General features: G+C 40.1%; 6 protein-coding genes across 10 annotated transcripts in view; 4 read left to right on the top strand and 2 right to left on the bottom strand.

Annotated features, from left to right (window-relative positions):
* The first annotated feature begins 18,460 nt into the window (after positions 1-18,460).
* On the top strand, positions 18,461-31,160 carry nmt1b (N-myristoyltransferase 1b). The gene is made up of 12 exons (XM_067369341.1): positions 18,461-18,538; positions 18,616-18,724; positions 18,826-18,970; positions 19,042-19,160; positions 28,961-29,052; positions 29,144-29,260; positions 29,339-29,509; positions 29,609-29,717; positions 30,208-30,378; positions 30,473-30,640; positions 30,822-30,959; positions 31,058-31,160. Exons 1-12 carry the CDS (start codon positions 18,501-18,503, stop codon positions 31,076-31,078), a joined length of 1,398 nt encoding a protein of 465 aa, XP_067225442.1. The 5' UTR covers positions 18,461-18,500; the 3' UTR covers positions 31,079-31,160.
* Positions 31,161-37,846: 6,686 nt separating this feature from the next.
* On the top strand, positions 37,847-40,627 carry LOC137007526 (putative nuclease HARBI1). Its single transcript, XM_067369068.1, has 3 exons — positions 37,847-38,254; positions 39,376-40,107; positions 40,310-40,627. The coding sequence occupies exons 1-3, from the start codon at positions 37,847-37,849 to the stop codon at positions 40,625-40,627; spliced, it is 1,458 nt and encodes a 485-aa protein (XP_067225169.1).
* A 29,791-nt stretch (positions 40,628-70,418) lies between these two features.
* plcd3b (phospholipase C, delta 3b) lies at positions 70,419-189,332 on the bottom strand. Its single transcript, XM_067369479.1, has 15 exons — positions 189,263-189,332; positions 188,612-188,779; positions 185,704-185,932; positions 145,242-145,371; positions 144,776-145,001; positions 144,382-144,583; positions 144,062-144,203; positions 132,673-132,825; positions 124,979-125,101; positions 107,747-107,885; positions 106,271-106,387; positions 106,004-106,182; positions 85,045-85,180; positions 70,877-71,026; positions 70,419-70,793 (listed from the first exon to the last, which is right to left on the bottom strand). The coding sequence occupies exons 1-15, from the start codon at positions 189,330-189,332 to the stop codon at positions 70,666-70,668; spliced, it is 2,292 nt and encodes a 763-aa protein (XP_067225580.1). The 3' UTR covers positions 70,419-70,665.
* Positions 189,333-190,437: 1,105 nt separating this feature from the next.
* Positions 190,438-196,351, top strand: acbd4 (acyl-CoA binding domain containing 4). 4 transcript variants are annotated; one of them, XM_067369480.1, is made up of 12 exons: positions 190,438-190,481; positions 190,626-190,670; positions 190,912-191,058; positions 191,265-191,385; positions 191,497-191,581; positions 191,759-191,879; positions 192,006-192,086; positions 192,403-192,491; positions 192,575-192,809; positions 193,404-193,618; positions 194,006-194,059; positions 194,179-196,351. In XM_067369480.1, the coding sequence occupies exons 3-12, from the start codon at positions 190,971-190,973 to the stop codon at positions 194,302-194,304; spliced, it is 1,215 nt and encodes a 404-aa protein (XP_067225581.1). In that variant the 5' UTR covers positions 190,438-190,481; positions 190,626-190,670; positions 190,912-190,970; the 3' UTR covers positions 194,305-196,351. The 4 variants fall into 4 exon arrangements, with proteins under 4 accessions (XP_067225581.1, XP_067225583.1, XP_067225584.1 ...); XM_067369482.1 differs by having other exon boundaries at positions 193,404-193,591; XM_067369483.1 differs by having other exon boundaries at positions 192,692-192,809.
* A 139-nt stretch (positions 196,352-196,490) lies between these two features.
* On the top strand, positions 196,491-198,488 carry hexim1 (HEXIM P-TEFb complex subunit 1). 2 transcript variants are annotated; one of them, XM_067369484.1, is made up of 2 exons: positions 196,491-196,636; positions 196,852-198,487. In XM_067369484.1, exon 2 carries the CDS (start codon positions 196,868-196,870, stop codon positions 197,849-197,851), a length of 984 nt encoding a protein of 327 aa, XP_067225585.1. In that variant the 5' UTR covers positions 196,491-196,636; positions 196,852-196,867; the 3' UTR covers positions 197,852-198,487. The 2 variants fall into 2 exon arrangements, with proteins under 2 accessions (XP_067225585.1, XP_067225586.1); XM_067369485.1 differs by having other exon boundaries at positions 196,499-196,641; positions 196,852-198,488.
* A 5,943-nt stretch (positions 198,489-204,431) lies between these two features.
* Positions 204,432-288,358, bottom strand: part of arhgap23b (Rho GTPase activating protein 23b) — a 100,949-nt gene continuing 17,022 nt past the window's right edge. The window contains exons 6-23 of the mRNA XM_067369069.1: positions 251,916-253,236; positions 246,308-246,463; positions 239,960-240,071; positions 239,623-239,662; positions 239,388-239,525; positions 238,958-239,278; positions 238,792-238,853; positions 238,610-238,719; positions 238,377-238,498; positions 234,038-234,190; positions 233,880-233,958; positions 233,687-233,760; positions 233,500-233,589; positions 230,082-230,207; positions 228,160-228,201; positions 227,412-227,505; positions 226,283-226,314; positions 204,432-205,341 (exon numbers count right to left, since the gene is read on the bottom strand). Coding sequence (XP_067225170.1) covers positions 204,997-205,341; positions 226,283-226,314; positions 227,412-227,505; positions 228,160-228,201; positions 230,082-230,207; positions 233,500-233,589; positions 233,687-233,760; positions 233,880-233,958; positions 234,038-234,190; positions 238,377-238,498; positions 238,610-238,719; positions 238,792-238,853; positions 238,958-239,278; positions 239,388-239,525; positions 239,623-239,662; positions 239,960-240,071; positions 246,308-246,463; positions 251,916-253,236 — 3,417 coding nt within the window. The 3' untranslated portion in view covers positions 204,432-204,996. The remainder of the gene's footprint in view (positions 205,342-226,282; positions 226,315-227,411; positions 227,506-228,159; positions 228,202-230,081; positions 230,208-233,499; positions 233,590-233,686; positions 233,761-233,879; positions 233,959-234,037; positions 234,191-238,376; positions 238,499-238,609; positions 238,720-238,791; positions 238,854-238,957; positions 239,279-239,387; positions 239,526-239,622; positions 239,663-239,959; positions 240,072-246,307; positions 246,464-251,915; positions 253,237-288,358) is intronic.

Genomic DNA, 288,358 nt, shown 5'->3' on the forward strand with positions numbered 1-288,358 from the left:
ATTAAAGACGGCAGTTTCCTTTATACTATTGCAGTTAACCGTAAAAAGGGCAATAACATAAAGAGACATCAGATAAATTATTTTTTATATAAAAATATATATACTTTTATATACTTAATTTTTTTGTAATTTAATGTTTGTATATGCTATATATCATATATTAATGTTAATAGTAATAGTAATGGTAATAATTATGAACCATTTATTAATTTTAATGTTTTATGTATATTATACAGCAATTATTATATAGTATGAATATTAATTAATGTTAATATATATATATATATATATTGTAATTAGTACCTTTATAGGTTAGCTCATTTTGTCAACTGATATTTATTCAGGGTCACCCTGGCTATTACTGTACTCTTTTTCATATCATTTTACTGTACAGTTTGGGAGAAAATTAAAGTCAAACTCACCCCCACTATCAAAGTGCATTTTAGCACTTGCACTGTAGCCCATATTCAAACACTCATAAAAATATTTTCTTTATAGGTTAGCTCATTCTGTCAACTGATATTTATTCAGAGTCACACTGGCTATTACTGTACTTATTTTCATACAATTGTACTGTACAGTTTGGGAGAAAATTAATGTTAAACTCACCCACAGTATCAAAGTTCATTTTATCACTTCCACCTTGGTCCATTTTCAAACACTCATAAAAATCTTTTTTTTTTATAGGTTAGCTCATTCTGTCAACTGATATTTATTCAGAGTCACACTGGCTATTACTGTACTGATTTCCATACCATTTTACTGTACAGTTTGGGAGAAAATTAAAGTCAAACTCACCCATAATATCAAAGTGCATTCAAGCACTTGCACTGTAGCCCATATTCAAACACTCATAAAAATCTTTTCTTTATAGGTTAGCTTATTCTGTCAACTGATATTTATTCAGGGTCACACTGGCTATTACTGTACTCTTTTTCATATCATTTTACTGTACAGTTTGGGAGAAAATGAAAGTCAAACTCACCCACAATATCAAAATGCATTTTAGCACTTGCACCTTGGTCCATTTTCAAACACTCATAAAAATCTTTTTTTTATAGGTTAGCTCATTCTGTCAACTTATATTTATTCAGGGTCACACTGGCTATTACTGTACTCATTTTCATATCATTTTACTGTACAGTTTGGGAGAAAATTAAAGTCCAACTCATCCATAATATCAAAGTGCATTCAAGCACTTGCACTGTAGCCCATATTCAAACACTCATAAATCTTTTCTTTATAGGTTAGCTTATTCTGTCAACTGATATTTATTCAAGGTCACACTGGCTATTACTGTACTTATTTTCATACCATTTTACTGTACAGTTTGGGAGAAAATTAAAGTCAAACTCACCCACAATATCAAAATGCATTTTAGCACTTGCACCTTGGTCCATTTTCAAACACTAATAACAATCCTTTCTTTATAGGTTAGCTCATTCTGTCAACTGATATTTATTCAGGGTCACCCTGGCTATTACTGTACTGATTTTCATATCATTTTACTGTACAGTTTGGGAGAAAATTAAAGTCAAACTCACCCATAATATCAAAGTGCATTCAAGCACTTTCACTGTAGCCCATTTTCAAACACTCATAAAAATCTTTTCTTTATAGGTTAGCTTATTCTGTCAACTGATATTTATTCAAGGTCACGCTGGCTATTACTGTACTTATTTTTATATCATTTTACTTTACAGTTTGGGAGAAAATCAATGTTAAACTCACCCACAATATCAAAGTTCATTTTATCACTTCCACCTTGGTCCATATTCAAACACTCATAAAAATCTTTTTTTTTATAGGTTAGCTCATTCTGTCAACTTATATTTATTCAGGGTCACACTGGCTATTACTGTACTCATTTTCCTATAATTTTACTGTACAGTTTGGGAGAAAATTAAAGTCAAACTCACTTATAATATCAAAGTGCATTCAAGCCCTTGCACCGTGGCCCATTTTCCAACACTCATGAAAATCTTTCCTTTAAAGGTTTGCTCATTCTGTCAACTGATATTTATTAAGGGTTACTCTAGCTATTGCTGTACTCATATTCGTATCATTTTACTGTACAGTTTGGGAGAAAATTAAAGTCAAACTCACCTATAATATCAAAGTGCATCCAAGCACTTGCACTGTAGCCTATATTCAAACACTCATAAAAATATTTTCTTTATCCCTTGTGAAAAAGAAGTGCACTTAATTGTATTGAAAGTGTACTTTGTGTGTACTTAGTATACTTTTTAAAATATGAACATGGTCGCGTGTGTGGGCGTGTTCAAAGAACACTGAACTCTGACTTTTTAAATCATTTTAAATGACTTTAAGTTAAATTTGCAGAACTAAATTCAAAGATCTGATCTTGTAACATTTAAAGACAATTATATACATTTAATCGCTATTATAACCACCAGTAATGCTTATAATCTATTTTTCTTTTTGCATTTGAAAAGTTAGTTGTTCAATTATTGTTTGTGTTTGTAATATGTAATATTTTTGTGCTTATCTGTTGTTTTATATATTCATTTTGTAGGATCAGTACAGATTTGCTATTGGAGATACAGTGCAAGCTGTGTGGAATCAAAGACCTGTATTGATGAGGTGATGTTCCATGTTTTTCCATTAATTCAGCCACCCTGATCACACACTACAAGCTAAAACACTGCCATCAACTGTCCTTATAGCTTTTAAATGCTTTGAATATTTTCTGTTTGCAAGTAATAAATTCTCACCTGTGCACTTACAAATCCCCATCTAATCATTATATATTTATATTTATATATAATGATATTATTATATAATTATTTTCAAAGCAAAACCCCTCAATTTGCTTGGGCCTTGGGTTATTTATCTATATTTGTGTAATTGATAAAGTTATGTTTAATTCCTTGTAAAGTATAAAAATGTTTAAAAATGTTCTCTATTTTGAAAGGCCAGTGTCAGTGAAGATGGTGTGGTCACTGGAATCCTGGTGTTTGTGGGAAATGTGAAGGAGCTTCTCCCAGGATTCTACAACAGTGTTGTCCTGATGACTGAGGTAATTCATCTTGGGTGATGCAGTTGCGGTCAAAAGTTTACTTACACCTTGCAGAATAAACTGCTTCATCAGGGAAGTACTAAATAAAGAAACAAATACAATGCTAATTTGTATGATTTGTTTGTTTTATAATAAAGTTATGATTATGTAAACTTTAGAATTACATAATCATATTTCTACTCTAAATTGTTTTTTGAAATATAAACATTTAAATTGTAGCTGTCATAAATTATGTATTCAAACATTAAATACATAAATTAATTATAAAAAATTTTTTAAAATAAAATTATAATGAATATGTAACGTGGTGCATATAATTAGCAGAATGCTCCTCTCTATAGCTGACTAATGAGTTTATGCTAAATATGATTTTTCTGAAGTAAATGTGATGTTACGTGACATTGTTTACAAGCTGTTTCATTGACGTCTTTCCACGCGTTGAAACACTGATTGAGCGATTAAATGTGACATGTTATGGATCAGTTGTACTGTATCTTGTAACATACCTTCAGATGTTCATTCATATTTATTTCACACTGTAACTGGTATTAAAGTGGAGGAAATTATTAGTACACAGTAAACATCTTGGCCACAGGCTTCAATCACTATCAGCAACTCTTTGCCTTTAGGGAATACCAAATGGGTTTTTATTATTTTAAAACCTACAAAGGTGGATATAAACTTTGGAGTTCTGTATATATATATATATATATATATATATATCTGTTGATTTCATTTGATTGAACCAATTATAATAATGGACTGACTCTTACTTCTTTTTTTTTTTTTTCCTCCAGGTATTTTTTTTTTTTTACTTTCTTGCCTCTTTGGAACATGTTCATTTATGCATACTGTGTAGAGGTGGTTCGCAGCTTCATGGACATTTAAGGTTTTCTGCCGATGAAGAGCTTCTGGGACATTGACATAAACAGCACTTTTTCATACAACTTAAAAAAAGGTGGTGACAGACCATTTTGGTTTTCTTGTTTTTGTGCCTTTGGAATTCATTGTTTTTTTGTTTGTTTTGTTTTTTCTTTTCAAAATTACATTCACTGTAATGCTGGAGTAAGATTTTAGAAGAAACCTTTTTGTCCTGTTTAATGTTTGTGCTAGTAAGGGTTGCAGAGCTTATAAGTAACAAGGTTTACAAAAGGTAACACTTTACAAAAGGTCTCGCTTGTTAACATCAATTAATATATTAGATAACATTATCTAACTATGTGCATTGACTTTTTTTTACAGTATTTATCAATATTTGTTAACATTAGGCAATAAAAAAAAAATTTTCTCAAGTTAATAAAATGTATAGTTATTGTTCATGTTAGTTTACAGTGCATTATCTATTAACATATGCAACGTTTGATTTTAATAATGCATACGTAATATTAACTAGGATTTATAAATGCTTAAAGTATTTTTCATTCATAGTTCATGTTAACTAAAGTAGTTAACTAATAGAAAATTATTGTACAGTGTTACCCAAAGTTTTGAATCTTTTCTTTACATTTTGTTTGTATTAATTCATGGGTGTTATCTTATTTATCATCTTATACAGAATGATTTTATCTGAAAATGTAAAAATGCAGAAAGATTGTGATGGTAGTTTAGGTACCTTTGTATGTGATGGAGAAAATTATAGTGCATATAAGCCTCACTGTCCTCCAGACTCTTTCTAAATGAGAGTTAAAGTGTTGTAATTGTTTGTGATTGTGTATAGTGTTTCTTGGGTTTTTCTTGTGCATCAACAAAAAGGTTTTTGTGCATTTGTTTTAGAGATTATTTTGTCAGTAAATGTAGAGGGTTTCAATTTGCAAATTTGTGTTGATTGTAATATTTTGAAATATACTAAATTGTAACTTCATTATTATATGTACAAAAAATGTAATTACAAATGTATTAAATTATATAATAGTGTACATGTAAATTACATTAAAGTATATTTAAGTTTGCATTAATTGCTTGTCAGTACATTCGGAAGTATACTTTTACCATATTTTGAAGTACATAAAAAATTGTATTAAAGTCCTACTTAAGTGCTTTAAAAAAATCACTCAGAAGTTCAATTTATTGCATTTAATATGAACTTAATCTGTGATATATTTGAAATTAATTACAAATAGAATGCACTTAAGCGGCTGAAAACATTACATTTAATTCACACTTAAGTGTATTGATATCTGATATTAAAATATATTTTAGTTCACATTAATTGCTTGTTAGTACATTGGGCAGTGCACTTTAACTATATTTTAAAGGTACTAGAAGCAATTACGAAGGTTGTCATAAAGTTGTATTAAAGTACCACTTAAGTTGTTCAAAAAAATCACTCTTAAGTTCAATTTATTGCATTTAATATTAACTTAATCTGTGATATATTTGAAATTGATTACAAATAGATTGCACTTAAGCGGATGAAACATTACATTTAATTCACACTTAAGTGTATTGATATCTGATATTAAAATATATTTTAGTTCACATTAATTGCTTGTTAGTGCATTGGGCAGTGCACTTTAACTATATTTTAAAGGTACTAGAAGCAATTATGAAGGTTGTCATAAAGTTGTTTTACAGTACCACTTAAGTTGTTCAAAAAAAATCACTCTTAAGTTCAACTTATTGCATTTAATATGAACTTAATATGTGATATATTTGAAATTATGTACAGATATAATGCACTTAAGTGATGAAAACATTACATTTAATTCACACTTAAGTGTGTTCTTTTAAAGTATATTATTTTTGCAATAAGTACACTTTATAAAAGTATACTAAAGTGCATTTTTTTTTCACAAGGGATAGGTTAGCTAATTCCTTTAATTGATTGTTATTCAGGGTCACCCTAGATATTACTGTACTCATTGTTGTATCATTTTACTGTACAGTATGGGAGAAACTTAAAGGCAAACTCACCTCCAATATCAAAGTGCATTCTAGCACATACGGCCCAAATTCGAACACTACTAGGTTTGCTCATTCTGGCATATCATTTTACTGTAGAGTTTGGGAGAAAATTAAAGGCAAACTCACCTTCAAACATCAAAAGTCATTCTAGCACTTACATCATGTCTTATTTTCAAACACTCATAAAAATATTTTCTTGATAGGTTTGCTCATTCTTTCAACTGATATTTATTCAGGGTCAACCTGACTATTACTGTACTTATTGTCATATATTTTTACTGTACAGTTTGGGAGAAAACTAAAGGTGAATTTACCCTAAATATCAAAGTGCCATCTAGTACATCTTGTGCCAACGTATCCCATCAGATGGTTGATGTGCCAATTCATCAAGGGAGTCGCCCATGAGCTGAAGGCTATTCTGCAGTCACACAGGGCCCCAAACCCATCTTGGAGATGTCTGTCATGACCACTTTCCTTCTGGAAACAGAGCCCAGCATTATCCTGTTCTAATAAAAATGGGACGATTTCAAGGGGACCAAGAACACAGTGGGGGCGAACTCTAAGAAGGTGCAGGCCTGTGTGCCACTCACGAGGTGGAACACGTCTTTCAACCAGTGCTGTAGTGGTTGCAAATGGCCTTGCCGCTTCTGAAATCTATTGAGGGGAAGAATAGACCCCAACTTGAAAAAGGCTGCCATGCTCCCGATTTTCTGTTCTGTTGCAAAAAAGAGAGGGCCGCATCTACATACTTCATAAAGTTATGCGGAGCTCTAGAGAGTATGAATGGAAGGAATTTAGGAATTCGTATACCACTCCCTCAAAGGCAAATCTCAAGAATGGCCTTTTGTGGGGGGCTTTCTAGATATGAAAGTCAGAGTCTTTTAGACTGACCAATATAAATTAATCTCATGAGGATCCGGTTCAGACGTCACAGATCAAGAATGGGCCTGAGACCGCCATCATTCTTTGGAACGAGGAAGTAGCAGCTGTAAAAGCCTGACTCTCTGCATTCTGAGGGAACTATCTCCACATCACCTTTTTCTAGCAGAGACTGCACTTTGGCTTGGAGGACATGAGACCTGTTGCCTGAGACTGAGGAGTAAATCATGCCCAAGAAGCGTGGTGGTCTGCGAGCGAAATGGAGCTAGTAGACTCGTTCTGTTATTTCTGATATCCAGCTCGACAGCATGGGGATGGCCTGCCATGCCCGGAGTTGAGTGGCGAATTATTAAAGTGCTACTGGCTGTGTTTCGCACTGAAGCAAGTAAGAGGCACCTGTCAAAGCATTGAGAGGAGGGGAATGCTATTTTCGTGAGAATGCCAAAATTTTGCTTGATGTGTTATAGGCTGCATCTCATGCTGGAGTGGGAGAGCGGCACCTGTTATAGCATTGAGAGGAGGAGGAATGTTCTTTTCAATGACATTTGTCTTTTTGATGAACACAATCAGAGTTATATTAATGGGCTAGTTCACCCAAAAATCACATTTGTTTCATGTCAAATTATGATATTTATGCAAAATCCAAGAGGTTTTTTCATCCTCCATTGAAAGCAACAAAGTTGCAACAGTCAAGGTCCAGAGTAGTAGTAATCTATTACTATTAAGCAGTAACAGCATCAATAAAATTGTCAACATGACTACAGTGTCACATGTCTGCTGTGTTGTGTTTCTTAGTTTGAACAGTCTGTTAATTATGTAATTAGTTTCCTCCAGTGTTCATTTACTCCCTTATTAGTTCCTTTGTTTGACTTCACCACCAGTCCCACTCCAGTGCCAGAGGCCAGCCAACCACCACCAACGGTGAACGATGTGACGGAGACGCTGTTTGAGCCCACCGCAGACAGTGGAGACCGGCCACCATAAGAGACAAGCCCATACCAATGATAAGGACAGAGTGTTTTGTAGCTCAGACCACCTACAGAGTCTTACCAGGTGTGCAAGCTGGCAACACCATTCATCACTGAGTTAGTGATTGTGGAGTTTGAGGGCTGGGAAAAAAACTCTGCCCACAACACCACTGCTGTGGAAATGTGTATGTAAAACTCTGGCAAATATTTTGATGAACTGAAGGATTTGTTGAAGTGATCTTGATAGACTTTTTTGGAGAGGTGATTGTACCCTGTATTTCCAATGGGGCGCTATTCTGCCTCCCACCTGTGACTCCACCCTGGGGCCTCTTCCTGTCTGGTCTCTGGTGTACCATCTGTATCTCCAGCACCTGTATCTGTAGTGTCCCTTGTATTTCCTGAATTCCCACCCAGCCTCCCTCTCACACCTCTTCATTCAGCCAGTTCCTCAGCTCCACCATCACCTTCTACATCCTCCACATGCCAGCAAGAGATGCCAAGTGTCTTCAGGCCAACAGCTCCTTCTCGCAAAAAAGATCCCCTGTTTCCACCTCCAGTCTCTGTGCCCACTGGTCCACTTCGGCCCTTCAGATCCACCATCGGCCATATAGCTTATCTGGGTTCCCTCATCCCTCAGGCTCCCCCTTGGTCAAGCATTGACCTGCCTACACCTACAGCTCCATCTGGCTCTACCTTCCCCCCAGCTCTGCCTCCATCCTCAGTCCCACCGACTCAGCCTCTGTCCTCAGGATTCCCGGCTCCACCTCGGTCACTGGGACCATCAGCTGCACGTGAGCTCATCAGCTCCATCTGGGTCTCCATCTTCGGTTGCATCTCTGTTGGTTGTCCTCAGGGTGTTGTCTGCCACCAAGTCGACTGGGTGCTGCAAGAGTTAGAATGCACTTATATAGTGGAGTTTTGCCGTTAATTTTATCCAAAAATGTACAGTAGAATGACATGAAAATAATTACAGTAATAGCCATTGCCATTCTGAGCAAATATCTATTGACAGAATGAGAAAACCTCTAAAGAAAAGATTTTTATGAGTGTTTGAAATCGGGACATTATATGTGCTAGAATGAACTTTGATGTTTGGGGGTGTGTTTAACTTTAAATTTCTCCCAAACTGTACAGTAAATTGATAAAACAATGAGTACAGTAATAGTCAGGTTAACCCTTGTAGTGAACAGCACATTCTAGGGCCCAGTTTATGGCCGGGCCCCTCTCTATCTGTAACAGTGGACAAAGGTTTGCTACATTTTTATTGGATCTTGGTGGCCTAACACATACAAACTGTCCAACGCCATCAGATAAAGATGTAAGGACAACATCCAGACCTCTCTTAGAGGGCAAGAAGAAGACCTCTTGTACCAAGCCTGGGAAGGACAGGACTTCTCATTGGTCCATAGGCAGTTTCAGCCCTTCACCCATCTAGAGACTACTTCCTAAGGATGGCCACAGACCTGCCATAAAAATTCCTCGGGACCTTAGCAGTAATGGGTGAAACAAACAGAGATCACAAAGATCCATCCAAATCCATTCAAAACTATGTTTGAAAACCTTAGAACTGATGCAAACTACACATCCATTTCACGGAAATAAGTATTCTCAGTGACAGCTATTTGTAGTGCAATACCCTCTCAACAGACACTCCTTGTTCTGAGTCTCCCATCGGGTGAGACACAACAGATATGCCGTTCTGAGTCTGTCCTGCACGGAGACAGACATTAACAGACACAACACCGTTCTGAGCCTCTGATCCATCCAGAAGAGACAACAACAGATCCTGTGATCTGAGTCTACAGCTTGTGAGGCAGCAACAGAGACAACCACGTTCTAAGCCTCCAGCTTGTGAGGAAAGAAACATTGACAAACACTACGTTCAGAGTTTCCGTCCATCGAGTAACGACATCTGCAACAAGGTTAAGCTCAGGAGAGCAAACCTTCACTACAAGGTACCTTCGTCTGTGTGTTCCAGATTGTTAAGGACCTTCTGCACCTACACCAGGGCCTCATCTGCATGTTCCAGATTTTAGGACCCTTTGGTGCTTCAGGAGATCAGCATCACACAGAGCTTCGTGTTCAAGACTGTTGAAACAGATTCTGGCTCCTCTCCCCACTGCATCGTCCCCCAGCACAACCAGTGGAGGACGTCAACGTCGTTGGACTCAACCAAGTGGAACGTAAATATCACTTAACCAAACCTCTTTCCAGAGACCTTGGCATTGTTGTATATTATCAGTATATAATTTCCTAATTTCCATTAGATGTAATATAGCTGATGTTAGTTAATGACAAATAATCTTTCGTTTATTTGTTTGGTGCATAATAAGGTTCTCCACCTTATTATTTTCAGAAAAACACTTTATCTTTCCATAAGATAACGTAACTCTTCCATAGCCACACCCAACTTAATCACTTGTATTCTATGTATCTTATGCACTTTATCATTCATAGTATTCATTTAGTAGTTGTGTTAATTATTCTTGTTTATCTTTTTGTTAATAAAATTTATTTTATTACACTTGTGTCTTCCTTGTGCTGATAATACAGAAAAGGTTCTACAAGTTAGCAATATCACCAATCTTTCAGATAAATCAGCTGACCACTTTACATTAATTCTAAATGAATGAAAGCCCCTGCTGGGAGTGTTCTCATACAGCCAAGGTAAAACACCTTGACTGGTCCCCTGAACTAGGTAAAAAGGGGAAGTGGTCATCTGATGTACTCATAATCACCCCTTAAGTGACGTGTGGTCCTAAAATCACAACGTCAGCGGTGACGTGAATACCAATCCCTACTTCGTGTCCTTTGATGGACGAAGTAAAAATCACTAAACCCTGAATAAAAATTAATTGAAGGAATGAGCTAACCTATAAATAAAATATTTTTGAGTGTTTGAAAATGGACCACGGTGCAAGTGCTAAAATGCACTTTGATAGTGGAGGTGAGTTTAACTTTAATTTTCTCCCAAACTGTACAGTAAAATGGTATGAAAATAAGTACGGTAATAGCCAGCGTGACCCTGAATAAATATCAGTTGACAGAATGAGCTTACCTATAAAGAAAATATTTTTATGAGTGTTTGAATATGGGCCACAGTGCAAGTGCTAAAATGCACTTTGACAGTGGGGGTGAGTTTGACTTTAATTTTCTCCCAAACTGTACAGTAAAATGATATGAAAAAGAGTACAGTAATAGCCAGGGTGACCCTGAATAAATATCAGTTGACAGAATGAGCTAAACTATATAAAAAAAAAAAAGATTTTTATGAGTGTTTGAAAATGGACCAAGGTGGAAGTGATAAAATGAAATTTGATATTGTGGGTGAGTTTGACTTTAATTTTCTCCCAAACTGTACAGTAAAATGGTATGAAAATAAGTACAGTAATAGCCAGTGTGACACTGAATAAATATCAGTTGACAGAATGAGCTAACCTATAAAGAAAATATTTTTATGAGTGTTTGAATATGGGCCACAGTGCAAGTGCTAAAATGCACTTTGATAGTGGGGGTGAGTTTGACTTTAATTTTCTCCCAAACTGTACAGTAAAATGATATGAAAAAGTGTACAGTAATAGCCAGGGTGACCCTGAATAAATATCAGTTGACAAAATGAGCTAACCTATAAAGGTACTAATTACAATAAAAAAAAAAAAAAATATATATATATATATATATATATATATATATATATAAAACATTAATTAATATTCATACTATATAATAATTTCTGTATAATATACATAAAACATTAAAATTAATAAATGGTTCATAATTATTACCATTACTATTAACATTAATATATGATATATAGCATATACAAACATTAAATTACAATAAAATAAAGTATATAAAAGTATATATATTTTTATATAAAAATAACTGGAAAAAAAAATCTGATGTCTCTTTATGTTATTGCCCTTTTTACGGTTAACTGCAAGAGTATAAAGGAAACTGCCGTCTTTAATGCATTTAGACCGTTTCCAGCACCCATACCGTAAGTGCAGGAATAGACGCGCAAACTAAAATAAAGAGCGGCTGGCTTGACCGTGTATTTTCGACGCGCGACCCACTTGACCGCAGTCTTTTACTGATCGCTAGCCACTCTGAAGCGCTTAAACTGTCTTATCCACTTTTCCCAGTCTTGTGGCTTCGAAAAGTCGAAGGATTTATTGAGAACGTTGCAGATGCTTTAGCAGGAAGCTGTGGGGGGTCGTTTTGTTCAGCTTGCTGTCCTCTTTGTGCTTGCGACCATAGACTGTAAAAAAAGACTTGCTTGTTTTTCTTGATCTTCTCCCTTAGTTTTCTATTCTTAAACTTTTCATATAATGCCCGCTATCCTTTTGCTTGGTGTAGCACCACTTCTGACACCATGTCATGTTGGGTTCTTAATATATTCAATAAAGACGCAGCAGCGCTGTTTACATGGCATAACCATAGACTGTCATTTATTCACTGACGAACTTCCCCGCTATCTTGTTAGGAAGGCCTCCTACTGCCCCCTAGCGCCCAGGCATATAACATTATTATAGATTACACCACAAATATCAACCGTATATAACTATATAATATTCAAAGACTACAGATATATAATATTCAAAGATTATATATACCCAGCTAACACACGACGTAACAGTTACGTAATGTATTCGTACTTTTTGGTAATGTCATGACTTACTAACTGACAACGTAACTACGACGTCGCATGCCAGTAATTTCATTACCTTCAGATTACCATCTCACAACGTCGTCAGTACGTTCTCCTAACGTTATAAGATTACCAAGAACGTTCCAGATACGTCCTCTATTCATGATATATTGGTAATTCCATGACTTACTAGTAACGTAACTACAACGTTGTATGCCCGTAATAATATTACCATCAAATTACCATATCACAACGTCGTCAGTACGTTCTCCAAACGTTACAAGATTACCAAGGACGTTCCAGATACGTCCTCTATTCGTAATATAATGGTCATTCCATGACTTACTGGCAACGTAGCAGCAACGTCATGTGCTCGTAATTTCATTACCATCATTTACACATTCTTTATATGTTATTATTACCAGAATTTGCAATATAAAACGTGTAATTAAATGTCAGACACGAGACTGAAATGTCCCCTTAAGAAAAAAAATGTTTCTTTTCACCAAATCAGAGTATGGATGACTGGTTTTTATATATAGTGACGTGACATACAGCGTGCCCACAGTATGTTAATAAGGGTGTAAAGTTAATTTTTCTGAGAGAAGAATTTATTTTTCCGAGGTGACAACGAATAAATGGCTTTTATAAAAATGTATAAAGTTAACTTTGGAAAGACGCAAAACCTTTTTTTATTGTTATGTTTACGTTAGTGCAGGTGGCCTTTAGAGTTGCCATGGCAACCGGGAAAACATTCAAGCTGCTTGAGAGGACCGCGTCGACGTTTCTCCGTGTTTCTCGTCAGTTTTATAGCAATAAAGTTCAACAACTGCGTCAGATTGGTTAAGTAACATTACCCACAGTCTACTTTAAGTACTTTTGTTAATATTTTTACCTCTGTGATTTCCTTGATCGTCTGAAATATATGTTAGCAAAATGTTACGTTAGCATAGCATATGTTTTTAATGATACTGAGAGCAAAACGTCTTGAATGCTTTTATTTTATGTTTCGTTGTAGGCTATATGTTTTTATTTATAGTTTGAGTGTATTTCATTATTTTTATTTGGAGTTTTGTTCATGTTCTGTGTGTTTTTCAAAATAAATGAATTGAATTCATTTCGAGTCTGCATTCATCGTTCACAGCTGTTGGAATAGCCTTTACATTAGTTTGGGCAAATGAGGACATAAATTAGGTTAAACTACTGCATGTCCGCCCATAGAAAAATAAATAAATATAAGAATTACCAACTGATGACCAACACACAACTATTGATACACAACGTTGCCACGACGTCGCAGTTACTAACTGGCAACGTCACAAAGTTACGTTGTGGCGACGTATAGGCACCTTTCACTTTTCCGGTTGCCACGACGTAACTAGTTACGTCGCCACGACGAAAGTTTGGTCACCAAATTACGTTGCAGTTACGTAACAGTCACGTATTTTGGTTAGCTGGGATATACATTTGATGATTTATCCATACACAACTCTATACTATAAACACTATAAACACAACACACATGACATAACTACGGGTATTCAGCGTATTGGAGCCTTTAACCATTCAGATTTTATTGTATCAATATTAGGCCTGATGCGGGACTCCCGCGAATGAAATGCTATTTTCGTGAACACAACACTGTCCCGTTTTCACATCTTAACGTTACTCATAAACTGTATTTTATCCTCCTAAGACAACAAAAAACATGTTATTAACATATTGTTTCATGTTTTAAGTCTTTGTTGATCGATTTCACCCACCTGTTTGAACAAACAATTAGTCAGACAAGGATGCTTCCAATAACAGAGTCGCTCTCATAATGGCGGCTTCTTCGCTGCGACTCTCATAGCAAGGCAACTCTCACGCATTCAGCGTGAGACTCACGCAATTGACCCAATTCTCACGCTCTCACGCCACACCCCCATATTCTCACGCAGACTCGTGCAGAATAATATTATATATTTAGTCTGACAATACAGTGGAAATTACAAAGTGCAGGAGGGGGGGATAGTGCAATATCAGTTACACACATAGATATACATATCTCCCAGACAGTAACATAGTGTGGCCCAGATCCGGCGGATTACACACGGACCAGATGGGGGCCAGATCTGAGCCAACACTATCTTGCTCTAAGGGATGGTTACACATTCTTGCTGTGTCCCAATTCGCCTACTTATACTATGCCCTAAAAGTATGTATATTCTGTGAACAAAAAGTACTTACTTTTGAGTGTGAAGCAAAAGAGTAGACAAGCTTTGGGACATACTATCACGTCATACAATTGTGTCTTTTCTCTCTGTCGCATCCTGTCACTGTAAACTGGCCTGTCAATCATCTTACGTCCTCCACATTTCATTTAGCCAATTTCCTACCGTATCGAAGTGAAATGCAGCACGTTGATCTGCCGTCGCGTGTCTTTCATGTGGAGAACTCTCCTCATATTAATGCATAATGGTGCATTAATATGACTACAGGGGGACTTTAAATAAAATATGCAATAGTTTTACTTACCTTGAAACACAGAAGCCCAAACTTAAACAGTGGACTTTTGCTATCAAAATAAATAAATAAATAAATACTGAATAAATGCACTGATATCTACCCCATAATTTAAAAAAAGCCTTTATGTATTGGTACACTAATATTACAAAAAGCTACACAGTGTATGTTCTTGCTAAATTGTTCCCAAATGTAAGATTATGCCTGTCATTAAAGTAATATAAATAGTTAATGTATAATTTGTTAATTTCCTGGTTGTAACCCCTTTATTCCCCGAACTTTATTTATTGTTCCCTTATACCTACACATATGCACTTTATAGATACGCTATAATTACCGAAAGTTACTCTGTAAATTTGTTTTACTTGCGCAGAACTTTCCGGGCTGTAATCTAAATTAGTTATTCAAACTTTAAAATTAAAGATTTTTGTTATGATGAAAAATGCAAAAAAATGCAAAAAAAAAAAAAAAAAAGTAATAAGGGAAACATGGATTTTCCCTGTGACTATTTTAAATCTAGTTTGAAAAACAATTTTATAGGTTTTTAGCACTTTAAACTAAAATTAAGGGTAAACTGTTCTATTAGTGGCTCTGAAACCAAGCCTGAAGTGCTACGCTAAGATAAGTGACCCATATTCTCACGCAGACTCGTGCAGAATAATATTATATATTTAGTCTGACAATACAGTGGAAATTACAAAGTGCAGGAGGGGGGGATAGTGCAATATCAGTTACACACATAGATATACATATCTCCCAGACAGTAACATAGTGTGGCCCAGATCCGGCGGATTACACACGGACCAGATGGGGGCCAGATCTGAGCCAACACTATCTTGCTCTAAGGGATGGTTACACATTCTTGCTGTGTCCCAATTCGCCTACTTATACTATGCCCTAAAAGTATGTATATTCTGTGAACAAAAAGTACTTACTTTTGAGTGTGAAGCAAAAGAGTAGACAAGCTTTGGGACATACTATCACGTCATACAATTGTGTCTTTTCTCTCTGTCGCATCCTGTCACTGTAAACTGGCCTGTCAATCATCTTACGTCCTCCACATTTCATTTAGCCAATTTCCTACCGTATCGAAGTGAAATGCAGCACGTTGATCTGCCGTCGCGTGTCTTTCATGTGGAGAACTCTCCTCATATTAATGCATAATGGTGCATTTTAAAGTTAATGGCCATTCAGATATTTATAAAAGTCTACATTGGTGTTTGCAGATGAAAAATAACACGGATAACATTAAATAAATATTTTCTATCAGGTTAAACTGATTATTAGTCACTCAAACCTCTCAGCTTCGATCACGCATATCCGCCATGATTTGTAGTCTTAACACTTTTTACTCGTGTTTGTAGTTCTAAACTGAATCCTCGTCCAAAGCGCAATGGGTTGTGGGCAATATTAGCCTTTATAGTGTGCACAGATCCACACTTCGAAAATCTACCAGAAATAGTAGACCATCCGGGGACTTTTGGCATACTCTTTTCAACATACTATGCTTTGGGACACACTTATTTTAATCTCACATACTATTTAGGATGGATAGTATGTACATTGGGACGCAGGGATAGTCTCTGATCAGCACATTGTCTCCCCCTACTGTCCACATTAATTAAAGAATTATTCCTGTGACATATACATACAGGGTGTCACATTTGATAACGTAGTCAAGCAAAAGGCTATCTATATTAATTCATATTAATTAATGACAGAGCCGTCGCAAGGGCTGTGCAAAGTGTGCGAGTGTATAGCGGCTCGCACCAAAGTAAACAGCTGACTTGAAGTAAAGCCAATAAAGTTCATGTTTTTGTCCTTCGAACACTAAGAATACTTTAATGCTATAAAACATAGCAAACACAATATTGTGTGACCGTGATTCATGTGCATATTCAGTCAGTGTGGAATCGCACATCAGTTCTGAGAGCTAATTCAGTCCATTATAAATTCTGATTTTGGCCGCCTCTAGAATGGATCAAACCATAGAACTAGCCTACCTGATAAGTACAAGGAAAGACTATAGAATAACACAAGACGTGTCACTCGTATTGTTTTGAATGGGAGAAAGTGTAACGGGCAATATGGCGGAATAAGTCCCGCCTTCTAAATAAGAGCCAATCGGCGTCTGGTAAAATCATCGCGTCACTGCAGCAGCCGTTAGAAGCACCGGTTTCTATAGAAACAAACAGACGCGCGCCTCTGAAACACGTGCATTTAGGTCTGCGCATGAGCTTGATCCAGCCTAAAAAATACAGTTTTTTGTCATGATTCGAGCGTTTGGATAAAACATTTATAAGACAGCTGTTGTCAGATTTCATTGGTGATTTCAAATATGAAATGTAATCATAAGGTTGGCGGACAGTTTTGGAGAATTTGATGTTTCCCCATTTAAAGAGATAGGGCATGATGCAGAGGATGCCCGAGAGGCATTTCAAAGATGGCCGCCGAGTGAAATGACTTGTCTTAAAGGGACTTTGGTACAAGTAAATACGCTGTAGCCACATGTATTTCATTATTTCATGTAGCCACAACAACAAATCGTCACTGCAGCAACAGTAGAGTAGACTGGCGTGAGTGGAGGTGGGGCTAATTTGCATATGCATTTATCCGTGTATATTAAATTAGGCAAGGTTGTTACATTCAAGCTATTTTAAGGCATGAAGAATTTTTTTCACTTGATTTTTTTTTTTTTTTTAAATGTCATTTTGGTAATCAAAGATGATTTTTAAGGGATAAAATAAATGACTACAGGGGGACTTTAAATAAAATATGCAATAGTTTTACTTACCTTGAAACACAGAAGCCCAAACTTAAACAGTGGACTTTTGCTATCAAAATAAATAAATAAATAAATACTGAATAAATGCACTGATATCTACCCCATAATTTAAAAAAAGCCTTTATGTATTGGTACACTAATATTACAAAAAGCTACACAGTGTATGTTCTTGCTAAATTGTTCCCAAATGTAAGATTATGCCTGTCATTAAAGTAATATAAATAGTTAATGTATAATTTGTTAATTTCCTGGTTGTAACCCCTTTATTCCCCGAACTTTATTTATTGTTCCCTTATACCTACACATATGCACTTTATAGATACGCTATAATTACCGAAAGTTACTCTGTAAATTTGTTTTACTTGCGCAGAACTTTCCGGGCTGTAATCTAAATTAGTTATTCAAACTTTAAAATTAAAGATTTTTGTTATGATGAAAAATGCAAAAAAATGCAAAAAAAAAAAAAAAAAAAAGTAATAAGGGAAACATGGATTTTCCCAGTGACTATTTTAAATCTAGTTTGAAAAACAATTTTATAGGTTTTTAGCACTTTAAACTAAAATTAAGGGTAAACTGTTCTATTAGTGGCTCTGAAACCAAGCCTGAAGTGCTACGCTAAGATAAGTGATCATTGTGTGTGGGTGTGGAGGGCAGCTGATTGGTAGGTACTCACAATGAAGGCTAGGCGTCTCCCTCTTGCCCTTACAGCACATTAAGATAAGCTCATATAGCACAAACACCCACAACTACACATTGTTGGCTGCACCAATGCCTGAGAACACTTTCATGGCTAAGCAGAAAAGCCTGTAAGTGCGCTATTCATTGTAATTGTTTCTCTGTTTTTTATTTCTATTTTATTTTAAATTGTACTGCTTTTATACAGTGAAAAGAGCTTAGAGGAAGACAGGAGAGCTGAAGGCAAGAAGAAAAAGACAAAGAAACACAGGGACCAAACATGGGCTAAAGAGGGGCGACGGGATCCTTTTGAAATGGTAACTTATAATTTACTGTATGTATGTCTGTCTGTGTGTAGCTATTTTATGAGGTATGTGAGTATATTTACCTGTTTCTTATCAGTTGAATTTGTTCCCAGCTGGACTCTCTTCCTGAGGAGAAACAACAGGAGATTCAAAAAGCCCTGCACCTGTTTTCTTTTGTTCAGGGGCCTCCAAAAAATCTACAGGAGGCTCGTAAGCACACATACCGCTTTTGGGATACCCAGCCAGTTCCTAAGATAGGTATGATGCACAGTGTGCAGCTAGAAACAACATAAACTTTGTGCATCTCTATAAATGGCATTCTCTTTTAGATGAGGAAGTGACATCACACGGACCGATTAAGTCAGAGATGCCCAATGTTCGAGAAGAGTCATATTCACTGCCACAGGAATTCATTTGGGACACACTCGACCTGGGCAACCAGGAGCAGGTGAGAGAGAGGACTTTTTGAACCAACGCAGTCCCAAAATTATTTATTGAACAGAAGTGAACAAAAATGTCCTTGAAATCCAGGGATGGACAAAATACACACATTAGCTAAAATGTAAATGCCTTGATGAAATATTACTCTAGTAAAAGTACTCATTTTAATTTTCTAATGTAGTAAAAAAAACAACTTAAAGTATCAAAAGTAAATAAATGATAAAGACTACCCTTGTCATAAAGGAGTATACTTGCTAATTAATTAATTAACATCTGTAATTATTACAGAAGTAATATACTTTAAAAGAATATGCATATGGTGACAGTATATTGAATGTACTGACAAGTATTTATGGTGCTGTAAGGTACAACTTTTAATTTGACTTTTTTAATTCAACTTTTTAAAAGTGTAATTAAGTGTTTTAAGAAACATGAAAGTGTAGGTCTATAAGCACACTTAAGTGGCCATTTATTCTGCAAGTACAGTAAAAAATAAAAAAAATAAAATATAATAATATGTACTCAAGATTTCAAGTACATTGTAAGTGCATATTCAATACAATTAAGAAAACTTGTTTTTGCTCTTTTACTCCACCTTCTTGCTCAAAATACCTGTTTTAAGAGAAAACTATCCGATGACCCTGTCAAACAAATAGGATAGAGCTTAAATAGATTACTGCTGAGGCTTACATTATTATGAATTACTACAATTCAACACACACAAGCGATGATGATCATTTTTCGTCTTGGAATGAAGTGATTTGGGTTAGTTCACCCAAAAATGAAAATTCTGTCATTTATTACTTACCCTCATGCCATCCCTTGTGAAAAAAAGTGTACTTTAGTATACTTTTATAAAGTGTACTTATTGCACAAATAATATACTTTAAAAGAACACACTTAAGTGTGAATTAAATGTAATGTTTTCATCGCTTAAGTGCATTCTATTTCTAATTAATTTCAAATATATCACAGATTAAGTTCATATTAAATGCAATAAATTTAACTTTAACTTTTTTTGAACAACTTAAATGGGACTTAACTTTTGAACTTTTGAACAACTTTAATGGGACAGCTTTATGATAACCTTCATAATTACTTCTAGTATCTTTAAAATATAGTTGAAGTACACTGCCCAATGTACGAACAAGCAATTAATGTGAACTAAAATATATTTTAATATCAGTTTATCAATACACTTAAGTGTGAATTAAATGTAATGTTTCAGCCGCTTAAGTGCATTCTATTTGTGATTAATGTTAAATATATCACAGATTAAGTTCATATTAAATGCTATAAGTTGAACTTCTGAGTGATTTTTTTTAAAAGCACTAAAGTAGGACTTTAATACAATTTTTTATGTACTTTGAAATATGGTAAAAGTCTACTTCCGAATGTAATGAAAAGCAATTCATGTGAACTTAAATATACTTTAATGTAATTTACATGTTCACTATTATATAATTTAATACATTTGTAATTACATTATTTGTTATTACATGTAATAATGAAGTTACAATTTAGTATATTTCAAAATATTACAATAGAGTTGCTGATAGTGATTGAAGCCTGTGGCCAAGATGTTTACTGTTTACTGATAATTTCCTCCACTTTAATTAACAATGTGAAACAAATATGAATGAACGTCTGAAGGTATGTTACAAGATACAGTACAACTGATCCATAACATGTCACACTCATGTGTTTCAACCGCGGAAATACGTTAAAAAAAACAGCTTGTAAACAATGTGACGTAACGTTACATTTACTTCAGAAAAATCATATTCAGCATAAACTCATTAGTCAGCTATAGAGAGGAGCATTCTGCTAAATATATGCACCACGTTACATGTTCATTATAATTTTATTTTAAATATATTTTTTTTATAATTCCTTTATGTATTTAACGTTTGAATAAATCATTTATGACAGCTACAATTTAAATGTTTATATTTCAAAAAACAAATTGGAGTAGAAATATGATTATGTAATTCTGAAGTTTACATAATCATAACTTTATTATAAAAAACATAATTGAGTATAATTTTAGTCTTGGATATATAAATCAGTTAATTTACACCTTTAATTTTATAGTAATATAGTAACAAGTGACTCCCTCTTATAGTTTACAGCATTATTTGAGAGATTTTTTTTCCTCAAGAAAATATGCCATTTACTGTATCTGATATACATCCAAAATAATCGATATTGTATCGAAATCGAATAGTAAGCTCGTGAAAAGAAATCAAATCGAATCGTGAAAATTGTGTCAAAACCCAGCCCTACTGAATACTGTAAGACTTAGCTGAAAAATATAAAGCATTTATTTAATTTGTTTCTTTGTTCTATATGCTTATAATTTGTTCATTATTTTCTGTGTGCATGCACTCACCTAACTGACCCTATCCTCCTAAAATGATTAATTCTTTCCAAATAGAGCTATTTAAGTCATCTGGTGATTTTTTTTTTTTTTTTTTTTTATCCATATCGCAATATATACTGCAGAAAAAATATCACAATGTCATTTTTTTCCAATATCAAGCAGCCCTCAACCAAATATTATTAAACTATTTCAATTATAAATGATGTGGTAGTTTTGATTCGGTATTAACTTTGATGTGCGATGTATTGCAATATAATATTGTTTCACAATGCTCTCCCACATATTTTGCTATTATAACTGCACTTATTTCCGTCGTTGGTATAAGTGGCAGTGGGTGGTAATAGCAAAATGGTAGAAGACTATAAGTTTCTTGTCTGATAATGTTTATTTAGTCATTCAGCCATCCTGCACCCTGAACCACTGTAGGCAAATCACCCTAACACCTTGCAGTATTTGCAAAATATTAAGAATTTTAACAATAAGAGGGATCATAAAAATTAGCATTGTATTTGTGTTTTTTATTTAGTACTTCCCTGATGAAGCAGTTCATTCTGCAAGGTGTAAGTAAACTTTTGACCGCAGCTGCATCACCAAGATTAATTACCTCAGTCATCAGGACAACACTGTTGTAGAATCCTGGGAGAAGCTCCTTCACATTTCCCACAAACACCAGGATTCCAGTGACCACACCATCTTCACTTACACTGGCCTTTAAAAATAGAGAACATTTTATAAACATTTTTATTCCTACTTTACAAGGAATTAAACATAACTTTATCAATTACACAAATATAGATAACCCAAGACCCAAGCAAATTGAGGGGTTTTGCTTTGAAAATAATAATATCATTATATATAAATATATAATGATTAGATGGGGATTTGTAAGTGCACAGGGAATTTATTACTTGCAAATAGAAAAGATTCAAAGCATTTAAAAGCTATAAGGACAGTTGATGGCAGTGTTTTAGCTTGTAGTGTGTGATCAGGGTGGCTGAATTAAAGGTGCCCAAGAATGCTTTTTCACAAGATGTAATATAAGTCTAAGGTGTCTCCTGAATGTGTCTGTGAAGTTTCAGCTCAAAATACCCCATAAATTTTTTTTTTTATTATTTTTTTTAACTGCCTATTCTGGGGCATAATTAACTATACACTGATTTTGGCAGTGCGCCGCCCCTTTAATTCGCCAGATCCCTGCCACACGAGCTCTCGACTATATTACAGTCTATGTACAAAGTTCACACAGCTAATATAACCCTCAAATGGATCTTTACAAGATGTTTGTCATGCATGCTGTATGCATGCTTCGAATTATGGGAGTAAAGTATTTATTTTGATGTTTACATTTGATTCTGTATGAGTTTGAGGCTGCCCTAATGGAAAAAAAAGTATACTAAGTATACTTGCAGCAAGACTAATTATTAGTATATTTCAAGTGTGTTAATGATTAGTTAATTTAAAGTGTGTTATTTTGAAACAACTAATTTTGTACTAAGTATATTTAAGTTGAAATTAAGTAGTATTAAAATACAACTTTAAGTATATTTAGTACACTTTAAGTATATATCTGTGTAGGGACTAATTACATGCTTGATTAGTGATATTAAAGTGTACTTAATTTTTATTATAAGTATACTTTATTTGTGTTATAAGTATATATTTTTTGTTACAATATAAATTGCATTATAAATATACTTTATTTGTGTTATAAGTATACTTTTATTTGTGTTATAAGTATACTTTATTTCTGTTATGAGTACACTTTGTGTTATAAGTACACTTTATTTGTGATTTAAGTGCATTACAAAATAATTATGAGTGTCTTCACCTTTGGCTTATTCCAAATACTAAAAATTACCCACTTTGCAGTCAATAACAATACACGTTGTTATTACTTATACTTTGTATAATATAGTCAACATTTAAAGCGGATCAAAACCTTTAATCAAAGTTGTCCTAACTTTTTTGATCCACTTCAAATGTTGACTACTGTACTTTGAATTACATAATCTCACACAATACAGTTGTGCTACTATTTAAACAGTTTAACACATTTTCCCAAAGTTGAATGCATTTGTTTTCAAGGCCATTCAATTAAATAAAATATAAGAACATCACTAATGAAGAGACATATTTCATTGACAAATCCAATAGTTTTTATTTAAACTTAATATAGATCCAACATAACTTACCATGTTTTTCATTAAAGAAAAAACAAATATTGGACCATGGTGACCCTCTATACACAAATACAAATTACACATATTCCATTTTCTGATGAGCTTCTCATTGTGTCTGATGGCGTAAAGAACAGCATCTGTTGACAGAATATACAAAGAAGACACTTTATGTTCAACCCTTTATTCACGTTTACAATAGTCTGTCTAAATCCTACATTGAACCAATACTATTTTTGAACAGTAAATGAGGATTAGCAGCAGGGAACTGTATCAGAATGGCATGTCGATGTTGTTTTCGGTACATAGTCAAGCATAAAACACTTTATGAATTAATATCATACAGAATACGGGCCGATTTGACCAATCATATGAATGTTTTGGTGCTGCATACAAACATGTGCCATGAACCACCACACACAAACTCAAAAAGGAGATATCAAGCCGAAATATCGCTCTCAGTTTGTTAAAGAAAATAAAATAAAGTTTGTTAACTGGTAGACTACAACTCACCTCCCAATAGAGTCTGGGAACGTGACGTCAGCAACGCATTGCATTCTGGGACTTTAGGTCACGGACAGTACAGTAGAGACTGGGAAATAATGGAGGAAGATGTTAAAATTTATATTATACAGTTAAAAACATATTAGAATGGTAAACGCTGGCTGTGTTATTAACTATCTGCATATACTGACCAGCGTGGAAAACGGATGTGAAATGGAGCGCCATTTTGTCCCATTTTCGGGACATTATAAAAAGCTTAACGTGGCGTAATGTAAGTAAACATCATACTAATAACCCAGAATTTGAACGCAACGCGTTTAACTTCACGTTAAACGTTCTCCTCCCATAGAAACTATGTACAGCAAAGCAGATGAGCCCAGAATATGAACAGAACCCGTCTTATTACACGTTAAGTCACTGTCCATTAAGTGTTTTCTTTATGAGAGCAAAATGCTTTTGTTAAATGTGCTGCATTCATATTCTGGGCTCATCTGCTTTTCTGTAGTAAACACCAAACTAATAAAGGATACTAAGTTTTGTTTGTCTTAGTAAATTAAGCCACGTTAAGCATGCTATAATGTCCCTCATTTTCTGCCTTCCAGCTTAGAAACGACACAATGGTGAAAGTGAAACTCAATGAAAATAAACTTGACCTAAATGTGGCTTTGTCATTTGTATTTATTACAGATTCATAACTTCTGATCTGTTTGAATATGTACGTGCTCACGCCATTAATAATGTACGAAAACACGTTTAGAAATGTCATTTGTGAAATAGCTCGTTGCAATCACTCTCCGTGTTCATAAAGCAGCACATCTTTGATTCATTGTTAAGCTTATCTCGGTAAGAAATCATGTATTTATTCCATTTAGGTCCAGTAAAACTTACTTGGTGTAGCGACTCCACAATATAATTAATTTCAGAGCTGCATTACAGATGGTCATGCTGTTATGTTATCCCTTAATGCTTTAACATGAAGAAATCAGAGCGATATATGATGATATGCTGGCTGAGATCAATCTATATTGTGTTTATTGTTTTATCTGGCAGATATATCGGTGCCACTTAGTTATTAAAAACTGCAATAGAGAAATCACTTTGGTCCTGTGTGTGGTCCGATAGAAGGCGTCAGTATGATTTCTATGTGTGTGTATATCGTGTCCTGGCCACACGACTGAGCGATCGAATGAACACAAGAGATTCAAATATAAGTCCATTTATTCTCAGCAAGTACAAGCAGCTCTTTAAAAAAAATAAAGTAAACAGTCGTTTTTTCATCTGGTGAGTTGTATTTACCGTCATTGTACGCTCCTGAGCGTGACCTAAAACATGGCGGCGACTACCCAGAATGCAACGGGCAGTGACATAGTTTGCCATGCTCTATAGCAGCACTTTTCTCCGGTTCTTTCAGGATCGCGTAGGCCATTAGATTAGCCGGTTGTCGTCGCCATCACGGTCAGTCTGCGATGTCACCTGATTGAACTGGTCAGAATCCCCAAGATTGAGCGATGTATTGCGCTTTCAGTGTTTTATTAAATAAATCATACATTGCGACATTATACTTCACCTGAGTGACTGAGCGAGTAGATTCAGACGACAACCGTGACGTCAGCTGCTCTGATTGGCTGAAGGCAGTGAGCAACAAAATCTGATTGGTCACAGACCAAGTTGAAGAGACATTTGAATATTTTTTCACATTACTTGTGCTGCTGGTGTGTTGTTTAATATAGATTTGTGTGTACGATTGTAAAATGATACTGCCAGTGTAAACTTAATAAACATTTACACATATTTGGAAATTGTATAGGCTACACTGCATTTACTAAATGGGCTTAATGCATTCATACTGAAATAAATAGCACAAGTAATATAATGAATTCCAAGGATGAAGAAGTAAACTTAAAAAATATACTCAAATTTAACATTAGATACACTACAACTTCAGGATATTAAATAATGTATTTTTTAAATATACTTTCAGTGCATTGTTACAATGATCATTTTCAGCACACTGTTAAAATATACCTTAATATATATTTTTATAAAGTGCAAATAAATACACTTTTAAAAAATAAACTGAACTTACACTTCAAGTATATTTTTCTAAAATATATTTTTTTGAAAATATACTAAAGTACAATTATTTTAAAGTGTGTTAAAAGTTGCATTGTGAAAATATGATACTAATATACTTTTATATATTTAATGATAGTACATTTTTTGTTAGCATATTTGCAGTGTACTATAGAAAAAGGGAATATATTTAAAATACAATAAAGTATACTTTTTTCACTAGGGTGTGCTCTGTGGCTAACGCTACACTGTTGGAGAAATTTATAAAGAATGAAGTTGTTTATGAATTATACAGACTGCACTTTTAAAAATGAAAATAGCGACGGCTCTTGTCTCCGTGAATACAGTAAGAAACGATGGTAACTTTAACCACATTTAACAGTACATTAGCAACATGCTAATGAAACATTTGGAAAGACAATTTACAAATATCACTAAAAATTATAATGTTATCATGGATCATGTCAGTTATTATTGCTCCATCTGCCATTTTTCGCTGTTGTTTTTGCTTGCTTACCTTGTCTGTGCACAGATCCAGACGTTAATACTGCCTTTCCTTGTATAATGGCTGGCATTTATGCAAATATTGGGGTCATACACATTAATGATCCCGACTTACGTAACAGTCGGTGTTATGTCGAGATCTGCGTGTTTTCCGGAAGTCTTTTAAACAAATGAGATTTACATAAGAAGGAGGAAACAATGGGGTTTGGTGAGCAGACAAAACTTCTTTTAAAAACATTAAAAATCTTAGTGGTTCCAAACTTTTGGACTGTGTACTTGCATGATTAAATTTCTGTTCAAGTTGAAGGTCAAGTTTTTCTAATTCATTGTTGTAGTTAGACTGTGTTTACAGAACTTGACTCATTCACCTAACTAAAAGTCAATTATTTTATAGTTTAGTCTGATTAAAATTAAATGTAGTTTAACTGAATATGAATTCAAATTAATTTTTATGTTAAACTTTTGCTTGCAATTAATGCAATTAAATATGTTTAATCAACTTAGAACAACAATGATATTAAAAGTATTATACACATATGTAAAGTACAGCACTATTGCATTAAGTATCACAAATACAGCACTCCATAAAAACATTTTATGTCAAATATTATGTAGAAAACTGACACTAGTCAAGTTTAGAGCAGGAACTGGTGAAAAAAATTTCAACAATAAGTTGTACTGGATTATACTGTATAAGCAAGTGTATTGAAATTCAAGCAAGTGTACTAATGCACACAGTATATATTAAAGTCTAAGCACATTTAAAATACATTAACAAATGTAATTTTGGACAACACACTTAAGTTGAAATTAAAATAAATAATTTTTCATGTGCTTTAGTATAAGTCAATACATCAGAATAAGTTTACTTATTTAAAACACTATAAAGTCATAATTAAGTAAATAATTTGTGTATTTTTAAAAAGTGCTCTTAAGCATGTTTAGAAATATTGTCATGAAAGTGTGCTTTAAGTAAAGTAAATTAGACATTATTACAAAGTGCATTTTTAAAAAAGTCTTAATAAATATTGTCATTAAAGTGTACTTTCTGTAAGTAAAACTTAATTAGACATTATTACAAAGTGCGTTTTTAAAAAGTGCACTTAAGCGTGTTAGTAAATATTGTCATCTAAGTGTACTTTCTTTAAGTAGAAGTTAGACATTATTACAAAGTGCATTTTTAAAAAGTGCACTTAAGCGTGTTAATAAATATTGTCATTAAAGTGTACTTTCTTTAAGTAGAAGTTAATTAGCCATTATTACAAAGTGCATTTTTAAAATGTGCACTTAAGCGTGTTAATAAATATTGTCATTAAAGTATATTCTATTTAAGTACACTTAAGTGGCCTTTAATTTTAATTATATTATATTATCTGCAAGTGCACTTTTTAAAAAGTATACTTCAAGATTTTAAGTACACACAAAGTACACTTTCAATACAATTAAATGCACTTCTTTTTCACAAGGGATTCCACACCCGTATGACCTTAATCTTCAGAACGCAAATTAAGATATTTTAATTGAAATCCGATGGCTCCGCGAGGCCTCCATAGGAAGCAATGACACTTCCTCTCTCAAGATCCATAAAGGTACTAAAAACATATTTAAATCAGTTCATGTGAGTACAGTGGTTCAATATTAATATTATAAAGCGACAAGAATATTTTTGGAGCGCCAAAAAAAAAAAAAAAATAACGACTTATTTAGTGATGGCTGATTTCAAAACAATTCTTCAGGAAGCTTCGGAGCACAGTGAATCAGTGTATCGAATCTGCTGTTTGGAGCACCAAAGTCACATGATTTCAGCCGTTGGCAGTTTGACATTCTATCTGAATTATGATTTGACACACTGATTAATTTGTGCTCCGATGCTTCATGAAGCAGTGTTTTAAAAACAGCCAAAATATCTTAATTTGAGTTCCGAAGATTAACGAAGGTCTTACGGGTGTGGAACGGCATGAGGGTAGTAATAAATGACAGAATTTTCATTTTTGGGTGAACTAACCCTTTAAGAGACTCACTCCAACCAGATAATGCTCTATGACCCATTTTTGCATCTCTGCTCACCAGTTGGGAACTACATACTGCAGTAAAAGAAAAACAATTATTTTTATCTTCAACCCTGTAACTAGCTTAACTTTCTTAACTTTCTCTATGTAATTGTAGCTGAGAGAACTTTGTGACTTGCTGAATGAAAACTACATGGAGGAGGATGACAATACACTTCGCCTGCACTACTCTCCACAGTTCTTGCTCTGGTGTGTTTGATCTCTTGATATATAGTTACATCAGTATGATCACAAAAAACTGATCTTGTCATTTATCTTTATATTTTTACACTTAATGCAGGGCTCTATGCCCCCCTGGAGGGCAATCACAGTGGCACTGTGGAGTCAGAGTAAACTCCAGTCAAAAACTAGTGGGATTCATAAGTGCCATTCCTGCTACTATTGAAGTATTTGACACGTAAGTGCAGAATTTTCTCATCTGGTTAAAATTATTTAAATAATTTCGGTTGATGTAAATGACAAAGATGTGTCACAGAGAGCTAAAGATGGTGGAAGTGAACTTCCTGTGCGTGCACAAAAAACTTCGCTCAAAAAGAATGGCACCAGTCCTAATCAAGGAGATCACCAGACGTGTCCATCAGCAGGGTATATCTCAAGCAGTCTATGGCACCAGTGCAGTCCTACCAAAGCCTATTGCAACCTGTAGGTATGATGGATATTTCTCTTAGTCTCCCAGACCACCACTGCTGTTTATTTGTGGTATTGTTTCAAACTAAATTCCATTATTCTTTATGGTTGTTAAAAGGTACTGGCACAGATGGCTGAACCCACGCAAGCTGATTGAGCTGAATTTCTCCTCTCTCACTCGTAACATGACCCTGCAGCGTGCCCTCAAGCTAAATCGGCTTCCTGAGGTCAGATTGCCCCAGTCCCTAATTTTTCCTGCAAAAAAGTTTCAATTCTGAGTGTCACTGAGTATTGATTTATTATCTCAAAGAGTACTGATGTGCTTTGTAAAGTAGTTAAATGTTTTACAATGTTATGGCATGATTTTAAATTAATTTGTTTTTATAAGGCAAACAATGATTAACAAGAAAAGAAATATTAATATCTTTCAAAGAATCATGGTAATCCCATACTGACTGAAAAAAAAAAAAAGTTTTGTAGCTAGTTTAGGGCAGTGGGTTGCAACCCTTTTGACTTCAAGTCCCCCCATCATCCACAACAATATTTTTACAGGTTTGTTTTATTTCAAGTTTATATTGGTTCTTTTTTTTTTTTTTAAATAAAAAATAAATATAATGACATTGCCTCTGTTTGGAGTCCATTTGGAGACTTGAGAGAAAGTTTGAACATCCTTTAACTACCCTAATAATCTCTCTCATACTTTATCTATAACAACAGACAACAAAAACTGCTGGCCTTCGACCCATGACTGTGCAGGATGTGCTAGTGGTTCAGGCTCTTCTGAGAGAACATCTAAAGGCTTTTCATCTCTCTCCTGTTCTGACCCTGGAGGATGTTAAGCACTGGCTTCTGCCTCAAGATGGTGTGATTGACACATATGTTGTGGAGGTCAGTATGATGAAAAGGACCTTTCAACTCTCATTCAGACATCTAGCTGTCATGTACTGCATTAATATCTGTATGCTCATATGTCTGTATGCAGAGCATGGTCGGTACAGTAACTGACATGGTGAGTTTCTACACACTTCCCTCTACGGCTCTGAACCACCCTGTGCATAAAGGCCTGAAGGCAGCCTGTGGTTTCTACTGCATCAGCAAGGCCACTCCGCTGCTGCAGCTAATGGAGGACACCCTTATCATCTGTAAAGCAGTAAGTCAAAGGACATATCAACACAATACAGCTGACTATCAATTTTGCCTCCATATGAAGATATTTACTACCCATCGTTTCACATCCAAACTACCCTGACCTGTAGACTCATTATGCTTATTTTAAATGTATTGTTTGTTCTGATCTCATGATTTCTTGTGCTCTATATTTGTCTGTTCAGAAGGGGTTTGATGTGTTCTCTGCAGTGGATATAATGGATAATAAAGCTTTTTTGGAGCCACTTAAATTCAGAATGGGAGCTGTACACAAGCAGTATTACCTCTACAACTGGAGATGCCCTGAAATATCCTCAGACAAGGTGATCAAACAGTGTGTGATAGTTTAAACAACTTTTTTTAAGGTTTGAAGGAAAAGTGATAGATTTAATAAACTAATTTTGTGTATTCTATGTTTCAGGTGGGCGTTGTGCTGAAGTAATGGCATTTTGCACCACAAATGTGCAGTGAAAAGATAAGCACAAAAGTCATATAACACCCTTTTCTTCGATATTAAATAAATCCTTATTTCTCAATTTGAAATTTGCATGTGTTTTTTCTTTTTTTCTTTTTAACATTGAAAAAGTTCTACATTGTTTTTATATGTTACACAGACATTTTTAGGTCTTAGTAACCCAATTCTGGCAGCTTGAACAAAACACAAAACAGATGTCAGTACTATAGTGCTGCTCATTTAAAGCAATATAAACTCAAAAAAAAAAAAAAGATTTATTTTATTTAGGATTCTGTATTTTAAAGATAATTACTTAGGACACTAAAGAGACCTTTTTTTGAATGCTGATTTAGTAAATATATTTTTCCCTATTACACAAAAACAGTCTAGCACAAAGTATTTTACTACAATACAGTGTGAAAAGACTAGGGCTGCCCCCTATTAATCGACTAAATGTTAGTGAGACAAGAAAAGGCTTATGCTGTGTTCAAGACTTCCTGGGAAGCTCATATACGAGTTGGGAAGTCGTGTTTACTACGAACTCATGTGTGTTCAAGTCTTTCGATCTAATGAACAAAAGCTCATGCAATTTACATATGAACGCATGCACCGAAGATGATGGAAAAACACACGGAGAGCAGCAGCATTAATTTCTGCTCTGACAGCCGCAAGACCAGGCCAAACGCAGTAAGTGCGTGTTAGAAATCAGGAATGGTAAGAGAACATTGTGCGTGGTATGTTTTTCATCTTCAAATCAAACTTTTTTAGTCGACCAAAATTTTATTAGTCAGTTAGTCACAGGGGTAAAAAAAATCCACAGGAAATTAAGTAACGCAGTCTGTGTAGGACAGATCGTTAACAGTGGGTCCAGTGGGTAATTACAGTATGTTGGGCAGGAAATCCAAACGTTTGCCTATCATCATCGACCTCAAATATGGCTTATCGTTTGAAACATGTAAGCAGAGATGTGCATAAATAAATGAAATGTATTTTATATTTTTATTTTAAATACCTCAATTGAAATGGTTTAAAATAAAATAAAAACTGTGTGAGAAAAAAATAGTCATTTGAATCTTGGGGGAAAAAAAAAAAAAAAAATACACCTGAAATTGGCCATTCATTGAAGTACCACTATTAGCCTGAAATCTGTTGTGGCAGTGTTACGAATGGAGACTCAGGCAGGAGATCCAAGTGCAGCATTTATTTACAAGTGAGAGTGGTCGTACAGGCAGGGTCAATCAGGAGCGAACAGGAACAGCAAGGAACAGGCAGAATCGTGGTCAAGGAACAGGCAATGATCAGGACAGGCAGATATCACTCACAGGTCGGTATACAAGCAAGAGGTCGAGGCAGGCGGCAGACAGGGATAAACAGGGTAACAGTCCAAACGGTAACAGGCAGAACAGACAGGGAATAAACGCTCAGAAATGACACACAAGGAAATCAAGACTTAGCGGTGAGGTGGTGTGAGTGAAAGTCCTTTATAGTCCTGATAATGAGCTGCAGCTGGGTGTGGTGATTAGTGTGGAGTGATTGTGAAGTGAGTGCAGGTGATGAGCAATGGAGGATCATGGGAAATGTAGTCCGGGATGTGACAGGAACATGACAGGAACAGATGGTGATCGTGACAGGCAGAATGGAATCCGATTTCCAATTTTTTTTTTTTTCATGAGATTGATACTTTGCGATAAGCTATTTAAAGGAGGGGTATTTTCACCTGTGCAAAGTCTTGTAGGGACTGAACTGAACGCAGGGAATGGAATAACAGACACTGGGCTGTGGTCTGGGGCTGGAATAGGCTCGGGACTGAAGTTTGGTTCTGGAACGGACTTGTGACTGAACTCTGGGGCAGAAGCAGAGATGATGAGAGGATGTGACATTTTGGAGACAGATCGACTGAGCAAGAGTGCATATAGGATATATTGCTCCAAAGTGCACCTTTTCATATCCCATGGTATCTTTTAATATAAATGTTCATCCAAACCTCTATGAAAAATGGTATTAAGTACCGTATCTTCTGGGTTTACCCTGGATGCCAGCTCCATGAAGTCGCCAGCGTATTCCTCAATGGGATGGCCATCGTGATTGAGGGTGAACAATCAATAAGGTGGAGAAGCAGGCTCATAGTTATAGTTGTAGTATTAGTTGTTGTTGGTCTGATCTTCTGTCACAGAACAGAAGGATGCAGACAAAGGTGAATCAAACAGAGTTTATTGAGACACACAGAATGTAAAAAGGTAAGTAACAAAGTTGATAGTTGAGATGATATTAGGGTCATGATTGTTCTTATCTGCAAACAGCAGGTGGAGATAACCAGTGACTGGAAGGCTGACTGGCCTGAAAAGAAGATGATCACTGAAGACTGAGGAAGATTGAGGACTGGACAGTTAGAGATGGAAGCACACAGTTAAGTATCCACCAGTAGGTATGACAGGTAGAAAAGTCAGGCTAGTATTGGGTAGTAGCGACGAGACCAGACAACTGAGGTGTGGATAGTGACTGCTTATAAAGGGAGTGCTGATGAGTGAGTGCAGGTGCAGAAAATCAGTAATCTGGTGATTAAGGAATGTGAGTAGGTGTGAGCCAGAGAGGATGATGGGAAGTGTAGTGCTGAGGAGACGGGCATAGTGAATGGAACTGGTGACAGGTATATATGGGACGCAGGCATGTCATGTCAACGGGGTCCATTCAATGATTGGGAGGGTTAGCAGTCTGGTCACTCGTGTCCAGCATTTAGACCCTTTAGCTTAAGTGGAACCATTGTATGTTTCATTGTGAATCTCTCACATCAAAGAAAATGCCGGAGTCTCTGGAGTGCAAATGGCCAGTTTCATTAAAGCATGGCCATTAAATGCATTCTTGTTTTCCTTGCTCCTATTACACACTGAGGTTCACTGGCTCTCCAGAGGTCAGGTTTTACACCATCTCTATGAATTGAGTTCAGAGGTGAAGATGTTTCTTGTTGGTGCGAAGTCCGACCTTGAGTGGTACCTGGACGAACCCCTATGGGTGGTGCAGTTGTCATACCTTGTAGACATTTTTGACAGGTTGAATTTGTTGAACACAATGATGCATAGGAAAGATGCCAACATCTTGCTTCTTTCAGACAAAGTCAGTGCATTTGTTGGCAAATTGTATCTTTGGCATGATCGACTAATTAATAAAAATGTTTTCCAGCTTCGCTGACTACGGAGCTGTTGTGTTGAGTGTTCTGTGGCCAGAAGGGGGAGTTGTGTATATAACAAATTGCCAATATAACAAATTGGCAACAAGGATGGTGGCTTCGGTCTCTGCTCATGCTCCATTTTTACCCTGCCCAGGCGAGCCTACCCTTCCCTTTACGATTTGGCAATAGATTTTTGAAAATTACCTCGCTGTAATAAATGCTTCTGCAGATGGATGGACTGATGCTAGATGCCGTGCGATCCTCTTACATCTGTATGCCCGCTTTAGTGACGCTAGGCAAGGTGACTACTTCTGCTACATTTTACATTGTCCAGGCAGGTTCCGTGCTATTAGGCTTGGACTTAATAAAGGCTCTAAATTACCAGTTGGCGGGAAGAACAGTGGGTACTCTCACCCACTGGACTGTCACCCACTGCCGCACATCGAAGAGCTGTTTGCAGAAATGCATAATGGAATGGTGTTTTCACAAATTGATCTGTCTAACACATATCACCCATTGCCATTACACGAATACAGTAGATATTTAACAGCATTCATTACACATGACGGTCTATTCAGATACAAATGAGTTCCGTTCGGGCTGGAGTCCACAGCGTCCGCATTTCAGAGGATTATGCAGACTGTACTGAAAGACTTGCCGGGTGTACAAAACAACCTGGATGACATATAGTTGTCTGGGGCAGCTCAAAAGCTGAGCATGACGAACGCCTCAGGACCGTGCTTCAGCGACTCGTGAATGTCGGCCTTCGGCTTAATTTTGAAAAGAATACGTTCAACCAGCCAAGTATTCGTTATTTGGGTCACATAATTTCCAAGGATGGTTTGTGCCCAAATCCTGATCATATCAAAGCCATTTCAGATGCTCCAGCCCCAGCTGATCTGCAAGCTCTCCAAGATCCAAGATTGCTTGAACGCTGGCGTCCACGGATGCCTCTGATTGCGGATTAGGAGGTGTCTTGTCACAGTTGCACCCAGACAACACTAAACGCATTGTTGCTTTCATTTCTCGTACACTCTCAGATGCAGAAAGAAAGTATTCAACAGTTGAGAAAGAAACACTCGCTTGCATGTGGGCTGTAGAGTGATCGATAACATACCTGTGGGGTCATCGGTTCTCACCGTGAACCAGGCCGTGAACTACGCTACTGCAGACAAAAGGTGTGAACCAGACTAAGAGAAATTTATTGGTGGTCACGCATGGACGAGTTAGTATATTCAGTCATTGCATCATGTGTTGCTTGCCAATCACCCGACAAAACTGCCAGAATACATCCAGCTCCTATGCAACCCGTTAAACTTCCCAAGGTCCATTTCAAAAAGTTGCAGTGGATATTGTGAGGCCGTTCGAGAAAGAGAGGAACGACTGTCGGTTTACCATTGTTTTGGTGGATTATTTTAGTAGATGGCCCGAAGTTGTGTTTTCCGCACGTTACTGTAACCACTGTGACGTCATTCTTGGCCAGTGTTTTCTCCCGTGAGGGGAATTCTATCACAACTGTGACTGATAATGGTCCCCAGTTTGTATCATCTATCTTTAGAAATTTCCTAAAGGAACGTGGGATCAAACACATCCGCTCAAGCGTCTATCATACACAGGCAAACGGCTGTGTTGAACGCTTCAACAGGGTGCTGAAAAACTGTGTTCAGTTAGCAGATTTACAACAGAAACCATGGAAACCTGAAGTGACAAGGATGCTGCAGATTTATAGAACGACTCCACATGCCACCACCAATGTGACTCCCTTTATTGAATATCTTCAGATATTGATATTGAATATCTTACTGATCCACAGTAAAGTTGACTACAGGAAGGTTCGCAAGAGGCTGGCAAAGATGCAAGAGTAAAGTAAGCAATACACTGATGAAAGGAGAGTTACTAAATGGCTTAGGGTTCGCATTCATATAAACCTCAGCTGGTGAAAAAAGGGGATGTGAGATTTCTATGCCAGTGTTGGTGAAACGTGAAGTTGGCCCGAGTACATATGTTCTGGGTGATGGGAAATCCTGGAACACTGTGAATTTAGCTGTTTGTCCAGAAAAAGATGCCTACTACGGTTCCACAGGAGAAACCTAATGTAGAAATGGGTTGTCCCAGAAAAACAAGACATAAGAAAACTGATTGTTAAGTCATTATTATACACTGTGTTTTCTATTGCTTTGCTTATCTAGTGTATGTACCCCTTATATAATGATTGCTTGAGTTTTGGTTATTTCTAACGCAAGTGTAAATGCTTTCCAGGAAAAGGGGAATATATTGTGTTGAGTGTTCTGAAATACCGTATGTGGCCAGAGGGGGGAGTTGTAAGATAAGAGACTAAGAATTGAAAAATAAAGAAGAAGAGTAAGTACAATGACTGTGTCCCCATGTTCTTGGCTGATGTTGGTAAAAATATAACAGGAGCCCCAGACATGCAGGGGAAAAAAGAAGAAAAAAAGTAGGCTAAATTGTGCATACGGTTTACTATTTCGTTCCCTCGATTTACTAATTAGTGAGCATGATTTCCTATTTTGTTTTCATGATTTATAAATCATGCACATGAATTTTAGCAAAGGAACAGAAAAGCACACACTTCAAAAAAAGAAAAAAGAAAACAACGTCAAGAACGGACAAGGAGTGTAGAGAGTCCAACATAAAGGGAGTGCTAATGACAAAGAACAGGTGCAGGGAATCCAGGGAACGCGGGAGAGAAGATGAGGGAAGTGAGTTCAGCTGTGGAACAGGGAGGATCATGGGAAAGGGCGGATCATGGAACAGGGATCCCACCCACATGTTGCCCACCCACTGGAGGCTCAGGGGCTGGAGCGGCCTTGTAGACAGGCACGTGGAGGACTCTAGGGGTGCTTTCACATTAGCACTTTTGGTGCGCACCCGGGTTCGATTGACGTCAGAGTTCGGTACGTTTGGATGATGTGAACACTGTCTTCTGAACTCAGGTGCGCACCCGCGAACCGTACCCGAGTCCGCTTAAAAAGGGTGGTCTGGGGTGCGGTTCAAGTGAACTCCGGTACGGTTCGCTTCTGATGTGAATGCAAACGTACCAAATTGCGGAAGTGGACCGCTATTAACGCCGTATTATTTGATGATAATGTGTGTTTGTGTGTGTGTTTCACTCACTTTCCCGACGAGCGTGACTGACGTGCTGCAAACAGAGAGCTGTAGTGTAACGTTAGCCTTTCATATTTCTGCTCACCTTCAGCATTCTACATTCGCGACAGACAGACGCCAGGAGACATTATGAACAAAACCAACGGTTCAAAAACAAAAATATAAAAGTGAGGAGAGCAACGTCGTTATGCTTTTTGCCACCTTCTCCTGCGCCATCGTTACTAAGCAACATAGTAAACAGCTGCTGGTTTGATGACGCAAACGAACCACGGGTTGGACCCAAATAATATAATGTGAACAGTCCAGTGGGGGCAGGGGGAGGGGGGAGCAACCAAACTCGGGTTCGGTCCAGGCAATCGAACCAAGTGTAAAAGCACCCTAGGAGACTTGGAGCGGACTCTAGGAGACTTGGAGCGGACTCTAGGAGACTTGGAGCCCAGGACATCCCCTCATATTCAATCAATATGCCTAGGGGTACTAGTGTGGGCTTCGTGGTGGCCATTTTGCCTTGTGGCCTGGGTGCGGCGGGTGCGGCGTCGGCATTCTTGCCTTGTGGCTCTGGCGTGGCAGCGGCCATCTTCCTTGGTGGCTTGGGCTTCACGGCGGCCATTTTATGGCGTGGCTTCAATGTGGTGGCAGCTATCTTCTTGGGTGGTTTGGGCTTTGCAGCGGCCATCTTTGGCGGTTTGGGCTTTGGGACAGTCAGGACTAAATGGGCAGACCCACTGGAGGGATACGTGGAGGAAACTGGCTGTAGTTGTGCCCTCGTCCAGGCCCATCAGAAAGCACGTGTTCAACAAATAAGAAAGCCCAGAAAATTCCTCCACATACCTCTCCAGCAGGCGACCGTCCTGCCGAAGATCCCACAGACGGTCAGCCGCTGACATATCTTCACTGGGATGCACGGGAGAGCTTGGGATCAGGAAAATTCCTATACTTGAAAAAGTCCTTACTGTTAGGTCCGTTCTTCTGTTACAGTTGTGTGTTGCTGCAGCAGAGTTGAGTCAGAATAGGGCTTCTACAAACGGGTATTTATTTAGCAAAGGAAAAGAACAGCACACACTAAACAATATCACAACATCAACTTCAAGAATGGACAAGGATTGCAGGGAGTGAGTCCAACATAAAGGGAGTGCTAATGACGAAGACCAGGTGCAGGGAATCCAGGGAGAGCAGGAGAGAAGATGAGGGAAGTGAGTTCAGGTGTGGAACAGGGAGGATCATGGGAAACAGAGTCCAGGACAGACGTGACTGTAACACTGAGACTGGCTGCGTCCGAAACCGCATACTCTCTTGAGTAGGTACTTACTTTGTAAGGGTAAAAAAGTATGTTCTTTTCCTGAATCCGCCTTGTTAGCTTTGTCACGTGACTTATGACGTCATCACTAGCGCCAAGATTTAAAGAGCCCAAGCAAGATTCGCGCAATTACCTCTATGAATTACCTTCATAAATTACATGATTTACGTTGCTGATTTGATCGCCACGTTTACATTTATTATGCCGCTCCATATCACATCACAAAGGAGGCGTCGGGCTGTTGCTCGAAAAGCACGCATTTGGAGACGTTTGGTGATTTTATATTCAGAAAATGTAAGTAAAAAGTAGCTATACATTGCATTCCTGCACCCCTTTACACACAATAATATACTGCACAATAATATACTTAATTGTAAAAACTTATAATTACACAGATATGTCACATCATGGCAATTTATTTAATTCACAATATTCAACCATAATAATGAAATATTTAATATTCAACCATAAGTAAATCATGTGAGTAAATCATTTTTTAATAATTTTTTTCAAGAAAAGATGAATAAAGATGACTTTTGTTTTACTGACTAAAATAGAATATGAATAAAATGGAAAAAAAGAAGAAAAAAACATTCAAATTAATAAATATATTTATACAGAAGTATTAAATGAACATAACATTATTTAAAACGTACACAAATGTATTGTTCTAACAAACTATGTGAACATCAACAGATGGTGAACCCCACATCATCTTACTGCCGCATCAACAGAGCTGTGCCAATCCTGCAGCTGTATTTTGATGAGGCAGTTGACCTGCGCAATGACCTCCGTCTCTCTCGCCAGTCCATCTTGTCCCTAACTGCTGCAATTAGGCTGGATTCTGATCATGGGTGGGAAAGGGACATTGAGGTGCTGCTGTTCCTCTTCTGGCTGGGTCATGCGGCTTCTTTCAGGGTGGTGTCTCGGACCTTCGATATCCCCAAGTCCTCTGTGCATGATATTGTGCACAGAGTGAGCTCTGCAATCATCAGGATCTTGAGGAGGGTGATTGCTTTCCCAACCGGTGATGACCTGGTGGCGGTAGGAGAAGGTTTTGCCCAGCTGCTAGGGTCACCAGCTTTCAGCTCAACAGTTGGTGCAATTGACGGCTGTCACATCCGTCTTAAACCTCCAGCAGCTACCGCCCAGTGCTATCTGAACAGGAAACTGTTTCACTCCATCCAGCTACAGGCCATCACCAACCACCGTGGGAAGTTCATTGACATCTTTGTGGGATATCCTGGGTCCATGCACGATGCCAGGGTGCTGAGGAACAGCCCGGTCTTCACTGGAAGCCTTTATCCACCTGCAGGCAAGTGTATCCTTGGGGATGGTGGCTATCCTTGCCTGCGTGAACCCATCTACCTCATCACCCCATACAGGGAGCCTGTACAGAACCCTGTACAGCAGGGATGGACAACTCCGGTCCTGGAGGGCCAGTGTCCTGCAGAGTTTATCTCCATCCCTGATATAAACTCACTTGCTTATAACTTTCTACTAATCCTTAAGACCTTGATTAGCTGGTTCAGATGTGTTTGATTAGGGTTGGAGCTAAACTCTGCTGGACACTGGCCCTCCAGGACCGGAGTTGTCCATCCCTGCTGTACAGGCTCACTATAACAGCAAGCACTCCCGTGCCCGGAACATCGTGGAGAGAGCTTTCGGGATGATGAAAACACGCTGGCGCTCTGTTTTCTTTAAGGCAATGGAAGTGAGCCCTGCCTTCGTGCCTGAGGTCATTGCATGCTGCGCTGTGCTCCACAATATTGCTCTACAAAATGGGGACATCGTTGAGCCAGAGGTTGGGGAGAATAATCATGATGGCCCCCCTGAAGCCCTGAACCCTGGAACAAGATCAGGAGAACATGTGTGGGACGATCTGGCTGCTGCTGTATCTGCTCCAGACATACGTCTTCCTGCTCTCCATGATCATGACTACCTGTGAAACATTTAACAGGTTTATACTTTTGCACAAAGCATTGCATTATTTTATTATAGTTTTTTTTTTTTTTTTTTCTAAATACGATATATGTTTATCAAGTGGAGTGTCAATAAATAGTTTTTTCCTCTGTCACAAGCCAGGCTAGAACTCGGGTCTCTGATGTAGCAGTTGAGAGATCTGCCACTAGACCACAGAGGCTATAAAGTTTGACCCAAACGAAACACTCTAGGCAGAACTCCAGGCAATGTTGGTTTATTAAAAAAAAAGTCTTTGCAAGCCAAAAATCTAACAAAAGTTCTTCTCAGACAGAGGCATTGGTAACATGAGAGATAATTGAAAAAAAAAAAAAACATATAAATAAAAGCTCCTCGAGGGGAGAAAACAAAACTAGAGCTCATTAACAATCAAATAACTAAGAACACCTTACTTGAGGTAGCATGGAAGGACTAGGAAGGACTTGGAACAACAAGCAGGTAGCACGCAGCCAAGACTCAAAAACCAAGTGAGGAACAAAAGGAAAAACACAGCTAAAATACCCTAAGAGAAACAAGGCACAGGTGACCTGGATAATGCTAACAAGATCAAACGAGGAAGAATAAGACAGAGGGGAACACAGGGGCCTCTAGAGGCATGCAGACAAACTACAGGAGGTAGAATGCTGACAGGACCCCCTCCTCTAGGAACGGCTCCTGACATTCCTTCCAGAACGCCCTGGCCTCCGGGTGCGAAACTCCCGGATCAAGCTTGGGTCCAGGATGTCTTTGGCTGGAACCCAGGAGGAAACGGCATTACGAGATACTCATAGTGGCCTGTGGGGGTATTGAAGGCAGTCTTCCATTCGTCTCCCTGCCGGATCCGCACAAGATGGTAAGCATTGCGGAGATCCAGCTTAGTAAAAATGGAAGCTCCCTGAAGCAGCTCAAAAGCTGTGGCCATGAGAGGTAGGGGGTATCGATTCCGAACTGTGATCTTGTTGAGGCCCCGGTAATCAATACAAGGCCTAAGACCCCCGTCTCTTTCTTCTCAACAAAGAAGAAACCCGCCCCAGCTGGGGAGGTAGAGGCACGGATGATGCCGGCTGCCAAGGACTCCTTAATGTAGATGTCCATAGCTGAGCGCTCTGGGGGAGACAGGGAGAAGATCCGACCCCTGGGAGGGCAGGAGCCAGGGAGTAAATCAATAGCACAGTCGTAGGTGCGGTGAGGTGGTAAGGAGGTAGCCCGGGACTTGCTGAATACTGCCTTGAATTGATGATAAACGATGGGGACTCGGGACAGGTCGACAGAGTCTTGAAACTCAGAACTAGGGGCTGGAGGACTCTGAAGTAGACAGGAGAGTTGGCAAGTGGGACCCCAACTTAGGACAGTGCCAGTGGGCCAGTCAATATGCGGATTATGTCTGCGCAGCCAAGGGTGACCCAGGATAATGGGGTACGCGGGGGAGTCAATAAGATAGAAGGTCTCCTCCTGCTGGTGTTTAAAAATGGTAAGTTGCAGGGACTGAGTGGCCTCTGTTACTTTGCCTGGTTCCAGAGGTCTGCCATCCAAAGCGGTAACTGCCTGGGGGTGAGGAAGAAGTTGGGTAGGAATCTTTAGTTTCTTAGCCAAAGTTAGATCTAAGAAGTTGCCTGTGGCCCCAGAATCGATCATAGCCTGGACCAGATGCTGGTGGCCTTCCCAGGACAAAGTGGCTGGAACTGCCAGGACGACGTTAGCAGGAGGACCTCTAATTTTCCCCATCACAGCCCTCCTGTTGCTGTACGGGGACAGGCGTTTCCCGAGAGCTCGGGGCAAGTGGAACGGAAATGGCCGGAAGCACCGCAGTAGAGGCAACGACGCTCCCTCATGCGACGTTCCCTCTCGCTGGGAAAAAGTCTGGAACAGCCCAACTGCATGTCGGGAACTGGGGAAGTTCTGGATGCAGGAATACCAACAGGAGAAAGAGACCTGTTCAAAGGAACTTGAGAATGAGAACTTGAGAACTCCTTGCGACGAGCCACCCTCCGCTCTCTCAGGCGATTGTCTAGGCGGATGGCCATTGCTATGAGGGACTCAAGATCCTCAGCTGGTTCTCGAGTGGCTAACTCGTCTTGAAGTGGCTCAGACAACCCTCCTTGAAAGCAGACCCTCAACGAGGAAGAATAAGACAGAGGGGAACACAGGGGCCTCTAGAGGCATGGAGACAAACTACAGGAGGTAGAATGCTGACATTCCTGTATAAAGGCTTCCATTTTCTTCAATTGTGGGGGAGGGAGGAGGGGGGTTGTATCATTTTTGAGTCATGGATTACATTTATGATGGATGGATGTGCTTTTATGGACTTCAAAATCAAAGGTACCATTCACTCCCACTATAAAGCTTGGGAGAGCCAGGATATTTTTTATTATAACTCTGATTGTGTTGGGCTGAAAAAGAATAGTCATATACACTTGAGTAAATCATGGGATCATTTTTTGGGGGGGCGATGAACATTTTTGGGTGGACTATCCCTTTAACATTTCAAGGATGAAAGTGGTGTGCAATCCGTTGTGAACACATGAAAGCAGGTGTCCATAACTGTTGTTTCTAGGCCATGTATTACAGTGTTAAACCGGTGGCTCTAAAACAGCAGCTGGAAAACCTCAGCATTGCCTCTGAGAAAGCTGAAGGACCTAATCTGGGAGATGGAGGAGAGGGAGGCTGAGAGAAAGGGTGCTTCTCAATATCCCTCCTCGTCTCCTCGCTCCTCCGTCCTCCATCCTATGACCCGGAAAACAATCGAGCTCAGACATCTTGAAGGACATCTCAATTCTCTAATTGCACCGCGAGGAGGTGAGGATCGAGGAGTGAGGAGGCTTTCTGAGGAGTCATGAGCGAGGATACACAGGTGCATCCTTTGCGGAAGTAACCTGATGCACGCATAAATTCTCCTCCCCCTTCTTATCTGTCACAATAATGTAAATGTATGCTTTACTTTTACAGATTAAATAAACTTTATATCTCATATATCAACATGTGGGTAGATCCCTCGAGCGCAGCTGATGACGCTTTGAAGTGACGCTTTGAAGTGACGCTAAAGGGAGCGAGGATTTATCATTTCACTTGATTCAATTCCTCCGTCCTCTCGTCTTTTCCTTGCCTCCTTCCCTGGCATCCTGGAGGGGTGGAGCTAAGACGCGAGGAAAGGAAGCAAGGAAAGGAAACGAGGATGCACAAATAAGAATTGAGAAGCACCCAAAGCAAAAAGCAACAGAGAGGGAGGAGAGATGATGGCCTGCACCTGTCCTAATCAAACACACCTGAAACATTTAATCAAGTTATTTAGGATTACTTATAGTAGGATTACAGACAGGTGTGTTTAATAACAATTGAAACTCAGGACCTGACTTGGGTGTCCTTGAGCTGTTTACGTTCTATATACATTAGTAGTGAGATAATACAAAAAAATAAAGCTATGTTTGATTAAAGTCTTACAACAATCACTTAAATAAACTTATATTAACCTCTCAAGACAATATAAGGAAATATGTGAAATGTCTATTTACTTTGAACGCCTACAAATAAAATGTTTTGTTCCGAAATATTTGTTTAATTATATTAAAATTATATGTTGACTATAAAAAAAAAAAAATCAACTCAAGAAGGGCAAGAAATCGTTCATCCCTTTCCCTGGTCTCCCTCTCTCTCCTTTCTTCTCTCTCAACTGCTTCTCTATGCCTTCTTTCTTCAGTTTCTCTGGCTTCTCCATCCCGTCTGTCCTCTCGCTCTCGTCTCTCTCTTTCTCTACGCTCCTCCTTCTCCTCTATTTCCCGCCATCGTCTCTGCTCCCTCTCTGTTGCTTCTCGCTCTCTCGCAGCCTCCCTCTCCTCCATCTCCCGGATTAGGTCCTCTACATGTTTTCTTTTTCTTCCAGCTGGCGGTGGGCTTGCTGAAGATGAAGAGGCCACAGCAACATCCGGGCCAGATGAGGCAATAAGGGCAGGTGGAGTGATTGAGGGTGTGGAATTACAAATTTAAGAATCCGTTTAAGATCTGCGGATCTTACATCCTGACCATTTGGCAGGACAAGCTCAAGATACAGCAGTGCTTTTGTCTCTATGATAATGTAAAGGTATAGGTGATACTGCCAGACTGATTGGATTAGCACCTATGCATTTGAATGACACAGTTATGCTGATTAGATCATGGCTGGGAAATGTAAGCAATGATCTGATTCCTGTACTGCATTTGCATCCTTTGTTTAGATTGTCCACACATCTACTCTATGTATCCCTCCCCCTTGAATGTATATGAACTACCAAGTCACTGCTTTAGTTAGATTTTGGATGACCACAGCGACGCACAGCGTGTTTCTCAAAGAGTAACTTCTGCTTCAAGAGATCCCAAAGTCTCCTGGTCTATGCTTCTGAGATTTCCAACAAGGGTCTGCCCCCAATTGCCTCATCCATGGCAGCATACCACTTCCAGGATGCTGCTGTGGGCTCCCCATCCTCAGTGCTCACCCCTGTCTGCGGACATTTCAGATCCTACAGAAATGTTCAGAATACAATTACACAATTACAGAATTTAAATAGTCATTACATGTTGCATTAGTAGAAACAAAATCATTATACTTTATATTTCTGTTTAAGATTTTCCCTTTTTTTTTTTTACAGATGTGGGCACTACTTTGCCCTGCAGGCCCTGCTCCACCACAAAAGCTCTGCAACATTAGACATCAAAAATCAAATACTGCTGTAATAACTCTGGTTAAAATGACAACATTCAAACAATAAATATGTGTTGTTGTTTTTTTTAAATAATTATTTTCTATTGTATACTTACTAAAAGCCTTTGATTGCAGCATTCCTCTTTCCAGTGAAGAGGGCTTCATTAGCCACTCTCCACTGGATAAGGCGTTGAGTGAGTTCATCAGTCCCTGCAACATCCAAACAATATATAAATGTTAGATCTGTCATTTATGTGATAAAAAAAACAAAACATATCAAAATGTTGATGTATATTATTTTGATAGCTGATGTTATCTTGCTTTTCATCAAACACAAATGATCATGAATTTGTCAATGCATGAAATCATAGACAAAAATGTATCTTTAGTTGTGTTAATCCGTTTATTTAAATTAGTAAAATAAGCATTTATGTGTGTAATGCAAAGTGCTGACAAAAGCTTAGGCCAAATCGATGACACTGTAGCTCACATACAACACCCATACAGCTATCTGATGTGTTTTCATCTGGAAGATGTATTTATTTTTAAGAGTTTCATCTGCCATACTGTCTGGAAAATGTCTTCTGTCAAATGTTAAACGCACATTTAGGAAACGTCTATGTTGCAAATACATTCGCAATTTTTTTTTAAACAAACGTTTATCAGATGTTTGTACACAGATAAAGCAATGCTTTCTAGCTATATGAAAATGAAACGTTTTACAGCAACTTAATATTTAATATATCAATATTTAATACATATTAATGTCTTAAAACTAACAGTGTCCTCGTCAGTTCTTAAAAAAAGTGAAATTTAAATACAATTAACAGCTTTGTTGTACTTACACTTGAATACAGCTCCGTCTCCGTCCTCAGCCATGTTCGAAAATGACGACTCTTCCCGTGGGCTCATGGGATATTAAAGTGTCCATCGTATGAACACTTCAGAATCTGGGCGGGAGCAGTAGGCCATCCGGGGGTTTCTCGCCTACTGTTTTATAAATACTGAGGTTTCGGACATACTAGTGTTTTCACGTACTGTTTTCCCCTACTATATAGTAGGCAAGCAGGCATATTCGGACGCAACATTAGTATTCGCACATCTAAATCTCGCGAGAATTAGTACCTCACCCAGGTATTTCTCGCCTACTCTTTTATGATTACTGAGGATTCTGACAAACTATTTGTTCGCCTACTACTTTTCCCCTACTATATAGTAGGCAAGCAGGCATACATTAGTATACGCACATCTAAATCTCGCGAGAATTAGTACCTCACCCAGGTATTTCTCGCCTACTCTTTTATGATTACCGAGGATTCGGACATACTATTTGTTCGCCTATTACTTTTCCCCTACTATATAGTAGAGAAGTATGCGGTTTCGGATGCAGCCTGTGTTATGATCTATATGACCTTATTATTTTTATTGTGAGTATTAGGCTTATCATTATTGATGATCACTAATGTTGTCCTATGATATTGTAATATTTACCATTATATAATCAGAGGAGAAGAGAAAAGTTTATGAAAGTGTCACTCCAAAATACAAAATATATAAATATGTATACTTTTATGTTACATTCTGTCACGATCATTACTGGGAGTGCCCTTGTCTGCCACCAGAGGGTACTCCAACCCTGACTGTTTACATCCTGGACTTTGGTTTTCACCCCACGAACTACATTACCCATAACTCACCTCCTGGTACTCATTATCCTTGTTTCATTGCACCCAGCTGTTTTGTGTTTGTTCAATTAGTGTCTGTCTATTTATACCTGGTTTGTCTCTGCTTTTATCATGGTGTCTTCATTCATGTTGCCTGAGTCTCTGTTTTGGTTTGCTTTTTGTTGTGTTCCTGTTATTATTTTGTTTGGACTGTCTACCTGGATTTTTTGACTATTGACTGGTTTATGGATTACGTTTCTGGATTTCCCCAATAAATACCTGCAATTGGACCTACCCTGTTTGTCTTTGTGTGTGCCGTGACAGAAGACACCATCATTTTAGGATCCAGCAGGATGGGGATTTGGATCACTCCTCCAGCCACGGTGAGGGAGCGGATGGCTCTTGTTCGGGCGGTGCTGGCTCTGCGACAGGAGGGGAGAGAGGGTGTTTTGCCCAGTTTTTCTGGACATTTTCAAGAGTGCTGCGGTATAATGATGAGGCGTTAAAAGGGGTTTTTAATGTATGCCTTGATGACCCTCTGCCCCAGTGTGAGTTGGAGGGGCTCCAAACCCTGGATTTTTGGGGTTTTACCCATTATCTCTCCCGCAGAAACCGTGGGCCAACTCATGCTCAGCCAGAGTCCGCCCCAGAGCCTGCTCTAGCCCGTGAGTTCGCTCCAGAGTCTACAGAGGAGGTGGGCACAGGTTCAGTGCTGCACTCACGTAAGAGGAGGAAGAGGAGGAGGAAGGCTTCCGTCATCCCTCAAGGCCTGGAGGCCTTCCCGGAGTCCGCTCCAGCCAGTGAGTCCACTACAGAGCCCGCTCCAGCCAGTGAGCCCGCTCCAGTCAGTGAGTCCACTTCAGAGTCCGTTCCAGTCAGTGAGTCCACTCCAGAGCCCGCTCCAGTCAGTGAGTCCACTCCAGAGCCCGCTCCAGTCAGTGAGTCCACCCCAGAGCCCGCTCCAATTAGTGAGTCCACTCCAGTCAGTGAGTCCACTCCAGAGCCCGCTCCAGTTAGTGAGTCCACTCCAGTCAGTGAGTCCACTTCAGAGCCCGCTCCAGTCAGTGAGTCCACTCCAGAGCCCGCTCCAGTCAGTGAGTCCACTCCAGAGCCCGCTCCAGTCAGTGAGTCCACTCCAGAGCCCGCTCCAGTCAGTGAGTCCACTCCAGAGCCCGCTCCAGTCAGTGAGTCCACTCCAGAGCCCGCTCCAGTCAGTGAGTCCACTCCAGAGCCCGCTCCAGTCAGTGAGTCCACTCCAGAGCCCGCTCCAGTCAGTGAGTCCACTCCAGAGCCCGCTCCAGTCAGTGAGTCCACTCCAGAGCCCGCTCCAGTCAGTGAGTCCACTCCAGAGCCCGCTCCAGTCAGTGAGTCCACTCCAGAGCCCGCTCCAGTCAGTGAGTCCACCCCAGAGCCCGCTCCAGTCAGTGAGTCCACCCCAGAGCCCGCTCCAGTCAGTGAGTCCACTCCAGAGCCCGCTCCAGTCAGTGAGTCCACCCCAGAGCCCGCTCCAGTCAGTGAGTCCACTCCAGAGCCCGCTCCAATTAGTGAGTCCACTCCAGTCAGTGAGTCCACTCCAGAGCCCGCTCCAGTTAGTGAGTCCACTCCAGTCAGTGAGTCCACTCCAGAGCCCGCTCCAGTCAGTGAGTCCACTCCAGAGCCCGCTCCAGTCAGTGAGTCCACTCCAGAGCCCGCTCCAGTCAGTGAGTCCACTCCAGAGCCCGCTCCAGTCAGTGAGTCCACTCCAGAGCCCGCTCCAGTCAGTGAGTCCACTCCAGAGCCCGCTCCAGTCAGTGAGTCCACTCCAGAGCCCGCTCCAGTCAGTGAGTCCACTCCAGAGCCCGCTCCAGTCAGTGAGTCCACTCCAGAGCCCGCTCCAGTCAGTGAGTCCACTCCAGAGCCCGCTCCAGTCAGTGAGTCCACTCCAGAGCCCGCTCCAGTCAGTGAGTCCACCCCAGAGCCCGCTCCAGTCAGTGAGTCCACCCCAGAGCCCGCTCCAGTCAGTGAGTCCACCCCAGAGCCCGCTCCAGTCAGTGAGTCCACCCCAGAGCCCGCTCCAGTCAGTGAGTCCACCCCAGAGCCCGTTCCAGTCAGTGAGTCCACTCCAGAGCCCGCTCCAGTCAGTGAGTCCACTCCAGAGCCTGTTCCAGTCAGTGAGTCCACTCCAGAGCCCGTTCCAGTTAGTGAGTCCACTCCAGTCAGTGAATCCTCTCCAGAGCCCGCTCCAGTCAGTGAGTCCACTCCAGAGCCCGCTCCAGTCAGTAAATCCACTCCAGAGCCCGCTTTAGTTAGTGAGTCCACTTCAGAGCCTGCTCCAGTCAGTGAGTCCGCTCCAGTCAGTGAGTCCGCTCCAGCCAGTGGGTCTGCTCCATCCAGTGAGTCTACTACAGAGTCCGCTCCAGCCAGTGAGTCCGCTCCAGTACGGCATGCTCTCCCTATCAGTCCGGTGATGGCCAAGAGGGCTGTCCTCACGTTCTATGTTTTGGCGGTCTTGCGTGCCTGGAGGATGCTCTCAGAACAGCCCCAGCCTGAGCACGCTGCCGTCCCAGAGCAGCCCCAGCCTGAGCACGCTGCCGTCCCAGAGCAGCCCCAGCCTGAGCACGCTGCCGTCCCAGAGCAGCCCCAGCCTGAGCACGCTGCCGTCCCAGAGCAGCCCCAGCCTGAGCACGCTGCCGTCCCAGAGCAGCCCCAGCCTGAGCACGCTGCCGTCCCAGAGCAGCCCCAGCCTGAGCACGCTGCCGTCCCAGAGCAGCCCCAGCCTGAGCACGCTGCCGTCCCAGAGCAGCCCCAGCCTGAGCACGCTGCCGTCCCAGAGCAGCCCCAGCCTGAGCACGCTGCCGTCCCAGAGCAGCCCCAGCCTGAGCACGCTGCCGTCCCAGAGCAGCCCCAGCCTGAGCACGCTGCCGTCCCAGAGCAGCCCCAGCCTGAGCACGCTGCCGTCCCAGAGCAGCCCCAGCCTGAGCACGCTGCCGTCCCAGAGCAGCCCCAGCCTGAGCACGCTGCCGTCCCAGAGCAGCCCCAGCCTGAGCACGCTGCCGTCCCAGAGCAGCCCCAGCCTGAGCACGCTGCCGTCCCAGAGCAGCCCCAGCCTGAGCACGCTGCCGTCCCAGAGCAGCCCCAGCCTGAGCACGCTGCCGTCCCAGAGCAGCCCCAGCCTGAGCACGCTGCCGTCCCAGAGCAGCCCCAGCCTGAGCACGCTGCCGTCCCAGAGCAGCCCCAGCCTGAGCACGCTGCCGTCCCAGAGCAGCCGTCACCGAGCTGGCCGCTCTCCCTGATACGGCCACGGAGGCCGTCACCGAGCGGCTCGCTCCCCCTGATACGGCCACGGAGGTCGTCACCGAGCTGCCCGCTCCCCCTGATACGGCCACGGAGGTCGTCACCGAGCGGCCCGCTCTCCCTAATATGGCCACGGAGCACCCTTGGTCTGTCCTGCCGCCACCGCCCAGATCTTCTGTCCTGCCGCCGTCATCCAAGCCTTTTGCCCTGCCGCCGCCGCCCAGGCTTTCTGCCCTGCCGCCACTGCCCAGGCCGTCTGAACCGCTGGAATCTGCCTGGTCAGTTCCTCCAGCGCCACCCTGGCAATCAGCCAGGATTCCAGACCCACTGGAACCAGCCTGGTCAGTTCCTCCAGCGCCACCCTGGCACTCAGCCAGGATTCCAGACCCGCTGGAACCAGCCTGGTCAGTTCCTCCAGTACCACCCTGGCTTTCAGTGGGGCGCCCTGGATCTGGCCCGCCATCCCTCCCCCTGATCCTCCTCCGGTCCACCTCCCTCCTGAGTGTTTGTGTTTTTGTTTTTATGTGTCTGGTGGAGCGTCTGGTAGCCGCTCCTTTGAGGGGAGGTAATGTCACGATCATTACTGGGAGTGCCCTTGTCTGCCACCAGAGGGTACTCCAACCCTGACTGTTTACATCCTGGACTTTGGTTTTCACCCCAAGAACTACATTACCCATAACTCACCTCCTGGTACTCATTATCCTTGTTTCATTGCACCCAGCTGTTTTGTGTTTGTTCAATTAGTGTCTGTCTATTTATACCTGGTTTGTCTCTGCTTTTATCATGGTGTCTTCTTTCACGTTGCCTGAGTCTCTGTTTTGGTTTGCTTTTTGTGTTCCTGTTATTATTTTGTTTGGACTGTCTACCTGGATTTTTTGACTATTGACTGGTTTATGGATTACGTTTCTGGATTTCCCCAATAAATACCTGCAATTGGACCTACCCTGTTTGTCTTCGTGTGTGCCGTGACACATTCATACTCATTGTGTGAGCTGTCTCTTTAATACCACGTGGTTTATATGTTGTTGCTCATTGGGCTGATATTTCTGACACACCCACCAAACAAAAACGTAACTCAAACCCATTGTCATTCAACATGTCTTTCAATCCGTAAACCGTAGTAAAACGTTGTGCACCGGTTTGAGCTTGAACGTGCCCCTGAATATAAGGCGTTTTTTATTTCCAGCCTTCATGAACAATTATATATCACTTATAAATGATTAAATACAAAACTAATTGTAGTTAAGATTAATGTGGTTTGGAATTGGTAAGATGTGCCTGGAAAAAAAAATATGATCTGAAAATCTACGTGCCTAATAATTCTGCACACACTGTAATCAGAGTGACATTATTACCACTCTTCTTGTCTTTTAAGGATCTTGTATGCCCAAAAGCATGTTTTTCCTTTGATGTTTTTTTGTAAAGTAAAGCTGCAGCATGTCATCTACATCCATTCCATTTTCAATTACTTTGAAACAACAGCACACAAGCTTAGAATAAACAGACTGTTATTGTTTGTTGGTGTGGATACTAAATAGTTATCGTTATAGTTATCATTCTTGGTGTGAAAGGGCCTTTACTCCTTGTATAGTGGCAAAATCCACATGATGATGGACGCAGAGGAAGGTGAACAGGTTGTTGGTATTACCTTCTTTTGTGCTCACTGTTGATCAGCAAGTCCTGCAGACTGTCTGACCCTGCAGACCTAATGAACAAAAAAAAAAAAAAATGGGGTGGGCAGGAAATTGGGTGGGATCGCTTCATCCAAGACAGAGTGTAGAGGAATGAGCTCTTTGGAGAAATTTATGAGCCAGTACTCCTCACCTGGCTCATCTGAAAACTGCTTCACTGGACCCACTGGAGGGTCCAGTGAAGCAGTGGGAAGAACCACTGGAGGGTTAGGTGGAGGGGTGGATGGAGGAAACCGATGGTTGAGGAACTGGCCGGGCCGCCTGTATTTCTGTGGGGACCAGACGAGAAAAACACGATTCTTGAACCTCTTCAATTTCAAAATCAGAACCATTCAGGAAGAGAATCAGATCAGTTTTTTGACTAGGGAAAAACAACATGCAGGTTCACTGAAGCAAATTGTGTCCTCGTCCAGGCCCATCAGAAAACAGGTGGTAAGAGAGGCATCCGGCCAGCCCACCAAGCAAGAAAGCTTGGAGAATTCCTCTGCGTACCTCTCCAGCGAGTGACCGTCCTGCCGATGCCCACAAAGACGGTCCACTGCTGAAGCGAACGATGGTTGGCCAGCCAGGGAAGTAGGGAGAAGGAAGATTCCCATGTTTGACACTGAATAGATCCGTGTAGTTACTCTGGCGTGATTCGGTTATGGTCTGGTCTTCTGTTACAGTCACAGAAGGACAGAGACACTGGATGCATAAAAGTGAGTGTTTATTTTTTAACGATTTGTACAGTTATTAATCAATTTATGGGTGGAATATGAATATAATAATTCATAAAGTTTTATGAATAATTATTATGCACATACCGACCCAAGGGGGAATTAACCATATATGGTGAATTAATTACAACGAATTATAATCAATCACAGATAGGATTAGTTCTGGTTTAATAATTATGTAGAAAACTACCGGTCCGTCCAGCAAACCGGTAAGTTATCCACAGCCTATTACGACAGAAATGTTATCCTCTGGCCACGAGGATAAATTCCTATGATAGCATCCAAACGTAAAGCAAGGATATAGGATCGAAATGTTAAAGTGACCTGGCTTATGTTGAAATGAGCAAAAAGAACAATTGAGCATGAATAATATGTTTAATATACGCAAACTACGACTACAGAGGTTATACGTCTAAAATACAGAATATACAAATATATACAAAAAGGGAACGTAGAGACAGGAAAGGACGGAAAGAGAGAAGGCAAAATTGCAACAGTTACCCCTGTGAAAGCCAGTACAGAAATCAGTTTAAACAAATTTCAGAAAATGTATAATACTTGCTTATGGTTCAAGTCGGTGTGTAGCAGTTTCAATGCGCCTGGGTTGGTTGGTCCTTTCCGAGAGGGTTTCTCCGGCGGGGTTTTCAAACGAGGTTTAACTGACGCGTAAGATGCCAGAGGAGAAAGAAGAGAGAGAGAGAGTCCAAGGAGATGGTCGTCCCAGAAGGAGAGCATGTGATGGCAGTGCTGTGGCCTGAGGCAGTTCAGGGCAGTCGACAGACAATCGGGAGACAAAGGAGATGGTGTGTGTTGTTGTTTTTATGGAAACCCAAGCTAACACACCTCCTGAATTGTAGCAGCCAATAGATGCGCAGCACTATTTGGCGGGCAAAGTTCCTTTGTTTGGTCTCCTAGCTGAATTTGCATACTTAATGACTATCAGATCGGATTTCAAGATGGAGTACTTTCTTCACAATATCATTAAACACAGAGAAAAATGCATTTGTCAGCTATGTGACGTACCTCAGTGAATAGCTCGAGTCCGGAGCTTTACGGAGAGATCAAACTCGACAGATCAGAAAGGCATATAAAAGAAGTTATGGTTTACAGACAAAATTCCATAATTAAAATGCACACTACCACAAATACACTCATTTAAACACTAGGAAACATGCATACACTCGAAATACATGATGGATATATTTTGGCATAGTTGTATTTTACATATACAGTCAAAAATGTATGTTTGTGTGTTTCTGTATGTGTCTGTGTGTGTGTGGTGTGTGTTGGAATGTGATCTGGTCAGTCTCTGGGGGGGTGCTCCTTTTGAAGTCTCCAAAGTTAGAAGTTGGAGTTTTCTGTTTACCCTCACAGGTCCACAAACCTGCCAAAAGTCACAGTCAGCTGGAGCCGATTTAGTGATTTACAAACAAAGTTCATCAGGTTAAAAGCGTTCTGAAAACTCCAAAGTTTATTGACTCTGAACGGATCCATCCAGACGTTACAGTTTTCACATCCCGATAAAACACTTAAACAGGTGAGTAGATGGAATGCCTTCAGTTGAATAGAGATAAATGGAATGATAATACTGTCCTTAGTTGTTGCAGATGGAGGAATGGCAACTGGAGGTAAGATTCCAGCACAACTTAAAGCTGAGGGACTTCACGCACATCCAACAAGGTATTCACATAGAAGACTGGAGACAAACAGAGTAACAGGAAGGTTTCCCAACAAGGTCCTTGAGAAGAGCATACAGGTAAGATGCTAACATGTCAATGGGAAGCCATTAACAAGACCAGACAATGGCTGTGTCCGAAAACCTAGGTAGCTGTCTTGCTGCCTCGCTGTCTTATAAGAGAATGACTTGTACGGCAGCGTTTGTGCATGAAGGTACCTCACGAAATTGATTTCGGACAGACTTCTGAGGCAGCGTAACAGTTTAATGATCTACAGCAATATAGCGCAAGCTTTGGTGAGAACTAAAAAAATATTTAAGTATTACAGTAGTAATTTCTCGGTAGAAATTATATCAAAATTGAAATATGTTGGTCAAAACTACACAAACTGAGCAGCAAATGCAATTTTCTGATGCCATCTTTATTTTTCTAGCTCAACTGTCACAGAATGGAAAACACAGGATTGTGGGATATCAAAGGCAGCTAAGGATACATCTATGCTTCAAAAATTGATCTGAGGAAGGTATCTCATGAGACAGGAAGTGAAGCTAACATTGGATTCAGACGTGCCTTGATGCCTTACTACCTTGAAATGTGTCCTCAGAAGGCAGCATTTTCCAGTTTTTGGACACAGCCAATGAGTATGACTGAGTGAGAGTCCTTTATACTGCTGGTGACGAGTGCTGATCAAATGCAGGTGTGCGTGATTGAAATCAGGTGACAGGGTGCACATTGAGACAAGGTGGATGATGGGAGATGAAGTCCAAACATGGAAGGGAACTGTGACAGCAGTTGGGTTTCATGAGAAAGGTTCAGTCCTATCTTGATGACAGAAGCCAGAGGGTTGACATTAAGGGTATATTGTCTAGTTCTTTAACTATTAATTGTGGAGTAACTCAAGGGAGTATTTTAGGTCCCTTATATATATATATATATATATATATATATATATATATATATATATATATATATATATATATATATGACTTTAAAGCAGCATGTTCTTTATGCTCATGATGCAGAAATTTTAGTGTTTCATCAGGATAAGGGGGTCCTAAAGGAAACAATGATTTTGCAGCTACAAGAGAATTTCAGATAAAATACTTTCCCTACATGCAGATAAAACTGAGGCCATTCTCTTTGCATCTAGAATGAAATTAAATAAGGATGATACTTTTTTGATTAAGATTAATGATATGGCAATAGTCAAAAATGCAATAAATTATTCTTATTATTAGGGGGCTGTAGCCCCTATTGTAATTGTACGTTTTCCCTTTTATTATTATTCTTCCGAATGGGAGTCTATGGCAGCCCTATCAACGGAACATGATAAAATGATGAAATTTGGCATACTTGTAGAGATGGTCATGTCTAGAAATCTGACCAATTTTGGAGTCTCTAGGACCAACTCTATAGCGCCACCACCAGTTCAAAATTTCAACATTCTAAAGATTATAACCTTTGATCCATTTGCTCTAGAAAAATACAATTTAGTACATCTGATTTGACTCTTCATGCTGATGCTATTCAACTTCTTACATTAAGACTCCGCCCATCACAGTAGCAGCCATTTTGAAAAGTACAGTATTCCGTTTTTTCGCTACTCCTCGTTCAAAATTTGTCCAATTTTGTCCAATCTTTGATCAGATGATCTTTGGTCGGAGCCACACAGAAATGACTGAACAGATTTTTTTTATTCATCTTTGTTCAAAAGTTATGATGTCACGAAGTTAACTAGGTTGACCCAAAATTGCTATAGAGGCTGTATCTCGGCCAAACTTTGAGCAATCGAAACAAAAATTGGTACACTTGATCAAGACCATGAGCTGAGGTTCCATGCCAAATTTGGGAACAGCACCACCTACAGGTCATGAGATCTGAAAGATGGCTATTTTGGCCAATAACTTTTGAACACTTTGTTAGAAAATCAAGATGGTGTCTATGGATTCCCTGTGCCATGCCGAATCCGAGGATATCGAATTTGTCAACATCGGATGAACCACGTGTCCGCCATTTTGAATTTTGTCATAAATTGCAATAACTTTTAAACAATTTGACATATCATCACAAAAATTGGTATATATGACCATCAGAGAGTCCTGAAGGTACATGAAAATTTTCAGCACAGCGCCACCTAGTATTCCACAGATATAATGATTTTTGCAAAATTGCTTATAACTTTTGAAAACATTATCCAAAATTTGTCTGCTTTATGTCATTTTATTCCCTGGCTTATGCCGATTCCGACAATGTGTGATTTGTCATTTTCCTTAAATGTACCTGTCTGCCATATTGAAGTAAATCAGAAACAGTTTTTTCGCTACTCCTCCCACAAATTTTGGTCAATTTTGTCCAAAATCAGCTCAGATGATCTTTGGACCGAGCCGCACAGAAATGACTGAACGGATTTGTGATATACGCTACCATTCCCGAGATATTCGTCTCTGAATGTGACCTTGCTTGTGTTTGTTGTCTTATGCTAATTAGCTTAGCATGCTAATTGCTTAGCATGCTAACCAGTTGTCATTCTCTTTAATGTGGCTCTTCAGTTATCAAGTTAACCATGAGCTTCATTAGCATTAAGTTAGCTTAGCATGCTAATATGGTTAGCATGCTAAGTAATGCTTTTTTGTAAATTCTTTCTTACACTAAAAGTTCTCTTCCACAGTCTGTTGAATGTGCATCCTCAAGTAGCTCAATGTGTAAAGCCAGTTACCTGAAGAGCTGTGTACCCCAAGATAGTGGGTTTGAATCCCAGGAGAAGCAGTTTTATGAAATTGTGTGTTTTGATTCCTTTATTGCCTCTTAGATTAGAAATAAATGCTTTTTGTTTCATGCTGTTTTCATTTTCATCTAAGCTTCTGTACATTCTGAGTTCATTCTCGCCCTTAATTCTGAACCAGCTGTTTCATGTTTGTTCATTTTCTGCTGTTTTTCCTCTTCCTGCTCTGTATTGCGCTACAGCATGATGAGCTGCAGAATGATCTAAAGTAAAGTTATTAAATATAACATTCAGTGCAGTTTTATTAAAATTCTTCATTTTGAGTTCATTTTCACATGAACTAATGAACTTCGGCAGTTGTGCCAACAATCACCTGCACAGTGGTGCAATGAGATGTGCAATGGACACTGGAACTGGAGGTTGTGGGTTCAAATCCTGTGTTGGGTGGTCATTATGCAATTGTGTGTAATGAGTCATTTTGATTACTTTTTTATCCAAATAAGCATTGTACTAATCTTTATTCCTCTTGAATTAGATACAAGTGTTTTTAGTTCATTCTGTGTTCATTCTCATCTGAACTTCTATTGATTTTCATTTCATTTCCACCTGTCCTTCTGAACCAGCTGTTTTGCATGTACGTACAATTTCTGCTGTTTTTGCTCTTCCTGCTCCGTATTGCGCTACTGCCACTTCTGGGGCTTGGCCCCGAATTGCTGCTTGCAGCTATATTTCTTATTATTATTTAATAGATAATAAATTAACAGGTGATTTTTATGGCTAGAAAGGGATTTACAAAAATATGTGGTATTGGTTTTTAGTGAGGCAAGCTGATTTATTGGATGTTTATTCCTTAAAATTGTTTGCAGGTGCCTTGATTCAACCCCATTTTGATTATTAGGGCCCGAGCACCGATGGTGTGAGTCAGCTATTATGGGTTGTGTATGACAAAACGTATGCTCTGGAATTTGATATACTCCTCCTAGACGATTAATCCGATCACCACGAAACTCGGTCAGCATGAAGTCAAGACATTGATGATGAAAAATTGCCAGCAGATTTTTTATATCTCGTACGGTTTGGCTGTGGCGAGGCAACGAATTTATGGCGAGAAAAGGGAAACAGGAAATGTGTTATAACTTCTGCATACATTGATTGATCTTTATGAAACTTAAGTGTGTTGGTTGTAATAGTCAGATCACATGGATTTGACTATTGTGAGTCAAAGTTATACTGCCACCAACTGGCAGCAGGAAGCGTGTCACTTTCAAAATGCTTTGAGATCACCATTTTATTTTTATCCGATTTACTTCAAACATCACCACAATAATGTCAAAACATGGCAGATGTAGATCTTTGAAAAGAATTGTGATATCTCAAACATAGTTGCCTTGGCAACACGTCAAACTTTTATAATATTCTTGGGCGTTTTTGAAGCCGTTAACATGCTTCAAATTGGATGAAACTTGACACACATATCATTATTGTCATACAGTAGATATGGACAAAGCATTAGAAACGGGTGGGGAGCAGGGGCTCTGCAGCGCCACCTTTTGACAAAAGTGGGGGGTTTAGTTTAACCTACAGTCACCAAACTCGGTACACTTATTGTTCTCATTAAACTGGACAACTTTCTCATTTACAGTCATTAGCTCTGACCAACAGGAAGTCAGATATTTTGGTTTAAATGTGGATTTTTCAAACATTCTTACGCACATACTTAAGCTCTCTTAGATGTAGGGTCTCAGTCCCCCTACCCCCTCCCTCTGTGTGTGTGTGTGTGTGTGTGTGAGTGAAAGTGAGAGACAGAGAGAGTTTTACAGCCTTGATCAGTTATTTAACCCTTTTATTGCAGACTCACTGTGCTTTAGAGTTTATTTCCAACCCTTACTCAAACACATCTGAAGCAGCTAATCAGGCCAGTTCATTTGTAGGCCACTGACAACATATTATTACATTATTAGTTTGATAATTAGGGTTAATTCAAATATAAAAACACACTGCAAAAGCTGTTGGTGCATAAGATTGGGGCACAAACAACAGCTCAGGGAGGTCAAAAACATGAAGTGTAAGGATTATTGACTAGCCTTATTCCTGACTAGTCTACTGCGTTTCAAATTACGGGTTCCACTTCCGATTTGGTGAACTTCCATTCAAAAAAACGGAAACTTATCGTTTCAAATCATATGGTTGCCCTAAAATTAAAGCTCATCTGTCAGCTTGACTGAATCAGCTGTCAATTTATTTCATTCTTTATTTTCAGACATCATGAGAATGACATAACGCTTGGTATTGTAATATGTTATAACAAAAATATCTATGGCAAGAGCTCTTTTCAGCAGCTGCTTTCTATCCTCCAGAATATTTTATTTTGTCTCTTTGCATACTGCTGTAATAGTATGAAAAAGGACAGCATATACTGTACATTTGTGGTCTGTTCTCTCTATATAATTTACAATACATCCCATTAATAATTCACTGGAATGCACAAAGAATCTCCTCAAAGCCTCACGTCTCTTTCCAGGTTTGTTTCACAGGTAAATACAATTTATTAAAACGGAAATCACTTTGAATTAGTATCACACAATGCTGAAGTTCATGACCTTTTTTATTAAGGCAATGTATTACATAATGCATATATATATATATATATATATATATATATATATATATATATATATATATATATATATATATATATATATATATCACTATAGCATATGTTCAACCCATCCGTTATTGCTGTGGAAAAAATCACACCTTTACATGGCTTGTTGAAATTACGTTGTTGATGCTTTCACACTTTTAAATGTCCATTTATTGTTCATTGGTTGAAGGGTGAGTAGAATAATGTAATCTTATTTTACCCAGTTTAAAAAGATCATAGTGTCTATCACTGACTGTTTACAGTTTAACGGAAATTATTTCGTGCAAAGCGTCGTGGGGCGTTGGAATAAGGTGGATACATCAGCAATCACAGACAATCACATTAAGGCTAAATTAGATTTCTCAGAGCACGGTGGAGTTTGCACAAATAACAGCATGTAATTTGCTCTAGAATTTTTTTAGGGTTTGTCTGAGAAAAAACACAGACATGGCAGATTAGGGTAATATTTTGCACTCATTGTTTGATTTAAATTAAATTACGATTGTATGTTTAGTAATTGAACCTGGATGAATTTAAAATGAAGGTACTATACTTCAGATCAGTAAAAAGATAAGAAAACTGTTCGTTTTTGTTTTGTTTTTTTTAAGTTCGAATGACAAAATAGCTGTGTTAGGCACTGATTAAAGTGGATTGATTCTATGTTTTCATTGTATGAGTTTTAATGAACTTTAAAACTTGGAAAATAAAACTGCATTGTTTAGGGTACAATGCAATATTTTGTGTGTAGTTATTTATTTGTAAATATTATGATATAATCAATGTTAAAATAATAGTTTGGTATAACACAACATTTACTTATAGTAGACAGCCTTAATATGGTTTGAAAGAAATATGTGTATAAATTTAACCCTAAAAATGGCAAGACCATAAAGAGACATTCGAAAATTAATTTATTGCTATTTTCCATCTTATTTGGACACAAATAATACAACTTGATCATTTTTTTCAAAATAAAATATGATTTTTAATTTTTATTTTAATGTTTGTATCCCACAGGATACGTTGCCAGTTTAGGGGTATAAATTGACTGAAAACAGAATTCTTGTATGGCAATGCCTTTTACAACATTTTAAACAATTTCAAAACATTTTATTCTCTAATAACTTATGATAAACATTCTTTGTAACATATTCTGATGAACAATAAGTGATAAACAGTATATATGAATAAGTTATAAACAATATTTCCGAATACATTTATTTCGAAAAACTCATTTAAGTTAATGCAACAAAGATAAATTTCATACTAGCCCTAACAAGGCCAAAGAAAAATCAGAAAAATTAATGTGTTGCTATTTTCCATCTAATTAGGACAAATAATACATTTTCATGATTTCTAAAAAAAAAAAAAAAAAAAAAAAAAAAAGACCTTTATTTGTTTATTTTAATATTTGTATCTCCAGGATACGTCACCCCTTTGGCAGTATACATTAATTGAAAAAATAATGCTTATTTGGCAATGCAAATTTTAAAACATTTATTTTCGAATAACTTAAAGCAAACATTCTTCGTAAAATTCTGTTGAACAATAAGTATAATGCATATTTATTAATATATTTATATCATATTTAATACGCAAAATTCTAGGGCAAATAAATTCTCAATATGAACAAAACTTTGCTGAAAACCCTGTTGTATACAATCTCCTTCATGCCTTCTGTACTCTGATTGATAGTTCATATAAAGTAAATGTAAGACAAAAATTTACTGTACTGAAGCAATTTGATTATTCATATTCATACACCATTTTTTAATTTTAAAAATTACTATTTACAGTACTAATAAACTACATTTTACATTGTTACATGTTAATGTAAATGCCAAATATAACACAACAGGCTTTTAGGTAACATGTATTTGTCCATCTCCCATTTATCATTGATTTGCAAAAAAAATGCATATAGGCCTATGAGCTATAAAAGCATGATGTATAAATATGGTGCTCAACAACAACAACACAACAAAAAAACATGCACATATATTTATACACAAGTTTGTATTTTTTTCACACACACACACACACACACACACACACACACACACACACACACACACACACACACACACACACACACACACACACACACCTGGATCGCTATCTTTGTGGGGACTCTCCATAGGTGTAGACATAATGATATTTATGCTGTACAACTGTATATTCTATCCTCTCACACTGGGATAGATAGATATATGCAAATCAATTACTTGATAAAAAATTATGAACTACCAATCAGAGGACAGAAGGCATGAAGTAGATTGTGTATGACAAAGTACATAAAATGTTTTTCAGCAAAGTTTTGGCGATACTGATAAATTATAGACCATAGAAATTTGCATATGAATTATGATAAAGTACGCTAATATGTATTCATAAATAGGCCTTATTCTTATTGTTCAACAGAGTTTTACAAAGAATGTTTGCTTTAAGTTATGATAGAATAAAAGTTTTAAAAATCTGGCTATAATGTTGTAAAAGGCATTGCCAAACAAGCATTCTGTTTTCAGCTGATTTATACCCCTAAACTGGCAACGTATCCTGTGGGATACAAACATTTACAGGCAGATTATGAAAATTATAAATTATAAATTAAATTCATAAAATTTCAACATAAACGTAATAAGCTAACACTCAACAACAACTTTTTAAACATGTAAGTCCCATCCAAATATTGTAAATATGTGAAATATATAAACTTTTATGGCAAGGTTAGTAGATTTCCCACAACAGGGGGTCATGCTGTTTTTAAATGCTGCCTGTAAAGTAAACAAAAAAATTATGAACAAAGTCAATATATCTAAATATTCACAACAAACACCCTTTCAACATGAAACCAAGAAATGAGACCTAAACTTTCCCTGACTTGCTCCACAGCCTCTCAAATGTTTGTATCCCACAGGATATGTTGCCAGTTTTGGGGTTAATAAGGTAGTAGCAGTAGGAGTAAAAAAAAAAAAAAAATCATGTATTTGTCATCTTAAAGGAGGCAAGCTGACAGGGAAATATATGTACAAAAATATTTGTTATTCTAAAACTTGATCTATAGTGGACAATTGTAGTGTAATAGCAGTCTTCTGGTAGTTGAAATGGTTAAAAGTTAATAATATGCTGTTTGGACCAAAAACACTAAAAACATGGCTGAAGTTTTAAGTAAAAGCTGCTGCAGTAAATGTGGTGTGATATTGACATAGTACTTTTATGTTTAACCTTTTTGAATGCCCATTGCCCGCTGTGCACAGTTGACCTGAAGCCACCGGGGTGGTGGTGCCACCGGGCTTTGGCCCGTCATCGCTTCTCGCAGCTATATATATATTGTTTTTTTCTGACTATTCTGGCATTTTTGGGGCCCTTACCATGCTCGAAAACTCTTGAAAATTTGCACACACATTGGAATCTGCGGCCATCAGGGCCGGGCAGAAGCTGGTACCTGGGCGTGGCAGGGGGGCTCGACAGCGCCCCCTTGAATGGGGTCCGAAAACATGGTCTATATATCAAACACGCTGGCACATACGGTACACATATAGACCTCATCGGGCCAAACAACTTTCGTACTCTAAGTTAAACGCCACCTCAACAGGAAGTCAGTTATTACGGGTTGTGTGAAAAACGCATGCTCTGGAATTTGATATACTCCTCCTAGGAGATCACCGATCACCACCAAACTTGGTCAGCATGAAGTCAAGACATTGATGATGAAAAATTGCCAGCAGATTTTTGATATCTCGAACGGTTTGGCCGTGGCAAAGCAACGAATTTATGGCGAGAAAAGGGAAACACGAAATGTGTTATAACGTCTACATACATTGATTGAAGTTTATGAAACTTCAGCAGTGTGTTCGTTGTAAGAGGCCGATCACATGGATGTGACTATTGTGAGTCAAAGTTATAGCGCCACCAACTGGCAGCAGGAAGTGTGTCCCTTTCAAAATGCTTTGAAATCACCCTCTTATTTTTACCCGATTTGCTTCAAACTTCATCACAATGTCAAAACATGGCAGATGTAGACCTGTTACTGCATTTGTCATATCTTAAATATTGTTGCCATGGCAACACGTCAAACTTTCATAATATTCTTGGGATTTTTTGAGGCTCTTAACATGCTTCAATTCTCAGACTCAAACACACCTGAAGCAGCTAATCAAGCCAGTGCATTTGTAGGCCACTGACAACATAGTATTACATTATTAGTTTTATAATTAGGTTAATTAAAACATAAGAACACACTGCAAATGATAACTTCACACTCATTTGAAATTGTACTATAACACTATATCCCTATTGGTACAGGAATAGCTTTCTAAATAATTTTCTAAAATTATTTTTTAATTAATTATTTATTGATATAATTCAAATTTATTAAAATAAAATTTCACATGATTATAAAAGTGGCTGTTTAAAATAAACTTGCATAAGTGAGCAGGAAAATCTAGACATGTAGCTTACTATTTCCTGAGACTGACATTAAAATTGTCTTTGCAGGTTCTGTGATTTGGTTCCATTTATTTTTATTTATTTATTTTTTTTCATTGTATACCACATATATTGAAATTAAATGAAACATGCTTTTGGTGCATAAGATTGGTGCACAAATAACAGCTCAGGGAGGTCAAAAAACACATGAAGAGAAGTGTGAGGATTATACAACTGGTTTGTAAATAATGTAATACTTAATTTTAGAAATGATAAATTGATCATTAATAAAGTATGAAAATACAATTATTAAACACATTAAAGATATGCTTATAAATCAAGAACAAAGCCTTTATAGCTGTATTTATGAACTGCTTACTAATGTCTTTTAATGCTTTATATATGATAATTTGACTAGGGCTGCACGATATATCGCATGAGATTGTCACGCGCATTTCGTCAGTAAAGCCGGTTCCCTGATTACCGCTAAATCACCATCACCTGCTTTCAAATGGAGCGGCATTTAATGGACAGAGCCGTAGATCACTGAAAAGCCGCGCAATATCGCGTTCATATCGCAGATGAATCGCCTTCGATAATGAACGCGATATTGCGTGGCTTTTCAGTGAACTACAGCTTTGTCTATTAAATGCAGCTCCATTTGAAAGCAGGTGATGGCGATTTAGCGGTAATCAGGGAACTGGCTTTACTGACGAAATGCGCGTGCCAATCTCATGCGATATATCGTGCAGCCCTAAAACTGACTATTTACTAATACTTAACTAATGCTTCACAGTGTGCAAATTTTTTAATTCATTATTTATTGACATGATTTAAATGTATTAAAAACCCCTGTTTCAGTAAAATTTCACATGATTATAAAAGTTTCTGTTTAAAATAAAACTTGCATAAGTGAGCAGAAAAATCAAGACATGTACCTTATTATTACAGGTAATAAGGCAGGTCTTGGCAGGTTCTGAGATTTGGCTCTATTTATTATTTTTTATTTATTTATTTTTTTTATCTTATACCACATATTAAAATTAAATTAAAGCATGCGTTTGGTGCATAAGATTGGTGCACAAACAACAGCTAGGGAGGTCAAAAAACACATGAAGAGAAGAGTGAGGATTATACAGCATCAGCAACCACAGGCATTCACATTAAGGCTGGATTATTTTTTTCAGACTGCATGCTTTTCAAAGTAGTCGGGACATTGTTGTTTTCACACTGCATGACTATCTTGGCCAGCATTCAGTCGCTGCTGTGTTCAAACTGCACGATGGATCAGAGACAGAAGGTTTCACACTGCATGACTTTACAATAGGAAGAATTGCAGACTCTGTCTGGCACGCAAACTATGTTTCACAACCAAACACACGGGAGATGTGACAAGGAAACAACGTGATATCATGCGTGCAAGAGTTCTCACGTGAGACTGGGTTTATTATTAAAAATGGTAGCCCGCAAGAAGCTTGCAATACGAATTGCCTGTGCGCTGATTTGCAGCGAAAACAAGAAAAAGAAAAGGGTTGTTTGAAAAACGCATGCTCTGGAATTTGATATACTCCTCCTAGGCGATTTTTCCAATCACCACCAAACTCGGTCAGCATGAAGTCAAGACATTGATGATGAAAAATTGGCAGCGGATTTTTGATATCTCAAACGGTTTGGCCGTGGTGAGGCAACGAATTAATGGCGAGAAAAGGGAAACAGGAAATGTGTTATAATGTCTGCATACATTGATTGATGTTTATGAAACTTCAGCGGTGTGTTCATTATAGGAGTCTGATCACATGTATGTGACTATTGTGAGTCAAAGTTATAGCGCCACCAACTGGCAGCAGGAAGTGTGTCACTTTCAAAATTATTTGAGTTCACTCTGTTATTTTTACCTGATTTGCTTCAAACTTCATCAGTGTAATGTTAATATACAGCAGATGTAGACTTCTGATAGGATTTTTGATATTTGAAATATTGTTGCCATGGCAACACGTCAAACTTTAATAATATTCTTGAGTGTTTTTGAGGCTTTTAACATGCTTCAAATTGCATGAAACTCGACACACACATCAGTATTGTCAACCAGTAGACATGGACAAAGCCATAGAATGGGCGTAGTGGAGGGGCTCAGTAGCGCCACCCTTTGACAAAAGTGGGGGGGTTAGTTTTTCCTACAGTCACCAAATTCAGTACACATATTGTTTTCATCAAGCCGGACAATTTTCTAATTTACATTCATTAGCTCCGACCAACAGGAAGTCAGCTATTTTGGTTTGAATGTAATTTTTTTTTTAAAAACAGGCTATGAATTTTATACTACTATTTTTTACTATTAATTGCAAACGGATTTTGAATATCTCAAACGGTTTGGCCGTGGCGAGGCAACGAATTTATGGCACGAAAAGAGAAACAAAGTGTTATAACTTCTGCATACATTAATTGATTTTGATGACTCTTCGGCTCTGTGTTCATTGTACAAGGCTGATCACATGGATGTGACTATTGTGATTCAAAGTTATAGCGCCACCAACTGGCAGTAGAAAGTGTGTCAATTTCAGCATGCTTTGAGATCACCCTCTTATTTTTACCCGATTTGCTTCAAACTTCATCAGAATAATGTTAAAACATGGCACATGTAGTCCTTTGAAAATGGGCACGGAGGAGGGGCTCTATAGTGCCACCTTGTAGTGCAGTAAATATGGAGTGAATTTGACATAGTCCTTTGATGTTTAACCGTTTTAAGTGCCTATTGCCTGCTGTGCATAGTTGCCCTAAAGCCACCGGGGTGGCGGTGCCACCGGGCTTGGGCCCGCCATCGCTGCTCGCAGCTATATTTCTTCTTCTTCTTCTCCAAAGTGAATCGCATTTTAGAGGGCCTAAACGTGCTCGAAAACTCATGAAACTTTGCACACGCGTCAGAAGTGGTGAAAATGTACGTCTGTTATGGGTTTCGGAATTGGGCGTGGCAAAATGGCTCGATAGCGCCATCTAACATACAGCCCCTCTTGCTACATTTCACTAGGGTTTTGAAATTTGGTACACACATTTATAAGCCCACAAAATACCTACAAAAATCCTACAATACCTACAAAAAAAGTCTCTTGGAGCGAAATCTGAAACCGAACAGGAAGTCAGATATTTTGAATTAATTCACAGTTTTTTGCATTTTCCAGACGTTGTACTTTAACGAACTCCTCCTAGAGCTTTTATCAGATCAATGTCATATTTGGTCAGTCTAATCTAAACGCCTTTGTGTTGTAAATTGCGAAGATCTAGAGTTTTCACTGAAGGGCGTGTCCGTGGCGGCATGACAAAATCTGATGTTTCGCCATGAAAAAGGAAGTTGTTGTAACTCAGAAAAACAATGTCCGATCTGCCCCAAACTTCACATGTTTTATTAGAGAGCTGGTCTGAAGACATCTTCATAACAATATTCAGTTACAGTCATAGCGCCACCTGTAGGCAACCGGAAATGACATGTTTTACACTGTGATTAACTCCTCCTAGAGATTTAATCAGATCAATGTCATTTTTGGTCAGTCTAATCTTAAGACCTTAGCGATGATAAATGTCAAAGATCTTGAGTTTTCGTTGAAGGGCGTGTCCGTGGCGGACTGACAAAGTCTGATGTTTCGCCATGAGAGAGGAAGCTGTTGTAACTCAGGCATACTATGTCTGATCTGCCCCAAACTTCACATGAGTGATAAAAGTCCTGGCCTAAAGACATCTATTTGACAATATTCAGTTAGCTATAGCCCCACCTGTTGGCAGCAGGAAGCCCACTGTTCGCTGTTTTCCTGAGGCCAACGGGTGGCGGTGAGCCCGGGTGCGAGGGCCCTTTCATCGCTGCTTGCAGCTGTAATTCTTCCTGTATTTCACGAACAGTGAGCTTGTGCATTGTGCAGTAAATACTCTGCTGGCGCTTCTGTTCTCTTTGTGTCCGTATTCAGCGTATATGCCTGTGTTAACGTCCTGTTAACACACTTAGTAAATATTTCCTGCTCTGTAATAAAATATTTCCTATTTTATTACAGAGCAGTTTGTTTGCAAGCCCGGAATAAAGATAAACCAAAATAAAACTAAAAAACCTTTGGATTTATGACCAGTGGACTATTGCATCTCTATTTTTGATCATGAACTCGCACACACGCCATAAAGGCCTAAGTTACCTAAACATTTGGAGTGAATTATTAAGATTATTAAGATTAATTATTAAGTTTCTCTGTAAAGTACACCAAGAAATTGGTTTTATAAAACATTATTTAACGCATGATTAAGTGGATGTTAATTCTATGAGGATTTTGCCTAATAAACCTAATAAATTCTTATAAATATTAACCGTAGGCATAATGATAACCATGTAAAGCTCAACGTACGAGTAAATAGGAAAATAAGGAGTAAATAAGGAAAATAATATTTTCAAAGACCAGCAAAGAAGAGCTTAGGCCTACCTCAAGGTGCTTTTTCAGATTAGATGTTGAATCCTTTGAAGCCGATAGAAGTTTTGTTGCAGACATAGCTTGCATTGCACTATGATGTTACTGTACGTCCTTTTTCATGTTTATAAGTAAAACTGTCTTTGAATTTCCACTAGAGAAATTAGCGTTATGCCCTGTTTTCCCGTCCATTTTTTGCGTGTCTTATGACTCTGCAGGTTGCTAATATCTGAACAGGCTGCACGCGGGTGTTTTTTAAACAGAGCCGCAGAATCAACAATTGGCTCGTTGGTTACAAATCATCAAACAGCTTACGTTAATAGCCAATTAAATGAAATAAATGACATTAAAATTCAAAGTAATCACTTTGGTAATCTAAAATACTTTTTGAATGTAACTGTAATTTGATTACCATCTATTTAAAATGTAACTGTAACGAAATACAGTTACTCAAATTTTGTATTTTAAATACGTAACGTGGTTACATGTATTTCGTTACTCCCCAGCCCTGGTTATTGCAGTGCAATGTGGGAATGAATGAGTGCACTCAATAACGTCCACTATGGTTTCGGACACCACTACAAATGGCTGTCACCTCAAATAATTCCCTATTTGCAGTTATAGGGGCAATTTTGGATTCAGCCCTTGATTACAGCGGAGAATTCAAACTACACGCGGCGCAATATAGAGTGGTTTTTGAGTGGAACGCCGTGATGAGATTAACAACGTTCTCCACATGGATCATCAGATATAGACCGGAGCGAGCACGTTTTTTATGGACCTATTTCATATACTCTAGTGCTCTAAACATGAACCAGCTGTGTGTATGTGCACATATTTCATCACGTCTTCTTCAAATGAAATGTAACGTTATGCAAAGGACACTGAACTGTACCGCGATGACGCGATGGGTTATTCTGCTACACAGAAGACGATGTAAGTTAATAAATAGACTGGGCAAAAATTTAACTGCCTTATTCTTTCTGTGTTTAACTTATGTGTGTCATTTGTTCAGAGACTGTAGTGCTCTTAAATGTATTGAAAATATCCTTAGTTTAAATGTTTTTCCGCATTTCTCCCTCATTCTGGCAGTTTGTAGTTATGTAGGGTTAGATTTTTGCTTAAGGTGCCCTCAACAACTTTTTTTTTTTTCTTATCTCCATGGTCATATTTTAATATTCATGTGTCTGTAATGAGTGTGTTGCAGGTCTGTGTTTTATTGGTTGTTGTCTCCCCACAGCATCATTTTGTGGGGCTTTGTAAACCTGTATTAACTCTAGTGTGGAATTTTTCTACAATATTCACTCATCATGACAGTAAAACAGGGCATTCTAGTCAATCTACTGCAGTATTTCCTCTCTCAATCAGTAGAAAATGTGGTTAATGGCCGGTCATGCATTTTTTTTTTTTTTTTTTTTTTTTGTGATGGTTGTTCATGAGTCTCTTGTTTGTTTTGAGCATTTAAATTGAGCTCTGTTCTTCAGGAAAATCCTCCATGTCCCAAAAATTCTTTGGTTTTCCAGCATCTTTGCATATTTGAACCCTTTCCAGCAGTGACTGTATAATTTTGAGATCCGTCTTTTCACACTGAGGAGAATTTAGGGATTCAAACACAACTATTAAAAAAGGTTCAAACATTCACTGATGCTCCAGAAGGAAACACAATGCATTAAGAGCCGGGGGGTGAAAACTTTTTGAATTTGAATATCAAGGTAAATTGTACTTAATTTGTCTTCCAGGAAATGTGAAAATCTCTTTTGCTTCCGAAAGTAAGTACTAAATGAAAAAATCTGATATTTAAACAAATTTGGACTTCTTTCATCCTGTTAAAAAGTTTTTTACCCCCCGGCTCAATCAAATTTAAAATAGAAAAGTATCTTTTTTTCCCCTATTTTGTTTCTCTGTAAATAAAAAAGTTATTTTTACTGGTAAACAAGACAAATATACTCATTTTTTTACAGTGTGAAATTGCTTCTATATCATTTTTTAATAACATATAACTCTCACACAGTGGTGGCAATTTTGGATCACAAATCTGGTGTAAACAAACTGGAAATTCCCAGATAAGGGGACTTCAGAAGCTTTAACTGCACACTTTATTCTCAGGTACTATGTGTGCCCGCTTGTCTGGTAGGGCTGCTGTAGCCAGGTGTGATTTTAACATGGATGAAGAGACTGGATGGAGACATGTAAGAGCCGTCTCCTTTCAGCAGATGCACATGTCTGTAACCTGCAGTACAGATGTTCCAGAATGAGTGTGTGCAGTCAAAACAGAGTAGTTTGTGTTCAGTAAAGAATCAATAAAAGTCATACCTGTCCGCATGCTTGTGAAAGGAAGTGTAAACTGGCCCAGAAAATCATTTCTGGTGGCGTAGTCATGGTCCTCGACCATAAAACGTACTAATACCAGCTCTGGCACATGAAGCTGGAACTTAAAGGTGCAGTCCCATCTGGGGTTAAAGCCTGAGGATGGTAAAACATTTTTTAATCACATACACTGAGCCAAAACATTATAACCAGTCAAATTTAAAGCAAATATCTTTGATCATCTCCTAACAATGCCACATATTAAGGTCTGAGTAATGCCTTGCTTTGGCATAGAGTCGTTTATACCGGAACACGATGAAGGAGAGTCCGATTAACAGGCTTTATTAACAGAAAACAAATCCTGAGTCGTTAAACTGAGTTCCTGATTCTCTGTGGTTGTTAAAAATCCCAGGATGTACTTCGAAAAGAGTAGGGGTGTAACCCCAACATCCTGGCCAAATTTGCCCATTGGCCTCTGTCCATCATGGTCTCCTAATCATCCCCATATATACTGATTGGCTTCATCACTCTGTCTCCTGTGGTGGGCATTCTGGTGCAATATGGCTGCCGTCACATCATCCAGGTGGATGATGCACATTGGTGGTGGTTGAGGAGATTCCCCCTTCCATATGTAAAGTGCTTTAAGTACCCAGAAAAGCGCTATATAAATGTAACAAATTATTATTATTATTATTATTATTATTATTATATTATTATTAAATGTAACCAAACTTAGCATATGTGTCAAAGAGAACAGACAACTGACTAGAGAACAGAGAAGAACTTAAAGGGTTAGTTCACCCAAAAATGAAAATTCTGTCATTAATTACTCACACTCATGTCATTCCACACCCGTTAGACCTTTGCTCATCGTCGGAACACTAATTAAGATATTTTAATGAAATTCGAGAGGTTGATCTATCCTCCATTGAAAGCAATAAAATGACCACATTCAAAGTCCAGAAAAGTAGTAAAAACAGTTAAAATAGTAAACATGACTACAGGCGTTCAACCAGAGGTGTAAAGAGTACCTGAAAATCATGCTTGAGTAAAAGTACAGATACCTTACATCGAAAATGACTCCATTACATGTTACAAGTAACCAATTCCAATATAACGAGTAAAAGTCTTAAAAGTATCTGATTTTAACAGCACTTAAGTATTTTACTCGTACAGAATGTAGGTCCAGAGATGCACTAGTCCTCAACACCTGAGAAACATGCCGGTGAAAATAAGAAACAAATGATTTGTAAGATGAGTGTGGCGAGGGGGGCGTGGTTCAGCGGAGTGTGCAACGGGAGAGAGTGTCAGGAGATGCGTGGTGAGTGAGTGGGTTAAATGCAAATCACGAACACCTGTTTCTCATTCCAGTAATTGGCGTGGAGACAGGATAAAACGCCAGGAGAAGCAGGAGTGTGTGAAAGAGAGAGGGACTGCTGACTGAGAACGCTGGAACAGATCGGGAGATCGATACTGAAGCCCGTCTGTGGATGTGGATTGTTTTGTTGTGCGTTGCACAGACTTTTGTTTGTTCATTTTTCTTAATGAAATAAAAGCTTAGTCAGCAGTCAAAGCCGACCCTGTCCTCTTCCTTCCCCATGAACTTGATCTTATTACAATGAGAAATCAAGTTTATTTTCTAAAATCAAAATAAAACTGAACACTTCAGTATTTCAATAAATCAAGGTCGACACAACCTTTTAAACGTCTACAAACTCTCAAGTCTCAGTTAAGCTCAAGTGCACAAAAAGGTCATAAGTAAACCAATATCCTTCAAAAAGGTCTTGTCAATATAGCGGATAAATAAAACAATGTTAAGTAAAATTAAATAGTCAAAGTCTACTGTACGTGCTGGTTTGAGCCTCATCACCAACTGCAGTTATTTCCTCATCTTAAAAATTAAACAACTGCTTTCAGCAACTACCTGCTAATGCACTCACATTCACGTAAAGTAGCCTTGTTGACAAGTTTGGGTGAGTAAAGGCAAAGCGCACAAGATATAGTAGCTACCTTCAATGCCCTTAGACGGCGATATCGCTTCTTTATATCAGAAAAAAAATGCAGCAGAAAAAGTTAGGTGCCATGAAAAATGTAATTTGTAATTGCATTACTCATCACAAATGTAGTAGAGTAAAAAGTACATTTATTTGTCTAAAAATTAAATCAAGTAGAGAGTAAAAGTTGCTAATATCTTTGAAACTCAGTACAACTACAAAGTAGCCAAAAAATTCTTAAGTACAGTAACTAATTACATTTACTCAAATACTTTACATCTCTGGGTTCAACCTTAATGTTATGAAGCAACAAGAATACATTTAGTGCGCAAAAACAAAACAAAAATAATGACTTTTTTTCAAAAAAATTTCCTCTTCCCTTTCAGAAGAACCTGGAAGCGCTGCAATGTAAACAGCGTAGCAGAATGACAGGGGAGAGATGAATTTGTCGAAAAAAGTCGTTATTAGCAAAGTCCCTTTAAAGGAGACATCGGATGCAAAATTCACTTTTACAAGGTGTTTGGACATAAATTAACAGTGTCTACACAACCACCCTATAATCATAAAAATCCTCACATATTGAAATTAAATGAAAGCACGCTTTTGGTGCATAAGATGGGTGCACAGACGATAGCTCATGGAGGTCAAAAAACACATGAAGAGAAGTTTTAGGATAATACAACATCAACAATCACAGACATTCATGACCTCAAGGCTAGATTACTGTAACGCTTTACTGGGTGGTTGTTCTGCTCGCCTGATAAATAAACTACAGCTGGTACAAAATGCAGCAGCTAGAGTTCTTACTATAACTAGGAAGTATGACCATATTAGCCCAGTTCTGTCAACACTGCATTGGCTTCCTGTTAAACATTGTATAGATTTTAAAATCTTGCTAATAACTTACAAAGCACTAAATGGTTTAGCTCCCCAGTACCTGAGCGAGCTCTTAAAGCATTGTAGTCCTTCACGTCTATTGCAATCTCAGAATTCAGGCCAGCTAATAATACCTAGAATATTAAAATCAACTGCAGGTGGTAGATCCTTCTCCTATTTGGCACCTAAACTCTGGAACAGAGCATTGTTCAGGAAGCAGACACACTCTGTCAGTTTAAATCTAGACTAAAAACGCATCTCTTTAACCTGGCATACACAACACATTATCAATTTATATTTTCAAATCCGTTAAAGGATTATTAGGCTGCATAAATTAGGTCAGCCACAACAGGTGTTGTGCCCAATTCTGATCCCCAGCCAAATTATTACCTCCCTCGTTGAAGTTGCTATCTGATTGCCTAATCCTAACCCCACCCCTAATCCTACCCCTTCCCCACACCTACCAATACTAGGGGGGTAATAATTTGGCAGGGGGTCAGAATTGGGCACAACACTGGGAACACTTCCTATAACACCAGATGTACTCGTTACATCAAAATAAGAAGGGCATCTACGCTAATATTAGTCTTTATTATTATTATTAGTCTGTTTATCCCGAGGTTTACCGTAGTCAACTGGATCTGGGATAGTGCTGTAGTACTCGAGTCTGGACTCGAGACATTTTACTGTTGTCTCTGACTCGTCTCGGACTCGTTGGTATTTGCACTCGGACTTGTCTCGGACTTGGTCATTGGTCTCACCAAAAGTTCTAGCTGCTCTTGACCGAGTCCAGCAGGTCAGTCTCACTTTTTTCCGATCTGAGCCGATCCTTTGTTACAAAGCGGCGACGCACAGGCAATAACGGCAGCAGCGCGTTCTTGCTCTCTTATCTCTGATGGTGAAGTGACACACACTCGCGCGAGTGCCTCCTCAAGGCCCGATGTCACTATACAACCAGCAAACTTGTATTGTACAGCTCTGGAAATTCCAACATAGTAAATAGCTGTTCATCCATTTTGCTTTCCGATTGTTTGGATGCCCCGTTGCTATTGGTCGCGTGGGTATTCGTCACAGAGCGCACCGGCAGAAGTTTAACTATTTTGAACTTTGACCACAGTGTGCGCGCAAGCTGCGCTCCGCTGCGTCTGCACTTTGGACGACGCAGTCCTTGCGCGGAGCAAGCCATTGGGAGGAAAAATAAAAAATAAAAATAGCGCAGCGCATACCGCATCCTGTGTGAAATGGCCTTCGCTCATCTCATTCGTTCCGATTCCTGCAAGTTTCGCGCTCACACCAAAAACACGCACCACTGATCTATATTAGTGCAGCGAACAAGTGGAGCAGACTTGACTTGGACTTGACAAAGGTGGACTTGACTATGGCCTCATCAACATGACAACCAGTGGCACAGTTCCTCAACCGTCCATACCGGCGTGATGAATACGATCCTCAACTGGATGGAACTGGAATAAATACTTTGAATGTTGCGATCCTATCGGACTTATGATAGCAACCTGAATAATAACAAAGCACTGTTCGCCAGAGGAGAACTGGCCCCCCAACTAAGCCTGGTTTCTCCCAAGGTTTTTTTTCTCAATTTTTACACCTATTTGCCACTTGTTTGCCACCTGATGTCACCTGTTGGAATTTGGGTTCCTTGCTGCCGTCACCTTTGGCTTGCTTAGTTGGGGACACTTGACATTTGATAATCAACAGTGCTTTGATCTGCCTGCACTGACACTATTCTTTAAGAGTAGAATAAAATTATGAACCAGTTATCAATGTAAAGCTGCTTTGACACAATCTACATTGTAAAAAGCGCTATATAAATAAAGGTGACTTGAGTTGACATTCGCATTAAATGGTTAGTTCAACCAAAAATGAAAATAATGTCATTTATTACTCGCCCTCTTGTCGTTCTACACTCACAAGACCTTCATTCATCTTCAGAACACAAATTAAGATATTTTTGATGAAAAAAATAAAACATAAAAAAAGAATGACTTTTCAACAAAATCTAGTGATGGGTGAAACTTCATGAAGCTTCACACATCTTTTGTTTCGAATCAGTGGTTTAGAGTACAAAAATCACATGATTTCAGCAGTTTGATAGGCGAGCCAAACCACTGATTAAAAACAAAAGATTTGTGAAGCTTCAATGCAGTGTTCTGAATTCGGCCATCACTAGATATTGTTGAAAAGTCGTTATTTTGTTTTTTGGCACACAGAAAGTTTTCTCGTTGCTTTATAATATTAAGGTAGAACCACTGTACTGACATGAACTGTTTAGTATATTTTTTTAGTACCTTTATGGATCTTGAGAGGAGACGGTGACTTTGCTCTCAATAGAGGCCTCACTGAGCCATCGGATTTCATTAAAAATATTTTAATTTGTGTTCCAAAGATGAACAAAGGTTTTACAGGTGTAGACTGGCATGAGGGTGAGTAATGACATTATTTTAATTTTTGGGTGAACTTACCCTTTAAGACTGGATTACATTTCTCAGAGTACTGTTGAATAACAGTATGTAATTTGTTCTAAATTTAAACAATCTCATGGATGTGACTGTTGTGGATTGTGATCATATGAGCCACCAACGGCTGCACCTAAATGTGGTGTATTCAAATGACTTTGACATGGCCATTTTATGTTTATCCGTTTTAAATGCCTATTGCCCGCTGTGCACAGCTGCCCTGAAGCCACCGGGTTGGCGGTGTCACCAGGCTTGGGCCCTTCATCGCTGCTTGCAGCTATATTTTTTGTTTTGTTTTTGCTCACAAAAAATAATCTTGTCGCTTCATAACATTAAGGTTGAACCACTGCAGTCACGTTGACTATTTTAACAATGTTTTTACAACTTTTCTGGACATTGAATGTGGTCATTTTGTTGCTTTCAGATTTCTCTCAGATTTCATCAAAATATCTTAATTTGTGTTCCGAAGATGAACAAAGGTCGGGTGGGTTGCACAGTCTCTGTTTCCCAATCTATCAGCCAGTCTTCAGTGTCCAGCTCCACCAAAACTTCCTCTGTCACGGATATTGCCGGCTCACACACCTGGTCAGACTTATGTTGGGCCTCAGGCTTTGGGGCAGACGTGGCTGCAGGCTCAGGCTCTCTAGTGGGCAGAGGCACTGGCTCAGGGTCTGTGGTGGGTGTAGGCTCCCTGTCTGCGGTGGTCTGCGGTTTGCAATCCATTTGAGTGGGTGATGGCTGGCTAGGTTCTGGGGTTGATGATGCAAGGGCCTCATTTATTAAGCATGCGTCCGCACAGATTTTATCACAGAGTGTGTGTACGCTTAAATCCAGAGCAACGCTCATATTTAAGGGTCTTTGATGTGAAAAAGCCATTCTAAATTAAAGGATTTGGATGATGACTGGTGATCTTTTATATGTAAATTACATTAATTAGGCATCGTTTACAATGTGAAAAACTGAAACGTTTCACCTGTGTGCAAGTTCACGATCATTTGCGATTTATAGATTTTACATCTGAAAGAGAGGTGTGCACACATTTTCTGTGTGTACTTTCATTCTAGGAATCCCGCGTACGCACATTTGAGAAATGATCCCAAGATCAAATTTATCAAATCCCTGGTGTGGATTGGGGGTACACACTCTTCAGAGATCAAAGAATGTCCTCCCTCCATGTCCCTTACGTAATGTCTGGCAAGTCGAATGGTTGGTTGAAATCTGCCCCAAACCAATATAAAGATTTTAGGGTCCCATCATCCAAGGCAGCCCGCTGGGCGAGTGCACAAAAAAGAACAGAACAATCCAAAATAGAAAGTCCTTTCCGGGCTAAAGCAGTGAACATTGCTGTATAATCCATTACAAGGTTGGTTCTTCTGTCATGCTTTGGCATAGCATGGTGTATACAGGAACATGATGGAGACGAGTCAGAATAAGAGGTTTGATCAGGGTTCCTACACATTTTCCATTTTAAAATTCCATACTTTTCCAGACCTCCTTCAAAACTATTTCTGCCATTGCTAAGCTTCGTGTCCTTTTCTATGTTTTCTCTGCTTCATGTTTGTAGTCTGGGTCCTACAGTCTTTTAGTGATTTTTAAATTAGTGTTTGATGGTTGAAAAAGTTTTGTATTAAGTATTCACGTCTAGGCTCTTATAGCTTATAGTGCATATATTTAGCAAAATGCTCCTCTCGAAGTTCATTTTTGTAGCTGAATAATGAGTATTTGGACAATGAACGGCTTTTCTGAAGTAGGCTAAATGTGACATTTTTACAAGTTGTTTTATTGATGCCTTTCTGCAGTTGAAACACTGATTGATTGATTGCATGTAACATGATACAGATTTCAGTAAGTTGTACTGTATCTTTCAACATACCTTCGTATGTTCATTCATGTTTATTTTGTGCTGTAACTAGTAAAGCGGAAGAGATGGTTGACTAGGGCTGCAACAACGAATCGATAAAATCGATAAAATTCGATTATTAAAAGAGTTGGCAACGAATTTCATTATCGATTCGTTGTGTCGCGCGACTATTACGCCTGTCAATGAGACGCGGAGATGTTTGAGTATAAAAAGGCGTGGTTGAGCGAGAAGCAGAGCGGAGCAAAAATAAATAAATAAATAAATAGCAGAGCGGAGCAAAAATAAATAAATAAATAAATAAATAAATAAATAAATAAATAAATAGCAGAGCGGAGGTAGAGGAAAGACCATCGGAGAGACCCGTGACGTTGTTCTGAACAGGCGTGCCGTTGTCAGGACCCCCGCAGTTTTGAAAAGACCGAAATCGACCCCCGCACTTTTGATACAGGCTGCTTCAATCAGTCACACTATATCATCTTTTAGCTTTGGATATTTTCTTTCAAATGAGACCGTTTTCACGTTTTTTCACGCTTTCGTTCATAATCAACTGTTTTGTCGCGAATGTAAAGAACAGGAAATGCGCTTCGAACAGAGAAACACGCGATCTCCAAACAATCGATCAAAGCATGCTAACGTTTTAGGACAGGTCAATGGTATATAAATCATGCCCGAATGTCAATCAAGCCAATCTGTCCATTCAGAAACCGAGAATTTGACCACTTGACAAGGTAAGGAGGCTGATCTCTCAGGTTGACGCGCGAGCTGGCTTGACCGAAGTCTTCGTGAGGATTTAAGGTTTATGGACTGCTTTGATTTTGGTAATTACATCTAGAAAGATAAAAGCATTGATGGCATCTATAAAATAGATATCTGAAGGCGAAACAAAAGTGATATTGCCTCGTCCAGTGAGGAGGACGCACGAGAGGAGACCTGCGCGTTTAATTGGTATGTGCTGGGGCGTAGCAGCCATTTTAAAAGTGGGGAGGACAGCTGTATGGTGATGTGACCCAAAGCTGATATTCATAATAATAAATTCTAAATAGAATACCGATTGGCATTTTACAGCACCCTAGTGGCAATTTTGGGAACATGCCGTGATAGCTTACAGGAACGTATTTTTGTGAAATCATCCTCAAAATTTTAAAATATACTGCAGGACTTTGAGACCAATGTGAGACCATCTATACTTTATTTAGATAAAGATATTTTATGATATTTAAAATATTTCAGTTACACTACATTTGAACAATAACTTTTCTTACTTCTTAATAGTTGTGTTAAATGAGTATACAGATTACATCTACAGTAATTTTATACAGCATACATTTTATGAAAATATATCAATAGAACCTAAATCAATGTATTTACATGTTTTTATAAATAAAATAACATTTCTTACTCCAAGTTTTAGGGGTGCTGAGCTTATCATTAGTGCTGATCACTGTTGTTGTGCTTTGATATTGTAATATTTACCATTATATAATCAGAGGAGTATAGAAAACTTTATTAAAGTGTACCTTCATAATACAACAGCAAAATATATAAGTAAAGTATTTTTATGTTACATTAATACCCAGTGTGCGAGCTGTCTCTTTAATACCGCGTGGTTTATATACAGGTTGCCGCTGATTGGGCTGACATTTCTGACACACCCACCAAACAAGAGAAAACGCATCTCAAACCCATTGCACACCGTTTCCAGGAAACATGTCGTTCAACCCGGAAAACGTAGCAAAACGTTGCGCACCGGTGTGAGCTTGAATGTGCCCCAGTTAGGACATAAAGTACAATATTTACATAAAGTATAAAAATATATATATTTTAAATTTGATAAAGTATTTTAAGATATTCGGTGCAAAACAATTTTGATTTATTGTGAAAGGATAATTCTACTCCGCGAGCAGCACGTTGGCAACAAAAGACAGAAGAAACCAATAATTTGTTACGTCTCATTTAGCAGACGCTTTTATACAAAACGACAAGTAGGAGAGCATTTAACACACTGAATCCGGCGCGACGTGACGAGGTCCATACGGGTTCTGTTGTCTTTTGACGTTACAGTAACAGTTAGTTTAAATCATAACATGAAAACTTTATCGCGTGATTCGTGTCATCGCGACATACTGTAACATACTTACAGTGTGTGTTTGAAAAAAGGATGTAATCGTCCTTTGCTTTTTTCTGGGGTGCATTTTATCCCAGACGGCCTAATAGCAAAGTGAATGAACTAACGAAAACTCACAACAGCAACAAGAGATTTGAAGCTCATAGCAGATGCGCCCAAGAGATGATTCGCTCTGTGATTGGCTGAATGTTAGTCCAATCAAATCTAAGTATCAAATCAGAGAACACTGCCGGTGCTGGAAATATTCACGCTGGATCCAAAAAAATAAAAAATAGCAGGGGTCAGAATCACCTGTTTCTAAAAGTGTGTACTATGTAATGTGTACTGTACTATGTGTACTGTAATACTGCATTTACAATGCTTATCAGTGGCATACATTTCGATTGCGAACGTGAAAATCCAAAAGACCATGACTAAAACTAAATCAAAATTTGTTGTCAAAATTAACACTGATCTGTTGTCATTTATTTATTCTGTGCTTTATCCCATATCGGTTATTGTTGACAAATATATTTGTTTGTTGTACTTTTTAAATTTCATTTTAAAGTTTTTTATAGCACTTGGTCATCTTAAGCTAAACAAAATTATACATCTTTTTGTGCAATTTATATATTTATAATTATATATTTGGCAGATGTAAAGCATACATGTGTATGTTTTTTGTGTTAGTCCATTTGTTTTTTATTACTTTAACAGCTCAGGGATGTTAAAAGAGCAACCTGTTTTTGCACGTTCTGAGGATTTTTTTGCACTGTGAATTTGCACTGTCATTTCTGTTTTTGAATAAAAGGTTGGAAATTAATGTTTTTTTCCATCCGATTCATCGATTAATCGTAAAAATAATCGACAGATTAATCGATTATTGAAATAATCGTTAGTTGCAGCCCTATGGTTGACTCACGAGCGCTATAGTGATCTGTCACGCCACAAAGCACCAAGAAAGATCGCGACTCACTCCAGTCTATGGGAATGTAGCCCATTTTTGATTCTTTTGAGAATCTTGACAATTTAAAATGGCTAATTTCATCAAAAAGTGACTAGTTTGCAGGTATGATAAATTAGAAAACTGAATAGAGCCAATAGTCTGGAAACACAAATATTTTTCCATACACTGATTTCTTTTTTCCATACTTTTCCAGACCTGGAAATTACTCAAATCAAATTCCATACTTTTCCATACTTTTCCAAACTGCGTAGGAACCCTGTTGATTGACAGAAGACAAATGTAACCAAACTTAGCATATATGTTAACGAGAACCAACAACTGGACAGAGAACAAACTTAAATACACAGTGATGATGAACATAATAATGAACAGCTGTGGTGATTAAAGTCCGTATAAAGTCAATTCTGAGAATTGTTTCTAAACAAATTATAAATGTTACAAATGTATTGCTGAAACACATTACAAAGACTGTGAACTATGTAGTACTGAATTGTGGAGTTAAACAGTTTTTCGCCAATTCTGTGTTCAGGATTTTTTGGTTGAGGCTAAAACGGTGGCTCGATGACACACTGGAGCCACCGAGCATGGCTCCACCCCCAAACACTATAATAAGTACAGCATATTAGCAGTGGCCTTGCCTGCTCAATCGCGAAATACCATCATTACCATTAGTTACATTTTGCTGGTGAGCTCTGCCTTCGTCACGCAAATGCATATTACCTGGTTGCCATAATATACTAAACAGCTCCTTATTTAAATTTTATTAATTTTGTAAAGAGCCATCTTGATGGAGAGCTGACAATCACCACCAACACCCATCTCTGTGCAGTGATAATTTTACACTGTAGTTTACAAACCTTCATCAGAGATGACTGGGATTCAATGATAATCCCGTTATTGGTGAATTGGGATGAATCTTTCTCTTAGGTGGGTGTGGGTTTAGCGCCGACAGTGGACATTCCCCCGGTGTTTGAGAGCAGAGAATACCGCTTATTTTTTCAAGATTTTCAAAACTTATTTAATTTTCTTGGCATTTTTTTTAATCATTCAAATTTAACTGGGTGGTTAATACATTTTTCTGTGGTGTGAAAAACTCAGGACACATATTTTAATATTGCTTTACATGGACTTTAATGAATGTCCATGGTGACTTATGACTGGTGCCATAAGTCATTATTTTGGCCTTAACTGCACATTATTTATCCTACCAAACTGCACAGATTTTTCAGGAATAGTTTGAGGAACATGATGAAGAATTTAAAGTAGGAATGCACCGATGTATCGGCCGCCGATATTTATCGGCCAATTTTTGCTCAGTTTACAAACATCGGCATATCGACTGTAGCAGGAAAAAGGCAGATATAACAAACCGATAGTTTATTAATTAACTCCGTGAAGGCACTGAGCTGTATAATGACTGTTGAATAATCCTATCCACCTGTTTCCGCGGGGCGCTACTGTAAAAGAGAACGTGGGTACAACTTCCGGTGAGGCGGCGGAAGTAGCATACCAATGGTATTTTGTGTTCTAATTAGCGAAGAGGCTAAGTGTTTTTTGGATCATTGTTTACTTTGTAAAGTTTAAAATCTTTATGAGAGATGTCGTTACGGTGCTCAGGGACAACATCTCAGTTTACTACATTAATATCACAATACAATAAACAGTTTTCGTGCCCTTAATTGCTCTTTACTTTACTGACCTTCCACAAAAGTGCTGCTGCATGACTAGAGCATCCTGACCCTGCAATACGAACAAGCCGCTGTCTGTACTTCCCGTCACTGACGCTAGCACCAAAGCCTTATGATGTTATTGACTACTAACGTGTCGTGCGTGCCAGAGCCAGTCGCGTTTCCACTGTATGCGATGCTAAAGGCTACTTATGTTAACCACTGCGATAATACACTTATGGAAAATATCAGAGACTGCTTGAGGAATGAAGACAATTGTTATATGATTATAATCGTGTATTTATTGGGTTTAATGTTTTATCTGTCTCTTCCCTGTGCCTGTTGATTCCTGACAAATGCATATTTCACAGATTCACACTCCGGTTAACTCGTATAACTCATAACTCTTGTTGTCTTCTAATGAGCTCCCTCTGTTGCTCTGGCTGAAAGGATCAGGATAGATAGACGGAGAGATCGCGCAAACATCCTCGGATATCAATCGTCGCATAATTTAGAGGAAAATCAATAGAAAGTCTCAGAAAAGTGACGTAAACATAGGGTATGTTATCAATATATTTCTAAATGTGTAAGCCTTTAGATTTAAAAGCCTTAATGGAATTGTTTTTTGCATTCTTGTGATCGCAAATAAATGGAAGCAGGCCTAACTGAATAGGTCTGTGTTTTCTTTTTATGTCAATATAAATATCAGTTAGATTTAGCATGATTGATGTGCACTCCTGACATAAATTAATACATTACTATTACTGTAACATTTTTTTATTGTAAAACATTGTTCAAATATTGATGTCGGAATCTTAAATCTTTAAGTAAAAAACAAACGTTCGCAAGTTTGGATCGTTAAATCTTGAATCACTGTCAACTGTTGAATGAATGAGTGTCACGTCCAGCTTGTTTACTTCGAACCGGAAGACGCTCCCACGTTTGACGCAAGGCCTCATGGGGCGTAGGAAACTTGTGGATAGCGCTGCCAACTGTGCTTTAATGTTAATCAAATAACAAAAGATCGCACACTATTCTTGACTAAATAACTTCTGTAACTTTCATAAGAGTAGTGGACCCCGTCCATATGATGACTAAAACTTTACTTGTTTTATTAAGTTTATTGCGGCCGTTTTCACTCCAAACAAATCACCACAAAAGCTAAACATTACAGAGCACAAGAAGTGCGCATTAAACTAATTTTCTCCATTGCATTATCATCAACATATATAGCGAATTACTCAAAACACTTAATACAACTAACAGTTAACAAATACATACAGATCTCATGACTTTTTGGGTAATGCTAATAAATTGACAAACTTTAAATCTGCAAAATGTCTCTGAAGAACTGCGTGCTCTCCTTGTCAGTCCGTAGAGTAGAACACCCGCCTTAGTAAAGGAGATAGTGCAGATCTCAAACATATTTAAACTTACAAAAAAATATTAAAATGTATACAAAAACAAATTAGAAGATTCATCACAATAGTCTGCTACAATAAAGAAGGATTAATATGTATATAATTTATACAGTAAAGAATATGCAGTGCTATTTTACATTTGTTTACTTTATTTCTGTACCTGAAAACTTAAACTTACATAAAAAAGCACTGTTTATTTCATATGTATCACCTCTTGTTGTCTTTATGTAGGTCTGCTGAATGTTAAATGGATCCAATCCCTGTTCATTAAAACTGATTTGATGATGCAGCAATAAACCTGCTAGTATATTTTATGCAGGTGTTTTTGAACTTTGCTTATTTAAAACAAGATCAAAATACATCTATTTTGATGACAAAATTTCAAATAAGAGTGGAAGTGACAAATATTGGTATCGGCCAATAATTGTTTGTTAAAATCGCTATCGGCCCCAAAAAATCATATCGGTGCATCCCTAGTTTAAAGTGTTGCCCTGGCCACTAAATTCCCCAGATCTCAATCCAATTGAGCAACTGTAGGATGTACTGGACCAACAAGTTCGATCCACAGTGGCTCCACCTCGCAAACTACTGGACCTGAAGGATCTGCTGTTAACGTCTTGGTGCCAGATACCACAGGACACCTTCAGGTCCAGGGGTCTTGTAGTCCATGCCTTGGTGGGTAGGCGCTCCTTTGGCAGCACGAGGAGCACCAACAGCATATTAGGCAGGTGGTCATAAGGTTTTGGCCCATTGGTGTATAATTAATAAATGTAAAAAAAAAAAAAAAACAAAAAAAAAAAACTGAAGTACCATTATTGTCAATGCGGTGCGTCTTCTTTGTGTTGTTGTCTATTGGAACCCCATAAGTCTGCACCCATACAAGAGGGTCCACGATGGAGCTGAGCTTCTCTTTGTCAGGTTTAGGCAGCTGCTGGGCTGAAATCACCTGAAATAAGACAAATATATGATTGTGTTTTAAAAAAAGAAGAGGAAAACCAGGAACATTTAAAACCCACTACAGAGTGTACTGCCACCTACAAGACTAGAGTGTGAAGTACTGTATGGCAATGGAGCTTGCCAACCATTTTACTGTAATTTACTTAAATATCAGGTTGTTTTCCAACAAAACTGACTGAACATGATCAGTAAGCCAATGCATTTTCCCCCTGACACTCTTAATCCCAGAACAAACCAAGCTAACGAACTAGTGGCGTCGAAAGCAGACTGCGGGGTTGGCTCACGTCAGCAGCATCTGGGTCCAAAGTTGCCCTGACTCACCAAACTGACGCTCGACACCTGATGGCCAAGTAGCATGTCCGTTCTGTGCCTGCGTAAGAAGAAATGCCTTTCTGTACCAGCAGGTGGCAGTAGTTGAGCAGCCAATCAGAATTATCAGATGGCCTGACTGACCGACGTGCCGACCGATGACCGTCGCTTGGTGTGTTCCGGGCTTTAGGGTCTGTTTACACAACACCGTTTTAAACATGGAAAACTTTTTATGTGTTTTGGCCATTCATTTACACGACAACAGCGTTTTGGTGGCCTGAAAACGCAAACTTTTAAAAACAGGTTTCAAATTACAAGTTTTTGAAAACAGTCTACGTATAAACAAAAACGTGAATCTGTGAAAACAATTACTTCATGCACATGCATATTACATGTTCAGTCTATGGTGTTTCATCGCCATATAATGGCCGGCCAGCAGAATACAGTGTTTTTAGTTTTCATGGATTCGTATGAATGGGGATCGTTTTGACAATGGTGTCGTCTGTACACGGTAAACTCAAAGGAAAAACTTCTCCGTTTTAAGCATATCATTCAGTGGCGTGTTTACCGTTTTGGGGGCCCTAAGCAAAGTCAGGATTTGGGGCCCTTACGCCCCAATATTGCCTAAGATTTTCCTTTGAACAGTAATATTGAGTATATAGAATATAATAGAGACATAAAAACTTTACTTTTACTTTGATTTATTTTACTCTGAACTGTATAACAGCAAACAAAATTGTCTACAGTTTAGTATAAGACATAACAAATCCTGATTTAAAAAAATGGTCTTGTCCATGTCCATGTCCATGGTCTTTCAATTCAAAATTATCCTTTTTATAAGATTCAACAGAATCCTTAATAAGAAATTGAAGGTCTTGGCTTTATCTTGAGCAAGAGTCTTCTTTTTGTCCATTGTCTTGCATGTTCAAAAATCTAGTCCTTTCAGCTGAAATGAACCTTTCTGGTTTTTGCTTCAGCAAAATCCTTAATTATATCCTCCATGTTCAGGGATCTTCTGACTCTCTGCTCAATAGAAATCATTGCTAAGCCATTCAGTCTTTCCAGGAACATTGTGGACCGCAGATAAGTTTTAATCTGCTTCAAAGTGGAGAAGCTTCTCTCTCCTGAGGCAACAGTGATAAGCAATGTCAACAGTAAACGCAAGGCAATACTTAAATTACCATAAAGCTCAAAGAGATTCTCCTTGTAGATATAATCTAACATCTCTGCAGGTGTAGAGATGTGATCTGGAAAAACATGAACAGCTGCTCTCACTCACTCAAGAATCATGTACTGACTGTCAATGTCTCCCAGTGTCTCTTCCAGTTTCTTTCTTTTTTCATTCATCAAGAGTGCCCTCTTGAACTGCCTTTTTCATGTTATCCATCGGATATAGAAATCCGAATAGAGCAAAACAAAATGTCAAATTGTGTGAACCTATCGCTATCACTACTAAGTGCTGTATCAAGCAGAGGAAGAAAAAAATCTTGCTTGAAGTGTTCCTCTGGTGTGAACTGAGCTTCCACTTTTCCCTCATAAAGAAACATCCATGTTGTTCTCCGTTGACATGCAACAGGAAAGGTCATGTCTATCTGCATTTTTTTTTTTAGCAATTTCTCTTGCATCTGTTTGAGCTGATGAGAGTGAATCATTTCTGTACTCCTGGAGAAAATGTTTGACATCGTCTGTTTCCCGTTTCAGGACATCAATTGACATTTTGGGACTCTGCAGAAATTTACTAATATGATTAATCTGGTAAAGTACATTGTACCAGATCACAATGCAGAGAACAATCCGCCAGGATGTCAGCTCTTTACACAGGTTCTGTACCACAGACAATGTCTCTCCATCCTTCTTTTCTGCTGCATGTTTACCAAGTGCAGTTAAGGCCTCTAACATCTCAGGCAACTGGTGATATAGTGCTTTCACACTGTCAATGCGACATTCCCATCTTGTTGTTGAAAGATTTTTGACAGTGAGCTGCACATGGCTTTGCAGGATTGACCAGCATTGTACTGATGAGCTGAAGATGTTATACAGACGCTGAAGAATGCCAAAAAATGTCACAGAAAGCATCTGCCACAACCAAGTTCAATGAATGACTGCTGCAGGGAACACACAGAGCCTTGTTGTTGATCTCAAGTAGTCTTTTCTGGATTCCTTGCTTGTGTCCCATCATATTACTCCCTTTATCGTATGACTGACCACGACAATCAGAAATGTTTAATCTGAAACTGTCAAGCTGCTCAAGTAGGGTATCAAACAAGCCTTTCCCTGTGGTATCATTTACACTGACAAATCCAACAAAATGTTCTGCAATATTTGCTCCCACCGGTGACTCACAATTCACAATGCGAAGTACCAAGGATAGTTGTTCATTGTGGCTAATATCTGGCGTGCAATCCATTATTACAGAAACGTACTTTGCTTTCTTGACTTTCTGAAGAATTGCATCCTTTGTTTTCCCTCCAACTAAGGCAATGAGCTTGTTTTGGATGATGTTACTGAAATAGTGATCTTTGATCTCCTTTTTTTTCTGAATGCCCTCTTAGTGCCTGATTTCGTTCTGCTAAATGACAGACAACAGCAATTATTTTGCTTAAAACAGTGTGGCGAGGGGGGCGTGGTTCAGCGAGGTCTGCAATGGGAGAGAACGTCAGGAGATGCATGGTGAGTGAGTGCGTTAAATGTAAATCACAAACACCTGTTTCTCATTCCAGTGATTGGCACGGAGATAGGATAAAATGCTGCGAGAAGCAGGAGTGTGGGAGAGAGAGGGGAACTGCTGACTGAGACGCTGGTCACGACAACAATACTGAAGTGAAGCCCTTTGTGGATTGTGTATACCGAGACTGGAGTGAAGCCCTTTGTGGATTAATTATTTTGTTGTTGTGCGTTGCACAGTCTTTCTGTTGGACATTTTTGATTTATTGAATAAAGCTCAGTCAGCAGTTAAACGCCGACCCTGTCCTCTTCCTTCCCTATGAACTCTGATCGTACTACACTGGTGCCGAAACCCGGAAGTAAGACGGGTGGCCGCTGCCATGCAATCGACGTCCCCCACCCCGTTTGCCGACATCATCGCCTCCTTCGCGTTCCTACATCAGGAACAACATCAGGCCCTGCTGGACCTGAGGAACGACCAGGAGTGTTGTTTCCAGACCATCTTACAGACCCAGCAGGAGGACCGCGAGAGGTTCTGGAGCTGGATCGACCGGGAGGTTCGCAAGGAGACCATCAGACAGCCGGCTGTGCCCACCCACCTACCCTGGACGATCCCAAAGTCTTCCTTGACCTGTTTGAAAGTTCCGCTGAGGCAAGTGGTTGGCTGCGGGACCAATGGTCGATGAGATTGGTCCTGCTGCTCTTGGGGGAGTCGCAGGTGGCGGCACAGCAGCTGCCAGTGCAGAACCTCCTGGTCTTCGACGACCTTCGGCGGGCCATCATCCAGAGGGCCCTTCGTGATGGCCCAACAGCTCCGGGACTCATGTCGCAAATGGCTACTGACTGAGGGAAGCAATATGGACCAGGTCGTCGATCGTGTGGTACTGGAGCAGTTCATCACTCGGCTCCCAAAGAAAACCGCTGAGTGGGTGCAGTGCCACCGCCCCACGTCGCTGGACCCGGAGCATTTTGTGGATAGGTGTCCGGTTATGGAGGTCGGGACAATGATCCAGTTCCCGGATGACCCGCAGGCTGCCCCTGGTCAAGCTAGCGGGTACCAAATACCTGTGAGTATCAAGGGGGGTACCTATCAGGCTTTGGTGGACTCAGGATGTAACCAAACCTCCATTCATCAAAGCCTGATTTCATCCGAGGCATTGGATACAGGCCGCATGGTTAGGGTGCGGTGTGTGCACGGTGATGTGGTGAAATATCCTATAGTGCCCGTCATTATTAAATTCAGGGGTCAAAAGCATAGTGTTCAGGTGGCAGTTAATCCGCACCTCCGGCATCCGATAATTTTGGGAACGAATTGGCCAGTGTGGACATCGATGGTCAGCCTCTCCAGCCAGGACGTCCGCTTTCTTATCCATATTTTGCGATCATAAAAGATAGGTTGTATCGAGTGACCCAAGACACTCAGACAAAGGAGGATACAACCCAATTGTTAGTTCCAAAGAGCCGCAGAGAAAAGCTTTTCCATGCGGCTCATTCTAGTCAAGTCAAGTCACCTTTATTTATATAGCGCTTTTTACAATGCAGATTGTGTCAAAGCAGCTTTACATTGATAACTGGTACATAATTTGGCTGCACAGCAGCTCTTAAATAATAGTGTCAATGCAGGCAGATCAGAAGCACTGTTGAATAAATGTCAAGAATACTATTGAATATCAAATGTCAAGTGTCCCCAACTAAGCAAGTCAAAGGCAACAGCGGCAAGGAACCCAAACTCCATCAGGTGACATCAGGTGGCAAACAAGTGGCAAATAGGTGTTAAAATGGAGAAAAAAAACCTTGTGAGAAACCAGGCTTAGTCGGGGGGCCAGTTCTCCTCTGGCGAACAGTGCTTTGTTACAATCAGGTTGCCATCATAAGTCTGATAGGATCGCAACAATCAAAGTATTTATTTCATTTCCATCCAGTTGAGGATCGTATTCATCACGCCGGTATGGACGGTCTGTTGAGGAACTGTGCTACTGGCTGTCATGTCGATGAGGCCTTCACAATGGATGATCCAGTTGACTCGATCTCTGCTGATACTTCAGGGCTGCATTGTGGTCGTGTCCAGTTGAGGATCGTATTCATCACGCCGGTATGGACGGTCTGTTGAGGAACTGTGGCACTGGCTGTCGTGTTGATGATGTCTTCACAATGGATGATCCAGTTGACTCGATCTCTGCTGATACTTCAGGGCTGCGTTGTGGTCGTGTCATGGCACCGGTCCTTGGTCTCAGCTGGATACGGCCCAGATCCGGTTGACTACGGTAAACCTCGGGATAAACAGAAAGACTAAGATTAGCGTAGATGCCATTCTTTTTCTGATGTAACGAGTACATCTGTTGTTATAGGAAGTGTTCCCGGTTCCGGCTGACCTAATTTATGCAGCCTAATAATCCTTTAACGGATTTGAAAATATAAATTGATAATGTGTTATGTATATGCCAGGTTAAAGAGATGCGTTTTTAGTCTAGATTTAACACTCTGAGGTCTGAGGGTATCGCCGGCAATACCACCGCGTTTTTTTTCTTACCAGTGTGAAAGAGACTCAAAATACTCCGTCAATGTTGCACATACAATTAAGAGTTATACACCATTTTAATCTGTTGAATATATTCTTTCATTTGTGTACACTCAGAGTAAAAACAAAATGCTGTGCTATTTGTAAAATAAAGAAAACTAACATGATGCGTGATCTCTCATCTCCCTCTGAACAAAGTCCAATCTGATAGTTCTCAGAAAATGAACTGTAACTTAGTGAATACGAATGACAAAAAAATTAAACTTATGTCTAAAGAAACGTTGAAATGTCAGGTTTTAAATCGTGCAAGTCAAATCGAAAACACACATTTTGTGTTTATGTAATCTGTATGAAAAGAGAGCCATGTCAGAAGTCTGTGATTCAGCTCATTACCCGCTAATCCGGCCACGCCCACGGAGCCAGCGCTATTGTCACGATCATTGCCCGTTCCTGTTCACTCCGGACTCCATTTCCCATAATCCTCCCTGTCAATCACATGCACTCACTCCACCTATCACCTGTTGCCACATACAGCCATGCACACTCCACACTAATCACCACATCCAGCTGACACTCATTACCAGGACTAGATATTATCACATAGAGACTGTGTCTGTACCTCGAACTAGTAAATACAAAAAACTTCCAAAACCTTTTAAGGGTAAAAATTTAATTGATGTTCAAAAAATGAAAATCACAGATAAATCAGATAAACAAATGATAAAGCTTGGGTTACTGAATATTAGATCTATTTCTTCAAAAGCACTTATTGTAAATGAAATTATCACAGACAATAAACTAGACTTGCTGTGTTTGACAGAAACCTGGCTAAAACCAGACGATTACATTACTTTAAATGAATCTAGTCCTCAAGGTTATGATTATCGACACAATCCTCGACAGAAAGGCAAAGGGGGAGGTGTTGCTGTAATTTATAGTAATATATTCAGAATCATTCAAAAGAATTTCAAATATAATTCCTTTGAAGTGATGGTGCTTTATGTAACATTATGTAAGTTGACATTTGTGCTGGCTACTGTATACAGGCCACCAGGGCACCATACTGACTTTATCAAAGAATTTGCTGAGTTTCTATCAGAGTTAGTACTGGCTGCGGATAAAGTCCTTGTTGTTGGTGATTTTAATATCCATGTAGATAATAATAAAGACGCATTTGGATTGGCATTTGCAGATATTTTAAACTCTATTGGAGTTAAACAACACGTGTCAGGACCCACTCATTGTCGTAATCATACCCTAGATCTAATACTGTCGCATGGAATAGATATTGATGCTGTTGAAATTCTACAGCAGAGCGATGATATATCAGATCATTATTTAGTCTCGTGTATAATACAATTAGCCAAGGCTACAAAACCACCACCCAGCCATAAATATTGTAGAAAAATCACGTCTGCCACTAAAGATTGCTTTATAAATAATCTCCCCGAGCAGTTTCATCGCCTTAGTATACCTGACAACATAGAAGAACTCGATGCTGCAACAGAAACTATTGGCTCTCTCTTTTCCAGCACATTAGATGCGGTCGCTCCTTTACGTCTAAAGAAGATTAAGGAAACTAATCCAACGCCGTGGTATGATGAGCACACTCGGGCTCTAAAACGAGCTGTTAGAAAAGCTGAACGTAGTTGGAAGAAAACAAAACTAGAAGTTTTTCGCCTTTCGTGGAAAGAAAAAATGATTGAGTACAGAACAGCCATAAGAAATGCTAGATCTACTTATTTTTCAAATCTCTTAATAGAAAACAAACATAATCCTAGGTATTTATTTGACACAGTGGCTAAATTAACTAGAAACAGAGATTCAACTGCTGACGTTTCCATAGAGCACAGCAGTAATGACTTTATGAACTTCTTTACTTGCAAGATTGATAATATTAGAGAGAAAATTATAAACATGCAACCGTCTACAGTTTCTCTTCAGACAGTGCACTGTAGTGTCCCTGAGGTAAAACTAGAATCATTCGCCGCTATAGGAGAGGAAGAATTATCTAAACTTATCAAATCATCAAAATCAACGACATGTATGTTAGACCCAATGCCGACTAAACTACTGAAAGAAATGCTTCCAGAGGTCGTAGGTCCACTTCTTGATATAATTAATTCATCTTTAACACTAGGACACGTGCCAAAAACCTTTAAGCAGGCTATTATCAAACCTCTTATTAAAAAACCTCAACTAGATCCGAGAGATTTAGTAAATTACAGGCCAATCTCGAATCTACCTTTTCTGTCAAAGATACTAGAAAAGGCAGTTTCAACACAACTGTGTTCCTTTTTAGAAAGAAATGGAATCTGTGAGGATTTCCAGTCAGGATTTAGACCATACCATAGTACTGAGACTGCTCTCGTTAGAGTTACAAACGATCTACTCCTATCATCCGATCGTGGCTGTATTTCTCTATTAGTGTTATTAGATCTCAGTGCTGCTTTTGACACTATCGATCATAACATTCTTTTAAAAAGACTTGAAAACTATATTGGCATTAGTGGAATTGCTTTGGCATGGTTCAAATCATACTTATCTGACCGTTATCAGTCTGTGGTAGTTAATGAAGAGATGTCGTATCGATCACAGGTTAAATATGGGGTACCACAAGGCTCAGTATTAGGACCGTTGCTTTTCACTCTGTACATGCTGCCCTTAGGAGAGATAATTAGGAAGCATGGTGTTAGTTTTCACTGCTACGCTGACGATACTCAGCTCTATATTTCCTCGCGCCCTGACGAAACCTACAAATTCACAAAACTAACAGAATGCATAGCTGACATTAAAAACTGGATGACAAGAAATTTCTTATTATTAAATTCAGAAAAAACTGATTTCCTAATCTTTGGACCAAAAACTTCCTCACGAAAAAACCTTGAATACTCTCTAACACTTGACGGGTGCTCCATTAAACCTTCGTCCTCAGTTAGGAACCTGGGTGTGCTCTTTGATACCAATCTTTCATTTGAAAGTCATGTTTCTAGTATCTGTAAAACCGCCTTCTTCCATCTAAAAAATATATCTAAATTACGACATATGCTCTCAATGACAAATGCGGAACAGTTGGTTCATGCATTCATGACCTCAAGACTAGATTATTGTAACGCTCTACTGGGTGGTTGTTCTGCTCGGCTTTTAAACAAACTACAGTTGGTTCAAAATGCGGCAGCTAGAGTTCTTACTAGAACCAGAAAGTATGACCATATTAGCCCAGTTCTGTCAACATTACATTGGCTCCCTATTAAACATCGTATAGATTTTAAAATCTTGCTACTTACTTATAAAGCTCTAAATGGTTTAGCTCCCCAGTACCTAAGTGAGCTCTTAATGCATTATAGTCCTTCACGTTTATTGCGATCTCAGAATTTAGGCCAGTTGATAATACCCAGAATATCAAAATCAACTGAAGGCGGCAGATCATTTTCCTATTTAGCACCTAAACTCTGGAACAATCTTCCTAGCATTGTTCGGGAAGCAGACACACTCTGTCAGTTTAAATCTAGACTAAAAACACATCTCTTTGCTCTTGCATACACATAACACATTATCAATACATTAACATTTTTCAAATCCGTTAAAGGATTGTTACGCTGCAATAATTAGGTCGGCCGGAACCGAGAACATTTCCTATAACACTAGATATACCTGTACATCAGAACAAGAATGGCATCTACGCTAATATCTGTCTCTCTGCTTATCCTGAGGTTTGCCGGGTGCTGGATCCAGGCCGTATCCAGGTCAGATGGAGAACCTGCGTCTGGACCTGACTACAACGTAGCCCAGGATCCCCGTATCCGCTTACATATATTTATATATAATCGATTTTTAATCTCTATAATAAAAATGTACAATTCAGATTTTGATCTCCATATACATTTACATATATATATCTTCCAAGGGGTTTTTTCCCTCCTAGGACTTTTTTCCCAGTGCTAGCACGCTGGGTTTTTCTCCTAGGGGGTTTTTTCCACCCCTGGAAGTCAGCCGACATTGGCTTAATGTAGCACCATCTTGTATATGTTACATATTACCACGCTTGTTTGTACAGTTTTAACCACTTCCCTTTTTTTCTGTGCTTCTAATATGTAAAGCTGCTTTGAAACAATTACCAATTGTAAAAGCGCTATATAAATAAATTTGACTTGACTTTTTGACTTGACTAAAAGACTCACACACACACACCACCTCACCGCGAAGTCTTGATTACTCTTGTGTCAATTCTGAGCGTTTGTATCCTGTCTGCCTGTCTGTATCCTGTCTGCCTGTCTGTTATTGATCCCTGCCTGTTTCCGGTTTATGATTCTCTGCCTTCTGCCTTTGGACTGTTTATTGTTATCTGGACGGTGAACGATATCTGCCTGCCCTGATCTACTGCCTGTACCCTGACTACGATTCTGCCTGTCCCTTGCTGTTCCTGTTTGTTCCTGATTGACTCTGCCTGTACGACCACACTCACTGTAAATAAAAGCCGCAAATGGATCTCTGCCTCAGTCCCTCTTCGTTACAGCTATTCAGACACAAATTCAGAGGCAATACATGCATTCATCATCTCAATCGTGTATTTATTGTCTTGAAAAGTGTTTATTTGGATGGTAAAGCCATGGTTAGCGAACTCTAGAAGACATGCAGTTAGTTCCTGGTTCTTCTTCTTCTTTATATGGATTTGTGGCCTAAAGGTGTACAGAGCGCCCTCCGGCTGCAAGTATGAATTGTATCCAGCACTCATAGTGATGAAATATAGAATAAATATAGAATAAATATTACTCCTCTGTATAGAAATTTGACATAAACATATGTGACCAGTCACGGAAAGTAGGGACACAAGTCGGTTCTGGGGCATTTTGAGTTATTCACAGATTCTGAAAGTGTAGTCTCCAAGTTTTCCAACGATGTGTGACACATGGAAATCTGATAATGTTTGGAGAAGTTGTGGCCATTTGAAGTTAGGCATTCAAGAAAGCTCTATAGGGAGAAAAACGCCTCTAAAGTTGCAGTTCTCACCTGTTCTCACCTGCTGGGAGTGACAATAGGGCTCATTTACATCTCATTTAGATAAACCATACCCCCTGTAAAGCTGCATGGACCGCATACTATTAATAATAAAGGTTAATGTGCATTTTAAATGTCAGTAATTTATCTTTTTTGACCTTTATAAAAATGATTTAGAGGCTGAAATATGTGACTTTGTCAAAACTCTATTTGAACTTGTGCATTGTAGATTGTTGTAAGACACTCCTTTAAAATCTGCCCATCATTTTTAATGTTATTATTTTAATGTTTATGTAAAGAAAAAGTACATATTGATGCTAATTTTATTTGTTATTTGCTGGTTTTCCACATGAAACTTGGTGAATTTACTTTTTGAACAGGATTCTGTGATAACCATGATCATTTTGGTCACTATAATCATGAAATGAAATTTTCTCACCTGAGAAGCCTGTTAAAGAAGAATAGGCAATCCAGGAACTAACTGGACTAACAGGAGGCCAGAGATCGCTAACTATGGCTATTCAAAACACTTTTCAAGACAATAAATACACGATTGAGACGATGAATGCATGTATTGACTGAATTTGTGTCTGAATAGCGCTCCCTCTGTGGGCGTGGCCGCCTTAGCGGATAATGAGCTGAATCACAGACTTCTGACATGGCTCTCTTTTCATACAGATTACATAAACACAGCATGTTTGTTTTCGATTTGACTTACACGATTTAAAACCTGACATTTCAACATTTTTTCAGACACAAGTATAATTTTTTTATGAATAGTATTCACTACGTTACAGTTCATTTTCTGAGAACTATCAGATTGGACTTCGTTCAGAGGGAGATGAGAGATCACGCATCATGTTAGTTTTCTTTATTTTACAAAAAGCACAACATTTTGTTTTTACTCTGAGTGTACACAAATAAAAGAAGACATTCTATAGTTTCAATTGATATATTACTTATGTCTCTAAGACAAAAAATGATGGAGTATTTTAAGTCTGTTTTGCTGCAATGTGAAAAAAATCCTGCAAAATGCGCCGGCGTTTTACCAGACTCCAGAGAGGTAATGTCTTATTATGCCGCTTTCATCGTCGCTCAGATCGTCTTCAGAATCAGTGAGCGCTTGTTCATAAGCATCCGGCTTGTCGAAGAAGTACTTCAAAACATTTTCGGTGTAACGGCCACGGTTCTTCATTGAATTTTGATATCAGCTAGAGCCGGCCAGAGCGCTGCATAATAAGTAGCCACGCTTCCCAGTATGGAAATACACACAGATATGACACGCCCCTACTGCGTGCTAGAATCTCAGAAAAACAAGCCGATTTCAACCTCAAAATGTACGCTTTTAAATATACCAATACTGCTATCTCAAACACGGAAAAGCTTCTTCATGATCTCAAAATTCTGCAAAAAAACGAAAATCACCAATTTTGAAAAAAAATGCTTCTTTCTCATTTTGCTCGAAAGATGTGCTGACGACTTGTGTCCCTGGTTTCCGTGACGGGTCACATATAAGAATCCATCAATATTTCTCCAAATGTGCATGCTTTAAGCTAAAAGCCTATATGAAATGCCACAGAGGTAACATAATTGTTCATACTCTTTGCATCACAGAAATACATTATATTTTAAAGAATATAATAGAATACCATTATTTTAAATTGAGCTGAGACATGATTACAGAGGGTTTTTTTCACAGCCTACCTGACTGAAAGGCCTCATTAATATGCAAGTCATTTCAGGTCATTACTATTTGATTCTTTTGTCTTCTCAGGTCTAAATGGCCCATTATTCATGATCATTCACGCCTCCATGCATACTGTGTTTCTTGACAAAAAAGTGACTTACAAAAACTAAATCAATATATTGTTTTATATGAAGTAGGCAGCATAATTTTTACATAATTCTGAAGCAAAAACTCTAGTCTATAACCTCCAATACCCAAAAGTCTTATGAACACAGATTTAATATACGTTTTTTGGCCTTATTTCAGTGACTTTAGTTTTTTGTTCTTTCAATAACTACGCATAAACATTATTCCTTCAAAAACAAAAACATGTACATACATGTTCCTTACATATTATTGTAGCCTAGTTTGTGTTGAATACAGTGTAATGACACTTGTGACAACCATTTAATGTTGTAATGACACAAATGAAAAAAGCACAAATGTCAGGGCATGTCAAAACTTCTCCAGGCCCCAAATCAGCCTCAGACTCCAGAGGGTTAAACTGACAGAGTGTGTCTGCATCCCAAACAATGCTAGGAAGATTGTTCCAGAGTTTAGGTGCCAAATAGGAGAATGATCTACCGCCTGGAGTTGATTTTGATATTCTAGGTATTATCAGCTGGCCTGAATTCTGAGATCGCAATAAACGTGAAGGACTATAATGTATTAAGAGCTCACTTAGGTACTGGGGAGCTAAACCATTTAGTGCTTTGTAAGTAATTAGCAAGATTTTAAAATCTATACGATGTTTATAAGGAAGCCAATGCAGTGACGATAGAACTGGGCTAATATGGTCATACTTCCTAGTTCTAGTAAGAACTCTAGCTGCTGCATTTTGTACGAGATGTAGTTTATTTATCAAGCGGGAGGAACAACCACCCAGTAGAGCGTTACAGTAATCTAGCCTTGAGGTCATGAATGCATGAACTAACTGTTCTGCATTCTACATTGAGAGCATATGTCGTAGTTTAGATATATTTTTAAGATGGAAGAATGCAGTTTTACAGATGCTGGTAACATGGCCTTCAAATGAAAGATTGGTATCAAAGAGCACACCCAGGTTCCTAACTGACGACGAAGACTTAACAGAGCAGCCATCAAGTGTTAGACAGTATTCTAGATTATTGCGTGAAGTAGTTTTCGGTCCAAAAATTAGAATCTCTGTTTTTCCTGAATTTAGTAGTAGGAAATTACTGGTCATCCAGTTTTTTATATCAGCTATACATTCTGTTAATTTAGCGAATTGGTGATTTTCATCAGGGCGAGAAGAATAATAGAGCCGAGTATCATCAGCGTAACAATAAAAAATAATGCCATGCTTCCTAATGATATCTCCCAACGGTAGCATGTACAGAGTAAAAAGCAACGGTCCTAGTACTGAGCCTTGCGGTACTCCATATTTAACTTGTGATTGATATGACATCTCATCGTTTACTACTACAAACTGATAACGGTCAGATAAGTATGATTTGAACCATGCCAATGCAATTCCACTAATGCCAACATAGTTTTCGAGTCTGTTTAGAAGAATATTGGTATCAATAGTGTCAAATGCGTGATAGTGTCAGATCCAGTAACACTAATAGAGAGATACAACCACGATCTGATGATAAGAGCAAATCATTAGTAACTCTAATGAGAGCAGTCTACTATGGTATGGTCTAAATCCTGACTAGAAATCTTCACAGATACTATTTCTTTCTAAAAAGGAACATAGTTGTGATGAAACTGCCTTTTCTAGTATTTTTGACAGAAAAGTGAGATTTGAGATCGGCCTGTAATTGACTAAATCTCTAGGATCAAGTTGTGGTTTTTTAATAAGAGGTTTAATAACAGCCAGCTTAAAGGTTTTTGGTACGTATCCTAGCAATAAAGATGAATTAACAATATTAAGAAGAGGATCTATGACCTCTGGAAGCATCTCTTTCAATAGCTTAGTTGGTATAGGGTCTAACATACATGTGGATGATTTTGATGATATAACAAGTTTAGACAATTCTTCCTCTCCTAAAGCAGAAATGAATTGAATTTTTCTTTAGGGACACTACAATGCACTGTCTGACACAAGACTGTAGTAGACGGTTGCATGGTTATATTTTTTTCTCTAATATTATCAATCTTGCAAGTAAAGAAGTTCATAAAGTCATTACTGCTGTGCTCTTTGGAAACATCAGAAGTTGAAGCTTTATTTCTTGTTAATTTAGCCACTGTATCAAATTAATTTCCTAGGGTTGTGTTTATGTTCTTCTAAAAGTTTTGAAAAATAGGCAGATCTAGCAGTTTTTAAGGCCTTTCTGTACTCAGTCATTTTCTCTCTCCACGAAATGCGAAATACTTCTAGTTTTGTTTTCTTCCAGCTGCGCTCCATTTTTCTAACTGCTGTTTTTAGGGCCCGAGTGTGCTCATTGTACCATGGTGTTGGATTAATTTCCTTAATCTTTTTTAAACGCAAAGGAGCAACTGAGTCTAATGTGCTGAAAAAGACAGAGGCAATAGTTTCTGTTGCAATATCGAGGTCTTCTAAGCTGTCTGGTATGCTAAGGCGATGAAACTAATCAGGAAGATTATTTATAAAGCAATCTTTAGTGGTGATGGTTCTACCATGTTTATGGCAGGGAGGCAGTTTAGCCTCTTTGACTAAATGTAGTATACACGAGACTAGATAATGATCTGAGATGTCGTCAATCTGCTGCAGAATTTCAATGGCATCAATATCGATTCCATGTGACAATATTAGATCTAAAGTATGATTACGACAATGAGTGGGTCCCGACACGTGTTGTCTAACACCAATAGAGTTTAGAATGTCTGTAAATGCCAATCCTAATGAGTCTTTTTTATTATCTACATGGATATTAAAATCACCAACAACAAGGACTTTATCTGCAGCTAGTACTAATTCTGATAGAAAATCGGCAATCTCTTTGATAAAGTCTGTATGGTGTCCTGGTGGCCTGTATACAGTAGCCAACACAAATGTCAACTTACATAATGTTACGTAAAGCACCATCACTTCGAAGGAATTATATTTGAAAGACTTCTGGCTGATACTGTAAATATTACTATAAATTACAGCAACACCTCCCCCTTTTCCTTTCTGTCGAGGATTGTGTCGATAATCATAACCTTGAGGACTAGACTCATTTAAAGTAATGTAATCGTCCGGTTTTAGCCAAGTTTCTGTCAAACACAGCACATCTAGATTATTGTCTGTGATAATATCGTTTACAATAAGTGCTTTTGAAGAAAGTGATCTAATATTTAACAACCCAAGCTTTATCATTTGTTTATCATTATTATCTCTATTTTTTATTTGTTGAACATCAGTTACATTTTTACCATTTAATGGGTTTGGAAGTTTTTTGTTTTTACTAATTCGGGGTACAGACACAGTCTCTATGTCATAATGTCTAGGTGCAAGAGTTTCTAAGTGTTGGGATTTACCTGACTTCTGTAACGTGAGGCAGCCAGCAGACGGTCGGTTTAGCCAGTCTGTCTGCTTCCTGTCCTAAGCCCCAGTTTGTCATGTTTTAGTTCTGAGACTATGTGCCATATTACTAAAGAGAAGAGCAGCACCATCCCGGGATGGATGAATACCATCTCTTTTCAACAGGTCAGGTCTGCCCCAAAAACTTTTCCAATTGTCTATGAAACCTATATTATTCTGTGGACACCACTTAGATAGCCAGCCATTGAGTGATGATAATCTGCTAACTATCTCATCACTCCTACGAACAGGAAGATGGCTAGAACAAATTACTTCTCCTGACATTGTACTTGCGAGTTCACACACCTCTTTAATGTTAATTTTAGTGATCTCCGATTGGCGAAGTCGAACATCATTTGTGCCGATGTGAATAATAATTTTAGAGTATTTACGATTAGCATTAGCCAGCACTTTTAAATTTGCTTTGATGTCAGGTGCTCTGGCTCCCGGCAAACATGTTTTCATGTTCCGTGTAATAGAATCGCCAATGACTAGGGCACTTTCTACAGGATTCTCAGTGGGTGCGTCACTGAGTGGGGAGAACCTGTTTGATGTTCTTATTGGAATGGAAGAGTGGTGTTTTCCGCGGCTAGGCCACCTCACCGTTACCTAAGTGCCCTGCTGCGCGGGCTTTACAGCCGGAACCGGACAATGTACAGAGTTCACTAAGCTAGTCGCATCCAAAACAGTATCTGAAGCCCCTGCATTCTTACTATCCCCAATTAAAGTTTGGATGCGTGTCTCTAATTCTGAGATTCTCTCTGTCAGCCTGACTATTTCCCTACATTTATGACATGTAAATCCCTCGTTGCTGACAGAGAGAGCTACACTGAACATGTGACAAACTGAACAGGAGATAACAGTGAGAAAGGATGACATGACTCACTGTGTTTGTAGACTGATCCGAGTTACCACTGTAGACTGATCGGAGTTACCACAGCTGTTTGATGAACGCGTTGAAAAGGAGCGCGCGAGACTGATGACAAGTTAACAAGCGAGATGCAAACGCATTGTAACAGCGATTTAGATTCAAAGATTACAGGCTAGCGACGTCAGATTAATGTGGTAGGCAATAATAATAATAATATAAGCAATAATGAATAAAAGTAAGAGATTCAATAAAAGAGAAAACAAAGCTATACGGAGATGCAAGCACCAGCAGCGAGGCAGAGGCAGCGGGGCAGACAGGAGCAATCGAGCGACTGAATTCTAATCCAATGGCTGGGCACCTAGGACAAACGGCAACACTAAATTGCCTCATGACCCGATTTTTTTGGGCGGGCATTCATGAGAATTTGCGCAGGTGGTGTGCATCTTGTCGTGAATGTCAGTTGGTAAATCCACCTCCACTCCAAAAGAGCCTTTGCACCCTCTCCCATTAATGCAGGTCCCCTTCGAAAGAATTGGTATGGACCTCATCAGGCCATTAGAGCGATCAGCAAGAGGGCATCGCTTTGCGTTAGTCATTGTGGATTATGCAACGCGATATCCCGAAGCAGTGGCTCTCCGCAATATTTCCGCTAAGAGTGTGGCGGATGCACAGTTTAGTTTAATCTCCCAAGTGGGGATTCCGAAAGAAATCCTCACTGATCAAGGCACGGCGTTTATGTCACGCACGTTGTGCAAACTTTACGAATTATTGGGCATTAAATCGGTTCGTACCACAAACGGACGGGCTGGTCGAACGTTTTAATCGCACGCTTAAATCCATGATTCGTAAATTCGTTCAAGATGACGCCAAAAATTGGGATAGGTGGTTAGAACCCCTGTTATTCGCAGCGCGAGAGGTCCCGCAAGCCTCCACAGGGTTTTCCCCCTTCGAGCTTCTCTTCGGATGCCCACCCCCGCAGGGTACTGGACGTCCTAAGAGAGACTTGGGAGGACGGACCATCTCAGGCCAAAAACGAAATTCAGTATGTGCTGGACTTGAGAACAAAACTCCACACTTTGGGGCAGCCATCTATGGAGAATTTGAGCAAGCCCAGCACAGACAGAGCCAGCTGTATGACAGGGGGACTAATTTAAGCAAATTTTCAACAGGAGAGAAAGTGCTTGTATTGCTCCCCACTTCAAGTTCAAAATTACTTGCAAAGTGGCAAGGACCGTTTGAGGTTACACGGCAAGTTGGCGAGCTCGATTATGAGGTGATACGTTCCGATAGGAGAGGAGCACATCAAATTTACCATCTCAGTCTCCTTAAAAAATGGAATGAGGCAGAATCGGTGATGTTGGCGACGATGATTAGCGGAGAGGATGATCTCGGACCAGAGGCGAATGTAAAAAAACAATCCCTCACTCTGGCCCCAGGGGGATATCACCTCTCGCCCTCCCAGCTCACTGATTTATGTAAATTACAAGCAGAGTTTGCTGCAGGCCGGACGGCTCCCCGGCCTGAGTCGGGTGCGAGAAGCAGGAGTGTGGGAGAGAGAGGGGAACTGCTGACTGAGACGCTGGTCACGACAACAATACTGAAGTGAAGCCCTTTGTGGATTGTGTATACCGAGACTGGAGTGAAGCCCTTTGTGGATTAATTATTTTGTTGTTGTGCTTTGCACGGTCTTTCTGTTGGACATTTTTGATTTATTGAATAAAGCTCAGTCAGCAGTTAAACGCAGACCCTGTCCTCTTCCTTCCCTACGAACTCTGATCGTACTACAAATAGCCATCCAATGCTGTGTTTCAAGAGCGTGCAATTCCTGACTCTTGCTGTCAGTAGTTTTTCCTGATTTCAGTCTGTCTTCAAGTTCGCGCCAGGTTTGCATATTTGCGCGATGCGCTTTGCTTTTTACATGCTCTTTCAAGTGGCTGTGGATATTGATCCACGAGTGAAGATCCATCGCTACTAAGTGAATAGGTGCTTCCCCTTTCAAAGAGCTTACAATAGAAGCAGAACACAGCATCACTACTGACTGAATAAACTAACCAATTTCTTTGTATTTTCTCCTCATTTTTCATTTTTTTGTAAAAACAGTCCGCAGTAAAACTACGAGGAATTTTGTCACAATTTTGAGAAAAATCTTAATCCTTTATTTGAACTGGTCCCCTTTTAACAATGCTGCATCTTTGTTGGTCAGTTATTTTCTCAGGCCAAAGTACTGGGTCATCAGAAAGCACGATTTCGCTTACTACCAGATCGTGGGGCTGGGTATCAAGGGCAGGAAGAGGGCACTCGCACTCATCTCCACTGCCAAAAGTAGTGACAGGTGTGGGCGCAGCTTGTTCAATGGACGGCGCCGGCGGCATGGGCATTGCTGGGTCTTCCTCCACTTCAGATGTGTCATTTTGATTTTTAGGTTAAAAAAAAGTTGTTAGCTTTGGTAAACTTTCAGTATTTGATTTCTTTTCTTTTGTTTTCTTTCATTTTTGAGCGCCGCTTGGATATGCATGCTTCATGATTGTTTCTTTTTGTGTATCTGGGCCGCACACAAATAAATTATGTCAAAAGCAATCATTAAATAAATTAACTGCTTGTGGCCAGTAGAGGGCCCCCCAAGACCACGGGGCCCCACACAATTGCATGCTTCGCGTGGTGGGTAAACACGCTACTGATATAATTGTCGTGTAAACATAAAGTTAGTAAAGTTTTTAGCCGCTTCTCCACCGATGGGCCAAACCAGTGGCGTAGGCAGAATTTTATTTTTGGCCGGGCCTGGGCAAAAGTGAGCGTGCACTTTCATGTAGGGTCCTATAGTCTACAAATTTCTTATAGCCAAATGCAAACTAACGGACTCAATATCAGTAGCAGCTCCTGACCATAAATTTAGGTAGGGCACATTCTAGGACTTAGCGCAAGTTTATGATAAACATATTGTAAGCTTTATATCCTAAACGCTGAACACATCAGACACACTTTTGGCAGAATTCAAATGTCCTGTCCTTGTGTTATTCAGCCTGAGGGTAGCACTGTATCGATGATTAGAATGCCATCTTAGAATTGTCTTAATGTAGTATTTATTGCTTCTGAAGGTTGTTTTAGAATATTACAAGTTAGAAGTTCCAGTGAGGAAAACAAAGTCATGTCTTATCTCAGAAAAAGCATAAAACAAACACAACAGAACTACTTTTTAATTAAAGGACTTATACTTTCATTAATCTGAAATGCTACTCCACATAAGAATAGATATGCCAACTAGTTACTACTAACCTGATGCAGACACATAGGCCTAGCTGAAGTGGACTAATATCGTCTTGGTCAGAAGTTATGTAAGGTAACGTGAAAATAAGCGGGGCAGTCAGAAATCTGCCCCGATGGTTCCCTATGAGAATGCGCTGAAGTTCCATTTTTCACCACAGATTTACACTGGAAATTTGTGGGGCGCTGTAGAGCTGGGGAAGGCTCGAAGACCCGCACTAGAATACATGAATCCATGCGCTACATTTTAATGTATCCTGCTCACTTTATGACTTAAAGGGGTGGTTCATTGCAATTTAACTTTTTTAACTTTAATTAGTGTGTAATGTTGCTGCTTGTGCATAAACAGTATCTGCAAAGTTACAGCGCTGAAAGTTCAATGCAAACTGAGATATTGACTTTTAAAGTTATGGCAGCTTAATGCCTACAAAAACGACCGGTTTGGACTACAACAAGCTTCTTCCCAGGTTGGTGACATCATAAACCCTGCAAAACACTGCCCCCGGGAACACGCAACAAAGTGGGCGAAACCATGTCGAGCAGCATTATGGAAGCGGAAGAGTTGTCTACACCAGACTAGAGCGGCACGGCATGACGCATTAAAAGATAATTGAACCCATTATAATCAGTGATATTGTCTACACTTTGGAAAAATTAAAATAGCACTTATTTAATCAATTAGTTAAGGAAATTTATTTAATAAACAACATTAAAATAAATGTTTAACAAAAACGTGGAAAAACAGTTTTTTGCTTTAAGTGAACAGCGATGTACTACCATTATATTGAATACACCCATTCAATCATATTTCATTATGATACGTTAATTTTTTACCAGACATATTTGGAAGTCAAATGTCATGTATATATGACACATCATGTAGCGTCATCTCGAGCATTTTAATTTGTTTTCTAGCAGGAAATAGACAGGCAAATTCTTCTCTACAGAAGTTTTGTTCTCTGTTCATCACCTTACCTTGATAGTAAGCAGGGTTGGGTTGTGGCCAGGGCCTCCCCCAGTGTTTTCCGGGTTAAACTCTGAATCAGGCTGGCACATAAAGCTTGGTTTTAGCACATAGCCACAGCGGCCATTGGGTAAAAAACGGCCTCTGTTTAGATCCATCTCTTCACATTGGGTTTGAAAGTTTAATGCCACTGCAAAATAATTTTTCTGTCAGTTGTTTATAAATGTGGACTTTTAAAATGTGCATAGTCTTCACATTTTCTTAGATTAAATGTTTACCCATCTGACAACCAGCATTCCACATGTCTTGAGGATTGTAGTTGGAGGATTGCACCCGCTGACCAGATGGATAGATCCTACTCAACTGCATTGTGTTGTGACGTACAAACAGCTTGCCTATGAAAAGAGAGAAATTTAGAACCCTAGCAAACAAACAAGAAAATATACAGTTGAGCTCAAAAGTTTACACTCAGTTTGGTCATCTTGTCTATGCAATGCAAAGGTAAATAAAGATCTGTTTGAAAAAAAATGTAAAGCGTTTATAGAGTTTATAGTGTCTATAAAGTTTAATTTTAATATGTTAAGTTTAAGTTTTACGTATTTGAAGAGTGGAGAAGAGTCTTCGTCTGATATTTCCCGTCTAGTTGTAGCCAATATGCTATATAAAGGATGCAAGGTAACATTAATTATTATCAAATTTAACATAGCACAATTCGACTTTCTCTGGAACAAATAATAGATTAATAAGACCAAAGATTGCCGTTTTATGTACTCAAATTGAATTATGTCTCATGTTTAACCACTATAAGTGCCAGCGGTAAATCCCCGAAGCACTGGCCGAGATGTAGCAGTTCTCTGCGCGTACATGACCCCTGAACGGCCGCTGACGGCCTGGAGCTCACATCTCCGAAAACGTCAAAACAAATTGTAAAATAGGCACTATTATTAAATATGAATCACATATTACAGGTCTAAACAACTACATTCTCGTCTAAAAAACTATTAAAACTACAGTTAGTGGAACAACAAGTAGTATTCTCAAAAATAACGGTGGATTTGCTCATCCGCCATGACGGTCACTTCAAGCGGAGTGATACAAACAGTGAAAAGGTAGGAGGAGTGCTGTTATCACTGAAATATCGCACGGCTATCAGCCAATCAGATTCGAGAACCAGACAGAACTGTTGTATATATATAGAAGCAGATATCGTTATCGTGATAAATTATGATTAATCATGCAGCCCTAATTTAATTTAATTTGACTTGACATTTGATATTCAACAGTATCCTTGACATTTATTCAACAGTGCTTTTGATCTGCCTGCACTGACACTATTCTTTAAAAGGAAAAATTATATACCAATTATCAATGTAAAGCTGCTTTGACACAATCTGCATTGTAAAAAGCGCTAAATAAATAAAGGTGACTTGACATGTAATATATATATATATATATATATATATATATATATATATATATATATATATATATATATATATATATATATATGAGATGTCGTGTGAAGAAAACAAAAAATATCTGCAAATAACACTTGTGTTAGAATTGTTTAAGAATAATTAGAATAATTTCTGTCATTTCCAGTCAAGCTATAATTTTGTCAAATTATGCAAAAATAAAAAAATAAAAATATTTAACTGTGTGTAAAGATATAACATTTCAGCTATTTTATTAAAAAAATAATTAAGATGCTATCAACCACTGAATGTTAAGAAACACAATATTATATATAGTACCTGATTCTTTGATTAGTTTTAATGCATCACTCTCAGAGAAAGAGGACATCTCATTGGGAGGTTTCTTAGCAGATGGATCGAATCCTTTGAAGGCAACACTGCGGGTGTACACCACCAGATCAGACAGATCTGGACTCAACTTACAGTCCTTTAGATAAAAAAGCAAAAGCAAAATTTGTACTCAAATAAAGTTGTCAAACTGACAGGCTGCAAAAAAAGTGATTAAATTAGTAAAATAAAAACAAAAGGTATCATATCAAATGAGTAGTGATATGAGCAAGATACACCTACCCTTACATGTATACAAACATGTGTACAGTTCAAGAGTTTGGGGTCAGTAAGATTTTTTTTTTTTAAAGAAATAAATACTTTTATTCAGCAAGGCTGCACTAAATAAAAAGGAACAGTAAAGGCTTTTACATTGTTACAAAATATTTCTATTTCAAATAAATGCTGTTATTTTGAACTTTTTATTCATCAAAGAATCCTGGAAAAAATGTATCATGGTTTCTACAAAAATATTAAGCAGCACTGGATGGCCTGTTGCATAAACTGCTTAGACTAGTCTTAAAGGGGTCATATAATGCCATTTTTGTACAAGTTAATATGATTCTTTAGGGTCTAAATGAAAAGTTTGTAATATACTTTAATTAAAAATTCTCATTAGTATTGTAAGAAAACACTAATTTTACCTGGTCAAAAACAGCTTTGTTTCAGCAAGCCATTTCAGTGCATGTGTCTTTAAATGATAATGAGCTTTGCTCACCCTGCCCCTCTGTTCTGTGGGGCATTTTGACACAAGATGTGGAGTGTTGCCTTGACAACAGCTGAGGGTATATTTTGGAGAAAGAACAGCAGCGGGTGTGTCTGAGGACACATCTGTGCAACCGTATCAATTTGAACTGGAGTCGGACCCGGAACAAGATGACGGCCCCGACGAAGTTTGACAATTAAGGCTCGAACAGGACGTTTCTGAGTGGTTGGTTAACGTAATGTCACTTTGATCTATCTTTGTATGTACTGGCAGGGTAGCATAGAGAGACATGAATGCTATGTGTTTACTGATGTATACGTTAGTTCATTGACATAATAAGTGATCAGGTAACATAACTTATTCTGGCGTAATATTGAAAAACATCAATTAGAGTATTTTTATAGTCTTGAATCATATGTATTTTGCAGGTATTGTGTTACCATTCATCTTCATGTAGTAATAACTGTTACAACACGATTTTTTTTTTTTTTTTTGACATTACTTCTTAATCAGTAACAGACACCATTATAAACCATCTACAAAAGTAAGCTTAGTGTAGTGTTACCATGTTAACTTTACCACCTGCGTGCACAGTTTGTAATAACACAATAACCATAATGCGTTGTTCATTATAAACGTGGGATTATGAATTATATTGAGAATGTCGTACATAAAAAGCATGCCGTAATGTACACTGAGTGTAAGCTTTAGCAGCTTTCATTGTGAAGCGTGCAAGCAATTTGCAAAGATTAATATAAAGGTTAATAAAACGTTACACTCACTTCTTCTGCAGGTGCAGCAGGAACACAAATAGTTGGTACCGATCCTTTTTTTCAGGAGCAGCTTCTTAGCAAAACCTGCTTTATACTGACCCTCATTTATAAAGCAGTCTGGTGAGAAATGATTTGCGCAAACATGAAAGCATTGACGTTAGTCGGGGGGAAAATTCACTTCGAAAGCAAAACTCAGTCACCGCGTCTTCAGCGGTTCGGATTTAGGAACATCAAAATGACTGCTGTGCTCATTATTACACCCAAGAACAGAACACCACGATCGCTTAGACGCCATTCTGCTCCAGTGTATCAACAATGGTGGACTATGATGACAGCTCGCTCAGGGCGGGTCTGTGTTGAAACGCTGCTGTCAATTAAAGGTGCACTAGAACTTATTTTTAAAAGAAGTAATATAAGTCTAAGGTGTCCCCTGAATGTGTCTGTGAAGTTTCAGCTCAAAATACCCCATAGATTTTTTTTAATTCATTTTTTTTTAACTGCCTATTTTGGGGCATCATTAACTATGCACCGATATATAGGTTGCGGCCCATTTAATTCTCGTGCTCCCCCTCCCCCGTAGCTCGTGCTTGCCTTGAACAGCATAAACAGTTTACACAGCTAATATAACTGTCACGATCACCATCTGTTCCTGTCACGTTCCTGCTCACTCCGGACTCCATTTCCCATAATCCTCCCTTGCCTATCACATGCACTCACTCCACCAATCACCTGTTGCCACATACAGCCTAGCACTCCACACTGATCACCACACCCAGCTGCACATCATTACCAGGACTATAAATGACTTTCACACACACCACCTCACCGCGAAGTCTTGTTAACACTGTTACAATTCTGAGCATTATATCCTGTTTGCCTGTCTGTTACCAATCCTGCCTGTGTCCTGTTTATCGACCCGTTGCTGCCTGTCCTGACCTTTGCCTTGTATACCTACCTGTGAGTGTTATCTGCCTGCCTCCATTTACTGCCTGTACCCTGACTACGACTCTGCCTGTCCCTTGCTGTTCCTGTTTGCTCCTGATTTAACCTGCCTGTACGACCACGCTTACACTGTAAATAAACGCTGCACTTGGATCCCCTGTCTGAGTCTCCATTCGTAACAATAACCCTCAAAATGGATCTTTACAAGATGTTCGTCATGCATGCTGCTCGCATACATTGGATCATGTAAGTATAGTATTTATTTGGATGTATTACATTTGATTCTGAATGAGTTTGAGGCTATGCTGCGTGGCTAAAGCTAACATTACACACTGTTGGAGACAGGGTTCGAAATGACTTAGGACTCTTGGTGGGTCCCCTAAAATTTAATTATTAAAGGTTCTGAAGATCCCCCACCCCCACCACCACCACCTCTTTGTTAAAAAAAATATAGATTAATAGTGAATAGAGATATTTAGTTATATTTGTATATTAGATACAAAAAAATTTGAATTAACAGATTGTCTCTTTCAGGGGCGTCATGCACTCATTATTTTTGAGGGGGCACGAGTTATTTATTTATTTACTTATTTTTTCAAACTGAATTATCATGAAATATCTTAATTCTCACCTTTATAGATTATGATCTATAGTGGGCGATGGTCAAATTAACCTAATAATGTAATATGCAAAAAAAATCTGTTTACTTAATTAACAGATATGGATGTCAGGCCATAACATATTTTTAATACGACTGAGTTTATATATATATATATATATATATTTAAAATTGCAAGTTAATGTAAATAAAAACATTGCAAGTTACATCATCTAAGAACATTTTCACTGACAGTCTAGTTCTAGCACTCTCAAAAACTCCCATTAAAATCACTGAAAGCATTTTTTTCTCATTGGAATGTGTAAATTGATTATATGTCTGTTGTTGTTCTTGCGTTTTATTCTGAATGGATATATTATGTTATTTGTTATGTGTTAAAAATAATTAAAAGTTGATAAAAAAAAAAAAATCACTGAAGCTGATTATACTGTGAAATTAATATCTTACCAATTCGTACACATATTTGCACTTTGTTCAGTCAGCGAGCGAGTGAAGAAAACACCGGCATTTTAGCGATGACTCATCTGAACACCTCTGATTGGTCATTGCATTCATAAGCTCAACAGCATCGTGTGTGATTGGTTATACAGTCTATGGCATACACCGGCCCGCATATTGCTTCAATCCGGCCCCCGCGATGTGCTCGATGCACTCGCAATTTGGACATTCATATGAAAACCCCAAATCACACGAAAATCACACACAAAACACATAATCGTACAAATACTTAAATTGTGCATTTATTAGCTTCTTGTTTCAGTGAAGAAATGTCACTTTAGCTTAGTTATCACGCATGATGAACCACGTGACGTGAGATGATTGACCATAGACTGTAAAAAAAGATGGACGACGCGACGTCGCTTCCTTCCATTGTAATGAACTGAAGCCAAAATGGCCGACCGAATGGGCGCTGACATGTTACGCAATACGTCAAAAAAAAAAAGTTTGGAGCCTGGGCATGCGCAGAAGGAACCGTCAGTGGAGCCGGAGGCGGAGTCGCGATATCAAATTTCCGCCCAGACGACTGCGTCATCATTCATGTATTTTAAATAGACTATAAAAATGATATACAATTTAAAATTCTACCTATAAAATAATAGGCTATTCTATTTCTAGAGCAATAATACTTTTAAAACAGCAAATTCAGTAGATAAAATCAATATAATATGCCTCTAGAATAAATCGTCAGAAACGGTCCTGCCATTTTAAATCAAGTTCAACTAACGTTACAGGAGATCGATTGCTGTAATTATAGTAAGCTATCATTAGTTTTGTCCTGCTAATTATTATTTTATATCCATAAAAATAATAAGTAACTGCCAGATAACGATCACCTGCTTTTTCCCGACATGGTTAACATTAGGTGTGTTATCTTAACTAATAACATTTATTAGCTTATAACACCCATATTTAATGTTACAGAAAAAGGTTCAGTGATCCGTCAGATCCTGTAGGTCGGTTAGTACAGTTTACTGCTGAACAACTCATTTTGTTGGTGTTAAATAACAAAGAAATCGAAAATTAACAGTTAGTTAATACATCTTCAATCTCCCCTCGAAGCTCCGACAGTCCTCAGACAAGCTGAGCTGTCAATCAAGTTCGAATCATGACGACACGCCCCGTTTTTATAGCATCAAATTGCTAGCTAAAATCTAAATCATCACAAAAACGAACAATTGAATATATATCTGTGTGATAAAAACTACTTTAAATGACCAAAACCATCTTTCAGAAAGTTTTATTTTAAGCAGAATTTATTTTTAAGTTTTCACTGAAGTCTCATTCGACTGCATTGAGAGGGCGGGGTTTATGACCTGTACTGCATCCAGCCTCCAGGGGGCGATCAAAGAGCCCGTGGCTTCACTTTTCAGGACGTATGACACACCCGTGATTGACAGGTCTGACGCAAATCAGGAAGAGGAGACACATCTGGCTGCGTTCGCTGTTTGAGCTCTTCAGATCACATAATTCAGTGAAAAATGAATAAAAATGTTTTTCTGTATGACGAAATATTTTACTAACATGATAACTAATCATTATTTCTCCAAATATGCGCACCATTGGACTAATAGGCCTGGCGGATGCTGTATTTATGTATTTGAACACAAATAAACCGGAGAAGACGAGAATAAATGTTGTGTGAGTATAATGATTTCTATTCAAAATAACGATCGTTACAGATTAATTATTTTGCACTCCTAGCATAAACTAAGAAATTAATGTCACTGCAAACCATCATAAACAGTGGTTAAATATCGAAGCTGGAGTCTTAAACCTTTCTGAAGTTTCTAAAATGATGCTCAGATTGTCCAGAAGTAATAGTGTGATATTTTGACGAGTAATGAATTTTGAACAACAATAATCTGTGATCTTTGACGTGAAAGGGGTTAAAAACAATCCAACAGATGTCGCTGTGTGAAATTACAATTTGCGCCTTTACTCCTCTTCTTCACTCCTCAAAGTAACAAATTCTAAACGGCCGGCGGCATAAAAAAATGTCAAAATGAGTGCAGTAAAAAAGAGAAAAGTTGACTCTGAATGTCGAGCATTCAATAAAGAATGGACATCAAAATATTTCGTCACGAACGTCGGCTCAAAGGTGATTTGTCTGATATGTCAGGAGAGCATCGCTGTCTTTAAAGAATATAATATTAGCAGGCACTTCAATGCTAAACATTTATCTTCAGCTTTTGATACCATAGATCATGAAACTCTCCTTTCTCGGCTAGAATATTATGTGGGTTTAGGTGGTGTCCTACATTGGTTTAAATCCTTTTTCACAAATCGCAGTTTCTCTGTTAAAATTGGTAGTTTCACTTCTTCTCTGGGGCAATTAACCTGTGGAGTTCCTCAGGGCTCGCTTTTATCTCCTATGCTCTTCTCTCTATACCTTCTTCCTTTGTGCTCTATTTTTAGGAAGTATGATGTATCATTCCATTTTTATGCAGATGATCTGCAAATTTATCTGCCTGTGTCTAAGAAAAACTCTCCAAACACTTTAAACACCCTGCACATTTGTTTAAATGAGATAAAATCGTGGCTTTCTTCTAACTTCCTTTTTTTTAATTCTGATAAAACAAATCATTGTTTTTGGCCCTCCCAATGCCAAAGCACACCACCACCTTGATCTTCAGTCACTTTGCTCTACTACAGCTCCCCATGTTAGAAATCTTGGGGTTATATTCGATACTAATCTGTCATTTGACAAACAAATAAACTCAGTTGTTGGTTCTAGTTTCTTTCATCTTCGTCTTCTTTCAAAAATTAAACCATTTCTTTCTGAGCGTTCCCTTGAAACTGTCATCCATGCCTTTATTACATCGCGGCTGGATTACTGTAACTCCTTATATTATGGTATCACAAAGTCTCAAATCTCCCGACTTCAGTTAGTACAAAACGCCACAGCTAAATTTTTAAAGGGTTACAAAAAATTTGATCATGTTACACCTCTTTTAAGATCATTACATTGGTTGCCTATAGAGTTCCGTATTGAGTTTAAAATTTTGTTATTAGTGTACAAATCGTTAAATAATCTTGCTCCCCCATATTTATCTACTCAATTCCATTTGTATAGCTCAAATAGGAGCCTTCGATCAAATGATCGATTTCTTCTTCATATTCCAAAAGCCCGTTTAAAGACAAGAGGAAATCGTGCTTTGGCTGTAGCCGGCCCTACTCTCTGGAATAAACTACCCCTCGAAATTAAATTGGCCCCTACTGTATCAGAATTTAAAATCAGGTTAAAAACCTTTCTTTTTAATTTGGCTTTTAATTGAATTACTTTAATTTTTTTGTTTTTTGTTTTTTGCTTCATCCTTATGTTATTTGTATTTTGTTATTTGTATTGTTTGCATGGTCTTTCGGTTTTTACTTGAATTATGATGTGATTTGATCTTGAATTATGATATGTTTTATTATTTTGTTTTTTGATCTTGTTCAGCACTTTGGTAGGTTCTACCTTGTTTAAAGCGCTTTATAAATAAAGTAACTTGAACTTGAACTTGAACATGCTAATTATGCCGTGAATTTCTCCGCGAAGGAGAGGGAAGAAAAAAGCCACGAGATTGTCCTCCAACTTAACTGCCAAGGGGTAATCAATGTTATTTTTCCAGTTCCAATTACACCAGTCTACCTTTTTATGTAACGGACTTAAAAAAATTAGGACCACTTTTCAAGAAAAAAAATAGTGTCTTAACTTTTAAGACTAGTCTAAGTGGTTTATGCAACTGGACCCAGGAGTCAGCAACAAAAGTGAGCTATATGGTGTCACACAAAATCGACAAACACAGCAAACCATTTTCAGATGGTGAGTTTGTAAAAGACTGTATGGTACCTAGAGGCAGCTAGCGTGCTGTGCCCTGACAGCAAAAGTCAGTTCGAAAATGTGAGCCTGTCTCGTCGTACAGTTACTCGTCGCATCGAGGTAATTGATGATGAGCTGACATCTGCATTGCTAAAAAGGGCCACCGATTTCACATACTTTTCAATAGCGCTGGATGAGAGCACTGATATTAAAGACACTGCCCAGCTGCTTATATTCATCAGAGGTATTACTGACACATTTGAAATAGAGGAGGAGTTTCTTGCGATGGAATCAATGAAGGGGACGAAAAGGGGTTCAGACCTCTATGATGCGGTGTCAGGATGCATGCAGAGAATGAACCTACCGTGGGCGAAGTTACTGAACGTGACCACTGATGGCTGTCCAAACCTCACCGGGAAGAACACTGGGCTATTGCGTAGGATACAGGACAGGGTGAGAGAGGATGACCCCAACTCAACTCTGATTTTCTTGCACTGCATCATTCATCAGGAGGCCTTGTCTAAGTCTGTGTTAAAGCTTGATCATGTCACCAAAACTGTGGTGAAACTTGTCAATTTCATCAGGGCCCGGGCGCTTAACCACCGCCAGTTCTCAGCCAGCGGACGTTTGAGTGGTATTGGACATCAGTGTGTTCTGCCTTACTCTCCTCCAGCCTTACTCTCCTCCTGAGAGATCAGATAGGGGTGTTTCCGGAGAATGTCGGGAAGGCTGGTGACTTTCCAGAACTTGAAGATTCTGATTGGATTCTTGACTTTGCATTTGCTGTGGATGTAATGGGCCATTTGAATGACCTCAATCGGAAGCTGCAGGGGAAGGATGTGTTCGTGCACGAACTGTATTCCTACGTGCGAGCATTCAGAGCAAAGCTGACCCTGTTTTCCCAACAAATGACAAACAAGAGCTTTACACATTTCCCAACTCTCGCCACAATGAAGCATGTGCCATCCCGACTCACTGTCAAATACACCACTACACTCGAGGATCTGCACACTGAGTTTAACAGGCGTTTCTCTGATTTTGGAAAAATTGAAAAAGAGATGGAGCTGGTGTCCGCCCCCTTTTTCCTTTGACAGCGACCAAGCACCTCCGGAAGCTCAGCTTGAGTTGATTGACATGCAGTGCGATCCCACTCTCAAGGAGAAATTCGCCTCGTCATCATTGGACAGGTTTTACGGTGCATTGAACGAGGGCAAAGTTTCCTAACATGCGGAGGCATGCGCAAAGGATGCTCGTTTTATTCGGGTCCACGTATGTATGCGAGCAGACTTTCTCTGTAATGAACTTTAACAAGTCACGCTACAGATCACGACTAACCGACAAACACCTGAAATACATTTTTCTAAAGTAGGCCTAGCCAAAGTTCCATTAAGTTACCCTTGATTGATGATGTTGTTTTTACAACATTGTTCAGTTTCATGTTGCCATGTTGTTCTTATGCATGTCCCGTAGATAGTGATGATACAGCTAAATCAAATTTAAAATTTGTGAGATGCATAGGCCTATATAGGCCCTTTATATCTTTCAAGCAAACATACGTGTGATGAAGTTGATCTGCACTTAAATTGTGTTCTAATTTATAAAAGATTTTAACAAAATATGTGAACGAAATTACAAAAAAAATAATAATCACAACTGAAAACTGAATATGTTTTTCATTCAGTGATGAAGGTCTCCTTCTGATATATAGCCTCAATTAAATTTGATAATTCCAAGCCAGATTGCCTGAAGTCTGTATGTTAATGTAACTTGCACACATACATTTGCAGTTTTGTTAACAGTTTTCTATCTTGAAAAGCTACAGCTGGTATGAATGACAGTTGAACAATATGCAGGGTAGTGTAGGAAATGAATCCTTGAAAGTAAATCCAGTTATGGTAACCTTAGAGTAGCCTAGGTCAGACAGGCCTAGCAAAAATAAGTATCAGGCCTTGAAACAGGCTGTCAAAGTAACTGTAGAGTAGCCTTATACATATTTGCATTGCATTAATTTGTACCATTTAATCATGTAACTATGTTTAATTGCAATTGTCCAAAGTGTGGCCCTCCGTTTACTTTGCCAAAGTAACTGTGGCCCTCAGACTAAAACTGTTGCCCACCCCTGGTCTATGGTTATAATGCAGAGCTTTACAAACGCTTCTGTATCTGGCTCAGCAGTCACCAGCCAGCGAACGCAGATCTGAATTTAGCAGCTGATGATATGACTCACTGAACGATGTAATCACACTGATGTGATTGTATTCAAATTGTATTTCATACAGAAAATATTAATCAGCAATTTTTGTTGTCTTTTGGAAGCTGCATTCAAAATCCACTTGGCTCAGAAATCTGAGGGGGGCACATGCCCTCTCACTTTAAATGGGTATGACCCCTCTGCCCAGCCCAGTCAGGTGTGCCTGAAAAATTAAATCTCTATTATAATTCGTTATTATTATTTTAAAACAGAGTGTTTTTACAAATATTTAACCAATGATAAGAACTACAAAGAGCTTGTCAGTAAAACTTCTAACGCCATTGGAACCGGAAGCTCTGAGCGAAACCTCGTCACTTCACCCCGCCTCCATTCAGAATGATGCGCCGCGCACAGCTTGGAGGAGACAGATCTCCGCTTTTTTTTTTTTTTTTTGCAATGCAAGGGTAAATAAATAACAGATGTTTGGCAGATCATTTGGCTTCATACACATAAGTTACAGCTATCAAGAAACGATGACAAACGTACTCTTCTAATCATTACACTGGGTATCTAGTTAATGCAACTTTTGATATAGGAACTCGAACTCCTAATATTTTACTATAAGCAATTATGGAGATATAAACACAATCGAAGCCCTTACAGTATTTTCATTCAGGATTTCTCTCTTTGGGATGTCTCGTTTTGCCGCGTTTATCTAGTACGTGTCTGCGGGAGCACCACAACAACAATCTGTGATGCTGTATAGAGGGTATTCGTCGACGCCACTTTCCCGCCGAAAACGCACTCCCTCAGCTGGACTGAGTGGCAAAAGAACCTGCTGCATGACTGGATTTAGTAGAGGAAACTGCGAAAACGCGAGTAAAACTAACGAATTACACTAAAGGTTGGAATTGAATGTGTTCCTTACAACTTGTCAAATAAAACTAATCCATGGATATCAACATGCAGCCTGGAGTTGTGTTTCATGACATTTATATATGCCTGATTTTGACGGCGAGGAGACACATAAAGCAAATCTGCATGTGAATATTTTATATAACTACAATATAGGTAGGTTTAAATCCGCATAATCACTTATATCAATGTTATATCGTCATATTGTCCAGCCCTAAAACATATATATATAGTTTTATAGTATAGTTTTCGTCAGTGTTGTTTATTTAAAAACGTACTCGGTTACTAACGTAACCTCGGTTCCCTGAGATACAGAACGAGTACTGCGTATGGGGAAAGGTCTCCTTTTTCCCTGTTACTGAAGCCTTTTTCAATACCGCAGTGTAACTGCATCGTCATTCACTCATAGACAAGTTGTTGAACCAATGACGGCGCGGCATAGCTGCGCGGCCTATGGCGACAAAGCCCGCGAATATTCCCGCCGAAATGGGCGGGGTAGCTATATAAGCAGGCGCTTCGGCCGTGCCACGGCAGGGAACGACTGGACTTGTTTTGGACACAGCAAGGGAACCAGAGGACAAGTGAGAAGGCTGGAGCCGTCGAACCCTCGTTACACTACCAAAAGGGGAGTAACTCCCAGAGTGGCATGAAGCGGAGCTCGATAGAGGCCGCTAGATTATACCGAGAGGGCCCGAGCTTGTAAGGTCGGGATGTCCAAAGGATAAAATCTGACAAAAGTGGGCGGCGAGGACCAGCCGGCCGCCTCACAGATGTCTTTAATCGAAACTCCACTAGACCTAACTCCTATGGAGCAGTTGAGGCCCACGAAGGAGTAACAAGAGTAATAGCGTTGACTATCTGACACGCAAGATGTTGCTTTGAGACCGAAGACCCTTTGGTGCGGTCTCTAAAGCAGATAAAGAGCTGATCGGATTGCCGGTAAGGCTGTGATCGCTCAACGTAGGTCCTTAATGCCCTGACAGGGCAGAGCAATTCCAGCTCTCGGTCGTCCGACGAGGGAGGAAGCGCTGAGAGGGAAATGACCTGTGCTCTGAATGGAGTAGAGAGCACCTTAGGGACGTAGCCATGCCTAGGTTTCAAAACGACCTTGGAGTCGTTGGGCCCGAACTCAAGGCATGCAGGGATCACGGAGAGGGCCTGCAAGTCACCAACATGCTTAACCGATGCTAGTGCAAGTAGCAGAGTGGTTTTGAGCATCAGGGGTCTGAGGTCAGCTGAACACAGTGGCTCAAAGGGAGGCCCTTTGAGAGCTCTGAGGACCAAAGAGAGATCCCAGGTGGGAACGGTGAGAGGATGAGGTGGATTAAATCGCGTAGAACCTCTCAAGAAACGCACCACAAGGTTGTTTCGTCCCACTGACTGGCCAGCGATAGGAGCATGAAACGCTGCGATGGCTACTACGTAAACTTTGAGCGTTGAAGGGGTGTGACCCAGTTCTAGACGCTCCTGGAGGAAAGACAGTATCGGAGATACATCACAGTCCACTGGGTCTATGTTGCGTGTAGAACACCAACTAACAAAGACCGACCATTTCTGGGCGTAGAGGCGTCTCGTGGACGGAGCTCTCGCCTGAGAGATGGTATTTAGCATGTCCCCGGGGAGGTTAGCAGGCTCCCATCGAGGGACCAGAAGTGCAGAGCCCAGAGTTCTGGCTGGGGATGTCAAATTGACCTGTTCGCCTGAGAGAGGAGGTCACGTCCCGTCCCGGATCGGCCACGGAGCTTTCGTGGAAACCCTGAACAGCTCTGAGGACCAACTTGGCTCCTCTAGAGCAGGACCACCAGGAGGTCTCTGTGCTTGTCTTCCCTGATTCGTCTGATGATCTGCGAGATCAGAGCAATCGGGGGAAAAGCGTAAAGGAGGGTGCTGGGCCAGACGTGAGCCAGCGCATCGTCCTCCTTTGAGAAATAAATTGGACAGTGAGAGTTGTCTTCTGAAGCGAAGAGGTCTACCTCTGCCTTCCCGAAGGACTCCCAGATTGTGAGAACCGTCTGGAGGTGGAGCATCCACTCGTCTGAGGGGACATTGCTCCGAGATAGCATATCTGCTCCCAAGTTTGTTCTCCCGGGTATGCGAGTCACTCTGAGTGACTGAAACCTCGGTAATGCCCATTCCAGAAGACGCTTCGCCAGAGCGCATAAGCTGGACGAAAGACCGCCCCGGTGATTTATGTATGACACCACTGTCATGCTGTCTGACTGGACTTAAGATGTGGCATCCCGTCAGGTGTGCCTAAACGCGTGAAGGGCTCGAATCACTGCCAACATCTCGAGGCAGTTGATGTGCAGATGGCTTTCTTCGTGAGACCACGAGCCGAAGGCCGGTCTGCCCTCTCAAAGAGCACCCCAACCTGTGTTGGATGCATCTGATGAGAGCACCGTCCTTCTGGACACCGCCTGTACAGGGTTCATCCAGGGTTTCAGAGCTGTCAAACAGGCCTGATTGACCCCGAGACGCAGGCGGCCTTGCCGCTAGGCATGAGGAGGGACCCGGAACTTCAACCAGTATTGCAGAGGCCGCATCCGAAGAAGGCCGAGCTGCAGAACCGGGAAGGCGGAAGCCATCAGCCCTAGCATCGTCTGGAAGTACTTCAGAGGAAGATAGGCTCTGTTCCTGACCAATGCCACGAGCTGCTGAATGCCCAGAGCGCGCTCTGCCGATACTACAGCCGTCATACAGGCTGAGTCAAAGACAGCACCCAGGAACATTACACGTTGGCTGGGGAGCAGTGAGCTCTTGGCAAAGTTGACCCTGAGACCCAGGCACTCCATGTGGCTGAGTAGCACGGATCTGTGATGCTCCAGCTCGGCTCGTGACTGGGCTAAGATGAGCCAGTCGTCGACACAATTGAGAACCCGGATACCCAACTGTCTCAGTGGGGAAAGCGCCGCGTTCATGCACTTGATAAAAGTGCGAGGAGCTAGGGACAGCCCGAATGGAAGGACCGTATATCAAGAATCACCTGTGATGGAGGGCTATCTGGATGTGAAAGTATGCATCTTTCAGGTCCAGCAAGCAGAACCAGTCCCCGGGGCAAACCTGCACGAGGATCTGCTTCAGCGTTAACATCTTGAACTTCCGACGCATGAGGGAAAGGTTCAGGAGTCTGAGGTCTAAGATGGGTCTGAGACCGCCATCACTCTAGGGAATGAGGAAGTAATGGCTGTAATCGCTCTTTGAGGGAGAGACCATTTCTATAGGCCCCTTCTCTAACAGAGACATCACTTCGGCTTGGAGGACGTGAGCGTCGTCTGTGTTTACTGAAGTGGGAAGCACCCCACCAAAACGCGGGGGTCTGCGAGCAAACTGGAGCGAGTAGCCTGAGATATTATCCCCAGAACCCACTTTATACTCCGCCTGACAAGGGGTTGAATGGCGCCGGGCCGCTGGGATGGGGCCTGCACACCGGCTAGTTTTTAGAAATGCTGACACATCCTCATGAACGTGGTTTGCAGGGTGAAACCGGCAAACGACACACTGAGAAACTCAGCAAACAGATATATGCTCCTTGGAAAAATATACATCATGTGTCCCACCTGAGTCAAGGGAGAGCATCAAGATATATTCAGCCGAGCGGTGTCGGAAGTGAGACCGCTCTTCCTCAATGAACATGGCTTGCAGGGCAGAGCCAGCAAGTCACATGAACAGAGGTCCAGCATAATGAGCATGTTAGTTCCACCAAGCATAAATGAGCATTGAGCTCGCTTTCAGTGAGCGCATACATCCTCATGAACATGGCTTGCAGGGGCAGGGCCGGCAAACGACACGCAGAGAGACTGGAATAAATATGCTACATCGACTGATATACTGAATATATAAACAACATAGGTCTCACCTGAGATGGATGAGAGTGTCATTATATTTCTCAAAGAACGCGGTTTGCAGGGCAGAACCGGCAAGCAACGCGCTGAGAAATTCAGCAAACTCGGCAGATATACACTATCAACTTAAATATATAACATATGTCTCGCCGAAGACAGGGGGAGAGCGACATGTTATATTTCTCAATGAATGCGGCTTGCGGGGCGGAACCGGCAAGCAACGCATAGAGAAACTCAGCGCAAACAGCAAAATCAGCTCCATTAATAGAGTATAAAAACATGTTTCTCGCCCAAGTCGGGGGAGAAACGTCACGTCATATTTTTCAATCGACGCGGCTTGCGGGGCGGAACCGGCGAGCAACGCGCATAGAGATAAGGAAAAATACACTCACACAAATAGAAAATGTATCATGAGTCTCGCCTAAGTCAGGGGAGAGCATCATATCAAATTCAGCTGAGAGATTCAGATAACTTCTGTAAAAATCTGCTATATAAACTGAATGTATATAACATGGGTGTCACCCAAGAGGGGGGAGAGCGACAGGTTATATTTCTCAATAAACGTGGCTCGCGGGCAGAACCGGCGAACAACGCGTAGAGAAGACTCAGTGCAAACAGCAGAAATATACTCCATTAAATTAAGCATATAAACATCTTTCTCACTCAAGTTAGGAAAGAAAGTCATGTCATATTTCTGAACTAAGGCGGCTCGCGGGGGAGGGACCGGCGAACGACGCGCATTGAGATAAGAAATACACTCACCCAGATAGAAAATGTATCATGAGTCTCGCCTAAGTCAGGGGAGAGCATCATGTCAAATTCAGCTGAGAGTGAGAGCTCGCTCTTGTGCTCCCTAGTGAGAGCACGCATCCCCAACAAACTCAGTTCGGGAAAAGCTCTTTAAACGGCGCCAGATGGCGGCAGGAGACGCGCTGAGAGATGGCCGGAAGCGGGCGGCTCGAGAGCGGCGCTTGAGGCGGCAGTCTGCGGGGGCGCCGGCGCTGTCTTCGTTCGGTGGTCTCAGCTCAGTCCGCTGCGAGTGTCTCTTCGACGGCGGCGAGAACTTCTCCCAGGCGAGCTTCTTCCAGGCGGCGAAGGCTTCAGCCGGAGATCAGCGAAGAGTGATGTGAAGTCGTCGCAGAAGGAGAGAGAACTGAAATCCTATGGCGAAGCGCCTGCTTATATAGCTACCCCGCCCATTTCGGCGGGAATACTCAGGGGCTTTGTCGCCATAGGCCGCCCAGCTATGCCGCGCCGTCATTGGTTCAACAACTTGTCTATGAGTGAACCAATGACGATGCAGTTACACTGCGTTATTGAAAAAGGCTTCAGTAACAGGGAAAAAGGAGACCTTTCCCCATACGCAGTACGAGTGAAGTATCGAAAGGGAACACACAATTATGCAGAATATAAGATCGAAAATATTTAATTGATGAGTTGTCAACAGGTTGACACAAACTGCAAATCCATGTTTCTCTGCCTGGAGTTCAGATGTTTCTGTGAATTGCAGTTATCCATTTGCTTTTTTCTGTTGCTTTCTGATTTTTTTTTTTAAATATATGCCTCAGGTTTTGTGTCAAAGCTGTTTGTACAGTCAATCACAAAGCTCTTTCCCGTTTTGGATGTGTTTTGTGTGTTTTTCGTGACATTCACGCTGAAAACCAATACTGCCGCTCAGTCTTTTGCCTCTCAGTGGACGTGACCGCAGCCGTAACGGTCGACGGTGACGTCACTCGACTAATAGCTGCCCTGATTGCTGCCTCGCGCTAGGAAATAAATTAATTACTGTTATAAATACAAAATGTCACTAAAACCTATAATTTTCACAGTCATTTTTAATGTTAAAATATATTTGTCAGGGACCCACCAAAATCCAAAAATTAATTCTTATGGGGGGTCCCTAATGACTTATGGAAGGTTCGGGACCCCCCCAGATCCCCCTCATTTCGAACCCTGGTTGGAGAGATTTATAAAGAATGAAGTTGTGTTTATGCATTATACAGACTGCAAGTGTTTAAAAATGAAAATAGCAACAGCTCTCTTGTCTCCGTGAATACAGTAATAAACGATGGTAACTTTAACCACATTCAACAGTACATTAGCAACATGCTAACGAAACATTTAGAAAGACAATTCACAAATATCACTAAAAATATCATGTTATCATGGATCATGTCAGTTATTATTGCTCCATCTGCCATTTTTCGCTATTGTTCTTGCTTGCTTACCTAGTCGATGGAGCAGTCTAATTTGAATTGGAAAAGTAAGACTGATTATTTCTTATCTAACTACTAGTTGGCCAAACTCATTCTTAAGACAGTTTTCACATAGTGGCTTTTGCAACTGGACCCTATTTTCAACATTGATAATAATAAGAAATATTTCTTGAGCACCATATCAGAATGATTTTTGAAGGACCATGTGACACTGAAGACTGGAGTATGGGCTACTGAATATGCAGCTTTGCCATACAATGAATAAATTGCATTTAATTGCAAATTATATTAAAATAGAAAACGGCTATTTTAAAATCTAATAATATTTCACAATATTACTTTTTTACTGTATTTTTATAAACTAAATGCAGCCTTGGTGAGCATAAGAGACTTTTCAAAAACATTAAAAAGTCCTACTAGCCTCCAACTTTTGAAGGTAAAGTAGTGTACCTGCAAATACAAACATGTATACATGTAAAAAAAAAAAAAAAAAAAAGTAGCAAAAAGCAAACTACTAGTAACAGTAACTACTAGTAACATTACTAGTAACTAGTAACATTCTGTTTTTTGTAACACTACAAAACAGAATGGAAATAAGTAACCATTATGTAATTTATGTTACATTATATTTAGATCATTTTAAGACATCTGTGGGTGATGCTTCAGAAAATACAGACCTTCCATGCTTTAGGTTTGCTTTCAGCTTTAGATTCATCGTCTGAGGAACTTGAGTCAGAGCTGGAGCCATCCTGCTTCACTTTTATCTTCTTTGCTTTTATCAAGATCTTCCCTTTTAGGTCCTGCCATAAAAAATAAAAATAATAATAATTATATATATATATATATATATATATATATATATATATATATATATGAGCAGCCGAGCACACACTTCGGTGATGAGAGTGGAGTATGGAAGGAGTCTGGAGAATGGAGACGTTGGAGACACAGATGATCAGGGTGACACTGGAGACACAGAGAATTAGGAGAGATGATGGAGCCACAACACAGAGGTAAATGTAGCAGGGAAGTGAGTCAGAGCCTCGATAAAACCGGGGAGGGAGGGCGGGCGGGCATCCTGGAGTCTTGACAGGAGGGTGGCGGTGCAGGTAGGTATGCAGTCTCCAGGGTGGAGCCAGGAGCTTGAGAGGCCAGAGCAGAGCCAGAAATTTGAGTGACCAGGGCAGAGCTGGCAACTCAGGCGACCATGGTGGTGTGGCCTCTGTGGCCTTGCCATGGACCCCAGGCTCAGCCATTGTGGCCAAAAAAAAAAAATCTTGGGAGGAGCTGTGGGTTTTTGGACTGGAGTGGACTCTGGAGTGGGCTCGTGGGCTGGAGCGGACTCTGGAGCAGATTCAGGGACTGGAGCGGACTCTGGAGCAGACTCAGGGACTGGAGCGGACTCGGGCTGGAGTGCACTCTGGGGCTGGAGTAGACACTGGAGCGTACCTGTGGGCTGGAGCCATCTCTGTGCTCCAGACAGGCACAAGTGTGGTGACCATTATCGTTGAGGGCTCATGCATGGTGGCCATTTTGGTTGAGGGCTCAGGCGTGGCGGGCTTCTTGGGTTAGGGCTCAGGTGTGGTGGCCATCTTGGCTGAGGGCTCAGGTGTGGCGGCCATCTTGGCTGAGGGCTCAGACATGGTGGCCATCTTGGAACGAGATCCTGGAGTGGCAGTCATCTTGGGAAGAGGCTCAGGAGTGGCAGCCATCTTGGGACGAGGCTCAGGAGTAGCGGCCATCTTGGGACGAGGCTCTGGGATGGAGGCCATCTTGGAATGAGGCTCTGGGATGGAGGCCATCTTGGGACAGGAGTTCTGACTGGCGGACATCTTAGGATGAGGTTCTTGGGCTGGCTGGAAAGCATACGAAGGAACAAAGCTCTCCCAACATATGGAGACTGCCTCTCTCCAGTCCAATCCAGCAAGATCGGGGAGTTCCTGGGGGGTCGACATAGTCGGCCCCAATCCTGTACAACGCCTTTATGGTCTCATCTTCCAAGAAGCTGGTCTGAAAAAGAATGCAAAATTTTTGTGGTATAGGTAAACAGATCGGTCTGGATTGCACCGCCGCCGTGATCTGTCCCGCGAATTCCCACACATTTTCTACAGTGCAGCTCATCTTCCTTTTAGTAGGTCTGGTCTTCTGTTACGGAACACAGACTCACAACGATGTAGAAATGAATATGAGAGTTTATTGGAAATGGGTAAAGTAAACAGACAGGTAAGTAAAGCAGTCAAAGCAGCAATGCAATATTGAATGGAAATACTGACAGTTCTTTGCATTGCAAGTGACTTGAGGAGGTCGTGGATGTGAGCAGCTGAGCACACACTTTGGTGATGAAAGTGGAGTATGGAAGGAGTCTGGAGAATGGAGACGTTGGAGACACAAATGTTCAGGGAGAAGCTGGAGACACAGAGGATGAGGAAAGACAATGGAGCCACAACACATAGAGATAAGTGTAACAGGGAAGTGAGTCCTTACTCATGAACGAGACCAGACAAAGTGCCAGAGTGAAGTGTGTGCTTAAATGGTGCCTGTGTGATGAGGTGATGTTGATCAGGTGCAGGTGATTGCTGAGCGTGAGCAGTTGGGCAGAAGGAGGGATGATGGGAAATGGAGTTTGGGGAAGGTGAGAGAGATGGTGACTGTGACATCAGGCTTTCGGGTTGGGGCCCGGCAATTTTAACAGAGGGGGACTATCCATCCCATTCACGCCCACACCCCCAGGATGTGATTTCAATCGATTTCAAAGGTCCACAGCAACAACATGCACTGGGGCCCCGGATACCCTAGCTACAGCCCTGATGTTGAGCATTTTACCACTAGAGATATACAGTGGGTACGGAAAGTATTCAGACCCCCTTAATTTTTCACTCTTTGTTATATTTTGTTATTAATTGTGTGTGCGCGCTGTCGCGGAAGCGTCAGCGGGAGCGTTCAGCCTCCTCGTGTGAAGACCGACTCGGGTAAAGACCTGCGACTCTACCTGCGCGACTCCACCGAGCAACGAAACTGGTAGGCACTTAAGTTTCTTCCCTCCTTTCACACTTGTCCTTCTTCCTCAGCATGTGCTTTCAACTCATTCCTGTTGTCTCTCGGCAACGCTCCACTAACCCACATAAAAGGCAGCGCAATGCTTCCAACCTGCGTCCTGTTTACTCCTCTTCTAACACTAACACTCCTCTCTCTGTCTCTGTGGGTCTATGGAATTGTCAGTCAGCAGTTAACAAAGCCGACTTCATTCCAGCCTTTGCTACTAATTCTTCTCTTAATATCTTGGGCTTGACTGAGACCTGGATTCGTCCAGAGGACTCAGCAACCCCTGCTGCTCTCTCTAACAACTTCACTTTCTCTCATACCCCTCGCCAATCTGGGAGGGGTGGGGGCACAGGTCTTCTCATTTCTGACAATTGGAAATACTCGACTCATTCGTCTCTGTGCAACTACAATTCATTTGAATTTCATGCTATTAAAAAATTTCAATTCCTGTCAAAATTTATTTTGTAGTAATTTATCGCCCCCCAGGCCAACTGGGTACCTTTGTAGAGGAACTGGACATGCTGTTGTCCTCATTCCCAGAGGATGGTAGCCCACTTGTAGTTTTTGGCGATTTCAACATTCATCTAGAGAAGCCTTATGCTTCTGACTTCCACTCTCTGCTAGCCTCATTCGATCTTAATCGGCTCATAACCACAAGTACACACAAATCTGGCAACCAACTTGATCTCATTTACACTCGCAACTGCATCACCGACAACATTCTGGTAAAACCTCTGCACTTTTCTGATCATTTTTTCATTACTTTTAATCTTCAACTCCCCATTTGTTCACCACCAACCCCGCTACCAGTTACCTTCAGACGAAACCTGCGCTCTCTTTCTTCTTCTCATCTTTCCTCTACTGTATCATCCTCCCTTCCCTCACCCTCACAATTCTCATCTCTGGATGTGAATACAGCAACAGACACTTTATGTTCCACATTAACTTCTTCTCTAGATAGTATCTGTCCTCTGTCATCCAGGCCTGCACGTGCCACTCCCTCTAATCCCTGGTTATCTGATGTTCTTCGTGAACATCGGACCAAACTCAGGGCTGCAGAGAGGAAGTGGCACAAATCAAAAGATCAATTTGACCTTTGTAGCTATCAGTCTCTGCTCTCATCCTTTTCTGCTGAAATTCATGCTGCTAAATCCTCCTATTTCCACAACAAAATCAACAGCGCTTCAAACACACGCACACTTTTCAAAACATTCAACTCTCTCCTCTGTCCCCCTCCACCACACCCACCTCATCCCTTACTGCTGATAATTTTGCTACATTTTTCACTGACAAAACATCTACCATCAGCAGTCAGTTCTCCACTCCACACACACAGGAACTCAGACCAACCACACACACAGCCACACACCTCCTCTCTTCATTTCCCCCCCCCTCACTGAGACAGAAGTATCCAAACTTCTCCTCTCCAATCATCCTACTACCTGCCCTCTAGATCCCATCCCCACACACCTTCTACAAGCCATCGCTCCCACACTTTTACCAGCACTGACACACATCATCAACACATCTCTCCAAACTGGCACTTTCCCTAACACATTCAAACAGGCTCGGGTAACCCCACTGCTTAAGAAACCCACATTAAACACGTCTCTTGTAGACAGCTACAGACCTGTTTCTCTCCTACCATTCATAGCAAAAACACTTGAACGAGTTGTTTTCAACCAGGTGTCATCTTTCCTCTCACACAGCAACCAATTGGATGTCAATCAATCTGGTTTCAAGAGTGGCCACTCGACTGAGACTGCACTGCTGTCGGTCACTGAATCCCTGCGGATTGCAAAGGCTGATTCCAAATCATCAGTCCTCATTCTGCTTGATCTATCAGCTGCCTTTGACACAGTGAATCATCAGATCCTCCTGTCCACCCTCTCATCACTGGGCATCACAGGTACTCCACTTCTCTGGTTTGAATCCTATCTCACAGGAAGGTCTTTCAGGGTTGCCTGGAGAGGGGAGGTATCCAAAGCTCATCAGCTGACCACGGGTGTTCCTCAGGGTTCAGTTCTTGGACCCCTCCTCTTCTCCATTTACACTACATCACTTGGTCCCATCATTCAGGCACATGGTTTCTCCTACCATTGCTATGCTGATGACACACACTTTCTTCCTTTCATTCCATCCAGACGATCCCACAGTAGCTGCTCGAATCTCAAGCTGTCTGGCGGACATCTCGGCATGGATGAAAGAACATCATCTACAGCTCAACCTGGCTAAGACTGAGCTTCTTGTCTTCCCTGCCAATCCGACTCTAAATCACGATTTCAGCATCCAGCTAGGCACATCCTCAATTACCCCATCAAATTCGGCCAGAAATCTTGGAGTAATCCTTGATGATCAACTGACCTTCAAAGACCACATTGCAATGACAGCTCAGTCATGCAGATTTGCACTATACAACATCAGGAAAATCAGGCCCTTTCTAACAGAACATGCAACACAACTTCTGGTCCAGGCTCTGGTCATTTCTAGGCTTGATTACTGCAATGCACTTCTGGCTGGACTGCCATCATGCACAATCAAGCCTCTACAAATGATTCAGAACGCAGCAGCACGTCTCGTCTTCAACGAGCCCAAAAGAGCCCACGTCACGCCTCTCTTCATCTCTCTTCACTGGCTACCACTTGCTTCTCGCATCAAATTCAAGGCGTTGACGCTTGCTTACAGATCTACCACAGGCTCAGCACCCTCCTACTTCCACTCACTCTTACGAGTCTACACTCCTACCAGAAACCTGCGCTCATTAAAGGAGCGAAGGCTTGTGGTACCATCACAGAGAGGCACAAAATCACTTTCCAGAACATTCTCATTCACTGTCCCTTGCTGGTGGAATGATCTTCGTGCCTTCATCCGGAATGCGGAATCCCTGGCAATATTCAAAAGACAGCTGAAAACCCATCTCTTTCGTGAGCACTTAACCTCATCTTAAAAAAAAAAAAAAAAAAAAAAAAAAAAAAAAATTCTTATTCCTATCCTTTCACTTCCTCTAATCCCTCTCTATTGTAGCTTAGGATAATCTGAGCACTGCCCATAACTTGTATTATGAGCACTTCTTGTCTATTTGCCTCGTCATAACGACTCGCTTGTTGTATTCCTCACTTGTAAGTCGCTTTGGATAAAAGCGTCTGCCAAATGAATAAATGTAAATGTAAATATATTGCAGCCATTTGCTAAAATCATTTAAGTTCATTTTTTCCTCATTAATGTACACACAGCACCCCATATTGACAGAAATACACTGAATTGTTGACATTTTTGCAGATTTATTAAAAAAGAAAAACTGAAATATCACATGGTCCTAAGTATTCAGAACCTTTGCTCAGTACTTAGTAGAAGCACCCTTTTGATCTAATACAACCATGAGTCTTTTTGGGAAAGATTCAACAAGTTTTTCACAGCTGGATTTGGGGATCCTCTGCCATTCCTCCTTGCAGATCCTCTCCAGTTCTGTCAGGTTGGATGGTAAACGTTCGTGGACAGCCATTTTTAGGTCTCTCCAGAGATGCTCAATTGGGTTTAAGTCAGGGCTCTGGTTGGGCCATTCAAGAACAGTCACAGAGTTGTTGTGAAGCCACTCCTTCATTATTTTAGCTGTGTGCTTAGGGTCATTGTCTTGTTGGAAGGTAAACCTTCAGCCCAATCTGAGGTCCTGAGCACTCTGGAGAAGGTTTTCGTCCAGGATATCCCTGTACTTGGCCACATTCATCTTTCCCTTGATTGCAACCAGTCGTCCTGTCCCTGCAGCAGTGCTTTCTACAACTTTCTCCCATCTCCCGACTGCATCTCTGGAGCTCAGCCACAGTGATCTTTGGGTTCTTCTTTACCTCTCTCACCAAGGCTCTTCTCCCCCGATAGCTCAGTTTGGCCAGACGGCCAGCTTCTGGTCATCCCAAACGTCTTCCATTTAAGGATTATGGAGGCCACTGTGCTCTTAGGAACCTTAAAGGTACAATTTGTAAAATTTTTGCAGTAAAATATCCAAAAACCACTAGGCTAGTGTTATATATTTTGTCCAGCTGATTACTAACAATATCTCTAATGTTTTCAACTACTTGTAAATCATGAGAAAATTCCCATTCTAAACAGTGACACGGGGCAGTGCAGTCGCCTGTCAATGACGCAGTTACCTTTGTTACCGCCTTTACTGACGTAGAAACCACATGACAACAGTGCCGTGGACAAATGCGGAAGTAGAGTCTAGCGTCCAGCAAACCACTAGCTTGCTTCAAGCAGTTCCTTATTTACTTCTTGCACGTTTTATGGTGGATTGTGTTAATTATTTATGGAACATAATTACTGTTTACCATCTGCCGCTGGTTCTGTCCGGAAAAGCGGAAGCGGCGCCGGCGACTGTGTCATAATAAAAGTCCCACTGCTCGTGAGGCGTGTGTTGATCAATCGCTCCAGCTCCTCGTTCAGCTCCCACAACACTCGGTCCTGCTCTGCTTCATACTACAGTAACGTTAATAATCGCATCCACGAACATGAGTTCTTCCAGACTCCAATCCCTATTCTTTTGCACCGTCCGTTGAGATGGAGACCACAAGTCCCAAGTTTCCACTCTAAAACTTTACGTCATCAAACTACGCCTTTGTTTTGAATAGGCTTCTAGCGACCTCTAGCGGAAAAAAATATCACAAATTGTACCTTTAAGTGCAGCAGAAATTTTTTTTGTAACCTTGGCCAGATCTGTGCCTTGCAGCAATTCTGTCTCTGAGCTCTTCAGGCAGTTCCTTTGACCTCATAATTCTCATTTAGCAAATGAGAATTATTAGCAAATGGCTGCAATATAACAAAGAGTGAAAAATGTAAGGGGGTCCGAATACTTTCCGTACCCACTGTATAATAGCAGAAATAGCACTTGCTAACGAGCCTAAGATTAGTAACTAACAATGTTATATACACAAACAAAAGACCACTCCTGACCCTTTGAAAGTTCATGCTAGCACACAACAGTGGTAACAGTAGCTCTGCTAGCCGATGTTATAATTAAATCTTGACATTATGTCTAGATTATTAATGGTATTTAATGTAAAATGAGACCGGCAAATGGCAATAGATGTGGATATCTTTACATCTACTGTCTATGTAATTGATGTATTCTTACAAATAGAGCTGTTGGGAATTATAAGGCATATGCTCAGATATACTCACAGCTAACCTATATAGAAGAACCGTAGAGAACTGTTACGACAGTCCAGGAACTTCAAGCATTGTCTTTTGCATAAAATTCAAAACATCACAGATAGAATGCTCTTACTGGTTTTAGAGTACATTTAATGAATAATTCTATTAAGGTTGACTGCATTACCTCTGGTGATGGTAGCCACTGAAGCAGCTTGTCATTGATAGGTGTGGTGAGCAGTTTGTCTCCCAGAATTGATCGCAGCTGTTGGGCCATGATTGTCTGCTGCTCCACACAGCAGTGGTTCTCCAGAGACAGAATAAGAGGATATGGAGAAGTCTAGAAAATAAGCATATGTTCATGAATGCATATGTATTCATGTATGTTTTCTTTCATTTTACCTTTTGGCTTTTTTAAGGCAAGGTCTATTTTCAAAGGAAAGATGCTAAACATTTTGGGGAATAGAATAGCAGTATTTCATCAGTCACTATATCGTTATGTGGACTGACAAATGGGGTCTCACTTGGGAGCCCCAATACCCTCTGAGTTTTAGAAAAATGTCCAATGGAATTGGCAAGTGGAATTTGCATGCAAAGCCCCTCCCCCATACATACGGGTATATAAGATGGTGGCACGCATCCACTCATTTGGATTTTTGCTTTGGAACCTAGTGGTTGTGTGTTTCTCTCAGTGATCACTTTTCCATTCACATAAAAGAGCTCAAGAAAACCTCTTGTTGGAATCCAATAAGGTGCATTCAGTGTTTTGCCACAGCGTGCAGCGACCTCCAAGGCGCTTTACCTTAAAAGAGCAGTTTTCCCTAAAAGAGCAAGCACAGGTGGTGTGTGTCTTTAAAGATGCCTTTCCGTCCATGTGTTTTTGGATGTGGTCATTTCTTGTCCTCATCTGATGGAAACAATTGCTGTCTCACATGTCTGGGCCGCGAGTATGCTGAGACGGCATTTGTGGAGCACTTGCTACACTGCGGTCGTAATTCTCCTTCCTAGTGAAGGTAGGGTGACCACCTGGCTATTGATCTGTTGCAAGACAATAGATGTGATTTTGCGGGACAATGCGGTACACATGTGAGACAGATAAATTTACTACTATTATGCTATGTAAATATTGATTTACATGCGTTGGCAAACTTGGCCAATTTTTTTTTTTTCTGCCGGTGGTTGCCCAGGCCCACACTATAATGTTGCATTTCTGGCAACACTACACCCGGGAGAGAAGACAATTCTAGATTCACAATGCCAACAAAACAGACATTTGATGCAGTTTTACTTACCACTTGCGGCTCTGACTCATGACCGAGATCATTATTGCTGTGACCGCTCCATCTTTCAGTTTCAAACGATCTGTGAATCCAGTGTCGAACTGGACCTTGTTTATAAAACCATTAGCACCGATCCCGAGGGCTTGAGCAGCGCGGTAACGAGGTATTTTCCATTCATTTTAACCAATTAAAATTTGATTGCAACTATCAGACATGACTTTATCCTATTGAGAGCGCATCAATGTAATGCTTGAGCACAATTCTCTCAGCTTCACTGTTCACTTAACCAAGACCGGAGTGGGACTTATTTTCAGCCCTGGAGTTTCATGCCTTAGAGTGGCCCACTTTAATTCACAAGTCGACTGTACTGTTCTCTACTCAAAATCACATTTTACTGTCTGGGAAAAAAACTGTTTAAGGAAAAAAGTAGGCTACTCAGCTTAGTACATTTGGCCACGCTGACATTTTCTAGATCATATTTCAACACAGTGCCATGACAACACCGGCCCTCGTGACCTAAAAAACAGACTGGCCCACCGGGAATTCTCCCGGTGCTCCTGATTAGTCAATCTGGGCCTGCACTTAATGCTGGGTTCTTTGGGAACGTCTCAGGTTATGCATGTAACCATGGTTCCCTGAGAACAGGGAATGAGGCGCTGTGTCAGAGCGCTTGGGCAACCATCTCCGTAGGAACTGGTGTCTGAAACACATATCCAATCTCTGCAATATCATATTGACCACCGACAGCCCATGACGTCATAACGATGCAGCCCGGTAGTATATAAGGGGTGCCAAGATAACATGTCATCTGCTTATCATCTGAAGGGACTGTATGCAGGCAGGCCCCGAGGCATGGCTAAGAGATGCAGCATATCATTCCCTGTTCTCAGGGAACCATGGTTACATGCATAACCTGAGACGCTCCCTTTCGAAAAGGAACTTGCGCTGCGTCAGAGCGCTAGGGGAACGATATACCCACTAGGGGTGTGCACGAATATTCAATCTCTAATTAACATTCAAAAAATAAAAATACAATTCGAATTTTAATATGTTTTTTTTTTTTTTTCTGGCCGTAAATGCATGATATATCCTAAGCACTAAAACTTGCAGTTATAGCTATATGCAGTGGGTGGCACTGTGGAGTGTGTTTAACAAGTTTATTGTATTTGATCATCACAATGTTGTCATCTGCCTCATGAAGTTTGGAATTACTTAGATGAAAATTATCTTACAAAATGGAATTACTTTTGATCAAATGAATTAATGAAACCGAGTTATTATATATAATATATATAATATTGCCACCATAATGAGAAAGCACATGAAATCAAAACACTCGTCGAATGAGGAAAGACAGCTGTCCATCAATGCATTCACGACAGGTAAGCGCAGCTGTACCCCGAGTGAGCAGAGAAGATACCTAATAGCAAAATGATATCGAGACATAAACTTCCTTTAAAGGTGCCCTAGAACTTTTTTTTAAAAAGATGTAATATAAGTCTAAGGTGTCCCCTGAATGTGTCTGTGAAGTTTCAGCTCAAAATACCCCATAGATTTTTTTTAATTCATTTTTTTAATTTTGGGGCATCATTATAAATGAGCCGATTCAGGGCTACTGGCCCTTTAATTCTCGTGCTCCACGGCCACGGAGCTTGCGCTTGCCTTGAACAGGGCATAAACAAAGTTTACACAGCTAATATAACCCTCAAATGGATCTTTACAAAGTGTTCGTCATGCATGCGGCATGCATGCGTCGGATTATGTGAGTATTGTATACTGTTATATTGTTTACATTTGATTCTGAGTGAATTTGAGGCTGTGCACTGTGGCTAACGGCTAATGCTACACTGTTGGAGAGATTTATAAAGAATGAAGTTGTGTTTATGAATTATACAGACTGCGAGTGTTTAATAATGAAAATAGCAACGGCCCTTGTCTCCATGAATACAGTAAAAAACGATGGTAACTTTAACCACATTTACAGTACATTAGCAACATGCTAACGAAACATTTAGAAAGACAATTTAGAAATATCACTAAAAATACCATGATATCATGGATCATGTCAGTTATTACTCCATCTGCCATTTTTCGCTATTGTTCTTGCTTGCTTACCTAGTCTGTTGATTCACCTGTGCAGATCCAGACGTTACTGGCTGCCCTTGTCTAATGCCTTTCATAATGTTGGGAACATGGGCTGGCATATGCAAATATTGGGGCGTACACCCCAACTGTTACGTAACAGTCTGTGTTATGTTGAGATTCGCCTTTTCTTCTGAGGTCTTCAGAAGCTTCAGAAATGGTTCTTGATGAATAAAAAAATAATGTCTTTCTTGTTTAAAGTCCTTTAAATAAACAAATATTTGAATATTCATTTTTTGCAAGCTCAAATATTTGAATACAATATTTTTGAAAAATGTCCATCCCTAATACCAACGCCGCCATGCTGAGGGGTGTGCATGCCAACGTATGGCAGTGACAACTGTCAGAATCAAGCAAATTCACCAGACCCACTCATTTTACATATGAATGCCTGCCAAGGTCACACAAAGGCCTGGAACCAACAGACTGTACTCATTCTACCATGCCCATGGATTTTAGAAAGGACATGAAGCACTTGGCGCGTGCCCCTTTTTTTCATAAATATTTTACTTCATACAGAAGGGGTTCCTATAAGGAAGCGTGGCTAGGGGCCCAAAGGACCCCCAGCTAGTCACTTCTCAGGGGACACTTGTCAACCCTGAATGCCACCAGGGAGGCTGACCAGGTTCCTAGCTGTACTAGTAACCTAGTCTGCCTACAACCTGTCTGTTTCTACAGAAACAAGGTCTCCAAAACAGAAAGTCTCATGAAGAGACATCCAGAAAGTGGGACTGCGAAAGGCCCATCACCAACTCAGACCGGATCTTTGAGATGGGCATCCCGGAGAGCAGGACTCAGCAAAAGCGCTATCGACCCTCGCAATCAAGGGGAGTATATCTGCTCGATCCGAAGATTTACAGTGTTTCAAGGCACTAAGGAGGCCGTGCACTCTAAAAAAAGGGGACCCTCGTGAGGGGAATGCTCACAGCCTAGGGCTTGACCTAACTGGGAGGCCTCAGAAGCCTTCGACCTATGACCAGACTTAGGGAGCTAAGTACTCAAATCTACTCTCAGAATGACAGGAGTCCAAAGCTCGACCTATAAGGTTGACCAGGCTATAGGCTAGGAAAACGAAGGTGAACAGGATTAGCCAAGTCAGCGACACGTAGTAACGTGCGGTCTCAAGATTAAAAGGCCAGATTAAAAGGCCAACCATCACATTGCCAGCAAGCAAAGTGCTTCAGTAAAAGCATACTTTTTTCAAACATGCGGCAACATACCCTTGAGGAGGCCCATTTGGGCTTCCTACTCCAGATGAACATGGGTATCAGCTCGTGGCACCCAGAATAAGACCTTGCTGACCAATACCCAATCGCAGGGGACTTGCGTCAGGGCAGCCTACAATGGCCAGCTACCTGGTATTGAGTCTTAACTGCCAGAGAAAATACCCATACTGTGGGGAATTTGCTTCCAGGGGGACCCTAAGGCCAAACACCACAAACGTACTGGTTAAAAATAGTCATTTCACCATGCAATGAGCTGCCATGCACCCGCATAATGGGGGCTGGCCTTCAGGGAGCTAGCGGTCTAAGGCCTGCAACACTGGGGCTCGCACACAGGGAGACCTGCTAATACACAGGAAGGTATGTTAGGGCCAACTACCTGATAGCAAGACTAGCTAGCTGTCCAAAAGGCCAGCAGCACTGGGGCTCGCACACAGGGAGACCTGCTAATACACAGGAAGGCATGTTAGGGCCATCCACCTAATAGCAAAACTATTGCAAAATATTGCAAACTATTGCCTAATAGCAAAACTTAGCTGACCAAAGCATAAATAGTCAGTTACCCACATTGCTGGGGATTCGCCCTCAGAGATGTCTGCTAAGGTCTGCTATCTGATAGCAAATCTATGCGCATGTACCAGAGAACCCATACTGCTGGGGACTAGTCTCCAGGGTGACCCGCTAGGGCCAGCTACCTGGTAGCCAGTTCAACACGGCTAAATGCAGCAACCACACCGATGGGGCACGTCTCCAGAGAGGCTTGCTAAGGCATAGACATGCAGACGTTGCTCTAAATACCAAAAGCAATGACCAAAGTGGACTCGCCTGCATGGTCGCATGACCAAAGGGGACTCGCCTGCAGGGGGCCTGCTAAGGCCACAACCAGCAGCAAGTTTTGCTGCAAGCGCACTGTTGGGGACTTGCTCGCAAGAGATCTGCTAAGACCTACTTGTCTATCAGCAAATCTAGCTAGCTGCTAAAACTCCCCAATAAATCTGAGGACTAGCTAACAGGAAGACCTACCAGGGCCTGACTACCTGCCAAAAACAACTGCTAGTTGTCACAAAACCCAAAGTGCTGGTGACTACTCCTAAGAAGGCCTGTCTAAGGCCAACTATTCGGGGCATGTCTTATTGCTACCACATCCACACAGATGAGGGCTCACCACAGAGAGGCCTGCTAAGGCCTACTATCTGACAAAACTACCCCATTGCTACCAGAAACCAATTTAATGGGGGCTGTACCAGTGGCATAGCCACGGGGGGGCCTGAGGGGGCCTAGGTCCCCTCATTAACATGCAGGCCCCCCCAGATTTTTTATGTTGATTTGTTACACTGATGCATATGCTGCGCGGTAAAATGCAACAGCTGTTTTTAGACTTATTGGTTTGATTATTTCACGTGTTGCGCGTAGCTTCTGCTGTTATTATCTTTGCGCGTGAGAGTTCGTTATTATGCGGTGAAAGGCAATGTGAAGCGGCACCCGAGGCTTCCCGTTTCCAGGACGCGCATCTCAATGCAGTGAAATCCAGTGGGTGCTCGGGCTCCAAACTCTCCATTCATTTTAACCAATAAAAAGTCGTTAGAGAATCAAGAATCTCTGACTGCAGCGCACACAGCTTTCTTCTCGTCATTATAGTTAATTTGAGGCAGTTTTCGTGGCTTATTTGCTTTCGCTCAGATATTGCGTGTGTGGCTGTTCGTGCTCAAACTTGGTTATATGTAAATCAAACATGCTTTTTCTCTAGAATTGTCTGCTCTCCTGGATTTAATGTTGCTAGAAGCTATTAACCATCAAACTTACATAACTGACTGTTAAAACAACACCTATAAATTGTACAATTGTACATGTACAAATGATATCATTTTCAAACTTAGCCTACTTTAGTCAGCCAGCTATCTAGATATTTTTATTATCTATTTAATATATATTTTTTACGTTATATATTTAAAGTTAAGTGCTTATTGTAGCCTAAATGCTTACTGAATTATTATATTTAGCGAACCACATACTGATCATCAAATAGTACAATATCAGCATGAGTGTAATCAAAATGGTTATGAGTCTGGATAATCTGTATTTTTTAGAATAGAAATAACGTTTTTTCAACGATTCAAAAAGCAAATTACACAATCAAACAAAACAAATTGTAGGGATAATTTACTTTAGGTTCTGACAAAATGTTTTATTGTTTTAAATTAATTTATAAATGGATTATGGTCTGGTCTACGTATGTATCCCTGCCTCTGCTGTATTATTTTTATCCCTGGTGGGGATAAAAAAAATATATCCCTCCCGGGTGATGCTACTCCACAAACCACCAAAAGAGCATATAAAATACCAAAAATAAAAATCGTTTTTTTTTTTTTTTAAACATTGCCAAGTAAAACGCTGCATTTATATAGAACTGTCTCTTTATGACACAACAAACGGGATACTTTTCAGAGGCACATTCCGACTTCGCCTCAGCACCAGGCGCAAGTCAAATGAGCGCGTAAAAGGTGCAGGTGACGACGAGGGAGCTTCAGTTGAACAACAGTGAACTGCGGTCAGATGAGATGATGTCAGGCTATGTCGGTAAAACTCAGAAAAAATAACATGACTGTCCAATCAGCCGTTATACTGTGCTCGTGGCGTGCTCTCAAGAATTGCATGCGCAAATGCGCCGGCGCGCGCTGCATAATTACTTTATTATAGCTTAAATAAAGTGCAATAGATACTACAAGCAATGACCGTCGTTTGAAAATGAAATTGCCAAACATGCGATTAAAGCTACCTCAAAACTGTGCATGCATGCATGTATTTGTTGACATGGTTTTAAAGCTATTGTTATCCAATTTGTTGGTCTTAACGTCTTAAAAATGCACATATTTACACCAAGGAAATCTAAATTTTCTCGGGGGAGCATGCCCCCATACCCCCTAGCAAACTACATTTTATGACCACGGTAATTATGAAACCGTAAGTACATGTTCTATAAATTATATCTAATGAAATCTGAGGTAAACATGTATTTCTACAAATCTGGGCACTTTGAGAGTTAAAGTTTGTATGTTTATGCACTGTGATCAAAAACAAATGGGACCAAACGCGATTGAATGTAATGGTTTGTAACTCGTATAACTACGATTGATTTTGCATTTCTTTTAGAAATTAAGAATTATTAGTGTCATTGTAGTCATTATTAGTGTCATATATATATATATATATATATATATATATATATATATATATATAATATATAGCGGCCCCCTCATTTTTAGATGCCCCCCCCCCAAAAATAAAATTCTGGCTACGCCACTGGGCTGTACACAGGGAGCCTTGCTAAGGCCAGCTGTCTGACGGTGCATATACTGGCTGCTAGGAGCCCACATGGTGGGGACTTACACTGAAAGGAGGTCTGTTAAACCCACTACCCTATAGCAAGTCTAGTAGCAAAAATAGACTGTTTAAACAGCGCCTACGCGTGGGACCTATCGCATTGCAGACAAGCAGTGTACTCAGTAAAATCACCTTTTACCCTTTAAGCAAGGGGAGTACAAACATACACCACATGCCCTGGAGGAGGCCCGTTTTGGCCTACTACTCCAGACGAACACAGGCGTCAGCTCGTGGCAATGCATGGACTACAAGGGAGCTTACTAAATGACTAGCCTGAAGTGAATGTCAAAATACTGCTCAACCTGAGCCACAATGGTGAAGGGCAGACAAAAAAACAGAGCTATAAATGGATATATAGAGCTATAAAGGACTCATAAAAAACCTTGTATTAAACAAGGGAGTACGGTTCACATGACCCTGAGAATGGTAAAGGGGAAAAGGCATACCATAGCGATTCAAACATGACAGAAACAGTATCTGCGCTCAGCCCTAAGGGAATGGGGGCCTGTTTCCTAGAAATCGCCACCCATAATCAACCCAATGCTTGAACAATCAGACTTAGGGGACTCAAGCTAGGACCTAATAGTAACTAGCTTCTGAAAAGCGGGGCCACAGCAAAGAGGACTCATTAAAGAGGGGCCAGAGGCAGAAATGGATAGCAGACTGCCTCAATCCGTAGCACCAAGCCTAGGCCAGCTATCAAGGTGGCCCTGGTGAGGGCCAGCTCAAAGCATATATCTACCTGGCACTCTTCAGAGCAGCAGCCTCACAGAACAACTCTCACAGGCAAGAGGAGGCACAATCACTAAACTGAAACCGCTAAGGTGGCAGAAATATCCATTAAAGCCTTAGCCATCCTAAATAATATAGGAAGTGACGCTAACCAGGTAACAATGTCAGGCGGCCCTGAGGGCCACCGCTAGACATTTAATCTATCTGAAGTCAAAGCACTCGTCCCTGTATACAAAACCACCCTCCAAACCTTGTAGGAAAGGAGACAAACTACTCTAATCTGAGGTGGCTACCAAGACGGCCAGCAGAGGGCCAGTCTGCGACAGAACAGTGGCCTCAAATCCACTGCCATTTTTTATTTTCTTTTATTATTTGGGAGGAAGCCAACTTACGCACTAAAAGAGAGCATAAAGCACAGCAGTCTTGCCAGATAGCATACAATCAGCAAGACCAGCAAACTCATTTCTTAAGAAAACACAATGGTACTTCTCTCTCTCTTAAAGTGTTATTCTAGCCAACCTACAGGGACTTCAGGGCCCTGATAGTAACATTAGATTGAAATAAAAATCCTTTCCTATTTTTAGATAAATGCCCAAGCATGTCCTACACAGGGAACAGCGGTCTACAAGAAATACCTTAATATTTAAAAGTTAAAAAGACCTGCTAACAGTTCCACCTGCGGCCAGAGGGTGGTGATCTACCACCATAAACAACATTGGGTCTTCCTCCCTTGCAAGCCTAAAAGCCTTCTCACTATCAAGCCAACGGCAGACCATCAGAATCATAATTTTGTCATTATCGGCCCAGCCATAAGCCTGGTGTAAGAAGCGCCTGGGGTTAAAGAAGAATGGAGAGTGTAGCTCTTATCACCCTCAGAGTGAGGAGATCCATCGACAATGCTGACTGGGGGACAGGCCAGGTCCAGTTTGTCTGGATGAGGACTCCCCAGATGAAAAAAAAAGTACATTTCTATAGTGCTCTATTTTCGTGCACTAATTTCGTACTTAAAAAGTACTAAAGAAGAATTTTTAGTATATTAAGATAATCTGAAGAGCATCTAAGTGTACTTGACTGTGCTATTTTGAGTCTGCGCTATTGATAACTGTGCTATTTTCACCATAAAATATAAACTAAAATGTGTTTTTAGTAAACTATCTCTGTATTTAAAAAAAAATGTATTTAGATTAAATCTATTTTTTAAATACAAAGATAGTACATTAAAAGCAGATTTAGTTAATATTTCATGGTGTCTCAAAATAGCACAGTTGAGTACACTTAGATGTTCTTAAAATTATCTTAAGAAGTAGTAAAGAAGAATTTTTTATATATTAAGTCTGAAATTAGGCCACTTATACACTATCGGGCCACTATCGTTATGACATCATGGACTGTCGCCGATCAATATGATTGAGATTGGATATGTGTTTCAGACACCGGTTCCCACGGAGGCGGTTCCCCTAACGTTATCTTTCCCTCACAACCAAAAACACACTTCTTTGGTGACATTGTTGATTTCATACAAGCGTTGATGGGCGTGCTCTTGCTCTCTTGCTCTCTCGCTCTGGTCGATGTGTGCATGCACGCTCTTCCGGGAGAAGTGCCCGTACAAGGAATTCCATCCTTTATTATGTAATAAAGGGCCATGCTTGAAAAAAAATGTCCAAAACCTGTGAGAAATTAGAAGAGTATTTTTGGCACAGAAATACTGTAATACATCCAACTCTTTTTTTGAAACTTTGGCCATGTTTAGCATGAGAATCCAAATCTTTAACACTGTAAATAAGTCAGAATGCATGAAATAGCATTAGACCCCCTCTTTAAAAACAATCTTAAGAATAAAAGATAAAAACATTCTTAAGAAAAGAATACAGAATATTCTTATCTTTTTTCTTAAGTTAGAAAATAAGAAGAAATTGGCAGTTAAGAAGCAGGCCCCAGATGTTGATAGTTGCATCAGAGAGTGGACTATTGTCCTCTGGAGGGGAAGATAAAACTGAGCTTCCCCCTTCTGGGTTGGTTGCTCATGCAAATCGGATTCAGAGTTGGTGGCCCGGCTTGCCCGGGCATTAGACACGAGTGGAACCCCCCACCTTTTTCTGAGCGCCCGCGGTTGGATTATTGGTTCCTGGGTGCTGCACGTGGTTCATAGACACGTCCAGTCCCTTTCTTCCCGGAAGCACACAAGGAGGTCCAGAAGTCGTGGAAGGAACCTTTCACTGACTGTATCTACTTTGCAGCCTTCTCCACTCTCACTACCTTCAATGGTGGAATGGAGATTTTCGAGGTGGAGTGTGCAATTGCAGTGCACTTGTGCCTGCAAAGTGCCGCCACCTGGAGGAATGGGTTATCGGAACATGCTCCTCCCGAACTTTGTTAATAAAACTTCATTTGTTTGAAAAAATTACACACACAATTACACTCAAATAGGTACCCATTTTTATCCAATAACCTACTAATTTGTCTAATCTAAAAGGTCTAGTGAACTGGAACAATACAAACTATCAAACAAACAAACAGAACTTGAGAAGCTACATATTTTTATTTTTTATCTATAATATTTTTAAGCATATACTACTAATAATAATTTTGATTATAATATTTTTACTCTATTATTTAAATTTAAATTGATCATGCTTTAAGGATGCTTAGATATTTTACAGGAAAACAAGCCAAAAATATACTGATTAAGAATTTTTTTTCACAGTTAATCACACAAGTCTTAAGGTAAAAATACAAACAAAATAACCTTTTGCATTATTTCCCACAATGAAAGCATCACCCAGTGAGCTGAAGATGAAGAGCAATTTCCTGTGCTCACCTTGAAAGCATATTCAGCAATGACCTTCACCACCTCAATAAATGGCACTTTGGATGTGAGGGTGTGCCCATGGTAAATAACTGGCTCCTTTTCCCCATCCCAGCAGTCAAGCTCCACACAGCGGCAGCCTTGTCTTAGAGCTCTGTGCCACAAACAAACATGAACACTTTTACAATATTTGCTTAAGAAAAAGCATTTGTGTCTGTGTTGGTGTGAAAGATTTCACTGAAAAGGTCATCTCGTCCAGTATAAGTGTAAATGTGAGCACATTATCTGTTAAAAGCACCAGTGCTGTCTTTTTATATATATGAGCATTTTACCTGATATAAGCTTGAACACTGCTCTCGCTGATGAGTTGATCTTTAGTTAGATAGGTGTTGTGTGAGGAGGAAATAAAGTAGTGATTGAGTGGGCGGCTCATGTCCTGGTACACTCTGCCATGCTCTGGTTTATACACATCATTCTCCTTAGACAGCATGTACATGGTGAAACCATTGGGTGTCATAAACTGGTTCTTCTGGGCTGCATAAGACAGAGCACAGATGCATCTCAATGCTCAGTATCACATGCCTGATAAACAGTGCAAATTGCAATAAAATAATACTGATTATTGTAAATTAAGGGATGTACAGTGTACTGTTTTTATCACTGAATATTTAGAGGGTTTCTACCAAGGATTGTGTGATAAAATCATAGAAATTAAAGTACAAATACCCCATTCATTGAGCTCATAGTTGAGAATAAGGCTCTGAGCATGCACAAGTGTGTGGTCCTCGCCCTGGGCTTTCAGGAATCCTCGCAAATCCACGGTGGAGAGGACACAACCATTAGCGGAGTACTGCTGAAACACTGCATCCAGCTCAGGCCGGCGTAGCAATTCACGGCAAAACAGCTCAATTTCCTCATGTTCAAGCCGCCCATCTCCTGATTTATCACACTTCTGATACACAAATTATATATATATATATATATATATAATCAAGCAAATTCATTTATTTTCATTTTTTACTAAATTTAAAACTAAATGGATTTTAAGAACATAAAATAACAGTTATTTCATGTTCTTAAAATTTATTTCATCTTTAGTGTTCATTATTGTCTCTGTTGCTTTTTTGTTCTGCAATTAAAGTGTAATTGCATCTTAAAGCAGGTCAAGTGCTGCTGATGAATAATGGCTGACCTTAAAGAGGTTGGCAGCATATTCGTCATTCAAGTCTATGTTGATCATCTTGAAAAGGATCTGGACCTCCTTATATGACATCTTGCCATCTTTGTTCATATCAGCTTGTTTCAGGTAGCCATGGATCCAAGTGAGAGCAGTCAAGGATATAAACAGGTTATAATTGGGTTATCAGTTTAATGCATTAAATTACAGTTCACTGTCTTAAAAATTCAAAAGTTTCCATACATTTATAAACTGAATGACGTCTCAATCAGCTCCTAGATCATGAATCAGTACATTGGCCCTGCGTTTCCACGCAAAAGTTGGCATTTATCAAAATGAGCGTGAGCGGTGGCTATACGATCAAATCTCACGTAAGGTCTCAGCTCGTGTGCGGACGTGTTTGAGTCAGCGGGAACTTGCGTGCAGCAGTAAATCTGGTGGAGAACTGTTATGAGAACATTTAGATTATTTTCCTGACCGACAATCGCTCACTAACCGATCAGACATGATTAAAATGTCAAATTAAATAAATAAATTAAATTCAGATTAGCTTTGGATGCGTAAATGGCAACATCAAAAGAACATTAGGATTCACACATCATACACCTGCAACGCAGAGAACAGAAAATATAGCCTACAAGGAATAGAAAAAAATAAGACTACACGAAATAACACTAAAATAATTAACAGATTAACAAAACAAAAGAGAAAAACTGTGCAGTACAGGCTACGCTCTTTTGACGTGTTGTATTCGTTTTCTTTATTTTATTAAAATATTTATCTTTATTTTATTAAATCCAATTGATCGTGCGGGCGCCTCACTCACACACGCAGACGCAACACATCAGTTCGAGCGTTGCTAACTTTACATTTCAGCCATTTATCAGCAAACTAAAATCAGTGGTGTATAAAGTACTCGAAAACCATACTTGAGTAAAAGTATAGATATCTTGCCAGAAAATGACTTTGGTAGAAGTTAAAGTTGCTGTTTAGAATGTTACTTGAGTAAAAGTTTTAAAGTATGTGATATTTTTTGTACTTAAGTATGAAAAGTATTTTTTTGATATTAAATGTACTTAAGTATTGAAAGTAAAAGTACAAGTAAATGTAAAATACAAAAGGAGCAAAAAAATATTAAAAATTGTTGTATACACAGTTTGAGCAGGAAGATTGTGTTCAGTTTTAACTCTCTTACATTTTGTTTCTTTAAATTGGCTAAAGGTTTATTGTCATTTTATACATAAAAAATACTAATATATTAATTATACATTGATGATTTGTTCATGTTAATTTATAGTGCATTAATAACTAATGCAAGAGACAACTTTAAAATGTAAATGATGAAATTAAAAATGAACAATACTTTTAACCTTATTTAATGTTACAAATGTACTCTTATTGTAAAATGTTACTATTTCATATAAATCCAAACAGTCATGCTTAAAAATTACCATCTTTACACACAAAGGCATAGCATGGGTCTATTATATGTGTACTTTCACACATTATTTGGCTCTATTTTAGAAAAATTGATGATTATCTAATCAAAATATTTGTTACAGTGCCGATAAAAACTGAAATTGAATAGGCTACATTTCTGATTTGTTAAGCTTCTGTCGCTGTATGAGAATACAGTTTAAATATGCAACTTCGCCGGATAATGAATGCATAACAGCGAACAAATAGTTATAAACTAATGCAAATGAATGGTAACAATCTTGACTTTAAACAGTTGGTGTTTTTTTTTTTTTTGTCACATTCTTTTAACCGCTTGAGGTTACTACTAATGTCAGCCTCGACGACAAACATACTGTTCTCCACTAATGCAGCATCTAGTCAACAAACTAATTACTTTATAGTGATATGAAAACATGTACTGTAGTGTACAAAAATGCTTTGGGAAAATGTATCGGAGTAAAAGTATATAAATTATTTAGGAAATGTAGTGGAGTAAAAGTAAAAGTTGACAGAAATATAAAAACTCAATTAAAGTACAGATTATCACAAAAAATACTTAAGTACTGTAACGAAGTATTATTACTTCGTTACATTACACGACTGACTAAAATGCAGACAAAGTTAACACTGCTCAGTTTAATGGTCCGAGTACATCTAGGAGTAGGCTATCTGTACCACTCGGAGCACACAACACCCAACCAAACACATTTTTGCGCATGTGAAGGATGATGTTTTACGTGGATATTGAAACAAGAGTGAAATAGAAAGCCTTAGTTTACATAACGAACTGTAGTTCAGCAAGCAATAAATGTTACATCGCGAATATGGAAACGTTTGGATTCTTCCCGAATGAAAGAGGTAGGCTGCTATGTCAGCCCAGTTCAGTTTTGCTTTAAATAAATTCATTTCTGCTTTATAATGAATGCAACTATAGCCTTATTGGTGTTTCAATATGTGTTTCATGCTGCCCCCCCATGGGTACTTCTGTTGTCCGGATGGTTCCACTCGTACGGAGCTTGGGGGCATGGCTACGCCTTCCCAACCCGTCCCGTTGGCTCATTCGGACAATCAGACTCGGCTACGCGATTCAGTTCGCCAGGTGTCCCCCCAGGTTCAGCAGCAATATGTTCACCTCGGTGACAGGTCCCAACGCCTCTGTCCTGCGGGCGGAGATTGCGGTTCTTTTGGCGAAGGACGCAATAGAGCCTGTCGAAGTCTGGGTTTTACAGCCCTTACTTCATAATACCCAAGAAAGGCGGGGGGTTACGACCGATCCTGGATCTGCGTGTCTTGAATCGGGCCCTTCACAAGCTCCCGTTCAAGATGCTCACGGTGAAACGCATTCTCACGTGCGTTCGCGCCCAGGATTGGTTTGCAGCCATCGACCTGAAGGACGCGTACTTTCATGTCTCGATCCTTCCTCGACACAGACCGTTCCTACGGTTTGCGTTCGAGGGGCGGCATATCAGTACAGGGTCCTACCCTTCGGGCTGTCCCTGTCTCCTTGCGTCTTGCAGAGGGGGCCCTTGCCCCGCTCAGGGAAGTGGGCATTCGCATCCTCAACTACCTCGATGACTGGCTCATTTTGGCCCAGTCGCGAGAGCAGTTGTGCGAACACAGGGACCTGGTGCTCAGGCACCTCAGCCAGTTGGGGCTTCGGGTCAACTGGGAAAAGAGGAAGCTCTGCCCCATGCAGAGCATCTCTTTTCTCGGTGTGGAGCTGGACTCGGTCAATATGACAGCACGTCTCACCAACGAGCGTGCACAGTCGGTGCTGAACTGCCTGAACTCGTTCTCGTGGAAAACAGCGGTCCCACTGATACAATTTCAGAGGCTCCTGGGGCATTTTGCATCCGCAGCCGCGGTCACGCCGCTCGGATTGCTTCATATGAGACCGCTTCAGCACTGGCTTCACGACCGAGTCCCGAGGTGGGCTTGGCACCGTGGCTCACTCCGTGTGGTCATCACACCGAGTTGACGCCGCACATTCAGCCCGTGGTCGGACCTTGCTTTTCCACGGGCCGGGGTGCCCCTAGTACAAGTGTCCAGGCATGTTGTTGTTACGACAGATGCCTCCACCACCGGCTGGGGTGCCATATGCAGTGGCCAGTCGGCGTCGGGATCCTGGACGGGACCCCATCGCCATTGGCATATCAACTGCCTCGAGTTGCTGGCAGTACTCCTTGCGCTGCTCCGGTTTCGACCGCTGCTGCAGGGCAAGCATGTACTGGTCCGGACGGACAACACATCGCCGGTAGCGTACATCAACCAGGGTGGTCTACGCTCCCGTCGCATGTCGCAACTCGCCCGCCATCTCCTCCTGTGGAGTCAGCGCCGACTCAGGTCGCTGCGCGCCTCCTACATCCCGGGGGCGAGCTCAATCGTGCGGCCGACGCACTCTCACGACAGCTCACGCTCCCGGGGGAATGGAGACTCCACCCCCAGGTGGTCCAGCTGATATGGAGCCGGTTCGGGGAAGCACAGGTGGACCTGTTCGCTTCTCGGGAATCCGCCCAATGCCAGTTGTTTTATTCGCTGACCGAGGGGACCCTCGGCATGGATGCACTGGCACACAGCTGGCCCCGGGGCCTACGCAAATATGCGTTTCCCCCAGTGAGCCTCCTTGCACAGACACTGTGCAAGGTCAGGGAGGACGAGGAGCAGGTCTTGCTAGTTGCGCCATACTGGCCCAACCGGACCTGGTTCCCGGAACTCATGCTCCTCGCGACAGCCCATCCCTGGCGCATCCCCCAGAGGAAGGACCTCCTCTCTCAGGGGCAGGGCACCATATGGCACCCGCGGCCCGATCTGTGGAACCTCCATGTGTGGTTCCTGGACGGGACGCGGCAGACTTGAGTGGCCTACCGTCCGCGGTAGTCGACACCATCACTTCGGCCAGAGCCCCCTCTACGAGACGCGCCTATGCCATGAAGTGGAGTCTGTTCGTTGAGTGGTGTTACTCCCGCCGGGAGGACCCCCGGAAATGCCCGGTCGGTGTTGTGCTTTCCTTCCTTCAAGAGGGTTTGGAACGGAGGCTGTCCCCTTCCACCCTGAAGGTCTATGTGGCCGCCATCGCAGCGCATCACGATGTGCTTGATGGCAAGTCACTAGGAAAGCACAACCTGCCGGGGGAGGGGCCCGCCATGTAAATCTCACAGGCCAATTCCCATTGGCTTGTTTTGTATCCTTGGAGGTGATTGGGCTCCCTAGCGAGACCCCATTACGTCAGTATCGACGTAACGTCTCCGTTCCCTCCTTCTGGGAACGGGGGTTACACTAGTAACCTAGACGTTTGTTGTCATTTTCTCCTTGCTCATATATTAATATTCATTATTCTGTATAATGAGTGTGTTCTATGTCTGTGCTTCATTGGTTGTTCTCTCCCCTCTTCCCCCCTCTACACTCCCACTTTTTCAGAGCTTTACACGCCCATTTTTACAGAGTTTTTCCAGCTCAGAGGTGTGAATGACCAGGCTAAAACAGGGGGGTTTCATGACCCTTTAATACTGTGTGTGGTTACCTAGATGATACACAACTGTTTTTTGTTTTGTGATGGTTGTTCATGAGTCCCTTGTTTGTTCTGAGCAGTTAAACTGAGCTCTGTTCTTCAGAAAAATCCTCCAGGTCTTACAGAAATTTTAGTTTTCAAGCATTTCTTGATTTTGAGATCCTTCTTTTCACAATGAGGATAACTGAGGGACTCAATTGTCCTCAGTGTGAAAAGACAGATCTCAAAATCATTCAGTCACTGCTGGAAAGGGTTCAAATATGCAAAAATGCTTGAAAACTGAAGAATCTGCAGGGCCTGGAGGATTTTTCTGAAGAACAGAGCTCAGTTTAAGTGCTTAGAACAAACAAGGGACTCATGAACTACCATCACAAAACAAATTAAAGCTGCAAGCAGCGATGAAAGTGCCCTCGCACCCGGGTTCACCGCCACCTGTTGGCCTTAGGAACAGTGATCAGCGGGCGACATGCATGTAAGCAAGTGAATACAGGAGAATTATGCCAAAGTCATTTCGAAATGCCACACTTACTGAATATTGCTATTTTGATGTCTTCAGGCCAGGACTTTTATCGAACATGTGAAGTTTGGAGCAGATTGGACATTGTATGCCTGAGTTACAACAACTTCCTGTTTCTTTAGTGCCGTTAATCGCATAAATTAACACTCAGCCAAGTGTTGCATGATTTAACGTGTTTCTAGCATGTTTGGTACTTCGTGGCATAATGAAATGTGAATTTGGTAGTGAATTACAGTGTAAAGCATGCCATTTCCTGTTGCCAGCAGGTGGCGCTATGGCTAACTGAATATTGTCATATAGATGTCTTTAGGCCAGGACTCTTATCACACATGTGAAGTTTGGAGCAGATCAGACATAGTATGCCTCAGCTACAACAGCTTCATCTTTCATGGCGAAACATCAGACTTTGTCGGTCTGCCATGGACACGCCCTTCAACGAAAACTCAAGATCTTTGCAATTTAACATCTCAAAGGCCTTAAGATTAGACTGGACGGGACCCCATCGCCATTGGCATATCAACTGCCTCGAGTTGCTGGCAGTACTCCTTGCGCTGCGCCGGTTTCGACCGCTGCTGCAGGGCAAGCATGTACTGGTCCGGACGGACAACACATCGCCGGTAGCGTACATCAACCAGGGTGGTCTACGCTCCCGTCGCATGTCGCAACTCGCCCGCCATCTCCTCCTGTGGAGTCAGCGCCGACTCAGGTCGCTGCGCGCCTCCTACATCCCGGGGGCGAGCTCAATCGTGCGGCCGACGCACTCTCACGACAGCTCACGCTCCCGGGGGAATGGAGACTCCACCCCCAGGTGGTCCAGCTGATATGGAGCCGGTTCGGGGAAGCACAGGTGGACCTGTTCGCTTCTCGGGAATCCGCCCAATGCCAGTTGTTTTATTCGCTGACCGAGGGGACCCTCGGCACGGATGCACTGGCACACAGCTGGCCCCGGGGCCTACGCAAATATGCGTTTCCCCCAGTGAGCCTCCTTGCACAGACACTGTGCAAGGTCAGGGAGGACGAGGAGCAGGTCTTGCTAGTTGCGCCATACTGGCCCAACCGGACCTGGTTCCCGGAACTCATGCTCCTCGCGACAGCCCATCCCTGGCGCATCCCCCAGAGGAAGGACCTCCTCTCTCAGGGGCAGGGCACCATATGGCACCCGCGGCCCGATCTGTGGAACCTCCATGTGTGGTTCATGGACGGGACGCGGCAGACTTGAGTGGCCTACCGTCCGCGGTAGTCGACACCATCACTTCGGCCAGAGCCCCCTCTACGAGGCGCGCCTATGCCATGAAGTGGAGTCTGTTCGTTGAGTGGTGTTACTCCCGCCAGGAGGACCCCCGGAAATGCCCGGTCGGTGTTGTGCTTTCCTTCCTTCAAGAGGGTTTGGAACGGAGGCTGTCCCCTTCCACCCTGAAGGTCTATGTGGCCGCCATCGCAGCGCATCACGATGTGCTTGATGGCAAGTCACTAGGAAAGCACAACCTGCCGGGGGAGGGGCCCGCCATGTAAATCTCACAGGCCAATTCCCATTGGCTTGTTTTGTATCCTTGGAGGTGATTGGGCTCCCTAGCGAGACCCCATTACGTCAGTATCGACGTAACGTCTCCGTTCCCTCCTTCTGGGAACGGGGGTTACACTAGTAACCTAGACGTTTGTTGTCATTTTCTCCTTGCTCATATATTAATATTCATTATTCTGTATAATGAGTGTGTTCTATGTCTGTGCTTCATTGGTTGTTCTCTCCCCTCTTCCCCCCCTCTACACTCCCACTTTTTCAGAGCTTTACACGCCCATTTTTACAGAGATTTTCCAGCTCAGAGGTGTGAATGACCAGGCTAAAACAGGGGGGTTTCATGACCCTTTAATACTGTGTGTGGTTACCTAGATGATACACAACTGTTTTTTGTTTTGTGATGGTTGTTCATGAGTCCCTTGTTTGTTCTGAGCAGTTAAACTGAGCTCTGTTCTTCAGAAAAATCCTCCAGGTCTTACAGAAATTTTAGTTTTCAAGCATTTCTTGATTTTGAGATCCTTCTTTTCACAATGAGGATAACTGAGGGACTCAATTGTCCTCAGTGTGAAAAGACAGATCTCAAAATCATTCAGTCACTGCTGGAAAGGGTTCAAATATGCAAAAATGCTTGAAAACTGAAGAATCTGCAGGGCCTGGAGGATTTTTCTGAAGAACAGAGCTCAGTTTAAGTGCTTAGAACAAACAAGGGACTCATGAACTACCATCACAAAACAAATTAAAGCTGCAAGCAGCGATGAAAGTGCCCTCGCACCCGGGTTCACCGCCACCTGTTGGCCTTAGGAACAGTGATCAGTGGGCGACATGCATGTAAGCAAGTGAATACAGGAGAATTATGCCAAAGTCATTTCGAAATGCCACACTTACTGAATATTGCTATTTTGATGTCTTCAGGCCAGGACTTTTATCGAACATGTGAAGTTTGGAGCAGATTGGACATTGTATGCCTGAGTTACAACAACTTCCTGTTTCTTTAGTGCCGTTAATCGCATAAATTAACACTCAGCCAAGTGTTGCATGATTTAACGTGTTTCTAGCATGTTTGGTACTTCGTGGCATAATGAAATGTGAATTTGGTAGTGAATTACAGTGTAAAGCATGCCATTTCCTGTTGCCAGCAGGTGGCGCTATGGCTAACTGAATATTGTCATATAGATGTCTTTAGGCCAGGACTCTTATCACACATGTGAAGTTTGGAGCAGATCAGACATAGTATGCCTCAGCTACAACAGCTTCATCTTTCATGGCGAAACATCAGACTTTGTCGGTCTGCCATGGACACGCCCTTCAACGAAAACTCAAGATCTTTGCAATTTAACATCTCAAAGGCCTTAAGATTAGACTGGCCATATTATGATGTTGATCTGGTTTAATCTCTATGAGGAGTTAATCCCAGTGTAAAACATGTCATTTGCTGTTGCCCCCAGGTGGCGCTATGACTGTAACTGAATATTGTCATATAGATGTCTTCAGGTCAGGACTCTAATAAAACATGTGAAGTTTGGGGCAGATCAGACATTGTATGCCCGAGTTACAACAACTTCCTGTTTCATGGCGAAACATCGAACTTTGCCAGGCCACCATGGACACGCCTTTCAGCGAAAACTCTAGATCTTCGCAATTTAACATCTCAAAGGCCTTTAGATTAGACTGACCAAATATGATGTTGATCTGATTTAAGCTCTAGGAGGAGTTCGTTAAAGTACAACATGTGGAAATGGCAAAAACTGCCAAAGTTTTGTAGAGAAAATTCAAAATATCTCACTTCCTGTTGGGTTTACAAACTTTGCACCCAAGGGCTTTTTTGTAGGTATTGGGCTGTAACATCTGTCTACCGAATTTCATAACTGTACGTGAAATGTAGCACGAAGGGCACTTAATTGAAATTTTGTAGGTGGCGCTGTCGAGCCATTTTGTCACACCTAATTCTGAAACCCATATCAGATGTAAATTTTCACCACTTCTGACGCGTGTGCAAAGTTTCATGAGTTTTTGAGAACGTTTAGGCCCTCAAAAATGCAATTCATTTTGGAGAAGAAGAATAATTGGCTGAGCAATTCCAATAGGGTCCTCACACCATCGGTGCTCGGGCCCTAAAAAACAGTCGTGGATCATCCAGGTAACCACACACAGTATTGAGAACCATTGGTTCACATACCAAAGGCTATTTTAATAAATCCAGCTATTGTTTTGTCTTGTGAACTAAATGTAAACATCTTTTATGTAAAATATCTTACTTAGGACAGTACTAAATAAAAAAAAATAACATGCATTTTGTATGATCTCTCTTATTTTATTAAAATTATTCACATTTTCACAAATTCTGCAAGTGGTTCACATATTTTTTCTTGCCACTGTATAGCTACTTATTTTTCATTCTTGTTCTGTTATGAATAAATTTAAAGGATTTTCTGTGGAGTGAGGTACTAAAATAACCAAGTTTATATATATAATTATTATTTAAATTAATTTTATTGTTTAAATTAGGAGGTTGAGGAGTGTTTTTAGAGTGAGATACATTTATTTTTCATGTAATTACTTCCCCTTCATGGCGGGGTTACGTTTCTCTGTGTCGTAAACTATAGATAAAAAATAAAATTTGGGGCGTGATATTTAAATGACGACAGTTTTCAGCCACCACATTTATCAACACCTGTTTATTCATGCAAACAAACTGGCCACATATGAAAGTTTAATGAATCACACGTGAGCGTTGTTGCACAAAGCATAATTATCCCGGAAGATCAGGGACTTGGGGACACTGTAGTCGCCCTCCCATTCCTATACATTCTAGGAGCCCACTGGGGCCTAGAGCACATATAGGAAATAGAAAAAAAATGTTAGCACCCGGATTTGGTCAGGGCCATAGACGAGTGCTCATAAGCTGGTCACATTGCTGAGGTTATGCAGAGAGAACCTGCGTTTGCAAGGCAGGGACGTCTAGGTTATAAAACCTGACAAACGTGGACGCCTCACAGATTTCCGTGATGGACACGCCAGTGGACCATGCCAAAGAAGAGGCACTCGTGGAGTGCGCTCTAACATCTAAAGGGCACTGCAAGCCCAAGGAGGAGAAAGTAAGCGCTATAGCTTCGACTATCCATCTGGATAACCTGGGTTTTGTGACCAGAAGACCTTTCGTGCGGCCACCGAAACAGACAAAGAGTTGTTCTGACTGACGAAAATAGGCGGAACGATCGAAGTAGGTCCTCGGGGCCCTGACTGGACACAAGCAAATCACCCACTCGCTTTACCGAAGCTAAGGCTAGCAATAAGGCGGTTTTTAGTGCTAGAGGACGTCTGGAGTCTGGAGTGGTTCAAAGGGAGGGCCCTAAGGGCCTCTGAAAACCAAAGACAGGTCCCAGGTAGGAACCATGCGGGGGTGGGGAGGGTTCAATCTCCTAGACCCTTTTAGAAAATGAATAACAATGTTGTTTCTCCCTATCAACTGCCCTTCTACGGGAGCGTTGGAGGCCACTATAGCTACGATATAGACTTTAAGGGTAGAGGGAGTACGACCCCTAATCATTAACCCTCTGGAGTCTGAGGCTGATTTGGGGCCTGGAGAAGTTTTGACATGCCCTGACATTTGTGCTTTTTTCAGTTGTTCATAAACATATTAACATACAGTGTCATTACACTGTATTCAGCACAAACTAGGCTACAATAATATGTGAGGAACATGTATGTACATGTTTGTGTTTTATGCGTGGTTATTGAAAAAACAAAAAACTTAAGTCACTGAAATAAGGCCAAAAAAGTATAGTAAATCTGTGTTTACAATACTTTAGGGTATTGGAGGTTGTAGACTAGAGTTTTTGCTTCAAAATTATGTAAAAATTATGCTGCCTATTCCTTCATATAAAACAATACATTGATTTAGTTTTTGTAAGACACTTTTTGCCAAGAAACACAGTATGCGAGGAGGCGTGAATCACCACTGAAAATGGGCCATTCTCACCTGAGAAGACAAAAGAATTGGATAGTAATGAGCTGAAATGACTTGCATATTAATGAGGCATTTCAGTCAGGTAGGCTGTGAAAAAAACCTTCTGTGATGTCTCAAGCTCATCATGATATATGAAACATACAGACAAATATTATTACAATATAAAGTAATGGTTTTATATTATACTTTAAAATATAATGTATTTCTGTGATGCAAAGAGTCTGAATATAGGCTTTTAGTTTAAAAGCATGCACATTTGGAGAAATATTGGATTCTCATATGTTTATGCCAATTTTCTATACAGAGGAGTTATTTTTATTTAATATTCACTGTAATTACTATGAGCGCTGGTGTTTTCAATTCATCCGTGAAGTTCTCTCTGCGCATTTTTAGTCCACAAATGCATCTAAAAGAAGAAGAGGCTATTCCATGAATGGTGTTTCCAATTCATACTGCAGCCGGAGGGCACTAAAGAAACAAAAACTCATCTAAACTTCATCTATAGAAGAAAAGAAAACAGGAACTAACTGCATGTCTTCTAGAGCTCGCTAACCATGACTTTTACATCCAGATAAACACTTTTCAAGACAATAAATACACGATTGTGATGGGTGACTGAGGCTAGAATCGAACTCTGGTCTTCTAGTCAACTGAACTGCCTCTTTACCACTGAGCTATGGTAGATGACAAATAACAGATGGACCCAAGGGCAGAAGAATAACATGTAGGCTTAGATGACTGAACAAAAAGTGGTTTACTTAGGAGTCCAAGTACAATAGTACAACAAAAGGGAAGCCGTGCTTCCACAGAAAAATATAAAAAACAAAAGATGAGTAAAGGCAAATCAAAAACTCAATAGACTTAGCTTTCATGGCAAGGATAACACAGGAATAGTAGGCTCAAGACTGAACACAACTGAAAGAAAAAGGCATGCTTAAATAGGCAAACACAAACAAGATAATGACCCACAGGTGGGAAAAATCAAGTCCTAATGAGTAGCAGTACAATGTGTTCTATTGAAGCTGGGGCCACCAAGTGGTTGGGAGAGTCATTACACGGCATTAGGTGTCAGTGCCAGCTAGTGGTTGGGAGGGTCATTACAAGTCAGCACCAACTAGAGGTTGGGAGAGTCATGACAAGCTGGAGCCTTACAGGAGCCCCTCCTCCAGGAACGGCTCCTGACGTTCCACTAGCCGTGTTGTTGTCCACGGCGTTGGAACTCCCTGATGAGATCTGGGTCTAGAATATCTCGAGCTGGCACCCAAGACCGCTCCTCTGGGCCATAACCCTCCCAATCCACAAGATACTGGGTTCTCCCACGGACCTGGCGAGAGTCCAGCAGTCTGCGCACGGTGTAGGCTGGCTGACCGCCAACGATGCAAGGAACTGGAGGGGGTTTCCTGGCTGGGGATAAAGGAGAATAGAAAACAGGTTTTAAACGGGAGATGTGAAAGGTGGGATGAATGCGCATGGACCTTGGTAGAAGTAGTCGGTAGGACACTGGATTAATCCTCTTGAGGACTTTGAAGGGCCCGATGAAGCGAGGTGCTAGTTTCCGTGACTCAACGTGCAGAGGAAGATCCCTAGTTGACAGTCACACTCTCTGCCCTGGTCTAAGTGATGGTCCAATTCTACGGTGCCTGTTTGCATGTCTCTGCTGTTGTTGAGTGGCTCTTAATAGGGCTGATCGTGCTCTCCGCCACGCCCGGCGACACCTCTGGACAAGTTGAGCAGCAGCTGGTACACGGACCTCGGGATCCTGTTCAGGGAACAGAGGGGGAGGAAAACCAAACTGGCATTCAAAAGGGGACATACCTAAAGAAGAGTGGTGTAAGGTGTTGTGTGCAAATTCAGCCCAGATCAACTGAGAGCTCCAAGCAGTCTGATTGTTAGAGACCAGGCATCTGAGAGTCTTTTCAATCTCCTGGTTGACTCTCTCCGTCTGTCCATTTGATTGGGGGTGAAATCCAGAGGACAGGCTAATGGAAGCCCCAATTAGGCATCCAAAAGACTTCCAGAACTGGGAGGTGAACTGTGACCCCCGGTCAGACACCATATCTTGGGGAAAGCCATGAATTCTGAAGACATGTTGCATCAACAAGTCCGCGGTCTGACCTGCTGTGGGAATCTTGGGTAAAGGTATAAGATGACAAGCTTTAGAAAATCGGTCTACCACCACCAGAATTACAGTGTTACCTTGGGATCTTGGTAGACCCGTTACAAAGTCCAATGATATGTGGGACCAGGGGCGTGTAGGGATGGGTAGTGAGTGCAGTAGACCGTGAGGGTGGGTTCTGGGTTCCTTGTTCTGGGCACACACAGCACAGGCAGCAACAAAAGCCCGAACGTCTCGTTGCATGTTGGGCCACCAAAACCTTCTCTGGATGAGTTTCAAGGTTCTCATGCTCCCAGGATGGCCCGAAGAAAGGGAACCATGGCCCCACTGTAACACATCAGAACGCATAGAGTTAGGCACAAAAAGGCGACCCGGAGGGCCGTTACCTGGGTCAGGGTGTTGCTGTTGGGCTCTCTTCACTGCTGTTTCGATTCCCCACTGGATTGATGCCACCACTCTGGAGCTGGGTAGTATTGGTTCGGGTTTTCCCTCCACTTCTGGTGGATCAAACTGCCTTGAGAGGGCGTCAGGCTTTGAGTTCTTAGAACCTGGACGGTATGACAGGGTAAAGTCAAAGCGATTAAAGAAGAGGGCCCAACGAGCCTGACGTGAGTTCAATCTCTTGGCCTCACGGATGTAGGTGAGGTTCCTGTGGTCTGTCCATATAAGGAATGGGTGTTTGGCACCCTCCAGCCATTGTCTCCACTCCTCAAGTGCCAACTTCACTGCCAACAGCTCCCGGTTACCAATGTCATAATTCTTTTCAGCTGGGGAAAGTCGACGTGAGAAGTAAGCACAAGGATGAAGTTTGTGGTCACTTCTTGCTCTCTGCGACAAGACTGCTCCTACCCCAACATCCGAAGCATCCACCTCGACTACAAAAGGCAACTCGGGATCTGGGAGAGTCAGAATGGGTGCAGAAGTGAAGAGCTGCTTGAGTCGGTCGAATGCATGATTAGCCCTCTCAGTCCACTTAAATGGGCTTGATGCCTTCTTGGTAAGAGCGGTCAGGGGTTCTGCTATAGCACTGAAGTTCCTGATAAACCTCCTATAAAAGTTGGCAAATCCCAGAAAGCGTTGAACCTCTTTGACAGAGCATGGTTGGGGCCAATTTAGAACCGCCTGAATCTTACTGGGATCCATCTGTACGCTGCCACTAGAGACAATGAATCCAAAAAAAGAGACAGTGGGGACATGAAATTCACTCTTCAAGTTTGACAAAGAGTCCATTTCTCAGCAGCTGAGATAAGACGATTCGGACATGTTGAACATGCTCCTGATAGCAACGAGAGAAGATGAGAATATCATCAAGATATACATATACAAACTTGTCTAGCATATCTCGTAGCACATCATTAATAAGTGCCTGAAAAACGGCTGGAGCATTGACTAGCCCAAAGGGCATTACCTGATACTCATAGTGTCCTTTAGGAGTGTTAAAAGCAGTCTTCCACTCATCTCCTTCTCGTATCCTAACAAGGTGGTAGGCGTTCCGAAGGTCTAATTTTGTGAAAATGGTTGCGCCTTGAAGGAGTTCGAAGGCCGTGGTCATTAGAGGCAGTGGATAGCGGTTCTTTACCGTGATGCGATTAAGGCCCCGGTAGTCAATACACGGCCGAAGACCACCATCCTTCTTCCCCACAAAGAAGAAGCCAGCCCCTGCCGGTGATGTAGATGGACGGATGAACCCACTGTTAAGAGCATCATTGATATATTCCTCCATGGCAGCTCTTTCTGGTGCAGAGAGGGAATAAAGTCTCCCTCGAGGAGGGCAGGTACCCGGTAGAAGATAAATTGCACAGTCGTAAGGTCTGTGGGGTGGCAGAGAGGCTGCGCGGGTCTTGCTAAAAACTTCACAGAGGTCTGCATATTCTGAGGGGACTCGAGACAGCTCAGGAGGAAGCACTGGGACTCCAGAGGATACAGGTTTTAGCTCTGGGATAGTTAGCACCTCTGTGGAATGGGCTGGTGGCTTGAGAGGAATGGGCAGCAGCTTGGAAGTGGTTGGTCGTGAGTCAGGAGATGTTGCCAGTAACTCGGAAAAACAACAGAGAGAGAGAGACCTGAAACACCACAATTAGTACCCCAACCAATCACTACCCTAGCTGTCCAATCTATACGTGGATTGTGAAGAGATAACCCTGGGAAACCAAGAATTAAAGGGAACTCTGGTGAATGGATCAAGAAAAACTGTATCTTCTCCTTATGACAACCAATTTGGAGATGGATAGGTGTAGTGCACTGTCTTACCTGACCAGAGCCCAGGGGTCTCCCATCCAATGCAGTTATGGTCAGGGGATCTTGAAGAGAGATGGGCTGAATTCTCAGGTGTCTGGCCAAAGTAAAGTCCATAAAATTTCCAGCAGCCCCTGAATCAATGAAGGCCAGAAGCTTGTGATGTTGGTTACCCCAATCCAGAGATACATTGAGTGAAACCCTAGAAGCTGCAGGCTGGGGGAAGGTGATTACTCTCGTCCCAGCCCCCCTCTTCTTGGACGAGAGTTGTCTTTTCCCATCAACTCTGGACAGTTGGATTTAAAGTGGTCTGGCTTTCCACAGTACAAGCAGCATTTCTCCCTCATGCGTCGTTCCCTCTCGGCTTGTGACAGTCTGGCCCTTCCCAACTGCATGGGTTCCTCGAAATTCATGGGAAGTGGAGGTGAATCCAAGGCACTGCTAGAAGCTTGGGTCTCAGGCAGTCGGACCGCCCCACGGTGTTCCCGTCTGCGGTCTCGAATGCGGTTGTCCACCCTGATGGCAATGTCAATAAGGGACTCTAGGTCAGGAGCCGGATCTCGGAAGGCCAGTTCATCTTTGAGCAAGGGGACAGGGCACGGTGAAAGGTTGCTCTCAGGGCTCGTTGGTCCCAACCGCTCTCTGAGGCTAAAGTGCGGAACTCAATTGCAAACTCTGCCACACTCCTTGTCCCTTGAGAAATCTGAAGCAGCCTGTGGTCAACTTCTCCCCCACTGGAAGGGTGATGAAAGACCCTCCTCATCTCTGCAACAAATAGGTCACAACTGTCCGTCAGTGGGGAGTGTTGTTCCCACAAAGCCGTAGCCCAGTCCAGCGCTTTTCCAGTGAGCAGAGTGATGATGTATGCAACCTTGCTGTTCTCTGTTGGGAAGCTGTTAGGTTGTAATACAAATGCCAAAGTACACTGAGTGATAAAGCCTCGACATCTCTCAGGATTCCCATCATACCTCTCTGGTGCAGACAGTCTTGGCTCAGGTAGAAGCCCAGAAAATGGAGGTGTGGACCTTTCAGCTGGAACAGATGGAGTGGGTAAAATTGGAGAGGCTTGAGACATAGTCTGCTCACTTAAGCGTTGTAGGATTTCAGTCAAGATCTGCTCATGTCTGTGAATGGTGGAAGCTTGGCCAGACAGAGCGGCTAGGATACGATCAATATTGGAGGCAGGTGTGGCATCTTCTGCTGGGTCCACATCCATGGTTCAGTCTTGCTGTGATGGGTGACTGAGGCTGGAATCGAACTCTGGTCTTCTAGTCAACTGAACTGCCTCTTTACCACTGAGCTATGGTAGATGACGAATAACAGATGGACCCAAGGGCAGAAGAATAACATGTAGGCTTAGATGACTGAACAAAAAGTGGTTTACTTAGGAGTCCAAGTACAATAGTACAACAAAAGGGAAGCCGTGCTTCCACAGAAAAATATAAAAAACAAAAGATGAGTAAAGGCAAATCAAAAACTCAATAGACTTAGCTTTCATGGCAAGGATAACACAGGAATAGTAGGCTCAAGACTGAACACAACTGAAAGAAAAAGGCATGCTTAAATAGGCAAACACAAACAAGATAATGACCCACAGGTGGGAAAAATCAAGTCCTAATGAGTAGCAGTACAATGTGTTCTACTGAAGATGGGGCCACCAAGTGGTTGGGAGAGTCATTACACGGCATTAGGTGTCAGTGCCAGCTAGTGGTTGGGAGGGTCATTACAAGTCAGCACCAACTAGAGGTTGGGAGAGTCATGACAAGCTGGAGCCTTACAACGATTGAGATGATGAATGCATGTATTGCCTCTGAATTTGCGTCTGAATAGCGCTGGCTCTGTGGGCATGGCCGCATTAGCAGATAATGAGCTGAATCACGGACTTCTGACATGGCTCTCTTTTCATACAGATTACATAAACACAGAAGGTTTGTTTTCGATTTGACTTACATGATTTAAAACCTGACATCTTAACGTTTTTTTAGACATAAGTCTAATTTTTCTGTGATTAGTATTCACTAAGTTACAGTTAATTTTCTGAGAGCTATCAGATTGGACTTCGTTCAGAGGGAGAGGAGAAATCATGCATCATGTTAGTTTTCTTTATTTTACAAAAAGCACAACATTTTGTTTTTACTCTGAGTGTATACAAATAAAAGAAGATATTCTATAGTTTCAATCGATATATTACTTATGTCTCTATTACAAAAAATGACGGAGTATTTTAAGTTTTTTTTGCTGCAATGTGAAAAAAAACCTGCAAAACGCGCCGGCGTGTTTTCAGACCTCAGAGTGTTAAGTCCTGAAGGAAAGAGAATATCAGAGATATGTCACAAGTAAATGGGTCTTCGCCCCGGGCTGTACACCATGCAGCAAAGACTGACCATTTTAGGGAATAGAGACGTCTCATTGATGGAGCTCTGGCTTGTGAGATAGTATTCAGGACATCTTCAGGGAGATTTGAAGGCTCCCGTCTAGAAGCCATACATGGAGATCCCACACCTCGGGTTTGGGGTGCCAAATTGTCCCTCCCACTTGGGAGAGGATGTCTCGTCTCAGGGGGATCGGCCATGGCTCCAAGGATGATAGCTGAGACAGGTCAGAGAACCATGGTTTGCTCCTCCATAGAGGAGCCACCAGGAGGACCCTGTGGGCACCTTCCCTGATTTGTCTGATAACCTGGGGGATCAGAGCGACCAGGGGAAAATCGTACAGGAGGAGGCTGGGCCAGTCGTGGGCAAACGCATCTTTGGTCTTTGAAAAGTAAATTGGGCAACGAAAGTTGACTTCTAAGGCAAAGAGGTCGACCTCTGCTCTCCCGAAGACATCCCAAATTTTCTGAACCACGAGGGGGTGGAGCGACCATTCCTCAGAGGGAAGGTTGCTCCGGGACAACATGTCCGCCCCTTTGTTCAGCATGCCCTGAACATGTGCTGCTCTGAGTGAGAGCAGCTTGTGTTGGGCCCACTCTATGATGATTTTCACCAGAGTAAAAAGTGGCTTGGACAAGAGCCCGCCCTGGCGATTTATGAAGGACACCACTGTCATCATCAACCGCTATCAACCGCTATCATCTCCAGGCGGTTGATATGAAGCTTGCTTTCTTGGCTCCTTCAAGCACCGAAGGCTGGGGGACCATCGCACAGAGCTCCCCAGCCCATCATGGAAGCGTCTGTAAAAATTACTTTCCTCTTGCACATTGTCCCTATAGCCATGCCCTGTTTGAACCAGCAGGGGTTCATCCAAGGAGCCAGGGTTGCAACGCATGCCTGAATTACCTTGAGCGAGCAGCGACCATGCTGCCAGACTTGGGGCGGGACCAGTGGTTTCAGCCAGAACTGTAGTGGGCACATACGAAGCAGGCCCAACTGTAGGGCTGGTGATGCAGAGCCCATGAGACTTAGCATCCTCTGAAACCTTCTGAGCAGCAGAGAGGATCCGGGTGTGAAAGTTTCAGCGAGCTGCTGAATGGCCAGAGATTGATCTGGCGAGACTACGGCCCTCATGCAGGTCGAGTTGAGAATAATCCCCAGGAACGAGATACGTTGAGTTCTTTGGAAAATTGACCCTGAGCCCCAAGCATTCTAAGTGGCTGAGTAAGAGAAACCTGTGTGCCACTAGCTCCGCCTCCGACTGGGCCAGAATGAGCCAGTCATCGAGGTAGTTGAGTATGCATATGCCCATCTATCTCAGAGGGGAAAGGGCCGCATCCATGCACTTCGTAAAAGTGCGAGGACCAGAGACAGCCTGAACAGAAGGACCGTGTACTGATACACCACCCCTTCGAATGCAAATCTCAAGAATCGTCTGTGAGGCAGGGCTATCTGGATGTGAAAGTAAGCATCTTTCAGGTCCAGGGAAAGGAAGGTCTCCTGGGCGAATTTGTGAGAAGATCTGTTTCAAAGTGATCATCCTGAACGAGCGCTTTATTAGGGCCCGATTCAGACATCTGAGGTCGAGGATGGGTCTGAGACCGCCATCCTTTTTGAGAACAAGGAAGTATTGGCTGTAGAATCCTGACTCGCTCAGTGCTGGGGTAACCACTTCTATGGTTCCTTTTGCCAGCACAGAGTTCATCTCGGAGTGTAGGATGTGCATATCCTTGCTTTCTACACAGGTTTGGACCACTCCATTGAATAACGGGGTCCGCTGAGCGAACTGGAGTACATGTTTAGCCCCCAAGTTGACACTCCAAGGATGGCCTGCCAGACCTCGGCCCGCGTGGCAAGGGGCTGGATTGGTTCGAGCACCAAGTCGCTGTGAGGAACTGTGGTGTACATGAGGGGTGGAAGAGGAAATTTGCTCTCTTTTTGAGAATGTTTGTTTTTTATTATAACAGCGGTGCACTGCCAGGGCATTTGAACAGGCTCTGTGCAGGCAGAAAACAAATTTTTTTGAGCGCCTGGAACTTAACGGGGTGATGGAAAAACTGAGTAAGGCATCTAGGAGGTGGTCTGGCTGCAGTGGGATTTAAACTCCTCCTCTTCCTTTTTTGGGCATCATGCCAACTTCTGAGACGTGGTCTAGCACTATCTTGGGGTCTCTGTCGCTTCGGATGGGAGTGGCGCCTAGCAGAGCGTGAGCACTGTCTGTGCTCAGGCCGTGGTGCAGGCTAAGTAGTGGATGGCGCAGACTTAGGTGGCTGCTGTGTTGGCACAGGTTTTGGGCAGCTCAAAGTGGAGAAAGTGGAGGAGCTGGAGCGCTTTGGCAAGAAGTGTTGCATGGCCTGGGACCACTTCTGCACGGTGGTGAAGTGTTCAGCAAACCCATCCACTGCAGAGCCAAAGAGACCAGTGGGGGAGACAGGCGAGTCAAGGAAGATGGCTTTGGCAGTCAGAGTTTGGCCTGGTAGACCTGCAAAACTGCCATTGAGTCCAGGGCAAAAGCTGCTTGGCCGGCCGAGGTGTATGCCCGTCCAGGGAGGGTTGACATTAGTGTTAATTTCGTCAGACGAGACGAGACGAAATATGTTCGTCAACAACCTTTTTTTTCATGACTAAGACGAGACGATGACAAGACTGCACCACTGTCCAAAAACGCTGACTAAGACTAAATTAACATGCATTATTGTTGACGAAAAAAAGACGAGACGAAAATGTTTTGTATAAAATAAAAACTAAGATAAAATCTCTCTTCATTTTCATCTACAATCGTCTCTGCTTTTTCATCAGCTGTTACGTCTTTAAAATATTCAGAACGAGTTCGCGGCTTCGCGCTGTTGCTCAAGTTAAGCCTCGTTGAAGTCTTGTTTACACTGCATGCGTGTGCGGCTAGTTACGGCTCCGGCAAGGTGTTGTTCCGTCCTCTGCGCGATGTCAACTCAAAGAAATTTCAAGTTTTTCAACTTCGAATCTCTTGTCGTCAGTTTCTAGTGATGTAAAATATGAGCGGGAGTTTACACGGTGATTATTTTGACTTTGTTTTGTATTTGAGCTGTGCGTCTTGGAGGTGAGGCGCCTATCTTTAGCGAAGCGGCGCGTCAAGCCGCTTCTCAAACGCACCGCGGCGCGGCTGGTGTAAACACAAGCATTGACTATTGGCCGTGTATCAGCTCCGGTAGCCGCGTCGCAGCCGTAACGAGCCGCACACGTGTGCAGTGTAAACGAGGCTTTACAGGTTTTATACGCCTGTGGCTGCAACACAAAACTGCTGAACACACAACACCCAAAGCGAACACGAGCGACGACGACATACAGTACTTGCTTTTGAATTGTGTTGGTTAAAATAAAATACTCTTCAGAACAGGTTAATCATTTGTGAATGTGTCTCCTAAATCAGAAATTGAAAACCAGACACGTTTAACATTTGCATTCAACAAAAATCTTAAACAAGTGTATTTTGTCAGGTAATTAAGACATTTAACCAATGTTTGAGATATGTGAAACACTTTTTTTACTGAAATGTTTAATAATCTCAGTAATAATGTTATTTTTTTTAAAAAGACTACAATTTTTTGACTAAAACTAGACTAAAATTAAAAGACTTTTAGTCGACTAAAACTTGACTAAGATACCTTGAGTTTTCTTTTGACTAAAACTAGACTAAAATGACGAGACGTTTAGTCGACTAAAACTTGACTAACAAAAAAAGATATGTGAATGACTAAATATGACTAAAACTAACAAGGACATTTGGCACAAGACTAAGACTAAGACTAAATTAAAAATAGGTGACGAAATTAACACTAGTTGACATAGCACGACACGGCTTTGATGGATGGGTGACCTTTGTCTTCCAACCAATGGTGGACAGGCAGACACAGGTGTGCGGCCACGGCTTCATCCAGAGGTGGCAGCTTTTCGTATCCCTTCTGCTCAGCGCCGTGAACCGAGGTGAGAGTGTGAGAGTCAGAAGAGCGCAGGCGGGCAGAGTACGGGGCACACCACGATTTCGTGAGCTCCTCGTGAACCTCAGGAAAAAAGGGTGCTGCCCTCTGGGGAGAAGCCTGATGACGTCCGACAGAAACCATTCATCCAAGCGGCTGAATGTGGGTTCCTCAGGCACAGACCACTCCAAGCCGAGTTCTTTGACGGCCTTTGAGAGCACGCGACTGAGCTCAGAGTTGATAGAAGCCCTGGCGTCGATTGGCTCGAGAGACAGCAAGGGGGCGGAGTCATGATGCGAGTCCGGCCAATTTTCAGCATCTGAGGCCGCTAGGGACATGCTGTCATCCAGCGGCTCTTCTTCAGATCACCCAAACGAGACCAGGGGCCGGTTGCATAAACATAGACACAGTCTTAAGATAATGGCTTAGAAATAGTCTGACTAACTAAAGTCACTGAAGAAAGATTGTTGCATAAAATAAGCACACAGCAGTCTTAAGTAAGACTGTCTATATTGCATTGCTTTGTGGGAAAAATAAGACGCTGAACAACTTAAATCACAATTTTCCTTCGCTGAAAATATTTGTATTTTGGAGGAATACAATGCTTCCAAATCCACTTTAATGAATAAATTTAGCGACTACAATGCCAATAGCAAAAAAAACAAGGCGTGGACAACAATAACTGAAAAAGTTAACAGCGTAAACCCGTCTGTCTCGCGATCCGTCAAAGATGTTCAGAAACGTTTTAAAAATATGGTCCAAGAGGCAAAAAAGGAAATATTCAAGCGAAAAAACCCTGCAACAGGTGGGGGACCAAATCTTAAATTGAAAAGGACAATGGAAATGATAATTGAAATATATGGAGAGGAATCTCCGATGTTTTGGGGAATCCCCGGGGGGAGGGAGAGCGGAGTATCCGGGCGGACGTTACCTGCAGCGGGGGAGGATACCGCTGTCGCATCAGTTCCGCTTCAACAGTCTCGTGAGTAACAATGTTTCGATAGTTATTGTTTTTGCTTGATTAAAAAAAAAAAAAAAAAAAAAAAACTGTACTATTGTTTTGGGTTGAGTACCAATTTTTACCGTCTAGTAGACTGATTTTAACACTGGTCCCTGAAAACAATGAAGCGCCTGTGACGAGCCAGGACCAAACAACACAAAGCGAAGGTAAAGTTATGCTTACAGTCTTTAAACCGCGAGTTATAAGTTACCAAGTTAGTTAATCCTCTATTATTCCTTACAATGATGTCGTTTTTAAGTTAAAAACAGATTAAGAGTGTTTAAAATAATAAGTGGACACAGATCAGGGAAAGTAGCTTGTAATGCCATTGTAATGTTAGTGCTTATGCAATCACTATTTGCTGAGGACAGTGTTTTCAGATTATAGGTTATATAATCAAAGACTACTTTTGTCAATATATTATTTTTTGTCAATATAGGCTATAAAAAATGTAATTTGTAAAAATGCAGAACATTTTCTGTGATGGGTAGATTTAGGGTGTGGGTTATATAGTTATAACATGTTTAACTATGTATTTCTAAAAACAAAAGAAGTTTATGCAGTGTCTCCATTTAGATAGCTAAGTAAACGTGTGTGTAAAAAGTTTTTTTTTTTCTAAAATTAGTGAACTACAAGTAAACTTTAGTATGTAGTAAGTAGTATGCAGTATGTAGTGCATTTTTGCAGAAGAAAAAAAGTACAACAAAACTTTCTAATTTTGCTAATGTTGTTGTTTTTGTTTGTTTGTTTTTTTGTAAAGAAGATGATTTGGACAGCACCGAAATGGCACCTGTGGGACATGGCTCAGACACAGACACACAGAAAGACACTACAAGCAAGATGACCATGAACAATATACTTGAAAAGCAATATGAAATATTAACACTGGAAGAGACTAAACTAAAATTAGAAATAGAAAAACCTGAATTAGAAAAAACTAAGCTAAAGTTGGAGCTACAAAAACTTGGACATGAACTATAGATCTCAACGACCATTGTCCAAGAACTAGTCAAATAATTGTATTTAATAATTCCAGTTATTTAATTTTGAATTTACTTCTTATGTAATGTTTACATACAGAATCTTTAGATATATTTAAGAGATTTTAATTATTTTAGTGAAAGTTAATGTAGTTGTAATTTAAAGATTACATAGTATTTCAGCTGTTTTTACTGATACTACGCATCAAATATTGTGTATTGATTCTCAATGAATAAATTATAATATGTCCAATTCATTTAAAAGTTATCAATTCTTCCATTTTTCTCAGTCAAACTGAGAAAATGTTTTCTACAATCATTTGTCGAATGTAACGCCCAGTTCCATCTTCATCTCCTGCCTCTGCGATCTCCAAAGTGGGTTCTTCAAAAATTTGGTCATCCTCCATGTCTGGGAGTGCAAGATTTCTATTAAAAGGAAAGTGATCTTTTACTCGTAATTTAAAATCAATGGGGAATATGTAGCTAGGTGTTTTAATTACAGTTAAAAACTTATTACCTTGCCATGTTGTGCAAAACAACACATGCACAGATTATGTTGCAGACTCTTTCTGGTTTCATTTTGAGCTCTGCATGCAGACAATGAAATCTTCGTTTCAGGACTCCAAAACACCTTTCAATAACATTTCTTGTTTTGGCATGGGCTGTGTTGTACCGAGTTTGAGGCACACTGACTGGGTTAAAGAAGGGTGTTAGAAGCCAGGGTTTTAGTGGATAACCAGAGTCACCCAAGAGCACACCCTGCAATTCTCCTCTCTCAAATGCATCATGAATTTGGGAATTCACTAAAATTCAGTGTCATGGGTTGATCCTGGCCAATGAGCGACACAGTTGAGCACTCTCAGTTTGGCATCACAAGTTGCCTGCACATTAATACTGTGGTAGCCTTTCCTATTAAAAAACAATGGCTCATGAGTTGAAGGTGCTTGAATCCTAATGTGTGTTCCATCAATGGCTCCTACAACATTTGGAAATCCAGCAATGTTGAAAAAATCTGCCTTCACCTTGTTCAAGGTAGAGACATCAGTCGGATAAAGTGGAAGTCTGCCTGACAGTGCATGAGCAACCCGATGAATAATTCTTGAATAAATGAGGCACGCAGGACCTGAGCCGGCATGAGCTCACTTTCATCCGAGCGCTGAGATCCTCTGCCCCGTTGTTTTTTCCTCACAGGTTCCTGGGAGGAAGAAAACGGGAGGCCGTGAGGGGCGGAGTCGCATTCTGAAAAGAACACTATCGACAAGCGCAAGGAGGCCAGACTCTAACAATGAGAGCAGGTCGTTTCAGTGAGCGCGGCTTCTGCGTGGGATTTCCCCAGACATCACACGCACTCACTGTGCCCATCATCAACGTGCAGAGGAGCACGACATTGTAGCATATGTACAAATATTAGACTGCGCAATAAACTTTGGAATTTTCAGAATGCTTTTAGCCTGCTGAACTGTGTTTGTAAATCTCACATTGGCTCCGGCCTGGCGGACACTAATGGATCAAAAGACCCTTTTTATGACTATTTTGATAGATTCCTAAACATTTCCCTCGCGACTTCAAAGGGGCTGCGGCCACCTCGGATCGAGTTGCTACGAGCCAGGCCACATACCAAACAGCAATAAAAGGGAAAATACATGCACGCACCCACACACACAGACACGCATGAAGATTGTATGCACAAATATGATTGTACCCGCAAATATGAATGTATCCAACGTTGTAGTTCAAGTTGCATTTATGTATTCCTAGTTTAGAAATGACTGTAGTGGGTTAATTTTCATGTTAAGCGATAGTATTAAAGTGTTAAAGTCTTTCTTAAATGATGTTGGTCACCTGTCAAGTTTGGACTCTATGTAAAGCACTTGGTCTGCCTTATTCACCAATGTATGTCACAGTTCTGTAAAATGCATTGTTCTAGTTTTTATTGGTACTATAAAGGAAAATGTACCCTGATCCAACATATCATAAATTATGCAAATTGAGCCACAAGACAAGACAAAGGAAAGTTTGCCCGCCAACTTTTTACCTATGTCATTGGTTATTCCACCCCAAGGAGGTGTGTCGGATTGTCTGTCATAAAAGAGGAGAACCAGGATTTTCTTCTGTGTTCTCCCGATTGCCCCTGAATCATCCATCGCCCACTCACGCACATCTCTCCCTGACGTCACGGCGACCGTGCTTCCATCGCGCTCATCTTTCGGGACCACCGTCTCCGGCGAAACTAACTTTCACGTCCTCAGTTCAAATCCTCCCGTGGAAACGGAAGAAGCCAATGAACTGCAGTCGCACTTCTCTTAGAATCTTAGATAATGCAACTTCTGTGCTGGCTCTCAAGGACTGTTAGTAAGTTTTGCTACTTGTCTTCTCTCTTTTCCTGCTTTTACTTTCGCTCTTGTATATATGTGTGTATCCTCTGTGTGTATTTAGACGTATAACCTCTGTAGTAGTAGTTTTCATATATTAAACACCTTAGATCCATAATGGATTGTTCTGCTGCTCATTCAACAAAAACCAGGTCACTTTAACGTTCTTTCGATGCAGCACCATTTTTTTTACGCTTTGATGCTATAATAGGAAGTTCATTCTCGTGGCCAGAGAATAACCTTCCTTTTTATAATAGTCTGTGAGGAGCTAACAGTTTGCTGGACAAACTAATATAGTTTCTCTAAATAATTATTAAACCAGAGCTAATCATATATGTAATTGATTATAATTTGTTGTAATTAATTCACAATATATGTTTAATTCCCCCTTGGGTCGATATATGCATCATAATTAATCATAAGGCTTTATGATTTATTATATTCATATATTTCACCCACAAAATGATTAAACCTGTACAAATTCATTACAGATATATGGTGGAGAATGCGGCAACATTTTAAACTTGGTTTTTGTGCGTGAACTCAGAATAATTGTGTGTGATTTAATGTATATGCCCGCCTTATTGAGTGAGCTGACAACATGTCCCTCACTTTGAAAAAAAATGTTAACAAGCTGCTATTTGTGTCTAAAAACACTGTAGTCAATCGTTGACCGTAAAATTAAACTGCAGTCCAATTAATATTTCAAACTTGTATCTGCAAAGGGTGACAATCTTTTTGCAATACAGTTTAATATTAATTTCCGCTTGAATAAAACGCATTGAATCGTGATTCAGCAAATTAAAAGAGAGTTTGGGACGTTTTGGGATTCTCCCTCATCTCTCAGAAGGCCTCATAATTTGTACCGCTATTAAATTTGAATTACTGTGTCGTCCAGTAATTCAAAATAGCGCTCGCTCCCTGGGTGACGTCATTGGCGTAACTACCCAATCGTATGTGACCCCCCCTCTTGCAAATCTAATCGGAAAACATCTGATTTATCCGATTTGACTTGTAAAATTGGAGCCAGTCAAAATGGCCTGATCAAGCATGACTCATAACAACAGCGAATTATCCTGCAAAAAGTTACATATTTGTGTGCATAAGTTGTACAAAAGGGGTTTACTGATCCCCGAAATTGTGTACCCGTGATAAAAGGGGCACATTAGTGTCCAGTGAACTGGCACCAAAGGATCTGCCGAGATTCTAAAAGTTTGTATCCGTGATAAGTGCAGTTAAATCAGCCGTAAACGCGAATTTAATATATCATGAATTAAAGTAGGTGGATGCAGTACCTCTGACTAGATGCCAGAAGGCAATCTGTTCAGAGGTGTGGCACCCCTCCCTACTTTATTGTTGTGTGGACTCATTAACGCCATCGTGTGGACGTTCTGGGTAGCTCTTTACACACTTTGAACTGAATTGTCTCCAAATTTCCCCATGACTACTTCAATGTTGCTGTTATAGCTGTTTGTTGATGGTTATGCTTTTCAATCGTTTTTGGAATGTGGTTTACTGATTTAAATTTGATTTAAATATGATTAGATTAATTTAACAACAAGATAACTCACTTTCTGAAAGTGCTCCCCCTGGTGGACACTCCCAGATAAGTAAATTCCCTTACCTCTGTGGTCTTCCTTTTCTTTTTCATTTTCCTGTTCCCTTTCGAAGGGAACTCAACTCTGCGTTGCCACGCTTTGGGGGGAACTTCACACGTGACTCTGTGTCTGAAAACCAACTATCCAATAACTCCAATGCTCATTGGCCGGCGACAGCCTATGACATCATAGGGGCGCGACCCGGATGTATAAAAGCGCGCCCGCGGGAGCAGTCATTTTCTTTCGTCTTTCAGGGACTGCCTGTGTCTTGCCACTGTCTGTTCTCCATTTGATCTGTGAGTAATCTTTGAGAAAAAAAAAAAAAAAAACTATGTCTGAGGGCAAAAGTTTTAGGAAGTGTGCAGATCCTTGTCCGAGGTTTCTGACCCCGGAGGATCCTCACACCCTATGCATACGTTCATTAAATGTGTTTATCTGTGTCCCAGGGAAAAAAATTTGACACTTGATATGCATATTTTTCTGGGCGTTTTCTGTCTGGAGAGGAGCACGCATACACAGTGCTTGAGGGCACTGCTGTGTGTTTGTCTGTTGTTTACGCTGTTCTCGTTTGTCACTCTTCCCAAGGGAAGAGCTGTCTGCATCATTGCCTGTTGGTTCTGGCCCCTGTTTGTGCTGAGGCTTAACGGTGGCTGCAATCATAGGGCTCGCGGATGAGCTCGTTGGGAAGTTTGAGAGTTTTATTCTCTCTAACTTCCCCGGGGCGGGCGAGAACGAGTGGGAGACGATGACGTTCGTGTTTGACGTCATCGCGTCCGGCGGCGAGCGCTCCTCTGGCTGGTTGTATGCGAGCTGCTGTGTGTTTGGGACGAGCTTCTCAACGGGCTGCAGCTGCCGGGAGAGCGCGTTAGGAAAGGGGCCGCGCGCGGATGGCTCGACGAGCGGTTCCTTTCTGTCTATTAATACAGCAGCTTCCATACTTTCCATTCCTTTTTTGATCTCCGCGTTTGAGATCGGGAAGGCATGGAAAAACCCCTAGCCATTCAGTTTTGTATCTAAACCCAGACAGGCGGGAGGGGGAGGAAGAGAGAGTGAGATGGGTAATCGATTCCCCAGCTATAGGGTGATTTATATCTACCCTCTCCTCTTCTTCTTCCACCTCCTGTGTGTGTGTATATATGTATATATATGTATGCTTATATACATGTTTGTGTATATATATGTCTATATATCATGCTCAGATGCTTCTTATGGTCAGACTGATGGCTGGGCCCATAGTTATTATTTCTATCAGCCCGCTGTTTCTGTTTGATAGTAAGAGGATCTTTTAGGCTTAAAAGAGCCTTAGATTCCATCCTTTCATGTAAAAAAGGGAGCATTAGGAGTTTTTGGTTTTTGAGCCGCAGTAGGGTCTATATTTTATTCATTTAAAATAAGACCTTATTTTCCTGTATAGGTTTCTGAGCATGTAGTCAAGAAAATTAGGGGATGGGCAGACTGAAGTTGATAGCACTCGTCACTTCAGTTAATATGTAAATGTTTAGGTCGGTCTTAATCGGCCGCCTGACATTGTTTGCTTGTGAGCTTCACTTTCTTTCTCTTATCCATGAGATTTGGAGGTGAAGCCCAGGCTTCACTAGGCTTGTGGCCCTGTAAGAAGGCCCGTAGCTTAGCGGCTAGGCTAGAGCTAGGTTAGGTGTGTTATTTACATAACCTTATGTATACTATCCCTTATTAGGTTGTATGGTTCCTAGTTCTGGCCTCCTCCTGAGGGAGTTGTTAGATCATATGCCCATCATCCCCTATCTAAAGTCTGTGCACGTTCAGGATAACACCTTGGAACAGTCAGGCCGGTGGCCGGCCCATGATGAAGCTTTTTCTGTAGGCCCACCTTCTGGCTTGGTAGTGAAAAGGTTCGTAAGGCTTATGGAACGGGGGATATCGTTCTTCTCCTTTGAAAGAACGAGGAAGGAATCTCTGGTCTTCGAGCCGCGGGAAGGTAAGACAAGGTCTGATTTAATCGCTTAAATGTTCGACCTTGTTTTTATTCCTGTATTATTTCCTGAATGTGTAACAGTAAATATGTTATGGGTTTTTTTGGGCAAAAAAACAACAAAAAAAACTGGAAGTGTTGAGACTGACTGAGCGAGCCACAGAATGGCTGCTGTTCAGTTTTCTCTCTGTATGTTCTACCGTTCGACTATTGTCAGTATAGTTTGAGCTGGCACTCATCACTTCAGTTTATGCGTTTGTGGCGGTCCTAACCGGCCGCCCAGCGCAATAGCTGTGATCTTTGCTGTATTTCTTATCTGAAATTTCGAGGTAGAGATCAGGCTTATTATAGCGCCTATATTTTTTACGAATAGGCCTGTATGTTGTTTGGCCAGGCTAGAACTAAGTGTATGTATGGTGTATGTATAAATAATTCCCATATGTATTTTAGTTTTTCGCCTTCTCCTGAGGGAGTGGCTGAATTTTTTTGCCCAGATTATCCCATTGCTTATGTAGATGCAACTATGAGTGTAACAGCTAGGTTTTAGACTGCTTTGTTAGAGACCTGATGCTGTTTCTCAGGTGGTAGGCCCTTATCTTTGCGTAGATAAGTTTATGCTATTAGTATTGCTAGGCCCCACTCTCTAGAACGTCATGCTGAGAGAAAAAATATTTTCTTCCGAGCCACTTGATATTTTCAAGTTTGAGTTGACTATGCCAGCATTTTAGCTCTGTCCTCTAAGGCTTGGAACAGATTTGAGAATCTGTAGCAATGATTTTATTTTTTCTCTCTGTCAAATAGCATGTATTTCAAAGTTTCCTTTGAGTTCTAGACGTTTGCCCTACATTTTTGGTATGTGAGCTTGATATGCTGCCACAGGTTGGCACCCGCTTATTATGGTAGGCCTTCTTAAAAAGCGTCCTCTATGTAAGTGTTGGTGAATCCTTGCCCCAGGCTTACTGAGTGCATCACCTGTTGGATTGCATACTCAGGGTTGCTAGATCACTTTTTGAGAAAAGTTAGTATCTGTCAGCTCCCTTTCAGTTATCTGTTTATCAGCTATATTGCATATAACGGTGATTGTAGGCTAGACTGTTCAGCCTCCTTCTAGTTAGCAATAGTTTTATACTGCTGTATAATAGATTTCAGTCTGCTCACATACTGTTTTGGATTTACACTGCTTCAGGCCCTGCAGCATGTTGTTTGAGGTAGCAGGCTCAACTAGCCTCCCTTAAGCCATGTTGGTTGTGTATGGTTCCCTTTAGTCACATTACTTAGGGTACTTTACCTGTTTGGAAAGTGTAGCCTAGCACAGGTAGCAGTTTGCTTCCCATAGTTAATTGGGTTAGAGCTGGTTCCCTGTAGCTTGGTTCCCTGGAAATTCATGAACTGAAGCCACGTGTCATTGAATCGGCAGGCCCCTTCAGGCCTCCTTTTTAGTTTACATGTTGGCACAGATTGTGTTTTTCTGTGCGGCTTAGGATGAGATGACAGTAGTGAAACCTTACTGAGGTTTGGTTTAGCCTATTGTTGCCTCTCTGAGTTGATGATTCTAGTTGAGCTAAGAGCCACCTAACGCCTAGGTTGGATTTTTAGGCTCCTGGAAACGGCCACGAGACTTACGCCATGTGTCCTGGAGGATGCTAAGCCTGCGGGGCGCCTTTTTTGGACACACTGGTGTTTGTTTTGGGTCGATTTCTCTCTGAGAACTAGTCATATACACTTTCGCTGGCCAGGGGCCCAAGTGGTAGATTCAACCCCCTCTTTTGCGGGTTGTTTACCTGGCTTGGGACCTAAACAAAACCACGAGCTGATGCCACGTGTTTGTTGAGGTTATAGGCCTTCCAGGCCTTCCTTAATACGTGCTGGCGTACGCTGTACTCCTCTTGTTTAAAGAGTAATAAATGTTTTTTACTGAGTACACTGCTTGTCGGATTGTGTTGGGTGTATTATTAAGGAGCACTGTGCAGCTTTCCTTGGCTGCCATGGAAGTTATCTGTCTCTGTACGTTAGACAGGTGTTCAGAAAGGCGTTTTACCATAAAATGGGTCGTTTTCTGAAGTGTACTTCTGTTGTCATGTTGTAAGTCCCTCCCGGGCCTCCATGATTATGTGCTCTTGGCATAGTCTACCTGTTAGGTGAGCTCTGCGCTTCCCCCTTGGGGTTGGGTTTTGTAATAGTGCTTAGCTCCCTAAGCTGGTTATGATGGTTAGGCTGCATTAGGCCCCATCTTAAGAATCAGCCCTAGGCTGGTTTGTGCTCCCCTTTCAGGGTTTTCAGTGCACAGCCTCCTCAGTGCATTAATTAAGCACTGGGTAGATCCTAGGTGAGCGGATTATCTCCCCTCGATATGAGGGTTCATAGCACTCAGCTGAGTTCTGCTCTCCAGGATGCCCGTCTCTACGCGTGGGTCTGAGCTGGTTTCTGCCTTTCTGCAGTCACTCTTACCTATTTTCTTCTTCAAGAATGCATTCTAGAGGCTCTGTATAAGTCTGTTCCCCTAGAAGACCAGGTCGGCCTCCCTGGTGGCAATGAGGGTGACCCCGTTCCCCTCAAGAGTGGCTGGCCGAGGTTCCCTTTGGTTCCTTGGCCACATTCCCTTAAAGGGACCACTTTTTCCTTCGGGAAAGTGGGTCCCGGACGCCTTAGCGATTTCTTTAGGCTCTATTTGTTGAAAGAGAAAGGTAGAAGCCTTTTGGAAGTTCAGCTTGGGCTGTTGGCCAAAGGGAATGCTGTCACTGACAGCCTGGTGTGACCCAAAGGGGGAGTTGCTGAGCAGTTCGAGAACTGCTTTGAGACCTTTGTTTCAGCCATATTTTTTGGCAGGCACTCTCCTTAATCATGGCGGCGTTGGTATATCGTTCCCCAAAGCGTGGCAACGCAGAGTTGAGTTCCCTTCGAAAGGGAACGTCTCAGGTTACTTATGTAACCATAGTTCCCTGAGAACAGGGAACGAGACTCTGCGTTCCTTTGCCATGCTTCAGGCGGCCTGCTGGGCAGTCCCTTCAAGACGATGGATAATGACTGCTCCCGCGGGCGCGCTTTTATACATCCGGGTCACGCCCCTATGACGTCATAGGCTGTCGCCGGCCAATGAGCATTGGAGTTATTGGATAGTTGGTTTTCAGACACCGAGTCACGTGTGACGTTCCCCCCAAAGCGTGGCAACGCAGAGTCTCGTTCCCTGTTCTCAGGGAACTATGGTTACATACGTAACCTGAGATGTTTTACAGGGGTACTTTATTTTATTTTATTCTACTTGATTTTCTTTAATTTATATAATATTGATATTGATTTTACTTAATTTATTCCCTTTCTCTCTTGAGTATTTATTTATTTTTTTTTTACTTGGGAAATTCCTTTCTTTTTATTACTTACTGTTTTATTTTAGCCACTCTTAGGTCTGTGTCCTGTTTGTGATTTGCTGGTAACAGAATCCTCACACCCAAGCCTCCCTAATGTTATACACCTATTTTAAAGTTAATTAAACAACATTTAATTGAAATTTAAAATTAAGTAGTGTCAATCAGTTGGCATTTAGCTCATCTAGAAGCAATTCCCTTTGGGGAATTCGCAAATAGGGAAGGCTTTCTCCTTTCTTTGTCCCATGCTGTTCTTCTATGCAATTATTTAAATTTAATTGAACAGAGTTTAATTCAAATTTGAATCAAGTGCCTCTGAATTGTCTTCTTTTTCTGGATGACATCCTGAATCGACTGATGGCGCACGATCCGACGCAGAGCTACAGCTACAAAGAATGGGCAAAAATCATCCGAGTCCTTGCCCACAACCTCATTGCCCAGGCCGAGGATGCCCGGAGGAATCAGGCCCAGGCTTGACATCGACCCAGGACCAGCGTAAGACAGCGGATGAATCCAAACCTGAGCTACAGGAGGAGCTGCAAAGACTTCAAAAAGCCCTTGCAGAGCTCCACAGAACTTTCTGACCCTGCATAAGATCAAGGGCTCCCTGCTTTCATTGACCTCAAACGGGGCAGACTGAAAAAGCCACGAGCTTGCTACAATCGACTCTAAAGGGCCTACTTCGGAGCAAGTAACCAGCCAGTAATGGAGGAAGATTTCATCTTCAAAACTCTGTTTCTCAGAGAGCTGCACCCTGCAGTGAGTAATCATCTGGCAGCCTTGGCCTGCCCACGCAGAATGTCTCCTCAGCAGCTGCGAGACTTGGACCACGAAGCTTACGCCAAGCAGAGCACTGCTCCTGAAAAGACTGTAGAAAATCAAACCAGTTATCCGGTCTCTGATCACTGCCCAGAAACCTGCCCTTATCTTTTTGAAAGACTGAGAAATGGAGCTATAAGACAAAATCGGACTCTCAAACCACACACAGCTCCCATGCACCACACATTTGGTCCAATGAGCTTTGTACCTCCGCTGTGCATAGCACAGATGGACACGTTTCCCTGTTTCATCCGCAAAGACCTGGACGACTGTTTTGAGCCCTTATTGAACTCCAGACAGCTGAAAATCTGGGCTCAAGTGTGTGAACTTCTGCCTTTCAAGTCACCCAGACCACCTGAGCCAGACGAGTAGGTCACAGAGGTCACGGGAAATTTTGCAGCTAGCCGCGGGAACCCCGTCTCAGGGCAAAGTTCAAGTTCGCTACCCTGCATACTCAAACTCACCATAGACTTAACTCCTTCTGCTCCAAGGTCACCACAGACTCACAGCTGAATGATGAGACTACAACAGACATTATTCGCACACTGTGGGCAAACAACTCAGCCTTTAGCCACACGCTGCACAGTGCTCTCATTGAAGGAACACTGGACCTCTCGTTTGCCAATAAGCACACATGCTTCCTATTGGACTTTCGTCTGCCAACCATGACGACTGCCAAGGACATCTGCGTTTTGAACTTGAAATGGAATGACCGGTGTTTAACCCATCATTTCCTGGTCTTTCTTTGATGCACTCTAAAGCTCATGTGGACATTATTAATGAGGGGGTGTGGGCCCCAATGACTGTACAGCCCCCTGTTGTTCCTGTCAACACTGCCAACTTCCTGTCAGGCCAGACCAACCCAGAGGTCTACATCATGGGCCACATTCAAGAAGCTGTAGTTCTCAACATGGCTCAACATGTAATGTGGTCAAACCCTAAGCCACACGCTGGGCTCCTTCACACTTTCACCTGAAGGTGTGGAACGTGAACTCTCTCTAAAAGCCACACCCCTCACTGAAGTGTCATCCCGTGTAGTTCACAGTTGGCTCAACGACTGCATGGTCACAGACATCAGCAGTCCCAAAGCCAGGGAGGATGGATATTGAACCACAATGTAACACAGTTCGTATAAACAGGAAGAAGGAGGCGGGAACCGGCGAACATTCAACAAAACTTTAATACCAAAATAAACAAAGAGAGACTCGAGGCCGGCGCACCTCGCAGGTGATGCTCATTATCACTCGCATCACCGGCCTCACGCCATTCCCTCACGGCTCTCGCCCTCCCTGGTCGCCACATACCCCCATCGCCCCTCGCAGGCCGGGGGTACTCCCGCGACTGCACTTACTCCCCCCCGGGGGCCTGTCTCGGCGGTCGCAGCACCTGGGGGTAAGGACAGACGAGACGAGAGAAAGGAGACGGAAGCAAGGGGAGCGACAGAACGAGAGAGGGGAGAGAGGAAAAGGAGGAAAAAAAAATTCTTGGTCCGGTTCCCAGACACACTGCCGCTCGGTCCTCAGCCTGCCAAGAGGCTCTTCCTTGCGGTGCCATGCGGTGGCACTGGACGCTCGGTGGACGGCCCGATCCTCGACCGCCTCCTGGCGGCCGGCGATGGCTCCTCCGGCTGAGGGCAGCCGGCAGCAAGTCCTCCGTCCCCTGCTCCTCCCCTTCATGGCGGACGGCAGCAGGCTCCGGCCTACGGCAGATGACGGCGACTCCTCCGCTCCCTCCTGGACGGCAGCCACCCCACCTCGTCCCAGGAGCACGGCATCTGGGTCTCCGTCCCACCTTTCACAAGGCTCCAGTACCACCGCCTCGGGCAGCCTCTGACAGCATGTCCCTCCTTCCTCCTGGGTTTCGGCACCAATGTAACACAGTTCGTATAAACGGGAAGAAGGAGGCGGGAACCGGCGAACATTCAACAAAACTTTAATACCAAAATAAACAAAGAACAAAATGAAAGTAATGCCGGCAGACCCTCGCGGACGTCTGCCGGCCACACAAACATAATAAAACATAAAATAAAGTCCAGGCCTGGTCCTCTCTCGTCCTTCACTGACGTCGCTCCTTCTTTTATGCCTCCGGAGCTCCTCCGTGAGAGACTCGAGGCCAGAGCGCGTCGCAGGTGATGCTCATTATCACTCGCGTCACCGGCCTCGTGCCGTTCCCTCACGGCTCTCGCCCGCCCTGGTCGCCACACACAACTTCCATGACTTTTAACTCCGGTTAAAAGTCATCATCTCAATACCAGCTGCAATGGTCCCAGAAGGAAGCTCAGACAACACAAGGTTCACAGCATCCTTCAAGATCATCATCTTCATCACTTCCATCAGGCCGGTACCCACAGAACAGGTGCGCAGAACGGAGTTGATGGAGGACCAACATCTTTTTGTATACACAGTCGCTAACCAGCCTGCCTGTGAAACGCAAGAAAGCGCTGCACCTCTGACAGCCTGACAGCTGACACCACAACGGAGGAGTCATTCCCAGGGTTTGAATCTAAAGGCCAACAAATTCAGAAAGATGCAGATGCCATAAAGAATGATGCAGACTGTCAAAAACTCTGACAGGTCCTGATCAAAATCAAAGCCACATTTGCCAAAGACTTGTTAGACTGTGGTCTCACTAAACTTCATACAGTGCACAGTACAACACACCCGAATGCTCCTCCCACCTTTGTCAGGCAGTACAACATTCACATCGCCTCACATGAACCGGTGCAGGAAATTATTTGTTTCATGGAAGAAAACGGTGTTATCTGCCCATGCAACAGCGCCTATTCAGCCACCATCTGGCCAGTTGTCAAACCAGATGGCAAGTGGCGACCCACCATTGACTTCAGGAAGTCGAACCAGCAAGTGCCACTGTCACAACATGCCAGAAATCACAAGTCTGCACGGGGCAAAGATCCAGCTGCCTGCCAAAACTGCTATGACAACACACCAGCTTTGACACTGGAGATAAAGGTACCCCAACAACAGCAACCAACCTGTCACAGGTACTTCAAAGAGAATGCATGCCAAGGAATGCCCACGGCCTACGTCGATGGACGTTCCTACAACCAGGAGGCATCCTAAAGGCAGGTGCAGGGGAGCAAGGGTTAAACAACAACCCTGCCCACCACAGAACTTCAGGTAGTGTCCTGAAATTTGAAACAACACCACAGGAAATTTGCTCAGGAAAATATGCTCTTTTAACTTCCAACTGCGGCCACAGAAGGAAGATCACCATAAGCACGCGCTCGGTGCTGTGGCCGACTCGGGGGCGAAGCGCTGACCAGGGTCCTTGAGAGTGGCGTGGATGACAGAGCTGCTTGAGAGCAGCGAACTGATCCAGCTGCTGACGAACCGGCCCGCTGATCAGGGCTGCACGAGAGCAGTGAACTGAGTGGTGAGCAGAAAGTGAAAGTAAAAGCAGTGAGCAGAGCTACAGATATACAAAGCAGTGCACTGCTGGAGAGCAGCAAGCAGAGGAGAGGCGAGCTGATCTTGCTGCTGCAGGCAAATTCCAGCTGCTTGCAGGTAGAAGGCGGATTCAATTCTCAAAGAGACAACAAAGAGATGTGATCTGTGTGGCTGAAGGAGAATGAATCAGTCTGCCAAGATGAGAAGGCTGCTTATATAGCCTGAGACCCCTCCCATTTTGGCCCAAAATCGGCAAATTTCACAGCCAAATCAGAAGCAAAATTTTATGGCACCTACAGTAAATGTTGTATTGTCTTATATATGTCTTATTTTACCGGTTGTGGAATCCAACTATTCATCCATCTGAGGTAATGTAGTTAGCCTACTTTATTGAATATTTCCATTTTATGCAACTTTACACATTTATTAATAGTAAATTAATAATTAATACATTTAAGATCATCATGTTTGCAGTGAACAATATAGATCAGACCTAATGGAATAATAACAGTATTCCTCCACTATCTGAATTAAAATATATAAATTGTACGTTTTAATGGATCACGCTACAATTATAATGATCTTATAATACATGATGCATTGCTGTGTCCATTATCGCATAATTCCCACTTTTTTAAGCAAAAGCTTTAACATAGAACACTGCAAAAACAAGCTGTTATTTTCTGTTATATATTTATTGTCCAACATTCCCGATTTTTCTGATGCATGTCCTTAATTTTAATTAAGGGTATTAATTCAGTGTTTATAATGCTAATACTTGAATTTCAAAGAATTTTAACCCAAACTGACTGGTTTTCTAGAGCAAAGGTTTTGTGAAAAAAGTGGAAAACTTAAACACAAAGTCAGTAAAATAAACTGTTAAAAGTATTTGATGATCACTAGTGATAGTATTTTATTTTGTGTTGTCATCGTTCAGATTGGATTTTAGCTTAAGTGTACTTTTTTTTAACAAAAAAGCAGCTGATATTGCCATAGAACCTAGTGCACTGCCGAGTCGCTTTCACCCCAAAAATGGCGGAAACGCAGGGCTGCTACTGGGCACCAGTGTTGCAATGGAACATTCTATTGAGTTTCGCTTTTTGTTAGTGTATATTCTTTGTTCGAATAGCAAAGGAAGCTGACCCCAGGCCTGTGTTAAGGTGAGGCATGTTATTCGCAATTATGTGTTGTGGTTGGGTTGTTATAGGTCTGCGTGACTCTCGATGTGTTAAACCTAATTTAACGGAGGAATTTTGGTATTCTTCTGTAGCCTGATGAGTAACTTTAACCGTTGTTCTTGTGAACTCAAAGACAGCCTGATGCTTTGTTTATAGACTATTTGTTGGTGGCTGTTTGTTGTTTCACCTATCAATTCATGTCGATAATGTATAATAGGATAAATCCTGTATAGTGATTTATCCTATATAATGTGTATATTATGTATCTTTGTAACCCATTGTACCAAGTGAAACGAGTCGAGGCTTGGACCCGGAAACGGCGTTCATTACGTCACGACTTAACAAGCGGATAAGCATATACATTTTCATTTTTTTGAGAAAATGACTGATTGTTTCGCTAGCTAAGACCCATATTCCTCGTCTGGGATCGTTTAAAGCCCTTCGAAGCTGCACTGAAACTGTAAATTTGACCTTCAACCGTTTGGGGCCAATTGAAGTACACATAAGGACATGGGCATCTTGGATGACATGGGGGTGAGTAAATTATCAGGAATTTTTATTAGAAAGTGGAATTTAATGAATGAAAAATGCCGCAAGTAAGTTCTATTACCTGTTCGAGGTCAGTCAATAGCCGTGTGTGGTGTCCAAGTTTGTAAATAAAGACTAAATGACAGCTTCTGATATATTTGTTTAGCGATTTATTTAATTCATCTCCCTCTCGCTGGTGCAACTTTCTATTGTTTGACGTAGTCCAGTGAAGGCGTGTTTAAGGCAGGTTTTACAGGAGAGCTGCAAGGCTACTGGCCCGACAGTGGAAACGCGGCATGATTTCGGCCTCTGTGCTCGCGCTGGCCAATGGAAAAGCGGCTAATGGGTGAAGATGGCAGAAGAAGACATTCGCGAGATGGACGTATGTCGAGTTTGTCAGATTCGCCTGTTCTTCAGAGGTCTTTTAAACAAATGAGATTTATATAAGAAGGAGGAAACAATGGAGTTTGAGACTCACTGTATGTCATTTCCATGTACTGAACTCTTGTTATTTAACTATGTCATGGTAAATTGATTTTTTAATTCTAGGGCACCTTTAAGTTCTACTTCTGTAGTTATTTTGGTGAAAGTAACTCAAAAGTAATAATAATGTAATGCATTACAATTATGAGACAGTAATATTGTAAGGTAAAGAATTACTTTTAAATAACAAGTAATCTATAATGTATTGCAGTTTGGAAGTAACTTGCACAACACTGGTTCTATTCACTCATAAAGTTTGTTTGCATTTAAAAAAAAACAAGAGGCAAAAGAGTGAAATGGACAATAATGCAGGAACAGGGGCACATTTTTAAAGATCTAACTTCATTTATCAAGTTTTAAAAAGGTGGCACTCATGTGCGAGATGTTGAAAAAGCAGTGCAATGGTCTGTCTAGCACATATAGAAGTCTACTTTGGTTTTTACACCAGTTGGCAAACAAACTCAAAACTACCATGGCACTTTGTTGTCTCATGATGTGTTTTAAACATTGTGTCAAGTTGTAAGAATTTTTTAAAAACACATCTGGAGTCCATGTGTTCCTTTTAATTCTGTTGTGCCTAAGCACAATGACACTTATTTGAAAGCCCCTTCATCGCTGCTAATGTTCATTACACGTTTTTTCAAAGTTCTTGTCACGAGGTATTTTTCATTTAAATGTTGCACACACTGAATGATTGACAACCAGGTACACAAATGCATAACCCATGAACAGACCCTCCCAGCCTAGTTTTCATTCATTTCATACCCAACTTTGGTGCCCATTTCGTACCCCACAAATTACAATTAAATAAATTATTTGCATTTCAATTCATTTTAATTCTACCTGCTAACATTTTTAATTGCAATTCTGCATCAAACTGAGGAATTTAAAAACAATTATCAATTCATCTCTGAATGCCACACAACCCTGAGTGACATGTTCTCTAATAAATTTGCAGTCTTGTTCCCCACTAAAGGAAAGAAATGCTAGACACACCAACAACTCTAGTTCATTAGCCTGATGAAAAAGGGAAGAGTAACTTAATTAGTAATGAATGAATAACAGTTTGGTCTTTTTACTTGTCATTTGTTTATGACCTGGACTAATGAGCTGGGACTGTAGAGTACAACTAAATCTTATTAGCTGCTGAAGGATATTTGTCAAGTTTCTCTTTCTGGGTCATGTTGTTGACTCTGCCCTGGAGGGTTCGAATGCCACTGACCCAGTGCTGGGCTTCCTCTTTTGTGTCACACTGGAGATCCAAGCTCTTCCTCCCTCCTTTGAACAAAATGGTGAGACACTGATCTTCTGGGAGTGAGGTGGCCAGGTTTCTCAACGTCTCAGACTTACAGCCCTCCCACACGCACTCCACTTCCATCACAGAGACTGAAAAAAGGAGGTATTTTTTAAATTTTTACCAAACTGGTGTAGTTTAATCACACATTTAAAATAATATTGTTAATATTGACAGAGGCAATAAGTAAACAAACAATTATTAAGCAAACATACAGACAACTTTGCTTTTCCTGTGTATAGAGTCAATTGGTCAGTAGACCAAATGAGCAAAACAGCCTCTAAAATTAGAAAATGTCTATGCCAGTGTGCAGAAGGTAGACAGCAGTGGCCTAAAACATAGAGTATGGACTTTTTGCTCCAAAAATGTCTCCATATTTGTGTCCTGTCAACTGTTTCAATGACTTTTAATAGAAAATAACCTGCCAAGAGACTAAACCTAAATGTTAGCTATGCTAACAGTCATTTTCATACTAATTTATAAAGAGCACACCTTACACAGCCTGTGTTAACATAGTGAGAGTGAAAGAGAGAGAGAGTAGATGGTGTGAAAAGAGCTTGTCTCCTGTTCTTTCAGCTATTTTTGTCTTATTCTCTCACTAAGACAAGAAAACCTATATTTTAGGACAGCTGCTAAGCTGATTTTCCCAGAGATTAGCTGCATATCTGTTGTGTCAAAGAACTGACCACAAAATGCAAGCTGTTGTCTTTTATGTGCAGACAGAAAGTGCTTGGTAAATCTTCTCAAAAACAAAGAATTACAATTTGATTAAGAGCAATTTTCTAAGTAAATAGCACACAAGCTACAAACATTAAAATAAGAGCTGATATACATTTATATAAGGCACCTTTATTACAAAGGCACCTGCAACAACAACAACAAAATACAGTGCATGCATAATTATGCAAGTTGATTTTCTGATCATATTTTTTTTCCAAACACATTTTACCAATTCCAAACCACATCAATCTTAATAACTACTATTAATTTTATATTTGAAGAGTTTCGTTTAATTTTTCAAAAAACTTGTTTTTTTGTTGTGCATTCCAATTAATATCAATTCAACTGCAGTTGGTTTGTTTTGATTTAAACCTTCATAACTTAAAAAATACAGCTAAGTAGCACCATAAAACAAAATAATAACATGATAACATAATAATAAACATGTTTTGACAAAAATGTTAAAAACGGAGTTATCTCGTTTTGCAACTAAACTCTTCATTTAATCATTTATAAGTGATATATAATTGTTCATGAAGGCTGAAAGTGAAAAACGTCTTATATTCAGGTGTGCATAATTATTAAGCAGGTTTTGTTTTACAAATAAAATGAGACAAAAAGAAAATTAACTCATACTGAAAAGTCAAATATTATTAAATGCCTGTGAGAAGAATGCTATACTAATGCAACACTAGAAATTGCAAAGTTAAAGCATGACCATTGGACAGCGAAATGCTCACTGGGTCAGCAGGGTCAGACAAAAACACATGTTAACTGCAAAAGAATTAAGAATTAAGGTGAAGAATTAAGTGTGAAATCACCAGGAACCCTTTAGTCTCCAGCGACACCATTTTCCAGAACTGCAACCTACCTGGAGTCTCCAGAAGTGTAAGAGTATAAAACTATAAAATGAATGAGGGTAAAGCTCAGATAACTTGATATTGAAATAATCTGATAAGAAATATTTGAGTTTGTAGTAAAATCTCTGACTTCTGATACGATGGTATCTGAGCATAGTTTAAGAAATTTTTCATCTCTTAAACTCTAAAGGAGACTCACTACTGTTCAAATGTTTAGGGTCAGTAAGATTCTTTTAAAATCTTATTTTTAATTATTTTTTTTATCAATTTATTATTTTTATATTTTCAGCAATGCATTCATTATATCAAGTGACAGTAAGGACATTTACATTGTTGCAAATGTTGCTCTTTTGAACTTTATAAAATATTAAGCAGGAAAACTGTTTTCAACATTAATAATAATGGAAAATGTTTCTTGAGCACCAAATCAGCATATCACAATGATTTCTGAAGAATCATGTGACACTGAAGTAATGAATGCTGAAAATGATTTGCCCTCACAGGAATAAATTACATTTAAACAAATTACATTAAAACAGTATTACTGTATTTACTGTATTTTTGATCATTTTTGCAGGCTTGGTGAACCTAAGAACATTAAAAAAATCTTAACAACCCCAAACTTTTTAACACTATAGTGTATAGCAGGAAATGTTGTCTAGAAGAAACAACTGAGATAAATTGGGATAAATTTTAAATATCATTCCTGCAGGCGCACACACTTAGCGTACAAGTGGGTGTTCATGCACATGTCTCGGCCACATCACACAAAACATGATCTTTCCAACTAAAAGCAATTAAAGACCATAATTCTAATTTAAAACGTGCAGAGCTGCCAGGGCAATGATAATTATTCATGTGAACTATATGGAGCACACCATAAATTGAAGGGCTGCACTCTTCCCATATAGTCACAGAGTGTAATTAGAGTGTAGTGAAGTTTAACTACAAATAGGCCAGCCCTGTAATGACTGTCAGTGCTGTGGCCAGTAGACCTGGATCCTGCCAGTTTGGGCAGCCATAATTAGGAGGTGTATTTACCGGGAGGGGCACGTACATTTCCACAGCACAGAATACAGAACATCATTTATCTACACACTTGCTTCTTCATGGAAACCTTATTTTGAACATTTTCACACTATTCTAATCTAATACATAAAAAAACACTATATGCTGAGTATGACAACTCACAGGACTGCTGAGTTTTGGCTTTGTTGGTGGCCTTGTTGGATTCACACCAAACGGTGACTCCATCATTTAACAGCTTTAGTATGCGCTTCCTCCTCCAGCGTGGAGAACGCACCTTCGTCATAGAGGAGCCCTGCAGCATTGTCTTCACATCTTCATCGTCCTGGACCCCTGCAGGAGTTCATTAATGAGACTGATGATATTGGCACTCTAAAAATCAGTATTAAGATCCTATGAAACAAAACTGTGTGTAACCATGACAACACCTAATGTGAGTGAAAGCAAAAAAAAAAAAAAAAAAAAAATTCTTGAATAGTAGGTATAAGTTCATAATATATTTATTTATACCGGTCATTATAACATACCTCACATCATGACGAGTGAGTCTTTAATTTATCTTCATTTTAATTAAAAAGCTTTTATGTATTCTATTTTAATTTCTACCAGCTAATGATGATTCTGAAAGAAAACGCGTAGGGTTTGTTATAGTAGCCTAAAAAACACAACTTTCACGCGCATCTTACTGACAAATAAACCACTCTAATCTCTAATATGGAATATGAAGTAATATGGAATATATATATATATATATATATATATATATATATATATATATATATATATATATATATATATATATATATAATGTCTTACCCAATTTTATCAGGGCATCGTCTGGTTTAAGTTGGGACGTCCCGGCTCCATTCTTCTCCTTTCTCAACATGACGCTGTAGGTCCTCTTGCGTCTTAAGCTAGGGTTTATGTGAATAAATACACGGATGGGTGTCTAGTTGGTGTGCAGTAATGACAGCTCTAACTGTATATATATATACTAGTGTAGACACTGCCCCTCTCTGATGAGCTCATGAATGTTAAAAAGCTGCTGTGGTGTTATATGACATTACGTTATACTGTCTCCGGTTGTTATTTAACAAGTTTACGATAAAATTCTAACCTACATAAATATAACGACAGAGATTGCTACCCCTTAAAAGCACATAAAGCACAGATTTGGGTGTCCAGTGAAGATGCTATTGTCCTATCTATGGTCTAAAACGGCAACCTCAAATTCATTATTTTAATCAACGACAATTTATAAGCGTTCAAATAGTATTAGACAGACATGGAAAATACAGCGACTGTATCTTCAAATCAAAACGCGAAAACCAAACCCACCGACAATATACAGCAAACGGGCTGATGAAGGATGGACTACATAATGACTTCTTACCATAGACAGCTTTGTGCAGACGACCCTGTGCTGAGATCAGGATTAATAAAATGTCTCCCTCTAGCGATGTCAACTTAAAAAACAACCAACTGAATCAATCAAAGCCGATCGACTGAACATCTATTTCAAAGCGTAAGGAACGATACAAGTTTAACGTTTGTAGTGTTTTTTCTACCACCCATTAAAGTAAGATTGATGTATGCATTAGGCCTTTTTTATTTAAATCCAAACAATTTTACAGCAAATACGTTGTGCAAGCTAAACGCAACATTAGTGAGAAACGCAAATCAAAGATGCTGAAAGGTAAACACTTAAAATAAATATTTTCTCAAAATTATACGCATTTTTTTCTATTTGTTTGCTGTTAAAATATGCCGTCAAAACAATAAAATAATTACAATTAATGTTCTTACATTTTGTTAAAATTATCATGTAATTATTAATTGTCAAACACATTTAATAAATATAAATCATGTTAACTTTGACAACTTAAAACCGAATTTTTGTAAAATCTATTGTTTTTCTCTTTATTGCGAATTTAACACGTCATTGGCTCTCGTTTTGAGACAGACAAATCATCACCATGAATACTCTATCACGTGACATGACCAGGAAGTTAACTCCTGTCCGAAATTCCAAAAGGTGAGCGATCTTATTTTATTAGTATTTTATTTTTTTAGAGAACAGCAGCATACCGTTTTCAAACTGATTGTGCAAAGAAACTGTGCACTGCTTTTGTAAATTGTGTTTCCAACGTGACCGGTCGTTATATTGTTTTTATTACAGTTATAGATATATGTTCGGCGTTATGGCAGCAGGAGTACAGGGCAGGTGAGTTGAACCTGGCCTACTCTGCTTGACCTCCTGGCTAATAACCTGAAATCAGAGAGGGCAGAATATCTAAATCATCTTGATGACTAAAAATAATTATATTAATTTTAATGAAGGGGTTTTAATTTCATAATCTTTCAAAAGTGCCTTACAAGTAATCCGAGAATACAATTTCTTCCTAAACTTGATTTCTGAACATTGTATATAATGGCAGAATGACACCAGTGAATATTATTTACAGGCTGTCCAGTTAATGAACATTCAGCAGCAGAAGTGTGGGAAAGATAGAGACCGTATGATATGCCAGCTCTTACAATGTCAGAGACCGAGGACTTTCAAAGGCGCTTTCAGGCGGCTGTCGACGTCATTCAAAGCCTGCCCAAAAATGGTAGCTTTGCTCACCATTGACAAAAATTACATTTACATAACAGTAAACATGGCATCATCATATTGTAGCAGATGTAAAACTTGCACAGCTTGTCATTGCAAAACATTTCTGTAAATTATGAATATGAGTCCACCACATCACACTGATTCACATAAATTGCAGCAGGTTGTGACAACAGTGGTAAATTTTAATTCACACTTGCACAGGTTCTTACAGACCCTCTTATGAAGTGATGCTGCGTTTTTATGGCCTATACAAACAGGCAGTCTGCGGCCCATGTACAGCATCACGCCCTGGATTCTGGGATCCTATAGGCCGTTACAAATGGTAAAGTTTTAACCAACTTTCATATTTCAGTTCCATTGTGTGCCTAATTAAAGTAGATGTGATGAGAGCAATTTAGAAACTTAATGGAATGTTTTCCTGGTATTGTGTCAGGGATGCTTGGAACCAGCTGGGAGACATGAATCGAGAGAGTGCCATGGCTGCTTATGTGGATGAAATGAAGAAAGTTGCACAAGAGGTTTGAGAGCTTCAATGAAACCTCATTAGTCCATAAAGCAACTTTAGGCAAAAGAAAGTATTGGAAAATGTTCTCTAAATCATATCACTGTAAATAACATGCAAATTTGTGTTCAGAGTGGCCAGACAAATTATTTGTTTCCATAAAAAATTATTTGTTGTTTTATATCACTAACAGGTAATAGACACCATGCAAATCAATGAGAAGACTGCATCCTTTTTTCACTATTTTGAACCTCTCTATCACGTCATTCATGATATGCCTAGACCTCCAGAGGCACTTTTATCTCTCAGATCGGGTGTGAATTGTTGTTATTATTATTATTATTATTATTAGTAGTAGTAGTAGTAGTAGTAGTAGTATTTTTTGTCAAATACGATGAGTTCTGTGTTATAAGCCTATGATTTCGGTGTTCATTTCAAAGAGAGGGCAACTCAAGAACGGACTCTTCAACAGGAGGACACAGTGACTGTCCCTGACAATGAACTTCAACCAGAGAGCACAGGTTGTGGAATGATTGTCTATAAATGTTGGATGTCCAGAAAATTTTGGAGTTCACCAAACACACACTTTTTCACAATGGAAGAACTTGGGTTTTAAGCTTGTACAAACAAATACTTGTAATTTTACTCTGATCATTTTCACTTTATTAATTTAAATTATAGGAACCTACTATGGCTGAAATGCACCAGTCTTGATCACTATCCAAACATGTCTGACCACAGTTGCTTTTCAAACATTTGTCAGTTGCATAAGTAAAAAATTATGCTTAGACTGTGTGTGTGGTATTTCTACTCTTTCATCGCTGTATATGTGTGTAGAGCCACTTCTCTTTGAGGGTCAGGGGCTGACTAGTGACTCAGAGAGTGACGTCTTCTGTGACTCATTGGAACAGCTGGACATTATTAAGGTATGAAATTTGACTAAATTGAATTAAAATTTATGTGATGAAATATGACCCATGTTTTGTACACTTTTTTTATGCCATTACAGCTTGCTGAAATGCCAGGTGGTAATTACAATTTCCAGAATAGTCATGCTGCGTACATGACTATTTTGGAAACTGAGATCTCTGGAATCCAGGAGCATCATTACAGCCCTCTCTCTCAGGTAACTCAGATGGGTGCTGGACATGGTGATGAGGGAGCAGAAGATAGGCATGTTCCTCCCATGCGGAGGAGGACTGCAGAAAGAGAGGGAATGCAGCAGGACTGGAGGGACCCTTCTGGTGCGGTTAATATGGATTTTTAATTCCACATTATAAACCACAACCCCTGTCATCTCTGGGTTCCTTGTGTCACTATTATAAGTTTACTTATAATTTAATTTACTTGGGTAAATTTTATAAAATTGTGTTTAGAATATCCAAACACCCAGATCCATACACTTACACTACCATTCAAAAGTTTGGTCAGTAAGATTTGTTTAATTTTTAAATGCACCAAGGGTTATTTGATTAAAATAAAGTAAAAACAATAATACTGTGAATTATTATTATGATTGAAAATAACTTTATTAGTTGGATTAATTTTAAAATGTAAATCATTCCTGTGATGAAAAAAGCTGAATTTTCAGCAGCCATTACTCCAGTCTTCAGTGTCACAAGATCCTTCAGAAATCATTCTAAGATGATGATTTGGTGCTCAAGAAATTAAATTGCTTTCAGGTCTCAAGCAGAATTCACTCAAATTATCTTTGTAACCACATTATCAGTGCAGATGAAAATTTGGATGTTATCCCCAATATTAAAACCATGTTAAAGAAAAAATAACAAAAACAGAAAAAGAACAACAAATTGTGTATGCATATGTTTTTGTTACAGGTTATATGGCTCACCGCAATGCTAGATGGCCGGAGCGGCTCTCCTCAGGGGCTGGTTCTGGGCAAGGGGGAGGGGACGATTCTAAAGGTGGGCCTAACAGGCTACAGGACAGCCAGGTGGAGCAGCAGATCATTCTTGCCTTACAGCAACTCAGAGAGGACATGCAGAGTGTCAGAGAACGACTAGAGGTAGTTGAAGGTCTTGCGACTGCAAATGTAAGAAAGCTGAATAAAATCTTTAAAAAAATATTTTTTATCAAAACTGAGCAATATAAAGAATAGAGGCAGGACACTGCATGATTTCAATTAGCAAATATGAATTTGAATATGAAAATACCATTTTTAAGAATTCAAGAAATGGCTCAAATATAAAAAAAAAATTATCAACAGAAGGATTAACCATAACTGCAGTCATAAATGTTCTGCTACTTTAAATGACATTATACTTATTATATATATAAAAAAAAAAAAAAATTGATCTGTAAAAATTTTTCTGCATTAATCTTTTTTCACCCCTAGTGTTTTAAGTGAATAAAAATTAACTCCATGTTTTCACATGTATCTTTATTTTTATTCTATCTGTATCTATATATTTATTTTAAGGCTCAACATTCACAATGGAGATCCCATTTACGATTCACAGTTGCAGAGGCTGAGGTAAAACTTCTGACAGAGCATGAGTCTCAAGAAGAAATTGCTGCTTGTCACTGCTATTTTGATCAGATGTGTGTGTAAAAGAAAATTCTTTAATATTTTAATTTCTGTTTTGCTGACAGGAGAAATGGTGGCCATTTGACTTCTCTGGACGCACATTGCTGCTCTTGTTGGTGTGGCCTTTTGTAACTCAGGGCTTAATGTTTTTGTTGAGGCGGAAGAAGAGAAAGATTCATGTGTGCATATAAATTTACTGTACTGAGTAGAAATGAAAGTAACAGTCAAACTAAAGAATGACCATAAGTGTGACCTGGTGTTCAGGGCTTCAAGTATAGTACTTGTTTGTTAGCCTCAGGTGAAGAGAGGAAAAGTTCTAACATCATATCTCTGAAATCGGATAATTTATCTTGTATGACCAAGATTCTGCAGTTCTGGAGTCCAGAAGCTTATTATGTAATTAAATGTTCATGGTGTGTAATGCTGGTTAAATGTAGCTATGTGCAGAGACTTTGTGAATAATGTATGATATCCATACTCTATTTTTGAAAATAAGTCATGTTAATTTGTATCTCTGTGTTGATGGTTGAAAATGTAAATGCCATCTGCACCACAAAAGAGAACAGATCATACTTGCAGGATGCAGACAGTAACCTTTGCGTGGGGAACATAAGATGCACCGAAGCTGTCACTCTGATATGAGATAAAAGGTCCAGCAATACAATATCTTCTGAACATAAACCATATTTTTGTTTGTTTTATAACGAGAGGATACAAATAAATGCACAACTGTCGCGTTGTGTATAATATAATGATCGTACTCTTTTTATTTCATTTAAAAGTTTATTTACAGACAGAACTGATGTTTACTGCGTTGTTTTCCTTTGTGTAGCTGCAACTCAGTTGATTTTGATTGGGTAACTTACTAGATGCATTAAGTAATATTAAAACTAAATTCATATTAGGTGTTTTCATCTAGGTCAAATTCGCGTATCTCATTGCAATTAAAGCAAGTATCTCTTCCATTTGTTCTGTGGTTGTTGTCGTTCGGAGAATTATTTATCATCAGTTTTTTGTTTTGGCCTTTCAGTGTCTGGTTTGCGTTGTTAAAACAAATGCCTTCAGTGTATATTCCATTTCTTAGCACTACTGATTTAAGATGGAAAAGTTGAGAGCTATGATGCGTTTAGGACCGTGTTTTTACTCTCTTTCGACTGAAACGTTGTAATCTGCAAGAATACGCATTTTAAAAACTTAATGTAAAAAATATCGAACAGGCCTTGTGTTCCGTTTGGCTTTGGTTCTTTTAACAGAAGCAAGGTAGCTTGCTAACTTCCTTAGCACGACTTAATTTATGAGCGAGCGAGTCAACAACAGGGTTTACTCGAACCAAAGCATTTCCATATGATAAGAGAAAATGCATTGGTGTGTTCTAAACCGTCTTCTTAGGTAATGGCGTGAAGGTGTACATCTAATCAGCTCTTTAATATGCTAGAAAGCTTTGCCAGCTAGCTAGTAGCTAAATCCATCTGTTATAACATTTCTGGCAGAGACTTGGGGGAATTCCAAGTATTTAAATTGCAATATTTAAAATGATTTTGTTTTGAACTAAGACGACTGGTTAGTCTTATTTTTAACAGGTTGCTTGTGCTTACTAATTCATATTAATAGACTCCATTATCAAGCTAGCTGGATAGCGAACAGATTGCTAAACAATCGCTTCTTCGTTAGAGATCAATACACGTTACAACGCCAGGACGTTTTATATTTTGTGATGTGACATTTCACTTGAACAAAGGAAAAATTACTTTAGTCGTAACAAATTGCAAGTTCATCATCGCCATGGACACAATGGTTACTATTCACTTTGAATTGTGAGTGTATGCTGTTAAAAGAACTACTTTATGCGTGATGGGTGATCAATCCTCACAAGGGCGCAGGGTGTGGGTTTAATTGTTAAGGTAGAGATGCAAAATAAACAAACGCGATATAGTATTATATTATTGTGTGTTTTATACATACAATAAGGCATCAACACAACTTGAGTATTATTCTTTGTAAATCGGTGAAAATTTTATGTGTCGTAGAATTAGGCGGATGTTTCTACCCGCTTCGGACACGCTTGGTAGCGTCCACTAGAGTGGCCGGGACAGCTTTCTTTTTGATTGACAACGAAATCCAGCAATCAGAATGCTTCTATGGTTCACAGAACGCACAAAAAACTTTTTATCCAATAAAAATTGCGAGAGGGCGTAACCCGCTTAGGACCGAAAACAATTGTTGAATTGTGGGTAATGGAGTTTTGAGGCAGTGATATTGTTGTGTTCCAATGCCTAGAGGGACTTCAAGTCCCACAAAGCAGGAAAAAAACTGGAGGACTGGCCGCATGCGCCTTTACGTGGGGGAGGTAATAAATTCACAAGCCCCACTCTTCTCCGTAGCAGAAGCGAATTGGAGTTTGTAATGGAGGGAAGTGTTCTTGTATTCGTCGAGAAACCAAGTCAATAGTAGAGGGAGCGAAAAGAGTTAACATCAACAGTCTTAGGCAGCATAGTAACTCAAACACGAGATTTGAATTGCACGGTAAGGTAACTAAAATTTGACTTATACGAGTTTGTTCATTCTGTTTCTTATGTTAAAAATCGTTCACTTTTTGAGTAAATATTTCTCTTTCCCCCTCAGTGTTTGGTGGGTTGGTTTAAATGATAGTGTTTATGAAGTTGATTTCTATTTATACCGCAGTTTAACAAAGGAGGGTCTCCCTCATCTCACTGATCACAAACTTGTATCTCCTTCAGGTGGGAGTGTACAGTTATGGAGCTTATTAAAGAAGAAACTGCACCGGAGGATGACAGCAGAGGGCGGCAGAGAGATGGTCTGACAAGTGTCATCCCCTCGAAGCAAGTGCAAAGAAATCAACTGGAGATCTGTCCGGGTCTGGTGTCTGGAGATATACATCCTATGTGCCGCGGCCGGGATAGGAGCGATCCGGAGCCCAAGGCTGGCGACGCAGCAAGTGACGACGGGTTTCCTGCGGACAAAACAAGTAATAAGAGAGACTCTGGATGCACGAGACTAAACACCGAGGGGCTGTCAGATGGCCGCCAGGGCAAGAAGAAGCACAGACGGCGACCCTCCAAAAAAAAGCGCCGCTGGAAGCCTTACTTCAAATTAACCTGGGAGGAGAAAAAAGAGCTGGATGAACGCGAGACTGCGCGGGCGTCGCGGGTGCGTGCCGAAATGTTCGCCAAAGGTCTCCCCGTCGCCCCATACAACACCACCCAGTTCCTGATGGAAGAACACGACCGCGAAGAACCTGACCTCAACACAGAGCTGGCCGGTCGAAAATCCGGGGCGATCCGCTCTGATGACACGGCCAGTGAGGATGAGAATTTTGAGGCCGAAGAAGACGAGGAGGAGGAGGGCGGCGGCGGCGGCGGCGGTGGAGGAGGTAGCGACGGTATGGGCAGACCCGGGCACGCAGGTGGGGAGTTTTTGCAGAGAGACTTCTCTGAGACCTATGAGAAGTACCACGTCGAGACTCTCCAAAATATGTCCAAGCAAGAACTTGTTAGGGAATACCTGGAGCTGGAAAAGTGCATGTCGCGGTTAGAGGAGGAGAACAACTGGCTCCGTCACGTCCGGAGAAATCCCGAATCCTCAGCTGACAGCACTGGCGCTCAGCGCGTGCGGGAACTGGAGATTGAGGTGGAGAGACTGAGAGCCGAGAATAACGAGTTATTACTCAAAGCCCCCAAAAGTATAGGATCAGGACTCAACCGGTCTCAGTCGAGCTGAATCGATGTTTTATTTCCGTTTGACACGTCAAATCGTTTCACTGTCTTACTGTAAACAGCATCTCTATGGTAGCTTATACCCTCTCAGCCTATGCCATCTGAAGGTAATGTTATTCTGACAGAATTTTATTAAAATCTTTAGCGCGGACCCCATATTTGGTCAGTCGACAGTAATGTATGTTAGTCGTTTGTACGATTAAATTGACAATAAGAATAGCCTGCAATGCTTTTCATGTTACGTAAAAAAAGAAAAAACTGCCAGAAACCGACTACTCCTAAGTTTGCGGGTCTTTGCCATGACGTCACAATCACGTCTCAACTAATTTAAGTTTTGTTAATTCACCATAATTATTGAATGTTTGAAAGCGCCTTTCATTTAGAGACAGAGCAAACATGCAGCGTTTCAGATTCACATTTAATGGCGCACATTGCTTCAGTGTGTTAATGCATGATAAGACAGTATGTTGTAAACGGTGGAAAACCGTTAATGGTGTTTTGCCCAAATATATTGTCGATTAAATTATTTCACGTTTTAGTTCTAATTTTATTTATCTCTTTATGTTGCCTCATATTCTGTCAGTCTTTACAATATAAAAATCCATATAAATTTCAGAGTATTCCTTTGACACTTCCCACAAACCAATAACATGTTGTTGAAAAAGGAGGCGTGATATATATATATATATATATATATATATATATATATATATATATATATATATATATATATATATATATATATATATAAAATATATTTTTTTTTTTTACTTTTTTTTTTTTTTTTTTTACAAAAACTGTTTGTGCTTTAATTAATTTTGCATACACTTAAAAATTACTACTCTATTTAAAAATTTGAAAACAAAAACATTTGATTTATGGGCCTGGAACAGTATACAGTTGCTTGAAAAAGTATGGGAACCACTTGCAGAATCTGTGAAAATGTGAATAATTTTAACAAAATAAGAGAGATCATACAAATGCAATGACTATATGATTTTGAGATCCATCTTTTCACACTGAGGACAATTGAGGGACTCCAACACAGCTATTAAAAAAGGTTCAAACATTAACTTATGCTCCAGAAAGAAACAATGCATTAAAGGGTTAGTTCATCCAAAAATGAAAATGTCATTTATTACTCACCCCCATGTACTTCTACACCCGTGAGACCTTTGTTCATCTTTGGAACAGAAATTAAGATATTTTTGATGAAATCCGATGACTCAGTGAGGCCTCTATTGCCAGCAATGTCACCGAACCTCTCAAGATCCAGAAAGGTACTCAGAACATATTTAAAACATGTCATGTGAGTACAGTGGTTCTGCCTTAATATTATAAAGGGATTAGAATACTTTTTGTCGCAAAAAAAAACAAAACTTTTCAACAAGTGATGGCCGATTTCAAAACACTGCTTCAAAGCTTTACGATTCTTTTGTTTTGAATCAGTTGTTTGGAGTACCAAAGTCACATGATTTCAGCAGTTTGATATGCAATCCGAATCACTGATTCAAAACAAAAGATTTGTAAAGCTTCGAAGCAGTGTTTTGAAAGCTATTGTAGACTAGATATTGTTGAAAATTGTTTGGCACTCAAAGTATTCTCATTGCTTTATAATAAGGTAGAACCACTGAACTCACATGAATGGTTTTAAATATCCTTTGAGTACCTTTCTGGATCTTGAGAAGTTTGGTGACATTGCTGGTGATCGAGGCCTCACTGAGCCATCTGATTTCATCAAAAATATCATAATTTGTGTTCCGAAGATGAACTAAGGTCTTACGTTTGTAGAATGACGTGAGGGTGAGCAGTAAATTACATAATTTCCATTTTTGGATGAACTAAGCCCTTAAAGAGCTGGGGGGTGAAATCCGTTCAAAAGTTGAAGACGTCCAAAGTTTTCTTATTTTGTACTGCCCTTCTGAAGCAACAGAAGATACTTGCATGTTTCCCGGAAGACAAATTAAGTACAATTTACCTTGATCTTCAAATTCAAAAAGTTTTCAGACCCCGGGTCTGAATGCATCGTGTCCTTCTGGAGCATCAGTGAATGTTTTAACCTTTTTTTAATAGTTGTTTGAGTACCTCAATTGTCATACAAAAAGTATTCTCGTTTATAATATTAAGGTAGAACCACTGTAATCACATGAATTGTTTCAAATATGTTTTGAGTACCTTTCTGGATCTTGAGTCTGGTGACATTGCTGGCAATACAGGCCTCACAGAGCCATCGGATTTAATCAAAACTATCTTAATTTGTGTTCCAAAGATGAACAAAGGTCTTGCGGGTGTAGAACAACATGAGGGTGAGCAACAATTGTATTCACATATTTATTCACATATAAACATTAATCAGCTTAGCCATCAGATCTGGTAAACGGAAGCTCAAGCATGTTTGCTTGACATGCGAGAACCAATGAGGTTCATTCTTGCATGTTATGCATCATGTTTGAGCTACCGCAACAAGAGGTTCATTCTTGCGCATCAAGCATGTTCGGTTGAGCTTGTTTTTTTGCCGATCAAGGTATAAATGCGAATAAAAGCCTAAATTTAATCTGTTTATCCTATAAAGTGATCAAGTCTTATCAGAAAATTTGGTCTAAACAGCTCAATTCAAATAGATTAGTTTTACGATCTGTTTATGAACTTTCTGAAGTGTCAACGTGGTAGTTGCGTAGCTGTCAATGGAGGGACAGAAATCTCAGATTTTATTTAAAAGATCTTCATTTGTGTTCTGAAGATGAACAAAAGCCTTACTGGTTTGGAACCACATAGGGTTGAGTAATTAATGACAGAATTTTCATTTTTGGGTGAACTATCCCTTTAATTTTTGTGATTTGTTCCTATTGTCAAGGAGCATGAAAAAGCAGATATTTTAAGAAAAATGAACAAATGCAGTTGAGTCCCCACCCCTAAAGGACTTGGATCCCAATTTGTAGTACACCTACTCATTTAGCTCTAAAATATTTCATTGTTTTTGTTTGTTTCAACTAAAATTCAGTAATCATTAACTGCAGAGTCATGGAAAAATACTTTGGTAAGATGTGATCTGGTACTTTTTCAAATGTCTTGTGTAATTTTCACAGAACCTACCTGTGTTTCTAGAAACTCATATACCATTCAAAAGTTTGGGGTTGGTAATATTAAATGTTTTTGAAAGAACTTTCTTATGCTGACCAAGGCTTCAATTGTTTGACCAAAAATACAGCAAAAACGGCAATATTGTGAAATATTACTACAATTTAAAATGTTAACTGTTTTATATTTTAATACATTTTAAAATGTAATTTATTCCTGTGATGGATGTCTTTGTTTCTTGATTAATTTAATGCTTCCTTGCTAAATAAAAATGATTTTTCAAAAAAAAATATATATATATAAAAAAAAAAATATATATATATATATATATATATATATATATATATATATATATATATATATATATATATATATATATATATATATATATATATATATATATATATATATATACTTGCCCCAAACTTTTGAAGGGTAGTTTCACCTTTAAAAAAAAAAAAAAAAAAAAAAAAAAACTTAGACTGCATGGCTTTAGCAATATTAGTTTTTCTGTGCACAAGTACCCCACATTGAAACAAGACATTCTTTCATTCAGCACAAAGGTAAACCAAACAGACTGTTGCACAATAAGAAACAATTAAAAACAAATAATATAATATTTATCATTCTTACACAGAGGTTAACTTAGCAAGGCTTTGTACATTTGTTACAAAAGTTGGTCCACACAATAACCCATTCTATACTGTGTATCTACATGCATGGGGAAGTAAAAACAAACATGATGTTCACAGTATACATTAACGTAGGATTAGATTGTAAGGGGATATTAAGTTGACAAATACTTCCTGCTCACAAGATATGAACTATGCACAGCTGTATCAAAGCCATCGTGGAGTGAAACACCCCAAAAATAGGAAGTAGGGAAAGAGCACAGTGTGTTGGTTATTCAAGGATAATTGCTACAATATCTTGTTTTGACAATATGCGGTTCAATTTTACACCACAAACTGTTATGAGAAACTTGTTTGATGTTAATTATGGATATGTACTATAGATATATTACACATGTCTCTGGATTACTTGATTCTGATCATGGTCATTTGCAGCATTTAGGTCAGGTATTGAGTTAGAGTGCATTTCTAAACAAAAGACAAAAGAACTCTTTACCCCCCTTCCACTCTCATGAAGCACTGCGAATGATGTAATTGAGTCTGTCTCCCTATTTTCTCAAACTACTTAAATATTTGTGTGTGTATATATATATATATATATATATATATATATATATATATATATATATATATATATATATATATATATATAATTATTGTTATTAAATGTTTTTAATGAGTCTTTTATGTTCACCACCAAGGGTACATTTATTTAAAATATAGTAAAAAAAAAATATTTATATATAGTAAAAACAGTAATATTGTGAAATATTACAAATGTAAAGAACTTTTCCATTTGAATGTATTTTTAAAATGTAGCCTAATTTATACCTGTGATGATAGCTGAATTTTGAGCAGTCTTCATTGTCACTTGATCCTTCAGAATTCATTCTAATGTGCTGATGAGGTAGCATCAGGTAACATTTATTTTTATCAATGCTGAAAACAGTTTTTAAAAACATTTTCAGGATTCTTTGATGAATAGAAAGTTTAAAGAACAGCATTTATTAAAGCATTTATTGAATAGAAATCTTTTGTAATATTTTAAATGTCTTTACTGTCACTTTTTTTTTTTTTTCTTTCACCCTTGATGAATAAAAGTATTATTTTCTCTTTTTTAATCTTAACACAAATGTTTGAACGGTATTTTTCGACCAGGTGTCTGTTAGATCACAACACTGGAGTAAAGAGCACTATGAATTGTTCTTGACGCGCACAGTAACTGAAATTTAAAACTGTTGAAAGAAAAGGCTCAGTAAACTATTGCATAGATATAGGCTACCGGTAATACTACGCATCAATCTTCCCATTGTGCTTTGTACTTTTAAATGCGGAGCGCTGTAACTTATGTTGCTTCAAGCGCATCATTCTGCACACGGGATGCGCATAAGCGCTTTGTGCCGCTCTGTATGGGAGCCGTTCATTTTATAATTTTTGCGCAATGAAAGATTGCTAATAACCTTTTTTTGTTCTGTCCCATCTATCATATGTTGTTGCCTCGTTTCCCGCGTTATAAATTGAAAAGAAATGTCTTTTAATTTATAGTATATATTTGTATAGCCTACAAATATATTTATGTCATGTATGACTCAAACATTCGTGAAAAACAAGTCACGAGTCATGGATGAAGAAGTCAGCCAAACTCCTGTTTATTGTGAATGTCCACCAAGCTAGTGAAGCTATTGGTTGTTGTTGCACTGATGCACAATTATTTAATAAACAATTCATTACATTTGTATCTGTTTGTTATTTTGTTTTACAAAGTTAGGAAAGTAATGTTTAAGTCAAGCCTTGCACAAAATAAAGATCACAGTCTCTTGAAAACATAGGAAAACTTATATTTGTACTTTTGTCAGTTAAAAAAAAAGGTTCAATAGAATTAAAAAATCACAGATTGCGGATTTTACTTTTCTGGAAATGGAGTTGTAATAATAATAAATGTTTCTTGAGTAAATCAACATATTAAAAGGATTACTGAAGGATCATGTGACCCCGAAGACCGGAGTAATGATATTGAAAATTCAGCTTTGATCATAGGAATATATTACATTTTTAAATGTATTAAAACTATTTTAAATCGTAATAATATTTCACAACATCACTGTTTACTGGTTTTTGATTAAATAAATGCAGCCTTGGTGAGCTTAAGAGTTTTCATTTCAAACAAATTTTACGTTTCAAACTTTTGATAGGTGATAAACATATTATATATATATATATATATATATATATATATATATATATATATATATATATATATATATATATACTTAAACACACACACACACACATTAGGCAGTTTGGTTCATTTTGCTTAACTATTTAACAAAAAACGTATCAAAAATCCCTAAGGAAAAAATGAATGCAAACCAAAGCTGCTGAAAAAGTGGACGGGCACTGTTGCGCTCTATATTTACTGCCATCCATAGCAACGTAGCAATGTATGAAGCACAGCTTACACAGAAGTCACTTTCAAACCAAGCAGCTTTCAGTTGGTCACTGCTGCAAATTTGCCTGACCAACTTAAGCCTGATGCAAAAGCTGTGTGGGGAAATTGTTCACCCTCAAGCAAAATTCCTATCAAGCAGATTCCTGTTTAAATGCCTTGACTGTGACTTTTTGCCATACTGATTGCTTTGTACATTTTTCTTAGTGAAAGCTTTAAGATAATATTAATAAGATTATAAAATATTTTCAACTCAGATATTTTTGAATTTGATGAGTAGCCATGTAGTGGGCTAATATACAGCCAAATGGTCATTACCCCTTGACTTATTTTGTGACAATGACTGCCTGAATGTAAATTACCGCTACATATTTATGCTGTGTTTTCTTAAAGTGGAAGCATTTAATGACATTTTCAAATTGGGTGAGAGGACAAAAGCATTGAAGTTGAGGAGGGCTGAAGTTGGCAAGGGGTTCCATGTTTTATAGTGTCTTATTGCTTGGTCAACCTTCCCCGGGAACATTAACCAGAACTGTGTGGTGTCTCCTTCCAGTCTCGTCTCCTGTGGCGTGTGTCTGGTGAGCCTGCTCACCACTGGCTCCCTGCTCCACAAAGACCATCTGCGGTTCGGTTGACCTGCTTTTGACACATCCAGCCCTGCTGAGGAGACGGCTCCCTGCAGCTCCTGCTGGGCAACACAACCTGACGCAGCTTCTCTTGACCTCTAACAAGAGATGCTTTGACTCTTGAGAAGTCCAGGTGTGTGTGAGAGGCCCATTCCTCTCCAGTCTGGCTCTGCTCTACATACAGCGAGTGAGGTCTTTCTTCTCTGAGTTTCCTCTGTGCGAGACTGTGAGTGATATTCAAGGGCTGTGGTGGATTGGAGCAGGTGGAGGGAGAGGAGTTGGTCAGCTGCAATGAGGCCCCGAGACCCGAAACACTGTGGTGTGAATAAAGGAAACTCAGAGGACGCCAAGACCGAATCAAACCAGTTTACTCTCTCTCAGAAACTTCCACTTTTATCTCATCCTGTTCCTTCTGCAGAATTATGTTCTCCTCCTCTGTCACCCTTTCTTCTTCTTGGCTCTCCTCCACCTGTTCTGGTTTCCCCTCCAACTTGCTGACTTCCTTAGTCTCGTCTTCTGATTTTTGGGGTGGGCGTCTGCTTTGTCTTGCTTCGCTGTCCCCTGGAACCTCACTGTTGCCACTCATTTCTTCATAGTTGCTGGCTTTGATTGGCTCATGCTCAGAGTCTTCATCAGTGCTGCTGCCTGTGGGGAAGGTGCTGTTGTGTTTCTTTCTCTTCCGGGTCACGGCTGATATGATGGATGGTGTTCCCTGTAATGAAAGTTGCATTTTATTGCAGAGCTCAAAAAATGTTGCAACATTTCTTCTGCTGAAGCTGAAGCCTTCTAATGAAAACACACACACACACACACACACACACACACACACACACACACACACACACACACACACACACACACACACACACACACACACACACATACTTGTTTTTGTGAAATGTGGGGACATTCCATAGGCGTAATGGTTTTTATACTGTACAAACCGTATTTTCTATCCCCCTACACTACCCCTACCCCTAAACCTAACCCTCACAGGAAACTGTGCACACTTTTACTTTGTCACAAAAACTCATTCTGTGTGATTTATAAGCCTTTTGAAAAGTGGGGACATGCTGAATGTCCTCATATTTCACCTCTTTTTGTAATACCTATGTCATACCCATGTCATTATACACATTTGTGTCCTGATATTTCACAAAAACAAGTACACACACACACACACACACACACACACAAAAGTGTTATCAGAAGTTTATTTAGGAGGTATGAAAATCTACAATTCAAAATCTTTTAAATAAACCTGGAAATAGGTTTTAGGATTTAAAAAAAAAAAAGTTAAACAAACAAGGTCATAATGTAAAATGAATTTGAAAATATAAATTTGTGACATTGATCAAGTGACTCTTTGTACAGATGTCAGCTATTCTTCAAAAGAAGCCCAATATGCAGGGCTGCATTAAGACTACAAGGGGCCCCTGGGCTCTACCTCTTGAGGGGGCCCTTCATCCATATTACCTATATTCACTCAGTCTTAATCACAAAGTGAAATTTATCAGCCTTTTATTTTGCATGAATAAATGCCATTACCAAAACATCCAAACCTATAGGTCTGTTATAAAATATAAATATAAACTGCATGAAATACATATTGGCACATAGTCTGAACTCTTTGTACAGGCTACATTTCGAAGGCTGCATCCTCCTGAGGTCGCATTTGAAGGCTGTATACGTCATTGAGGCCGGCTCATTTAAGAAAAACAACCGTTGGATTGCAAAGTAAGAAAGAAAAATCAGCATTTTGCACCTCACGAGGAATAACCATCAATTTTATTATGGTTACTTTTCTTAAATAAGACATCCTTAATGATGTATGCAGCCTTCAAATGCGAGCTCCGGAGGACGCAGCCTTCGAAATGAGTAGCCTGTACAAATAGTTCAGACTATGTGCCAATATGTATTTCATGCAGTGATATTTATATTTTATAACAGACGAATGAGACGCAGATTCGAACAGTAACAAAGGTGTCAGTTTTACCGTATCAATTCCAGCGCAAGTCCTTGTCTTTTGGAAGTGCATGCAAAGTGGATTTGCTTTCACGCTGTAAAGATGTCATGTCAACAACAAACCAAACTCTTCCAAGTCTCAATCTTCCAGTCTCAGTGTTTGAAGGCGGGTCAAAATATAGATGTTGTTCGTGAGCAACCGGCTGCCATTACGCAAATTTTTACATTGCAGGTACGCCGTTGACACGGGGGACAGGGTGGTCAGGACCCCTGCAGTTTTGAAAAGACAAAAATCGAGGAGACCTCGAAGAGACCTGCGCATTAAACTTGGGTATAGTTGGTTTTATATTCGCACATTTGGACTTCTGATAAATTCAGACTTTCCAATAAATGTGCAATAAATTAATGTTTGCGAATTTTAAGCAGCGACATGATATTGACAACCAAGATTGTCAACTTGCAACATTTTTCACAGTCATCAAAATAGGCAAGTATTGTTTTAATGGCATATTTACTTGTGAATGTCCACTGAATGTCCAATGTAGGTTAACAAGGCTATTGAATACGGATGTCCGAATGTGCGAATATAAAACCAACTTTACCCAAGTGCGCATTAATTGTTATGTATATACTGTAATACTGCATTTTCAATGCTTATCAGTGGCGTGCACTTTGATCGCAAAAGTGAAAGTGCCCTTTGCCATCGCATCGCGGTGCCCCCGCGTACACATTGTTTTCATTGGGGCTGTTCAAACAGAACACGCTTTTCCATTCCAATGCGCTCCTTTTTTTTTTTTTTTTTCTATGCAAACATGCGCTAGAAGGACGTGCAGAACCGTTGCGCTCGCGTCTTGCTATGGCAAGCCAAAAGGGTCTGAATTACGCTACTGATTAATCACGTTTACAATCAAATACGCCGTTGTGATTACAAACGTCGTAAAAAACGCGCGAAAATCCGTCAATTACGCCGTATTTAACAGCGATTTAGTGTACATGAAAAGCACTCTAGCTTGCCATATGACGCTGTAAAAAACGCCATTTTGGTATATGGATGCATATTTTTGTGGATATTTTAATCTAACAACATATTAATTAAAGATCGCTCTTTATCCTTATGTAATTGCTAAGATTTCATGTTCAGCAATACCTACTTATTCCATGTAGCCTATTCAACTTATTACCCAGATACTTTTCACGCTAGTAAAAACTGAACTCTAGCAAGTAATATTTCCAAAACGAGAAATCGTTCCTATAACAGAAGCGAGATATTGTTTAAAAGTTGTGCAACATATCATGTGGTAGTTGATAGCTGGTGTGGTCGCTCTTAGCAGGTCTGGTTTGAAAGAGTGTATTTGCTATTAAAAAACACCCTAATATTTTTTTTTTTTTTTTTTTTGCGAGCTAGTTTTTTTTTTTTTTTTACGATATCCACCTTGTTTTGTTATATCTATTAAAATATTGTTGAATTTGGTGTTTCAGTTACATTGTCATATTAGAAAGTAAACGACGTATTATTTTTTTATATGATAAACACATTCAAAGGCCATCGAAAGACAACATCCAGCTGATTGAGCTATAATATCCATTAAACTAATCTGAAATGTGTAATCCAAAATAATAACGTTATTAAAAAAATTAAGAAAATTAAGTAAACTTACTTGGCTAAAAACAAAATTTAAAAGAACGTTTTGGGAACCATAAATTAACGTGCAGGGAACCTTCTGGCAACCAAAATTTGTTAGCTGGGGAGACGGTGTCATCCGTCACTTGGTCAGTTGCTGGGTGAAGAGGATGACCTCTTCCAGACTTACAAAATAAGTATCAAGAAAGGAGATGTGCAGCAATACCTCCTGCAGCACATATCCTTCTGAACATTTTTTTCTGCAATGAGGAGGATTGTTTTGGAGGACCAGCAAGTCGTGTTTGCAATCTGGCTAAAACCTGTGCGATTATTCTTGGACTTACTCACACAGTTCCTGAGTTTCGCTTCATTTATGAGACGCGCTCCTTTTAATGTGCAACAAAGGTGATTGCGCCCGCGCCTCCATGTCATGATTAGGCTTATTTTGTCTGCTATATTTGCTTATTTATATTGGTTGACGAAACATGGATTCAAATTAAGATACAATTTATACAAAACGAATTTATATATATATATATATATATATATATATATATATATATATATATATATATTTTTTTTTTTTTTTTTTTTTTTTTATTATTTTAAAGAAAGGCTTTCTACAAAACAAAACTTAATGAAATGGTCAAAATCATGTCTGACCCATCCCAACATATTGCGCATCTTGAGATCCTATCTTACTAATGCTGTTTTCTTTCCATAATTTAAATAAATAATAAACAAATACTTTTTTTTTTTTACTTAAATTCATGTTTTATTCATATTACTGTATTCATTAAATAACAATACATTTCGCCATATTTTTTGTAGCATGAACTAAAATATTTTTGCATTTTCTATCGTCCAGTTTAGAGTAAAACAAATGACTTGAAAAAAGTCCACCGTTTGTGGGAGAAGTTCGGTCTGAACAAAGCCGTTAACCGAATTTTGAAGGATGTAGTGCAAAATAATTTCCATAAATTTAAAAAACAAAACATAAGGTCTCTGATCTTAAATGACTCAAACAAGATGATTAATGAAGTGCATCTGAACCTGAACGGAATGAACCAAAAATGAGGAGTGGGAAAACTGTACAAAGGAACACGTGACAAACAAACTGAAAGGTCATGGTTACTAAATGAATATAACTGTGATAATAATATTATAGGCCTATGGGTTTCAACGTGTCTGAAGCTCCAAACTATAGACTAATTTTGCTGCGTGTTTACAACTTCCTGTGTCCGCTTTTTTCCTGATTAATCTGCTTGCTTGACTGCCCCATTAACATTAATCGTTTGGCAAACTTCCCTCATTTGCTCTGTTAGTCGAAAACATAAAATTAGGCTATAGCCTTGGCTATTTCACCTATTTGGATAATTATTTAAAACCCAGCAGATCTTCCATTTAGTGTCGCGGACACTGGGTCTCTCAAAGCCTCGAATTCAACATGAATTCAGAACTTTGTCTGAATTTCATGTCGGGGGATTAGCCTATTAATTTATATATTGATCAACGTCATTTGATGGTGTTTATCAACCACGATACACCTACCATTGCAGGAGGATGCTTTAAGCCGAGTTCAGACTGTACGATTTTCAAAGTAGTGGGGTCACTGATCTTTTTACACTGCATGATTATCTTGGCTATGGGATTAATATGCTGCCATGATTCAAAACTGAAAATAAAGTTCTGAAAGGTTGAAACTAAAGGTCATTGCACACTGAGTCCGAAATTCGCATGCGAAACTTTCGTACGTTAAAAAATAAATTCGACCTCACGTTATGTCAATCGCATTTGCACACTGCCTCCGAAACTTTCGTCCGTCAAAAAAATATTCGGATCAGGTTCGATTTTCTGCGTTTTTCGCATCCGTGGCACGCATTTTGAGAGACGTTTTGACAATTCAGAGCCACCGTACGCGAATGCAAAAATCCAGAATGCCATCTGACAAGTTGATCCACGTCGTCTACAGCACAAAACAGCAGCACTGAATGACTAACAACGTGAGGAATACAAAGAGACCGAATATAAAGACAGAATTCCTCTTTCATGGCGAAACATCAGACTTTGTCAGGCCGCCACAGACACGCCCTTCAGCGAAAACTCAAGATCTTTGAAATTTATCATCGCTAAGGTCTTGAGATTAGACTGACAACATTTGATGTTGATCTGGTTAAATCTCTATGAGGAGTTAATCACAGTGTAAAACATGTAATTTCCTGTTGCCTACAGGTGGCGCTATGACTGTAACCGAAAATTGTTATGAAGATGTCTTCAGGCCAGGTCTCTAATAAAACATGTGAAGTTTGGGGCAGATCGGACATTGTTTGTCAGAGTTACAACAACTTCCTGTTTCATGGCGAAAACATCAGACTTTGTCAGGGCGACACGGACACGCCCTTCAGCGAAAACTCTAGATCTTCGCAATTTAATGTGACAAAGGCCTTTAGATTAGGCTGACCAAAAATGACATTGTGATTAACTCCTCCTAGACATTTAATCAGATCAGTGTAAAACATGTCATTTCCTGTTGCCTACAGGTGGCGCTATGACTGTAATCGAATATTGTTATGAAGATGTCTTCAGGCCAGGTCACTGAGCGCTACTGAGCCCCTCCACCACGCCCATTTCTATGGCTTTGTCCATGTCTACTGGTTGACAATATTGATGTGTGTGTCGAGTTTCATGCAATTTGAAGCATGTTAAGAGCCTCAAAAACACTCAAGAATATTATTACAGTTTGACCTGTTGCCATGGCAACAATATTTCAAATATCAAAAATCCTGTCATAGGTCTACATCTGCTGTGTATTGACATTACACTGATGAAGTTTGAAGCAAATCAGGTAAAAATAAGAGGGTGATCTCAAAGCATTTTAAAAGTGATACACTTCTTGCTGCCATTTGGTGGCGCTATAACTTTGACTCACAATAGTTACATCCATGTGATCAGACTACTACAACCAACACACTCCTGAAGTTTCATAAACATCAATCAATGTATGCAGAAGTTATAACACATTTCCTGTTTCCCTTTTCTCGCCATAAATTCGTTGCCTCGCCACGGCCAAACCGTTTGAGATATCCAAAATCCGTTTGCAATTAAACAACTTCAATGTGTTCGCAACAAGTTAAAAAAAGCTTGGTGTAAATTGGATAAACCCTGTAGGAGTAGTAGTATAAAATTCATAGCCTGTTTTTTCAAAAAATTAACATTCAAACCAAAATAGCTGACTTCCTGTTGGTCGGAGCTAATGAATGTAAATTAGAAAATTGTCCGGCTTGATGAGAATAATATGTGTACCGAGTTTGGTGACTGTAGGAAAAACTAACCCCCCACTTTTGTCAAAAGGTGGCGCTACTGAGCCCCTCCACCACGCCCATTTCTATGGCTTTGTCCATGTCTACTGGTTGACAATATTGATGTGTGTGTCGAGTTTCATGCAATTTGAAGCATGTTAAGAGCCTCAAAAACACTCAAGAATATTATTACAGTTTGACCTGTTGCCATGGCAACAATATTTCAAATATCAAAAATCCTGTCATAGGTCTACATCTGCTGTGTATTGACATTACACTGATGAAGTTTGAAGCAAATCAGGTAAAAATAAGAGGGTGATCTCAAAACATTTCAAAAAGTGATACACTTCCTGCTGCCAGTTGGTGGCGCTATAACTTTGACTCACAATAGTCACATCCATGTGATCAGACTCCTATAACGAACACACTCGTGAAGTTTCATAAAGATCAATATATGTATTAAGACGTTATAACACATTTCCTGTTTCCTTTTTCTCGCCATAAATTCGTTGCCTCGCCACGGCCAAACCGTTCGAGATATCAAAAATCCCCTGGCAATTTTTAATCATCAGTGTCTTGACTTCATGCTGACCGAGTTTGGTGGCGATCAGATTAATCGTCTAGGAGGAGTATATCAAATTCCAGAGCATGCATTTTTCAAACAACCCATAATAGCTGACTTCCTGTTGGCGTGGCGATTAACTTAGAGCGCGAAAGTTGTTCGGCCCGATGAGGTCTATATGTGTACCGAGTTTCATACTAATACGTGCAAGCATGTTTAATATATGGACAAAATTTTCAGACTTTTTTCAAGGGGGCGCTGTCGAGCCCCCCTGCCACGCCCGGGTACCAGCCTCTCCGGCGTCCTAATGGCCGCGGATTCCAATGTGTGTGCCAATTTTCAAGAGTTTTTGAGCATGTTAAGGCCCCCAAAAAGCCCCGGAAGACGAAAAAAAAAAAAAAAAAAAAAAATCCTTAGAAGAACAAGAGGGCCCTGCGCGCTTAATTCGCTTGGGCCCTAAATATAGCTGCGAGCAGCGATGGCGGGCCCAAGCCCGGTGGCACCGCCACCCCGGTGGCTTCAGGGCAACTGTGCACAGCGGGCAATAGGCACTTAAAACGGTTAAACATCAAAGGACTATGTCAAATTCACTCCACATTTACTGCACTACAAGGTGCCGTTATAGAGCCCCTCCTCCCTGCCCATTTTCAAAGGATTACATGTGCCAAGTTTTAACATTATTCTGATGAATTTTGAAGCAAATCAGGTAAAAATAAGAGGGTGATCTCAATGTATGCTGAAAGTGACACATTTTCTGCTTCCAGTTGGTGGCGCTATGACTTTGAATCACAATAGTCAAATCCATGTGATCAGCCTTGTACAACGAAGACTAAGCCAAAGTTTCATCAAAATCAATTAATGTATGCAGAAGTTATAACACTTTGTTTCCCTTTTCTTGCCATAAATTCGTTGCCTCGCCACGGCCAAACCGTTTGAGATATCCAAAATCCGTTTGCAATTAAACAACTTCAATGTGTTAGCAACAATTTAAAATAGCTTGGTGTAAATTGGATAAACCCTGTAGGAGTAGTAGTATAAAATTCATAGCCTGTTTTTTCAAAAAATTAACATTCAAACCAAAATAGCTGACTTCCTGTTGGTCGGAGCTAATGAATGTAAATTAGAAAATTGTCCGGCTTGATGAGAATAATATGTGTACCGAGTTTGGTGACTGTAGGAAAAACTAACACCCCCACTTTTGTCAAAAGGTGGCGCTACTGAGCCCCTCCACCACGCCCATTTCTATGGCTTTGTCCATGTCTACTGGTTGACAATATTGATGTGTGTGTCGAGTTACATGCAATTTGAAGCATGTTAAGAGCCTCAAAAACACTCAAGAATATTATTACAGTTTGACCTGTTGCCATGGCAACAATATTTCAAATATCAAAAATCCTGTCATAGGTCTACATCTGCTGTGTATTGACATTACACTGATGAAGTTTGAAGCAAATCAGGTAAAAATAAGAGGGTGATCTCAAAGCATTTTAAAAGTGATACACTTCTTGCTGCCATTTGGTGGCGCTATAACTTTGACTCACAATAGTTACATCCATGTGATCAGACTACTACAACCAACACACTCCTGAAGTTTCATAAACATCAATCAATGTATGCAGAAGTTATAACACATTTCCTGTTTCCCTTTTCTCGCCATAAATTCGTTGCCTCGCCACGGCCAAACCGTTTGAGATATCCAAAATCCGTTTGCAATTAAACAACTTCAATGTGTTCGCAACAAGTTAAAAAAAGCTTGGTGTAAATTGGATAAACCCTGTAGGAGTAGTAGTATAAAATTCATAGCCTGTTTTTTCAAAAAATTAACATTCAAACCAAAATAGCTGACTTCCTGTTGGTCGGAGCTAATGAATGTAAATTAGAAAATTGTCCGGCTTGATGAGAATAATATGTGTACCGAGTTTGGTGACTGTAGGAAAAACTAACCCCCACTTTTGTCAAAAGGTGGCGCTACTGAGCCCCTCCACCACGCCCATTTCTATGGCTTTGTCCATGTCTACTGGTTGACAATATTGATGTGTGTGTCGAGTTTCATGCAATTTGAAGCATGTTAAGAGCCTCAAAAACACTCAAGAATATTATTACAGTTTGACCTGTTGCCATGGCAACAATATTTCAAATATCAAAAATCCTGTCATAGGTCTACATCTGCTGTGTATTGACATTACACTGATGAAGTTTGAAGCAAATCAGGTAAAAATAAGAGGGTGATCTCAAAACATTTCAAAAAGTGATACACTTCATGCTGCCAGTTGGTGGCGCTATAACTTTGACTCACAATAGTCACATCCATGTGATCAGACTCCTATAACGAACACACTCGTGAAGTTTCATAAAGATCAATATATGTATTAAGACGTTATAACACATTTCCTGTTTCCTTTTTCTCGCCATAAATTTGTTGCCTCGCCACGGCCAAACCGTTTGAGATATCAAAAATCCCCTGGCAATTTTTAATCATCAGTGTCTTGACTTCATGCTGACCGAGTTTGGTGGCGATCGGATTAATCGTCTAGGAGGAGTATATCAAATTCCAGAGCATGCGTTTTTCAAACAACCCTTAATAGCTGACTTCCTGTTGGCGTGGCGATTAACTTAGAGCGCGAAAGTTGTTCGGCCCGATGAGGTCTATATGTGTACCGAGTTTCATACTAATACGTGCAAGCATGTTTAATATATGGACCAAATTTTCAGACTTTTTTCAAGGGGGCGCTGTCGAGCCCCCCTGCCACGCCCGGGTACCAGCCTCTCCGGCGTCCTAATGGCCGCGGATTCCAATGTGTGTGCCAATTTTCAAGAGTTTTTGAGCATGTTAAGGCCCCCAAAAAGCCCCGGAAGACGGAAAAAAAAATAAAAAAAAATAAAAAAAAAAATAATAACGAGCAGCGATGGCGGGCCAAAGCCCGGTGGCACCGCCACCCCGGTGGCTTCAGGGCAACTGTGCACAGCGGGCAATAGGCACTTAAAATGGTTAAACATCAAAGGACTATGTCAAATTCACTCCACATTTACTGCACTACAAGGTGCCGCTATAGAGCCCCTCTTCCCTGCCCATTTTCAAAGGATTACATGTGCCAAGTTTTAACATTATTCTGATGAATTTTGAAGCAAATCAGGTAAAAATAAGAGGGTGATCTCAATGTATGCTGAAAGTGACACATTTTCTGCTTCCAGTTGGTGGCGCTATGACTTTGAATCACAATAGTCAAATCCATGTGATCAGCCTTGTACAACGAAGACTAAGCCAAAGTTTCATCAAAATCAATTAATGTATGCAGAAGTTATAACACTTTGTTTCCCTTTTCTTGCCATAAATTCGTTGCCTCGCCACGGCCAAACCGTTTCAGATATCCAAAATCCGTTTGCAATTAAACAACTTCAATGTGTTAGCAACAAGTTAAAAAAAGCTTGGTGTAAATTGGATAAACCCTGTAGGAGTAGTAGTATAAAATTCATAGCCTGTTTTTTCAAAAAATTAACATTCAAACAAAAATAGCCGACTTCCTGTTGGTCGGAGCTAATGAATGTAAATTAGAAAATTGTCCAGCTTGATGAGAACAATATGTGTACCGAGTTTGGTGACTGTAGGAAAAACTAACCCCCCCACATTTGACAAAAGGTGGCGCTACTGAGCCCCTTCACCACGCCCATTTCTATGGCTTTGTCCATGTCTACTGGTTGACAATATTGATGTGTGTGTCGAGTTTCATGCAATTTGATGCATGTTAAGAGCCTCAAAAACACTCAAGAATATTATTACAGTTTGACCTGTTGCCATGGCAACAATATTTCAAATATCAAAAATCCTGTCATAGGTCTACACCTGCTGTGTATTGACATTACACTGATGAAGTTTGAAGCAAATCAGGTAAAAATAAGAGGGTGATCTCAAAGCATTTCAAAAAGTGATACACTTCCTGCTGCCAGTTGGTGGTGCTATAACTTTGACTCACAATAGTCACATCCATGTGATCAGACTACTACAACTAACACACTCGTGAAGTTTCATAAAGATCAATATATGTATGCAGACGTTATAACACATTTCCTGTTTCCTTTTTCTCGCCATAAATTTGTTGCCTCGCCACGGCCAAACCGTTTGAGGTATCCAAAATCCGTTTGCAATTAAACAACTTCAATGTGTTAGCAACAAGTTAAAAAAAGCTTGGTGTAAATTGGATAAACCCTGTAGGAGTAGTAGTATAAAATTCATAGCCTGTTTTTTCAAAAAATTAACATTCAAACAAAAATAGCCGACTTCCTGTTGGTCGGAGCTAATGAATGTAAATTAGAAAATTGTCCGGCTTGATGAGAACAATATGTGTACCGAGTTTGGTGACTGTAGGAAAAACTAACCCCCACTTTTGTCAAAAGGTGGCGCTACTGAGCCCCTCCACCACGCCCATTTCTATGGCTTTGTCCATGTCTACTGGTTGACAATATTGATGTGTGTGTCGAGTTTCATGCAATTTGAAGCATGTTAAGAGCCTCAAAAACACTCAAGAATATTATTACAGTTTGACCTGTTGCCATGGCAACAATATTTCAAATATCAAAAATCCTGTCATAGGTCTACATCTGCTGTGTATTGCCATTACATTGATGAAGTTTGAAGCAAATCAGGTAAAAATAAGAGGGTGATCTCAAAGCATTTCAAAAAGTGATACACTTCCTGCTGCCAGTTGGTGGCGCTATAACTTTGACTCACAATAGTCACATCCATGTGATCAGACTACTACAACCAACACACTCGTGAAGTTTCATAAAGATCAATATATGTATGCAGACGTTATTACACATTTCCTGTTTCCTTTTTCTCGCCATAAATTCGTTGCCTCGCCACGGCCAAACCGTTCAAGATATCAAAAATCCCCTGGCAATTTTTAATCATCAGTGTCTTGACTTCATGCTGACCGAGTTTGGTGGCGATCGGATTAATCGTCTAGGAGGAGTATATCAAATTCCAGAGCATGCGTTTTTCAAACAACCCTTAATAGCTGACTTCCTGTTGGTGTGGCGTTTAACTTAGCGTACGAAAGTTGTTCGGCCCGATGAGGTCTATATGTGTACCGAGTTTCATACTAATACGTGCAAGCGTGTTTAATATATGGACCAAATTTTCAGACTTTTTTCAAGGGGGCGCTGTCGAGCCCCCCTGCCACGCCCGGATACCAGCCTCTGCGGCGTCCTAATGGCCGCGGATTCCAATGTGTGTGCCAATTTTCAAGAGTTTTTGAGCATGTTAAGGCCCCCAAAAAGCCCCGGAAGACGAAAAAAAAAAAAAAAAAAATCCTTAGAAGAACAAGAGGGCCCTGCGCGCTTAATTCGCTTGGGCCCTAAATATAGCTGCGAGCAGCGATGGCGGGCCCAAGCCCGGTGGCACCGCCACCCCGGTGGCTTCAGGGCAACTGTGCACAGCGGGCAATAGGCACTTAAAACGGTTAAACATCAAAGGACTATGTCAAATTCACTCCACATTTACTGCACTACAAGGTGCCGTTATAGAGCCCCTCCTCCCTGCCCATTTTCAAAGGATTACATGTGCCAAGTTTTAACATTATTCTGATGAATTTTGAAGCAAATCAGGTAAAAATAAGAGGGTGATCTCAATGTATGCTGAAAGTGACACATTTTCTGCTTCCAGTTGGTGGCGCTATGACTTTGAATCACAATAGTCAAATCCATGTGATCAGCCTTGTACAACGAAGACTAAGCCAAAGTTTCATCAAAATCAATTAATGTATGCAGAAGTTATAACACTTTGTTTCCCTTTTCTTGCCATAAATTCGTTGCCTCGCCACGGCCAAACCGTTTGAGATATCCAAAATCCGTTTGCAATTAAACAACTTCAATGTGTTAGCAACAATTTAAAATAGCTTGGTGTAAATTGGATAAACCCTGTAGGAGTAGTAGTATAAAATTCATAGCCTGTTTTTTCAAAAAATTAACATTCAAACCAAAATAGCTGACTTCCTGTTGGTCGGAGCTAATGAATGTAAATTAGAAAATTGTCCGGCTTGATGAGAATAATATGTGTACAGAGTTTGGTGACTGTAGGAAAAACTAACCCCCCCACTTTTGTCAAAAGGTGGCGCTACTGAGCCCCTCCACCACGCCCATTTCTATGGCTTTGTCCATGTCTACTGGTTGACAATATTGATGTGTGTGTCGAGTTTCATGCAATTTGAAGCATGTTAAGAGCCTCAAAAACACTCAAGAATATTATTACAGTTTGACCTGTTGCCATGGCAACAATATTTCAAATATCAAAAATCCTGTCATAGGTCTACATCTGCTGTGTATTGACATTACACTGATGAAGTTTGAAGCAAATCAGGTAAAAATAAGAGGGTGATCTCAAAGCATTTTAAAAGTGATACACTTCTTGCTGCCATTTGGTGGCGCTATAACTTTGACTCACAATAGTTACATCCATGTGATCAGACTACTACAACCAACACACTCCTGAAGTTTCATAAACATCAATCAATGTATGCAGAAGTTATAACACATTTCCTGTTTCCCTTTTCTCGCCATAAATTCGTTGCCTCGCCACGGCCAAACCGTTTGAGATATCCAAAATCCGTTTGCAATTAAACAACTTCAATGTGTTCGCAACAAGTTAAAAAAAGCTTGGTGTAAATTGGATAAACCCTGTAGGAGTAGTAGTATAAAATTCATAGCCTGTTTTTTCAAAAAATTAACATTCAAACCAAAATAGCTGACTTCCTGTTGGTCGGAGCTAATGAATGTAAATTAGAAAATTGTCCGGCTTGATGAGAATAATATGTGTACCGAGTTTGGTGACTGTAGGAAAAACTAACCCCCCCACTTTTGTCAAAAGGTGGCGCTACTGAGCCCCTCCACCACGCCCATTTCTATGGCTTTGTCCATGTCTACTGGTTGACAATATTGATGTGTGTGTCGAGTTTCATGCAATTTGAAGCATGTTAAGAGCCTCAAAAACACTCAAGAATATTATTACAGTTTGACCTGTTGCCATGGCAACAATATTTCAAATATCAAAAATCCTGTCATAGGTCTACATCTGCTGTGTATTGACATTACACTGATGAAGTTTGAAGCAAATCAGGTAAAAATAAGAGGGTGATCTCAAAACATTTCCAAAAGTGATACACTTTATGCTGCCAGTTGGTGGCGCTATAACTTTGACTCACAATAGTCACATCCATGTGATCAGACTCCTATAACGAACACACTCGTGAAGTTTCATAAAGATCAATATATGTATTAAGACGTTATAACACATTTCCTGTTTCCTTTTTCTCGCCATAAATTTGTTGCCTCGCCACGGCCAAACCGTTCGAGATATCAAAAATCCCCTGGCAATTTTTAATCATCAGTGTCTTGACTTCATGCTGACCGAGTTTGGTGGCGATCGGATTAATCGTCTAGGAGGAGTATATCAAATTCCAGAGCATGCGTTTTTCAAACAACCCTTAATAGCTGACTTCCTGTTGGCGTGGCGATTAACTTAGAGCGCGAAAGTTGTTCGGCCCGATGAGGTCTATATGTGTACCGAGTTTCATACTAATACGTGCAAGCATGTTTAATATATGGACCAAATTTTCAGACTTTTTTCAAGGGGGCGCTGTCGAGCCCCCCTGCCACGCCCGGGTACCAGCCTCTCCGGCGTCCTAATGGCCGCGGATTCCAATGTGTGTGCCAATTTTCAAGAGTTTTTGAGCATGTTAAGGCCCCCAAAAAGCCCCGGAAGACGGAAAAAAAAAAAATAAAAAATAAAAAAAAATATAGCTGCGAGCAGCGATGGCGGGCCCAAGCCCGGTGGCACCGCCACCCCGGTGGCTTCAGGGCAACTGTGCACAGCGGGCAATAGGCACTTAAAACGGTTAAACATCAAAGGACTATGTCAAATTCACTCCACATTTACTGCACTACAAGGTGCCGTTATAGAGCCCCTCCTCCCTGCCCATTTTCAAAGGATTACATGTGCCAAGTTTTAACATTATTCTGATGAATTTTGAAGCAAATCAGGTAAAAATAAGAGGGTGATCTCAATGTATGCTGAAAGTGACACATTTTCTGCTTCCAGTTGGTGGCGCTATGACTTTGAATCACAATAGTCAAATCCATGTGATCAGCCTTGTACAACGAAGACTAAGCCAAAGTTTCATCAAAATCAATTAATGTATGCAGAAGTTATAACACTTTGTTGCCCTTTTCTTGCCATAAATTCGTTGCCTCGCCACGGCCAAACCGTTTGAGATATCCAAAATCCGTTTGCAATTAAACAACTTCAATGTGTTAGCAACAAGTAAAAAAATTGCTTGTTGTAAATTGGATAAACCCTGTAGGAGTAGTAGTATAAAATTCATAGCCTGTTTTTTCAAAAAATTAACATTCAAACAAAAATAGCCGACTTCCTGTTGGTTGGAGCTAATGAATGTAAATTAGAAAATTGTCCAGCTTGATGAGAACAATATGTGTACCGAGTTTGGTGACTGTAGGAAAAACTAACCCCCCCACTTTTGACAAAAGGTGGCGCTACTGAGCCCCTTCACCACGCCCATTTCTATGGCATTGTCCATGTCTACTGGTTGACAATATTGATGTGTGTGTCGAGTTTCATGCAATTTGAAGCATGTTAAGAGCCTCAAAAACACTCAAGAATATTATTACAGTTTGACCTGTTGCCATGGCAACAATATTTCAAATATCAAAAATCCTGTCATAGGTCTACATCTGCTGTGTATTGACATTACACTGATGAAGTTTGAAGCAAATCAGGTAAAAATAAGAGGGTGATCTCAAAGCATTTCAAAAAGTGATACACTTCCTGCTGCCAGTTGGTGGCGCTATAACTTTGACTCACAATAGTCACATCCATGTGATCAGACTACTACAACTAACACACTCGTGAAGTTTCATAAAGATTAATATATGTATGCAGACGTTATAACACATTTCCTGTTTCCTTTTTCTTGCCATAAATTTGTTGCCTCGCCACGGCCAAACCGTTTGAGGTATCCAAAATCCGTTTGCAATTAAACAACTTCAATGTGTTAGCAACAAGTTAAAAAAAGCTTGGTGTAAATTGGATAAACCCTGTAGGAGTAGTAGTATAAAATTCATAGCCTGTTTTTTCAAAAAATTAACATTCAAACAAAAATAGCCGACTTCCTGTTGGTCGGAGCTAATGAATGTAAATTAGAAAATTGTCCGGCTTGATGAGAACAATATGTGTACCGAGTTTGGTGACTGTAGGAAAAACTAACCCCCCCACTTTTGTCAAAAGGTGGCGCTACTGAGCCCCTCCACCACGCCCATTTCTATGGCTTTGTCCATGTCTACTGGTTGACAATATTGATGTGTGTGTCGAGTTTCATGCAATTTGAAGCATGTTAAGAGCCTCAAAAACACTCAAGAATATTATTACAGTTTGACCTGTTGCCATGGCAACAATATTTCAAATATCAAAAATCCTGTCATAGGTCTACATCTGCTGTGTATTGACATTACACTGATGAAGTTTGAAGCAAATCAGGTAAAAATAAGAGGGTGATCTCAAAGCATTTTAAAAGTGATACACTTCTTGCTGCCATTTGGTGGCGCTATAACTTTGACTCACAATAGTTACATCCATGTGATCAGACTACTACAACCAACACACTCATGAAGTTTCATAAAAAAAAATCAATGTATGCAGAAGTTATAACACATTTCCTGTTTCCCTTTTCTCGCCATAAATTCGTTGCCTCGCCACGGCCAAACCGTTTGAGATATCCAAAATCCGTTTGCAATTAAACAACTTCAATGTGTTAGCAACAAGTTAAAAAAAGCTTGGTGTAAATTGGATAAACCCTGTAGGAGTAGTAGTATAAAATTCATAGCCTGTTTTTTCAAAAAATTAACATTCAAACCAAAATAGCTGACTTCCTGTTGGTCGGAGCTAATGAATGTAAATTAGAAAATTGTCCGGCTTGATGAGAATAATATGTGTACCGAGTTTGGTGACTGTAGGAAAAACTAACCCCCCCACTTTTGTCAAAAGGTGGCGCTACTGAGCCCCTCCACCACGCCCATTTCTATGGCTTTGTCCATGTCTACTGGTTGACAATATTGATGTGTGTGTCGAGTTTCATGCAATTTGAAGCATGTTAAGAGCCTCAAAAACACTCAAGAATATTATTACAGTTTGACCTGTTGCCATGGCAACAATATTTCAAATATCAAAAATCCTGTCATAGGTCTACATCTGCTGTGTATTGACATTACACTGATGAAGTTTGAAGCAAATCAGGTAAAAATAAGAGGGTGATCTCAAAACATTTCAAAAAGTGATACACTTCCTGCTGCCAGTTGGTGGCGCTATAACTTTGACTCACAATAGTCACATCCATGTGATCAGACTCCTATAACGAACGCACTCGTGAAGTTTCATAAAGATCAATATATGTATTAAGACGTTATAACACATTTCCTGTTTCCTTTTTCTCGCCATAAATTCGTTGCCTCGCCACGGCCAAACCGTTCGAGATATCAAAAATCCCCTGGCAATTTTTAATCATCAGTGTCTTGACTTCATGCTGACCGAGTTTGGTGGCGATCGGATTAATCGTCTAGGAGGAGTATATCAAATTCCAGAGCATGCGTTTTTCAAACAACCCTTAATAGCTGACTTCCTGTTGGCGTGGCGATTAACTTAGAGCGCGAAAGTTGTTCGGCCCGATGAGGTCTATATGTGTACCGAGTTTCATACTAATACGTGCAAGCATGTTTAATATATGGACCAAATTTTCAGACTTTTTTCAAGGGGGCGCTGTCGAGCCCCTGCCACGCCCGGGTACCAGCCTCTCCGGCGTCCTAATGGCCGCGGATTCCAATGTGTGTGCCAATTTTCAAGAGTTTTTGAGCATGTTAAGGCCCCCAAAAAGCCCCGGAAGACGGAAAAAAAAAAAAAAAAAAAAAAAAAAAAAAAATAATAATAATAATCCTTAGAAGAACAAGAGGGCCCTGCGCGAATTTTCGCTTGGGCCCTAAATATAGCTGCGAGCAGCGATGGCGGGCCCAAGCCCGGTGGCACCGCCACCCCGGTGGCTTCAGGGCAACTGTGCACAGCGGGCAATAGGCACTTAAAACGGTTAAACATCAAAGGACTATGTCAAATTCACTCCACATTTACTGCACTACAAGGTGCCGCTATAGAGCCCCTCCTCCCTGCCCATTTTCAAAGGATTACATGTGCCAAGTTTTAACATTATTCTGATGAATTTTGAAGCAAATCAGGTAAAAATAAGAGGGTGATCTCAATGTATGCTGAAAGTGACACATTTTCTGCTTCCAGTTGGGGGCGCTATGACTTTGAATCACAATACTCAAATCCATGTGATCAGCCTTGTACAACGAAGACTAAGCCAAAGTTTCATCAAAATCAATTAATGTATGCAGAAGTTATAACACTTTGTTTCCCTTTTCTTGCCATAAATTCGTTGCCTCGCCACGGCCAAACCGTTTGAGATATCCAAAATCCGTTTGCAATTAAACAACTTCAATGTGTTAGCAACAAGTTAAAAAAAGCTTGGTGTAAATTGGATAAACCCTGTAGGAGTAGTAGTATAAAATTCATAGCCTGTTTTTTCAAAAAATTAACATTCAAACCAAAATAGCTGACTTCCTGTTGGTCGGAGCTAATGAATGTAAATTAGAAAATTGTCCGGCTTGATGAGAATAATATGTGTACCGAGTTTGGTGACTGTAGGAAAAACTAACCCCCACTTTTGTCAAAAGGTGGCGCTACTGAGCCCCTCCACCACGCCCATTTCTATGGCTTTGTCCATGTCTACTGGTTGACAATATTGATGTGTGTGTCGAGTTTCATGCAATTTGAAGCATGTTAAGAGCCTCAAAAACACTCAAGAATATTATTACAGTTTGACCTGTTGCCATGGCAACAATATTTCAAATATCAAAAATCCTGTCATAGGTCTACATCTGCTGTGTATTGACATTACACTGATGAAGTTTGAAGCAAATCAGGTAAAAATAAGAGGGTGATCTCAAAGCATTTTAAAAGTGATACACTTCTTGCTGCCATTTGGTGGCGCTATAACTTTGACTCACAATAGTTACATCCATGTGATCAGACTACTACAACCAACACACTCCTGAAGTTTCATAAACATCAATCAATGTATGCAGAAGTTATAACACATTTCCTGTTTCCCTTTTCTCGCCATAAATTCGTTGCCTCGCCACGGCCAAACCGTTTGAGATATCCAAAATCCGTTTGCAATTAAACAACTTCAATGTGTTCGCAACAAGTTAAAAAAAGCTTGGTGTAAATTGGATAAACCCTGTAGGAGTAGTAGTATAAAATTCATAGCCTGTTTTTTCAAAAAATTAACATTCAAACCAAAATAGCTGACTTCCTGTTGGTCGGAGCTAATGAATGTAAATTAGAAAATTGTCCGGCTTGATGAGAATAATATGTGTACCGAGTTTGGTGACTGTAGGAAAAACTAACCCCCCCACTTTTGTCAAAAGGTGGCGCTACTGAGCCCCTCCACCACGCCCATTTCTATGGCTTTGTCCATGTCTACTGGTTGACAATATTGATGTGTGTGTCGAGTTTCGTGCAATTTGAAGCATGTTAAGAGCCTCAAAAACACTCAAGAATATTATTACAGTTTGACCTGTTGCCATGGCAACAATATTTCAAATATCAAAAATCCTGTCATAGGTCTACATCTGCTGTGTATTGACATTACACTGATGAAGTTTGAAGCAAATCAGGTAAAAATAAGAGGGTGATCTCAAAACATTTCAAAAAGTGATACACTTCCTGCTGCCAGTTGGTGGCGCTATAACTTTGACTCACAATAGTCACATCCATGTGATCAGACTCCTATAACGAACACACTCGTGAAGTTTCATAAAGATCAATATATGTATTAAGACGTTATAACACATTTCCTGTTTCCTTTTTCTCGCCATAAATCCGTTGCCTCGCCACGGCCAAACCGTTCGAGATATCAAAAATCCCCTGGCAATTTTTAATCATCAGTGTCTTGACTTCATGCTGACCGAGTTTGGTGGCGATCGGATTAATCGTCTAGGAGGAGTATATCAAATTCCAGAGCATGCGTTTTTCAAACAACCCTTAATAGCTGACTTCCTGTTGGCGTGGCGATTAACTTAGAGCGCGAAAGTTGTTCGGCCCGATGAGGTCTATATGTGTACCGAGTTTCATACTAATACGTGCAAGCATGTTTAATATATGGACCAAATTTTCAGACTTTTTTCAAGGGGGCGCTGTCGAGCCCCCCTGCCACGCCCGGGTACCAGCCTCTCCGGCGTCCTAATGGCCGCGGATTCCAATGTGTGTGCCAATTTTCAAGAGTTTTTGAGCATGTTAAGGCCCCCAAAAAGCCCCGGAAGACGAAAAAAAAAAATAAATAAATAAAAATAAATAAATAATAATAATAATCCTTAGAAGAACAAGAGGGCCCTGCGCGAATTTTCGCTTGGGCCCTAATAATCCTTAGAAGAACAAGAGGGCCCTGCGCGCTTAATTCGCTTGGGCCCTAATAATAATAATCCTTAGAAGAACAAGAGGGCCCTGCGCGAATTTTCGCTTGGGCCCTTATAATCCTTAGAAGAACAAGAGGGCCCTGCGCGAATTTTCGCTTGGGCCCTAATAATATTCCTTAGAAGAACAAGAGGGCCCTGCGCGCTTAATTCGCTTGGGCCCTAATAATAATCCTTAGAAGAACAAGAGGGCCCTGCGCGAATTTTCGCTTGGGCCCTAATAATAATAATAAACTGAGCAATTCCAATAGGGTCCTCACACCATCGGTGCTCGGGCCCTAATAATCCTTAGAAGAACAAGAGGGCCCTGCGCGCTTAATTCGCTTGGGCCCTAATAATCCTTAGAAGAACAAGAGGGCCCTGCGCGCTTAATTCGCTTGGGCCCTAATAATAATAATAAACGGAGCAATTCCAATAGGGTCCTCACACCATCGGTGCTCGGGCCCTAATAATAATAATAATAATAATAATAATAATAATAAACGGAGCAATTCCAATAGGGTCCTCACACCATCGGTGCTCGGGCCCTAATTAATGCAATATATCCACTAAGAAATATTTAAGGCTGGTAAATGTTCTCAATTCACACAAAAGTTAATTTTAGACCCTGATCTCTTACCTTAGATTTAGCTGAGTCGCTGTTGGTGGAATCTGTATAGGGGAGGAAAAGTAACAACAAAGTCAGGGATATTGATAGGCACTAAGCTTTATCAGAGAATTTAAAGCCATTGGGGACATTGGGGAGTGTAATCTGTGTTGGGTCTTTAAAGCTGAAGTGTGTATTTCTGCACTGCTAGTGTCACCAAATGGAGTTTAAGATAATGTCTGTTTTCAAACAAGTTCCCCCTAATTGATTAGCATAGATAGTCCCACCTTAAACTCAGAGTTTTGGTTGAGTCGATGTTGACTTTATACTACAACCAACAGAGCAATGTAGCCCTACTGGTCATTTTACAGCCCACATATTTCCCAACTATTTACAACCTACTTTTATTGGTCTGTTTTGCATCTTAAACTAGGAGAGGAGAACATATTTTAACATTACACACTTCACCTTTAAGAGCTAAAATAAAATTGAGCACTAATGAAAGAATAGTTGTTTCTTAGTTTGGTCAAACAAGTACAAGATTAAAGAATTGAATATCAGAATATAAAAACATTTTGTCATAAGCTGCAGCAGACGGTAAAATAACCTGTTTTTAAAAAAAAAAATAAAAAAATGGTAACACTTTAGTATAGGGAACACGTATTCACTATTAACTACAACTTTTGCTTCAACTCCTAATTTACTGCCTGATAATAGTTAGTAACAATAATAAAAATAGTTTTTGTAGCATTTAAATTTAGGTATTGGGTAGGATTAAGGCTTTATAAGTACTAATAAACAAGCAATATACTAGCAATTTGCAAGCTAATAAGCAACTAGTTAAAAGTGAGAATTGAACCCTAAAATAAAGTGCCTACCGCAAACTTTGATCCATTGGCTCAGCTAGCAGAATGATGCAGAAAGTATCCAAATAGAGAGAGAGAGAGAGAGATGTGGAAGAAGGGGATATGAATAGAAAGAGAGATAGAGATAACAGGTGTAGTTTTTTTTTTTTTTTTTTTTAAAGCGAAGAGATCACAATGAAAACCATCTCCCAGATAGAAAAGAATACCAAATGAGAAGGAGGATTTCATGAACTTGTTTCTTTACAGGTAAACATACACATCTGCGAACAAGCTCATCTCATGTCAGTGTCTCTCACCTGAGGAGTCTCCGAGCAGCACTGTCCTACCAATGTTAGACAGGAGGTGATCGATATTTGGAACAGGGTGTAAGTTCTGCTGGTCCTCTGGTGTCTGTAGAAGAAACATCAACAGATGGATGTTGGCTGATATTTGAGTTTTGAAGTGCCCTATCCACCCTGACCACTTTAAAGGTGCTCTAAGCGATCTTGGGTGGAGTAACTTCCTGTTGACATTCAAAGTGTTGTCAAACAAAACAGAGGCTAGCTAGACCCTCCCTCCTCCTTCTCCTCCCCCTCCCCGCCGTGCTTCCTGAAACAGTCATGAACGCGCATTTAAAATCATTCTTGTCTGTTATTAGCTGGAGCATGTTTATTATGTTTCATGATCCGGACTGCACCAGGTTGTTTTTGTTGCTGTTTTTGGAGCTTGTGGCGACTACAGAGACCGCGTTTTTTTACAGTGTGTTCAGGGGACAGGCAGCTAGCGGATAGTGAGGAGATGTTTGCTGAATGTGACAAAATGTTTTGGCCTAAAAACGTGTGACATCACTTAGAGCACCTTTAATCAGCTAATATAGAATGATTGACCACTAAACTGCATTAAAGTAACTATTTTTTGTTTGCCCCAAAACTATAATTTTAACCCATTAAACTGATGATGAGATAGAGACCAAAGACTGTCATAAACTCTGCTTGGGGGTAATCTCAAGGGTGAAATCCCTTATTAAAAAGAATAAATATTTAAAATGGTTAAAAAAGACTGTACCTTCTCATCCTTATCCTGCTTATCACTGAAGAACCACGTATGCTGCAACAAATAAAGAGTACTTAATGACAGGATATCTTATGTTAACTCTGCTAACATTGAGGCAATGTTAAAGGTTTGACGGAGGTCTGACGGTATCGCCGGCGATACCACCGTGGTTTTTTTCTTATCAGTGTGAAAGAGACTCAAAATACTCCGTCAATGTTGCACATACAATTAAGAGTTATACACCATTTTAATCTGTGGAATATCTTCTTTTATTTGTGTACACTCAGAGTAAAAACAGAATGTTGTGCTTTTTGTAAAATAAAGAAAACTAACATGATGCGTGATCTCTCGTCTCCCTCTGAACGAAGTCCAATCTGATAGTTCTCAGAAAATTGACTGTAACTTAGTGAATACTAATGACAAAAAAATTACACTTATGTCTAAAAAAACGTTAAGATGTCAGCCCACGGAGCCAGCGCTATTCAGACGCAAATTCAGAGGCAATACATGCATTCATCATCTCAATCGTGTATTTATTGTCTTGAAAAGTGTTTATCTGGATGTAAAAGTCATGGTTAGCGATCTCTAGAAGACGTACAGTTAGTTCCTGTTTGTTTTCTTCTATAGATGAATTTTAGATGAGTTTTTGTTTCTTTAGCGCCCTCCTGCTGCTGTATGTATTGGAAACTCCATTCATGGAATAGCCTCTTCTTCTTGTAGATGAATTTGTGGAATAAAATGCACAGAGCGCCCTCCAACTTCAAGGATGAATTGAAAACACCAGCGCTCATAGCAATGACAGTGAATATTAAATAAAAATAACTCCTCTATATAGAAAATTGACATAAGCATATGAGAATCCAATATTTCTCCAAATGTGCATGCTTTTAAACTAAAAGCCTATATTCAGACTCTTTGCATCACAGAAATACATTATATTTTAAAGTATAATATAAAACCATTACTTTATATTGTAATAATATTTTTCTGTATGTTTCTTATATTTATAATGAGCTTGAGACATCACAGGTTTTTTTCACAGCCTACCTGACTGAAAGGCCTCATTAATATGCAAGTCATTTCAGCTCATTACTATCCAATTCTTTTGTCTTCTCAGGTGAGAATGGCCCATTTTCAGTGGTGATTCACGCCTCCTCGCATACTGTGTTTCTTGGCAAAAAGTGTCTTACAAAAACTAAATCAATATATTGTTTTATATGAAGGAGTAAGCAGCATAATTTTTACATAATTTTGAAGCAAAAACTCTAGTTTACAACCTCCAATACCCTAAAGTCTTGTGAACACAGATTTACTATACTTTTTTTGGCCTTATTTCAGTGACTTAAGTTTTTTGTTTTTTCAACAACCACGCATAAATGTTATTCCTTCAAAAACACAAACATGTACATACATGTTCCTCACATATTATTGTAGCATAGTTTGTGCTGAATACAGTGTAATTACACTTTTTCCATTAATATGTTTATGAACAACTGAAAAAAGCACAAATGTCAGGGCATGTCAAAACTTCTCCAGGCCCCAAATCAGCCTCAGACTCCAGAGGGTTACAAGTTCAGATCAATCAACCCCAGGTGAAAAACTTCCATAATGTACTCAAAGTGCTCTATTTTTGCGCACTAATTTTGTACTTAATATACTAAAAATTCTTCTTTAGTACTTCTTAAGATAATCTTAAGAACATCTAAGTGTACTCAACTGTGCTATTTTGAGACACCATGAATATAAACTAAAATGTGCTTTTAACATACTAAATACATTTTCTTAATAGAGGCACAGTATGTTAAAAGCACATTTTAGTTCATATTCATGGCATCTCATTAATAGCACAGTTGAGTACAAAAAAGCAAAAAAGTTGATTGCATTTCTTTAATCTTTAGGATACCGAAAAGGAAAGCAATCTAAATAGGACATACATGCAAAATTAGAGTCTCTGTAATCTTGTAGCGGTCTGGCATGTGAGTGACCATGTCAGTCATGTTGTCCTCTGAGGTTCGCACCAGAGTGGGGCCAAACACCAGGGCCAGATTTCTAGGCTCCATCTAGAGAGCAAAGAGTCATTTTTAGGGTCATTTTTTTATCAGAAATTACTCCAGAATAAATGGGTATTTCTTCAACTTTAGGCACTTTTATGTTTCAGGGATTGATTGTTATAAAAAATGAACGGATTTTATCTTTCTTGTTTTTAGTTATATAAAGATCTTGAAACTTTAAAGGGGGCCTATTATGCCCCTTTTTACAAGCTGTAACATAAGTCTCAGGTGTCCCCAGAATGTATCTCTGAAGTTTCAGCTCAAAATACCCCACAGATCATTTATTATACCATGTTGTAATTGCCCATTTAGTGGAAGGAGAAACATGGTGTTTTTGTGCATGTACCTTTAAATGTAAATGAGCTGCTATTCCCACCCTGCTTTCTAGAAAAGGGGGGAGCCTTTACAGCTCTTGCCTCGGAATAATAGTCCCTTTTCACATTTCCATGTTTCTCAGAAGCAGAAGTGGTCATAGATGGTTAAACTTTTATGGACTCAGTTTACTGGAAACGCCCAAGGAAATGTCATATCCATTTATGCCGTAGGGGAAAACAAACTATTGGTTAGGCGCTCAATATTTCCTTTTTGTATTGATTACGGCTGATTTTGCTTGGTCCAATGCCGAAAAGTTGCTGTCTGGCATTCTAATAAGTTAAGAGACCGTATATGAAGTATTATATACTGTTGAATAAACAGACTGAGTCGTTTGTCAAAGCCTGTGCAATATGTCTATTACAATTAAACATTTGCACTATATGATGCTGGCATTATTGTAAAGATTCTTCTTACAGCTAAACAAAGATAAAACTGAAATTATTACCTTTGCCCCATCGATATGACCACTGACATAGTCAATCAGCTTGGTTCTCTTTCTTTAAATGTTCATGACTGTGTCAAAAATCTTGGTGTCATTTTTGATTACAACCTGAGTTTTGATAAGCAGATTAGCGCTGTTGTAAAGAGCAGTTTCTTTCAGCTAAGATCTATTGCTAAAATGAAGACAATGCTCTCTAAGAACGATCTTGAAACTGTTATTCATGCATTTATTACTTCAAAGTTGGACTACTGTAATTTTCTATACCTGGGTTTGCCCAATTCGCTATCAATCGACTGCAAATGGTCCAAATTGCAGCAGCCAGGCTACTGACTGGCACTAAAAAGCGTCAACACATTACTCCTGTGCTTGCCTCTGTCCACTGGCTACCAGTTAAGTCCCGGATTGATATTAAAATTTAGCTTTTGTTTTTTAAGCTTTGCATGGACTTGCTCCTCAGTGATCTTCTCGTCCAGTACAGCTGCTCCTCTACTATGGAACAGTCTCCCTCTTAATATTAGATCTTCCTCTTCTGTTTCTACTTTTAAATCCTCTTTAAAAATTTATTTGTATTCATTATGTTTTAATTGAGGGTGTACATTTTTCGTTTATCCTCAAGGTTTTGATGCAGTGTGTTAATTCTGTTTTAATTTTCCTGTACAGCACTTGTTGCACCCTCTGTTGTTTTGAAATGTGCTTTATAAATCAATAAACTAAACTAAACTTAAGATGAAAAAATAAGGGATTTCATTACAAACAAATGTTTGTTTAACAAAAACGCCAATTAAGTCATACTTGTCAGAGACTCGAACTGTGTCAAAAAAGCAACAAAATCAACTTATTGTTAAAGTGTCTTATCACGATGAACTATCACATAGCAACAGAATGTGTGGGCTTATTGATGTACAAACCATTCAAAAGTCTTTATTTCATTATGGGTAGGGCTGGCCTCATGTTAACCTGTGCCTTACACTCACAAGTTGATATATAATCATTGTATGACACTTGAATGTAATTTTCTCGTCAAAATGCATGCTGCTCCCCCAAATATTACACAGCATAATAGCCTACTTCATAAATTACCTTTTATTCTTTTAAAGAAGACGTTTGCTATAATAAAGCAAATAAACATTGCCATTGTCAGTAATTTGAAGGCAATTTGAATAATAATGTGACACTGACATGCCAACTCCAAATTTGCTTTATAAAATGTAAATGCAGAAACCCTAGGAATTATGAATTAATTTGTGCATGGCTGTACTAACAACAAGAAAAACAAATAAACAAATAAAGCTACATGTATGCAAGACAACAGAAAACTGACGGATGTCTAAACTTCATATAACCCTGTGTCACTGATGCCAAACAGCTCATCAATAACTGACTTTAAGGCGTTTGACAAATGTTTGCTAAAATGTCCCACTAATTGGTTAGCATGCTAACCAGTTGCAATTTGTTTCAATGTGGCTTTTTAGCAATCAGGTTATAAGATACATTAGCAGTTAATTTAGCTTAGCATGTTAATCGTTTATGCTAAATAATCAAATGCTAAGTAATTGAATGTGGCATGCCCAGACCACAAAAAGTACTGTGGCACGAAATGGCGCAAAAGTTTATTCTCTTCCAGGTGTTGTGTCTTTCCGAGAATGAGTTAATGTGAACTAATTAAACATAACTGAACCATGGCAACTGAGTGAAAGCGAGCCTTCAGAGTGGTGGACGGTAATAAGCAACAATCATGTAACCTAAAGATTGTAGGTTCAAATTCCTGCTTGGTAGAACTTTATAAAAGTGTGTATAATGTTGTGTCACCTTGATTCCTTTATTATCTGGGTAAGCATTGTACTAGTCTTTCTTCCTCTTAGAATTAGAAATGTTTTTTGTTCATTCTCTGTTCATTCTCATCTGAACCTCTTTCCCTTTGAGTACTTTGAACCTTCAGTAACTGTTTTTCATGTACAATCTATTTCTGCTGTTTTTGCTCTTCTGGCTCTGCACTGCTGTTGCTGCCTGCCCCTTCAAGGCTTGCCCCAGAATCGCTATATTTTGTAGTTATACTGTAGTAAGGTATATATTTTAAGGTGTCAGTGTTACAGTGTAATTATACATTTAAATATTGGGTAATAATAATTAACTACATGTACTTATTATAGGGTTAGGGTAAGGATGGGGTTTGGTTTAGGGTTAATTGCATGTGATTATGCATAATTTATACTTAATACAATAACTATCTGCAACTTGTGTAGCAATGACACTGTAAAATAAAGTGTTACCATAAAGTGTTACAAAACTTCCAAATTTTGAACGGTAGTGTATGTATATACACTGCTGGACAGTTTGTGTAAAAAGTGTGTTTTCAGAAAACGTATTGTCTAAAAGTCCCCATGGCCAAAAGAGTTGAAGAAACACTCATTTAGTTATTTGTTTGTTTGTTTGTTTGTTTGTTTGTTTTTGGTATTGTAGAAGTATGTCTAGTACAGCATGAACCTTATTCTTCTCTGAATGGTCCGCAACTGTTTTCAGGTGGCTAATTAGAAACTTCAGTGTGTGGTAATAGTGATCCGGCAGGTCACGTATCTAAAAGAGAAACATAACCAAGGACATCACAAAACTTTGGCAAGCAATTGCAAATACAAATTTGCTGAAACTGAATTAATAAACTGATGATACATACAAGTTTCCTCATGGTCTTTAAGCGGTCCCCTGCATCCTTTAAACGGTTGGCATCAATGAAATCATTATATTTATCTGCAGGTAGAGGGCAGCAGTGAGCTGTGTTTTTAAATGTATGCAACACCCACTTCACTCTGACGCTCATGCAAAGGCTTTATGTGAATGAATTTAAGAGGAAGTTGAGCTGAATATACCATCTGTAAAAAGAGGTTCTGGAAGCTTCCTGAGGAAGGACTTCAGAAGACTGCTGATGACATTCAGGTCTTGCCATCTCTGTAAACAAACAGTGTGATTACTGTTCTGATTTATCCCTGAAGATTCTCTGTCTGTCTTTGTCATGCTCCCACCTCACCTCCTCGGCAGTGTCTATATCCATGCCCTTGTTGAGCTGATCCTGAAGAGAAGACACCATGGCATTGTTCCCTGGCACTCTGTAGATACCAATATATTCCAAACCCATTTCTTCCACCAGACGACAGCATGTAACCACAATCTGTGGGACAAACTACACAAACAAGCAAATAATAAAAGATCACTAGGGCAGAGCAAGGCACAACCTAACACTTTCTGATTTTTTTAGTTTGTGTAAATCCACTCGGGGTTTAGACTGAAGTTTTTTTTACACATTCATTTCACACATCTAGTACAAATATGTGGTCTTGTTTTATTATGACAGTGTATACTTTTTTCTTTATTTTCCCTTTAAAGAATAGATGTGAAATGTGACAACATGCCCCATAAACCTTCTTTAGAGCAGCACTATGACAGGTATGAAAGCGAGGCTGTGATAGACTTGCCGTGTTTTTAATGGCATCTGCTGTAAAAAGCTGTATAGAGCTCCTATCACTTATAATTTTCCACAGCTCATGTTGTCTGGAGGTTTTTTTTTTTTTTCTACTGAAATTTCTTGGAAAGATATTTTTGCTGTGTTTTATCAGCAGAACAATCCAAAAGCACATTAAGTAACAGTACAAGCCACTAAAGAGATGTATATCTATCCAGTCGTGGCTTGTCTGTAAGGGCAGGTGGGGTAGTGCCCCACCAAAATATTTATCTAAAACATAGACCTCTATATAAACTGAATTGATAATAAATTGTAAATGTGTACAGAATTCTGTAACAAATAGTTTTCAGATTTTCTAGACTATTTTAAGTTGTAAAGTGAGCAGGATATTAATTTAACTTGTGGCTTCAGCAGACATGTATTGTGATACTAAACGGGGCAGAGGGTGCTCTAGACAATTTTCTAATGTAAATCTGTGGTGGAAAGGGGAACTGCAGCACATTATAACTGAGAGCCATTGGGGCAGATCAAGACTAAATCAATTCGCTTCAGCTATGCGTAAGTATATTAGTCTGCTTCAGGCCTTATGCGAAACAAGTGAGCAGCCATCTTTAGAACTTTGTGTTTGAACTTCCATTCTTGTGGTAGCCAGGGTTGCGTAAAAAAAACAGTCAAATTGCTATTCAAAACCCACCCAATCATGGCCAAAACTAGCCCAATCCCCCAATTAGACACAGAGCTGAACACAACACACCCCTAAACAGGACACAAAGAGACAGAATGTTTTAAACTTCTTGAAATAATCATTTCTGAACATTGGCTCTCTTTATTCACCTGTTTTCTCATTGTTTCTCAATAAAATCCAGTGTTATAATGTGCCCCTCCTGCACAACTGGGATTCAAACCATGCTAGTGTCTTCTGCTAGATAGGTAAGTATTTAAGAAATATCTAAACTGATAAATAACAGATTGGAGATGATTGAAAACAAGACAAATCTGCTATGATTATAAACACTAAAAGCTGAGATAAAAAATTAACTTCAGTAAGAAATGTACCTTTGCTATGATCAAATATGAGTTCAGCGATATCTTCCAAAAAAATAGAATTTTGGCTCAATTTTTTCCTCAAAATATAGTTTTGATAAGGCAACTTGTACCAATACCTAACCATTATCTTTTAAATCTTACTTGTTTTATTTTGAGTCTTAATATAGAAAATTATTTGTCAGAAAAAGGGAAAATAGGATTAAGGCATGTGGCAGGCCAGACTCGAACCAGGGCACCCACATAAGCACCATGTCAGGTGGACAAGCTCAACTGCTGCACCACAGCTTTTTTTAGCCTTAGCTTTGGGTTTTGAGAGATGGAAGTGTTTCACAAAAAAACGTGTAAAGCCCCGAAGTAGGGCTGGGTGATAAATAATAACATATCAAGATCACAATAAAATTTACATCAATAACAATGATAAGCTCTGGAAATTTTTATTCGATATGGATTAATCTAACACAGCCTACAGCAGAAATAAAGGCTAACACAGTCATGTGAAGAAGCTAGGACATCCTATTGAATTCCATGGTTTTCTATATCAGGGAATAATAAAAAAATCATCTGGTCCTTGGCAGGTCTTAAAATTTGGAAAATAAAAACTCAGATGAATAACAACACATGACATATCACACCGTGTCATTATTTATTTAACAAAGGCCAAAATGGAAAACCTACAATGTTAGGACACCCTTACTGTTAACATATTTAGAAGGGTAAGTAACAGTCAGACACTACTAATCAAATGTCTTTGATTGACTGATCATTACCAAGTGTGATAAACTCTATAAAAGCTGAAGTTCTGGCAGTTTGAGCATCTGGAGCCATGTGTTAACAATGCCAAGGAGGAAAGACATCAGCAATGATCATAGAGAAGTAATTGTTGCTGCCAGCAATCTGGAAACAGTTACAAGGCCATTACAAAACAATTTGAAGTCCATTATTCTATAGTGAGAAAATATTCAAAACAGACACCAGTCTTACCATGAGTGGACGTCCCAGTATATTCACCCCAAGATCAAACCGTGTAATGCTTAGAGAAATTGCAGACAGACCAAGAGCTATACCTCAGACTCTACAGGCCTCAGTTAACATGTTAAATGATAAAGTTCAAGAGAATACAATTAGAAAAAGATGGGTCAAGTATGGAATGTTTGGAAGGGTTTCCAGGAGAAAGTCTCTTCTCTCTAAAAAACAAAACAAAAAAAAAAAACATGGCAGCATGGCTTAGGTTTGCAAAGTTGCTTCTGAACAAACAATAAGACTTCTGGAACAATGTCCTTTGGATAGACAAGACCAAAGTGGAGATGTTTAGCCATAATGCACATTGCCAAGTTTGGTGAAAACCAAAAACAGCATATTAGCACAAACACCTCATACCAAAAGTCAAGCAGGCTAGTGTTTTGTAGCTATGGGCCCTGGGCACCTCACAGTCATTGAGTCGACTATGAACTCCTCTGTATATCAGCGTTTTTTTAGAGTCAAATGTCAGACCATCCGTCCGACATGTAAAGCTTGGCCAAAATTGGGTCATGTAACTGGACAATGATCTGAAGATCACCAGCAAATCTACAACAGAATGGCTGAAAAAGAAAAGAATCAAGGTGTTGCAATGGCCCAGTCGAAGTCCAGACCTCATCCTGACTGATATGATGTGGCAAGAGCTGTGCATTAACAAATGCTATCAAACCTCAATAAACTGGAGCAACATTGTAAAGAAGAGTGGGCCAAATTCCTCCAGAATGATGTAAGAGACCCATAAATTAATAAAGAAAATTATTACTTCAAGTTATTTCTGCTAAAATTGGATCCACAAGCAACTGAATCATATGGTGTCCTAACTTTGTCACCCATATCTTTTCCATCTTGGCTTCATTTTTGTTGAATAAATGATGACACGGTGTGATATGTCATGTGTTTTGTTCATCAGATTTTTATTTTCCAAATTTTAAGATCTGCCAAGCACTAAATGATTTTTTGTAATGTCCTGATACAGAAAAGCATGGAATACAAAAGGGTGTCCTAACCTTTTCACATGACTGCAAGTGATTTCTGCATCTCCCTGTGTGAATGAATGGCGCAAACTCACACACGTGATGCTCATGGTGTTTTCAGCGTCTGCTGTCTCTGAGCAGCTTTGAGAGTCACTTCACAAGCTAAGTTCACAGTTTAAATCGAGAAGAACTACCGTCAAATACACACTTAAACTGAAACTAAAATTGAAAGATCTTCATGACAAACCATCAAAATAAAAGTTTAGTTTAATCAATAAATTATGACAGATATATCACTACTGTATACTAAAATGTACTTATAAATAATAATAATATTTCTAAGGAATATCATACAAACAATATATTTTTATCCATGTTTTAAATTTATGTTTTATTGTGTAGCATCTTATTTGACAAAAAATAAATAAATAAAAATACAATGTTTTATTTTAAATTATTTGTTATTTTTCATTTGATTACATTCAAAAGCTTGATTACTTTGTTAAGGTTTATATAAATATGTATTAAATCATAAAACACAGAATACCCAAAAAATAAAATAGAAAACAGAATTTAGGGGGAAATAAAATGGATTTCATCGGGTCCTAAATTAAAATGTAGCTTACTTTGTGGAGTTTAATTGTGAACAAACAAGTTTACTTGTTTACATTTATTCTGAAGTCTAATAAATATGTGGAAAGCATTTCCTAACCAATTAATGGTAAATTAATATTGTTATAAATATTAATATCGTATGATATGGAAAAAGAATATTGTGATAAATTTGTCCATATCATCCAGCACTACCCTAAAGTCTTTTCTCATAATGTAGTTAATGAAACAAGCACTAGTTCACAACACTTGCTGACCTTATTATTGGAATCAGGCAGGCAGTCCTCCAGCCTCACGCCAAAAGCTTTTGGACCCATTTTCTTTCCCTTTTTCATTATGTTAATGCCCCATGGTGCCTTAGTACTCTCATCTGTTAGAGCTGGAGAAAGAGATGAGACACATATATGAAAGATACATAGGCAGACCAGAGAGTGGGTAAAGGAGCAGGGCTTAGTGCCTAAGCCTATTTGTCATGGTTCAGATAGTTCACCTTTCCCTGGGGCTCGGTTCACACTTGACAAGTTTTCAGTTTTTGATAGAAAGAAAGGTGGCAACATCCGATGAATCCTAGCAGAAGTTTCTAGCTTGTTGCCTGTTGGACTGCAAAACGAAAGAGATAAGTCTACCACACTCACTATTCTATAAGTATGATTAAGTAGGCAAAAGAATCACCTCTGTTTCCTATAGTCATTCAGCTTCTTATTGATGAGTGCCTGTCTGGAGAAGCCCAGTTCCTGTTAGGGTGTCAAATAATTTACTGTGAATTTACAGTACATTGCTGGCTACCATCTGCTGTACTTTTAAAGATTTTTTTTTTTCTTTTTTTCCCTCAACAAACCCCATTATCAGTCTTGCTGTTCTCTCTGATGACTCTGATCCAGCTTAGCATGTCATCCCTGTCCTCCGCCTGCAGCAGGTACTCGCAGAAGTCCTGAGTCGTCAGTCGCAAGGTGTGTTTACGCTTTGTCTCACTGTATGCAATGTCAATCAAGCAGCCTTGAATGCTGATTGGCTCCTCGTCTTCCCCTTGCCCATTGCCGTGATCTCCTGCCTCGGCTGCGTGAAGCACTGCCTCCCGTTTATCCTTGTAGAGGAAAAGCGAGCGGGAGCGCAGCACAGAGAAGACTCGTTTCCAAGGCCGCATGCCACCACCCACTTTCTAGATACGATAAAAAGCAGAGGTCTCAGGTTAGCCCAGAGAAATACTTGGCAATATCTAAAAAGTAATTTCATGAGTAATTAGACAGATGTATGAACTAGTGTCAGACCTTTCCCTTCTCAGTGAGAATCTGTTTATAATGCAGCCAGCCTTCTTTCCTGATGTCAGTGACAGTGATGTTCCCCAGTTCAGAGGTGGAGTGACGTTTAGACTGAGCTTCCTCTGCTGCTCGAAGGCTCTCTAGAGACTGGAAAAAAAAAACAATACATTATCAAAAAGACTCTTAATGGATGAAGAATTACTGTAATTACTGTAATTGAGGTTGGATAGAGAGGAGAACTCACGCCATCTGTGAAAAAGCTTTTAACCCGTTTTGGTAGTCTCCTGTAAAAAAAAAAAATGATAATTTTTTTTTTACAAAAAACAGACAATAATTCTTAGGGATTGGTAAAAAATATACTAGAACTGAAGTACACCCAAATGATTCTCAATTTAATCAAAATGAAAACTCTACAAATAATGTAACTTCAGTTCTAGAAGAAATTGGGAATGTGCTTAAGCGCCTGAGTATTCTTGTAAAGAGATGAGACATCAAACACCATATTATGTGCATTGTGCAGTTGTTGTTCCAGAGAACAATGTTATGATACTTCTAGCTGTCCTGATACTCATCGCACTCACGAGAAAACACGGCTCTCCTCCTTGAAGGTGTTCAGACCCTCGTCGCATGACTTGGAGCGTTCCGTGGTAATGGCCAGCAAATAGGAGGAACGACGGCTGTTTTTTAGATTGCCTATTAAAAAGAGAGTGTAATTAAAAAAACAAAAGAGAAGGTAATGCACAAAAAAGAGAAAGAGAAGGTTATGTTGGATGAGTAAATGAAACGATGAATTCAAACTGAACTAGTTTGATAAATCACACAATTATTTAATAATTCTACAACTCGCCCAATGCTTTTTTGTCTATGTAATATATGCTAGACATTAAAGGCAAAAATAAAATAAAAATTATACTTTTAAAAAGTTTAACAAAACAGTTTTAAAGCACCAGAAACTGTTTAAATTATAATGTTTAATATTTTGAAAGGCAAATGTCTGCACTCCCTTTAATGTACACACTATGAAGTTGTATTTGAAGTTTAAAGGGTTCATGAATTGAGGTCATCATGATCATACTATAAGAATATCCTTTACATTTCAGAACTGAAAACTTCTTTGTCAGACCAAAAAGCTTTTATTGAAACCAAGGTCAGTGAACGACTCGATGTGAAATGTGCTAATTTATTGTGTCATAGTGCAGTGAAAGACCGCCTCTGTGAGAAAAATGAACACCTACTTCCCTCTGGCGTGTTTGTGAATAGTGACAAGAGAAAATCGATACAGGATCACTGACTGGATTAAAATAACATCAACTTCTAAAAGATCCTAATGCTAGGAATTGGTTGTTTTCAACTATGTGAAAGTCTCAGCAGAGAATTACTTGTTTGTATTTGCTACATTTCACTGCGGATTCTTTGGAAAATCAGTCACAATCGTGCATGGCTTTGCAAACACTCTGCTACAAGATATGGATCTAACAGCCACAACATGTAACAGCATTCAATGTGTTGATTGATCTGTTGATCTGTGATTCAAGTTCAGTCAGATGTTTTTGTCTCAAAATCATTTAAAGCTTTTTATGCGTCAGTAAATCAAGCCAGTGACTAAAGATCTTCTTAATATTATTTATTTTAGTAGCATGAAAATAGTCTGCTATTTACGGAGATGTCTGTCAGTAGTGACTGATGAATTGGGATATCGCTAGAGAGCCCTATCAGCTTCGAGTGAACTAAAACAAGCCAATGGAATTGGCATGCGCTATTTGCATATGCGCACTGCCTCCGACAGGTGTATATAAATAGGAAGCAGATGCAATCGCACTCTGTTTTTCGCTGAGGAGACAACTGGTGTCCGCACAACAGCGAGAGTACAGAAACTGTGGTGATGGGACATACGTCTCCATTCCCTCCTTCAGGAAACAAGGGGTTACATACGTAACCGAGACGTTCCCTTTCAGTCGGTCACGTTCAATGTACGTCAGTAGTGACCAATGAATTGGGATCCCAAATAAAGCGCCACAGTTACGAAACCCCTTCCAGTGCCCAGCGCAAGCTCTAGCCACCCGTCGCACCAATTGGGATGGTGAAGGGGGCGAGCTTACGCCGAGAGAGTCTACTGCTGTTACTGAATACTCACTAAGTAAACTAGACTACACTGGGGAAGCGAACCCGTAGGGGACGCTGCGGAGGCCACAACCTACCAAGTGGGGGAGGAATTTACGTGGATAATACACATATGGACTGGCCCGGGGGGCAGTGCTCATATGGAGTCCCTTGGATGGCTCCACCTAGTAGGGAGAGACTCATCTGACAGGTGACAGCAGAGCTGTCTCTGCTAATGAAAAGACACGGACTCACCATAGGGAGTTTTAGACCGTGGACAATTACACATATGGGACCGCTCACGTAGAGGGATCGCAACATATGGAACCCAGCCAACAGACAACATCAGTGATGGATGTTGGCCTGGCATCAGACACTCCGCAATGTCCGAGCCGAAGGGGGAGGCGGAGGAACTCGACAGGTTTCGCCAAGCGGGGAACGCGACTGGAGTCAAGGATGCATGTATCCGGCCCAGGGGGTGGGAGTGGCATTGCAAGCCGACACTTAGAGCGGGTTCAACACGTCTACCGGCTGGTGGAAGCAAGTACACGGGAAGATACCGGCTTGGAGACAGCCTTTCCCTTATGCTGGCCTCCGTAACAGACGAAGAGCTGATCTGAGGTCCTGAGGCTTCGTATTCTGTTTACGTACACACGCAGAGCGTGGACGGGACAGAGCAACGCTAGGGCTGGGTCTGCCTCCTCCGAAGGCAGCGCTTGCAGGTTCACGACCTGATCTCTGAAGGGAGTGGTAGGAACCTTGGGCACATATCCAGGCCGGGGTCTCAGGATGACGTGAGAGTCACTGGATTCTAGGCACGATTCGTTAACCGAAAATGCGTGCAGATCCCCTACCCTCTTAAGCGAAGCCAACGCAACCAGGAGGACGGTCTTAAGAGACAGTGCTTTTAACTCGCAAAGGTTTGCAAAGGTTCGAAGGAATGACCCCGGAGAGGTGTAAGAACCAGGGTCAGATCCCAAGAGGGTATGGAGGGAGGGCGAGGAGGATTTAATCTCCTCACCCCCCTCAGGAACCTGACAATCAGATCGTGCTTCCCCAGGGACTTTCCATCTACTGCATGGTGATGTGCGGCGATAGTGGCAACATATACCTTGAGGGTGGAGGGAGACAGCCTTCGCTCCAAACCCCAAGCCCTCTTGCAGGAAGGAAAGCACAGATCTGACCGAGCATGATCGGGGGTCCTCTCAGTCCTCTCTAGGTTCCACTTCTATGCATAGAGGCTCCTCGTGGAAGAAGCTCTAGCAGAAGTGATGGTGTCTACGACTGCTCGCGGGAGATCACTCAGAACCTCCGCATCCCGTCCAGGGACCACACGTGGAGGTTCCACAGGTCAGGACGCAGGTGCCATAGGGTGCCCTGTCTCTGAGTCAGGAGGTCCTTCCTCAGAGGAATCGGCCAGGGATGGGCTGTCGTGAGGAGCATTAGGTCCAAAAACCAGGTCCGAGTGGGCCAGTATGGAACCACTATGCTCCTCATCCTCCCTGACCTTGCTTAGGAGCTGTGTGAGAAGGCTCACTGGGGGGAACACATATTTGTGTAGGAACCGGGGCCAGCTGTGTGCCAGGGCATCCGTGCCGAGCGTGCCACCGGACAGGGAATAGAACCACTGGCAGTGGGCAGTTTCTGAGGAGGCAAACAGATCTATCTGGGCCTCGCCGAAGTGCTGCCAGATCAGCTGGACCGCCTGGGGATGGAGCCACCACTCGCCCGCAAGTGAAGGCTGCCGTGAGAGCTTATCGGCTGCACGGTTGAGCACACCTGGAACATGAATGACACGAAGCGACTTCAGATGCTAACCGTAGGAAGGGTCTGTGGCGAGGCAGAATCGAGACATGAAAGTACGTGTCCTTCAGGTCGATTGCTGCAAACCAATCCTGGGGATGGACGCATTTGAGAATGCGCTTCTGCGTGAGCATCTTGAACGGCAGCCTACCCGTACCCGTTCAAGACACGCAGAACCAGGATTGGCCGTAGCCCACCGCCCTTTTTGGGTACAATGAAGTAGGGGCTGTAGAACCCCGACTTCATATCGGCTGGAGGGACCGGCTCAATTGCATCCCTCGCCAGAAGGACAGCAATCTCCGCCCAGAGAACAGGTGCGTTGTCCAGTGACACCTGAGTGTAGAGGACACCCCTGAAAACCGGGGACGCCGGGTGAACTGAATCACATAGCCGAGTTTGATGGTACGAATGAGCCAGTGGGACGGGCTGGAAAGCGCTGTCCATGCTTCCAGACACCGAGCCAGTGGGACCAAAGGCACCACAGACGTACCCGGTGTGGGGCAGCGATGCAGAGTACGGGGACCTGACTTGGACGGCATGGGAGCGGCCCGGAGTGTGGTCAGACTCTGCAGGGTAGCAGTGCATATGGGAGATGGTGCAGGCCACGCCCCGTGCGCCGCAGAGCACACTGCCAACCTGCTGGCGAAGTGAGAGGTGGCTGCAAGCAGCAAGGCGGAGGTTTGGGAAACTGCTCTTTTTGTGTGGAAGTGGGTACCGCTGGTCTCCGGAGAGCCTGTCTCAGGGTCATGACTTCCTCGACCGCTTACCACCTGGCTTGGTTGAGACGGGCTGGGCACCACATCCACGACTGGCACCCTGCTGTCTGGCTGGTGTAGGCTGCTGCTTTGCCAACTTAGCAGGAGCAGAGGACGACGCGAGCGGGCGCCCTCGGCGACGAGCGGGCTGAGGCTGAGTCACAGACTCAGCTGGACACAGCTGCATCACAACAGACTGCTCGACTGGAGGGATCCTCGCATATCCCCTAGCCTCTCCGCCATCCAGGGAGGTGAAGGCGGACGAGGGTCCAGACCTCGCACGAACACTATACGGCGCCCGCCAAGATCTGGTCACCTCATCGTGCACTTCCGGGAAGAAAGGCAATAGGTACCAATCATCAAGCCAAGAGGGCCCGGGACAGGGTGGAGGGTTCCACACGAGCCTGACACTCTCGCCCAGGAAAGAACAGCCGTCAACTCGAGATCGGCCTCGGGCAACGCTACGGTCCCAGAGGGAGGCAGCGCAGCCGAGTCTTCATCTCCCGAGGACTCCTGCTCACCTTCCGATGCTGAGATCGACATCTGATCTGCAGCAGGTGCACCAAAGGAAATGGCTGGACAGTCTGTAGAGGGGCCAGCGGAAACCGATGGCAGCACGACAGGTTGCAGTGCTGGTGAGGGGACAGGGGCCCATGGAGCGGAGCACAGCAGGGAAGCCCTGACCGTGATCCTCAGATAACCCTGCCCATACGTTGCCGAACCATCATTCCGACCGGATCCGGAAAAAACGGCCGAACGGGGCATAGGGGAGGGGACCCCCGCTCCCTGAGAACCAAGGAACGAGAGTCTCGATCTCAGCACTGTGATAGTCATGTTCCCGCAGTGAGTACATGAACTATCCACAAAAGCTGCTTCAGCATGTTGAATGCCCAAACACGATTATGCCCATCAGCAGGGACCAGGGAACGACCGCACCCAGTAATGCACAGACGAAATGACATCTTGAATCTCTAACTGTATTTACACCTTGTTTGCAATGTTAGTAATGATGGAAGCATTTATTAGAGTGCAGAAACCAAGTTCCAGTGACATGATCACTGTCATCACATGATCAACAAGCTGTCTGTCATTGCCTACAATGCTCATAGCTGCAAGCTTTCATGTGTTGGAAGTATACCTAAATATAGTTCTTTAATCAACACTTTTCATGATTAGTTAATCTTGACAACAGTAATAGTAAAAACGTGGTAAAGGTTTTGCAATGGGGGTTCAATCCCTAAATGCTTGGCAGCACCAGTTGCACATGTAAGACTTATTTCATATGCAAACATGTCAGCCAATCACAGCAGTCTGTGTTTACACTGAAGTCTCACAGCAGACATATCTATTCAAACATAGCGTTCAGACTAGAGGAGTAAAATCAATCAGGATAGAAAAAATAACCTTGTTTTTCTAAATTATGACAATTTTTGATGTAAAAATCATACTAACATTATAAGTTCACCTCTGGAAACACTATGAAAAAAAACAAAAACAAATGCAGTTCAGGACCCCTTAAACAGTGACAGAAAAATATTTAATAACCCACTTGCTATTAGGGTGATCATTTTGTAAAAAGGAAATGCGTACATAAAAATATGAAATGCATTGTTCTTAATATAATGAAAGTCATAATAGATCATAGTAATTATAGACATATTATTGATTTGACTGATTATTTATTGTTAAATTACTGAAGAATAAATTTATGAATTTCATAAACGTTTTTTAATAAATTAAAAATAATTACAAATACGAGTTGGAAGGCTGTGAACATGAGAAAAACTTACCAACCATTAGTAATATTTGCAAAAAATGTTCTTAATAGTTGTTAAAATTGGGGTCTATGTTAATGACAGATGTAAAATAGAGGGTGAAAAATATGAATGTTATGACAGTAGACAAATAAAGAGACACATTTAAAGGAGATTAATTATGTAAGAAATTTAAACTGAAGCAACGGGATTACAGGAAGTGTGATCGATGCTGAGGAAAGAAAAATACAAATAAGAAACATGATGAAAGACAGAGATGTTTACATGACAGTTATAAATGAGGGAGGCAGAAAAAAATGAAACAGTGGGACAGTGAGATCAACTGGACAGGCACCTGGTAGATAGAAGAAACAGATCAAGATGATGAAACCAAGAGACCATAATTATGCCCAAATGCTACAAAACATACTAAGATGAAGTTCTCAGATAGAGGAACAATCAAGGCCATTGTGAATGGAGCTGGATTTGGGGTGGTGGGGAGGGAGTGACAACTCACTGCAGTCTGTGTAGAGGAGGCTGGAAAGGGGGGAGATGAGGATTGGACAGACAGGGCTAGTGGTGTGGGCAGATGCCTGGCACAAGCTGCTGGATACCACGGAGGATGCTGGTACATGGCGAGCACACAGGTCTACACTGGGACTGGTGGGCTCATCTATTAGAGGAGGTGAAAGTTAGAGGGGTGAAGGAGGTTTTAGAAGGTATTCTGAGTTAACCATGAATTAAGAGTTCTAGGATCAAGTAATTGTAGCAAGAAGCAATTCTAAAACCTGACCCAAACCATCTGTTTTTTTGTTTGTTTTTTTTTTGTGCTGATTGTGGTGGGAAATCTATAGATATAGATTGGAATAAAAGATTTGCTCATGACCTCACAGTATGTGGAAGTTACTGCGGTTACACCCACTGAGTGGCAGAGTTAGTGTTCAGCTTGAGAACAAACATTTAAAATGGGAAAGAGATGTGTGATTGACAGTACAAATAGATGCAACAAGAAATAGGAGAATACACTTTTCTTTATCTTTTTACAGATTACAGAAAGCAAATGGATTGCTTCAATTCACAGAAACAAAGTGGAATCCTGGCAAATAAACATGGATTTGGAAGTGACTCGTTGTAAACTGAGAGCTTCTTGGCTGGCGGCTGGGTGCAACCTCCCTGCAAAATCTCCCCTTTATTCCAATCTCCACATTGAGGTGTCGAGTCCACATTCTGCTTGTGATTTCTCATGATGCAGAATTATTCTCTTATTGTTTTCGTTTTGTTCCTGGTCTTTTAATAGTCCTAACAACTTGTACAAAATATCCACATTCTTGGAAGAGATTTAGAATTCTTATCTAATCAAATAATTGTACCCGATCTGATCTAATATAAATAACTTCAAATTTGCTGTTTTAAAAATGCCTTTACAAAAAAAGAAGACAGAGAGAGAAACAGAGAGGAGAGGCTGCTTAAGGCAGTTCAACACTGCAAACATGGATTCAAAACTCTAGCAAGTAAATCATCATATTGTCATGGTTCATGGATTCATTTACTCGCCCTCGTGTGTTTGTTGTGTGTGAGTGAATGTTTGTGTGGGCGTCACCCATTATGGTCTGATTGCGATTTGTTGCGAGCCATGTCTTGTTAGTGCTTGTTATAAAATGTGCGTGTCTTTATGTCGTCTTTGTCAGTTCGTTGCAGGCTGTCCCGGTGTCGTACTTTCTGTTTTGTCTCTTCCTGGTTCTTGGATTCTGGACTATCGTCGTGTGCCCTGCTTTCTGGGTTGTATTATCCCTGGTCTCTGATACCTGCTGCAGCCCTGCGCCACTCTGCTCGTGACTACTCTAACCGCTCTGCACGTCACAGTCTCTGCATCGACTGTCCATTTGGAGTGAAGTTATTGTACAGAGAATTCTGTCAATAAATATTGTCATACTTGCACTTGGATCCTCTGTCTGTGTTCATTTCCTGACATGTATAGAATATTTAGAAGACAGTTTGTCACGCTTTAACTCCTGTATAGTATATTTTCCATTATAATTAACTGATACTAATCTATAACATACGTCATATTTATAATTTATTAAGAACATATTAATAGTATTAATATTTAAAACAAAAAATGTAACATACTGTAAATGTTCTAAATGAGTTGTGTCTTTGCATAGTATAATATATAATATATATTTATTCTGTATAATATTAAATTTATTAAATACTACTTCCATTCAAGATGATGCAGAGGCAGGAGAGCCCACTGAGCATCAGCCAAATCAGACCGTTACAGTTAAGACTGTTAAACTGGCTGACAGTGAAGGACTATTATAGAGTGAGAGTGATAAGAAGAAAGAAAGAATTAAATTATTTGATTGTAAACACTAATTACAACAACATAAACTGAATTGGCACTAAGCCTAACCATTGTATTTACAATATCATTGTAAAAGGTTTGTTATTCATTCTCTATATTAAGATGATGCTCAGAGTCAACTCAAAAGAGTCAAAATGAAGGTCTAGAGCATGTGCTGTCTTCTCTTTTAATTGGATATTTGTAACAACTTGATAAATTGCATTAAGAAGCACTCTACCCCACATACCCCTTAGTGCCCCCTTTTTGGGCTTAGGCCTCTGCGCCTCAAAATGTGTGTGCACGGCCCTGTTGCCCACTGTGCAGAGTTTTTCTAAAGCCACCAGGGTGGTGGTGGCGCCGGTGCTTGGGCCCGATGATAGATGCTTGCGACTATACTCGTTACACTTTCACGTTAAAATTATAAACTTTCATAAAGGTGACACTTTTAACAAAATAACAAAATTCTTGGTTCACTTGATTACTCTCCTCATGCTAAACACATTTAATGTCTTACATTAAAACTGTATTTTTTTTTATGTGGTTTAATAAAACTGCAGTCCGCCATTTTTCCTCTTTGTCGCCATCTCTGTTTGAAACCTGTGATTGCAGTCATGTGGAATAGTTATCGTTTCGTGCGTTGTGCATTGGCACGAGTCCTCAGCGGATGAATCTGAGGATCACGCCAAACCGTGCAAATCATTATTACTGTTATACTTCTTTCTCAAATTGTTAATGTTAACAACATTAGCATTGCGTGACTATGTGTATAGTGTGTTTTAGAGTTACCTGTAGATTTCAATTTCTGCATCCACTCCACAGTCCAAAGTCTTTTGCTTTTTGACTATGGGTAAATCTCCAGTTGTCACTGATGATTGTCATTTGGATCTTTCTGGATTACAATCTGCCATCAAAATGATAAGTTTAATTATTTCAGCTGCTGTGAGAACAGGCTATAAAAGAATCCGCTACAAGCAGCATCCTCACATGATAGTCTACAAGCCTGGACGGGACTCCTTCCTTTCTGTTTACAGACGTGATGTAATGACGCAAAGACGAACTGCTGCATGCTCGAATTTCCTGCGGAAATCCACCAGGTCGCTCTTATTATAAAACATTATTACAAGCTTAAGCCGAGTTCAGACTGCACGATTTTAGCCCCGATTTTGGCTCGCCGACAGGTTTTGAGAAATCGCCGACAAATGCCCGAAATCACAGGCAAATCGGTGCTCGTTCACGCGAGTGACAATCACGCAGTGTGAATGAGCAAAGACGCGATCTGAGAGAATCACCGACGAGTCGCCGACACCCGTGAGATATTTGGCATGTTAAATATCTGGACCTGTCGGCGATTCAAAATCCTGCTGTGTGAAAAGTGTTCTGACTGAAAACTACATCGGCGATGACCGACAGCCAATGAGAGAGCAAGATACCACTGGCGTAGGAACCGGGGGGGACGGGGGGGACGTGTCCCCCTCAATATTGGAAAATGCTGCATGTGTCCCACCCAAAAATTAGCCTATACACCGCAGGAACAAAAACTGTACATTTTGAACTTTTATTTTGAATACGCGACGAAGAAGATATTCGTTTTTGTCAGTCAAACCCAGAGTGATTTCATTCATGTTTGAATAATCACCATTCGCCAATCACCAGCTTCATATTCTTCACTTTTCACCTATAGTCGGACTCGGAGCATCTGATTGGTAGAGAGAAGTCAACATTACACTACGAACATTCAAATACGTTATTGGTGCGCACCAGCTTTGAACGACTCGACTTTGTATGAGGTAAATTAGTCTCAGTCAAGCGGTTTAAATTAACAAGCTTTTTAAAACTGAATTATGGATACGAGGCATGACATTATAAACTTTTTAATAGAAAAGTAAAATGTTATTGATATAGATAATAATGATAGTTCTAGTTCCAAGTGCCTATATCCAAAGCCGTATGTGACTGTTGTGTTTTTGTATTTTTTTGGGGTTACAAATCAAATATTTGCCTTGTAAAGTGCCCCTTTCCTTTCTGCCCGCAATTGCAGGGGGGCTTGTACACTTTTATGTTTCCCAACTTCAATATTTGTGTAATAATAAATAGATAAATTAAACAGATGAACAGATGATAAACAGATGATTTTGTTTATTTATTTTGCTGTTATTTCATATATGTCGTACCACGTGACGTCACCATACTGTATGTTACTATTATGGTGGCGAGATGGACGTTGATTCATAATGGCCAAAATGTCCCCCCCAATGTCAAAGTGGTTCCTACGCCCCTGCAAGATACAGAGCAGCGGGGAGTTCGGGGAGGAGTTATAGACCACAATATCAGCAAGCATGGCTTCATTCACATAAACATTACAATTCTATCAAACAGAAACAAAGCACAAACATTTGCTTGACCATCCGCAACAGCAGCACATTGAAAAGTTATTTATTTACCTCCAACTCTCGTTGCAGAACGCACAATCCACAGTCTCCCCAACCATTTCCTCCTCCATATTTTTCTTTTCTTTTTCTTGTTTTCGCTGCAAATCTGCGCACCGGCATTTCATATTGCAAGCTTCTTGTGGGCTACCGTTTTTAATAATAATAATAATAATAAAAACTCCGGTCTTGCACGCGTGATATCGCGTTGTAAATTTGTCACATCTCGTGTGTGTTTGGTTGTGAAATGTAGTTTGCGTGCCAGACAGAGTTGTCGGCGATTCTTCCTATTGTAAAGTCATGCAGTGTGAAACCTTCTGTCGCCGATCCACATTGCAGTATGAACACAGCAGCAACTGAATGCTGGCCAAGATAGTCATGCAGTGTGAAAAGATCAGTGACCCGACTACTTTGAAAATCGTGCAGTCTGAACTCGGCTTTACTGTTTTGAATCAAGCTAAGATAAGGAGTAGTTTTGAAGACTGGCTGGTTATGTACTTGATCAAAAATTGATTTTGCATCATTTTTAACCAAAAAAAGTTACGGACTGCAGCTTTAAATTCATTAGGTAATTTACACAATAGACATTTCAGAGATGGTGTCTTTATCAGGCTGCTCAGATTAAATAAATGTCCTTTGTGAAGCAATGTGTTTGGTATGGTATTTTCCTGATACGCTACAGCAAACTATAAACATCTATTTATAGTTTATAAACTCTTGTTTGTTGCACTTTTTGTTTAAAAATAAATAAATAAATAAATGCGTATGGTCCAGAGCTGCCTTGTTGCATCACTGAAACTAGTCATTAATTAGACTATTTTAAAGGTACCATAGAATTGAAAATTTAATTTACCTCGGCATAGTTGAATAATAAGCGTTCTCTACATGGAAATGACATACAGTGAGTCTCAAACAGCATTGTTTCCTCCTTCATGTGTAAATCTTGTACGTGAAAAACACCACGGAAAAACAGGTCCCCAAATTTTGCATATACCAACCCATGTTCAAGGCAAAGCAGTATTAACGTCTGGAGCTGCACAGCCGAAACATCAGAAGTTATGCAGCTCAGGGTTATTTTGAGCTCAAGGGTAGTATTTTAAATAAAACTGGAACTGTAAAAGAAGCAATTTTTAATTTATAACACTACTTGAAAGTGGTGGGGATGTGTAGGATTTTGTGTTTAAATTCAGTGAAAATCTGAATCTGTGGCTGCGGATTCGATATGTGCCCATACATAACTTAATTAACTCAACATAACTTAATGAAATTAAATAAAAACCTTCAAGTTGTTTTCCATTGTCTAAAGAGATCTGTTAAAACAAAGAGTATAATTTCAATCCATCCACACTGACCTATGAATGGGATGGCAGCCAGGGAGTCCTGCTCCACAGATGAGGGTGGTATGCCAACATTAGTCTGGTGCACAGAGTATTCTGACCGTGAGGAAACGACTGTGGCTGAAAGGGGTTCAGGTGAATACACAGGAAAAGCATGGTGGGGATGTCGCATACCAGGAGGGGTCTTTCTGCCTGAGGGGGGCTTTTGTATAAGCACCACCTCCTGAACCTGAATGGGCTCCTCAGCAAACACACTGACCACTGAGCCTGCTCTAGCTGAGTCTTGGGGCTCTGCTGTGGGGTGAGTGACAAAGGATGCACTCTGCAGTGGGCTGGTTTTCGGGATGGGGGTCCAGCTATGGTGAGGTCCAGTGTAGGAAGTGTCCCTGGAGGAGTGAGACTGTTGCATAAGATGGCTGGACTTTCGACAGAAGGAGGGGCTGTAACTACGGTAACCCACTGTCTGATCATCTGCAGTTTGTCCAAGTGAACATTTGATCTGAGCAGCTGGCTGCTGGTTATGGCTTAAGCCCCAAACAGAGGATGGCACCATTGCAGAAACAATCACGTGCTGATTGGGTAGACTTGGATGCTCCTCAGTGCTGATTAGCTGACTACTTTGATGAGGCCATGCTGGTCTTTCATTATGGGGAGAGATCAGAACAGATGCCTTTTCTAGAGTTTCTAGTGAACAGCCATAATTCTGCTCATAGGAAGCATATGCAGCCAGCAGGTTCTCTGAAAAGGAATGACTGGAGGTTTGACCACACCTCCCCAGCCCACAGGAATCCATACAAGGTGAGTGTTTGGCACTCATTGCTGCTCTGCAGTGGAGAAGGAGAGTGTCCTGAAAGGTGCCATGTGGCCACCCACGATAAGACCTTCCTAGTGCCAGTCCCAGGTCACACACCTGGTCTTCAGAGATGCTCTGGTGGTGATGGGACATGCCAAAGCCTGGCCGATCTGCTTGGCTGTAGTACCAATCTGACAGAGCCTGGTGGCACAGTTCACTGTGGGCTTGGGGAAGACTGCCCTTCCTAGGGAGGGGGAGTGAGGCGGAGACGATAGCTGCATTGTGGTTGGCAAAGTGGAAGTCCAGCGGGCTCATCGTTATCCCTGCTGAGGACGAGGAGTGGGCGCATTGGTAAGTCAGGTGATGATGGGCATGCTGAGATCCTATGACAATCCCAGAGTTCAGGTTGTCAGGAAGACCGTGGCTCTGGGTGGCAGTGGTGGGTTTGCTGCTTGAGTAACAGACCGAAGAAGGTTCAGGAAGGTTTTGGGCTTCTCCAGTGTAGGGCTCATTCCCTCTCAAGTATGCATCTTGAGAATATGCCTGTTAGAGATGAAGAAATAAAACAAATTAACTGTGAATGAGGATGTACGAAAAGCAAGTAGAAAAATCAAGAAATAGAATTAAAAGACCCAGTGTCACATTTGGTTTTATTTTAGTTTCTCTTCCCTAGGACTTTTAGTTTGTTTTCCCTGGTATTACCTGTATTCCATTCCTGTTTCATTTTTCCCCTGTTTCTAATTTGTTTATATGGTCACTTATTGTTCCCTTTCGAAAGGGACCTTCAACTCTGCGCTAGACTGCACTATGGGAACCGTCACTCTTGACAGGTGTTCGAAATGCCAAGAATCACAAAAATTCAATCCTATTGGCCGGCGACAGCCTATGACGTCGAACGGCGCAAACCGTGACGTATAAAGGGAGCGCCTGAGGAAGCAGTCAACATCTTCTCGTCTTTTTGGGACTGTTTTGTTCGTGCCATTGTTTCACTAACTCTGGTTGGAAATTACTCCTTTTATGTCTGCAAACATTCAGGACAATGTGTTCATCCGTGTCCCAGGGGTTTGACACTTGATGTGCATGTTTCTGGCATTTTTCTGTCTGGAGAGGAGCAAACGCATAGATGTTTGAGGGCACCGTCTATGTGTGTTTGTCTATTATTGACTGCAAGAGTCTCTCCTATTGGGACGCTCCGTTCTCGTTTGACACTCTTCGCGAGGGAGGAGGTTTCTGCATCTGTGCCTGGTGTTCGTAGCCCTGTATGTACTGAGGCAATACGGCAGCTGCAATCATAGGGCTCGCAGGTGAGCTCATTGGGAAGCCTGAGAGAATTATATTTTCTCTCAGCTTCCCCGGAGCTGACGAGGATGTATTGGATGACGGTGACATCCATGTTTGATGTCACCGCATCCGATAGCAAGTGCTCCTCTGGCTGCTGGGTATGTGAGCTGCTGTGTTTTTGGGACGCGCTTTTCGGCGGGCTGCAGCTGCCGTGAGAGCACGTTAAGAAAGGGGCCATGCGCGGACGGCTTGACGAACGGTTCCTTTCTGTCCATGAATGTTGCAGCTCCCATAGACTTTCCATTCTCTCCTAATCTCCACGTTTGAGATCGGGAGGGCATGGAAAACCCCCTGGCCGTTCAGATTTGGATCTGAGCCAGACAGGCGGGAGGAGGAAGAAGTGAGAGTGAGATCGATTGTAAACACCGTTGCGTTTATAATCGATCCCCCAGCTATTTAAAGGGCAATTTATGTCTACCCTCTCATCTTTTAGGCTTAAAATAACCCTAGATTCTTTCCTTTTTATGTAAAAAAGAGTATTGGGATCTTCTGTCTTTTAGCCGCAGGAATATGAGATGGGTCTATTTTATGTCTTTAAAATAAGACCTTGTTTTCCTGTATAATTTTTCTGAGCATGTAGTTTTTCAGGAGGCTGGCCCATCTTGAGCTGAGGCTCTGAGACAGGGCCAGAGGTCCAGTATGGCCGCTCAGGCACCTCCTCTTTTCAGAGCAGGCGCAGAGATGGCTGGACTCGAGGAGGAAGAAGCAGGTTTGAGGAGGTGATTGATCACGTACACCAATAGCGTCTGTGATCGATTCCCTCAACATTGCTCAACATTGCATTTGCCCTCGCCTCTTCTTCCACTGCCTCCTGAGTTCGAGTTCTTTCTACTTGCTCAGGCGCTTCTTTTACAGTAAGGCTGTTGGCTGGCCTTTTGATAATATTTTTTTCTAAAGGCTGCCTTCTGGCTTGATAGTGAAAGTGCTTTTAGGCTTAAAAGAACTTTTGATTAAATCCTTCTTCATGCATTAAACTAAGGAAGGAAAATCTTCGTTCTGCGAGCCACAGGAAGGTAAACTGGGTCTATATTTTTATGTTTATAAAAAGTGTAGACCTTGTTTTTCCTGTATAGCTTTCCTGAGCATGTAGTCAGTAAAGTTAGAAGGGGTTCTTTTGGGCAAAAAAACTGTAGCATTACGTTGGCTAATTTTCAAAACATGCAGGCCGCTTTATGGACGCTATTTTGTAGTCTCCTATGTTAGAGTAGCTTCTCAGCTAATACTTTAGTTTGGTTTGAGTTAGCACTCATCGCTTCAGTTATTTGTGTACAGGATGGCTTATCGGCCGCCTCACACTGTTTGCAGTGTTTCATTTTCTCCTCATATTTGAAGGTTTCAAAATGAAGCCCAAGCTTTGCTTAGCCCAATAGGCCTTAGCTAGCAGCTAGGCTAGAGCTAGGTGTTTGTTTGTTACATCACCCTTATTATTATTATCCCTGTGAGGTTGTATAGTTCCTAGTTCTGGCCTCCTCCTGAGGGAGTTGTGGGCAGTATGCCCATTTCCCCTTCTATGTGAAAATGTAGGTGCTATGGCTGAGGTTAACAGCTAAGGTTATAGGCTGTTATTAGCCTTCCTGGTGCTGTTTTTCCCAGGTGGTAGGCCCTTATCTTCGAGAAGATGAGTTATGCAGTGCTGCTAGGCCCCATTTTTTAGAACTTTTGTTATGCTTATAATGTCTTCACATGAGCCCCTTGAATTATTTTCGAGTTTCAGATTACGATGCTAAATATTCTAGCTTTTGTTCTTTAGGGTTCATTACAGATTCCAGTTCTGTTCTGTGAAACATTTATCCTGTTTGGATGGCTTGTATTACAAAGCATTCATGTTTGCTTTGGTTTCTAAGCTTTAGCCCTACATACAGTACAGTCCAAAAGTTTGGAACCACTAAGATTTTTAATGTTTTTAAAAGAAGTTTTGTCTGCTCACCAAGGCTACATTTATTTAATTAGAAATACAGTAAAAAACAATAATATAGTGAAATATTACAATTTAAAATAACTGTGTACTATTTAAATATATTTGACAAAGTAATTTATTCATGTGATTCAAAGCTGAATTTTCAGCATCGTTACTCCAGTCTTCAGTGTCACATGATCCTTCAGAAATCATTAAAATATGCTGATTTATTGCTCAATAAACATTTATGATTATTTTCAATGTTGAAAACAGTTGTGTACTTTTTTTTTTTCAGGATTCCTTGATGAATAGAAAGTTCAAAAGAACCGTTCAAAATTTTGGGGTCAGTAAGAATTTTTATTATTTATTTTTTTTTTTTAAAGAAATTAAAGAAATAAGTACTTTTATTCAGCAAGGATGCATTAAATCAATCAAAAGTGGCAGTAAAGACATTTATAATGTTACAAAAGATTAGATTTCAGATAAACACTGTTCTTTTGAACTTTCTATTTATCAAATAATCCTGAAAAAAATATTGTACACAAATATTTTGTACAATTGTACACATTAAATGTCTCTTGAGCAGCAGATCAGCATATTAGAATGATTTCTGAAGGATCATGTGACACTGAAGACTGGAGTAATGATGCTGAAAATTCAGCTTTGCCATCACAGGAATAAATTACTTTGTGAAATATATTCAAATAGAAAACAGTTATTTAAATTGTAATAATATTTCACAATATTACTGTTTTTACTGTATTTTTAATTAAATAAATGTAGCCTTGGTAAGCAGACGAAACTTCTTTTAAAAACATCTTAGTGGTTCCAAACTTTTGGGGCCCTATTTAAACGCAAAGTGTGAAGCGCATGGCGCAGGTGCACTCAGGGCGTGTCCAAATCCACTTTTGCTATTTTAACGACGGAAAAACGGTCCGTGCGCCGGGGCGCATTTTTGAAATGGGTTGTCCCTATTCTCTTAATGAGTAATGGGCGTAACGCTCAATAAACCAATCAGAGTGTCATTTCCCCTTCCCCCAATCGCGCCATGGCGGATTGCTATTTACATGCCGGAATTTGTTGGCGGAAAAGCTAAATGCTTTTCAAGCGAAGAAACTGATCTGCTCTTGCGCAAATTTAAAGCGTGCGAGCAGATCATCTACGGGACAAGCAGGATATAATATTATATATATTATATAATTATATATTATATAACATATAACATTATAAAATACACTGACTTATTAAACACACCGATTCAACTGAGGAGTTCAACGAGTGATGTTTTGCTGAAATTACCTGTTAAGTGGCCAGTCAATCTTTCAGTCGTCTGCGTTGGATGCAGGCTTTCAAATAGCTCCGCGCGATCAGTCAGTTAATATGTGTGTGTATTGGCAAGATTGTTCAATTAATTAGCCAGTTTCGTTCATCATTATAAGTAGTAATAGGCTGAATTGAAAATAGGTATCCTAATTCTAATACACACAATGACTATACATCATTACATTTTTATATTTATGTAGCCTACACAATAATATTCTTTTACACTGTAATCCTTTTGTTTTTAATATTTGACATATTTGTGTGATGCGTATCCCTGTGTGTAATAAGCAAAGTCAACGCGCACTGTGGACGCTCCCAGAGGTGCAGTTTCTACCAACGCGCTCTAACAAAAAAATATTGCGCCATTGACTTTAGACTTTAGACCAGGTTTGAGTTGGTCTATGGCGCAGTCTATTTTCAGCTCCTTAAAATAGCAATGCGCCGGCAATGCGCCTGAACACACCTCTTTTTTAGACCAGCACGCCCATGGGCGCACTAACTGGCGCAAATGCATTTACTAATTTAAGGACATGGCGCTGAACGGGAAAACGCGAACGGCGCCGGACGCAAACTAGCAAACACACTTGCGCTGCGCCTTGCGTCGCATTGCGCCCGGTGTATTATAGGGCCCTTGGACTGTACTGTACATATGTGAGGTTACTCATGTGCTGCCACAGGTTAACGCCTATTTCTGTGATAGCAGGCTGTGATTAGCCTCTATCTATGAATGTGGTGTTTTGTTGTACTCCCCGGTTAGGGTGTGTGTTTCAGTGAGTGCATCACCTGTTGGATTGCACACTCAGGTTGAGTGTAGAGAGTCTTATTCTGGTTAGAATAGTATGATCTCTGTTAACTCCCAGTCGATCATGACCACAGCAGCTGTCTTGCATTTGCTGTTAGATTGTTAGCTCTTTATTGTAGCCTCTCTCTTATCACAGCTTGTTTTTGGGTGCTGTTGGTTATGATCATGAGTTTGCTCATGTATTTTTTAGCATTGCCTTAGGCTTTTGCTCACGTTGTCTGGGGTGATAGGCCTGTTCGGCCTTCCTTAGACCGTGATAGCATTTATATGTGTACTGAGGTACATTGCCTGTTGGAATGTGTAGGCTTAAGCTCAGGTTGTGTAGCTAGTTCCCCACAGTTATCGTGTATGGTCTAGAGCTGGTCCCCTTGAGCTTGGTTCCTGTTATGTCCGCTGGCTGGCGCCACATGGTGGTTAAAGTAGTAGGCCTGGCCAGGTCTCATTTTGTACCCTCTGTGTTGGCCCAGCTGGGCTGGTTGTGTCTAGACTCATTCCATGGTTAAGTCATGTTTTGACTCTTGCCACCTTCGGCTGTGCCCACCTCTGTACGAATAGGCCCTAGGTTAGGCCTTTCGTTGAGTTCTGCGGCGTAGTGTGTACATCTCATACCTGAGGGTTTCTCAAGTACCTGGCCTGCGGGCTGGCCCTAGTCATGAAGCTACCACTGGTTGATGCCATGTGTTCATAGAAGTTGTAGGTCCCCATCAGGACCTCCTTTCTGTCTGCATGTTGGCACAGCTTTTTGTGGGTTTCTATGTGACTCGTCACCATGGATGGGTCATGATGTCACTAGCTGACACTGCGTGTATACGGGTTGTAGGCCTTCGCAGGCCTCCTATGTGTCAGGCTAGAGTTTGGCTTTGTACTCCTCGCTTAGAGAGTAAAAGGTGCTTTTACTGAGTACATATCTGAAGTGGCTTGCCTCTCGAGGTGAGCTCTTGTACTAAAACCAACTTTGGTCTGGTTTTATGCATTTGCTGCCTTGAGCTTGGTTTCCTTTAGCTTTAGTTGAGCTAAATAGCTACCCTGTCTGTTACTTGGTTCTATTTTGCTCCTAGAAATTTAGTGGCTGCTAGCTGACGCCTGTTCAGACTGGCCCCAGGCTGGTTTGTGCTCCCCTGCACCAGGGCTATCTAGCTCTCTAGCGCACAGCCTCCTCAGCGCTTTATCAGAAGCTGAGTAGATCCTAGGATGAGTGGTCTTACTCCCCTCAGTACGAGGATTTATAGCGTTCAGCTGAGTTCCGCTCTCCAGGATGCCCATCTCTGCGTGTGGGTTTGAGTTGCTCACTGCCTGCTCTCACAGTCGCTCTTACCTGCTCTGTGTATCAGACAAGGTTGGCCAGGCTGTGTTTGGCTTCCGCTAGATTAGTAAGGCCTCCTTGGTGGCGTCAGGGGTGATTTTGTCCCCTCTAGTGACTGGCCTGGATTCCTTCTGGGCTCCTGGCCACATTCCCTTTAAGGGACAACTTTCTATGGTTTGTTTGTCCCAGATGCCTTGAGCAGCCTTGGTAGGCCTTTTACAGAAGGCCTCTTTTAGACTCAGCTCGGGCTGTTGGCCATAGGGAATGCTGTCACTGACAGCCTTGGAGAAGTTGCTCCCGGTTTTTCCCTGGAACTGCTGAACGTTTGTCCAGACATTTTGGGCATGCACTCTCCTCTAGCATGGCGCCGTTGGTATATCGTTCCCATAGCGCATTCTAGCGCAAACCATGGTTCCCTAAGAACAGGGAACGAGACTCTGCGCTTCCCTGCCATGCTTTGGGATGCCTGCTGAACAGTCCCTCAAAGACGAGAAGGTGTTGACTGCTTCCTCAGGCGCTCCCTTTATACGTCACGATTCACGCCGTTCAACGTCATAGGCTGTCGCCGGCCAATAGGATTGGAGTTTTTTTATTCTTGGCATTTCGAACACCTGTCACGTGTTCCCATGTGACGGTTCCCATAGCACAGTCTAGAGCAGAGTTTTCTTGTTTAGTCCCTCAATTTCTTTTGTTTTTAAGCCTTCAGTTTTATCAGTCCTTTTTTTCAGCATTATCTTTGTGTTTGACAAAGTTGTTACATTATCGCTCTGTGTTGGATTGCCTTCTTTGTTTTCTTTGTTAATAAAAAGTGTTTAAGCTACACTTAGATCCACCTCTCCTCTCCCCTGCTGTAACCTGGAGTATTAATGTATTAAAGTGCCCCTATTATGCTATTTTAAAGGTTCTTAATTTTGTTTTGGAGGCATTCTATAAAAGGTTTACATGCATCAAAGGTCAAAAATGCTTTCATTTTCTCATAATATACATTGCACATCACCACATATTTCAATGATTCTCAAACGACTTGTCTGATGCTACAGCCTCTCTAAATCCCTTCTTTCCATGAGCCTGCTCTGCTCTCTGATTGGCCAGATGGCCCAGTCTGTTGTGATTGGTGTAGCGCTACACTGCATGCGGAAACAAACGCCCCATTACCATAACTGATTCAGCTCTGGAGGTTTCCGGAGGCTTCCGGAGATCAGCGATTGTACACACTGTAAAGACAGTACCGATGGCATTATTTTACCATATCGATCCGAGCGCGAGTCGGATGATGAAACATTTTAAGAACTAATTATTCAACCTGAGCCTCCATTGCAACAACTGAAACACTATCATCATGAGATGTTGGAATTGTAATTCTTCTACATCAGCATTAACAAGTGTATGTCCATCAACAAACCGATGTGTATATTTATTTCTAATTTATTCTGGTGCACATGTGGGAACTGTATCATTAACTATCAATTATAGTGCTAATGTTAGCTGAGCACTAACATGAATGACTGATGTAACATCAAAGTTTGTAAAAACAAATCTTGCTCCATCCTTTATCATCACTCAGAGTAGTAAGAAGGACAGACAATTTGCATTAATGGACACAATTTTAGGTAATTGTGGCCACAGCTGATTTGGATTGGTTTTGCATTGTATTTCAGTAAGCGATAGTGATAATGTGAGTTAAAGCTGGGACAAATAACAATTTGTAAGGCCGATTATGAATGTAATTTGAAACTGTTGGAAATCTCAGAAGCATATACCAGGAGACTTTGGGATCTCTTGACGCAGAAGTTACTCTTTATTGAGAAACACGCTGTGCGTCGCTGTGGTCATCCAAAGTCTAACTAAAGCAGTGACTTGGTAGTTCATATACATTCAAGGGGGAGGGATACATAGAGTAGAGGTGTGGACAATCTAAACAAAGGATGCAAATGCAGTACATGAATCAGATCATTGCTTACATTTCCCAGCCATGATCTAAATCAGAATAACTGTGTCATTCAAATGTATAGGTGCTAATCCAATCAGTCTGGCAGTTTCACCTATACCTTTACATTATCATAGAGACAAAAACACTGCTGTATCTTGAGCTTGTCCTGCCAAATGGTCAGGATGTAGGATCCGCAGATCTAAAACGGATTCTTAAATTTGTAATTCCACAATACTTATGACTGATCATGCCCAAATATGCCGAGTCAGAGTCAGTCTTTAAATGCCATGTATAAGTATTTAAATCTGTGTGGCATCGTGAGAGGGTGTGTCATAGAGGGAAGATATGTGCCATCTAGATGGTTACAGCATGGGGACTACAAATCAAGATGGCCACCCGGTCCGGGACTACAATAACTGATGCGCCTGACGAAGAAATGGCTACAACCTGAAAAGAATACAGCAGGATCAGTTGTCAAGAAAGTAGTGGTAGAAAAATACCTAAGAGCCCTTCCATATGAAGCAAAAAAAGTTAGCCAGAGCAATCCAATAATAGCAAAGGGTTTAACAGAGGCAGTTGAAATACAGTGCTCAGCGTAAATGAGAAAAAGTAACATTTTAAACAATACCTCAATGAAAACAAAAACAATTGTCAAAATGTTGACTAGACTAAGTTTAATATAACATCTGTTTAACTTATAACATGAAAGTAAGGTTAATAATATAACTTAGAGAACAAAATTTTCAGGTTTTACTCAAATTAGGGTGATGCAAAAATGAGTACACCCCACTGAAAGTCTCTGGAGCAAAGCTAAATTTTAGACTACAAATGTCTAATTTAACAAGAAATCAACCACAGGTGAGTCTAATTATTCATTACGCAGGTGTCCAGCAGATAGTTTACTATAAAAGGGTGTTAAAACCCCTTCCCATTTCATGCTGTCAGCAATGGCACCACATGGAAGAGAAATGTCACAAGACCTGAGTAAGAAAATAATTTCTTTACACCAGAAAGGTGAAGGCTACAAGAAGATCAGCAAAGCTTTACTTATCAGTCAGAATACTGTAACAATAGTAGTACAAAAAATTTAAAAAGATGGAACTGCAACCATTTCACAGAGACGTTCAGGTCGTTCACAGAAGTTAACACCTCGACAGGAGCGTCTTCTGATGAGAAGGGTTGAAGAAAATGCAAGTTCACTGCAGTTATCTAAAGAAGCAGAAAGCCAAACTGGGGTGACTATTTCCCATGACACAATATGGAGTGGACTGCATCCACGAAAGAAGCCTCTCCTAAAGCCCAGGCAAGAGTTTGCCAGGTCCCATGCTGACAAAGATGAAGACTACTGGGACTCTATACTCTGGAGTGATGGGACCAAGGTAAATGTTTTTGGAACTGATGGCTTCAAAACTGTATGGTGTCACAAAGGTGAGGAATACAAAGAAAAATGCATGGTGCCTACAGTGAAACATGGTGGTGGCAGTGTCCTCATGTGGGGCTGCATGAGTGCTGCTGGTGTCAGGGAACTGCATTTCATTGATGGCGTCATGAATTCACAGATTCTGTGCACTTTTCCCAATATGACAATGATCCTAAACACACATCTAAGGGCACTGTTGGATTTCTGAAGAAGAATAGGGTGAAAGTGATTAATTGGCTCCTGATCTGAACCCAATCTAACACCTATGGGGAATTCTGAAGAAACAAGTTGAGTATCACTCTCCATTCCAGTCACTAAAAGAGGTCATTCTTAAAGAATGGAAAAACATAGATGTTGCAAAATGTCGCCAACTTGTTCATTCCATGCCTAGAAGACTTGGTGCTGTCATTAAAAATCACGGAGGCCATACAAAGTACTAGATGTAGTTTTTGTTGTGGGGTATGCTCATTTTTGCATCACCCTAATTTGAGTTTAACTGAAAAATGTGTAATATAAGTTATATTATTAACCTTACTTTCATGTTTTAAGTTAAACAGATGTTATATTAAACTTAGTCTTGTCAACATTTTGGAAATTGCTTTTGTGTTCCGTAAGATATTGTTTCAAAAAATGTTACTTTTCAAAGGGGGTGTACTCATTTACACTGAGCACTGTAAATCAAGCTAGTGTAAATATGTTAAATTACTGGACACAAGGAAGACTCCCAAAAGTCAGCTGACACAGTGGTTTAGCCCGAGGAAGGGAAACAGTGCCTGGTTTGTCTCACTGCCTTTCCTGGCAGTGTGACAAACCAAATTAACCCATACCAACAACAGATTCTTCAGGGAGCCTGCAGACTAACCTCTTTGCTGCACTAATGGGAGACACAAACTTCTCAGCCATGGCCTGCCCTGTAACTATAAAGTAGCACCAAAACCCACAGCATGAACCCCCCTAATTCCCCTGCCAATCATTGAGACCCTGTTTGAAAGAATTGGAATCGATATTGTGGGGCCCCTACCCAGGAGTGCTAGGGGATATCAATATATTTTAATGATGCTGGATTATGCTACCTGATATCCTGAAGCTGTACCCCTGCGGAAAGCCACAGCCAAACATGTGGCCAAAGAGCTGTTCCTCCTCAGTAGTAGGGTAGGGATCCCAAAAGAGATACTAACTGATCAGGGGACCCCCTTTATGTCAAGGGTTATCAAGGTGATGAGTAACCTGTTGAGAATCAAACAGCTCAGAATCTCAGTTCACCATCCTCAAACAAATGGTATTGTAGAGTGCTTTAACAGAACACTCAAGCATATGCTGCAGAAAGTCATTGAGAAAGATGGACGAAATTGGGACCAGCTTCTACCCTACCTTCTGTTTTCAATGAGAGAGGTACCCCAGGCCTCTAAGGGATTCTTCTCTTTTGAATTGCTCTACCCACACAAGCCAAGGCTCTTAGACATTGCCAAAGAATCTTGGGAAGAACAGCCCTGTCCACATAGAATCCTAACTGAACATGTGGAAGCTATGAGAGAGAGGATGGCAGCGGTGTTTCCCACCATCAGAGAGCAAATGGAAAAATCTTAGAGGGAACAACAAGCCACATACAACTGGCCTGTACAGCCGAAGGAGTTCCAAATAGGAGATAAGGTGTTCATGCTCATACCCACTGTGGAAAGCAAGTTCCCCGCCACCTGGCAAGGGCCATTTGAAGTAGCAGAGAGAACTGGAGAAGTAAATTATAGAGTAAATCAGCCAGGTAAGAGGAAGTTACAACAGATTTACCATGTAAACCTTCTGAAAAAGTGGCATGCAAGAGATGCATTCTTTTGTGGTGTCCTAACCACAGAGAGTATTTTTTAAACATTTTTGGCTAGTAGGCCAAAGGAAGAAGTCAAAGTGAGTGCAAACCTAACTCCACAGCAGCTGCTGGACACATTGGAGTTGGTAGAGTGGAATAGAAATGTTTTTTTCCTCTGAACCTGGTCACACCCATGTGATCGAACATGAAATTCATACTGTACCTGGCAAAGTCATACACCAGCGTTCATATAGAGTCCCTGAAGCCAGGCAAGAAGCTATCAAGGAGGAGGTAAGAAAAATGATAAAGCTAGGGGTCATTGAAGAATCTCAGAGTGCCTGGTTGAGCCTTATTGTGCTGGTTCCTAAGACGGATGGAACAATAAGATTCTGTAATGATTTCAGGAAACTAAATGAAGTGTCACAGTTTGATTCTTTTCCCATGTCAGATGTAGATAAATTGATTGATCGACTGGGCAAGGCCAGATTTATTACCACCCTTTGAGGATAACCAAAGTATATTGGCAAGTTCCTCTTTCTCCAGAATCCAAGGAAAGGACAGCCTTTGCTACCCCAGAGAGGCTATACCATTATGTTTGTCTATCTTTTGGCCTGCATGGGGCACCAGCGACTTTTCAGAGGCTGATGGACCACATCCTTTGATTCCATCAAAGGTATGCTGCAGCATATTTAGATGACGTGGTGGTGTATAGCCGGGAGTGGGAAATTCACTTAATGTAAGTTCAGAAGGTACTGGATTCACTAGGGGAGGCGGGCCTCACTGCTAAACCTAAAAAGTGCAAACTAGCCTTCATGAAACAAACTACCTGGGATACACCATAGGACGAGGTCTAGTTAAACCCCAAGAGGCCAAAATCAGTGCCATAAAAGACTGGCATAGGCCCTTCACAAAGACCCAAGTTAAGTCTTCCTGGGCCTGGCAAATTACTACAAAAGGTTTGTCTCTAACTTTGCTCCTCTGGTTTCTCCCCTTACAGAAATGACCAGGAAACAACACTCCAGAATGGTTAAATGGTCTGAAAAGATGGAGGAATCATTTGCACAACTAAAGAGAGCCCTGACTTCGCATCCTGTCCCGGTTTTAAAAAGTCTTTTATATTGCACACGGATGCATCAGAGGTGGGTATTGGGGCAGTGTTATCCCAAACGCAAGAGGGGGAGGAACATCCTGTTCTATATATGAGCAGGAAGTTAGCAAAGCATGAGAAAACTTTGTGGCATCATTAGAGGGAGTGTCATAGAGGGAAGGTATGTGCCATCAAGATGGTTGCAGCATGGGGACTATAAACCAAGATGGCCACCCGGTCCAGGACTACAGTTACCAGGTTCCTTGGCAGTTGAAGCACAGCTGTTGCAAAAGAAGAAGAAAAGCTATTAATGAGCTGAGAACAAAGAGACAGGAGCCATTTCTCAATATGCGTACTTGTCCAAGTACTGTTCTAATTCAAAGTTCGCATCTAGCCAAGTACAGTTCAAATCCTTGGATGTGTTCTTGATCCGCCCCTTTTATCGAGGATGCATCGAGAGGTGACTTGTGCAGACTTGAGACAGCCAGGTATTCCAGAATGCATTGTCAATAGTAAAGGAGAAAACTCGCGTAATTTAAACATATTACAGTTATTATGTCATGATATGTAGTTTTTCAGGTGATAACGTGCTGGTTTAAAGCTCAAATTTGTGGTTTATTGATAAAGATAGCGCCTTTCTGAAAATTTCATCTGACGTTGTAGGAGTTGTGAGATCCAGGCAATCACCGGACGTTCAGTGCTCATGTACCCTGCCGAGAGCAGCCTTACCTCAGCTAATCCTTCTGACGTTTGCTGCTGGCTCCATTTTGGCTGAGGGCAACGTGACGTTTCATAACATTATATATGGCTATTTAACATTTGTATTCTACTAAAGTGCTGATTTTGTATGCTTGACTGAATTGTTTGCTTTATTTCTTATTGTATATTCTTATACCATTTATAATGGCTATTATTGATCATTAAAACATTTAACATTTATTGACATTTAACAAAAAGAGACAGGGTTGTGTTTTATGTTATAGCCTATTTCATTTCATTACAGTGAAGATAAAGAGGCAGGGTTGTTTAATATTTCGTTTTGTTATAAATATATGCAGACATTGCAGATAATCAATCACTTGTTGCCTGAGGCTATTAATATGTTTTTGTTTGTTTTTTTAAATTAAACGAAAAGAAGCAGAGTGGTGTTTAATAACAAATTTCATTTTATTGTTGGCTAAAATACACATACAGAGATAACCGGAGAAGCCAGAGCGAGCTGAGTGACGTTATCAAGTACGCTGCTGTTCCACTTGCAGAATGTAGTGAATTTGTACAGGTTTAATCAATTTATGGGGGAAATATGAATATAATAAATCATAAAGCTTTATGATTAATTATGATAGATAGGGAATTAGCTACATATATGGTCAGTTGTAGTTTAATAGTTGTTTTAGAGAAACTATACCCCAGTTTGTCCAGCAAACTGTTAAGTTTTCCACAGACTGTTATAAGGATAAATTCCTAAAATAGCATCAAACGTAAAGCGATTGTGCTAGAATCAAAATGTTAAAGTGACCTGGTTTTTGTTGGATGAGCAAAAGAAGAATCGAGCATGGATATAATGTATTTAATATATGAAAACTACTACTACAGAGGTTACATTGTCTAAATGCAGAATATACACATATATACAAGAGAGAAAGTAAAGAAAGGGAAAGAGAGAAGACAAATAGCAAAACTTACAAACAGTCCTTGAAAGCCAGCACGGAAATCAGTTTCATTATCCATGAGTGAGAAACGGTACTTGCAATAGTTTAGGTGCCGAGTTTCGTAGAAGTGCGGCTGTGGTTCGTTGGCTGCTTCCATTTCCGCTGGAAGGTTTGAACCGAGGATTGGAAAGTTAGTCTTGCTGGAGATGGTGGTCCGGAAAGATGGATGGATGTACGTCACCATGACGTCCAGGAGAGACGTGTGTGAGTGGTACGTGTGTGAGTGGGCGAGGCATGATTCAGGGCAATCGGGAGAACACACAGGAAAATCCTGGTGCTCCTCTTTTATGACAGACAAGCCGACACACCTCCTTGAGGTGGGATAGCCAATGACATAAGTGCAAAGTTGGCGGGCAAAGTTTTCTTTGTCTTGTCTCCTGGCTGAATTTGCATAATTTATGAGTATCAGATTGGATAGTACTTTCTTCACCGTACCATTAAACAAACAGAACAATGCATTTTGCAACTATGTGACATATCTCAGTGAATGAGAGGTAACAAGAGCTTTAAAACTAGACCAAACTCGACAGATCAGAAAAGCATATAAAAGAAGTTATGGTTTACAGACAATAGTATCATTAGAAATTACACTAGCACAACTACAATCCAAGCTAAGCTTATACAGTGGGAATAACTATATGCGATTTGACATACAACGGCGGTTACATTTAGGCATAATTACATTTTGCACATACAGTCTTCAATGCATGTTTGTGTGTTTTTGTGTGTGTCTCTCTCTGTGTGTGTGTGTGTGTGTGTGTGTGTGTGTTGGAATGTGATCTGGCACTTAGTCCACATAAGGGGCCCTTTGATGTCCCAAGAGCTAGGAAATGGGGCCCTCTGTTTAATTTCTGACAGAGTAACAAACGTGTCAAAGTGTCTGTTTTTCTGGACCGACCGGTGCCGATGTGAGATTTACAACACAGTCCATCATGCTAAAAGCATTCTGAAGATTCCAGATTTTATTGACTGTCCTGATAAGTGTGCATATGCTACAAGAATCACCAGACTTGCGTCCTCCCGTCCACCGGAGTTCGTTCTACCTTACTACCAAGGACGCGAGTCCGAACTTTGCGAACTTGGTTTTAAGAAACGCCTTGTGTGTCTGGATACAGAGAGAAGCTGAAATACTGTTTTTTCTTTTCTATGTAAAGTTTGAAGTTTGAGTTGTTTTTAAAAAAAAAAAAGGGAAACCAGTTGCTTGATCCCTGCCAAGACTTGATTTCTGAAGCAATCCACCCTTTGCTGATACCCTACCTCTCACAATGCCAAAATCTGCTTCAGTCTTTGTGTGTTGAGCAAAGTCTTAAAATGTTTTAGGTAGTTGTTAAGTGTGTCCCTGGCTTTAAGCTGGAGACCTACACAATATAAAACACAAAACTACATATTTTGAACTCCAAGTAGAAAATATACCGTGCCCTCCACACCGCACCCTAAGTAAATATGAGCAAAGGCGGCTGTGAAAAAAAAAATCTGCATTGTTTAACTTTTAATATTTCGTTTTGTTATAAATATATGCAGACATTGCAGATAATCAATCACTTGTTGCCTGAGGCTATTAATATGTTTTTGTTTGTTTTTTTAAATTAAACGAAAAGAAGCAGAGTGGTGTTTAATAACAAATTTCATTTTATTGTTGGCTAAAATACACATACAGAGATAACCGGAGAAGCCAGAGCGAGCTGAGTGACGTTATCAAGTACGCTGCTGTTCCACTTGCAGAATGTAGTGAATTTGTACAGGTTTAATCAATTTATGGGGGAAATATGAATATAATAAATCATAAAGCTTTATGATTAATTATGATAGATAGGGAATTAGCTACATATATGGTCAGTTGTAGTTTAATAGTTGTTTTAGAGAAACTATACCCCAGTTTGTCCAGCAAACTGTTAAGTTTTCCACAGACTGTTATAAGGATAAATTCCTAAAATAGCATCAAACGTAAAGCGATTGTGCGCGATGGATGTACGTCACCATGACGTCCAGGAGAGACGTGTGTGAGTGGTACGTGTGTGAGTGGGCGAGGCATGATTCAGGGCAATCGGGAGAACACACAGGAAAATCCTGGTGCTCCTCTTTTATGACAGACAAGCCGACACACCTCCTTGAGGTGGGATAGCCAATGACATAAGTGCAAAGTTGGCGGGCAAAGTTTTCTTTGTCTTGTCTCCTGGCTGAATTTGCATAATTTATGAGTATCAGATTGGATAGTACTTTCTTCACCGTACCATTAAACAAACAGAACAATGCATTTTGCAACTATGTGACATATCTCAGTGAATGAGAGGTAACAAGAGCTTTAAAACTAGACCAAACTCGACAGATCAGAAAAGCATATAAAAGAAGTTATGGTTTACAGACAATAGTATCATTAGAAATTACACTAGCACAACTACAATCCAAGCTAAGCTTATACAGTGGGAATAACTATATGCGATTTGACATACAACGGCGGTTACATTTAGGCATAATTACATTTTGCACATACAGTCTTCAATGCATGTTTGTGTGTTTTTGTGTGTGTCTCTCTGTGTGTGTGTGTGTGTGTGTGTGTTGGAATGTGATCTGGCACTTAGTCCACATAAGGGGCCCTTTGATGTCCCAAGAGCTAGGAAATGGGGCCCTCTGTTTAATTTCTGACAGAGTAACAAACGTGTCAAAGTGTCTGTTTTTCTGGACCGACCGGTGCCGATGTGAGATTTACAACACAGTCCATCATGCTAAAAGCATTCTGAAGATTCCAGATTTTATTGACTGTCCTGATAAGTGTGCATATGCTACAAGAATCACCAGACTTGCGTCCTCCCGTCCACCGGAGTTCGTTCTACCTTACTACCAAGGACGCGAGTCCGAACTTTGCGAACTTGGTTTTAAGAAACGCCTTGTGTGTCTGGATACAGAGAGAAGCTGAAATACTGTTTTTTCTTTTCTATGTAAAGTTTGAAGTTTGAGTTGTTTTTTAAAAAAAAAAAAAGGAAACCAGTTGCTTGATCCCTGCCAAGACTTGATTTCTGAAGCAATCCACCCTTTGCTGATACCCTACCTCTCACAATGCCAAAATCTGCTTCAGTCTTTGTGTGTTGAGCAAAGTCTTAAAATGTTTTAGGTAGTTGTTAAGTGTGTCCCTGGCTTTAAGCTGGAGACCTACACAATATAAAACACAAAACTACATATTTTGAACTCCAAGTAGAAAATATACCGTGCCCTCCACACCGCACCCTAAGTAAATATGAGCAAAGGCGGCTGTGAAAAAAAAAATCTGCATTGTTTAACTTTTTGATCTTTCATTCAAAAAATTCACAAAATTGTAACCTTTCATTGAAGGAAAAGAATTGAAAATGGGGGGAAAAGCTCATTATGAAATAAAATTTTTTCTCCAATACATGTTTGCCACAATTATTGGCATCCCTAGAAATTCTTCTTAGTAAAATATCTCTGAACTATATTCACATTTACATTTTTAGCACACCAGGGTGACTAGGAGCATGAAATTGTGCAGCCATGACTTCCTGTTCCACAGGAGTACAAATATGTGTAAACACAAAGGACAAATCCCCTTAATTATTCATTACAATGAGAAAAAAACAAATAATATAGTTCTGATGTGCAGCAAAAGATCATTGAGCTTCACAAAATAGAAAATGGGTATAAGAAAAGAGCTAATGCATTGAAAATCCCCATTTCCACAATCAGGAAAATGATTAAGAAGTTTCAATCAACTAACGATATTACAAATCTGCCTGGAAGAGGACGTGTGTCTAAATCATCCTAATGCGTGGTGAGGAGGAAAGTTTGAGTGGCCAAAGACTCTTCAAAGATCACAGCTGGAGAATTGCAGAAATTAGTTGAGTTTTGAGTCTCAGAAAGCCTAAAAAAAATTACGGGAGGGTTTTAAGAAAAATCCTTCTTTGCTCATCCAAAAACAAACTCCAGTATATTCAGTTGTCAGACAAGACTGGAACTTCAAATGGGACCGGCTTCTGTGGTAAGATGAAACTAAAAAAATAGCTTTTTGGCAGCAAACCCACCAGATGGGTTTGGTGCACCCATGGATAAAAAGTACCCCATGCCCACGGTTAAATATGCTACTGGATCTTTAATGCTGTGAGCCTATTTTTCTGCTGGAGGTCCTGGACCTCTTGTTCAGATACATGGCATCATGAATTCTATCAAATACTAACAGATAAAAAAATCAAAACCTGACCACTTCTGCTAGAAATCCAATAATTGGCAGTGGTTGGATCGTCCATCAGGACAATGATCCAAAACAAACATCAAAACCAACACAAAAATGTGTCACTGAGCACAAAATGAAGCTTGCCATGGCCATCCCAGTTCCCTGACCTGAAACCTAAAGAAAATGAGTGGAGTGAACTGAAGAGAAAAAACACCAACATGGAGCTGGAATCTGAAGGATCTGGAGAGATTCTGTATGGATGAATGGTCTCTGATCTCTCATCAGGTGTTCTCCAAACTCATCAGGCATTATAGAAGGAGACTCAGAGCTGATATCTTGGGAAAAGGACATTGCAATAATTGGTTGCCAATAATTGTGGGCAACATGAACTAGAGAAAAACATTTATTTCATAATGAGCTTTTCCACCCATTTTCAATTATTTTCCTTCAATGAAAAATTAGAATTTTTTGAATGAAATATTCAATGTAGATTTATTTTCACAGCCGCCTTTTCTCATATTTACTAAGGGTGCCAATATTTGTGGAGGACACTGTATATATATATATATATATATATATATATATATATATATATATATACACTCATCAATAATTAATCATACAGGCTGTGATTCTGAGGAGCAAGTTGGTCCAAATAAAGTGGCTATTGTCTTACCTTTAATGGTGTTTTGTAAAATCACAAGGTGTTTTGAAATGATACGCGTAGCCAATGTGGGTATTTGTTATGGGTTTCTGATTTAGATAAAGTTTGTTTGTAAAATTGTATAAAGTTAGGTTAAAATGTACTGTGGAAAATGTGCTCAGAGATAACCTAAACTGCTGGGTCTGTCATTTAATTTCTTTATTATTTGATTGGGTACTTTGTGAATAATAACCTATCAGGTATCAGGATATGTAGGAGAAGCGTTAAGCTGAGCTGCTGGATCAATAAAGAACTGCTGACGGCTGCTTGTGAGTGCGGCTCGCGATTGATGGATTCCGATTAACCTGACGTACTGTGACTGATCCTGATTAAAGAGAGCAACATTTTCTATAAAGGTACATGTTTATTTTTATTTTCTTTGTGGCTCAATTGAGTGAAGCAGCTGTGTGTTTTTGGCCTCTACGATCCCGAGCAGCGAAACAGGCCTGCAACAGAAACAAACTCCGTTACTTAATAATGCTTTATTAGCTGCAAAATTAAAATGAAAATGTATTTCAGAAATGATTATATATATATGTTATACACGTTCAAGCAAAAACTGTAGCAAAATGATCATAAATGTTATTTTTCTTAATTGCATTTACACTCACAGTGCAATTGCATTTTCATTAAATGCCCCGCAATGTGTCAGGTTTCCGATAATAAAGGACCCAAAAGCAGAGATGAACAATAAACTTTATTAATTCTGCTCAAATAATGAAAATGAGCGCAGGAAATGCAGGGAGGAGAATCAAACAGGCAAGAGGTCAAAGTCCAGGCGAACAGCAGAGGAAGGTAGAATTAGTCACAGCCCGTGATAACTGTCAAATAGCACTTGATAAAGATCAGTCCAGACCGACCGCCACAACAAGAGGAAATTCCTGCAGAGTAAAGGCCCTTTCACACAGGACGCGGTATGCGCTGCGCTATGTAACCCATTTGTTTCAATGGCTTGTGCCGCGCGAGGACTGCATCGACCAAAGCGCAGACGCAGCGGAGCGCCGCAGCGGAGCCGCTGCGCTCTGTGACGATTACCCGCACGACCAATAGCAACGGGGCATCCAAACAATCGGAAAGCAAAATGGATGAACAGCTTTTTACTGTGTTGGAATTTCCAGAGCTATACAATACAAGTTTGCTAGTCGTATATTGACATCGGGAGAAAAGCTGTGTCATGGAGACATGAAAGACACTGTCAAGAGCTGCTCTCTTTCTTCTTCTTACAAGCAGGGCTATTGCTATTGCTCACTTCTTAGCATGGCCCGGGACATATACTTTACCGAAAGGTGGAACAACAATCAAGTGACTTTGTGTAAAACTCTCGCTACATGTTTGGAAAATTCCGCCTACTGTGCTCTGGCCAGCGCAGCGCAAATTGCTTTGTATCTGAAGGGCTGCGCTGAACCCAACGGCGAGTGCAGCGCATGCCGCGTCCTGTGTGAAAGGGCCTTAAGTCACATTAGATGTGTGAAGTCGCAACCAGGAAATCTGTTGAACAAGGGTTTCAGTAGTGATGGCCGATTTCGAAACACATGCTTCATGAAGCTCCGTGAATCATTTGTTTCGAATCAGTGATTCGGAGCGTGTATCAAACTGGCAAAGTCACGTGATTTTAGTAAACGAGGCTTCATTACGTCCTCACTGTTTCGAAACATTTCAAAACAGTTCGAAATTTCAGTGGTTCACCGGTAGAGGGCGATGATAAAGTTAACCCATGAATCATGCAGATTCACTGAGAAGCATTGAACAAGTGTCTATGGGTTTTACCTGATCTCAGTTTTATAAATTTGTAGAGGTTTTAATTAGACATTACAATAATTAAAATTAATAATGGTAGTTATTAATCTCTTATTGGCCTGTTTAGCTTGAGCCATGGAACAGAAAAACAAGCCTTGAAAATTGATAAAAGAACAGATATACAGTCACTCTATATGTAGCCTAATCTTATTAGAGAATTAGTTAATTGCATTTAATAGATTTTACTTTCAAAAAAACATTTGCAATAGATTTGTAAAAGGTGTTTTTACTGCATGTTTAGTTTGAGTTTTGTTGCATTTACACTCTTTTGACCACTAGGGGTCACCGTGGAGTCAAGTGTCAGATTGTTTCGAAGCCTCGAATCATCACGGCACATTTGATTCAACTGCTTCAGTGTTTCACGAAGCCTCGCTCTGCCCATCACTAGGTTTCAGACCATCCGAAGATCCAACGGAACAACTGGGCAAATAACAAAAAGAAACACCAAACGACAAGACCGAAAACTGGTTAACAACAAAAAGTACGTGTAAATCATACAGGAAACAAAACGCACGGGCAAAGAAAAGAAAGAAAACAGGAGATTAAATAGCGGAGAAATCAGGAAGAAAACAACAAACAGCTGCGATATAGCGCAAGCGGCCACACTGATTGCAGAGTGCAATCAGCTGAGAGCGACCGCCATGTGCAGAAAGAAAAACAAAAAAAGGGTTTTTGAGTAATAATTCTTAAATACTGTAAACAGGGGGGCGATTTAAAATATCTACATTTGTGAATAAATTTTTTTGCTAACAAAAGTAAGGTATTAATCAAAAAAACTTTTTTACCATCTTCTTCATAGTTTCCATATTTAATATCTATAAAGGACAAGTTCAAATCAACCACATTACCCTTTTTTAACCACAATTGCACTTTTTCCCAGAAGACCCTAGAATATTTGCAAGCAAAAAAAAAATATGTTCTGTATTATCTGGAGAAGAATTACAAAATTTACATAATATCATTTCAATGTTAAATCTAACCTTTAGAAACTCTCCAGAGGGATAAATATCATAAGATTTTAAAGTGAGTTTCTTTAATTTTGGGGTGAACTGGAAATTTTAAATAGGAGGTTCTAATATGTTTAAGCATTTGTTTATCAAAGAAAATATCCAAATAATTCCTTGAAGACCTGTAAGGAAACATGATATTGTTGAATAATTGTCCAATATAAACATTTGTACATTTCTTATTTTTAAACTCAATTTGCCCAAGGTACAATGATGGTAAAATTGGTGTAAATTTACTATATGATAAATAACCCTTCATAATAATTTTAAGTCCAGAAGGAATGGCTGAAATTACTGTGAAAAACTGTTTTGGATGGCATGCGAACCCATGTTTAATAGTAAAAGCATTGTAATCTAGCACTTCTCCATCATCGTCAAAGAGATCCTTTATAAACCAAATATTTCTACAAAACCAATCTTCATAAAAGAGTGATTTCTTTCTATGTAGAATATACTTATTATTCCATATTAATGAATTATGTGGTGTAAAGTTATGGGTGTGTGCTAGTTTCCAATATTGCAAAATTCGTTGATGAAATGCGGATAATTTAATCGGAAGTTTAGAAATATCAAAATCACATTTAAGTAAGAATTCAATGCCACCAAATTTCTTAAGTAATGATGCAGGAATTTTAAACCAGAAGCTCTCAGAATTGTATAAAAAAGCTTGTAACCATTTTAACTTCAACATGCCATTCATCTGTTCAAAATCAATTATGTTTAAACCCCCCAGGTCATAGGGTTTGACTATATCATTTCTCTTATTGAAATGAGTCTTATTCTTCCAGATAAAATTATACAATGAGCGATTAATTAGTTTAGAAACATACGAAGAAAGCAATTGTGGGGTAGATGATCCTTGACAGAAACTCTGCTTTAGACAACAATACTCTACCAAAAATAGAAAGGTCTCTTTGTAACCAACTATTTAAAATTATTTTGGCCTTTTTTAATTTTTCTAAATAATTAAATTCCATGCATCTCTCAGAATTTCTCGTAATGATAATACCTAGATACTTAGTGGAATTTTTAACAGGAATGTTATATAATGATGTGTGATCACAATTATGAATGGTCATAAGCTCACATTTGGACATATTTAAATGGAGACCAGATGCTTTAGAAAAAAAAATCAACTAAGGAAATAGAGAAATTTGATCTGCGTCCTGTAAAAAAAGAGTGGTATCATCCGCTAACTGGCTAATACCAACAGCCATGTTAAACACCTTCAACTTTTTAACACTTGAATCATGATTAAATAAAAGAGCCAACAGATCTGTTGCAATAATAAACAAAAGAGGGGAGAGGTGGTGCCCTGTCTTACACCACGGCCAATCTTAAATCTTTTAGATGTACCAAATGGAAGAGATATTGAACTGTTTATATCCTTGTAAATCATCTTTATAATGTTTACAAATCTGTTTCCAAAACCAAAAGACTGGAGAGCCTGATATAAAAAGGAGTGCTCTAACATATCAAATGCTTTTTTGAAGTCTAAAAATAAAATAAAACCATCATCTTCTATCCATTCACTATATTCCAACAAATCCATAATGAATCTTATATTATTATGAATGGAGCGACCCGCAAAGAAACCTGATTGAGATTCATTAATAACCTTATTTATACCTTTTTTAAGTCTGTTGGCAAAGATGTGTGCAAAAATTTTATAATCGGTATTTAACAAGGTTATCGGACGCAGATTATCTATATATCTAGAGTCTTTATCGGGTTTGGGTAGTAACGTAATCAGCCCTTGTCTCTGTGTAGAGCTTAATGTACCTTCTTCAATAGATTGTAGAAAAGATTTAAACAATAATTCTTTTAAATCCTTCCAAAAACATCTATAAAAGTTTGAAGTTAGCCCATCAGGACCAGGTGATTTATTTAATTTGAGATTGTTCACAGCTAAATCTAATTCCTCTATCTGCAAATCTTCATCACACACTTTTTTAAATTCACTATCAATATAGGGAATAAACTGTTGTATTCTTTCAAAAAACAAATTACATTCTGTTTGAGAAAAATTTGACAGATCCTTATAAAACTTAAAGATTTCATTACTTATTAATCTAGGGTCAGAAGTTTCTGCATCGTCAATTATCAATGACAATATAGCATTTTTGGCTTGTCTTTTTTCAAGTCTGTAGAAGTATGAAGTACTCTTCTCTCCCTCTTCAATCCACCTTGCTCTTGACCTAACATACGCTCCTTCTGCCTTTCTAATATATATTATCCAACTTTGTTTGAAGTATTAAAATTTGATTTTTTTCCTCTTCACTTAAAACTTCTTTACTACAATATTTATTTATTTGATGGATAAGAGTATATTCATCCTGCCTTTTAATCTTTGCTAACATCTTACTATAATTAATGGAAAGTTCTCTAATTTTAAATTTAAGATATTCCCATCTGTTTACATGAGAGGAAAAGGTTGCATCCTTTGTAATTTTCTGAATTAACTCTTTTATCTTGTTACAAAAACCTTCATTAAATAGTAAGTCCGCATTAAATTTCCAGTAATTTTTATTCCTTGAAATTTCAACTATTGGTTTAAAAGAGATGTTAATACTGCAGTGGTCCGTAAGTGGAGCGGCCGAAATAGTACATTCCTTCACATAAGTGATCAGGTGGTTTGACAAGCCAAAAGTCAATTCTAGATTTACTTGAAGAACTAGAATTCATCCATGTAAACTGTTTACAAGTGGGATTTAAATGTCTCCATACATCTAACAGACTTAATTTTGCACATAACTGAGAGATCAATGCATTAGATTTTTGAGTAATATATTTGGATGGGTATCGATCAATGGCCTCGTCTGGAACAATGTTAAAATCTCCACCCAAAATAATATCAGTTGGATATAAAGTTCTTAACTCTACAATCATATCTAAAAGCTCTAAAAACAAGCGCTGATTATGTGACATACTATTATGCCCGTATATATTGATCAAAATAAAAAAGACTTCATCAATATTTAACACGAGCGCCACCCAGTGGCCATTCAAATCAACACGAGTTGTAATTATTTTCCCCGGGGATTTGTTAAACAAAATCGCCACTCCGGCTGAACGAGTAGTTCCATGACTAAATACAATTTTTTTCACCCCATTGATTGCCCCAAAATATAGCATCATTCACACTGGAATGTGTTTCTTGAAGAAAAATAAATTGTGAGTCCCGATTTTTACAAAATAAAAACATAGCTTTTCTTTTTGTAGTCTCCTGACATTAATTGAAGTGATGGAAAATGGTATTTTAACAGAGAACATGCTAAATCAGCACACACACACAAAAAAAAAAAAGAAAAAAAAAAAAAGAACACGAATAAGAATAAACAAAGTAGTTACAAGTTTTCTTGTTTAACTGCTTCTAGAAGCACTACAACATACCTCACTGCCTGGACTCTCTCAAACGTAACATATCTCGTGTCAGATACACTCGTATGATAGTACAGCAAGAAAACGACTAAGTAACATTAATTTGTCTCCCTTCGATGTAGCCGTGTGGCCCTCTGAAGAAAGCTTTTTTCCCCTTCTTTTCGAGCTTTTTCTATTTGAGGCCACAACGCAGCCCGGGCATGGTCCTCCCTTGTTAAGTCTTCCACAAATCGTACTCCTCGGTCTTTGCACACTGAAGAGTTCTTTGTAGCTTTCCAGATCTCCTCTCTATATTTCCTCATTGTGAACTGTACAATCATTTGTCTCTGCTTTCCATGCTCTTTTTTTCCGACGCGATGTAGAGTCGATGATATCCTCCATCTTGTGAACCAGATGTGGAGCTATCTCAGCGATGAGCCCGCAAACCTCTCTACGGGGATCTTCGTCAGATTTCTCCAGCAGGCCGTTGATACGGAGATTCCACCTCCTCTTGTAACGCTCCAGTTCCGCCATTCTGTTCCTCAATTCGGTGTCAGATTTATTTATTTTCGCGATTTCTTTGCTCATTTTTACATTTACTCGTTTACAGTCTTTTATCTCCGCTGCATTAAACTCAACTGCCTTCGATATCTCTGCTATCATGACACTATTTTTCCGCATCTGATCCATTAAAACTTCCATCTTACTGTCTTGCGTGTCAAAACGTGCCGTGAGAGCATTGATGGCTTGTAACAAGACCACATTGGAGATCTCTTCCTCGTCAGATTCTCTTCCTCGTCAGACTTTCGTCGGAGTGATATGAGAAGCATCACGCCGTTTCTCAAATTTCCCGCTGCCCTTTTCCATGCTGATTGAGGCGGACTCCTATGGGGTCAGATTCCCGCCAATTGTATTGCAGTCACGGATCAAAAAATAATAAACGTGAATCACAAATTTAAAAACACATGTAAAAATATATAGCACAAACTTAAAAAAATAATGCAAAATGATCGGAATGGCAAAGAACATGGTCACGGATCAAAATATAATAAGCGTAAATCGAAAAATCAAAAGCATATTTAAAAAAATAACAAGCATGAATCAAAACTTTAAACACATTAAAAATGATATTGCACAAATCTTAAACATGTGTTTATGCGTTCTTAAAAGTTGTTTTCCTTGCTTTTATTACTCTTTTCTTTCTGCTCTCTTTACATTTTCTGGTTATATTTTATTCTTTTGTGCGCTTGTGCAGTTTTTCTCTTTGCTCTTCTTTCTACGTTCTGCTCTTGCTTTTCCAAATGTTGCAGTTCGAGTTTTATGTAAATTAGGCTGGGCTTAAGCGCCACCATTGGTCCACTAGTTCTAGATTGACAGCTCCTCCTCTAGCCAATCAATCGAAGGGAGGGAGATGACATCACTTCAATGCGACTCATGGCTACTGATGCTCACACTCATACAGGAGAAGATAACCATCACAGCTGGCAATAGACCTTTTTCACAAGAATCGGAAGTCACGTGACGCAGGGTAAAGTTAGTTCCGCTATGCGTCTACGGCTATTACATTGATATGCTCTTTTCTCAAATATCGCTTCTTACCTTTTCTGTTTTGTCTGTTTTCCAAATAGCTTTTGTATAATCTACAAATAAATTATTTTCTACTTGTTTGTAGCTTATACAGCCACTCAGACCGTTGATCGAATTTACCGGAAGATGGATTTATATCACCAGCTGTCATACAACAAAGGCTATGCAGCTACGCATTCAGCAATTTCCCAGATCGTATTACGTACTACGAACATTTATATAATTTAGTAATTAAAAAAATTAACTCCCAATATATACTTTAATGTGGGATATAAAGTCGTGAGATACATAATATTGTCGTGAGTTTAATAGCTACGTTTTAAAAAATATATAGCATGTCTCATATGGCATCACATCCCACATTCAAGCATATGTTATAATTAATCCTGATCGATTAAAGATTTAAACTAAGACGTAATTTCCAAAACCACACTGTACACAACTATCAGTCTTTGCATGTTGCAAGAGCACAACAATGCTGCGCATAATACACACTTTAAGATGATGATGACAGGAAAATGAGTGAGAGATGACTGAAGTGTTTATATCCAGAAATATCATGGTGCGAGCAGTCCTGCTTCACGAATCAGAGGATCGGGCTTGTGTGATAAGGGATCTACCAGTCGATCATTTCCCCAGCACGTCGCTAAAAACACTCTATACATCTCATTATGTGCATACTATCCACCCTAAATAGTACTGAATATTAATAATGTCACATAGTATGCACGTTTAGACACAGACACTGTCTTTACAGCACATGGAGCGCGATAATGCACAGCCGCGCCAAACATACACGAAGAATATAACCAGTTTAACCGCCATCACTTCAAATTATTTATTAAATTTAGCTCTTAATGCGAGCTCTGTAGTCTCACCAATAATTCACCAAGGCCGTTTAAACATTTTCAAGACATTTAATTCGTAAAACGACTTTGATTCCCGAACTGGTTCTGATCGAGGCTATCTATCATTGTAACCGGAAAATCTTTTACACTGCGTGGCTCATCCCGGAAGCCAAAAACCCGGAAGTGTGAAAAAGGTCTATTTCCGAGCTGGGGTAAACTCTTTCTGTTGCAGGACACTGTTATAATGTATATATATACATTATAACATATGTACATATGTACCTTCATACATATGTACCTGCAACTCGACCTGTCACCGGTATATAGGCTACTTCTACCTGGACAATCTTTTATTGTTAAATTTACCATCCTAACGACAACTTGTCACAGTTGTGCCTGTCTTACGATCTATCATTGTTATATTAATCTTTAATGCACCTATCACTGGACTTGGCACCGTGAAACGCAGCGTCCACCATGCAGCAGCCTCACAACATCACTCTTATGTGTGCCTGGCTCGTCTATACCTGTTATGTTACTGTTAGATATTTTTAGTATTCATACAATAATATTAATAATAATATGCTTGCTTGTTGTCTCTTTTATTCCTGTCTTTTGCACAAGAGAATATAACATATGAAACCTACCTTACTAGGCTAATATATTTGCTCGTGAATTACATTTAAAGTAAGATATGCCATGGCAATTGCTTAGATCAGTAGTTCCCAAACGGGTACGTGAGGTGACAGAGGGGGTAACGTTACGCGAACAAAATGCAGAATTTTGCCATTCATTTAATTCTTCTCTACATTAAAATAACATTAAAACTGATCATGTATTTTCTAACAGGTACAATATGCCATATGACATCCAATCAAAATACCATATCTTTTGCGGTCAAATCTGACGGAGTCCATTTCCACATGCAGCGCACATATGGGTGCATAGCCAGTATAGGTTGCGTGGGGAGTCTGCAGCCTGAGCAAAACGCACAACATACTGCCATTCTGTACCTGCAGATTTAGCACTTACTAGCACGAAGAACAATAGCCTGGCACAAAAAGGGCTTAAATATCAATTTAAGATTCGAGCTCTTGATACAAAACATAGCCTACCTTTTGTGAGTTCTTGTTTTTAATGTTGATAATATTATATGAGCAAGAATGCAAATCCAAATATCCACACAACAGTTCAACAAACAAAGGGGTAATATTAAGTGTTATTCTTCACAGTATTGTCAGTATTTGCTCTATTTTGCAACGAAAACAACAGCATAATTACAACACAGCAGTGCTTCGAGAACGAATCTGCAACTTTGAATGAATTGTTCGTGAAAGTCATGATTCATTCATAAATATAGCCACTTGCTTCTTTGAATGAATGACTCGATGACTCAGGCATTAAGACAGTGACTTACCGCCATCTACTGGCGGTTTTAGTATTTAAAATAATCACTTTTCACGTTTTTAGCATTGCATATTTCTCTATTGAACATTTTTTAATTTAAAACATTATTATTGTTGTAAAGGTATTCATAAAGATCAAAAACTGCACTAGAAAGTCAATTTAGGGGGCAAATATTGTCCCTTAATGGAAAATTTACAATCTAAGTGGAAGAGAGGGGGTACGCAGAAGGATGGTAAGTGTCTCAGGGGGTACTCCACTCTGAAAAGTTTGGGAACCACTGGTTTAGATCATCGTATGTTGCTCGTAATAGTAAACTGTGCATATTTTGTCATGTATTGTTTTCCTGTAAACAGATTTATAGATTTTGTCTTCCATGTAAAGTATGTCATTGACACGGGTGTTGGTTTATGAATTTGATCACATTTTAACACTGAGATTATAAAATTATAAAGTTAAGCAATAGCCTTCACATCAGTGTTTTCCCCAATATTAGAGCAATTGCAAATGTTGATTGAGCTGTTGTATAAATCAATATAGCTATAAGTTAATTTTGAATGTGTTTTTGCACTATTTTAATGAAAGGAGTATCAAACAAAGTCACAGCAGAACAGCTTCGCTCGTCTCTGAGCAACACAGCAGTGTTTCATTAATGAATTCCTGATTTGAACGAGAAGTTTGAATGAACTTTTCGCCACCTACATATCTGTATCTGTAATTTTGTTTTTATTTAAAACATTAATCTTATAGTATTGTGCAATTATGTAGTTATGTAATTAAACACAATAAATGTGTGAATAAATCACTGCATATCAAATCCACCTGGTTTCTGTAACTATCTTCTCTGTAACACTATCGTAGTCAATGCAGAGATGATACATTCAGTCTTAGAATTAATTTACCTATGATCATTTAACAACAATTAAGAAATATATTAGCTACAGTAGCCTTAGCATATTAGCACCATGAGCCAAGTAATATTTTAACACCAAATACCATATATTATGAACATAAAGATTAACAATCATAAGTAGACTGCACAATAAAAAGAGTATCTCAAAAAGAGGAATTATTTGTCCATAGTTCAGATAACTTTACAGATTGAAAGTCCTTGTAAAGTTTCAGATTAAACTGTTATCTTCTCCTGTATGAGTGTGAGCATCAGTAGCCATGAGTCGCATTGAAGTGATGTCATCTCCCTCCCTTCGATTGATTGGCTAGAGGAGGAGCTGTCAATCTAGAATTAGTGGACCAATGGTGGCGCTTAAGCCCAGCCTAATTTACATGAAACTCGAACTGGAAAAGCAAGAGCAGAACGTAGAAAGAAGAGCAAAGAGAAAAACTGCACAAGCGCACAAAAGAGTAAAATATAAGCAGAAAATGTAAAGAGAGCAGAAAGAAAAGAGTAATAAAAGCAAGGAAAACAACTTTTAAGAACGCATAAACACAACTTTAAGATTTGTGCAATATCATTTTTAATGTGTTTAAAGTTTTGATTCATGCTTGTTATGTTTTTTAAATGTGCTTTTAATTTTTCGATTTACGCTTATTATATTTTGATCCGTGACCATGTTCTTTGCCATTCCGATCATTTTGCATTATTTTTTTTAAGTTTGTGCTATATATTTTTACATGTGTTATACATGTGGTATTATTTTTTGATCCGTGACCGCAATACTATTGGCGGGAATCTGATCCCATAGACTCCGCATTAACCCTGATCGTACCTCCCGCTGGCGGAATAACAATTGTCGGTGTTTTCGAGTTCTGACGTGTCTTTTGCATTGTTAGATTTAAGATGCTGTTTTTATGAACTTAACATAAAGAGATTGAGTGCCTGTACCAGAGAAATAACAATAATCGACACAAAAGTCAGAGATTGCGCAAGCAGTATCAAGGTAACATGTGCGCCTAGCCCGCCATTCGCCCGGAAGTCAAAGTCAATGTGGATTTGAAAATGCATTTGGAGCCGATCACGTCATTCTTCTGGGTCTGAGCAATGAATTAGACAGGGCTAGTGCCTATTTCTTTCTTTTTAAAATCTTTTTTTTCTTCTTCTATGAAACAATTTCATTTTAGCCTACATAATTAATATGAAAATCTTATTTAAAACTTCTCAAATGCTAAATTTTTTCAACACTGTACAAAAGCCATCATCCCACAAAACTCCAGTTCCATCCCAAAGGCACTACTGGATTTGTAAAACTGAATGTTACAACATTTGATATAAAACACTAATCACATAAAAATAAAAAGCACATTAATTACCACTTTTTCCAGCAGATGGCGGCAGAGGACCATTTATTGATATTTTTTCCTGTAATATTTTTTCACATTTCGCATTTAAATAAATATTAAACATTATAAAATCAATCGGTTTAAAGATAAATGTTGTCAAGGTGAAGTATGAAGTACTCACAAAGTCTGAAAAACAATAACTTGAAAAACAATAACTTTTCTTGTGCACAAATTACACAGAAAGTGCTCTCCCTTTATAATCACAGCAGCTGTCAGTGCAGCTCAAGATCAATGATTTCTCTTTCAGCTTTTCAGCACTTCTGAAAGCTCTTATTTTGTTCAATGAATCTGTGCACAATAAGTCCTTAATTTAGTGTGTTGAGGCTTTTTCTTTTTTTTTTTACAAGTGTGAAAACAGATGGTCGAACTGAATTTTGCTTACCACAGGACATTAAAGATACCGACACACCAACAAGTGACATTTCACAGGAAGTTTTCCAGCTGGTTTATATTATTGCGGAAGTTCTAAAGAACGCTCCATGCATATGGTCCATTAAAGGACCCAAACTGTGCAAAGAAAATATCCTCCACACCATCACACCACCAGCACCTGTTCACATCAGACCAAAGTGCTTTCTAGTGTGTGAAAGATGGGTTTAGACATGACCAGAGTTATTTGGGAATATAAAATATTATTATTACAAATAACACTCATTAGCATCCAGATGGACTACACATCGTTTATTAATTAAATGATGCATAAACAATAATCAGAATGATAAAAAAAAAAAAAAAAAAAAAAACAGACAACATACTGATAGAGCAAGCAATAATCTGGGACAGCTTGTCTAAGATTATTTCTATGAGTAAAGGAACCTGTTGTAAGGCACTGCTCATTTGACGTGTCTGTTCACTTCACGAGCATCAGGTGCGTTCTCTGCGAGACACCATAACCATAAATATCTACGCTTCTAATAACGTACTGGTTCTATGACTGACAGAAGCGCATAATCTGCAGGATTATTGACATTTTACTGATCTTGCTCAGCTTCATCTGCCAGTTTATGCCTCGCTCTTCATAGCTCTGCTGCCGCCATGTTTCAAACACCTAGCCCCGCCTTAATGCAGTGATTAACAGGGCTATATGCTATATCTTGCCTGTGATAAAGAGTTGACCATTATTTGGCAGGTTTAGAGAAAAGGGTGAGAAAAGTATGACCTAATCCCAGCCAATTTAGCATGGTGGGGCCCAGATGGGTGTCACCTGGGCAGCCTATCTGGGAGCCAGAGATTTTTGTCCACGGTTTCCATGGAGGCCCCACATGGGTTAGCCCAGATGAAATGAACACTGCTCAGTGTGCACACTACAGGCTGTTAAATGAAACACAGAAACATGCTGGAGTTAATGAGATAATTAGGTGATAACGAGCAAAATCACTGAAGGACAGAGAAACAACAAGAACTATGACTTCAGCCACAGCCTTCGATGAAATCAACTGAAGATAAAAGACATTAAATCTCTCAAGATCTGATTAAACATCTCCACAAACAGCATTACCAGCTTCACTTATTACTAACCAGATTGACTTTATTTCTGACATTCATCTACAAAAGTTATTGAGAAATACCAGAGGTTTAGATGTTGATGATTTGTTGAAAATACATTTGGTTTGATGTCACCGTGATCGAGGTCAGCACTTACTTCAGTTAGGCAGTTTGACTCTTAACTATAATTTTAAATTTTTTCTCTGGCTGTTCGTTATGGCAAGAAAAACAAGAGACAATGTGGTCAGCTGCTAAATGATAAAAATATAGTCATCATTTAGTGGCTTAATTGACTGATCTAATGACTGACCTTTTTATAGGCAAAATGTAATGAACTTTGTGCTGGATCTCCTCTAGAATTACAACACTAAAAATGTTTTAATCAGAAAATTTGAAAAACACATTGTTCACTAAACACTTCAAACCTCCTGAAAGATTCACTTACACAGATATCAAGAATCAGCGTATGATTCTCAACAATGGTGACATGCTTCATGCTGCAATGCATTCTGGGAGCCATGGATGAGTTTTGTATGAGGCACCCAGAATGCACTGCAGCATGAAGCATGTCACAATTGTTGAGAATCATACGCTGATTCTTGATGTCTGTGTGTGAATAAATCTTGCAGATGTTTTAAAGCATGTAATGTACATTGTATTTTTCAGATTTATTATTCTGATCTGATTTTTGTAACTGTTTTTTTAGTTGTTCTGGAGAAGATCCATCACCAAACTAATAATATTCTTTTTCTTCATATAAAGCTCAGTCATTAGATCAGTGAACACAGCCATAACATGATGACAACTATATTCATATCATTGAACAGCTGACAACAACTAAACATATTGTCTCTTGCTTTTCTTGCCATAACAAACAGCAAGATCAGCCAAAGAAACATTTTTGCTAAAAGTCAAGAGTCAAACTGCCTGAAGTAAGCACTGACCTCGATCACGGTGACGGTGACATCAAACCAAACTTATTTTCAACAAATCATCAACATCTAAACCTCTGGTAATTCTCAATAAGAGCGTGTGAGATAAAGTCAGTCTGGGCTGCGTTTCCCAAAAGCATCGTAAGCCTAAGTTGATCGTAAAAACGATCGTACGAGTGATCTTAATATTAAGGTCTGTTTCCCAAAAGCATTGTAACTTAAGTTGCACTTGAAAATGATCGTAGATCTACGAGTGCTCAGGAGTAATCGTTAAGCCCTAAGTGCATCGTAAGAAGACAGAGTTATGAGGTCACCTACAGGACAACCGGCAGATTACACCTTTATTCAAGTGCAATGTGTATAACATAGCTAAGGTTTTGACTGTATTCCTCTTAAATCCTCTTTGTTGTTTAATATGAAAAGAAAACGGAAGAAAATAAAAAAATAAAAATACATATGATGTCATAAATAGTGCTGATAAAACATGTCTGCAATAAAAAAATTGTCTGTACACCTGTAGAAATTGGCTAGATGAAGTACATAATTTGTACTACTGTCACCCTATATACCCTTTATATAGGCTTTATATAGGCCTACCACCCATGGCCTAAAGCTCTATGAAATACTATAGGAGTTCTTCCAAATGTTTCTGAAGTGACTGAGTTTTTCAACTATAAACTAAATTTTAAAACATAAACAAGTTTAGATATTAACTTCAAAAACACGGAATCACAGTTTGATTGATTTCACACACACACACACACACACACACACACACACACACACACACACACACACACACACACACACACACACACACACACAGATATACACACACATATATATATATATATATATATATATATATATATATATATATAATTAATTTAAGTTAAATATAGACACTATAGTTAATTTATGTAAGTGAGAATGACAAAATAAAGTAAACTGTGACATATTATGCCCAAAAATTCTTCATACAGTGGACTACCAGTAAAATTGATACAAATTTGGAACCAAAAATTATTCAGACACTTTGACCTGACCATGTTTTGCTAAAGTGTTATTTGAGATCTTGTCATATTTTACTACCATTAAAAAAAATAAAAAATAAAAAAAAAACTATAGTGAATAATCTGTAATAATGAATGAAATGTTCAAGGTGTCTGAATAAATTGTGGTTTGACTGTGTGTGTATATATATATGAAGACTTCAGATGCAAAAGCCTCTAAGTGCCATCTGAAATTTTCTTATAAAATGAACAGTTTTATCAAGCTTGTAGGCCTATGTTTATGTTCAGTTATTTCACATTAATGGAAAAGAAAATGACCTATTAATTGCCATTAAAGTGAAATTACTGAACCTAAACATACAAGCTTGATAAAAATGCTAATTTTAGAAGAACATTTCAGACGGCACTTATAGGCTTTTGCATCTGAAGTCTTCA

Source organism: Chanodichthys erythropterus, chromosome 19 (assembly GCF_024489055.1).
Source record: "Chanodichthys erythropterus isolate Z2021 chromosome 19, ASM2448905v1, whole genome shotgun sequence".
NCBI lineage: Eukaryota > Metazoa > Chordata > Actinopteri > Cypriniformes > Xenocyprididae > Chanodichthys > Chanodichthys erythropterus.

Coding starts and splice junctions, on each gene's coding strand:
- acbd4 (XM_067369480.1), top strand. CDS start 190,971: ATGCCAGCTCTTACAATGTCAGAGACCGAGGACTTTCAAAGGCGCTTT. Junction 191,880..192,005: donor ACTTTTATCTCTCAGATCGG/GTGTGAATTGTT, acceptor TTCATTTCAAAG/AGAGGGCAACTCAAGAACGG. Junction 194,060..194,178: donor TCACAGTTGCAGAGGCTGAG/GTAAAACTTCTG, acceptor TTTTGCTGACAG/GAGAAATGGTGGCCATTTGA.
- LOC137007526 (XM_067369068.1), top strand. CDS start 37,847: ATGCCTAGGGGTACTAGTGTGGGCTTCGTGGTGGCCATTTTGCCTTGT. Junction 38,255..39,375: donor TGCCGAAGATCCCACAGACG/GTCAGCCGCTGA, acceptor GAACATCAACAG/ATGGTGAACCCCACATCATC. Junction 40,108..40,309: donor AGCAGGGATGGACAACTCCG/GTCCTGGAGGGC, acceptor TATAACAGCAAG/CACTCCCGTGCCCGGAACAT.
- plcd3b (XM_067369479.1), bottom strand. CDS start 189,332: ATGTTGAGAAAGGAGAAGAATGGAGCCGGGACGTCCCAACTTAAACCA. Junction 125,102..132,672: donor AGTGGCTACCATCACCAGAG/GTAATGCAGTCA, acceptor TTTTTATGGCAG/GACCTAAAAGGGAAGATCTT. Junction 85,181..106,003: donor CAACCCTGCTTACTATCAAG/GTAAGGTGATGA, acceptor GTCTTATTTCAG/GTGATTTCAGCCCAGCAGCT.
- hexim1 (XM_067369484.1), top strand. CDS start 196,868: ATGGAGCTTATTAAAGAAGAAACTGCACCGGAGGATGACAGCAGAGGG.
- nmt1b (XM_067369341.1), top strand. CDS start 18,501: ATGCCTGAGAACACTTTCATGGCTAAGCAGAAAAGCCT. Junction 18,725..18,825: donor GACGGGATCCTTTTGAAATG/GTAACTTATAAT, acceptor ATTTGTTCCCAG/CTGGACTCTCTTCCTGAGGA. Junction 30,960..31,057: donor CTGAAATATCCTCAGACAAG/GTGATCAAACAG, acceptor TCTATGTTTCAG/GTGGGCGTTGTGCTGAAGTA.